The sequence below is a fragment of the Stegostoma tigrinum genome, chromosome 27 (genome assembly GCF_030684315.1).
Source record: "Stegostoma tigrinum isolate sSteTig4 chromosome 27, sSteTig4.hap1, whole genome shotgun sequence".
Taxonomy (NCBI): Eukaryota; Metazoa; Chordata; class Chondrichthyes; order Orectolobiformes; family Stegostomatidae; genus Stegostoma; species Stegostoma tigrinum.
The window spans coordinates 37,588,893-37,877,250 of record NC_081380.1 but is presented as its reverse complement, the minus strand read 5'-3'; the positions used below and the strand labels follow the sequence as shown (position 1 = coordinate 37,877,250).

Genomic DNA, 288,358 nt, shown 5'->3' with positions numbered 1-288,358 from the left:
ACCTCGCATTTATCCAGGTTGAACTCCATCTGCCACCTCTCAGCCCACCTCTGCACCCTGTCAATGTCCCGTTGCAGCCTACAACAGCCCTCTACACTGTCAACAACACCTCCGACCATTGTGTCATCTGCAAACTTGCTGACCCATCCTTCAATCCCCTCCTCCAAGTCATTAATAAAAATTACAAACAGTAGAGGCCCAAGGACAGAGCCCTGTGGAACCCCACTCACCACTGACTTCCAGGCAGAATATTTTCCTTCTACTACCACTCGCTGTCTTCTGTTGGCCAGCCAATTCTGTATCCAAGCAGCTAAGTTCCCCTGTATCCCATTCCTCCTGACCTTCTGAATGAGCCTACCATGGGGAACCTTATCAAATTTGCTGCAGTCCGTGTGCTGAGGGCTGATTCCAATGTCACTAGGGAGGAAATTGCAGGATCTTGACACAGTGTCAGCGAAGGAATGGTAATCTATTTCCAGGTCGGGATGGCAAGTGGCTTGGAGGGGAACTTGCAGGGGGTCGGTGTTCCCATGTATCTGCTGCCCTCGCCCTTCTAGATGGAAGACGTTGTGGATTTGAGAGGTGCTGCCCGAGGATCGTTGGGGAGTTTCTACAGAGCACCTTGTAGGTGGGATGGAGTCAGGCAAGTGGCACACTTACAGACAGCATGGCATTAGCTCATCTCTGCTGCCAGCTGTGGTGTGGCTTTGAAAATAAAGGGAAATGTTGGTGATGCTCCCCACAATTACGCGTGATCACTAACCTTGTGATGGCCACATGCCATGGAAAGCAATAAGATATAGAGTGAAGATAACTGAGGTCAGACCACTCTGCATTGCTAGCTTTGGCTGCTCTGTTAATGCTGCTGGTTTCCCATCCCAGATCCTTTCAATTGTCTTGCCTTCTCTTGATGCACCTACTCTTGATAGTGAATAACTCCAGTGAACTGCCAACCCTCCGCTACCCCGTCCTGACAGCAATTCCTCACAATGCTGAGTGTTGCCAGCAGCCACCTATTTGACTGTCAAAAGCATTACACTTCCTGTTCTGAGCCTGACTCACTGTAACGTGATGTATTTTCTGCCAGAGATGACTAGAAAGCGATCTGGAGGAGGGAATGCAGGGTTTTGGAGTAGATCTGTAGCTTGGGTTGTGGGTGTTGAGGTTGGTTGGTTCGCCGAGCTGGTTTGCTGTTCCGCAGACATTTCGTTCCCGTGCTCGGTAATGTCCTCAGGGCAGCCTCTGCGCAACCCGCAAACAACTCTTACTTCCTACATGGATGTCTCAGGAATCAGGTATTACCACACAGTGTGAGATACAAACCACTCGTCATTAACCCATTAGCCCGGATACAAAAATGCATGACCAATACTCACTCATTTCAATCCACATGGACAAGGAGAACCACCGCTTCGACTGGGACAACACCAAGATCCTGAGAGAGGCAAGGCAGAGACAAGCACGAGAATTCCTGGAAGACCCTTAGGCCTGAAACGTCAGCTTTCCTGCTCCTCAGATGCTGCTTGGCCTGCTGTGTTCATCCAGCTCTACTCCTTGTTATCTCAGATTCTCCATCATTTGCAGTCCCTACTATTTCTGTGTCAGAGGTGCCGTTCACTCTGAGAGCTGGCTCTGAGGGAGCTGGGTCAGTCTCAAGGACTCTCCACATGTTAATTAAGGGTGACTTTGGGACAGGATGCCATCCTCTGTTGAGTTATTTCAGCTATATGTCTTCGTTTTTGGTGAGGGCGAAGGAGCATCTTTTCTGGCTGGGTCAGAAACAACTTGGGCTGGGCAAGAGGATATGGAGAAATGATAAGACAAGGTACACCATTTCCCTCACCTCCCCGCTGCTAATTCTAATGCTGGAGATGTTGTGCATGCAGCCTGGTGTTGGAGGTGCACTGGGAATGCTAAAATTGCACTGGGACCAGGCAGTGGTGGAGTAGGCAGTGTCCAGGATCCTCACCTGGGGCTCGTCACTTCAACACTTTGCTTCTTTTTTCTTTGTTTTCTCATGCTTCTCCTTTTTTAAAACCTTTTTTAATGTTATTTTCGGAAAAAAACTTACCTTGAAGGAGTGGGGAAGCTGACGGCAAGAGCAGAGCAAACTGGAGGCATGAAGCGGAGCGGGGATGGTCACTGGGCTGGAGGCTCGGAGCAGGGACGGTCACTGGGTTGGAGGCTTGGTGCGGGGACATTCTGTGGGCTGGAGGCTCAGAGCGGAGATGGTCAGTGGGCTGGAGGCTCGGTGCGAGGACGTTTAGTAGGCTGGAGGCTTGGAGCTGGGATGGTCACTGGGCTGGAGGCTCGGTGCGAGGACGTTTAGTAGGCTGGAGGCTTGGAGCTGGGATGGTCACTGGGCTGGAGGCTTGTAGCAGGGACAGTCAGTGGGCTGGAGGCTCGGTGCGGGGATGGTCACTGGGCTGGAGGCTTGTACCAGGGACAGTCAGTGGGCTGGTGGCTTGGAGTGGGGATGTTCAGTGGGCTGGAGGTTTGGAGTGGGAACGTTCACTGGGCTGGAGGCTTGGGAGCAGAGTGGTGACAGTCAGTGGGCTGGAGGCTTGGAGCAGGGACAGTCAATGGGCTGGAGGCTTGGAAGCAGAGTGGGGACAGTCAGTGGGCTGGAGGTTTGCAGCGGTGACGGTCAGTGGGCTGGAGGCTTGGAGTGGGGACGGTCAGTGGGCTGGAGGTTTGGAGCGGCAACGGTCAGTGGGCTGGAGGTTTGGAGTGGGGACGGTCAGTGGCCTGGAGGTTTGGAGTGGCGACGGTCAGTGGGCTGGAGGCTTGGAGTGGGGACGGTCAGTGGGCTGGAGGCTTGGAGTGGGGATGGTCAGTGGGCTGGAGGTTTGGAGTGGGGATGGTCAGTGGGCTGGAGGTTTGGAGCGGCGATGGTCAGTGGGCTGGAGGTTTGGAATGGGAATGGTCAGTGGGCTGGAGGCTTGGAGTGGGGACGGTCAGTGGGCTGGAGGTTTGGAGCGGAATGGGGATGGTCAGTGGGCAGTGGGCTGGAGGTTTGGAGCGGCGATGGTCAGTGGGCTGGAGGTTTGGAGCGGAATGGGGATGGTCAGTGGACAGTGGGCTGGAGGTTTGGAGCGGGGATGGTCAGTGGGCTGGAGGTTTGGAATGGGAATGGTCAGTGGGCTGGAGTCTTGGAGTGGGGACGATCAGTGGGCTGGAGGTTTGGAGCAGCGACGGTCAGTGGGCTGGAGGTTTGGAGCGGAATGGGGATGGTCAGTGGGCAGTGGGCTGGAGGTTTGGAGCAGCGATGGTCAGTGGGCTGGAGGTTTGGAGTGGAATGGGGATGGTCAGTGGGCAGTGGGCTGGAGGGTTGGAGCGGAATGGGGATGGTCAGTGGGCAGTGGGCTGGAGGTTTGGAGCGGCGATGGTCAGTGGGCTGGAGGTTTGGAGCGGAATGGGGATGGTCAGTGGACAGTGGGCTGGAGGTTTGGAGCGGGGATGGTCAGTGGGCTGGAGGTTTGGAATGGGAATGGTCAGTGGGCTGGAGTCTTGGAGTGGGGACGATCAGTGGGCTGGAGGTTTGGAGCAGCGACGGTCAGTGGGCTGGAGGTTTGGAGCGGAATGGGGATGGTCAGTGGGCAGTGGGCTGGAGGTTTGGAGCGGCGATGGTCAGTGGGCTGGAGGTTTGGAGCGGAATGGGGATGGTCAGTGGGCAGTGGGCTGGAGGTTTGGAGTGGGGATGGTCAGTGGGCTGGAGGTTTGGAATGGGAATGGTCAGTGGGCTGGAGTCTTGGAGTGGGGACGATCAGTGGGCTGGAGGTTTGGAGCAGCGACGGTCAGTGGGCTGGAGGTTTGGAGCGGAATGGGGATGGTCAGTGGGCAGTGGGCTGGAGGTTTGGAGCGGCGATGGTCAGTGGGCTGGAGGTTTGGAGTGGAATGGGGATGGTCAGTGGGCAGTGGGCTGGAGGTTTGGAGCGGGGATGGTCAGTGGGCTGGAGGTTTGGAATGGGAATGGTCAGTGGGCTGGAGTCGGAGTGGGGACGATCAGTGGGCTGGAGGTTTGGAGCAGCGACGGTCAGTGGGCTGGAGGTTTGGAGCGGAATGGGGATGGTCAGTGGGCAGTGGGCTGGAGGTTTGGAGCGGCGATGGTCAGTGGGCTGGAGGTTTGGAGCGGAATGGGGATGGTCAGTGGGCAGTGGGCTGGAGGTTTGGAGTGGGGATGGTCAGTGGGCTGGAGGTTTGGAATGGGAATGGTCAGTGGGCTGGAGTATTGGAGTGGGGACGATCAGTGGGCTGGAGGTTTGGAGCAGCGACGGTCAGTGGGCTGGAGGTTTGGAGCGGAATGGGGATGGTCAGTGGGCAGTGGGCTGGAGGTTTGGAGCGGCGATGGTCAGTGGGCTGGAGGTTTGGAGTGGAATGGGGATGGTCAGTGGGCAGTGGGCTGGAGGTTTGGAGCGGAATGGGGATGGTCAGTGGGCAGTGGGCTGGAGGTTTGGAGCGGCGATGGTCAGTGGGCTGGAGGTTTGGAGCGGAATGGGGATGGTCAGTGGACAGTGGGCTGGAGGTTTGGAGCGGGGATGGTCAGTGGGCTGGAGGTTTGGAATGGGAATGGTCAGTGGGCTGGAGTCTTGGAGTGGGGACGATCAGTGGGCTGGAGGTTTGGAGCAGCGACGGTCAGTGGGCTGGAGGTTTGGAGCAGAATGGGGATGGTCAGTGGGCAGTGGGCTGGAGGTTTGGAGCGGCGATGGTCAGTGGGCTGGAGGTTTGGAGCGGAATGGGGATGGTCAGTGGGCAGTGGGCTGGAGGTTTGGAGTGGGGACGGTCAGTCGGCTGGAGGTTTGGAGCAGAATGGGGATGGTCAGTGGGCTGGAAGCTTGGAGCGGGGACGGTCAGTCGGCTGGAGGTTTGGAGCAGAATGGGGATGGTCAGTGGGCTGGAAGCTTGGAGTGGGGACGGTCAGTGGGCTGGAGGCCTAGAGCAAAGCATGATTGGTCAGGGGGGCTGGAGACTTGGAGCGGAGTGGGGTCGGTCAGTGGAGCTGGAGGCCTGGAGCAGAGCGGGGTCGGAGGTTTGGAGCGGAATGGGGTCAGTACCTTAGATGGCATCATGGGGAACGATGTTGTAGACTTTTCACAGTACTCCTGTACCTGAGTACACATAACAATAAACACAATTCTGATTCTAATAAACATCAGGGAGAGAGAGAGGAGGAGGAGAGAGAGCGAGAGACAGGGACAGGGAGGGAGAAAGGGTGGGTGGGAGACAGAGACAGAGAGAAGAAGAGATTCTGTTCCAGGCATGAGGAAATCTCTGTTATGATGACCACTTGGAGGGGTTGGGACAGCTCTCCATGGAAAGAGGAAAGCTAGGAGGAGATCTGATTTTCAAATTCCCGAGGGACCTGGATAGCGCAGATAGAGGGAAACCATTTCCTTTTGTAAAATAACTAAGAATGAGAGGGCACAGATTTAAAATGATTTTAATTGAGTGCCATAAGCAATGCGAGACAAAATGTTTTTATATAATGAGTCGCTTGGATGTGGAACTCTCAGCCTGGAAGTGAGAAGATGGAGATGCAATTAAAGCACTCAAGAGAGATTTGGACAGAAGCATTGTTCAAGAATAAGTCATGATGTTCATTTGAAGAGCCAGTGCAGACACGGTGGGCTGAATGGCCTTCGTCTGTGCTGTAATACATTTTCGATTCTATGAATGATCTCACATAAAGTGATCTGATTAACTGCCTGACTGGCCTTACACACTGCTTCACTCAGATGCTTCCTTTACCCACCCACCAACAGACAAAGTGCCTCTCTGTGCCCTCAGACAGCGAGCTCTGCTGCAAGTCACATGCTCACGTGGCACAGCTTGCCCAAACTGTCTGCTCTTCAACTGCATCAGGCATGCCACCCAGTCTTGGCACCATGCTCACTGACACTGCTCCCTCTTTTTAGCAAAGCAGCAGCAGTAGGGACAAGTAGGGCTCACCCCTGGGGAGGAGGGAAGCCTGGGAGTGGAGGTGAGTGATTCCACGGCCAATGGCTAGACAGGGGTTAAGGGGAGTGCCCAGATCCCACAAGGTGAGGTTGCATATGGGTCCTGCTGCAGTAGACTCAAATGAGGCAGGGTACAAAGAGAAGAAGGAAATCAGAGATGCACAAAGAGCTAGAATTGGAGGAACACAACATTGTGGAATATTGAGGCTGCAGTCAATTGCGGAGAAGGGTAGGAGCTTCGAGGGGGCTGAAGTGACATATAACAGCAGAGCAGGATGTGGTTTATTTATCAGCGGTTCTACAGAGCTCAAACAGGCCATTTGGCCCAGAGATCGGTGTTACTATTCAGGATTGGAGGCAGCTGCCCCCCTCCACACCACGTGTCAGCTCTGATGATGAGCCATCTAGACCTGAAACATCAGCTTGCCCTCTCTCCATGGATGCTGCTTGGCCCCCTGTGATCTCCAGCATTTTTCACTTTCAGGTCTGTGGAATGGTGACCTTGTGGCGGATGGAGTGGAATGGCTTGGGATCTTTGGCAGATTTGAGAGGGAATAGCTTCCAGCAGAGTCTATCGAATTTCCAAAGGATGTCAGGAACTGCTCTTGTTAAAACACTGTGCAGGGAGAGGGGAGAGTAAATTATTACCACATGCACAGAGGGTGCTGCCAAGGAACAAGCAGGATGCAAATTTCAACAAGTCCCCTTCTCGTTCTGCCATTCTTGACAGTCATTCAGCTTATCTTTCCTCAAATGAAAAAGCCTGTGAAATTGCTCAAGGGAAATCTGTGCCCTCTCAGTGTCAGAGGGGCCCCTTCCGTTCATTGTGGTTTTCTTCCTGGTTTACAAAGGGTTGATTCACACAACTAGGGATAAGGCTGGGCGTTGAGTCATTTCCCTTTACTGGATGACATCATCTTTTTTGTATATTAAGACATGTGAGCTTCCTCCGGGCCCAAAGGACATGACCAGCCCAAGGAGGATCCGCGGAAAGGCTTTCTCTGTACCAACAGAGGGCGATAGAGAGACATTATCCCACAGCAAGGCAAACCATGAAGCCAAACCCCAACAGGAGGGACATTTGGCTTGCTGGCCAACTGCAACAGGATTAATCCTGTTCCAACTGGAAATCTGCTCAATTCAGCCTCCCCCCTCCCCGACCTAATCACTGCTTCTCCAAAGCATACACAAGCACACGTAAACTATTCTGGTTGGAGAATGCATACTTCCTCAGTACTTCATTCTTCGTCCTTTTATAATCAGTCTCAAAGCTGCACAAACAACAGCTCCCTTCCTCCCAAAGAGAGCTGATAGTCAGTAGTGAAAACTGGGAAACTCAGGGGTAAAGGCCCCACTCCATATGAACAGATTTCCCCTTCGCTGTTTCACAGGTTCAACACCATAAGACCAGAAGAAATGAGAACAGGAGTAAGCCATTTGACCCCTGAAGCCTGCTCCACCACGAATTGCATTGTAGCTAATCTGACATTCCTCACATCCACTGTCCTCCCCTTTCCCTGTAACCCTTGATTCCTGACTGATCAAGTATCTGTCTCAGTCTTAAATACACACAAGGATTCTGCCCCCTCAGCTTTCTGTGGCAAAGAGTTCCAAGGATTCGCAACCCTCCCAGAGAAGAAATTCCTCCTCATCTCAGTCTCAAATTGGCTGAACTTTATTGTGAGACTACGCCCTCTGATCCTAGACTCTCGTGAGGAAAAACATCCTCTCAGCATCTACCCTGTCAAGCCCCTTAAGAATCCTACACGTCTCAATTAAATCACCTCTCATTCATGGTGGGTAGAGTCCCAACCTGTTTAGTCTGTTTTCATAAGACAATCTCACCATACCAGGCATCGTTCTTGTGAACTTTCACCGAACTGTCTCCAATTAAATAACAACTCCACTGAACTCCTTCATTGGAAACAAGTGGTCATAAGTCAGTGCCTTCCTTCTTTATGAAGTCTATTCCCCACCGAGTCCCAAGGACCTAAACTCTTGTGGATTAAACTAACTCGGAGAAGCCCTGCTACATTCTTGCCCCTTCATTTACTACCCACTTCACCTGGAAAAGCCTTATCCTGAAATATGCTGCAGGGACAAGTTACACATAAATTGTGCCAATTTTGGGGAATTGCAACAGAAACTGAGCTGACTGTGGGGATAAATATTAACAAACTAATGTGTTATTATGTCTGTATACCTTCCAAAGACACGGCCCTGATGTTATCCTGGTATTAACACATATGACCTGAATATGTAAAGATCACATACTCCTGGATGTGAGTTTGCTCGCTGAGCTGGAAGGTTAGTTTTCAGACGTTTCATCACCATTATAGGTAACATCATCAGTGAACCTCCAGTGAAGCTTCGTCAGAGGCTCACTGATGATGTTACCTAGAATGGTGACGAAACGTCTGAAAACGAACCTTCCAGCTCAGCGAGCAAACTCACATCCAGAACCTCAACCTGAGCTACAAATCTTCTCAAAACTTGCTATCACATACTCCATCATATCCAGAGGAATCACTTGAAGCATGACATGTAACTTGATGCATACTCCTCAGATGTAATCTAATAATGTAATGTTAGCCCTTACACTGATGTGCCTGTGAATATAACATTCTGTTATATAGTCTTCTGGATAGAGCCAATTTCCCTTGATTGGAATGTAAACTTGATAAAGATAACAAATATCTAAGATTACCTCAATTAAAAATATATAAACCATATATATATATAATCACTTTTGTGCTGAGATGCAATAGAGAGATGGAAGTCTATCATTCTCTTCCCAAATAGTTACAATCTCCCACAACAGCTGCAGAGTCCAAGTCTTGAAGAAGGAGCACCTTTCATTTCCATTGACACAAACTCAAGATGCAGGACTTTTAAAAATTTACACTGACTTAAAGCTACAATCCAATGTTTTCAGACTGAATTCTAGATAGCATTAAACTCATTATGGAATAGTCATCCAGTGACCCCCCTTTACTGAATTATAACTGTTCAGTCAAGGTATGCAGTTCACTTTACAGATCAAGCAATTGATGATACAAAAAGAAAGAAGTCTGAACATATTGCTGTCCATCAGCAAGAAGGGGCTTCACAAAATTAAACATCTGGTCTTTCCTTGGACAATCAGAGAGATCCAGAAGTAAATGGGAAGTTCTCAAAGTCTTTCTCAAGCTAAGAATTAACTTCAGGATTAACAGACTCCAATTAATATCTTATAGTCATAATATGGGGAGGTGATGGTCGAGTAGTATTATTGGTGGACTGTTAATCCAGAAACCCAGGAAATGATCCGGGGATACTGGTTTGAATCCTGCCACAGCAGATGGTGGAAGTTGTATTCAATAAAAAATCTGGAATTAAGAGTCTAATGATGATGATGAAACCATTGTTGATTGTTGGAAAAACCCATCTGGTTCACTAATGTTTTTTAGGGAAGGAAACTAAGTCCTTACCTGGTCTGCCCTATATTGGACTCCAGACTCTTAATGGCCCTCTGGGCAATGAGGGCTGGGTAATAAATGTTGGCCTGGCCAGTGATGCCTCATCCAGCAAATGAATTAAGAAAAAGGCAGCAATCCCAAGAGTCTATTGACTAATTGCCACAGCAAGGCTTCAAGTGTGACTTCTCCAAAACTGTCAGAGAGGCTCATTGAATTTGTAAACGTGTCCAACCCAATTAAAGCCTTTAGGATGGAATTTTTGGGCAAGATAAAGGGCTTTAGTTGCATTACTTGAGGATGGACAGACATGTAAAGCCACAGTGACAGGCCAGCAGCAACTATATGCTTTAGGTGTGGTCAACTTGAATGCTATTGTTAGCAAAGTACACAAAACCAGCATAACCTGATTCTCCAGCATCTGCAGTTCCCATTATCTCTAACCTGTAACACATGTAGTTTGTCACACTCACCCAGAAAAGTGTCCTGTTTTTCTTGATATTTGCAAAGCACGCACACCAAGGGACAAATGGCATAAGCAGGAAACCTGACTCCAAGCCAGACCTCCGACAGAAATAAAGCCACAAGTGTTTGAAAGCCACACACTGGCAGCAAGCAAAGAGTCATGAAGATGTACAAAAACATAAAGACATCAATGAAGTTCAGAGGTGACCAAGCGAAAGGCAAATTTCAGGAGATGATCAAGCTTCCCATATTGTTAGCATCGCACACCATGTTGATGGTGTAAGGTGATCCAAAGCTTGTAAAAGTATTAATATATTCCTGCAAAACCAACAGCTAGTACCAACATATAGAATCATAGAACCCTCAGAGTGCGGAAAGAGGCCATTAGTCTCATTAAGTCCTCCGAAACCATCCCACCCAGACCCATCCCCCCACCATCTCCCTCTAGCCCTGCATTTCTCATGGTTAGCCCACCTAGCCTGCATAGTAGGGCAATTTAGCGTAGCAAATCCACTGAACCTGCACATTTTTGGTCTGTGGGAGGAAACCAGAGCCAGCTCACGCAGACACGGGGAGAATGTGCTCACTCCACACAGATGGAATTGAACCCAGCAGCAGGGCTAGCCACTGAGCTCACTGTGCCCCTGGTATTACCACTCACAACCCTGAAAGACATGTACCTCAGCAATTAGTGATGATCCTTGTGAAGAGTAGCTATGGCTGCCCTTTTGGAAATGCAAGATCCAATTTATACGCAGCAAGCTTCCACAAGCACCGACATGAAAATATCCAGAGACTCTGTTTTTGTTTTAGTGAAATAAAGTCAGAACATTTGAGACATCCTGCGACATTAGCTGTGGAGAGAGAAAAGTGTTTATGTTTCAGGTCAATGTGACCTGATTGGAACTGGAAGATGTTGGAGATGCAACACGTTTTAAACAAATGCAGTCCTAGGGCAAGTGTGGGCCGGGGTGGAAAGGACCAGAAGGGAAGGTCTGAAATCGAGTGGAAGGCAGACTAGGTTAGAAGGATGATGGGACAGGGCAAAATCAGGACAAGCAGGAAACCGAAACGAGGTGTAGATGGCAAAAGCATTCTTTTCATGGTAATGACCAGAATGAAATCCAATTTGATGAAGATCATCCAATCATTCCTATCAGTCTGAGTGGGCTCACCCAAAGACTGGTCCTACTGACTGTGCAGTGCTCCAATGGCCAGGTCAGGCTGGAGGCAGGTGGAATACCAAATGAACCAAGGTAAAACCTAGGTTTCTTACTGCTATCTGCCCAGTAACGGGCACAAATCCAGCTCTGTTCTGCCGACAGGAAGGGAATTTGCAAACAGTAGAAGCTGTCACTTTCAATCCCTTTGAATTTCTTTTGAGAAGCCGGCTATCGGGTCAGGTTTCTGCTGACTGTAGAGTGAAATGTCATGCAGTCAAGTCGGATGAGGCTACCGCAGCATCAGACAGGTCTTTGCTCGAGAGTCAACAATCTGGTATCTCACCTGGGAGTGAGGATAGCTTTAACCTGCATTGCGTGCCAGAGATGTGATGAATTGCCTTTGTAACATCTGCACATAACAAGGTGAAACCTGCAAACAGTCATAAACTGCTGTTGGAAATCAGCTGCAGATCAGACAGAATCAGTGACAGGACATTGGGGCGTAACTTTGAATGGGTGGGTGTAGGTTGGGAGGGGATCTCACTATGACCCCACTTAGAGTTCGAAACTAAAAAATAATCCAGTGCAATGTTAAACAAGAACCATTGAGGCCAGAGAGAGAGACAGAGAGAGATACAAACAAACAGCAAAGCAGATGCTCTGATCACGAGAAGCTAATGAATTCATTGAGCTGTAATCTGTCAGAAAGGAAAGTAGCAGATTGTTGGCTGGCTTCAGACTTTTGTTACATTGCTGTTATTTTCCTTCGCAGCAAGAAGAGCCAGCTGAGATGGGGATGGGTTTTGTGGTGAAGGGAAGTGAGAGCCAGGAGTTAACCCTCTTGAAGTCAAGGTCTAGACCCTCCATGTTATTCCTGTATCACTGAGACCAACACTCACATTATGCATCTCTCAAATCTTACTCTTCATCTCATCCTGACTACCTTCTTTGGATTTTTAGACTCCCCATTTTCTTATCTTGTTCTCTTTCTGGAACTTGCACAGTCTTAATATGTCCTCTTTGGTTCTTCCCTTCTCATTATGGTGAACTTTGACATTGTTGTAACTCAGTCTGACTTTACTCCTGACCTGCGCTCTGTTTGTTTTATTTTGTGGCCGCCACTGGCAAGTTCAGGTTCATTGCCCATCCCTAGCTGCCCTTGAGAAGGTGGTGATGAGCGAGCTTCGTGAACTGCTGCTATCCATGTGCTGTGGGGACACCCAAGGTGCTGTTGAGGAGTGAGTTGCAGGATTTTGATCCAGTGACACTGAAGGTGATATATTTCCCAGTCAGGATTGTGATAGGGTTGACAGGTAACTTGCAGGCAGTGGCGTTCTCATGTATCTGCTGTCTTTGTCCTTCTAGATGGACAAGTGGCCCTGGGTTTGGAAGGGGCTGTCTAAGGAGAATTAGTATAGTCCTGCAGTTCATCTTGTAGATGGTACACACTGCTGCTGCTGTGCCTCGATGGTGGAAGGATTGAATGTTTTAGGTGGTGAATGGGTTGCTAATCAAACTTTATCCTGGATGGTGTTGGAATCTTTTCCATGTTGCTGAAGCTGCACCCATCCTGGGAAGTGAAGAGCATTCCATCCCATTCCTGAATTATGTCTCGTAAGTAGTTGGCAGACTTTGGGAAATCAGGAGATGAATTACTCGCCATGGAATCCCTAGCCTTTGACCTATTCTTGGATGCATTGTACTTACGTAACTGCTTCAGTGAAGTTTCTGGTCAATGGTTACCCCACTCTTCTAAAGATATTAGTGGTTGGGAATTCATTTTGGTAATGTTGTTGATGTCTTACTGAGAGTCTCTCTTATCGGAGACGATCATTCCCTGGAATGTTAGTTATCACATACCAGCCCTCATGTCTTTGGGATTGTTAAATCAGCTGCTAAAGTTTACAGCTGCTGTGTGAACTGTCTGCCATTTACTGACGGGAAAGTGTGAGTGAATGCATATACAGGGCAGGACATATCCTTATCAGGGGTAGGGATATCCTATCAGAATGACACTCCACACAAAGGCAGGGTGAAGGGAGGGTAGTGATTGAATCACTAGACTAGTTATCCAGAGGCCCAGGGCAAAAGTCTGGGAACACAGAGTCAAAATCCCACTACGGCAGGAGGTGAAATTTAAATTCAATTAATAAATCTAGAATATAAAGCTAGTCTCAGTGTTAGTGGCCACGAAACTACCTTTGTTTGACATTAAAAAAAATCCTGTTCGTAATGCCCCATTAGGGTAGGAAACTTGTGTCCCTACATCATTTAATTCCTGACTCACAGACTCTGAACTGTCCTCTGGAGTTCGCCGTTCAGTTTGGCAACGACGGATGGGGCCCACAAATCCAGACCTTGCCAGCAACGCCTGCATCCCATGAAAGACTAAAGAAATCACAAGGGGGAGGGTCCCCAGATAGACGCAGAGCATTTGTTAGCCTAAGATACAAAGAGCCAAATACAGAAAATGCAATCAAATAGGTCATGGGCTGTTCCATGTTTTATTTGATTTATTTGTTGTCATGCGTATCTTATCACGTGGGGAGACTAGGACCCGTGGGCACAGCCTTGGCCTTACTTCCACTCCTATGTCTTATGGTCTTTTGATACAACTTGCAACGGAAAGTGTTATAAAGTTTCCGCACTCTCTGATGCCAGGTTAAAACACTGAAAAAAAACCCAAAACATTGAATACAAAGACAGAAGAATGAAGAATTAAAGAAAGTGTGTCCAACTTTACAGATCCTTCTTGTCAAGTGCTCGTCCATGGGCCACGGGCCTGGTGGCTAGGCACGTTGCCACCATTGGAATGAATGTTGCCAATCTTCAGCACCATCTCGCTTCCACCGATGCTCTCACCACTATGAGTCCTCACTGGACATCGCCACTGGGTACCGCACTGGCCGAAAAACTCCATTCCACCGTTGCCATGAGGCCACTGTGGGCCCACCTCGCCAATATAGCCACTGCTGATACTGCTGGGTCTCAAGCTGGGTCTGGTATATTAATTTTACATTTATTTGTATGTTCTGTATCTTTTAGCCTTCATTTTCAAGGTGCTGAGGCGTTGGTGACCCTCCAGTAAGGCAGTGGCCTCTCTCCTGCCAGCAAACCATCGAGATCTTGGCCAATATGAACACACGGATAGTGATGCAGTGCAGATCAATCTGTTGGGCCCACAGTTCACGTTACAGCTTTTAGACAGAGTTATCCAATTATTTCCCTGCACTATTCGCATGGCTGAGCCAAATCAGTGCCTTTATTGCTGAAAGGTCTCTCAGGTTTCTGATTCCTGCAGGAAAATTCACTATAAAATGGTCATAGCTGGAAGTGAATGTATCAGTTATAGTAGGCCCCAATTTCGAAGTAGATGAGAGGAATCAGAACAGTTGGAATCATTTGCCAGTTTTATTGGATTTTCCTGCACCTCAGTAGTTTATGAATTACCCTTCTGGGAAAAATCCAAATACAGGAAAATCTTGGACATGCATTGATTTATGGAAATATTAGCTCAATGTGCCCTTTGCAGGCTCCAAATAAGAATTGCAACCTCTTTCAGAGGAAGTCCAGTTTAGAAGATTCCAGTTTCCTGGTTTATCACCTGCTCGGGTGACTCTTAGAGAGGCTGGGTTCAAATGTATCTTGGTGTCCAGATAGATGTGGAGGCTTATTGTCATGAGTGAACCAAGATGGTGATCGCTAGAGGGCTACATGGCTAAATGACCAAATTACCTCCTCCACAGGACAAAAAGCCAAAAACCAATTCTATTACGCCATTCACCTCCCCACTGACCCCCAACCTACCCCAATCCTACATGAGAACACAGCCAACATGGCATGGATTATAGCTTTGAATTTTATTGCTCCTCAGAGTTTGATACATCACCAGACACTACAATCACAACATAGCAACTGGGCAGAGAACAATATGTACCAATTTCCAGTCCAATCTGAGGCAATTTGATAGAATTATTCTATTGTCAGATTTTAAGACCACAGTTGGGAACTGCCCAGCTTGTTTTGCAGAGTTGAAGTCAGTAGTTAGATTGTGTTGCAATCTTGGCCGTTCATTTTATTGACAACAAAAGGTGAAGGTCAAAAACAAGGTTCTGACTGGAAGAGTCAAGGAGGATTTAGAGTTGATTCCTTATCAAAGAAACAGCTAAAGCATTGTTGCAATTGACCAGTTTGTTAGTCAATTTTCCATTGTAAGCAGAGCTCACATCAACATGTTTAAAATTGTTTTCATGATCTTCCCTTTAGCACTTGATTAACAGAGACCCAAAACTCACTACAGTGAAGTTTGTACCATTTATTGCCACTGCACCTCTTTAATTGCCTTGCCATTTAACCTTCCCCATGCCATCCCACCCTTGCTGGACCAATCCCATTCCTTTCATCCTTCTCAAGGCAGTCCCATCTTGTACTATCCCTTCTTCCTATACCACTTCCATTTCCCAGCTCCATGCCCTGTGCATTCGCCCCTCACATTGACACCATCCATGCCCCTCCCCCCACGTGTCCCCAACAACATATTTGTGAAGTGGATATTTGAAACTTTGTTATCATTGGGGTGCTGAGTAGAGCAGAATATGACTCATCAAATAAACCCACTGATAGATACAATCAAACTCACTGTTAGATACATTCAAATTCACTGTTAGATATAGTCAAACTCACTGATAGATACACTAGAACCACTGTTAGATACACTCAAACTCACTAATTGTGACACCAAAACCCACTGTTAGATACACTCAAACCCAATGATAGATACACACAAATCAATCAAACAGGACAGCGCGACAAGCGTTATGATGATAGATAGAGCTGATTATCAGTACCCAGGGCACACAGCAGACTCTTTCAATAACTTTATAGAAGAGGTGAATTGACTCCAGATTGACAATAGGAGAGGAGGTAAAAGATTACCATGGTGAGTGGTAGGCAGGAATGTAGGGTGGACCAATCTTGAGGGGCTGAATGGTCTATACCTGTTCCTAAATTGTATGTGTTTCCCAATGATGTCCTGTCCCAAGAGTGGTTGGTGATAACTGGCTGTGCTTCTCAGAAGACAGAAGCCAATGAAATTCCTCCTTGTAGGTGTCTATGTGAATGCTGCAAGGTAGAGTCACTAATTCAGCATTACAATCTATGTTTAACAGCCCTGGCTCTTACATCCTCTTGCAGAATTACATCATTTAAATCCATTGTTAACATATGATCATAATGACCAGGAGCTGGAGTCAATGTTTCAGCTCTTGGAGACTACTCCATTCTTCAACATGATCATAGCTGGCCTTCTACCTCAACTTCACATCCCCCTAACTAATCCAACCCCCACCTAACGTCCCTTAATTTCAACTGACTTCACTCAGATAGTTCCTAGGAGATTTTTTGGCGTTGTTTTATTTGACCATGGGCACAGGTTTCTTTGATGGTTGGGGCAGGAAGTTGGCACAAAACCAAAAATCGATTGTGTGGTATCAACAATCAGCTGGCATTGGGTAGAATGTTTATGTTTGTGTCACTCCTGAACGGGATTTTCAGTATGAGCTAATTGTTTGTTTCACAACAATAGAAGCAGTCTAAACCGCTCTGCTCTGAATATTTTACGGAAATTCTGTTGTCCTTGGGATGGAAAATTGATTCAAGGATATTTTATAAGTGAAGAAAGTGAGAGGGGCAGTGGTATGTTTGAGGGACAGAAAGCTTTCCACTCTATTGGTTTTGGAAGGGATGAAATAGTAGAAGCAAAAGATCTTTGATAAAAATAGAAAGTGCTGGAAGAACTGTGGAGATAGAAGGAGTTAACAAGTTCAGTTGAATGATTAGAATTTTATTTCAGGTTTCCAGCATCTACAGTGTTTTGCTTTTATTTATGTAGTTCATCATCCCGTTTTGAAAATGAACGAGGATGGAGTGATGGAAGTCAATAGCATAATGATGTGCTTGTGGTTCTGCAAATCCAGAACTCACTTTTTCCCCAAAACATTGTGAATGCTGGAAGCCAGTAGAATTTTCAAATCTGAAGCCAGCAGGTTTTTGTTGCAGAAGGGGATCAAAAGAGATGGATTAAATTGATGAAATTGAAGAATAGATCAGTCACATTGGAGAGAATAGGTTCAAGGTGTCCGGAATGCCTAATGCTTGTTCCTGTAACATTCTGGTTCAAGTGAAGATTGTAGACCCAGCCATAGATTCAGACAGCACGGAAACAGACTCTTTGGTCGAACATGGCCATGCTGACCAAATTTCCTAAACTAAACTGCTCCTATTTGCTTGAATTTTGCAACTATCTTGAATATGATTAATTAAGACACATGATGTTGAAGGTTTTTGTCTATCACTCATCAGTATACTCTACACACATACCAATTTAAGGGGTAAACCAACATTTATAGCACATGAGAGGAGAACTCTGACTGGTTGGTGAGTGACCATGATTGGTAGAGTCATCACCGTGGTGAATGCACCAGTGAGTAATGATTGACAGTTAACTGTCAGAAATTATTTAAGTTTGATGTGCAGGTGCTGGTGTTGGACTTGGGTGGAAAAATCACTTCACCTGATGAAGGAGAAGTGCTCCAAAAGCTTATTTCAAATAATCCTGTTGGACTATAACCTGGAATTGTGTGACTTCTGACTTTATTTAAATTTGAAACCAGACAGGTCGACAATGATTGGTTAAAGCATAGCAAATGGACTAGCAAGTGGTTATCACCTATTTTGTTGAGTTGAAAGAGACACATTGTGCGTACACGTTCTTTTAATGCTGACAACTGATTTAGGCTTGCATCCGGGATGTCTGTGTGGTACATTTGCATGTTCTAGAAACTACATTCATTATAACTGGGGCCTTGTTCTTTATAGACAGGAAGACATGTTCACACATTGCCCCTGTCACAACTCAACAAATAGGTGACGATCACTCACTGGGTCGGTTCTCAGGGCAATGGCTTTGCTAAACCAGAGTGAACTTACCTGCTTTAAAATGTAAACACAGCCTGGCAATTAACTGTCAATCACGATTAATTGGTGTATTCTCTGCCCTACCAATCTGTCCGCTAGCCAACCCATCAATATTCTCCACTTATACAGGAGCTGGTTTTGCCCTTACATCCCTGTGAATTCTGCTGTTGACTGCAAAATGAAAAGCTTTGATAAAACACATTTTTTTTGGTAATATTCAACTTTGGTGCAACTAAATGACTGCTTTTCATATCCTTAGGTTGTTAGAAACTGCTTCACAGTCAGTTATTTTCTGTTATATGGACAAATGCAGTACCCATTTACACACAGCACAATCCCACAGGCAGCAATAACCAGATAAGCAGTTTAGGCAAATTTATCAAAGACCAGAGGAGCAGCCCACTCTCTCTCTCTCTCTCTCTCTAAGTAAGGCTGCATCAATTTTTCTTTCCATCTGAAAAGGCAGATGAAGCTTTGCTTTAATGCCATCTCTGGCATGTAGCAGCCTTATAACAGCCACTGACACATCAGCCTCAAACGATACACTCAAGTCTCAGTGTAGGTCTTGAACGCACAATTTTCTGTGAGATTGCTTTTGTTGAGAAACTGCTGACGCTAAGAAAAGAGACAATTGTGCAATCTCCCTCATATGAAGCTTTTACTAGTGGAATCGCAGGCCACAAAATCATCTCATAGTAATATGCAAACTAGTCTCATCCTCACATAGAGTCATATGGCATGAAAACAGGCCCTTTGGTCTAACTTGTTTGCGCTTACCAGACATCCCAATCAGATCTAGTTGCATTTTCCAGCTTTTGGCCAATATCCCTCTAAACCCTTCCTCTTCATATACCCATCCAGATGCCTTTTAAATGTTGTTATTGTACCCACCACTTCTCAGGCAGCTCATTCCATAAATGCCCCACTCCCTGCGTGAAAATGTCATCCCTCAGGACGCTTTGAATTCTTTCCCCACTCACCTTAAACCCTCTAGTTTTGGACTCCCCTACCCTAGAATAAAAGACCTTGGCTATACCCCTATCTATTGCATGTCATCATTTTATGAACCTCGATAAGGTCACCCCTCAGCCAATAATGGTCTGGGGGGAAAGAAATTCATGAGGATACGAGGCTCAAATAATAGCAGGGAATCAGAGATAATGGGAACTGCAGATGCTGGAGAATCTGAGATAACAAAGTGTGGGGCTGGATGAACACAGCAGGCAAAGCAGCATCTTAGGAGCACAAAAGCTGACGTTTTGGACCTAGACCCTTCATCAGAAAAGGGGAATGGCTAGAGGATGCTGAAATAAATAGGGAGAGGGGGGAGGCAGACTGAAGATGGATAGAGGAGAAGATAGGTGGAGAGGAGAGTATGGGTGGGGAGGTAGGGAGGGGATAGGTCAGTCCGGGGAGGACAGACAGGTCAAGGGGGCGGGATGAGGCTAGTAGGTAGGAAATGGAGGTGTGGCTTGAGGTGGGAGGAGGGGATAGGTGAGAGGATGAACAGGTTAGGGAGGTGGGGATGGGCTGGGCTGGTTTTGGGATGCAGTGGGGGGAGGGGAGATTTTGAAGCTGGTGAAGTCCACATTGATACCATTGGGCTGCAGAGTTCCCAAGCGGAATATGAGTTGCTGTTCCTGCAACCTACGGGTGGCATCATTATGGCACTGCAGGAGGCCCAGGATGGGCAAGTCATCTAAGGAATGGGAGGGGGAGGTAAACTAGTTCGCGACTGTGAGGTGCAGTTGTTTATTGCAAACTGAGCGGAGGTGTTCTGCAAAGCGGTCCCCAAGCCTCTGCTTGGTTTCCCCAATGAAGAGGAAGCCACAACGGGTACAGCAGATGCAGTATACCACATTGGCGGATGTGCAAGTGAACATCTGCTTGATATGGAAAGTCATCTTGGGGTCTGGGATGGGGGTGAGGGAGGAGGTGTGGGGGCAAGTGTAGCACTTCCTGCGGTTGCAGGGGTAAGTGCCGGGTGTGGTGGGGTTGGAGGGGAGTGTGGAGTGGACAAGGGAGTGGCGGAGAGAGTGGTCTCTCTGGAAGGCAGATAAGGGTGGGGATGGAAAAATGTCTTTAATGGTGAGGTCAGATTGTAGATGGCAGAAGTGTCAGAGGGTGATGCGTTGTATCCGGAGGTTGGTGGGATGGTGTGTGAGCACGAGGGTGATTCTCTTTGGGCAGTTATTGTGGGGGTGGGGTGTGAGGGATGAGTTGCAGAAAATGCGGGAGACATGGTCGAGGGTGTTCTCGACCACTGCCGGGGGGGGGGATGTTGTGGTCCTTGAAGAACGCAGACATCTGGGATGAACGGGAGTGGAATGCTTCATCCTGGGAGCAGATGCGGTGGATGCGAAAGAATTGGGAATAGAGGATGGAATTTTTGCAGGAAGGTGGGTGGGAGGAGGTGTATTCTAGGTAGCCGTGGGAGTTGGTGGGCTTGAAACGGACATCGGTTTCTAGGTGGTTGCCTGAGATGGAGACAGAGGGAATGCGTGGTGTTAAAATTCATTTCTTTTATCCACCTCTTGATTTTCAAACACATTGAAGTAAACAGGAGGGATGGACAATGAGTGAAAGGTTTGATCATTCTCATTATGAAAATTATCTGTTCCAATCAACGTTGACCTCATTAAATTACTCCCTATACATTCAACAACCTTGCTCCAGGAAGGGATGATGATTCCAGTTAGCTATTACAGTTGAGCAAATGCTTTATTCCATCACTGTTTGCAACGGAAAAATATCACAAACAGCTGCAAAACAATTCCAGGATTTTAAGGAATTAAAATAACAACAAAACGGGCTTTTGTCTCCCCACAGTTTTCATTCCATTCCCTGTTAATAGTTCTTTCCTCAAACTGCCCTATAACAAACAACAGATTCCAAAACAAGACTCTAAGATAGTGAAAGAATTTGTAGTGAGATTAAAAACTGTCCAATTTGCGCACGAAAAGACTGACGATAGATTCCAAATGAACGCAAAGAAAGAACAATGCAAATGTTTAATTTCTATTGTATGTCCATGAGTCTTTATAGCCAACGAAATGCTTTATTGGAGGGTAGTGGTTAGTGTGATCTAGATGAGAAAGGCAGTAGTCAATTTGCAGGCTGTGAGATCCCACAGGCAACAATAAGGAATAATAAAATGGTGACTGATTAATGAATAAATATTTGCCAGGACCCCAGTCTCATACACTTCTTTGAAGAACAGTGCAATGGGATCTTTTAAATTCTCTTGAAAAGGGCAGATGAGGGTTTTATTGAAAATACAGCACCTCTGATAGTGCAGCGTTCCCTCAGCACTGGCAGTACCAGTTGAACACTTGTGCTCTGCAATGTGACCGAAACCCATAACCCTCTGACTCACTCACTTCACTGAGATCCATATTTTTGAGAACTGAACACACAGAAGGCCCAAAGATCATAAAGTAGGGATTCTTTATTTCACTGGCATCAGGCAATTACAAACATAAAGCGGGGCGGGGGGGGGGACTGTAAAAACGGCTTTAAATTAACTAGACGGGAGGTTTGGGAGGGATGTTACACAGTCTTACAGAGCAAGAGAACATCGCAGCACTGTAGAGCAACTATTTTGATAATGATACCCAGACAGGAACTGAAAGGAACAAAGCGTACAAGCATAGATAAACAATAGCAAATAGGATCAATGAGGGGACAAAAGATGAAAAGGCAAAGTTAGTGGCTCTTTACTTAAATGTGTGTAGTATTCAGAACAAAACAGCTGCATTAATGGTACAAATACATGAGTTGATAGAGAGACTGGTTAAGTGACTGGCAAATATTTGCCAAATAGAATATAATGGGGGCAGATGCAAGCTTATGCACTTGACAGGAAGAATAGAAGAGTTGAATATTATTTAAATGCATAAGGACTGCAGGAAGTTATAAAACAGAGGGATTTTGGGATCATTGTCATGAATCATAAAACATTAGCATGTAAGTTCAGCAGTTAATAGGGGAGGCAAAAAGCATGTTAGCCTTCATTTCAGAGAATAGAGTAAATTGTATAAAACTGTAACATTAAACTGTACAAGGCATGAGTCAGACCACAAATGGAATGCTGTAAATAGTTTTAGTTTCATCATTTAAAGAATACACTGATATTGGAGGCAGTCTGGAGAAAGTTCACAAGGTTGATCCTGGGTATGGAGGGAGTTCCCTATGAGGAGATATTCCACACCAAGAATATTGAGTGCTGTTTTGGTTTTATTATCTGAGAAAGGAAAGTTTTGCTATAAAGGAAGTGCAAAGAAAGTTTACCAGATTGATTCTTGGGATGGTGGGATTGACATCTGGGGAGAAACTAGCATGCTTAGGGCTATTTTCTCTTGAATTTAGAAGAATAAGGGGGGAACCTATTAGGAACCTATAAAATTCTACCATGATTAGACAGGGTAGATACAGGAGGAATGTTCCTGATAGTGGGGGAGTTCAGAACCTGGGGTCACAATGGAAGGCCACGGGGTGGACGATTTAGCCATGAGATGAGCAGGAATTTCCTCACCTAGAAGGTGGTGAGTCTGTGGAATTCATCAGCACAGAAAACAGCTGAGGTCAAAACATTGTGTGATTTCAAGAATCAGTTGGAATAGCACTCAATGCCTAAGGGATGAAAGGATATAGGGTGAGGTGGGCACAGATTATTGAGTTGGATGATCAGCTGTGATCGTAATGAATGGCAGGCCTGAATGGCCTCCTCCTATTCCTACTTACTGTGTCTCTATGTAAGTTTAAAGAAAAGGGATTGTTTATCCCATTGTCTGTGACTTTTTATAAATATGCACATAACAGCATAATTTCAATGAATGAAATATTTACAATGGAAATTCATCTGGTGTTGCAGATCCATCAGAATATTGCTGTGGAGCTTAACTCCTGACCTCTAATCAAACAGTTCTGTTGGAAGGGCTCCTGCTATCAACCTTCTGTGGCCAATGTAATAATTTGTTTCCCAGACACAATGGGGATCTTTCTCTCTTTGCAGCCTCTTAAACGAAGGGGCTTCGACTCCTGCAGCTGATGGCCCACTCCACTACCATGTCCCAGCTTCCTAGCCACCCTCAGAGGCTTTGGACTGCACTATACATGATCCTGGCTCTTCAGAGCTGACCCAAGAGTACAGAACTCTGCTCCAACCCCAATTTGCTGCCTCCGTCTCTCTTTCTCTCTCACTCCACGAGGCTTCTCTGGCTGATGGGTGCTACCAGTCACCCTGCTTAGGTATTCCTTGTCTACTCCAATTCCCTGCCCCGGGTCTGTACCCACCATCAGAGTCTTCTTGCTCACAAGTTCTGGCCTTCTGATCTTCTTTTCTTTCACCATAACCCATGGCTTCTATTTCCATGCTCTCCTCACTTTACCAAAGAGTGCTTCCTATATGAAGGGCCTAAAGAAACTGACTCAGTGATAATAAGAGCTGTAGATGCTGGAGTCAGAGATAACACAGTGTGGAGCTGGAGGAACACAGCAGGCAGGCCAGGCAGCATCCTAGGAGCACAAAATCTGACATTTTGGGCCTAGACCCTTCATCAGAAAAGGGGGATAGGGAGAGGATTCTGAAATAAAAAGGGATTCTGAAAAGGGTCTTAACCCGAAATGTCAACTTTCCCGCTCCTCTGATGCTGCCTGGCCTGCTGTGTTCCTCCAGCTCCATACTGCGTTATACCCAAGGAAACTGATGTGCTATCCCCTACCAGTGCCACTTTCTGTCTGAGGTCCAGTTACATTACTTTTGAAAAGTACTCCTCTCATGTTCTGACACCTCTTTGCTGCATCAAATATTTCTTTTTTTTAATAGTTTCCAGATATTTTTACGAGTGATAAATGCAAGAGTTCTAATAACTAAAAGAAAACCACTTTTAAAAATTCCCTTGTGATTTTATATTTGGTTTATTTGCAGCTATGTCTCGCAGTTAAAGCTTTCATTCCTGGAGACTCCAGGAGGACTGGAGGGCTGATAATTTGAGCTGCAGAAGTCTGAGCTGTGTTCAGTGCTGACTCACTCCCAGCTCTGGCTACTGTGGTAAGAGTGAAAAGTACAACTCCTTCTCAATAATGAAACAGGGAGCATGTATTCCTTCACTTGAGCCCATCAATTCTTTGTGCCAAAGTCAACAGCATTTTACACCCTCAGGCTTTTGGAGAAATGGAGAGGGGAGGCACTGATTAAAATGCTGAAAGACAGGAAGAAGCTAGGTGTGTCATGCCAACAGCAACATCAGGATAAGTTCTAGCTTGTGGAGACTATACACAGTGTACAGGCTGGCGTTATTAAGTCTCTGCTAAGCTCAGAATTTCCCTGATCCAGCTTTCCCATGGGAAAGTGTTACAGTACGTGCTTTCCTCTCAGCTGGGCTTTGGCGATTGCTCAATCTCATTTTTCACCTCTTAAAGCAATACGCGTCTCCTCGAAAAGATCTCAGAAGAGTGGAGACCACTTCTTGCTTCTGCTACCAGCGTTTGTGACTCACCCGGATGGGAGAGTCGGTGGAAGTAGTCAGCTATAGTAGGGCCTTACATGCCAACCGTCAGGAACCTTGTCTTGATTAGTTTGTATAATATACTAAGGTAGAGATTCAGTAAAGCTGTTCAGAGATTTGATCTTTCGTGACCAATCCTGAATCTGCAGGAGTCTTTGGGGCAACACTGGAATGACCATGCAACGATGTTTCATTTGATCCCATTAAAGTTGACTACCATATAGGCACTCTGTGTAGATAAAGTGTTTTAAATAAGCATATGGTGATGTTTGTTAGAATGTAGCTGCTTGTAAAACCCTGGTTCTCCCCTTTGGGGAGAGTCCATGAGCAAGGCCGCTAACTCAGAGCTAGATCTATTCTGTTCCTGTCCCTCACTTGCATGAGCAAGGCTCAGAAACAACAAGCTCCAACAAGCTACTTAAGGGATAGTCACTGCTAAGTCTACCCCTGAATTTCTGGAGCATTAAACAATGTTGTTGTAAAAGACGAATGGGATTCAAGGTCCACAATAACAGCAATGGGATTGTGACTAGAATCAGGCTGATCCCAGGTAAGGCATCAGTCGCCCACCCCACTGTGTCTGCACATACCACATTACAAGACCCGACACTCCCAAAGACCTAACTTTGTGCACTGCAGTCAGCTTCTCCTTCAGGAGGAATAGTTGCCACAGGTGACATGGTGGTTGCCTCACAATTCTGATCTTCCTATTTGTCTCTGTTGTATATCCTTCCTGGGTAGCAGTCTACATCTCTTCCCAGCCCAGGGAACTGCTGCTTCGTTGTTTTGCTTCACTCCCAAAATGTCTGGCATAGCTCCTCTGGGACATACTGTATCATTCTGGAAAAATTAAAGTATGTCTTCCTGTACCAAAATCTTCTGTGTTGTGAAAGAGGGAGTCAGCCCTTCAAGCTTTTGAATTGCCAATGAATGTTCTTGTCCACTTGTGCAATTCTCTGGGAACAAGTGGACTGATTTTAATTTACACGATAATCTGTGATTTTTCTTGTTTGCAGTTGATCTTGGATTGTTATTGCTGACAGATATTACAGCCTGAAATATGCAGTCCTATCTCCCATCCTAAATCTCTATCTTTCCCCTCCTTTAAGATGGTCTTTCAAACCTCCTTCTTTGACTAAGCATTTGGACACTGGTCTTCATATCTGCCTATGTGGCTCAGTGTCAAATTTTCTTTGCAAATTGTTGTGTGAACTGCTTCGGGATATTTTACCATGTTACAGACACTAGAAATTCAGCAAACCGTTGTTGTGGCCTAGTGTTCTATATGTGGCTCATTGTGGTAATGAGTTTTGCTGAGTGGTTGGCAGTGGTAGAGATCATGGGAGACTGATTCTGGGGAGTGGCAATGATGCCCATTTAAAGATTGCTGGCTCACTCTGCCTGCTGGGTTTGGGTTATGTCACCATTCCTTTTGGCAAACTGCTTGCGACTGGCAAACGCACTTTCAATCTTGCTTTCTGCCTGAAAAAAGAACTGGTATTTTTGCGGGAACACAAATGCAGCCCATGCTTTGATTGTATTTGTCACAGCAAGGACTCCTGCTACTCGTCTCTGCTACAAGAGCTCTGCAGACATTTGACTCTCCATCTGGATTCAAACTGTTTTCCTTTGAACAAATTCCTTTGCAGGACATGGCTGCAGGCCAGCAGTGGGGGCTGTGCGATGAACAACAAGCCATCTGAGTCCCAAGATGTTGTGCAGTCAGATCACATGTGACTACTTCACGAAACCTATTTCTTTAAGAAATAAAGAGGGTTCCGTACAGGTAAAACGCATTGAGATGTGAGGTTTGAATATCTGATCCACAGCATTCTGCAACCATTAAAAAAAAACATACTGGGATTGCCAGTAGCAGGGGAGACCAATGCAAACCCTATTAGGCCCACAGGACAGCACAGTGGCTCAATGGTTAGCACTACCGCCTCACAGAAACACACTAAATTGCCCCATAGTGTCCAGGAATGTGCAGGCTGGGGGTGCATTAGCCATGGAGAATACAGGGAAAGACAGGTGGGTGTGCTGGGGCTCATAGGATGCTTTCAGAGGCTTGGTGCAGACTTGATGGGCTGAATGGCCTCTTTCTGTTCTGTAAGGATTTTGTGATTCTATGAACTGGGTCCTACACAAGGTTGACTGGCCTCGATAATGACAGAAAGAATCTGAATTTATACAGCCTCTTACCCCATCTGTAACCTGCCCAGCCAATTAATTGCTTTCTGATTTGTGCCAAGCAAGGGTCCACTTATTTCCACAGTAAACAAGTGAAACGGCCAGTTAACCAAAACCAAAATCCTGCAGATGCTGCAACTCAGACAAAAAGCCTGAAACAGTGCAAATCAGGCAACTACAGTGAAGAGAGAACAAGAGATAGTATTTCAGGTCAATAGTCAATTTTCATCAGAACTGGAAGAAGCTAGAGATCAGGCCATTTTTAAGCAAGCACAGAGATGGGAGAAGTAGTGATTGGGGGATATGAGGAAAGGAAAGAAATTTTGAAAGGCAGGAGGGCAGGAGAGAGATTAAGTGATGAAAGGGATGATATTGCAAGGCAAAAGAGAATGTTAATGGGAAAGGTTAGTCTCTTGGTGCAGTTATTTGGGAGGTGAATGTTGACCAGGACATGAGGGGAACTCCCTGCTCTTCGTCCTTCTGTGGAGACTTCCACATCTAACGGAGCATGCAGGTGCACTTGCAGTTTAACAATGCATCTGAGTGACCTGCACACCTCCAGTTTGCAGCAGCCTTTTTGTACACACTGTGACTATAGCCATGCCCAAGGACAGCAGCAATTCCAGGAGGTGGTTCAGTAACACCTTCACTCAGGCATTAGAGCTGGGCATTACAATCATGGCTTGGCCAGTAGTGGACAACCTATGAATAAATGAAAACAGTGTTTGCTCAAATAGGGAGGATGATGAAGGCAGCATTGGAAATCTGTGCTGCGCTATGACTGAAAGGAGTGAGCACATCACATGCAGATCATAACTTCATAACTACACTATGGTAATTGCAAAATTGAGTTTAATAAATCATCTAATTTGTGGGCTAAAAATCAAATCAAATGCCTCATCGTAAAGACTCAACAGGTTCACTTCTGCATTGCATGACAGCATGATTCCCCTCACCCCAGTCTATCCTATTTCTGAATCTAGTCTGTACATTGTGGTTAACCCTTAATGCACACAGGATGGCAATGAATACATCCTGGGAATGTCGGTCCAAAAAGGAATGATCCTGGCTGCATTCCAATGATTGTATTAGCCTCCTACTGCCACACCCCATCCTTTGCTGCTCAGCTCAGACTCAGGCAACTTGTTACAAACCAGGGATCAGCCACTGTCTCACAGCCACATCACCCAGTAGTTTCTTATATTACACTGCATGACCCCTTTCCAATTCTTGTTTTTGTTTTATTTCCTGGTGATAGATCTTGGTTGTAAAGATGCCTGGAGCACTTTATCTTATGTCTCCATATAGCAGCCTCTCTTCATAGACTTCTGAGAAAACAGAAGTTACAGTGTTTAACCGAGAGACTAAAGTGCACAAAGTAAACTTACAAAATTAGAGCAAAAGTCATTCCCAGGGCATGTGATACATTCCACCACCTGTGGGAAGCTTCAGTTTAACCAAATTAAGCTGAATTAAAAGGTGACACCCCCTTTTTTAAGATCCACTGTAGCAAAAATTAAAATGTTAAAATCAAGCAATAAAAGATTTTAAAATGTCATAATGCACTCTGACCACTTCCATTCCAGCGAGATCTCCAGCCAAACCAAGGAAGAAAGGCAGGCAGGTGGGTGCTATAACAAGCCCTTTCATAACCTGCTGCAAGGATGACTTATGGCCATTTGCCTAGAGCCAGTAGCAGCCCCGTAAGGAGGTCCTAAAGTCTGTCTATCCCTTACCTCTGAATTGGGTGGCCAAAGATGAGGAGCACGGCAGATCAGCAGAATGAGGTATTTCTCTTTACATGCTTTTAAAAAGTTAATAAAACAAATTAATTAAATAAAAAAGCGACAGTCCTGTTTAGAGGCTTTCAAATGAAAATATCAAATTATTGAAATTTTAAATTTGGTTTTGGGTAGACTCTAGTCCCTGTGGTGGTTCAAGCCTGCCTATGGATACCATAGAAAATGTTGCTTACCCTTTGAACAAACAACTTAAATTCAATCAACTTGAGCCAAGTTAAAAGCTGGCAGCCCTGTAACAAAATCAGATGTTCAAATGGAACTATAACATTTAAATTAGTGGGACGTTGTGGGTTGAGACAGTGTGCTGTAGCCCCTGTGGATGCCAGGTGTACTAGAGGACATCACACCATATGCTCCTGTTCCAGGGTAACCCGCTTATGACACATTCACAGAGAGTGGTAGGAAATCGGGCGTAATGATCCCCTCCAGCAACCAAACACACAATCTATTTATTGACAAGTCCAGGAATAAACCAACGAGGAGGTACTCCAATAGCTCATCTCCCACTGTAGCCTGTGGCAAAAGATCAGGTACTTTGGGCTGAACGACAAGCCAAGCATGAATGGCAGCCTCTTCAAATAATGGAATATTGTGATCGAGTGCACCCAGCTTAAATATGGAACACAGTCTCTTGAAGGTCGCAGAAAACAATATTGCTTCATACTATTCTGAAATGAGATCGATTGAACTAAATTAATTCATATCAAATCAAGTTCACAGCCATTAAAGGAGCACTTGAATTAAAGCCAAGATTACAAATGAAACCAACTAAATTTAGATTGAAAAGTGCTTTTGGAGATAGATGACTCACTCCAGCCCCTGCGGTTCTAACCTTTCACAACCAGTGGACACTGTGCTCTCTCTTCATGAACACTATGGTATGGATGTAACTGTGAAACAGGCCCCTCTACAGCCTGCTGCTTGGACATAGAACATAGAACATAGAACAGTACAGCGCAGAACAGGCCCTTCGGCCCTCGATGTTGCGCCGACCTGTGAACTAATCTAAGCCCCTCCCCCTACACTATCCCATCATCATCCATATGCTAATCCAAGGACTGTTTAAATGCCCCTAATGTGACTGAGTTAACTACATTGGCAGGCAGGGCGTTCCATGCCTTTATCACTCTCTGAGTAAAGAACCTGCCTCTGAAATCTGTCTTAAATCTGTCACCCCTCAATTTGTATCTATGCCTCCTTGTACAAGCTGAAGTCATCATCCTTGGAAAAAGACTCTCACTGTCCACCCTATCTAATCCTCTGATCATCTTGTATGTTTCTATTAAATCCCCTCTTAGCCTCCTTCTCCCCAATGAAAACAGACCCAAGTCCCTCAGCCTTTCTTCATAGGGCCTGCACTCCAGACCAGGCAACATCCTGGTAAATCTCCTCTGCACCTTTTCCAATGCTTCCACATCCTTCCTGTAATGGGGCGACCAGAAATGCACGCAATATTCCAAATGAGGCCGCACTAGCGTTTTGTACAGTTGCAGCATGACATCACGGCTCAGGAACTCAATCCCTCTACCAATAAAACCTAACACACCGTAAGCCTTCTTAAGAGCACTATCAACCTGGGTGGCAACTTTCATAGCATGACTGGAACCAAGAACAGGATTGGGAAGAGTACCTACCATTGGGCAGCGGGTGCCAAAAGATCAGGAGTGTGGACCTGACGCACGGACAAAACCTAAGCAGGGGCCCCTTCATGTATTGGAATATGGGCTTCCATATAGTGCAGCCAGTATGTGTATGGAACATGGATTCCTTGAGTTTACAGAAAACAACCCGGCTTAATATTATCTTAGAAAACCCATGAAACAAACTAAATCGAGTTAACAGTTGATAGTCCCTTTAAGGAGCACTGATAAAATAAGATAAATTCCAGAGGAACATTCAAGCTAGAATCTGGTTTTGGATGGCTACATTGCAATTTAAGGATGGAAAGTATTGTATCTGAATGCCTTGCTCCACATCAAAACACCCTTTATAAATGCCGCTGCCCCTTATGTCTAATACCGAGGGCATACATTTAAGGTGAGAAGGGCATGTTTTTTACACAGAGAGTGGCAGCATTGTGGAACACACTGCCAGGGATAGTGGTGGAGGCAGATATGATAGGGGCGTTTAAGGGACTTTTAGATAAGCACATGAATATGAAAGGAATGGAGGGATATGGACCAAGGGCTGGCAGAAGGATTGTGGGCTGAAGGGCCTGTTCCTGTGCTGTTCTATGTTCTGTGAAAGAAGATGATAAGATAGTGATCTGGAATGGGGCCTGTCCTTGCCCTTCTCCTAGTCCAGGGGTCCAGAGGCCAGTTCCGACATATGAAACAGCTGCCATTTCTGACGCCGGTGTTTTTTTAATCGGCAGTGAATGTGTGAAGAGACGCTTGCATGTCTTCTTTCAGTGAGGCGCAGGCTCATTCTTGGCTTCCACTGAAAAGCTGAAAGGGGTAGGGGAGGCTTTTTGCTCGGGGGTGTACAGACTCGCTCCTGAGTGGGCGATTTCCTGAGTTAAAAGTTGCAACAGTGGATTTTGAAGACCCTCCTTTCCACAATCGCTGTCAGACATCTCTCCAACTCCTAGCCTGGGTTTCTTACAACTGTAGAGTCAACGTGATGCTGTTTGGCATTGTATTCACACTGTGGGATTAGTATAAGTGAAGCCCCAGCTGCCCCAGCCCATCATAATGAAGAGAGGAGCAGTGAGACTCCTCAGAAGGGGCTAGTCTGTTTACACGTTACTTCGGAGCTGGGCTTACACATTGATGAATTACTGAGGCTGAACCTGTGTCGTTTGTGCATTGAAAGAGAGCAATTGTCATTGTCCTCATGCCTCACTACCTATCACTGAGGCAGCCCCACTACGGGCCACTCGGGGCTCGTGTTTTAAACAGCCTTCACTCCATGGGGTTGGTTGGGGGAGGGGCTAATTACTTAGTGTGTCCTCAGTTTTTAAAATTTACTTCTCAAAAACCAGCCAAAATGAACAAGAACGTGGTAGCCCCTTGGACAAATGCTAAAAGCCAGATAGAGGGAGAAGAATGAAAGATAAACAAACATGGGAAAAGATCTCATGTGGCCTTGTGTGGAGTGAAGCTTTTAAACCAGGACTGGATGGCTAAAATAGGCATCACTGATTTATCATTATCAATGATCTTGATCATTGTCTCAATCAATTTCCCCCGTAATAGGCCGCCCAGTGTTTTATTTAAAAACTGAAAAGAATTGCAGATGCTGTCAATCAGAAACAAAAACAGAGATTGCTGGAAAAGCTCAGCAGGTCTGGCAGCATCTGTGAAGTGAAATCTGAGTAAATGTTTTGGGTCTGGTGACCCTTTCTTGGTGTTTTATTTAGTTTTGTTTTGTTTGATCTATTGATTTGTTTTCAGCATGTTGTATACAGTGTGAGGCCCTAGTCAGCTCTGATCACGGTCTTTTTGAAGCTTCTAATATTGTGCATTTGCCCATTTCCCCTGCTTCCTACAACCCTGAGTAGCAGCTCTGGGTACACAGTGGTCTGTTTGTCCGTGGCCTTGTCATGACAGAACAGGCCCGACTCTCTCTGACTCCTCTGAGGGTTCTCTTGGTCTTTGGGGGTGAGCCTTTATTATGACATCACATAGAACTTAAAGCATGAAACAAGCTATTCAAACAAATGAGTCTCCCCCATTTCCTACCTACTAACCTCATGCCGCCCCCTTGACCTGTCCATCCTCCCCGGACTGACCTATCCCCTCCCTACCTCCCCACCTAAACTCTCCTCTCCACCTATCTTCTCTTCTATCCATCTTCAGTCCGCCTCTCCCTCTCTCCCTATTTATTCCAGAACCCTCTCCCCATCCCCCTCTCTGATGAAGGGTCTAGGTCCAAAACATCAGCTTTTGTGCTCCTGAGATGCTGCTGGGCCTGCTGTGTTCATCCAGCTTCATGCTTTGTTATCTCTGAGTCTGTCCTGTTGTTTATACTCAACTTGTGGCCTGTTCCCAGCTCAGCTGGAATGAGCAAGTGTGGTACATTTCAAATATTGCCAGTATCCATCCGTGGTTTAAAAAAAAGAGGCCAAGACAAGCAACATCTTGACTCCATCTAAAGCTTCCGTCAGCTCCGTAAAGCAGGCCGAATGTGAATGAATTGGCCCAACGTCGGGAGCAAACACAATCCTCTGAGCCGTGCTGGTTTGCTCTGCATTTTCGAGTCAAAACCACTTTGTAGACTCATTCCCCATTTCCCTGACACCTCATCCCTTCACACTGAGTCACTTGTGCCATGACAGCACCTTTGGGATTTGATGATATTTTAGCAGTCATTTATGGAACCCAGAAATGAGTCACATTCTCAACAGTGAAAGGGACAGCAACCCACAAACAAGTACTAAGCACAAAAACATACAGTAAACATTATACAGGGACAGACTGTTGCAGCATTGCCCTTTCATCTCAGAAACTTGTGAAACATGCTATGCTGGAAGCTCCTGTCTGTGTAGTTCTACGAAGTGAAGGCCTGTGATCCCATCTATCACCTTAAAGATAAAGGTTCACAGCAAGAGGAGGCCATTCAGCCCCTTTGAGCCTGCTCCACCATTCATCACAATCATGGCTGATCGTCCAACTCAATAGCCTTGTCCTGCTTTCTCCCCATAACCTTTGATCCCATTCACCCCAAGTGCTATATCTAGCCACCTCATGAATACATTCAATGTTTTGACATCAACTACTTCCTGTGGTAATGAATCCCACAGGCTCACCACTCTTTGAGTGAAGAAATGTCTCCTCATCTCTATCCTAAATTGGCTACCTCAAATCCTTAGACTCTGACCCCTGGTTCTGGACACACCCACCATCAGGAACATCCTCCCTGCATCTACCCTGTCCAGGCCTGTTACAATTTTATAAGTCTCTATGAGATTCCCCCCTTATTTGTCTGAACTCCAGCGAAAACAATCCTAACTCAGTCAATCTCTCCTCATACATCAGACCCACCATCCCTGGAATCAGCCTGGTAAACTTTCATTGCGCTCCCTCAAGAACAAGACCTTCCTTCCTCAGAAAATGAAACCGAAACTGCACACAACATTCAGGGGTGGCCTCACAAAGGCCCTGTATAACTGCAACACATCCCTGCTCCTGTACTCAAAACCTCTTGCAATGAAGGCTTTCTGCACCTGCATGCTTACCTTTAGCAACTGGTGCACAAGGACAGCCAGGTCCCACTGCACACTCCCCTCTCCCAATTTACAGCCATTCAGGTAGTAATCTGCCTTGCTTTTGCTTCTGAAGTGAATAACCTCACATTCCAGCATTGTATTTTGTCATGTCAATAGGTTTTGTTAACAAAAAGAGATCATCATTTTCTGCAATCCTTTTTGACCTGGAATGGAACACTTTGCGAGCACCTGCCTTCTTTTACCAAACCACAATGAAACTTCAGTCCAAATCTGACCTTTTCACATTTTTTGAGCTGCTTCCATCTTCATCACCGATCATCTTTATCACAGGCCGTCCTTAATAGCAAAATGATAGACTCTGAGCACTGTGTTGTATGTCTGTTCTTCATTCAGTATGTCCTATCTTACCACAGCCTGTTAGTGTGTTCCCTCGGGTGCCGATGCACATCGCCTTGGACGACAATCAGACCAAAGTGTTAAGTAACATTATCCAAACAGCAAAGTTGCAGTACAAAAATTTTCTTCTGGACCATCACTTCCAGTGGTGTCATGCCTCACTGGGGAAGCCCCTCGAAATCAGCCCCACTATTCCCAGAGGGATCACAAACATGAAACGGTTATCAAAGCACAAGAAGTCTCCAGTTTGCCTGACAGATATTCCAAATCTAACAGAATACACCAACCAAGCCTCTGTCCGTAACAAGATATCATAACCACGGGTAAGTGACTGTGAACAGCTGATATATAACTCTACGAAGTTAAAACTCGAACCCCACTCCCCGAACCTCCCTACAGATACATACAGACAAGCAGATATAGATAGACAAACAAGAATTGATGTTATTGGTGAGGGAAGCAGTGCAATGGCCCCAGTCGATAGGGTTCATTGAGGTGATCCTTTTGCTTGCCAGGATTTTCAAACTCTGTTCTCCAGGCTCTTGTCACTTCTTTGCAGAAGGCACAGGCAATTGCTCAACAAACTGCAAAGTCTCTTAGTCACTGGTTGAAGGTCACTTGTAGCAACTGGTGGGAGAAAATGAATTGGCTATCTTCAAGTTTTAAGTATTTTAATTGAAGGCAAAGACACACCATCTTCCCCTTGCAGCAATCTGAAGACTTCTATCAGTATTGTGCACACCCACAAGCTGTTCAGCTACCCAGGAGCCAGTCAGATAGTTGTTGTCAGGTTAGAGATAGCAAGAACTGCAGATGCTGGAGTCTGAGATAACAAGGTGTAGAGCTGGATGAACACAGCAGGCCGAGCAGCATCAGGGGAGCAGGAAAGCTGATGTTTTGGGTCGGGACCCTTCCGCTTTTCTGAAGAAGGATTCCCCAACCCGAAACATCAGCTTTCCTCCTCCTCTGATGCTGCCTGGCCTGCTGTGTTCCATCCAGCTCCACACTGTTATTTCTTAGTTGTTGTCACATTGATGGTTTTTGACATCTGTAACTGGTCACAACTCCATAAACCAATCAATAACCTGTCACCAACCAAATCTTAATGTGTATACACTGCCTGGTGCTGGCCCATCTACATGCAACTGCCCCCACTCCCACCACATGCTCCTCCAATCCCCACCCCAGCCATGGCTTGACAAAAGCAGTAATGAAAACATGGCTTACAATGAGATTCAAGCAATTTGCTTTTTAGAAATTCAGTAGGGATAACAAATAATAAAAATAAAAGGTTACAGGCTCCCTAACAGTGGTTATATGGTCAAACAGAGCATTTGGGAGCAAATAAATTGAACATAAAAGAAATATATCGCAGTAATCATAGATGCTATTAATCTACATGTAGATTGGGAGAATGAGATTGAAAAATATAGCCTGGAAATTTCTTATAATCCAGAGCCAACCAGGGAGCAGGCTATCTTAAACTTAGTAATGTGCATGAGGCAGTATTAATCAATAATCACATGGCAAAGGAGCCATTAGGTGACTCTTATCGCAACATGAAAGAATTTCATGTCCATTTAGAAAGAGAGAAATATGGATCTATGACCAATGTTTTAAATGTAAATAAAAGTAACTAAGATTGCACAAAGGTAGAACTGGCAAAAGTGAAAGAGAAACTGCAGTGGCAGATTTTTAAGGAGGCATTAAATTAAAGGGGATGAGAAAGCATCGCAGTAATATCACTGAACTAGCAGGCCAAAAAGCAGAGTTAAAAAGCAGGTACAAATCCCACTACAGCTGGTAGAATTTAGTCTCAATTAATATATCTTGAATAAAAAAAGTCTTATCAACAGTACTATGAAACTGTCATCGATTGTTGTAAACATTGTTTAGTTCCCTACTGTTCTTTCAGGGAAGGAAATTTACTAATCTATATCTGGTCTCATCTACATGTGACTCCACACTCACAGCAATATATGTGACCTTTAACTGACCTCTAAGTCAGTCATAGGTAGACCACAAATGCTGACCAAGATGCCCATGTCACATAAAAACAGAAATAATTCCCGACAAGCATTTATCTCAGTGTTAAAGAAAGGCTCTTTGGGAAGCACGTGTCATTCGTGGTTCATGAAGGATGTTAATGATCATACTACATTGTACAAATCTACAAAGATTTATAGTAGTTCAGAGGTTTGGCAGACCTTAAGTACCAGAAAGAATAACTACAAAGATAACTGAAGAAGAAGTCAGGGTATGGACGAAAGCTCGCAAGTAATTCAAAAACAGATCATAAGAGGTCCTACAAGTATTGAATAGGTAAAGCGTAACTAAAACTAATGTTGGTCCTCCAGGCAGACAGTCTGGGAATTGATAATAAAAAATAAAGCAACAGTGGAGTCTTCTCCCTCTGCCTATACAGTACAGGACTTATGTAGCTGAAGGTCTAGAGATGATAGGGAGCAATGGATGTAAAACAATTGCCATTACCCAGGGAAAATGAGCTGGGAAAACAAGGTTGACATGTCCCCAGAGATTATGGGAACTGCAGACGCTGAAGAATCCGAGATAACAAAGTGTGGAGCTGGATGAACGCAGCAGGCCAAGCAGCACCTTAAGAGCACGAAAGCTGACGTTTTGGTCCTGATGAAGGGTCTGGGCCCGAAACGTCAGCTTTTGTGCTCCTAAGATACTGCCTGGCCTGCTGCATTCATCCAGCTCCACACTTTGTTATCTTGACATATCCCCAGGATCAGGTGAGTCAATCTCAGGGTCTTTAAAGATGTTGCAACACAGAAGTTGATGCATTGTTATAATTTTCCCAAGTTGCTTAGATTCTGAAATAGTCCTGGTGGATAGAACAAATGTTACGCATTTATTCATGAAAGGAGGGAGGCAGAAGGTCGTGAACTATAGGCCAGCTGTCGTAACACCTCATAGAGTGGGTAGTATAATCTATTACTAAGGAGGTCAGAGCGGGATACTTGTAAAATCACAACATGTTCAGAAAGAGTCATCATGGTTTTGTGAAAGGGAACTCTTGTTTAACTGATCCAATGGAATTTTTCTGATGAGGTTACTTCCAAAGTGAATAAAGTGTTGGATGTGGTGTATATGGTTTTCTAAAAGACTCCTAATTGGGTGCCACATCAATAGCTGCTGTAACAGGACAAGATAAAATGGAGTAGGTGGTCGTACATTAACATGAAGAAATCATTGATTAGCTCACAGTAAACATAAAGTAGGGTTAAATGTGCCTTTTATAGGTTGAAATGCTGTAACTGTTACCACAAATTCAGTGCTGGGTCTTCAATTATTTACATCAATAATTTGGATTAGGGGATCAAATGCATGTAATGAAGTTTGCCTAAGATAAGTAGGAGAGTCAGTAGTCAGAAGCAAGAAGAGAATCTGCAAATAGGTGAAGGTGAAGTGATTTTTTTTCCCCTTTATTCATTAACAGGATGAGAATGTCGCTGGCCAGGCAGTATTTATTGCCCAGAGGGTAGTTCAGAGTCAACCACATTGCTGTGGGTCTGGAGTCACATGTATGCCAGACCACTGAAGGGTGGCAGTTCCTTCCCTAAAGGACATTAGTGAACCTCGTGGGTTTTACCAACAATCAACAATGGATTAGGGTCATCGTTAGATTCTTAATTCCAGATATGTTATTGAATTCAAATTCCAACAACTGCCCTGGCAGGATTTGAACCCAGGCCCCCAGAATGTTATCCAGGTTTCTGGGTTAACAGTCCAGCGATAGTACCTGTAGACCATTGCCTCTCCTAGAGGACAACGAGTGAGTGGACAAAAGCTTAACAGATGGAATATAACGTGTAAATGTGAACTTGTTCATTTTGGCAGGAAGAATATAAAAGCAGTGTGCTAGTTAAATAGAGAAAGATTGTAGATGTCGGCAGTACAGAGGGATCTGGGTGTCCTAGTACATTAATCACATAATGTTGTTATGATTAGTTTGCATAAAGGAATGTTGACATTTATTGTGAAGGGGATGGAATGTAGACTTGAGAAAGTTTTATTGCAGCTATATAGGGCCTTGGTAAGACCATATCTGAGATATTGTGTACAATTTTAGTCTTATTCTCCAGAAGACATAATTAGGTTAGAAGCAGTTCAGAGAAGGTAGTTGATTCACTCCTGGGATTAAAGGTTCATCTTCTGAAGAAAAGTGGAACCAGTTGGGCGTATACTCACTGAAAGTCAGAAGACTGAGAAGTGGCAGCACGGTGGCTCAGTGGTTAGCACTGCAGCCTCACAGCAAGAGGGACCCGGGTTCAATTCCAGCCTCTGGCAACTGTCTGTGCGGAGTTTGCACATTCTCCCCATGTCTGCATGGGTTTCCTCTCACAGTCCAAACATGTGCAGGTTAGGTGGATTGGCTGTGCTAAATTGCGCAGAGTGTTCAGGGATGTGTAGATTAGGTGGGCTATGCAGGATGGGCCTTACTGGGATGCTCTGAGGGTCAGTGTGGACTTGTTGGGCTAAAGGGCCTGTTTCCACACTGTAGGGATTCTATCATGACCTTACTGAAGCATCTAAGATCTTGTTGGTGTTTGATAGGGTGGATGCACAGAAGTGTTTCATCTTGTGAAGGAGATGAAAGTTAGGAGACACTGGCAGAGATACTCCGAGTTTCCTTGGAGTATGGAATCCTCTTCACATTTAGAGGGGTCATGAAATTTATTCAAGGCTCAGTAAAATACAATTTTGATGGACCTTTCCTGAAAGGGTTTGGTTCCCTTCCCTAAAGGGGTTTAGTAAACCAGATAGGTTTTCCTTACAATCGATCATTGGACTCTTAATTCCAGACATTTTTTTTCAAATTCATATTCCACCATCTGCCATGATGGGCTTCAAACTCAGGTCTCCAAACCATCACCAAGTCTCAGGATCACTATGCCAGTGACAATATCACTAGGCCATTGCTTCTCTTATATTCCTATACCAGCCCCACTACTCCCTCCTTCCCACCCATCCTGACAGGTTTGTCAGAACCTGCACGCGGGCTCCTCATTCCAAAGTGTTCCTCGATTCTTTTTACATTTGGTATCCCAAACTGTCGAAGAGTATTTCCCGTCATCTTGGGTATAACAGCAGCCAAGGATATTTCTGTTGAGAGTCTCTCCAGGCAAACTCCAGTGGTGGCCTGGCTTCAGGATCCAATTATTTGTTTTAGTTTAAAAGAACTTGGAGAGGGCGAATGCCTCCAACACAGAGCCCTGCATCTTTACTTACCCTTTGGAGCCTGCTGTCCCTTTCGAGTGGAAGACCTCTGATTGGCCCCTCTATCTTCCAAAACCCACCTACACTCCTTCAGTGGAAGGTAGGCCTGCCTCTAGGCCATGAGTAGTCCTCCTGGGGAGAATCATAAATGAGTGACTGTTACGTTGCAGGTGGAAAAGCACCTGCTAACAGTCCCCTCCTCTTTTCCCCACTCTCAGAGGGAAAGTCAGCCCAGGGTGGAAGTTTCCGCTTTGAGGTCCCATTGGGAAATTGGAAGCAAATCGAGCTTGACATTGAGATAACAAGGTGTAGAGCTGGATGAACACAGTAGGCCAAGCAGCATCAGAGCAGCAGGAAAGCTGACACTTTGGGTCTAGGCCCTTCTTCAGAAAATGATTTTCCGAAGAGGGTCTAGGCCCAAAACGTCAGCCTTCCTGCTCCTCTGATGCTGCTTGGCCTGCTGTGTTCATCCAGCTCTACACCTTGTTATCTCAGATTCCCCAGCACCAGCAGTTCCTACTATCTCTGAGCTTGGCATTGGTTAGGTTACAGCTCAAACTAAAGCACAATTACGATCAGAAACATGCAACCCTGCAGCACCTGCACAGAGGCTCAGTGCAATTGTAAGGTAATTGTTTATTTTTTGTATTAGGAAGCTTGTCATGATGGAGTTAAGAATGGTGACCTGGTGTAGTTAGTGTGGCTGGATATGACATTCATCATGAAAAATGCACCATATCATATGTACTCTGGCAGGTGTGTCTGATACACCACCTATGAGTAAGCTGCTATGAAATGATTGAAAAGATTTTACAAACAACCCACTGTAAATCTAGGAACAGTTATTGAGTTAAGAACAAAAAGGCATAAAAGCCTTTGGGAACTACTGATGTTTATTTTTCTGACAGCTTAATGTCTCGGCTCAGCAGTGAGATAACGCTGATGGAATCGGCCCCATCCACGTAATAACCCAGGATATTGCATTGTTAGCTTACAGGTTGGGGGGGGGGGGGGGGTCACCACTTTTATTCTGGGCGCAAAGAGAGATTGAGTCCAATACTAATGTTCAAACTTTTCTCATTTACTCACGTTGCCCCAGCTGATGTGTGATACAACTGGTGGAAGTGGGAAAAATACATCAAAACATAACCATGGCTGTGGTGAAGTTTGGCAGCGATTTGTCCAGTTACAGGTGCTGGATGGAGGAACGGGAGGGAGGGTCAAATAGAAAAAAAACCCTTGGTCCAACATAATTATCACCCTGAACCATAGAGGCTAAACAAGTGCAGTCTTTGTATTTTATTAACTCGACATGCCTGAATTTGAATGGGTACACTGAGTGTGTTTTGAGTGCAAGACCTCTCAGCTCCCCAACGTTAACACTTTCACCCCTTTCTGAAATAGTCAGGAATGAAATTGAAGGTAATGGACTTGGACACTTCATGGGCTAAAAGAGAAAGTTAAAACTTGAGTCTTCTGTGCTCCCAGGCTCTTCACCCAAGGATGAAACAATGTTTGGGGTCTTCTGTCTTGAACTCCATCCGCTATTTGTCTACTCATCTGTCAAACTTATCTGTGCTCTGTTGCTGTCTGTTGGAATCATCAGCATTGTTTGCCACACCTCCAAGTTTAGTATTGCCAGCAAATTTTGAAGGGTCCTCTGCATTCTAATATCCAGGTCATTTATCCATGATACTCATAAATGTTATGAGGGAGGAGGTTGCATTACGCAAACTATTAATCTGGAACATGTCTCATGTTCTAATGACATGGATTAAATCTCATTTTGGAGGATGTCAAAATTTGAATTCCATAAGAATCTGGAATTAAAAGCTAACCTACTGACAATCAAACTGCTGTAGATTGTGGTTTAAAAACCTATCTGGTTCACTAGTGTCCTTTCAGGAAAGTAATCGGCCATCCTTACTTCTTCTGGCCTTATGTGACTCCAGACCCTACTAAGCTGGAATCCTACCTGCCCTCTGGGAAATTGATGATGGACAATAATTGGGTGTGTTTCCATGCAGTACAACTCTATGACTCTAAATGCCAGTGATGCCCATAATCCCATGAATGAAAATTGTAAGTATGTAGAAAACTTCTCAATGTTGAAATACTTTTTAAAAAACGTCAGCAATTTTGCATTGGTTTCTGTAATTAAACATTACTCAGCTCTTCAGAAATAAATGTTACGTCAAATGATATCGTTCTGCCTGCTGTAAAGGTTCTGTGAGAGCTACTAAACAAGGGGTTATGGATGCTGGCTCTGTGTGACTGACACTGGGGAACAGTTTGACTGAAGCACCTGTTAGCACAGCTGTCACGGTGCTGATAGTAGTTTGACAGACTACAGTTATCTGCAAGTCATATCTTCACGCTTCCATTGACGTCACACAACGCCTCCTATTCCTAACATGACCCTGCCATGCGTTGGCCTATTTCCCCTCGTGTTATGAATCTTCAAATCTTATTTCTTTCCAAAACCAGCCTGATCTTGTTGGCGTGTGACATTGTGAATCCACTCATATGCAGACTCCGCTATCTCTAGACCCGTCCGCTTCTCCCCATCAGGAGGACTGAGTGTTGGGGACGTGAGGGGGGATTCTGTGAGCAGCAGGACGATAGTACACCAACTCTGTTCACAGATGGAAGTGCCAAATTTTTACACATGAAGTCATTATCTAGTTTTTGGATCTTTACTGCTTTCCTTTCGTAATTTGGAACAAAATGACTTAGGGGATGCCCCTCTCCAGCACTTTATAAGTCACAAATTATTACACGGCTCTCCTTGATCATAAAATATACATACCACATGACATTACTTGTTCTCTGAAAGCACTGCCCATGTGAGGACAAGACCATGAACGACAGGCAGTCAGAGAAACGACCCCACATACTGCATCCTTCCCAACTGCACAGATTCCACCTTGATCAGTCTCAGCGTCTCTCCATCTATGAATGTTATGTGTGCAGTTGGGGGTGCTGCCCCTTTAAGAGAACTGGTCAGGTGACCTGGAGGGGGCAGAGCTTTGGAGTCAGTCCAGAACAAGTTCTGGAGATGTGAGATAGTGAAGTGTGGAGCTGCATGAACATAGCCGGCCCAGCAGTATCTTAGGAGCACAAACCTGACGTTTCGGGCCTAGAACCTTCCTCACTTTTTCTGATGAAGGGCCTAGGCCCGAAACGTCAGCTTTCCTGCTCCTAAGATGCTGCTTGTCCTGCTATGTTCATCCAGCTCTGCACCTTGTTATCTCGGATTCTCCAGCTTCTGCAGTTCCCATTATGTCTGTGGAGAAGTGAGCATCGTCAATGATACGTACCTGTCCATCTTTACCATTTGTCTAGCTGGGATATAAATCCTGGTTCCAAAGGGAGCACCAACACAGAAATGGAGAGATCAAAAAGACCATTCCTAGTCTTCTCGGAACTGCACTTCTGAACTGTTTAATGCGGTTTCTCTGTCCACAGAGGCTGCCAGATCTGCTGAGTTTCTCCAGCACTTTCTTTTTATTTCCGATTTCCATTGTCCGCAGTATTTGCTTTTCGGGCTGAAGTTCTCACTGCAGTGAGTGGCTTATCGCGTTTCTCATGAGATTGGTGTAATGCAGACTGTTGACAGGCTACCAACCCTCCGGACTTATAAGACAAGGTCCAGGCCTGGCCTTCCGGATCATCAGTGGAAGGTACCTTAAATGATTGAACACACAGCATCTGCCTACTTCCTTCTACTGGCCTTGCATTCATGCTAACATACAGTTGACTTTTTTTCTCTCTCCTTTTAAGAAGTGAGCAGATGGAAGAGAAAGTGGTTGATTGTTCGTAATTGGCATGCCTGAGATCAGCCTGAGCACACTGTTTTCAATGTGCTATATCGGTAAGTGAGCTGTCGACTGGATGATTCTGTATTTTGCAGTGAGGCGCCCAAGGGCAAAAACACGAATGATTGCTCTTAAGTCCGTGTGGAAGAATTGCCCTGCCAATTCTTAAAGGAAAACTCGCCCTTCATTGTAAATGGGAACTTGATTTAAAATGTCTGCTATGCAAGCCTGCACGGCTTTGTTTTCTTTAGATATTTACAGATGACTTTATACTGTGAAGCTCTCGCACTGGTGACTCTCCATAAAGTAAATAAACCTTAGCTCCAGGAATTTTGATCTGATGTTCTCCTGTAAGTTTGGAATTACAGTTCTCCACTTTGGAATAAGCGTGCTGGGTTTGGAATTCAAAAGATAGGACATTGGTGCCAGTCGACTTCCCTATAGTTTTGTTTTGGAAAGAATTGAAGCCTAACCTGTTTACTGGGACTAGGTTCCCTCCCCCTTTCACCTCCACTGTTCCCAGTGATGAAGGCTCCACTGTAATTCTATTCATCGCTCATGAACCTCTGCCTAGTTGACCTCTAACAAATACCTCCAGAGCCATTCATAAATGGAGAACTTGTGTTTCATGCCTTCAGCTTGATCTTTTGAGCAAATTCTCATTCTTCTTTAGAGCTGCATGTAAATTAATCTTTTGCAGCAATACCCTCCGCTACGTACCTGTTGCAACAACAGCTTGCATTTGTACAGCACCGCTAAATGTCCCAGGTTGCTTCAGGGAAGTTTGGCATGCACAACGTTTGGCATTGACACACACATGCAGATATTAGGACAGGTGATTGAAAGCTTGGAAAGAGGTGGTTTTTAGGAAGGCCTTGAAGAAGAAGACAATAAATGGGTGATCTTTTCCCCTCGCCCACTGCATGCAATGATCTAGTAGTTGGAAATTTGTTTTGTGTGACTACCTGATGTTGGACTTCTGGACTACTTGAGTTGTTGAAACATTCATTAATGTCACACCAAGGTGATAAGGTGCAGGATAATTACTGCACTAAATGTAGAGATGAGATAGTCTATAAGGGAATACACATGAACCACCCTGTTAGCCTTGGAGAGCTGTTTGTTCACAACATTCCTACAATCTACAATTACCTGACAGCTTCTCAATTTGTTTGCCTGAAGCTTCTGGTTTCCCAACAATGTTATGCATGACTGCACTCACCTCTGCCTGAACAAGTTACTTTCCCCTAGATCCTGTTGCTGTTTTTCAGCTTTTGATCTCTCCATCCCTCCTTTTGTCACAAGCCTGTACCTTACCCAAGTGGCTTTTTTTTTACTTGTAAACTCAGAATGCAAGTGTTGCAAAGTTATTTAACTGTGAAGGTCAGCTGAAGAGTAAACTAAAATTTTCACCTTAAGCCTCATTTTCTTGTTCTGTTTAATCATAAATTGCTCAGTCCCAGTAACGAGGCCACTCAGCCCATTAAATCTGCACAAACCACGCATCCCACCCTATCCCTGCCACCCTGCATTAACTATGGCTTATCCTATATATCTCCGGACACTATGGACAATATAGCATGGCCAATCCCTCTAACCTACATATCTTTGGACAGTGGGAGGAAACCAGAGCAAACTGGAGCTCAAAGTTGCTGTGTCACAGAGTACTGACCAGAGTGGGAACACTGCTGGATCGTGGTTGATTCCTGAAGTAATTATTGGAGATGCATATTGGATCACAGGAAGCATACTTCATGGTCCTGGACATGTCTGCTCCCCTTGAAATGAAGCATCTTAGTGACATTTTAATTCAGAAATATCCTGATCAATGGAATATTGATTTTTATTTTCCTCAGGTTACCTCTTAACAGCTTATACAGATTGCTTCATTTGTAATGCAGTAAGATCTCCTTATCACATGTAATCCAATATAAATTCTTGTTAGCAAAAACCTTCAGTAAGAGGCCTTTCCCTTTCATCTGGCAGTAGGATTATTCTCAGGCAGGAGAAGCTCTTCCTTCTTTTCAGGTTTCTTTCGCTGCCCCCTCTTTTTCCACGCATGGCCAAACTCCTCATGGCGACAGTCTTCCATTCTCAGATAATACTGTGCTCTCTGTATCAGAGCTGTTAGCTTGCCACAGTATCACACTCTTGTTCCACACTCCAACTCCCCCAACGATTTTGATTCCATCCTGTTTTTTTTTCTCTCTGCCTTATCACCATCACCAGGCCTATCCCAGTCTGCCTGTCTCCTTTGCTGCACATCAGCTTTCATTCCAGCCTCTGATTCTTGGCTTCCTGGGCTAGCTCCATTTTTATCCTGACCTCTGCTTGTTCTTTATCTTGGCTCATTGTTAGCTCTTTCTGTCTCTTAGTCCTATTTTCAGAATTTTCTTTTTAATAATTTGATGTCAACAGTAGGGATTCATATAATAGTGTCTTGAATGATAAAATAAAAAGATGGGAGTTAAAGAGTACATCTTAGTTGATTGGGTCCTGTAAACTTAAATTACGCACTTTACAGTATATTGTGAAGACAGAGCACAAGGTGAGAAAGTGCCAGTCAATCCATCATCTCGGCTACTTATAAAAAACCCATAGAAGAAGTGAAGTTCTGTTTAAGTAGTGCCCTGGACAGCCTGAAATATCCCAAAGTATTGTGATTTCAATTGAGTTCTTTTTGAACACTAGTCGCAGTTGTGGTGCAGGAATTTCAGATAAGCCAATTTGTGCACAGCAAGACCCCACAGTCAATGATGCGATAATCCATGTGCGTGATGTTGGGTGAGGGACTACTTTAAAACAATGTCGTGGTATTTTTATGCCTAGGTGAGTGGCAGATGTGGCCTTTTTGTTTTGTTTATTGAGAAACAACATCTGCCACTGCAGCATTTTCTTAGTATCTCACCTATTCAATTGTGTGAGAACACAAAAAGCATAATAGATAGGAATCAGACTGCTGTGCCACTCAGGATGGTTGATCTTCTACTTTAACTGTACTGCCCACCCAATTCCTTCATCCCCTGATGCGCTTTGTGTTTAAAATCTGATTGCTCTCCGTTTTGCATTTACTGGCTGAACCCTCTGGTGTTAGAGCTCCAAAGATTCACAACCCGCTGAGTGAAGAACTTCAGCTCAACTCAGTCCTAAACAATGACACCTTTATCCCAGAGGCTACAACACAATGTTCTAGATTTTACAACCAGAGGAATTCAGTTTTTCAGCACGTACTCCTTCCGGCCCCCTCTATGACATTTCAATGTGATCAGCTCTGGGTAGAAGTTCTGAGCTGAGATTCTATTACTATCAGTTTTACCTAATAACTGCTTCAGAATACCTATTGATAGAAGAATGTAGAAGTAGGAACAAGAATAGATTATATTTCCATTCAGGTCTGCCCCATTCAGCAAGATCTAGCTAATCTTCTGCCTTATGTCCACTTTGCCTTCCTATATGCTGGTGTTCAATTCACAATTTGTGCCCTCTACAAATGAAGCAGTTTATATAGTCTCTCTCCATGCAATTCTCTCTCCATTTTAACAGCTGGGCAAACATAATTCAAGGCATTTTGGAACAATTCATTGGCCATTAACTGAATCAGTACTGTAAGGTCTCCAGTTCTGGCTGGGGTGACATATATCGTGTTGTGGCAGTGTCCATTGTGCCCCCAAGAGGGATCCCCAGTGGAAATTGGAAACTTGCTGCAGTCTTTTCGAAGTCAACAACAACCATTTAAAGTTTTAAACCATCTTCGGTGTAAACAGAAAAACTATTCTAAACTGGAATTTGACAAAAAGTCAGATAAGGCAATATTAGAGTTGACAATCAAAGATAGGTTTAGGGATACTGAAAAGAGGAAGGTGAAGTCGAGTCGTTTAGGTAGGGAATGCCATATCTTATACCCAAGGAGCTGAAGACACATCCTTCAAGGGGGACTGATTAAAGTGGTGGGATCCAAGATGCCAGGAAGTGTTGAGTGCCGATATCTCAGAGTATTGTGGAGCTGGAGGTGATCACAGGAGTGGGGTGGGCTTGAGACAGGAGGCGAGGCTATATTAGGATTTGAAAACAAGGGTGAGAGTTTTAAAATCAAGGGCCTGCTTGTCCTGGAGCCGCCAGAGGTCAGCGAGGATATTGATGGGTACATGAGACTTGGTGCGAGTCGAAAGCTTTGATTTATTATTATCACAGTTACCTAAGTACAGTGAAAAGTTATTTTTGTGTGTAGTACTGGCAGATCATACCATACAAAGTGCATGAGAGTAATAGAACAGAGCAAAGAATACAATGTCATGGCTGCAGAGATAGTGCACATAGAGCAAGATCAACATTAAATTTGAGCAGTCCGTTCAGAAGCCTAGTAACAGCAAGGAAGAAGCTGTTCTTGAATCTGTTTGTACATGTGTTTCAGGTTTTGCATCGTCTGCACGACAGAAGAGGTTGCAAAAGATTATAACTGAAGTAGGAGGGGTCTTTGATTATGTTGGTTCTCTTCCCGAGGCAGCAAGAAGTATAGATGAAGTCAATGGGTGGAAGGTTGGCTTGTGTGATGGACTGGGCTGTGTTCACAGCACTCTGTAGCTTCTTGCAGTCCCAGACAGAGCAGCTGCTGTACCAAGCCATAAACAGCCTCATGTTTGGATGGTAAAATAAGACAAAGAACTGCGGACACTGAATATCTGAAACATAAACAGAAATTGCTGGAGCAACTCAGCAGCATCTGTGAGAAGAAAACAGAGTTTATGTTTCAAGTGCAGTGACCCTTCTTCAGAACTTTTGACAAAGACTCACTGGACTCTGAAATTAACTCTACTTTCTTCCCACAGATGTTGCCAGAGCTGCTGAGTTTCTCGAGCAATTCCTGCTATCAGTTCAAATTTGGAGGGGTTAGAAGTAGAGTATGGGAGACCGGTTCTTTTGGATTGAAGTAATCTTGTCTCCAGAGAGCCAAGGAATAAACAAGGATTTCATCAGAGCTGACAGAGGATAAAATTTGGGCAATATTACAGCGATGAAAGGAAACAGTTTTATCAAAGCTAGGATGAGTAGTTGGAAGCTCATATCAGTCAAATAAGAAACCAAGGTAAACAAACTGTTTAATCTCAAACAGTTATTGAAAATATTTGTTGGAGGCTAATAGCTATGAAGGTAACATAAGTAAGATGTTGGACTTTAGTGATTGCCAGAACACCTACAATAAATATAAGTTTGAAGGATCCCCATGTTCAATTAACAGAATCATAATGGAATACTAGCAGGTGGACTCACCTAGTTGGTTACATTGGGTCTGTAAAGCTCCTAGTAATGGAAGCCCTGAGGGAGATTGAGCTAATTTTGCTTTAAATCATTCAGTTAGGTTAAAGACAGCCCAGAACATGTTACATTGTCATTGATATAGGTGGAGCTAAAGGAAGTATTCTCATTTCAATTGATTTGGGTGTTTGTTTGCTGGGAGATTTTGAGGTTTGGAGCTGGTAGAGTGCTGAAGAAGAAAAAGTGGCTAAGAGCAGCAAGAAGTGTTGCTATTGACTTCAGCCAAGGCTGAGGAGTAGACCCAAGCAATGATAACTCTGTGTTGTAGAAAAACAATGTAGGGCCAAAAAGAAACCCTGGGAGCTGTGATCAGAGATAATGGGAACTGCAGATGCTGGAGAATCCAAGATAACAAAGTGTGAAGCTGGATGAACACAGCAGGCCAAACAGCATCTCAGGAGCACAAAAGCTTTTTGTTTTGGGCCTAGACCCTTCATCAGAGAGGGGGTTGGGGAAAGGATTCTGAAATAAATAGAGAGAGAGGGGGAGGTGGACCGAAGATGGATAGAGGAGAAGATAGGTGGAGAGGAGAGTATAGGTGGGGAGGTAGGGAGGGGCTAGGTCAGTCCAGGGAGGACGGACAGGTCAAGGAGGGGGGATGAGGTTAGTAGGTGGGAAATGGAGGAGTGGCTTGAGGTGGGCGGAGGGGGTAGGTGAGAGGAAGAACAGGTTAGAGAGGCAGGGATGGGTGTGCTCCTGAGATGCTGTTTGGCCTGCTGTGTTCATCCAACTTCACACTTTGTTACCCTGGGAGCTGTGTGTGGGGTTGGGGAAGCCCACAAATGGTATTTACTTGATGTAGCTGACAAATATTAGAGAATAGAGAAATTCAGCAGCAGCACTGTGAAGCTGGCTGTTTGGAAAAAGCTGAAATTGTGCCCATAATTGCACATGTGTTTTGGGAAACTTGGTCTTGGGAGAAGCAATTAATCTGTTGAGCCTTTGAGGGCACTCTGAGTCAGAGAGGCTTTAAGGATGTTCCAAGGCTAGATTTTAGAAAGTGAAGAAGTCGAATCACTTGCGAAGGAGACAGAGATTTTATGAGATTTGATGACCAATAAAATCACTCATATATGATTCACATCTGAATTCCTTTTAACGTGCAATCCACAGGATGTTCAACAACAATTCATCTGCAACTAATATTTACCTAGTGCTAATTCTGAATGTTGAAGTTTTGATGTCTAATTTGTAGACTTCGGTTGAGAATAATTATCTGATTTGTTCATGATACCTATTTATTCATTATTGACAATGTTTGTTCTATTAAAATGTGATAAATAAAAGTTTTTTTGGCCATTTCAATTCAATTTAAAGTGTGTGTGTGGTACACTTCAAAAGTAGAAGGTTTAGAAGGGATTTGAAGAAAAATGTTTTCACCCAGAAAGTGTGCGGGTCTGGAATGCACTGTTTGGGAGAGTAGTTGAGGAGGGTAACCTCATAATCTTTTAAAAAATACTTCAATGCATATTTGAAGTTTCATAACATTCAAGACTATGGGCTTAGCCTGGAAAGTGAGGCTGATGTAGGTAGTAAAATAACAAAGTGTGAAGCTGGATGAACACAGCAGGCCCAGCAGCATCTTAGGAGCACAAAAGCTGACATTTCAGGCCTAGACCCTTCATCAGAAAAGGGGGATGGGGAGAGGGTTCTGGAATAAATAGGGAGAGAGGGGGAGGCAGACTGAAGATCGATAGAAGAGAAGAAAGGTACAGAGGAGAGTATAGGTCGGGAGGTAGGAAGGGGATAGGTCAGTCTGGGGAGGACGGACAGGTCAAGGAGGTGGGATGAGGTTAGTAGGTAGGAAATGGAGGTGCAGCTTGAGGTGGGAGGAGGGGTAGGGGAGAGGAAGAACAGGTTAGGGAGGGGTGGGGACGAGCTGAGCTGGTTTTGGGATGCAGTGGGGGCAGGGGAGATTTTGAAGCTGGTGAAATCCACGTTGATACCATTGGGCTGCAGGGTTCCCAAGCGGAATATGAGTTGCTGTTCCTGCAACCTACGGGTGGCATCATTATGGCACTGCAGGAGGCCCAGGATGGACATATCGTCTAAAGAATGGGAGGGGGAGTTAAAATGGTTCGCGACTGGGATCAACTCCTCCTCCCATTCCTTAGGCAACATGTCCATCATGGGCCTCCTGCAGTGCCATAATGATGCCACCAGTAGGTTGCAGGAACAGCAACTCATATTCTGCTTGGGAACCCTGCAGCCCAATGGTATCAACGTGGATTTCACCAGCTTCAAAATCTCCCCTGCCCCCACTGCATCCCAAAACCAGCTCAGCTCGTCCCCACCCTTCCCTAACCTGTTCTTCCTCTCCCCTACCCCTCCTCCCACCTCAAGCTGCACCTCCATTTCCTACCTACTAACCTCATCCCAACCCCTTGACCTGTCCGTCCTCCCCTATCCCGTATCCCCTCCCTACCTCCCCACCTATACTCTCCTCTCCACTTATCTTCTCCTCTATCCATCTTCAGTCCACTTCCCCCTCTCTCCCTATTTATTCCAGTTCCCTCTCCCCATCCCCCTTTTCTGATGAAGGGTCTAGGCCCGAAACATCAGCTTTTGTGCTCCTGAGATGCTGCTTGACCTGCTGTGTTCATCCAGCCCCACACTTTGTTATCTTGGATTCTCCAGCATCTGCAGTTCCCATTATCTCTGATGCAGGTAATAGTGTATTTTTGGCAGCACAGACTTGATGGACCAAAAGACTTTCTGATTCAATGAACCCTGGAATCTTGCTCCTTATTTTCCAACCCTTGGTTCTTCCAAACATTCTATCCTTTAAAAGGCAATGACCTGTCAAACCAGTTTATGACAGAGATCCACTTGGCCCAGTGTTCTCTTAACTGAAGTTCTCACACTATTTCAGGGAAAGTGATTTTGACAGTAGCTAGGGAACAGTGTTTGAAGAATGACCAAAGCCAGTTGTTTCAGTTTTCAACTTTGAAAGTTCAAACCAAATCCTTAAAGTGGGGATATTCAGTTATCAAAGGTGAACGTGATTCTGAAGGCATGTAGGGTAGACCTCAGAGCTAAAAATTGTCCACAAAACAGCATTTTTAGTTTTGTTATCTCAGGCAGTGTAACCAGGAAGTCAGTTAATTTTTTTTATTCATTCAGAGGATGAGGGCAGCATTTATTGCTTGTCCCTCATTGCCCAGAGGACAGTTAGGAGTCAACCACAATGCTGTGGGTCTGGAGTCATATGTAGGCCAGACTGGTAGTGTCCTTCCCTGAAGAACATTTGTGAACCAGTTGGGTTTTTCCTAACATTTGGCAATGGATGCATGCCATCATTAGACTCTGAGTTCCAGATGTTTACTGAATTCAAATTCTACCATTTGCCGTGGCAGGATTTGAACCCAGATCCCCCAGGACATTACCTGGGTCTCTGGATTAACACTCTGGCAATATTTCCACAAAACCATCACCTCCCCAATGCTCAAATTTAGGATACAGTCTTCTGAAAGCTCATCAGAAAGATTGATCCAGATAACTGAAATAATCTAGAGAGAAAAGGGCAGAAAAATAATTTAAAATCATTAGGGGTAGTAAGAACTGCTGATGCTGGAGCCAGAGATAACACAGTGTGGAGCTGGAGGAACACAGTGGGCCAGGCAGCATCAGAGGAGCAGGAAAGTCGACATTTTGGGTTGGGACCCTTCTTCAGAAATGGCTGAAGAAGCGTCCCGAACCGAAGCATCAGCTTTCCTGTTCCTCTGCTGCCTGACCTGCTGTGTTCATCCAGTTCCACAAAATCATAAGGGATCTGGACAGAGCAGACAGGGAAAAACTGTTCCTGTTTGTAAAAATATCAAGAACCAATTTGAAGTAGTTCACAAAAGAAGCTTATGCAATGTGAAGAAAGGTTTCACACAGCAAGTTGTCAGGTGTGCATTGCCTAAAAGGATCATGGGAAGCAGGTTCAATTAAGGCACTCAACATGGATGATTATTTAGACAGTGGTAACATGCAGGACCCAAGGAAAGGCTGAGAGAATGGCAGGCAGTCATGATGTTTGGAGAATCATAGTGAATTGATGGGCTGAATGGCCTCCCTCTGCACTAAGCCAATGATTTAACAAAGAATATTGTAAGAAGCAACATTAGTAAAGATTGACAGTTGGGAAATTTTGAGCCCACAGGCTTCACAATGGATGAAATATGGGGGGACATAAGCCCACAGTTTCCTGACTGGTACAGCCTGGAAAAAATAGTTCTCACAGTATAATCAGGAAATTGGCTTTGTGACCTTGAGTCCACCATCATTGATGAGACCTGATTAATGTTTGTAAAATCTCTTCTGCTTTTCGGCTTTCGGTTTTGTCTGCACCACTGATTAATGTTAGTATTCTGCCAACAGTTATGATTGTGATTAATAATCTGCTTTTTGTGATGTTGATTGACAAGTAGTGGCCGGAACACAGGAGATAACTCCAGTGTTATTCTTTGAAACGGTACTGTGAAATCTTTTGCAGCCACATCAAGAAGGTGGAGGCCTAATGCCTCATTTGAAAGGCATAATTTCTGCGCTCAAACCCAAGAGCTGCGTATTGAACTTGGAACGTTATGACCGCACAAGAAATGCTGAAATAAAGTTATTTCTGAAATGTTACTGGACATTTCATTGTGCTTTATTTTTAACCTCATTGTCCAGGCCCCACTCTCTCGCAATTTTATCTTCTGAGCTGTCACCTTCTGAAGGAATGTAGGGTGGCCCAAGATTCTTTTGGTTAGTTATGTATTTTGGCATTACTGGGTATCAGATTAATTAAACTAAGCTACTGAGAAACGTTCATGTAAAAATCCTGTCTGCCTATAATGGAGTATAGGCCCATGTTCACTGATGATCCAACTACATTTGCTCAGATCCAGAGAGAGAAGATAATCTTGTGGATGGCATCGTGGCTCAGTGGTTAACACTGCTACCTCACAGCACCAGGGACCTAGGTTCAATCTCTCCCTTGGGCAACTGAATTTGACATTCTCCCTGTTTGTGTAGATTTCCCCTGGGTGATCTGCTAAATTGCCCACAATGTCCAGGGGTGTGCAGGCTAGGTAGGTTAGCCATAGGAAATATAGGGTTATGAAGATAGGGTAGGGAGTGTGCCCTCTTGGATGCTCGTTGGATGGTTGGTGTGGACTCAATGGGCCAAATAGCCTGCTTCCACACTGTAGGGATTCTAAGACTTAACTTGGAGGGAACCTAAGATCCACAAGCGTGCAAAGGATGCTCCTGGAGTTTTAACTAGCCACACAGCCTTTCAACATGGGTCCTTGTGAAATTCCCTGCTCTTTGTACAGCCTAACAGTAGGGCTGTTTAGTTATCAGGAGTCACATGAAAAGCTCTTGAATCATGATGACAAGTCTGCCTCTCTCGGTTTTGTAAGTGAGTCAAATTGGCTGCTCAATCCTAGAGCACTGCAGACTTGTTTGCTTTTATTGATTTTATTATTGGAGAAGATTGAGTACTTGTCAATTTCGATTTCCACATGTCCTCTTGGAGCCCATGTTCTGAAAGTCTCCTAAGAGCTAGTAGGAGCCAAGGTCACTTCTTTTAGGGAAAGGATGATGAATTAGATCTACAGCTGCTCAAGTAGATAATGATAGGCTTACGCCAGGATCACAAACCCTGGGAGTGGACGTCTAGCTGGTAGAGAGCTACTAGCCAATCAGAGCCTGGCAGCAATATTTGATGGCAGCACCACTGAGGAGCTGGTAACTGCTGCCAGTGCTATACCTACCGATGCCTGGTACCGTTGCTGGATCCCAAGCCTCTGGTGAGGGGTGACTTGGGCTTGGACTCAAAACGGAGGGCTGTTGGAATGATGAGCACTCAACAGGGCACTAGGTTATTTAATCAGACACTAATTACTTACCTACTTAAGGGCTTTAATTAGAATCCGAGCAGGAGTGCTTCCCAGAATAGACTTTAATCAGGATGGAGGCAAGAATGAGGCATGGCTGAAGACGTTAAATTCTGCCCTTTAGAGTGTAAAGGGAGGGGGGGTTTAGGGCAGAGCACACCCTGGAACGAGCAGCTTATGCAATCATAGAATCCTTACAGTGTGGAAATAGGCCCTTCAGCCCAACAAGTCCACACTGACACACAGAGCGTCCCACCCAGACCCAATGCCCTACACTACACATCCCCGAACACTGTGGACAATTTGGCATGGCCAATCCACCTAGCCTGTACATTTTTGGATTGTGGGCATAAACCCACTCAGACAGTCACCTGAGGGTGGAATTGAGCCCAGGCCCCTGGCAGTGTGAGGCAGCAGTACTAACCACTGAGCCACCATGCCACCCACATTGAGGTGGGGCCTAAGGATAGTAGAGACGTAAGAAATGCCACCACTTGAAAGATCCCCTACAAGGTGCACACTATCCTGACTTTAGACTATATCACTGTGCTTCACTGTTGCTGCACCAAAATCCTGGAGCTCCCTGCCTAACACCGCTGTGAGTATCCCAACACCACATGATCTGCAACTGTTCAAAAAGTGGGTCAAAGGTGCATTCAAGATGCACAATAAATATTGATCATGCCAGCAAGGCTCACATCTCAGAATTAATGAAAAGGAAAATGGAAATACAGTTGTTCTTCCATATCAGGTAACTGACTAGAGTGGGAATATAAAGCAGAGAAACAAGGTGGGGCAGGGGAGGTTGCGGTGCAGTGGGGTATGGGTGCCGAGGAAAATGCATGTATCGTAATACTCAAAGTGTGTGCAATTAATTAAATAGAAAACATAAAAGGAAGACTCATGTTTATATAGCAGCCTTCAGGACCTCAGTGTCCGAAACTGCTTTCTAGGGGAGCTAATGGATCAGTCGTATTATCGGTGGAATTTTAATCAAGAGACCTAGGTAATGTTCTGGGAACCTCAAATCCTGCCATGGCAGATGTGGAATTTGAATTCAATTAAAAATCTAATGGTTACCATGAAACTATTTTCGATTGTCGGGGAAAACCAAATCAGGTTCACGTTAGGGAAGGAAAATCTACCATCCTTATCTGGTCTTGGCTACATGTGACTCCATAACCACAGCAATGTGGTTAACTCTTAACTACCCTCCGGCAAATTAGTGATGGGTAATAAATACTGGCCTAGCTAGCAATTTCCTCATCCCATCAATGATTTTTTTAAGTGGGGGAGGCAATGTCCTAGTGGTATCATCGCTGGACTGTTAATCCAGAGACCTGGCTAATTGTTCTGGGGACCTGGGTTTGAATCCTACCACAGCAGTTGGTGGAATTCGAACATAGCACAGTACAGGCCCTTTGGCCCACAGTGTTGTGCTGACCTATTGGGGCAGCTTGGTGGCTAAGTAGCTAGCACTGCTGCTTCACAGCACCAGGGACCCAGGTTCAATTCCACCCTTGGGTGACCACCTGTGTGGAGTTTCCACATTCTTCCCATGTCTGCCATGGGTTTCCAAAAATGTGTAGGCTAGGTGGAAAATTCCCCATAGTGTTGAGGGATGTGTAGATTAGGTGGGTTACAGAGGTTGGGTCTGGGTGGGATGCTCTGAGGGTCAGTGTGGACTTGTTGGGCTGAAGGGCCTGTTTCCACACTAGAGGGATTCGATGTTTCACTAAAAAAAGTAAAGCAAGGCCACTGTTGTAGGAATTATGTCAGTCAATTTCAATGCATATAAAGCAATGTGATAATGATCAGACAATGTGTTGAATATAATTTTGCTTCTGAGATAAATGTTGGCCAGGACCACTTATTGAAATATGCCCAAATTTACTGTAGGCTTATAAGCAGCGACAAATAGAGTTGTGCTAGATATACTTTGGTGGTAAGTACTTACTCTGTACATTTTTGGCTGATTCTACCTCCAACCAGGGTTGGGGAGGTGGGGCGCGGTGTTGCAGGTATCTGGTCGATAATAATCTGTTTTTGGAATAGTTTGTGTGAGTGACCTCAGGTATTTTTGAGTGACTTGATTGTCAATTATAAAATAGCACATGGGTTCAGTTCCCAGGGCTATCAGAAGGTAACAAACTATTTGGACACATTCTGTGTCTCTGCTGAGTGCTAAAACATGCTTGAGGGTTGTGAAATGACACATAGTTACCAATAACCTTATCTCATCTGCAACGTTGTTCTTGGTATTTGGCAACTTTGCTATCCAGCTGCAACGTGCTTTCCAGCCAGCTCACCACAGGGAGGGTCTCACCGTCTCTTGAGTAATGCGCAATGAATATGGTCCCAGATATCAGAAATTGAAGCCACTAAGCAAACTTAATAAAAAGTTGAACTTGTTGACTCCGGAAAATAAATTCCATGGGAAAGCATATGAAGCTTTCAAGAATGGGAATGAACTGAGCCAGGCCAATCCAGGCTAACTGATGTAGTGTTCAAGTAAGAGGTTAAAGTGTGGGGGAAATCACAGGTCATGGAATCCCTACAGTGTGGAAGCAGGCCAACTCTTGCAGTTGTAGAGTGGTATCAGATCCTCAGAATTTCATACAGCACTTCCACAGGCAAAAAATAACCTCCAGCCCAGGTAGCTGTTTTATATGCAGCAAAGTCCCATATTCAGCTGAGGCAGTATAATGAGAATGCTTTAGGTAGTATTGATGAGTGCTGTGAAGTAAGGGTGACATCAGCAGTCACATGCTATCGAAACTCTAAGAAGAGGGGATCGGGAGAACTATATTACAGAGCTGTGGTGCAAAAGTCCGTATTCTGTGCATTAGTCTGTAAGCAAGAGTTAATTGGAAAATTTGAGAGTCAGACAGCTGTCACTGTGAGATACCCTAAGACCCACATGGGAATGTGACTGGTTTTCAAACCCTGCTATTCCTGGGGCCACCACACAAAGTCCCTGATTTGCTTATCTGTAAAAATCAAATCATTGACCGGGTTCCTGTATCTAACAAGCACTACTATTTATTACAAACACCTAATTTCTGATCAGAAATAAACAGCTAAGAACTATCAACTTGTAGGGCTGTTACTAGAATTTGAATCCCTCTTTGAAACCCCTAAACACACAAACGTACAGACAGACAGAAAAAATAATTGCTTTTCTGGATGAAGGTGAAGGAAAAATCGGAAACACAGTTCAATTGCACCAATCCACAGGGTTTCAGAGATAATGGGAACTGCAGATGCTGGAGATTCCAAGATAATGAAATGTGAGGCTGGATGAACACAGCAGGCCAAGCAGCATCTCAGGAACAAGACAAAAACAGAAATTGCTGGAGAAACTCAGCAGGTCTGGCAAGATCGGTGGAATGAAAGCAAGCAGAGTTAACATTTCAAATCTGGTGACAGAAACTCAGCAGATCTGGTTGCATCAGTGGACAGAGAAAGAGTTAATATCTTGACTCTGATGACTCTTCACCAGACTTGAAATGTTAACTCTGCTTGCTTTCATCCCACCGATCTTGCCAGACCTGCTGAGTTTCTCTAGCAATTTCTGTTTTTGTTTCAGATCTCTGGCATCGATTGTTTTTTTATGAGGGTTCGTTGAGATGTTCCCTTTGGCTTGCCTTGTTCTTTGACTTTTTTTTTCAAGATTCTTTCATGTGTTTGCAGGAGATGCAGGGTGATTGGGACAGTAACGACAAATTAGCTTCATTGCTACTTATAGGCAACAGCGTACAGCAACTGGTGAGACGAAAGCTGGCTTTCTTTGGGCATCAGATATTTTTACTGCAGAGTGACGGAAACACAGAACCTGCTCTTCCAGTCCAAAAGCTTCTCACTGTATTGTTAGCGCCCACAAGCTGGTCAGCTTCCCAGCAGCCAATCAGAGTTGTTGCTGGGTTGAGGATTCTTGGCATCCATGACTGGTTACAGTTGCACAAGCCAGTCACCAACCTGTTGCTAACCAAATCTCACTCTTCACTACCCCTCCTCCCCAATGCCATGTTGCATACAAACATCTTTTCTCCCCACTGTTTAGATAAAGCAACTGTGTAAGCACCACACACATTGAGTTTCAATGACTTTATTTTCAACATGCATTAATTCCTTCCACAGCCCTTAGTCGTTTTTCAATTTTTAGTTCACGATAAAAAACATGGTATTTCAAGTGTTGCGGAATAGAAAGAGACAGAGGTGCAATAGGCTCAGATTAAGGATAGTGTTCCATAAAAGAATAGCCTCAAGACACTGTACCTGATACCCAGGACTCATGGTACACAGAATCAATGATGACAGAACAACATAAGGCCAAATCCATGGTGTTAGGAAAGTCCATAGATTGGAAGGAGTACCTTGCTTCTCTTTACATCTGAAGAGGTAGATAAGGATTTTTGTTTAATATCTCATCTGAATGATGTAATTGCATCAGTACCTCAATACTGTCAGTGTTGAAGTTGTGCTGTATACCTGAAGTAGGGTTTGAGCCCACACTCTCTCAGGAAGTGAGACTGCTGCTATTGAGCCACTTGTGGAGTAAATGGAGATGTGAATAATATTAGACAATTCAGACAGTAGTCAGAACTCCTTCAGAAGAAAACAGAGATTGAAATTATGATACAGGTGCCAGTCAGATGATGTTCCTCTGACTGTTATTTGAGTTAACCTGCAGGAGTAAGAAGAGCGGAGGAATGTTTTACAAAGACATTAAGCACTCATTGGCTAATATTGCCAAGTGATTTCCGGGCATTAGTGAGAACCTCGGGAAGGTGAACTTATACCAAAATGACAGATTCACCCTACCTCACGTTCATTTTTCTACAAATTATTATTTTTTGCTCTTCTTGATACAGGATATCAAGTATCAATCTGAATTAATTCAGCCAGATAAATGCAGTTCTTCAACAGTCACGAGAGTGGGTGAACAAACTTGTCAAATCTGTTTTTTTGTATAATAGGATCATGGCTCATTTTCTACCTGATCTCCACATCTCTTGATTCCATTAATGTTGAAAATGAGTGAGGATTCACAGCCCTCTGGGCTGGATATATTTGATGTTTTTTTAAAAAAAACCTTTCTTGATCCCTTGAACGTTTCTAACTGCCTTGTGTTGATTCCTTTTCTTGTTTGCTCTTGTTTAGCTGTCTTTTATTTGTCTTTATAATTTCCCTAAAACTCCTGAGTACCCAACCTTACCCTTACTGAAAACCTTTGCTTTATGCCTAACATCATCCTTCACACTCCTGACTTGATCAAAACTTGCTTGTAATTGGGTAGTATCTTCAACATAGCAAAACATCCCAAAAAGCTTCACAGGAGCGAGCAAGATCTGAAGTGAGACAGAGGAATGAGATTTTAGGGCAAATGACCCAAAGATTGATCAGAGACCTAGGTTTTAAGGAGCTTCATCAAGAATGAGAGAGTTAGAGAGGTGTAGGGAGAGAATTTGAGTTTAGGGTACAGGCAATTGAACGTGTGGTGCTATTGTCGTACAAATTATGATCAGGGATCTGCATGAGGGATACGGAGGAGAGCAGAGCTCCTGTGAAGTGGCTTGGGATATTTTTCAATGTTAAAGCTATTATACAAATGGATGTAGTGATGCTGTAAGATATACATATAGCACTTTCCTGCTGTGATTATCCAGCCTTTCTGGTGTTCTTGATTTTTAAAAGCTTATTTATTTCACGATGATCTGCTCTTTGAAGATCTGATATTTTTCTGTTACTTTTTTGTATTTCCTGTGGATTTTTACCGTTACAAAAGCGTAATGATTACTGAATCCAAGATGGATCATATGATTCTGTTGTATGTACTCTAGCTGGAATATGAGTTAAAAATTAAATGTAAATAAGTGCTAAATCCTGGTATGTGACAGACCTGAGTAAGGAAATATTCCTGGGCTTTCTCCAAAAACATGCAATCTTCTTTAGTGTCTCCTCTATTATTTATTCAGATATTATCTCGGTAATTTAAATCCATGATGATTAACATTTTTGTCTATTCATAAGCTTTCCTAGGCTCTAAAAAACATTCCTTGTCTACTGGCTCTTCTAACCTAGGGGTTTTATAACTACCGTTAATTACTTCATGCCTTTATTATCACAGGGCCTCAATTCAAGCTGTCTTAGCTGAATCAGTGCACCATTTATTTCCATGGGTACAATGCTCTCTGCATGGCCCCTGCTTTGTTATGTCAGTCTGTGGTATTTTAGTGCCCCAGTCAACGCATTGGTTACTTCTCACTGAGTCACTTGAAATAAGTCTGAGCTTTAATCTCAAACAAAAAGTTAGAAAATATGGTACAATATGATATTCCTCTTTATCACTATAAATTCTGTACAAGTGAATTACAAAAAAAATGCATGTGAAAATAGTTTCTCAAAAACAATTTAAAGTCAACATGAAACCTTTAATGTTTGTTAGAGATGATGGATCAAAACTGGTTAAATCCTGTCATTACAGCACTGGAAATGGATTGAGTGAGCTGTCTGTCCTGGTATATACTTAATTCAGAGCACTTTAAAAATCAGACTATCATAACATTGTTGATGTACAGCTTGAATGCTGCTTTGCTTCATTAGTACAGTGACTGCTCCACTTCAAAAGTGCTCTATTGCCTATAAAGCACCTTGGGACATTCTCAGGCCATGAGCGGTAAATACCAGTCCTTCATTTGTTTTTGGCAGTAGGGATCTTTCTGGCTCTTACTGCTCTTCATCAACCAGATGTACAATTTCAGCATAATGCTAAGGTCCTTTTGAAGATGGAGCTGGAATCTTGTTAAAACATCTCAGTTGTGTCTCTGCAAATGGTTGCAACTTTATAATTTGGGGTATCTATGGTGTATGTGAATGCTGGCCTTTAGATTTCCTCCTGTGCACTCTCTATAACATTCCCAAGTGATGGCCTACATTTGTCAATGGATTTTAGAAGCCAGCAGGACATGAGAACCTACTGGGATGATTTCCAATTCTCTTTGTGTTGAAGCTCCCCTCAAATTATTTCTGCACTACCCTATCCCAGATCTTCCTGTTTTAATCTTCCTTTCTCCCCCCCTCTCCTTTTTTATAGTCTACATTCCACCAAATTTCTGCTGTCTTTCAGTTCATATTTGACTTCAGACATTAACTCTGTTACTGTTTCCATAATGCTGCCTTGACCTGCTGAGCAGTTGTGGCACATTCTGTTTCCATTTCAGATTTCCAAGGCCCTTGGTATTTTGCTTTTATTTTAGTCTATGCTCCACTACTCTTTCCAGAATGCCTGCCTTGATGAACTTTTGCCTTTGTCTCTGCTAGGATTTCCGTTTGGTGCTTTTACCCTGGTCATCTTCATTGCTCTCCATTTTCCTCCTGGTGTTTGATAAATGTGAAAACCTCACACAGGCAATCACCAAATTGAACCTGGGTACCTGGCATGATGAGGCAGCTGTGCTGCCCACTGACCCACTATGCTGCTTCAACCCTTTTCATCACTCTGTCAGCCTGGAGCGATATTAATTCTGCAAGATTCAAGCTGGAATTGTACTTAAATTTCTCCAATCAGCTTACTTTTTCAATCTGAGCTGCTAAACTGTTACCTGGTAAGTGGCTTACACAGAATCATAGAATACCTACAGTGTGGAAGCGGGTTGGTCGATCAAGTCCACACTGACTCTCCAAAGAGCATCCCATTCAGATCCATCCCGTAACTCGGCATTTCCCATTCCTGATGCAACTTAACCTACACATCCCTGGACACTAACGGCAATTTGGCATGACAAATCCACCTAATCTGGACATTTTTGGACCGTGGGAAGAAACCGGAGCACCCGGAGGAAACCCATGCAGACACGGGGAGAACGTGCAAACTCCACACAGACAGTCACTCGGGTCCCTTGTGCTGTGAAGCAGAGGTGCTAACCACTGAGCCACGGTGCCAGCCTATTTGATGACTAAGTCATGTTCCATAAAAGGCATTGGCATTACAGAAGCAGCCACCTCCTGCCACCTGTGGTTATCCACTTTTGTGCTAGTCAATGCCTAATTTACATTCTCATAGAGTCATTATCGTCTGGATGAGAGTCATTACATGTATGACATGTCTCTCTGTAATGCAGTGCATTGCTCTTGTCCACTTCTGCTTTTGTTCAGAAAAAGCTGTAGCCTTTAACATATTTTTCGAAAAGGTTACCAGTCTATAACTGCACAACTGTGACGTTGCATATATATGCACACGTACATGTAAACATGAACACAGCCTCTCACACTTGCCAGCAAGAAATGCTGCATAAACAAGACCTGTTGCTGATGTCTCTCCTCAAAGAGCTGGAGTTCTTGTAAAAAAAATGCTTTAAAGAAGAGACCATTAAAAAGCAAGGAAGTGAAATGGAACCATAAAACCTTCCCACATATTGGCTTGCTCCCTTGAGAAAAATTGATTCTCTTCCTTTTTTTTGCCAGAGCCTATACTTATTTTGTCCTTTCGGTTAACTAGGTAAATTAGACTCTGACAATGGGTTAGGGAGAATGCAATGTGTAAAATTTCCTCCTTTTTTTCTCAGCTCCCACACTGCATTCTTGCTGCAGAATCAAAAACCTTTTCATGTTGTTAAGACAAAATGTTTCAAACCGAGTACATTTCTAAAAAGAACATCTGTGTATCATTTGGAATAGTTTATGCACATCATGTCAGTGCCGATAAAACTGATTTTTCACAGAAAGAACTCCTGTGCAGAGTATTCAATGTCTGCATGTAGTTTGTTAACAAAACCCTGTATTTATTGGTAATGTGCATGGATGTACCATTTCCTATGTAATCCATTACAAGAATAATTAATGAGTTCCTTTCACATGTTTTCGATGGTCATGGTTGGATATTGCCAAAAATTTACCATTGGTTTTAGCTAGTGTAATTGGAACATTATGATATGCAATACTACATGAAATAGATGTTCACCTGCTCATCCACGAATGCTGGTCTCTCTGTATAGGACGAAGATTGTGGAAATGACTGTCGAAATTGACAGCCTCAGCAGATAATAGGGGCTACTACTGTGAGATGGAATGCAACATCTGCATCTGCTGTTCCTGATGTGGCCTCCTCTATATTGGGGAAATCAAGCGGATGCTTGGAGACTGCCTTGTGGAACACCTATGATTGGTTTGTGACAAACGACAACACTTCCCAGTCATGAACCACTTCAACTCCTCCTCCCAATCCTTGGATGACATGTCCATCCTGGGCCTCCTGTGGTGCCACAACGATGCCACCTGAAGGCTAGAGGAACAGCACCTCTTATTCTGCTTGAGAACCCTGCAGCTCAATGTGGACTTCACAAACTTGAAAATCTCCCCACCACCCCCCATCCCGATCTCATCCCAAGACCAGCCCCTGTCATCCCCGCCTCCTTGACCTGTCCATCTTTTCTTTTCTCTCACCTACCCGCCCCCTCACTGACCAACTCCCACCCCCACTTCCTACCTACACTCACCTGTACTGGCTTCATCCCCACCTCCTTGACCTGTCCATCTTCTCTCCATGTATCTGCTCCTCTATCATCGCCTAACGGTCTAGGCCCGAAGCATCAGCTTTTGTGCTCCTAAGATGCTGCTTGGCCTGCTGTGTTCATCCAGCTCCACACTTTGTTATCTCCCCTCTCTATTTATTTCAGAACCCTCTTACCCTCCCCCATTTCTGAAGAAGAGTCCAGACCCAAAACATCAGCTTTTCTGCTCCTCTGATGCTACTTGGCCTGCTGTGTTCATCCAGCTCTACACCTTGTTATCTCAGATTCTCCAGCATTGGCAGTTCCTGCTATCTCTACATTGTAATTTGTTTTCAGAACCGCTTTACTGTCAAAATTTGTGTGTTTAAACAGCTTCACATTATCGATAAGGAGATGTCAGCTCGATTTGCATTTTGTCTGAACACAGCACAATCTTCCTTCTGTTTCCCAGTGCCCAAGTTTTGCACGAAAGTGCAAAATTCCTGGAAACAGACAGCAGAAGTGAACATGGGTAGTGCTGCAGCCAGTAACCAAACAGGTGCTGTTGTTGAGCCAGTTCCTTCCCCTAACTTTGAACAGTGATCAACAAGCACAGAGTTCCTGCAGTGAGAGGCCTTTTGGATTTGTTCATAAGCTGCCAGTTTGTCTTTGATTTATAACAGTTTCAGATGATGAGAGCATTCAGCAAAAGAGTTGCTTTGAGACATAGAGACAATGAAAGATCTGTTCTTGTTCATTTTGCTAGGGGTTTCTAATGGTTAAAATAGTGTCAATTCTGCAGTTTCTATATAAAATAACATAATACTGCAGTAGCGATGGCAGCAGCTGCTGTGGTGGATTCACCATGGCAGCAGTAATGTAACAGTGGGTATGTTTCTGTTGGTTTGATGACTTTCAGCCAACAAACTGCAGAAACAGATCTCAATTATCCATTGCCTTGTAAGGCACCCCTGAGCTGGTCTCTCTGTATAGGATGAAGATTGTGGAAATGACTGTCGAAATTGACAGCCTCAGCAGATAATAGGGGCTACTGCTGTGAGATGGAATGCAACAAGACAGAGGCTAAATGTGAGAGAATGAAAATTCTTGCCTTTTGAATTAAAGGATGATCATGTTTGTAACAAAAAAAAAGGTAGGGGGCTGTCACTGTTCATTTCTGCCTTTGTCGATTTCTGGTGCCCTTGACACAATACTTTTAAGTGAGATTGTTATCAGTCACAACTCTGAAAAGGTTGGTTGTGCCTGTGAAGTATGTGAGACCTGTGTATCAGGAAGTATTGGGATAAACAACAGCTTAAAAGAAACTTTGGAACAATATTTTTTAAAGGACTGAAAGACAGACATGCATGTGCCTCCTATTGGGCATGGTTTAAGAATACAATTCAATGAGAAAAGAAGTGATAAACTCTAGATATCCCAAAGCTTTGTACAGATATTGAAAAGCTTTTCAACCTTAGTCATTATTCCTATAGTATAGGAATCACCCCAGCCCATTTTCACACCGTGAGCTCAAACATCAGCAAAACAAATAATAAACAACTGGACAATCTACATTTATCTTTGTTGGTGAAAGATTAAATATTGACCAGGAGAATTTCCTGCTCTTCTTTCATAAGAGCCATGGTATCTTTTAGACCACATATGGTCACGAGGAGGCTTAATAGTCTTGGTTTGCTATTTCAAGGGAACAATGCCACGTCTGACAATGCAGCACTCCCTTGCATTGCACAATGTTCAAATCAAGTTTAACTCCCAATAAGGACACATACAATTCACGAGGATCTCTCTACAATGTGTTGTGTGGAGTAGACTTTTGCTATTATTATAATGTCAGGAATTTATAAAGATGAGGATTTTGAACCAGAACAAAACTTAATGTCAACATCTTGAAGATTGCATTTACAGTCTAGGGAAGTCTGTTTATCCTCTTCCAATATTACTTTGAATGTTATTATCAAAAATTATCCAGTTTTTCCCTTTCACCTTCTAACTTTCCTAACACAGTTCTGATGAACAATTCAGGCATATATTGTCCATAGAACTGTTAAAAGTCAACCACATTACTGTGGGTCTGAAGTCACATGTAGACCAGACCAGGTAAGGATGGCAGATTGTCTTCTTTGTCAGTGAACCAGCTGGGTTTGATGAAATTGACACTGGCTACACGGTCACCATTTGGCCAACTTTGGGTTCCAGATTGTTATTGAATTCAAATTTCACCATGTGCTGTGATGAGATTCAGACCCATGCCCCTTGAACATTCATTTGGGATTCTGGCAAGTCCAAAGAGCTCACCACTATGCCACTGCCTCCCTAAACACAGCTCACAGTATGATATATTTCACTGTGTGTGACTTTTGTTGAGACATTTCTGATTGAGATCTGATAACATGGCCTCTAGTGAAACTCCTTGCTTCCTGACATGACATTGCATATTTACATTCAATATGTGTGAACATTGCACGAGTTTGGTAACAACTTATTTTATTTGACAATTACTAGGAATTAAATCTTATGATTTTGTATATTTCTTTTATTTACATTTTTTAATGCTTGATGATAATTACTTTCAGAGAGGTTCGATGAAAGCATATTCAGAAGCCTGAAGGCAACAGAATAGGTCAGAGTCAGCATGGATTTATGAAGGGGAAATTGTGCTTGACTAATCTTCTGGAATTTTTTGAGGATGTATCTATGAAGATGGATAAGGGAGAACCAGTGGATGTAGTGTACCTGGACTTTCAGAAAGCCTTGGATAAAGTCCTGCATAGGAGGTTGGTGAACAAAATTAGGGCACATGGTATTGGGGGAAAAATACTGAGTTGGATTGAAAATTGGCTGGCTGACAGGACGCAAGGAGTAGTGATAAACGGGTCCCTTTCGGAATGGCAGGCAGCGACCAGTGAGGTACCACAAGGTTCGGTGCTGGGACCGCAGCTGTTTACGATATATATTAATGATATAGACGAAGGCATTAGAAGTAATATTAGCAAATTTGCTGATGACACAAAGTTGGGTGGCAGTGTGAAATGTGAGAAGGATGTTATGAGAATACAGGGTGACTTGGACAGGCTAGGTGAGTGGACGGATGCATGACAGATGCAGTTTAATGTGGATAAATGTGTGGTTATACACTTTGATGGCAAGAACAGGAAGGCAGATTACTATCTCAATGGAGTAAGTTAGGTAAAGGGGAAGCACAATGAGATCTAGGTGTTCTTGTACAGCAGTCAATGAAAGCAAGCATGCAGGTACAGCAGGCAGTGAAGAAAGCTAATAGCATGCTGGCCTTCATCACAAGAGGAATTGAGTATAGGAGCAAAGAGGTCCTTCTGCAGCTGTACAGGGCCCTGGTGAGACTGCACCTGGAGTATTGTGTGCATTTTGGTCTCCCAATTTGAGGAAGGACATTCTTGCTATTGAGGGAGTGCAGCGTAGGTTCACAAGGTCAATTCCCGGAATGGCGGGACTATCATATGTTGAAAGATTGGAGCGACTGGGCTTGTATACTCTTGAGTTTAGAAGGATGAGAGGGGATCTGATTGAGACGTATAAGATTATTAAGGGATTGGACACTGTGGAGGCAGGAAGCATGTTTCCGCTGCTGGGTGAGTCCAGGACCAGAGGACACAGTTTAAAAATAAGGGGTAGGCCATTTAAAACAGAGTTGAGGAAAAACTTCTTCACCCAGAGAATGGTGGATATATGGAATGCTCTGCCTCAGAAGGCAGTGGAGGCCAACTCTCTGGATGCTTTCAAGAAAGAGATAGCTAGAGCTCTTAAAGATAGAGGAATCAATGGTTATGGGGCTAAGGCAGGAACAGGATACTGATTGTGGATGATCAGCCATGATCATAATGAATGGTGGTGCTGGCCATAAGGGCCGAATGGCCTACTCCAGCACTTATTGTCTATTGTCTATTGTCTATTTGTCTCAGTGTTCATATATAAGCATTTCAATTTTCAGGCTCTTAATTGCGTTATTTAATATACCGGCAACTGTTTCATTAAAAAAAACTTAATTATTAAGGATGTGAGAGAACCCAATCAACCTACTGGAGGGAGAATTATTTTGTTCACTGTCAAACTTACTTCCTTTCTACTTGAAGTATCTCTCTCAAAATAAACAAGACTAAGACTGCCAGCACACTCAATTGTCAACTTATCACTTATTTTGTTAAATGAGAGGAAATCTGATATCTGTAAAAATATTTGATTTGGCTACCAGTTAACTTTTATTACAATCAGACTTTTGTAATGTGGGTTATTTTTGCTAATATTGATCATACAGATAAATTTAAACAAATTAAAATGAACAGACTTACTCATTCAGAAACAATCCTGTACTTGAGTGTAAATGTCTGGAATTGTGGATTTGGTTCGATACAATCAAAAGTTTGCTTTGGCAAAAGCATGCCATATTTTGCAATTCATTCTTTAACCATGGTATAGGTTAGAAGAGAAATAAATTTCAGAGGAGTCATAACATTCTTAGAACTTTTGTTTTAACCACCGTCTGGTGAATAGGACAGTTTTATAAGTTTGTTATCCTTAATTTTACCACATGATACTTCAAGTTCAGTTTGAATTTGGGGTGGCACGGTGGCTTAGTGGTTAGCACTGCAGCCTCACAGCACCAGGGACCCAGGTTCGATTCTAGCCCTGGGGAACTCTCTGTGTGGAGTTTGCACATTCTCCCCGTGTCTGCGTGGGGTTTCCTCCGGGTGTCCCGGTTTCCTCCCACAGTCCAAAGATGTGCAGGCTCGGTGAATTGGCCGTGCTAAAATTGCCCATAGTGTTCAGGGGTGTGTGGGTTATAGTGGGATGAGTGAGGGTGGGATGTTCCAAAGGGCGGTGTGGACTTGTTGGGCCAAAGGGCCTGTTTCCATACTGTAAGGAATCTAATTTAATCTAATCAAATTTGTATGACTCTACCCAACTCCCATTCTGGTGGACGTTCAACACTGAATGTAGAAATCTCCTCAATTAAACATTAGGAACACTGAAGTCCCTGTTTTCAGTCATTGCTCTGAAGTCTGTTCCCTCACTGTTGGTTTAATCCTCTCCCTGATAATTGTCTGAGATTAAGCCAAGATTGGTGTCACATTTGATCTGGGACAAGCTTCAGACTGCATATTTGTACCATTGCTTAAAATTGCATATTTCCACCTCCACAACATCGCTTGACTTTGCCCTTGTTCCAGCTCATCCGCTGATGAATCTTTCACTCATACTTTTGTTGCTGCTAGACTTGAATGTACCCACACACTTTTGGCTAGTCTCCCACATTCTATTCTCTGTAAACTTGTGGTTAACCAAAACTCTGCTGTCTATGTCTTCATTTGCAGCAAGTCTGTTTCCCTTTCATGCATGTGCTCACTGACCTTCATTGGCTGTTGAACAAGTTGTTCTAAAGGGATGTTGCCCAAGTTACTAGGATTTCAGATGGATACTCCCCAAACTATGAAGCTCATGAGTGAGGAGGATAAACTGGCTCCCCTTCTTTATTCATTCATCCCTTCAATTAGTCACATCAAAATTAGTTTATAAAGGTTCCCCTCCTTATGGATGTCTGTCTTCCAGACCAAATTAATTTATGTTTTAAAAGGAGCTGATTTAATCAGGTTTTCTTGAATTAACAAAAGAGTGAATTTGTTAGCTCTTAAATACGAAAATAATAAATAACACAGCACAGATTAGGAATAAGAAGTGGGTCCAAAAAAGTTAATGTTTTTTTTGGAAGGGGCAAAACAAAAAAATGTCTTCAAGAAGTGGCTTTCTGTTGAGAAGGGAAGAGAGTTGGGTCCATCAGTATTTCTTCCTGTTGATTCAGTCTCTTTGTGTTTGAAGTTTCCCTGATGTTTACAGGTACGACAGTCCATGGGTCCCACTCAGGGGCTTAGCTAAACAGCGCTGAATTTTATAATTTTGGACCTTTTTTGTTGTCTGTAGTAGTTCTCTTTTAAAAAGCATATTTTGAAATTAAAAGTTGAAAATATCCATAATTCTCCAGGAACGTGATGTATCTTTATGATGAAGTAACATTTGATTTTAACATTCTCTTCCTTTACTACTTCTGTCATCTATGACAATCTGCAACCCTCCAAAATATCTAAGCTCCTTCTGACCTCCTGTGTATTCCAAATCGTGAATGTTCTACCATTGATAGTTGTGTTTTCAGTATCTTCATCCCCAAGGTCTGGACATCCCACCCTCAACCTCTCTGCCTCTTTATTTCACTTTAGCCCCTTAATGTTTAAAACCAACTTCTTTTGATCTTTTGAATGAAGAACACCTTTGTGACTTAGTGCCAGACTCCTGTGAAGTGCCTTGGAATGTTTAACTGCATTAAATGTGTGGTATAAATAAAAGTGATTGTTGTTGTGACAAGAAAATACAGTGAAGCAAATTTATCTGTTTCAATATCTGTTAGAAGTCAAGTAACCTAAACTGCCTGGGTGCTTATATATTAAATACTTTTCATGGATAAGGTTACCTTTATAACACATTAGCAAGGCTATGGAAATCAATTTATTGAAGAGCACATCTACTATGAAACAATCATTCGATCAATGTTTGAGTGGTAGATTTTGAGCAATGAGATGATTAAACATGTTAGAGTTTTGATTTTTTTTTGTAGGAGTTGATTAGACCTTATTTGCTGGTTACAATCGCAGTCGGGATCATAAATATACAAGTGTACATGTTTTAGTTTAGGAGGATAAGGCAGGATCTAATTGAAACTTTCAGAACACTGAATAGCCTGGACAGAGTGGATGTTGGGAAGATACTTCCACTGATAGGAGAGAGTGGACCTGAGGGCACAGCCTAAGAGTAAAGGGAAGACCCTTTAGAACAGAGATAAGGAGAAACTTCTTCAGCCAGAGAGCAGTGAATCTATGGAACTCACTGCCACAGAAGGCTATGGCAACCAGGTCATTGAGTATATTTAAGACTGAGATAGATAGGTTCTTGATTATTAAGGGGATCAAGGGTTACAGGGAGAAAGCAGGAGAATGGGGTTGAAGAACATTATCAGCCATGATTGAATGGTGGAGCAGACTCAATGGACCAAATGGCCTAATTTCTGCTGTTAGGTTTTATGGACTTATGGTCTTATTACTTTCATATTTTTTGTTTGGGACGAAGGTGAGTGTATTGGCCATCACTGTGTAAAAGGTACTGGAGAAGCTGCAAGGTTTGAAGGTGGATAAATCACCTGGACTAGGTGGACGACACCCAGAGTTCTGAAGGAGATAGCTGACAAGACTGAGGAACCACTTTTGGTGATTTTTCAGAAATCGCTGGAATCCCAGAGGACTGGAAAATGGGTAGTGTAACAACCCTGTGTAAGAAGGGAGGGAAGCTGAAGACAGGAAATTATAGGCTGGCTAGCCAGACCTCAGTTATTGGTAGGATTTTAAAGTTTATTGTTAAGGATGAGACAGTGGACTACTTGGAAATGCATAGTGCAGTAGGACTGAATCAGCATGGCTTTGTCAAGGTGAGGTCATGCCTGCCAAATCTGTTAGAATTCTTTAAGGAGGTAACGAGTAAGTTAGACAAAGGAAAGCCAGTGGATGTGATCTATTTGGATTTCCAGAAAGCCTTTGGCAAGTTACCACACAGGAGGCTGCTAAGTAAGATAAGAGCCCATGGTGTCAGGCGCAAGGCACTAACATGGATAGAGGATTGGCTAGCTGGCATAAGGCAGAAAGTAGGAATGAATGAATCTTTTTCAGGATGGCAGCCAGTGACTAGTGGAGTTCTGCAGAGGTTAGTGCTGGATAATGATTCATGTTGTACATTAACAATCTGGACAAAGTAACTGAGGGCACTGTTGCTAAGATAGGTGGAGGGACAGGTAGTGTTGAGGAAGTGGGGAGGCTGCAGAAGGACTTAGACGAGCTGGGAGAGCGGGCAAAGAAGTGTTAGATGGAAAACAATATGGGAAAGTGTGAATTTATGCACTTTGTTCAGAAGAATGGAGGTGTATTCTATTTTCCAAATGGAGAAAGGCATTGGAAATCTGAAACACAAAGGGACTTGGGAGTCCAAGTTCAGAATTCTCTTAAGGTTGACATGCAGGTTCATATGGCAGTTAGGATGGCAAATGTAGCATTCATATTGAGAGGTGACCTCAGTTATTGATAGGATTTTAACTTGGATGAGGGGATTGAAGGATGGGTCAGCAAGTTTGCAGACGACACGAAGGTTGGAGGTGTCGTTGACAGTATAGAGGGCTGTTGTAGGCTGCAGCGGGACATTTGACAGGATGCAGAGATGGGCTGAGAGGTGGCAGATGGAGTTCAACCTGGATAAATGCGAGGTGATGCATTTTGGAAGGTCGAATTTGAAAGCTGAGTACAGGATTAAGGATAGGATTCTTGGCAATGTGGAGGAACAGAGGGATCTTGGTGTGCAGATACATAGATCCCTTAAAATGGCCACCCAAGTGGACAGGGTTGTTAAGAAAGCATATGGTGTTTTGGCTTTCATTAACAGGGGGATTGAGTTTAAGAGTCGTGAGATCTTGTTGCAGCTCTATAAAACTTTGGTTAGACCGCACTTGGAATACTGCGTCCAGTTCTGGTCGCCCTATTATAGGAAAGATGTGGATGCTTTGGAGAGGGTTCAGAGGAGGTTTACCAGGATGCTGCCTGGACTGGAGGGCTTATCTTATGAAGAGAGGTTGACTGAGCTCGGACTCTTTTCATTGGAGAAAAGGAGGAGGAGAGGGGACCTAATTGAGGTGTACAAGATAATGAGAGGCATAGATAGAGTTGATAACCAGAGACTATTTCCCAGGGCAGAAAAGGCTAACACGAGGGGTCATAGTTTTAAGCTGGTTGGAGGAAAGTATAGGGGGGATGTCAGAGGCGGGTTCTTTACACAGAGAGTTGTGAGAGCATGGAATGCGTTGCCAGCAGCAGTTGTGGAAGCAAGGTCATTGGGGACATTTAAGAGACGGCTGGACAGGCATATGGCCACAGAAATTTGAGGGTGCATACATGAGAATCAATGGTGGGCACAACATCGTGGGCTGAAGGGCCTGTTCCGTGCTGTACTGTTCTATGTTCTATGTTCTATGTTCTATGTAGGTGTAGAATACAAAAGAGCAGCGATGTGCTGCTGAGGCTATATAAGCTCTGGTCAGAGTGCGTTTGGAATATTGTGAGAAGTTTGTGGATGTGGTAAGATGCTTCGATTATGAGGAGAGTCGAAGATTTTAAAGCACACTCAAAGTGAAGAGACAACCCTTTAGAACTGAGATGAGAAGGAATTTCTTCAGCTAGAGAGTGGTGTATCTCTGAAACCCAGTGCCGCAGAAGATTGTGGAGGCCAAGTTGTTGAGTGTTTTTAAGATAGAGATAGACAAGTTATCGATTGATCGTGGGATCAAGAGTTATGGGGAGAAGGCACAGGAATGGTGTTGAGAAACATATCAGCCATATGGAATGGCGGGCCAGGTTTGATGGCCAAATGGCCTAATTCTGCACCTGTATCTTATGGCCTTGTGGTTTTTAGCCATCACATGTGCCTGTCATACATTTCTCCTCCAGGAAATGTCATGAGCAGATTTAAAAGCTGAATTAATGTCAAAACTACTCATTACCAAATTGAGAGGAAAGCTACATGAGTGATCATGGATTGCAGAGGTCTATAAGCGTTATGGAACTCTATTCCAATATCATGATTAACCTATCGAAGTGTTGATCTCAGGATAGGATAATGAGAATCAAAAGCTTGATCAATCTGAGGCGTTGTTGAATAGCAGGTAATGGATAAGCAAGTATATTATTAAGAAAATCTGAAGCATATCACTCGCTGTCTTTTCAAGTTCAAAGCGGCACATGTTATGATTGAAATTTTTGAAAAGTGGGAAGAATAAATGTTTCAATTGGATTGTAAAGTTGGAAATAAAATCCAATAGCTATACATGCAAAACATTAAGATCAAACTAATTTTTCCTTCATAGAATATGAATGTCACCAATGATACCAGTACTTGTTGCCAATCCCTGAGGGCCTCAAAGTAAACAACTTGCTAGACCATTTCAGAGGACAGCTGAGTGTCAGCCACATTACTGTGGGTCTGGTATCATATGTAGACTGGAGAAGAAACAGGTGATGGGTTTCTTTCCGTGAGGGGCATTAGTGAACCAGATGGGCCTTTACAACAGTCAATGATAGTTTCAGGATCACGGAATGACAGGAATGGAGGTGCTTCTCGTCAAAAAGAAAAAGGCAGCTTACATAAGGTGGAAGAAGCAAGGGTCTAGCACAGCTTTAGAGGATACAGGCTTGCTCGGAAGGAGCTCAAAAGTGGACTGAGGAGGTCCAGGAGGGGGCACGAAAAAGGCTTGGCAGGAAGGATTAGGGAGAACCCGAAGGCATTTTACTCATACATGAATAATAAGAGAATGATCAGGGAGAAGGTAGGGCTGATCAGAGATAGCGTAGGGAACTTGTGCATGGAGTCTGAGCAGATAGGGGAAGCCCTAAATGAGTTTTTTGCTTCGGTTTTCACTAAGGAAAGGGACCTTGTTGTGAATGAGAACTTTGAGGAGCAGGAAAACAGGCTTGAACAGATTGAGATTGAGGAAGTTGATGTGCTGGAAATGTTGGCAAATATTAATATTGATAAGTCCCCAGGGCCAGGCCAGTTTTATCCTAGGTTGCTCCGGGAAGCGAGAAAGGAGGTTGCTAAGCCGCTGGTGAAGATCTTTGCTTCCTCACTCTCCACAGGAGTCGTACCGGAAGACTTGAGGGAGGCAAATGTTGTTCTTCTTTTCAAGAATGGGAATAGGGAACTCCCTGGAAATTACAGACCAGTCAGTCTTATGTCTGTGAGAGATAATGGGAACTGCAGATGCTGGAGATTCCAAGATAATAAAATGTGAGGCTGGATGAACACAGCAGGCCAAGCAGCATCTCAGGAGCACAAAAGCTGACGTTTCGGGCCTAGACCCTTCATCAGAGAGTCTTATGTCTGTGGTCAGCAAGGTTTTGAAAAGAATTCTGAGGGATAGGATTTATGACTATTTAAAAAAGCATAGTGTGTTTAAAGGGAGTCAACATGGCTTTGTGAGGGGCAGGTCATGCCTTACAAATCTTATTGAGTTCTTTGAGGAAGTCACAAGACAGGTTGACGAGGGTCGAGCAGTGGATGTGGTGTACATGGACTTCAGCAAGGCATTTGATAAGGTTCCCCACGGCAGGATCATTCATAAAGTCAGGAGGTATGGGATACAGGGTGATTTGGCTGTCTGGATTCAGAATTGGTTGGCTGACAGGAGTCAGAGTGTGGTTGTAGATGGTAAGTGTTCTGCCTGGAGATCAGTGCTGAGTGGTGTCCCACAGGGCTCTGTTCTTGGGCCTCTGCTCTTTGTAATTTTTATAAATGACTTGGATGAGGAAGTTGAGGGGTGAGTTAGTATGTTTGCTGATGACACAAAGGTTGGAGGAGCCATTGATAGTATTGAGGGCTATTGCAGGCTTCAGCGAGACATTGACAGAATGCAGAGCTGGGCTGAGAAATGGCAGATGGAGTTCAACCTGGATAAATGCAAAGTGATGCATTTCGGAAGGCCGAACTTAAATGCTGAATATAGGATTAAAGGCAGGATTCTCAGCAGTGTGGAGGAACAGGGGGATCTTGGTGTTCAAGTGCACAGCTTCCTCAAAGTTGCCACCCAAGTGGATAAGGTTGTTAAGAAAGCATATGGTGTTTTGGCTTTCATTAACAGGGGGATCGAGATTAAGAGCCGCGGGGTTATGCTGCAGCTCTACAAAACCCTGGTGAGACCACACTTGGAATATTGTGTCCTGCTCTGGTCGCCCTATTACAGGAAAGATGTGGAGGCTTTGGAGAGGGTGCAAAGGAGGTTTACCAGGATGCTGCCTGGACTGGAGGGCTTGTCTTACGAGGAGAGGTTGACTGAGCTCAGACTTTTCTCTCTGGAGAGAAGGAGGAAGAGACGTGGCCTAATCGAGGTGTACAAGGTAATGAGAGGCATGGATAGAGTCGATAGCCAGAGACTTTTCCCCAGGGCAGGATTGACTGCCACGAGGGGTCATAGTTTTAAGGTGTTAGGAGGAAGGTATAGAGGAGACGTCAGAGGGAGGTTCTTCACCCAGAGAGTTGTGAGCGCATGGAATAGTTTGCCAGTGGTAGTCGTGGAAGCAGAGCCATTAGTGACATTTAAGCAACTGCTGGACATGCACATGGACAGCAGTGAATTGGGGGGGAATGTAGGTTAAGTTATTTTATTTTTGGATTAGGATTATTCCATGGCACTACATCGTGGGCCGAAGGGCCTGTACTGTGCTGTACTTTTCAATGTTCTATGTTCTATCACCATTACTAATATCATTTCAGTTTTCAATGAATAAATTTCAATTTCAGGTTTGTTATTTTAATTTAAATTCTACCAGTTCCCCTGAGGGGTTTTGAACCCACGACCCCTGAGCACCAGGCCGGGCCTTTACTAAGTCACCATATGCTTGCCCAAAAAGCTCTTTGAAGCTTCACCATTGTTTACTTTCTTTGAATAACTATCACTGTGAATAAGACACCAGCAATTCTGCAAAATAAAATATTTGCTAATCAGCCAACTTTTTGTCATCACAGTCACTGAAGGCAGCAACTATATTTATCCTCTTGCTTTCTAAGAAGCAGTTTGGAGAAATAAAAATCGTATGCAGATATTATATAAGGAGGTCAGGAAGAGATAACATAGCAACACAAGGCAAAATGAGGAAACTAAAATATGCCACATACAGCGACCTGTCATTGAAAATAAGGATTTCATTAGAATCAAATTTTAATTAAGTAACTGATTAATTTAGAGTTATATTAATTACTTTGTTTACTAGCCTTTAACAATTGTGATTAATGACCAAGTTGTTCAAAAATAAATAATTGTGGAATTAATTAATCAGTTAATTCATATATAAGAATTGTGATTTAGGACTGCAAGAGATTTTACTGTGGATCCTTCAGGCTCTAAAAAAATTGCTCATAACTAATAATTATTGCACTGGAATTTTGCAAAGGGAGAAGGAAATTAAAGATAAATTTGGATATGGTGATAATTGAAAAATAGTTTCCCCCTTCCACACTTTAGTCCTGAGGGCCAATGACTGAGGGATGGGGAGCTGGCATTTCCATTTTTCCAGCAGACCTTAAGGTTGCAGGACCTGGGCTTCCTTGGCAGCTGCCAATCTGTCCATGGACGCTGCCAGATGATCACATTACTTCTACAATGATGCAGCCTCTGGGCAATGAGGGCCACCCTGTCTGCATAGCTGCCTGCCCTTCCTGTTTCCCTCCTGAGCATGTGGCTGATGGACACCACAGGACCCTCTCTTGCCTGGTGCTGAGCAGGTACCTGGGCTCTGACAGTCCTCTGAGAGCCAGTAGCCTGTGATGTTCCTTTCTCAGTTTCAGTGAAGTGCTGTCTGGATTGTGCTTCCACGCTTTTTAAATGCGACGTTGTACTGAGGTGTCAGTATTTGAACTGGTGGAGAATGGGTGAAGCAGCCTTGCCAATGCTTCCTCTGAAACCTTGTTCACTAGTACAAGTTCTTATACACCCATATGAATTCCTGATATTCCTGCCTTCTCCAGTAAAGACCATAAGATATGGAGGAGAATTAGGCCATTTAGTCCATTGATACTGTTCCGCCATTCAATCATGGCTGATACATTTCTCAGTGCTGTTTTCCTGCCTTTGTCCCATAATCCTTGATCTTCTTACCAATCAAGAACTTATCTATCTCTGTCTTAAATACACTCAATGTCTTGGCCTCTAACGAGTTTCATAGATTCACCAACCTCTGGCTGCAGAAATTCCTCATCTCAGTTCTAAAGTTCTCACTGTGAAACTGTGCCCTTGGGTCCTCGACTCTCCTCGTCGTGAAAACATCTTCTCAACGTCCACTCTCCCCAGGCCTCAATAGTTGATAGGTTTCAATCAGCTTTCCCCTCATCCTCCTAAACTCCAAGTACTCAGAACCATCAACCATTTAAAGAGTCATAGAATTATATAGCCATACATCATGGAAACAGATCTTTTGGTCCAACTAGTCTACACCAGCCATTTTCGCAAACTAAACTAGTCCCATCTGCCTGCAATTGGCCGATATCCCTCCAAACATTTCTTATTCATGTACTTATCCGAAGATCTATTATATATTGCAACTTTACCTGCACCCACTACTTCTTTTGGCAGTTCATTTCACCCACTAACTACTCTCTGTATAAAAGAGTTGCCTCTCACATCCTTTTTAAATCTATCTCCTCTCACCTTAAACATATGACCCCTAGTTTATAATTCCCCTTCCTTAATGGAAAGACCTTTGCTCTTCACCTTATCTATTGCTCCTCATGATTTTATAAACCTCTATAATGTCAGCCCTCAATCTCTTGTACTCCAGTGAAAAAAAGTCCCAGACTTTCCAGATTCTCCTTGTAACTCAAACCCTCCATTCCCGGCCATATCTTGGTAAATCTTTTCTGAACCCTTTCCAATTTAGTAATATTCTTTACATAACAGGGTGACCAGAACTAGATATAGTACTCTAGAAAGGGCCTCACTAACATCCTGTACAACTTCAAAATGATGTCCCAACTCCTATACCCGATAGTCTGAGCAATGATGGCAAGCTTGCTAAACCATCCTGTCCTAATGTGCTGCAAACTTCAAAGAATTATGTACCTGAACCCCTAGGTCTCTCTGTTCTACAACACTACCCAAGGCCTTACTTTTAATTGAATAAGTCCTTCCCTTGTTTGCTTTTCCAAAATGCGATACCTTGCATTTATCCAATTTAAACGCCATCTGCCACTCCTCAGCCCATAGGTTCAATTGATCATGATCTCTTTGTCATCTGAGATAATCTTCCTCACTGTCCACTGTACTAGCAATTTTGGTGTCATCCACAAACTTACCAACCACACCTTCTATATTCTCATCTAAATCATTTGTATAAACAACAAACAAAAGTTGACCCAATAGCAATTCCTGCAGAACTCCACTGGTCACAGGCCTTCAGTCTGAAAAGCAATTCTCCACCATCCTCTGTCTTTTACTGTAAAGCCAAATATGTATCCGATTAGCAAGCTCACCCTGAATCCTGTGTGATCTAACTTTACAGATTAGTCTACCATGCAGAATTTCAGAAAGGCTTTATTAAAGTCCAAGTAAACAACATCTACTGTTCTGCCCTCATCAATCTTTTTGATTGCTTCTTCAAAAAACTCAATCAAATTTGTGGGATGACTTTCCACGCACCAAACCATGCTGACTATCCCTATTCATTCCTTGCCTCTCCAAATACATGCAAGACCCCCAGCATTTCCTCTTCCATAATGTGAACATGAATATTTATTTCCCTGAGCTCTGCGGCCTCCATTTCTTTCTCGTCAGTAAAACATGATGTGAAATATTTGTTTAATATCTCTCCCATTTCCTAAGCTTCAATACAAAGACAATTTCATTGATCTCTAAGGGGACCTTTTCTCCCTCTAGTTGCTCTTTTGCTCTGAATGTGCCTCTAGAATCTTTTTGGATTATCGTTAATCTTAACTGCTAAGGCTATCTTATATCCCATCTTTGCCTTCCTGATCTCCCTCTTAAGAATGCTGCTGTACTCGATATACTCTTCAAGAGATTCACTTGAATCCAGTTGTCTTTATCTAATACATGATTTTTTTAATGATTGACTAGAACCTCAATATCTTTATTCATCCATTGTTCCCTAATCTCACCAGCATTACCTTTCATTTCTCATGTGACCCCTGGGATCAGTCTTGTAAACCTCCTCTAGACCCCCTGGATCATGTCCTTCTTTAGATATGGGCCTAAAACTGCTTACAATATTTCAAGTGTGCTTTGACCTGAGCCTTATACAGTCTCATTAATACATTTGTGCTCTGTATTTTAGCTATCTGGAAATGAATACTAACATTGCATTTGCCTTCCGAACTCTCAACTGAACCTGCGTGTTGACCTTAAGAGAATCCTGAACTAGGACTCCAAAATCCCTTCGTGCTTCAGATTTCCCAGCCTCCTCAATCCTACCTCTCCTTCCACCTACCTTTATGTCACCTGTAAATTTAGCAACAATTCACTCAGTTCCCTTGTCCAGATTGTTAATCTGCAACATGAATAGTTGTGGTCCTAACACTGACCCCTGCAGGACTCTACTAGTTACCAGCTGCCATTTGAGAAACATCCCTTTATCTCGATACTTTCCCTTCTGCCAATCAATCCTCAATCCAGTACTTTGCCCCGAACACCATGGGGTATCCTCCTGTGGAGTACCTTGTCAAAGGCCTTCTGGAAATCCAAATAGTTCACTGGTTGTCCTTTGTCTATCTTGCTCAATACCTTCTCAAAAATTCTAACAGATTTGCCAGGCATGACCTCCTGATGACAAGCTGTGCTGAGTCTGCCCTGTTTTACCATACACTTCCAAGTACACTGCAATCTCATCCCTCATAAAGGAGTCTAAAATCTTACCAACAATCGAGGTCAGGCTAACCGGCCTATAATTTGCTGTCTTTTGCCTCCCCCTCTTCTTGAACTGGGGTGTTACATTAGCCTTTTTCCAGCCCTTTAGAATGCTCCCCTACTCCAGTGATGCCTACCACCAATGCCTCCACGATCTTGTCAACCATCTCCTTCAGAACTCTGGAATGTGGTTCGGGTAGTCCAGATGATTCATCCACTTTCAGACCTTTCAGCTTCACCAGTAACTTCTTCTTAGTGATGACCACTACATCACCTCTGCCCCCTGACTCTTGAAAATCTGGTATGCTGCTGGTGTCTCCCACTGTGAACACTGTCACTAAGTACCTATTCAATTCCTCTGCCATTTTGTTGTCTTCATTACTATTTCTCCAGCTTCATTTACCAGCATTCCAAAGTACACTCTTGCCTCCCTCTCACATTTTAGATATCTCAGAAATCTCTTACAAACTTATTTTATATTACTAGGTGGCTTCCTGTCATATTTCATTTCCTCTCCGCGTATTACTTTTTTCCTTATCCTGAACTGATTTTTAAAGACTTCCCAACCCTCTGCCTTCCCACTAACCTTGATCGCATTATACCTTTTTTCCTTTTGCCTATATGCTGGCTGAATTTCTGACTTCCCTTCTCAGTCACAGTTGCCTCCATGTTTCCTTAGTATTTTTCTTTATCTTTGGGATGAATTTCTGCTCTGTTTCCGGAATAACTCCTAGAAACCTCTGCCATTGCCGCTCAAATGTCTTTTCTGCCAGTCTCTCTTTCCAATCATTTCTCACCAGCTCCTTCATCATGTCTGTGTAGTCACATTTAGTCAATTGTAACACCATTACATTGATTCCAGCCTCAAACTGCAGGGTGAATTCTATCATGAAGGTTCCTTCACTTCAAGTTCCCTAATTATGTCTGCCTCATTGCACATCACTAAATCCAGAATTGCCTGCTCCCTAGTTGGCTATGCCATAAATGGCTCCAAAAAAAAACTTTGTCGACATTTCAAATGTTCTTTTTCTTGGCATCTGCTACCAACCTGATTTTCCAGGTCCACCTACATATGGAAGATCCCCATGATTATTGTAGTATAGTGCCTTTCTTGTATGCCTGTTCTACCTCCCAACTTATTTACTTCCCTATATTCAGGCTCCTGTGAGGAGGCCTGGATGTAACTCCCATCAGGGACTTTTCTCTTTCGCAGTTCCTCCACTCTGCCCACACAGATTCTACGCCTTCTGACTCTATTATCACTCCTTGCTGTCGATTTGACTTAATTTCTTATGCACAAGGCAACCCTGCTTGCTCAGCCCATCAGCCTGACCTATCAATAGGACGTGTATCCTTAGCTATTTAATTCCCTGCCCGAATCCCCTTGCAGCCACGTCTCTGTGATACCCAAAACATCGCTCCCGTCAATTTCAAACTGAGCTACAAGCTCATTTAGCTTATTTTACCTAGTGCTCACATTTGAGTATAACACTCTTAGTCCTGCCTTGACTGCCCACTTTCTCATAGTTGTCCCCTTATCTGCTGTGCCTGAAGTTAGGTTCCTGAGCCTTTCTGTATTCTCTATCCTGTTACCTGTCTTGGAAGCCTTAATAACCTCAGTTAAGCCCTCATGCAATGGAACAGGATATGTTGGATGATAACAAGGTGTAGAGCTGGCTGAACACAGCAGGCTGTGGAAATCTTAATACTTATTGTTAATCTTTCTTGACTTGGGTATCCTGGAAAGTAATTATTCATTACACATCCCTGTTGGCCTCAAGAAGGATGTGGCGAATCTTCTTTTGGAATTATGAAGTCTATACGGTGAAGGCTATTAGCAAGGGAGTTGCTGGAATTTTCTCCAATGATGATAAAGGAATGCAATATTGTGTTTCCATGTGCTTGCTATCCATGTCATTCAATATCCCAATTGATGATAGAAAAGAAATCACAGTAAAGTCAGTTGAACACAAAAGACAAAACAATCAGCTTCAATGCTTTAATGGGTTGCATTGAACAACTGAGCAATCTAAGTAAGGAAGATCTCTGGTTGTGTAGCTGATCTGAACTGAGGTGAACGTAATGATACAACTAGCTCTGATGGCCCATTGTGTAAAATATGATCTAAGGTTCATGTTCTGGAAGACCAACCTGTTGCCCATGAGTTAGAACAGATCCACTGGGGTTGTGAAGATGCTTTGTTAGGTAGCATTCCAATTCACAAATTAAGAGTAGGCCATATGGCCGTTTGAAGCTGGTTAATAACATCATGGCTGTCTAGAAGTCCATATTCCCACCTAACCATAGACCCTCCAATACCGTTTTGACAGCCCTGTCAGTCAAGAAGATATCTGCTTCTGCTCTAATAGCAATGACCCTGCTCCCCGCTGCTTTCAGGATGAAGACAGTTCCAAAGACTCACAACTGTCTGAGAGAAAACATCTTTCCTCATCTCTATTTTAAATTGAAGTTCCCTTAATTTTAAACTGTATCCTTCAGTCTGGGCTCCTCCCTTAAGGAAAATCTTTTGGGTTGAATCTTAACCAAAAATCAGCCAGGTGTCAATTTTGGGGAGTTTCGTAGAGGGTTTTTCTCCATGACCTCTAGCGCTTTCTTAAGCAATTGTCCGCAGTGCACCTCATTGGCTACACTCCATGACTCTATGGTGCCCCAAATGTACCATTGTCCGCTCCTCAGTGGCAGAGGTACCATCATTTCTGGGATCTCCAGAAGATTTCAGCGTCATATTTAAAACACAGCTATGCACCAGCTCAAACCCTCCCTGTCAGGGGTTGCCTTTCTCACTTCCTGTGTGTGAAGAATTGCTCCAGAGATGACTGAGAAAGGGAAGTTAGATTCCTTACTTCACTGACAGATGGATGGGATGGTACAGCCCTTTATCCTCAGGACTGTAGAGGAGACCCACACTGGCACCGATGGAAAGGCATTGGGGGCAAGCAACCTCACTCCAGGTGGTTCTTCCTCACAAAGAGACAGGGTGGTGTCAGTAGGCACCCAGCCAATCCAGACATGCCATGAACAGCTAAGGATCCTGGGATTGTACTCATTAGCGTTTAGAAGGTTGAGGGGAGATCTAATAGAAACTTACAAGATAATGTATGGTTTAGAAGGTGGACGCTGGGAAATTGTTTCCGTTAGGTGGGGAGACTAGGACCCGTGGGCACAGCCTTAAAATTAGAGGGGGTAAATTTAAAACTGAAATGAGACGACATTTCTCCGGCCAGAGAGTGGTGGGCTTGTGGAATTCATTGCCACAGAATGCAGTGGAAGCCAGGACGTTGGATGCCTTCAAGGCAGAGATCGACAAATTCTTCATCTCAGAAGGAATCAAGGGCTACGGGGAGAGTGCAGGGAAGTGGAGTTGAACTGCCCATCAGCCATGATTTAAATGGCGGAGTGGACTTGATGGACCGAATGGCCTTACTTCCACTCCTATGTCTTATGGTCTTATGGTCCGCCTTCACCCTGGCTGCCACCGTCAGCCTGTCAGTTCAAGTTGAGGATGCTGAATCTGCATCTGGGCAGGATGACTCAGCACGTCTGGGCCCTGAAGCCAGAAGATCCCTGGGGCTTGCCTGCAGAAAACTCCAAGGCCAATGGGTTCCACTGTAGGCCAGGCTCCCTCTTCCTCTACTGCAGACCGCTGAATCTGGGGGTACGTCAATAAATCAACATGTTTATAAAAATACACTCATGTTTCATCATCAGCCGGGTGAGTGAATGTCACTTTAGCTGCCTCTGCAAGAATGAAAGCAGGGAGATTTGCCACCTTTAGTGCCTTACCACATTCAAACCGTGAGAATGTTAGCTGTGCTTTCCACACTGGCCATACGAGCATGTTGCTTTGTTTGGACTGAATGATGGAGCTTCAGGTGCTGTGACAAGCTTCCTTCTGTTAACTTTTCCTGAATTGCATGAACCACATAGAAAGATGAAAGTGTGAAGCTGAATTCGCAGTCAGCATTCTACAGGGAATGTTGGCCTCACCAGCATCAAAATATTTGCAATCAGTGGGAGGTGACTTCACACGATTCTGTTCCTTCGAACAAAGTTCACAAGCGAGTGTTGTCTGTGCCGCTTTGGATGGTCCAGCTGTGCTGAAGGATACTGAAAGAGCTCCATTTCAATATGAAGGCCCCTGCTCCCACCAGGTTGGAGAAGATCCACTTAACAGAATTCCTACTGGCTCCCCCTGTCCCCATGAAAATGTTCAGAAGACAGAAGACAAAATCTTGATGAATTCATTAATGACCTTGACTTACCTGATTTAAGGAGTGTGGCAACTTTAACAGCAGGACAAATATCTGAGGAGTGGGGTCAGTCAGAGTGAACCCTGGGGGTGAACAGCAGGATAAATATCTGAGGAGTGGGGTCAGTCAGAGTGAACCTGGGGGTGAACAGCAGGATAAATATCTGAGGAGTGGGGTCAGTCAGAGTGAACCTGGGGGTGAACAGCAGGATAAATACCTGAGGAGTGGGGTCAGTCAGAGTGAACCTGGGGGTGAACAGCAGGATAAATATCTGAGGAGTGGGGTCAGTCAGAGTGAACCTGGGGGTGAACAGCAGGATAAATATCTGAGGAGTGGGGTCAGTCAGAGTGAACCTGGGGGTGAATCTAAGAGCAGACCTCCAAAGGTGTCATGATGTCATGACTCAGTAACCTAGGCTTGGCTACACTGGAACCAGATTTGCAGACTGAGTGGGTAGTGTCTGGAGAGACATAAAATACATTCCCTTTGTAGCTGTAGCCTGCTAGGAATAGAGAACACGAGAGGGAGACCCTAGTTTGGTAGTTTGTAGATTAGGTTTTGAAAGCTCTTCCTGGATTATTGTCTGCAGTTAGTAACATTGATTTAATCGATAGGTTCACAATAGCAGGAGAACATGGAATGTTCTTCCTGCAATATGCGGGAAATCAGGGATACTTCCAGTCTCCATGTTGACCACGTATGCAGGAAATATGTTCAGCTGAAGCTCCTGGTTTGCAGCTTGGAGCGGCTGGAGCTGCAGTTGGACTCATTATGGAGCATCCATGAGGCTGAAAATGTAGTGGATTGCATGTTTAGTGAGCTGGTCACACCACCAGTAAGGGCTACACAGACAGAGAAGAGTTGGGTAACCACCAGGAAGATGAGTAAGCATGGGCAGACAGTGCAGGAGTCCCCTGTGACCACTTCTCTGTCAAACAGCTGTGCCATTCTGGATACTGTTGGAGGGGATGATCTCTCAAGGGAAAGCAGCAACAGCGGCAGCCACATCAGTGGCACCATGATTGACACTGTTGGACACGAGGAATGGTCGAAGTGTAGGCGAGTGGTAGTCCTCCCTAGACTGACCTATCCCCTCCCTACCTCCCCACCCACATTCACCTTTAATAACCAGAGTGCCCTCTGTAGTCAGGGGCACAAACCAGTGTGATCATAAGTGAGGCTCCATGGTGTGTGTTGCCTCCCTGATGCCAGGGTCAAGGATGTCTCCAAGCGGGTACAGGATATTCTCAAGGAGGAAAGTGAACAGCAGGAGGTTATGGTCTATATTGATCCCGATGACATAGGCAGAAAGAGAGGTGAGGTCTTGCAAAGGAATTTCAAGGAATTAGGCAGGAAGTTGAATCTTGGGACTACTTCCTGAGCCACCTGCTAGTGAGGCTAGGAATAGGAAGATAGTACTGTTAAATCCATGGCTAAAGAGCTGATGTAGGAGAGAGGGCTTCAAGTATGTGAATCATTTGGGACGTCTTCCTGGACAGGTAAACACTGTTCAAGAAGGATGGGTTGCTGCTAAACTGGAGGGACACTAATATCCTGGCAAGGAGGTTTGCTCGTGCCACTCAGGAGGGTGTAAACTAGTTTGGCAAGGGGATGGAAACCAGACCAATAGGTCAGCAAATAAAATGACTGAGGAGGAGTCTGAGACGAAGGCTGGTAAGGCTAAGAGGAAGAACAGATATTGAGAGGTTTCTGAATACCGTGGGGCTGGTGGTCTGAGGTGTATTCGTTTTAATGCAATGAGTATGACAGATAAGGCAGATGAACTTAGAGCTTGGATTAATACATATAACTATGATGTTATGACTATTACAATAACATGGTTGAGGGATGGATAAGACTAGCAGCTTAATGTTCTGGGATTTAGATGTTCTAGGCAAGATTGAGAGATGTAAACGAGGTAAGGATTCTAATTAAGGAGAATATCACAGCTGTACTGAGGGACAGCACCTTGGAGGGCACATCCAGCGATATGGATAGAGCTCAGGAATAGGAAGTGTACAATAATTTCAATGGGATTGTACTACAGGCCTCCCAACAGCCAGCGGGTGTTAGAGGAACAGATATGTGACAGATTATGGAATACTATGAAAACAATAGGATTGTTGTGTTGGATGATTTTAAGTTCTCCTATACTGACTGGGTCTTGCTGAAAAGCAGGAGCTTGGATGGGGGAGAATTTGTTAGGTGTGTCCAAGATACTTTTTTGAAACTATATGTAAAAGTCCAACTGGGGAGGGGCCATACTGGACTAGGTATTGGGGAATAAGCCTAGGCAGGTTATTAAAGTTTCAATGGGGTGGAGGTGGGGCATTTTGGGAACAGTAACCATAATTCTGTTAATTTTAAGTTATTTAAGGATAAGGACAAGGGTATTCTTTGGTGAATATACTAAGCTGGGGGATAGCTACCTACCACGACATTAGGGAGGAACTGGGAAATGTAGACTGGGGGCAACTGTTTGAGGGTAAAAAACATCTGGCATTTGGGAATCTTTTAAAGGCCAATTGATTAGAGGTCAGGAACAGCATGTTCCTGTGAAAGCGAATTGCAAGATTTGGGAACCTTGGATGACAAGAGAAATTGAGAGCTTAGTGACAAAGGAGACATATGTAATGTTTCGGAAACTGAAGGCAGACAGACCTCTCCAAAAATACAAAGACAGCAGGAAATAGCTTAAATAAGGACGGCTAAAAGGGGCCATGATATGACTTTGGCAAACATGATTAAGGAAAATCAAAGAGATAATGGGAACTGCAGATGCTGGAGAATCCAAGATAACAAAGTGTGGAGCTGGATGAACACAGCCGGCCAATTAGCATCTTAGGAGCACAAAAGCTGATGTTTCGGACCTAGACCCTTCATCAGAAAAGGGGGATGGGGAGAGGGTTCTGAAATAAATAGACAGAGAGGGGGAGGCGGATCGAAGATGGTTAGAGGAGAAGATAGGTGGAGAGGAGACAGACAAGCCAAAGGGGCAGGGATAGAGCCAGTAAAGGTGAGTGTGGGTGGGGAGGTAGGGAGGGGATAGGTCAATCTGGGGAGGACAGACAGGTCAAGGGGGCGGGATGAGGAGAGAATGAAGGAAATAGAGGTGCAGCTTGAGGTGGGAGGAGGGAATAGGTGAGAGGAAGAACAGGTTAGGGAGGCAGCGATGAGCTGGGCTGGTTTTGGGATGCAGTGGGGGAAGGGGAGATTTTGAAGCTTGTGAAATCCACATTGATACCATTGGGTTGCAGGGTTCCCAAGAGGAATATGAGCTGCTGTTCCTGCAACCTACAGGTGGCATCGTTGTGGCAGTGCAGGAGGCCCAGGATGGATATGTCATCCAAGGAATGGGAGGGGGAATTGAAATGGTTCACGACTGGGAGGTGCAGTTGTTTATTGCAAACCTAGCGTAGGTGTTCTGCAAAGTGGACCCCAAGCCTCCGCTTGGTTTCCCCAATGTAGATGTAGCCACAACGGGTACCGCGGATGCAGTGACCCACATTGGCAGATGTGCAGTTGAACATCTGCTTGATGTGGAAAGTCTTCTTGGGGCCTGGGATGGGGGTGAGGGAGGTGGTGTGGGGGCAGGTGTAGCACTTCCTGTGGTTGCAGGGGAAAATGACAGGTGTGTTGGGGTTGGAGGGGAGTGTGGAGCAGACAAGGGAGTCTTGGAGAGAGTGATCCCTCCGGAAAGCAGACAAGGGTGGGGATGGAAAAATGTTTTTGGTGGTGGGGTTGGATTGTAGATGGTGGAAGTGTCGGAGGATGATGCGTTGTATCCAGAGGTTGGTGGGGTGGTATGTGAGGATGAGGGAGATTCTCCTTTGGCGGTTATTGTGGGGATGGGGTGTGAGGGATGAGTTGCGGGAAATGCGGGAGACAAAGTCGAGGGCGTTCTCGATCACTGCGGGGGGGATGTTGTGGTTTTTGAAGTACATATATAAAAGTTAGGAGGTTAGCTAGGGAAAGGGAAGGTCCACTCAAGGACAAAGGAGAGAATTTAAGCAAGGAGCCAGAGGAAGAGGGTGAGTTCCTTCAAGAATATTTTGCAATGTATTCACAAAGTACAAGGATATGGTGAGTGGTGAGTCTTTGGAGAGATATGTTGATAAACTAGGACAAGTTTATATAAATAAGCAAGAGGTGTTGGGTCTTTCAAAAAGCGTTAAGGTAGACAAGTCCCCAGAACCGGAAGGGATCTACCTAAGGATGCTGAGGGAGACAAATGAGGAAATTGCTGAGGTCTTGAAATCTTTGTATCCTCTTTAGTCACAGGAGAGGTCCCAGAGGACTGGAGAATAGCCAACTTTGTTCTTATATTTAAGAAGCATTTACTCAGATTTGAAAAAAATTGGCCTTATTCAATGATTGGTGAGGGCAGGATGATTCATGTTGTCCATGTGGACTTAGCAAGCTCTTTGACGAGCTCTCTAATAGCAGACAGGTAGAAGAGGTGAAGTTTTATGGGATCCTAGTGAGTTGGTAAGATTAATACAGAACTGGCTTAGCCTTAGAAGACAGAGAGTAGTGTGGAAGGCTTCTGACTGGAGATCTGTGACTAGTGATGTTCTGCAAGGATCAGTGCTGGGACCCCTGTTGTTTGTAACATATGTAAATGATTTGTAGAAGAATGTAGGTGGCTTGATTAGTAAGTTTATGGGTGACACAAAGATTGGGGGAGCATTGGATAGTGAGGAGGATTGCCAGAGATCATATCAGGATATAGATAGGCAGGAGACGTGGGTGCAGAAATGGCAGGTCAAGTTTAATCTTGAGGAATGGAAGGTGATACGTTTTGGAAGATCTAAAGCAGGATGGAGGTATACAGTAAACGGCAGAGCCCTTAGTAGCATCAACATACAGTGGGATCTAGCTATACGGGTTCACAGTTCCCTGAAAGTGGCAAAACAAGCGGGCAACATGGTAAGAAGGTGTATGGCATGCTTTCCTTCATCAGTCAGGGCATAGAGTATGAAAATTGTTGCAGCTGTATAGAACTTGTTTAGGCCATCTTTGGAATTTTCACACTATTCTTATTGCCACACGATATGGAAGATGTGAAGGCTTGGAGGGGCAACAGAGACAGTTTACCAGGATGTTGCATTATTTGGAGGGTATTAGCTATGAGGAGAGATTGGACAAACTTGGTTTGATTTTACTTGAACATCAAAGGATGTGGGGTGACCTGATGGAAGCTTACAAAATTCCAAGAGGCATAGATAGAATGTGTAGTCGGATTTTTTTTTCCCAGACTAGAAATGTCAATTACCACAGGTCTTGACTTAAGGTAAAAGAAGGTAAAATTTAAAGAAGATGTGGGAAGCATGTTTTTTTACACAGAGGGTGATAAGTGCCTGGAATGCTCTGCCAGAGGAGGTGGTGGAGGCAGATACAATAGCAACATTTAAGAAGCATCTTGCCACATATATGAATAGGCAAGGAATAGAGGAATGTGGACTGCATTGAGGCAAAAGGTTTTTAATTTAGAAAGGCATTAAGTGTTGGTGCAGTCTTGGTGGGTGAAGGGCTTGTTCTTGTGCTGTACTGTTCTTTGTTCTTTATTCATTTTCCTTTCCATCACCTTCTCTCTTTCCCAATGTCCCCAGCCACTGTCCTCAGGAAAGGCACCAGAATTGGGTAGTGGAGTTGGTAGATAAACACGGAGGCTGCCAACACCATCTTTTTATCATCTTGCCTTTGTTCTGTCCTGATTTGGGATAGGGAAATTCAGACCCTTGTCAACATTTAAAACCAGGTTAGATAGCAGATTGAAGGAAAAAGAATATAAAACATGGAAATAGAACGATTGTTCACATGGAAAATGAACATTAACATGGACTGGTTGACTTGCCAATTTGGCACTTTTGTGTTGTGAATTGATATGTCAATAAAGAGCCTGATATATTTCCAGGAATATCACAATCCTGAAAGTCATGCATCATAATTGAATTGTTAACATTTTGAACATCTAAGGTCAGCGCTATGCTCGTATAATAATTGGAATTGGCCACTGAAATTATTCAGGTGTTGCAGCATAAGTAATAAGTAATCTATTATGTTTTATTCTTGCAGGATATTTCACTTTGAGATTTTGAGTGGTTGACAGGTGCTGTGGAGACTTGTGATCATATGTCTGACAGACGAAAATCTTGTTCGTGAAGGTTTGTGGTTTACTTTTCAAATACAGGGAGAACTTCTGTTAGACTTGTGATTATTTACGGGTACCGCAGCATTGTTTAGCAATTGCCACACTATGAATGTCAAGAACATTTTTGAAAAGGGTGTCCAACTAGATCAACAAGTCTTGGGATTCAGGAAAGCAAGGGGACACCAGTGATAGCAAGGAAATCTGCGAGTACGGGAACGAGTCGCGATCAGTTAACTTGGATTAGAAAAGCTGTATGCAGCATGTTTATGCCGTTTATTGAGCTTTAAGGAGAGTCTGTTATGGGGTTTGTGGGGAGGATGAGGGAGGCATGGCGCCTGGCGGGAATTGTAGTTGGATTTCTTCAGCCTCGGGGCGTGACTACAAATCCCAGAAGGCAGAGCGAGAGGTGCTGCACCCCGGGAATTGTAGTCGGTTTCCTCCCTGTCTTGTGGGCTCTGCCGTGGAAATTGACAACAAATCCCAGAAGGCAGAGCGCGTAGTCCCATAGCAACCGCTCACGGCCCCCTCCCCCCACACCGCCGAAGGGGAAGAGGAGAAGAAAATAAACGAAGCTGATCCATAGTATTAAGCGGCGTCTGGAGCTTCAGATGGGCTGCTGTCACACAGGAGAGGGACACTTACTAACTTGACAGCTGCATTTTTACTTTTGCACGTGTTTAGTTCAGCTTAATCATTTCAATAGATCTATATTTTCTGCAGTTTTCATGTTTTCTGTGTGAGGAAAACTTTTTTTTGTGTGGTGGCGGTTGTACTGAAATTAGGGTTCGGGAAGGGGGGAAAGGGGGGAAGACAAATATAACCAGGCCGAATGTTTAGGAATGGCTGAAGAGAACAGCAAGGGTCACAGCAATAAGATAAAGAAAGCTACGGTTGCTGAGGAAGAGGGGAGTGAGGAAGAGGAGGAGGACGAGGAGGAGGACGAAGGGGAGCTGAGTTTGGAGAAGGCCCTACAGCAGTGCGACCTGAACCAGGACATGATCGACATCAGCATCTCCAGCCTGGAGGGGCTCAGGACCAAATGTTCCGCTTCCAACGACTTGACACAACAGGAGATTCGGATGCTGGAGGTAAAACTGCATCCCTTGTGCTCTTTTTTTTGGTGGGGTGGGGACGAACATCCCGCCTTTGGAAAGAAATATAAACAAACGAGGAGAAGTCTGATGCACATGCAAACTGGGGCAAGTGAGAACAGAGGGTGGAAAACTGTCAGACACCCTCCACCCCCGTGCAGGGGCTGCAGATGGGGGAAAGATGAAGCTTCTGAGACTCAGACTTTTAGATTTAAAGCAGTACCGTCTGTTTTTCTAATGAATTCAGAAAATGGGTGCTTATGAAGGATTTACTTATTAGTCGTAATCCAGATATTTTGCACCTGCATGTATTATGCAGAGTCCTAGAGCACAGAACTGTGTACAACCATGACTGGAGCACACTGTCTGCATTGTTGATTAGGTGTGTAGAGTCATAGAGTTGTACAGCACGGAAACAGACCTTTCGGTCCAACTCGTTTATACCGAACAGAGCTTCCAAACGGACCTAACCCCGTTTGCCAGCATTTGACCCATATCCCTCCAGACCTTCCATACCGGTCTTTTATCTGACCTCCGAGATAGTAAGAATTGCCGATGCTGGAGTCTGAGATAAAAAGGTGTGGAGCTGGAGGAACACAACAGGCCAAGCAGCATCAGAGGTGCGGGAAAGCTGACGTTTCGGGTCCAGACGTTTCCTGCTCCTCTGAAGCTGCATGGCTGCTGTGTTCCTCCAGTTCCACACCTTGTTATCATTTTTATCTGACCTCGACCAGTTGCTGCTATTGAGAATGAAATCAAATGCGTTGCAATAATATCCGTTAAGATAAAAATTGTCCCAAGGTTGTTGAATTAAAATCCTCGCCCTTTATATCCGGACTTTGAATTTTTTTCCCGTTTGGCAAATTGCAGCAATTATTTTTGATTGTGAGCGGTTAACCAAGTCGTGTATAATTTTGTATTGTCGTGATGCTTTCTGTGCGTGGAAAACTACACAAAACTTGTCTGGTGGCAGGAGGTCTTAATTTTAAAATGTTACGTGTGTTAATTTGGAGTTTACTCACGGTTAGCCGTTTAATTGTGTTATTCACAGTCTTGGTTGGATGTTTTCAACTGAGACCAACAGCTGACGTTAACCCTTAATCCCCAAAACAACACATGTAGGTGAGCAGAGAGATCTTTTAGCAGCTTTCACTGCACAACTGACTTTACTTGTGCCTGGGTCGTGAGGATTCACAGATACTCCACCGAGATTGTCTGTCTAACTGTGTGGATCTATATATGTCAATGTGTCGCCTTGTAACAATCGTGTCAGCAGTTTGGTTTTGATGAGTGTTCCCGGTAAGCCGCTGTTATAACTCGCTTTGGAAATGTTTAAACCTGTCCAAATAGTAGTGTGCCTTTGGGTCTTTTTTTTTAACAAAAAAAAGGCGGCAGGACTCTAAGTTTCAGCAGACATGCTAGGAATATAATGGTGAATTTTCTGCCAGGCGTTCGGAAGGCTGTTAAATTTTATGTTTTCGAAGATTGGGTGCCGGCCCCTAGGCCCATGTTGATCAGACGCTGACTACAGTGCAAGGATGAGATCAGCATAACCTACTTCTCCCGAAATGTACCGTCGCAACACTGCAGCACTCGGGTGCCAGTTGTAAGCAGTTGTATTTTCAATGAAGATCAGGTTTTTTTGGCGGGGTGGCAGCAAGGAAGAAAGACGGGCCATGTTCCGAGGTTCTCGGGAATTTTCTTTAGGGTGTTCAAGGATTTTTTTGATGTTGTAATCTAACGTGTTTTCCAGTTGACTACTGACCAAGATCTCACACCAGTGTTAGCCATTTCTCTGGATAATAGATGTTCTCTGGCGGACATGCTTTGTTTTGTGGGTACTGGGTGGCAGCAGTATGAAAACCCTTTCTGCATTATTGGGGAATGAAGTAATAACTAGTCTCCACAGTTGTGTGTTGCGGCTGTTTCTAAAAATAGAGCAGAACAACTCCCCCTCGTTCTAGTTACAACGTGATAAGTATATGCCACAACCTCGAAAAGACTCTCCTTTGCCATTGACGTGATCCGAAAAGCAGTTGAAATGTAGTAATTCAGTTCCAAATGGTTTTTTAAAAATATAAATATATTTGATCTAGTTCTTCACGAAAGTACTTCTGGTCATGCCTCGGTGATAGAGGAATGTCGGTGACGTGCTGGGAATGGTTGCAACGTTGGGTGGGGGGCGGCCGGCCAAGGCATTAGATTACATTGCCTGTGTTTAGTTGAGAAGGATTGTGATGCCTTGCCTACTGTATTACATTTATCTAACTTTTTAGTATAAGTTTGGCCTGCATTGTATGGAATTTGCCTACTAAATGCTGTATTGAGCAGAGAATGTAATTGGATGGGCTCCTTGAGTTTTGTATATTCTCATAACCAATCCTCAGATTTTCTTTGTTTTTCAATATGCATATTTGATCATTTGTGCAAGCCTTGTATAACAGATTTCACATATTTTGGAAGGAATTGTAGCGGGTGTACTTTAAACAAACCCAGATTTCAGCATGTCACAAAGCAGAGGACGACTTTATGTTCAATTATGGAGTTATATGCATTAGCTATTAAATTGCTGTGTAATTTCAGAGCTAATCAGTCATAGTCCACCCATGTAATTGAGGACAGTATTACATTTTTATGGGGTGGAAGCAGACCATGTGGCCCATAGTGCTCGCACCAGCTCTTCAAACAAGCATCATTACCTCAGGCTACTTTTGCTGCGTTCCCCCATACCCTTCCACACTATTTCTATCCAAATAATCAACCAATGCCCAAGCGTATGGCCCAAGGAAACAGTTCAAACAATGTACCATTGTGGTTTGTCTATTTTCCCATGCATTTTGGAGTCCCCATCTTCATCTTGTGTACATATAAGAGGGTATAACAGTAAAGAATGTGCATTCCAGTAGTATCTACATTGTTGTAAGATGTCTAAAGAGAATTTACAGGAAAAATATCAAACAAAATTTGACATCAGACCATATAAGGAGATGTACAAAAGGAAGATCATGGAGGGACTTGAGTGTAGTAGTGGAGGCCCTGATTTTTGCCAAGGCAGAGAGCGTCTCCACTGTAGGGATTACAAAATCCTGCCCCTAAAAAGAGCATCTCTTATGTTCCCTGGGCAGATCAGGGTCAAGCTGTACTTTAAGCATGTATGGCGCCTGGAGGCAGCTGACAGTTTAAGTGACCAGCTGTCTCCACTGACATCAGATTTTGGATTGCCTACTGCCTGGAACCTGAATTGTCATGATTAAACAGGTTAGAACAAGTCTATACTCGTGTGTTTCTTTTGGATGTCTGGTACCCCTTTCGAGAACTGAGGTAGACATGACTCCAGGGTACTTTGGAGTCATGGGTATCAAGGATCCTTTTGTATGGAAGGAGGTGGATAGTATCAGGTTCTCTTTGGAACTGTTTATTGTGGAGAACATTTCATAAACCCTTAGAACCATCTGAATGATTAAGATGTGTCAACATGTCTATGTATGAATGAGTGTGCTTTACTCTAAGCGTTGAAACTGTCATTCTAGAAATATAATTTTTTTTTCTCTAATGTTAAAAAGTACTGGTGGATAATCAATGAATTGGCAGGTGAGGAGCAAAGCGTGGCAGGCATTGTGGCTCAGGGTCATGCAGGATCCTGGGGTACTGGTAGAGGACTTTAGGCTTTTTGGGCACTGTTTGAGGCCGAGGGGAATTGATGAATGAGGACTGAAACAATGTTTTGTTTTAAATTTTCCTCCTTTTTGAGATTTCAAGGCACGTTTTGGATTTGTGAAAAGGCATACTTTTGCATTAAAAGTGCATAACGTTGCTAACCAAATGAGTTTATCAAGAAACTGTCCAAAAGTGTGGAGTTAAAATAAAGTTAGCTATTTCAGAGTGCTTATCCATTTAAAATCATTCTTGGAGTTGTTGAATTACTGATTTCCCAAACTATAATTTTCACAATGGGATGCCTATTGGAGGACAGCTCCGACAGTGTATTCCTTGAAATGTTTGTTGACTAATGGTCTTAAGCACTCTAGTGAAATATTTGGTACAAAAGGGATTTGTTGGTACAATTTCACTTTTTGGACATTTGTTTTTGCAGGAATAGGTGGCCTTTGTCAATAGCGATGCCTCAGTAATCCAATAAATTTTATTTTCTGTCAAGATGCCTCCTGATTAATACCCATACTGAATGATAAGTGAGATGGCATGGGGTGGGAAGGACAAAGAATAGTGGATGGGTGATATGATTGGCACTGTTGGTATAGGGGCTGTAAATCCTCGAGTAAATGGCTGTATGGACAAATGAAGGCATATGAGGGATGGCACAGAGGGTATAAAGGGTCATGATGTATAGTGTGGTATGGGAAATATGAAGGCCCATTGGGAATGAGTGCAGGGGCAAATGTTGGCATCAATGAGTGAGGAGGTGAGAGTAGGAGGGATGTTTTCTGATTTAATCTTTACTTTTACATTTTGAACACAATGCTGGAGTCCCCAGGCAGGCTTTTCACCTAGATGGATAGGTCTATTTGTAATGATTTAGCATTATCTTATTCTGCCCCATTATGAATGTTTATGTCAGCACACGAGAAACATAAAAAAGATGAAAAATGCTTTCAGCATTTGACTGGAGTCTGGTTTCACCCACTTCACTTTCTCATTTCCTGACGAGCATTTGTAAGAACGGAAGGGTTCTCCAAGTACATTAAGAGCAAGAGATAAACTAGAGAGTTTTGTGCCCCTTAAAGATCAAAGAGAGGTCATCTTTGTGTTGAACCTCAGGAGATTGAGAGATATTAAATGAATATTTTGTCAGTTTTTACTGTGGACAAAGAAATGTTAGCGAGAGAACATGGAAATAAGATGTTGTTGTTTTGAAAACAGTTTATGTTACAGAGGAGGAAGTGCTGGAGGCCTTAGAAAATATAAAGATGTGTAAATCTCCAGGACCTGATCCAGTGTATCCCAGGATATCGTGGGAAATCGGGGAGGAAATTGCAGAGTTCCGTGGGGAAATGCTTGTATCACCTATAACTATGGGTGAGGTGGTGGATGACTGGAGAGTGGCTAATGTGCCTTTGTTTAAGAAGGGATGTCAGGAGAAGCCTGGGAACTATAGAGCTGTGAGTCTGATTTTGGTGGTAGGTAAGTTATTGGAGGTGATTCTGAAAGACAGGATTTATATGCATTTGGAGAGGGAAGGCATAGATAGAGTCAGCATGGTTTAGTGTGAGGGAAATCACGTCTTGCAAACTTGAGTTTTTTTTGAGAAAGTACCGAAGAAGAATGATGAGGGCAGAGTGGTATCCATTGTTTACTTGAACTTTAGTAAAGCCTTTGCTCAGGTTCTGCATGGCTCGATTAATTGTAACGCTCGATCACATGGTATTCAGTGTGAACTTGCCAGTTGGATACAAAACTGGCTTAATGGTGGGAGACAGAGCGGTGGTGGAAGTTGTTTTTTGGAATGAAGGACTGTGGCCAACAGTATTCCACGGGGATCAGTACTAGGTCCACTTTTGTTTTCATTTATATAAATGATTTAGAAGAGAATTTAAAAGGCATGGTTACTAAGTTTGCAGATAACACCAAAATTGGTGGTATATCGGTCAGTGAAGGATGCTACCTAAGATTACAAAGTGATCTTGATCAATTGATTCATTGGGCTGAGGAGTGGCTAATGAAGTTTAATTTGGATAAATGCAAGGCATTGCATTTTGCAACAAACAAACAAGGGCAGGATTTATTCAATTAAAAGTAAGGCCCTGGGTAGTGTTGTGGAACAAAGACACTTAGGGACTCATCTCTTTGATATTTGCATCACATTAGGACAGGGTGGTTAAGAAAGCATTTAGCATGCTTAGCCTCATTGCTCAGACCTTTGAGTATAGGAGTTAGGACATCATGTTGAGGTTGTACTCAACATTGGTGAGGCCTCTTCTGGAGTACTGTGTCCAGTTCTGGTCACTCTGTTATTGGAAAGAAATTATCAAGTTGGAGAGGGTTTGGAAAAGATTTACCAGGATGTTGCTGGGAATGGAATGTTTGAGTTATAAGTAGAAGCTAGATAGGCTGGGACTCTTTTCACTGGAGGTAGGTGATTTGCGGTGATCTTCGAGAGGTTTTTAAAATCATGAGTATTGTAGGTAAGGTGAATAGCCAAAATCTTTCCCACAGGGTGGGGCATTTCAAGACTAGGGGTCATATTTTTAAGGTGAGAAGTGAAAGATTTAAAGACATGAGGGGCAACTCTTTTACATAGAGGGCGGTTAGTGTGTGGAATGAGGAAGTGGATATCATTGGTGTTTAAAAGATGTTTGGGTAAGTATATGAATAAGAAATATGGGCCAAGCACAGGCAGGTGGAGCTAGTTTAGTTTGGCATAATGGTCAGCATGGGATGATTGGACCAAAGGGTTTCTTTCCATGCTGTATAATGCTATGACTCTGCTTCTGCAAAATATTTCTCTCAGAAAAAGAAGAATTATGATCTGCATTATCATGGCTCACTTGCCTTTCTGTTTGCAGATAGCGGCAGTAGTAACATTTAATTTTTAAAAGGTAATTTGTTGTTAGAGTGTTTGTTTTTTAAAAGTAGGTTGGTTTGTAATCAATCTTTTCTTATCTTTTTTGTAAATAGACCCACTCCTGATTTTAAATTACCACATGACTATTCTGATCTGTATAAATTTACATGGAACAACTTACTTGGGCAAAAGAATCATATACATATTTGAATATTGAACTGCTTCCAAAAAATGCATGATTGCAGATGGTCATTTATTGAATAAATTGGTTGTCTCTGTTTTTAGTTTCCCCTTCAATTTCATATACTAAATTAATTTGGGCATAGATTGACATGGAATGGGATGACCTGCATTAAAACAAAGGAGGAAAAATTTTGATCTACTGTCCTATGCGTTTTACTTATACACTTATTCTGAGAATGTCACATGCATTCCAGATGTTTTACATTTCATAAAACATCAGCCAAAACATTTTATTTGGCTTTGAAAAGACAGCAAAACAAAAAAGATAAATAGCTCCAATGTAGAGAGAGTACAAGAATTAAGTTGCTTTTCAAAAGACTTCTGGATATATTTTGATATAAGCATGCAGAAAGATCAACTGCATGTTATTCTTTACAATTGTGTGTCAGACCAAATTTGAGCGATGCCGGTGATGATCAGGCAGTATGGCAGATGATTGGGTTTGGGAAAATTTAAAGTTTGTGGAAGTTCCTATAGCAAATAGTGACACTTTGAATCCAGTTTCTTTTGCCACCAAGCTCTACCAGCCAGACAACTGTATGTATTGGAATATATTTTAAATATTGTTAGAAACCTGCTGTGAAATCAGAAAGTACTAGAAATACATACAAAGGTTGTTAGCATCTGGTGTTTAGAAAAGGGAGCAATTGTGTAGAAGAGTTTCAACCTGAAATAACTTACTTATCACTTTGGCATTTTCTATTTTTATTCTTTACGTCACTTTCTGGAACAGGAGAGCACTTGCGTGGTTTCATCTGGGTGGAGGTGAAAGCAGGGAAAAAAAGGACAAGAAAATCGGTCAGCATCAATTCCATTCCTATTTCTACTGGACTGATAATCCCCATAATGTTGAACACAGCATTCAGTCAATTTCCCTGTGGCTGTCTTAGCAAGGATCGAGATCTGGCAACTGGCCATTTAGTGAATTTTAGTAAAATGGTGACTTTAAAGAGTGGGGCAGTGGAAGATTGGGAATGCGAGAGACATTATGAAATGGAGGACAATAAGAGATGGAAATTAATCATAAAAGTGCATGTGACCTGTTCATCTGTTGAATAAGGAAGTGTGTAGCAGATAAAAGGGTGACCTTAAGGAAGCAGTAAAAAGAAACTTGATGCATGTTTGTTATCTTAAAATCTAGTCTAATATCCTATTTGACTTGGCGGCTAATTTTGTTTGATACTGCTTCTAATTCATTCAAGACCCTTGATAAATGCTGTTTGTTACAGAGGTTTGTGGAAGATTGTTGGAAAATGCAAATATGGTAAAAATGTAAATTACATACTTTTATTTGGATAAACTTTCCTGTTCTGTTGCCTGTGTCTTCATCTCTGTCTCTGATCAATGTAGCTCTTTGAAGTAATGCACGTACTTTCACTCACCTACTTCCTCCTTCACTTTTTTGTGGTAGAAGTTGTGCCATAGGAATAATTTAATAACAGGTGAAGGAACATAAAAAGATAATTAAAATCAGAGAGAGAGAGATCTATGAAGTGAGTGAGTAAAACATTGGAGTGGAAGAAGTAGTTAAGAAGTCTAGCTCCAGTAAATGATCTTTATACAACCACATGGAGTATAAGGCACAAATTCAACTTGAAAGTATGACATAATCACTGCTGTCTTCCAAATACATTTCTTTCAGGCCTCGGAACTAAATATGCCAGGTTAAAAGGTTACAGGAAGGTTGAGAAAGTGTTAGGGTGGACAAATGATTAAATATGAAATCACTTCAGTAAGAAAGGGAAAGAAGAAAGCATAAAATGGAAATGTTATAGGTAGAATAACATAGAAAAGGATTTAAAACTAGAGTGGCACATGTGGCAGCTCCTTGATATCTTTGGGTAGTTGTTTATATAAATGTAGAGATTAGATAAGTGCGTTGCAAAGGCAATGTAGTTTTAATGGAAGTTGAACTTTTATATAACAAATTATGTAAATCTGGGATTTCTCAAGAAGATAATGCATTTCTTGTGTTTAGGGCAGGTTTCTGCAGTAATATGATGCAGAATCAATATGTTGCATGCCAAATTAGGTTGTTGACTAAATCTAATCAATTACTCATTCCTAACATTCTGTGAATATTTATCTGACAGCAATCCAGATATGGTCATTTGTGTTTGATCGGAAGAAAGGTACAACAGCTAAGTAATGCTGACTTCAGTAGGATAAGACAGAAACTCTGTACTGTAAACTGGACAAATCTAGTAAATTGTTAAGACTAATATGCATACTACAAATCTGGTATTATGAAGGTTGGGCCTGGTATCATTGCTGCAGAATGTTCAAGTATTGGGGGATGTGGGAAGTGGGTGAAGAGACTGCTGCTAAGCTCCTACTGGAATCTACCTTTGCAAAGAAGGTCTGAGGAGTGATGCAGTGGTTTTTGTCAAGGTTCATCCCAAGCAGCTCTGCGATGCCAGGCTCTGCTCTGTGGGCTGTTCCCTAGGATGTGCACAGAGACACTCATCAGCTGTGCCTGGAGGACCATCAACTCGGTGAAAGTTGATCTTTGATCTGCCCAAAGTATAAAGAATTGACCTTGACCGTGTGTCCCAAACTGGCACATGCCAAGGCCCAAGGCTATGTGCTGAGGGTTGCACTATTGCCAAGACAGATTGGGGAAAGACCACTGTCTGAGGACTTTGAGCCTGAGTATAATAGGGTCTGTTTATTTCTCAGAACTCTGCCCTGTTGCCTCAAAATGTATTTAAATATCTTTTCTGCATGTGTTTTAAAATCCCTTTTGTTTCCTATGACTGCGCAGTAGCTCTGTGAGATGTAAAATTTCAACATGTCATTTCTTTTTTTTCTGGCTGTAAAGATTGTACAGAACAGACTGAGAACCCTTAATGTAATTAGAGACATTTTCTCTAATGAATAAAGTATAATTTTGGCCCTAGGAGTCAAGTGTTCTACTTTGCCAAAAACAAAAGCTAAAAAGGTAAGAGTGAGCAATTAAATTTTAAGAAAAGCGGATATCCTCGTAAATGGGAGAGGTGCAATAAATTTCCTAGGATGATCAAAACAACAAGGAGAAAGGAAACTTGCAATAGGTATCAAATAAACATGAGAATTGGAATTGCATTACTTTGTTAATACAACATGGGTTCCACGAAAAACAATAAATGATATTATCAGTGAAAATTAAGGGAATGATGAACATGTTGAGTAACTATTTTGACAGCGTACTAACAACTTGCACAAGGTTATTTTTCTCATGCCGCTATAGTGATTGTATTGAGGTCAGCTGGGTGGACCTCAAAATGAGTTCCCTGATTGGGGCTGCGAATCGGGTCCAAATCAGGGAACCCTGGCTGACAGATATGAACAGGCATGCAAGAGGTTCTGTTCCCTCTGAGGGAGTCGCCTCATTTTCAAGGACTGTCCAGGTCGAAGTAAAAGGTGATTTTTGTGAATGGTACTGGCCTTTGTTGAGTTATTTCAGTGGTGACCAGAGAACAGCATACTCCTGAAGAAATGTGCGCAGAATAGTTTGTCTTTGTGTTGGAGTAAGCATTTCTAACAACATGCATTATTTGGGAAGCTTAACTCGCTCAATCTGTCATCGAAGACAGGGTCCAATATGTGGAAAAAATGTATTATTTTCTCCAGGTAAGTGACATTGGGGCAGATGAAAGCAATGAGTAATTCTCCTGACAGTTCATTAGGAGCCTAACTTTCCCCAAAGCACTAGATATGAAACCTTTCATGAGTTGACTGATGTAGTTTGGGAATATTATGACTCTAATATTATGCCTCTAATTCTGAGATGCTATCGGCTTTACTTGGCAATTTGAGAACCAGGGAAATCTGTATCAGGATTTTTCATGAGGTCAAGATGATCGGCAGAGGATTTGGCTTTGATTTAATCCTTAATGAGATGCTGAGAGATTGTTTAACATGTGGGATTAATGATGTAACCATGCAAAAGTGCCTACTAGGTGGAGCTCAACTGGACTTCAGGCGCTACAACTGGCTCTATCAATGGAAAATGCGGCAAGTGGAACGTGAGTTGCAGAGTATTCTGATGGAAATGGACATCCTGCCAGTCCAGCTTGGGGAACACCACTTGAGGGAAGTCAGTTGCACAGTCTCACTCAGGACATGTCCTGAACAGAGGTGCTGTAGATCCGCCCACATGGTATGCGAACTCAAGAATGGGAATGGCTAGGTAAACCCAGGACTTGGTTACATGTTGTCTGTGCAGGTCCTTTCATGGACTGAACATTCTTCTTCGTCATCAAAGTTAAATCTGATCTTCCCAGACCTGGAGTGTGGGAGGGTGAAATGGCATTAGGATCGCCAATGGAACATGAGACTCCATTAAGCGCGAGAGGCAGTTTACTTGCAGGGATGAAGTTTGGTGTAAGAACTATGGCATGAGTATGAGGTGTGGTTGATGCAAGGTTAGGCCCAGTGATGTATAAAGTTCGGGGAGGTGTGATGTCCACATGCATGTTCAGGACCCATATGTATGCTGTAAACTCGCAAATGGTGCAGGAGCAAAATATGCCTGGCACCTTGACTGCCTTTCTGACTGTTCCAGTGCCTGTGAGTTCTCCGTATTCATCAAGCATTGAAGATATCTTGAAATCTGAAATTGACATGGTGGACGTTGCTGCCTTAATACCTGAAGAGGAGAATGAATTTCTTCAGTGATGTTCTGGGCGCAAATGGTGAGCTACTGTGCATTATGTGTCACCTGTATTAGAGGCAGAGTTGGAGGAATCTGGCGCGATGCTAAAATGCCTCAGGAGAAGCTGCAAAATAATAACTGGCCTATGTCCTTTGTCCTTTGACTGGGGGGAGGGATGTAGTGAATGTAACAATGGCAGCCAGGTGGACCTCATAGAATATGAATTCATTGATTGGGCCAAATTAGTAGCCCCAATCAAGAAGTTCTGGCTGACAGATAAGAACAGAAGTGTGAGAGGTTGTGATGGCTCTGAGGAAGCTGGATTAATGACAAAGACTCTCCACGTGTAAATAAAGGATGATTTGGAGGTGAGATACTGCTTCTGCAGAGTTATTTCAGCCACCATTGCTGTTTTTGCTGATCGTGGGTTTCCTTCAGGTGCTCCGGTTTCCTCCCACAGTCCAAAGATGTGCAGGTTAGATGGATCAGCCATGTAAAATTGCCCGTATTGTTCAGGGGTGCGTGGGGGATGGGTGTGGGTGGGATGCTTCAAGCGGTGGTGTGGGCTGGTTGGGCCGAAGGGTCTGTTTCCACACTGTAGGGAATCTAATCTAATCTAATCTAAAGGTACAGACACGAATCCTGACAGCTGTGCACATGATAAGTGGCTGGGAGTTAAGCATTCTGGGTAATTTTTGGAAAGGTGTGGAAGAGACTGTTGCACGTTTCCTTCAGGAATGTGATCAGAGATAATGGGAACTGCAGATGCTGGAGAATCCAAGATAACAAAGTATGGAGCTGGATGAACACATTAGGCCAAGCTGCACCTTAGGAGCACAAAAGCTGACATTTCAGGCTTAGACCCTTCATCAGAAATGGGGGATGGGGAGAGGATTCTGAAATAAATAGGGAGGTGGGGGGAGGCGGACCAAAGATGGATAGAGGAGAAGAAAAGTGGAGAGGAGAGTATAGGTGGGGAGGTCAGGAGGGGATAGGTCAGTCCGGGGAGGACGGACAGGTCAAAGGGGCGGGATGAGGTTAGTAGGTAGGAAATGGGGTGTGGCTTGAGGTGGGAGGAGGGGATAGGTGAGAGGAAGAACAGGTTAGAGAGGCGGGGACAAGCTGGGCTGGTTTTGGGATGCAGTAGGGGGAGGGGAGATTTTGAAACTGGTGAAATCCACATAGATACCATTGGGCTGCAGGGTTCCCAAGCAGAATGAGTTGCTGTTCCTGCAACCTACAGGTGGCATCATTATGGCACTGCAGGAGGCCCATGATGGACATGTCGTCTAAGGAATGGGAGGGTACCCACCTTCCTGCAAAAGTCGCATCTCCTGTTACCAATTCTTTTGCCTCTGCCACATCTGCTCCCAGGATGAGGCATTCCACTCTCGTACATCCCAGATGTCCTTGTTCTTCAAGGATCGCAACCCCACCCCGGTGGTTGACCACGTCTCCCGCATTTCCCGCAACTCATCCCTCACACCCTGCCCCAGTGATAACCGCCAAAAGAGAATCCCCCTAGTCCTCACATACCACCCCACCAACCTCCGGATACAACGCATCATCCTCCGACACTTCTGCCATCTTCAATCCAACCCCACCACCAAAAACATTTTTCCCACCCTACCCTTGCCTGCCTTCTGGAGAGACCACTCTGTCCGTGACTCCCTTGTCCGCACAACACTCCCCTCCAACCCCACTACACCCGGCACTTTCCCCTGCAACCGCAAGAAGTGCTACACTTGCCCCCACACCTCCTCCCTCACCCCCATCCCAGGCCCAAGATGACTTTCCACATCACGCAGATGTTCACCTGCACATCCGCCAATGTGGTATACTGCATCCACTATACCTGTTGTGGCTACCTCTACATTAGGGAAACCAAGTGGAGGCTTGGGGACTGCTTTGCAGAACACCTACGCTTGGTTCTCAATAAACAACTGCACCTCCCAGTCGCGAACCATTTTTAACTCTTTCCCCCCCCCCCCATTCCTTAGACGACATGTCCATCCTGGGCCTCCTGCAGTGCCATAATGATGCCACCGTTAGGTTGCAGGAACAGCAAAACAACAACGCATATTCCGCTTGGGAACCCTGCAGCCCAATGGTATCAATGTTGATTTCACCAGCTTCAAAATCTCCGCTTCCCCCATTGCATCCCAAAACCAGCCCAGCTCATCCCCGCCTCCCTAAACTGTTCTTCCTCTCCCCTATTCCTTCCTCCCACCTCAAGCTGAGCCTCCATTTCCTACCTACTAACCTCATCCCACCCCCTTGACCAGTCTGTCCTCCCTGGACTGACCTATCCCCTCTATACCTCCCCACCTATACCGGTTGCTGGAGTCAATTATATAAAATGAAATTACGACTCATTTGGATAGCAGTAACAGAATAGGTCAGAGTCAGCATGGATTTATGAAGGGGAAATCGTGCTTGACTAATCTTCTGGAATTTTTTGAGGATGTATCTATGAAGATGGATAAGGGAGAACCAGTGGATGTAGTGTACCTGGACTTTCAGAAAGCCTTGGATAAAGTCCCGTATAGGAGGTTGGCGAACAAAATTAGGGCACATGGTATTGGGGGCAAAATACTGAGTTGGATTGAAAATTGGCTGGCTGACAGGAAGCAAAGAGTAGTGATAAACGGTTCTCTTTCGGAATGGCAGGCAGTGACCAGTGGGGTATCACAAGGTTCGGTGCTGGGACTGCAGCTGTTTACTATATATATTAATGATATAGACGAAGGCATTAGAAGTAATATTAGCAAATTTGCTGATGACACAAAGTTGGGTGTCAATGTGAAATGTGAGGAGGATGTTATGAGAATACAGGGTGACTTGGACAGGCTAGGTGAGTGGACGGATGCATGGCAGATGCAGTTTAATGTGGATAAATGTGTGCTTATACACTTTGGTGGCAAGAACAGGAAGGCAGATTACTATCTCAATGGAGTCAAGTTAGGTAAAGGGGAAACACAACGAGATCTAGGTGTTCTTGTACATCAGTCAATGAAAGCAATCATGCAGGTACAGCAGGCAGTGAAGAAAGCTAATAGCATGCTGGCCTTCATAACAAGAGGAATTGAGTATAGGAGCAAAGAGGTCCTTCTGCAGCTGTACAGGGCCCTGGTGAGACCACACCTGGAGTATTGTGTGCAGTTTTGGTCTCCCAATTTGAGGAAGGACATTCTTGCTATTGAGGGAGTGCAGCGTAGGTTCACGAGGTCAATTCCCGGAATGGCGGGACTATCATATGTTGAAAGATTGGAGCGACTGGGCTTGTATACTCTTGAGTTTAGAAGGATGAGAGGGGATCTGATTGAGGTGTATAAGATTATTAAGGGATTGGACACTGTGGAGGCAGGAAGCATGTTTCCGCTGCTGGGTGAGCCCAGGACCAAAGGACACAGTTTAAAAATAAGGAGTAGGCTATTTAGAACAGAGTTGAGGAAAAACCTCTTCACCCAGAGAGTGGTGGATATATGGAATGCTCTGCCCCAGAAGGCAGTGGAGGCCAGCTCTCTGGATGCTTTCAAGAAAGAGATAGCTAGAGCTCTTAAAGATAGAGGAATCAAGGGTTATTGGGATAAGGCAGGAACAGGATACTGATTGTGGATGATCAGCCATGATCGTAATGAATGCTGGTGCTGGCCCGAAGGGCCGAGTGGCCTATTCCAGCATCTATTGTCTATTGTCCTCTCCACCTATCTTCTCCTCTATCCATCTTTTATCTGCCTCCCCCTCTCTCCCTATTTATTTCAGAATCCTGTCCCCATCCCCCTTTTCTGATGAAAGGCCTAGGCCCGAAACAGCGGCTTTTATGCTCCTAGGATGCTGCTTGGCCTGCTGTGTTCATCCAGCTCCACACTTTGCAAAGGCACATTCCTGAAGGAGATAACAAAGAAAATCAGGACAGAGATGCAGTCTTTTTTCTGGCCAAGGTTTGTCCTGAGCAGCTGTGTGGTGCGGAACTGTGCACTCTGTGGGCTGTGAGACAAACATTAACTGAGTCTGAAAGACCATCAACTCCAATTAAAGGCGTTTTTTTGGTCTGCTGAAACATATTGGTTTTCCATTATGAAGAGTTGATCTTGACCGAGTGCTGTAGACTGGCACATTTTAAGGTCCGGCTGCTGGCCAGGCACTATGGAGAAAGAGCACTGTTTAAGGTCTTTCTGTCAAAGTATAATGGGGGCCCATTCAGTTGTCAAACCTCCTCCTTCCTTTTCTCCGCCCCCCCACCCCCCCGCCAAACCCACCCACCCCCGCTGGTTCAAAATGTAAATACTTTCTTTCTGTATAAGTTAAAATTACCTCTGTTATTCGCAACTGCATGGTGACTCAGTGAGGTGTAAAATGCCAAAGTACCATTTGGGTTTCTTTTCTTGTAGGAAAAATTGTACAGAACAGAATAGTAAAATTTTTGTATATATTTTACTCATAAAGAAAAATCAGTAAGTACATTTTTGTAACTTTAAAAATTTGGGAAGATAGTGTGCCACTGACACCAGTTAGTTATCGCTGCTGTACTGTGAGCTGACCAAGGAGTGGTTAATTGAGTGGAGGCTAAGATTTCCATAAAAAATGTGGCATTTACAATTCAGAGCAATGCTTGCAATTGCCTCCATCTGACCATAATTCTGATTATATTGATCTGCCCTGTTTCCAAATCCCTTTTATCTGCTTTCCTTTCATCTATCTATCTGGTATAATCTTTAGTATTACAACTTCTGTCAGCTAATCAACCAGGAAGCAAGTTCCGCAACCTCTTGATTCTCCTGAAGAAGTTTTTCCTGTTCTTTGCACTTAAACTTTGTATTTCCTTATTCTAGATTCCTCACCTTAATTCTACCCCCTCCCATTTTTTTAACACTTATCGTTTTGTTTTATTAATTATCTGCACTGATCTAATAACAAAATGACCTGATTTTTCAAATCTTTAAAATTTGTATTTCTTTGGTAACTCCCTCTCTTAAAGCCTTTATCTGTTTACCATAGAGTAGAGATCATTCTGCACCTGGTATAATGTGAGGTGTTATAACCATTTTATTGGCTGTTTTATATCTGTTGGCTTATATTGTCTATAATTGAAGTGCTTCTGTTCTTCTGTAGCACGAAGCCTACTTCCCTTCAGTGTATAATTATTGCTGTTAATGCAAAATGCATCACCTCACACTGGGTGACATTTAATTCCATCTGCTACTTTTGTCCATATCCTCTCCAGCTTCCTTTTTTAGTTTTTTAAAATTACCTGTACCTCTTATTTAGGTATTACTTTTCTTTCTGGATCAATATACAAATTGATATATAAACAACAAACTGAAGTAGTTCAAAACCCGGTGAGACATTGTGACCCACTTCCAACCAGAGCATTCGAATGAAAGGTCACAGACCTGAAATATTAAATCTGCTTCTCTCCCTGCAGATGGTACAGGGTCTGTTGAATGTTTCAAACATTTTCTATTTATTTTGCTGAGTTTTAGCTTCCACAGTGTTTTGCTTTTGCAATCTGGAATTTTCCAACTTCAAGCCAAATTTAATCAATTTTTCTATCCTACTAATTTCAAGCACCGTCATCCTCTGTGGTACTTGCCACTGCAGCACTCTGTGAAACGCTTTCAGAAAGTCTGCTGTATTTCCTCCTTATACCATACATATTCCTCAGAATCTAGTGACTCTTATCAAGGAAAATTGTTCACTTTGAAACTTCTGCTGTTTGTTTCTAATTAATTTCCTTTTGATTAAATGATAATTTAATTCCGATTTTAAAGATGTTTGAAACATTCCCATACTACAAACGTCAAGCCAACTTGGCTACAGCTTTTTAAAAATTTATTGAGAAACAAAGTGATTGCTGGTTGAGCCAGCAATTATTACCCAACCCTAGCTGCATTTGAGAAGGTGATGCTCACTCCTTTAACTATTATCGGTAGACCTCCAATGTTGTTAGGGGTGGAGTCCTTGGATTTTGATCCAATAATGTTGGAGGAATGTTGATATATTTCCAAAATAGGATAATGAATGACTTAGGAAAACCACCACTTTAAAACATTTCTGTGTCTGCTGCCTTCTAGTAAAGGTTGTTGGTTTGGAAGGTGCTATCTAAAGAGTCTTGGTAAATTTCTGCAGTACTCCTTGTAGTTAGTGCAATGCTAGTGGAGGCAGTGAATGTTTGTGGATGTGATGTCAATCAATTGGGCAGCATTGTCCTGGATGATGTCAAGCTTCTTGAGTGTTGTTGGAGCTAGATTTATCCAGGCAGTTGTAGAGCATCCCATCACATTGCTGATTTGTGTCATTTAGGTGGTGGGCAGGTTTTGAGGAACCCAGAGAAAGGTTACTTGCATTAGGATTCCAAGCCCCTCACCTGCCGTTATGGTCATAGTATTTATATGGCAATTCAGTTTGGTTTTTGGCCAATGGTAATCCCCAGGATGTTCATAATTAACCAGATTAGTCCTGCCCGACTTATTAAGTTGGGCTTATAACTTTGGGTCTCTGAGACCCCAGAGTTTACTGGATAAGCCGTTAAGTTGATGGGGTAAATCAATGCCCAGGCCAAGCTGGTCGCAGCTGACATTCAACAGACTTGTGTTTTCACCACCTTCCCCTCTCTCTCAATTTTTCTTTCTTTTCCTTTGTTCTTTTAAATCTGCCTGTATATTTTCTTTTCAAGAAAGCAAACTCATTGATCTGAGGACAATGCTGTCCTACAGTCATCTGATGGGAATTATTTAAGAATGAACTGTGATAATTAATAACATAGCCTACAGTACAGAAACAGATAATTTGCCACAGCTGATCTGTGCTGGTGTTTATCCATCTCATTCCACATCCTTTCCTTTTTCTCACTTGAGTTTATCCAGTTTTTTCTCATAGGCATTTATGCTACTTGACTCAACCGAACCTTTATGTTGGCTTTTTCTGTATTCTTGTCAACCTTTTGGCTAGGGAGGATTCTTGAATTTCATGTTGGTTTTTTTTTAATGACTAACTTTTATTTACAACCCTTCTAATTTTGGACTTCCCCACCAATGGAAATGTTTTCTGTATGTTAGAGTTCTGCAAAGTGGTGAAAACTTATCAGATCATTCTGCAGCCATTTTTTTAAAGAGCTAGGAGCCCCAGCCTGTTCAGCCCTTCCTGATATATATCCCTTCTCTGTTCCTGTATCCTCCTCCCCATGTTCTTGGTACTTTGCATAATAGAGAGACTAGAAATGAGCACAGTTTCTATCCAACTTTGCTCCTCCTGTTTGTAGATATTATGGATGATCTCAGCTTGGCATTTACTCCACTGGTATGTTGAGATAAGATTTCAATATGAAGAGAGTTATTTAAATTAAACCATGTCCTAATCCTGGCGCATAATATTGGTGACCCAGGTTCCTTGGTCTGCTTTTGAATTAAATCATTTTATATTGGACAGAAGCCTGATATTTTGGTGCATGTGATGTCTCAAGGCATCCTGGAGTCTTGGGTACAGAAATCACCACACAAAAAAAAGCTGGAATAAAATGCAATATGTTCCTTGTCTGTCAGCAAGAAAGGATCTGTCTCAAGGATATTTTGGAGCACTAGATGAATGGTGGCTAAGGATGCTGACTGACTGCTATGTGATTTTTTTTCACCTAGAAATTTATTTTTCTGCAAATCGGCATAAATAGCTAAGAGGGACAGCCTTGAATGGGAATTTAATTGGATTAAAGTTTTGCGAACTGTGTAAAACCCAACATCTTAAGTGTTTCAGAGATTTGCTAGGAAACCAGTTAAACTTGAATCATGGTATCAATGGTGTAAAACACTTAGCACATTCATTTGCTATGTAAATGTTTATGTAAAGGTAGATTCCTCCTAGATAAGAGACTGTATATCATGTTTAATAATCTATTTCCTTCTAATATTTTCTAGTACTTAATATGGTTTTGCCTGAATCTGTAAAATGGATGTTTGTTTTATGGGGGTCAGGGTGGTAGTACAAAGAGTCAATGAGAATATGTCTTGGTTTGATATGCATAATAGGTTGGGTTGGCCAGTGGTATGAATAAATATTGATCCCTGAAGAATAAATAAAAGTATGAATAGTGACTTGCTAGTCGTCAGTGTAGATATTTTCCTATGCAGCCTAATTAAGGGTGACTGCTGGATGTTGACCTGTTTGAAGTGAGGAAAAAGAGGTATTTTGGGCAGGATGCAGATGCAGCTCAACTCTGTCGCTGCTTGACCTCTTCCTGGCGTTTCAGTTTATCACTCCATAGCAGATGTTCCCTCATACCAATTGCATGAAACAATAATGTATCTGGGTAGCAACCTCTCCATTATTCTAAATGTAAAAATTCTGTTTTGTTGGCAAGACATGACGATTTGGAGTAATGTACTGGTTCTTTCTCCGCTCCCTGACAACCTCAATACATCAGGAATAATATTCTGTGTGAAATGAAGTTCTCTTCTAGAAGGATGATCTAAAGCTCTCCATTTTAAGTTAACTTTGTATGTTGGCAAGTAAGCAATAATTAAATGTGACAGGCTGTCTTTATACATTACAGGGAGAGTGATAATTGCTACTATGTAAATATGTCATAAATTGCACCACTGTAATAGTTTTTTTATAGTATTTTACTTTTTAAAGCTCCACCTGAACAGTACCTTCACTTAGATGTTTCTAGTTGTTTTGTGACTCAGTGATAAGTAACTGCTCACTGTTCCTATTCACCTTTTTTAAAAGGTTCATTCATGGGATTACATGTCACTGGCTAGGCCAGCATTTATTACCAATCCCTAATTGCCCAGACAGTAGTGAAGAATCATACATATTGCTGAGATAACAAGGTGTAGTGCCAGATGAACACAGCAGGCCAAGCAGCATCAGAAGAGCAGGAAGGCTGACGTTTTGGGCCTAGACCCTTCTTCAGAAATGATTTCTGTGTCCCTAGAACATTAATTTGAAATTCTGGATTACTTGTCCAAGGAAATTACTCCCTGTTCTGCATTCTGTGCTTTGTAATTCCAAAATGTATTTGAGATGTTAATAGTGGCAGTTGGTTGACTATAAATTCTAGGCCTTAGTTGAAGTATGTCTGTTGAAAAGTCATACTTTTAAATAATAACTGGTTCAGCCATGGATGGACTTCATACTTTCCTAAGAATTTGGAGAATATTGGCTGTATTTTCTGCTAATAATAATTTTTGCATTTATTACATACGGTTTATTTAGGTGTAAACTTGGTGCTCCTTCAGTGTTTCTGGGTCAAATTCCTGGATCTGTCTTAAAACAGCAGTGTGTGTATAAAGAAAGTAGCTCATCACCATCTTCTCACAGACAATTAGGGATGGACTAGAAATGCTGCCTTTGTCATTTATGCTGACATCACAATAATAATAGTAAAGAAAATTTCAGTGGGGAGACCAATTTTATGCAGAAAAGGTTGCCCACAGAATTAAAAACAACACAGACCATTGTGGGAGTTTGGATGATGGCGGAAAGAGAGGAAAATTATATAAAAATCTTTAAAAGTATTGTTGTGAATTCTCCCAGTTTTTTATGATTTTCCCAGCAGACAGGTTGTCACTTCAGTTCTGAAGCCCCATTGCAGTCTATTATCATGCTGGACTCATAGTCATTTTTATGTATTCTTGGTAAATTTCAACTACATTCAGCATATTAGCTAAATTTATAGTGATCTGAATAAAATACACTGGTAAATCTGTACTTGAGACTATTGCGGAGGTACACACAGTAAACATATGAAAAAAAGGAAAATCTTAATTTTATGTATTTCTTGATTTTCTTTGCTTTTATCACTTGACTGTTCAAAATGTTATTACCTGTTTGAGGAATTAGTTTGGAACCTCCCACCTCCAGATTACCCGGTTTTGGGATTTAATTTGTGTCTGAGGTTGAGGGAGCAATTTACGCACACAGACTGCACAATTTAAGTGATTAAGTAAAAGCCTGCAAAGATTTTCAGTTTTACAAAGGTGGTGGTAGTTATCTTGATTTGCACTAGGTAGTAGACTTCAAGAGAGTAATGAGGTTGAAAATGTCTGATAAGACTGGAAGTTGAACTACTGTGTAGATCTGAGTCACCACACAAGCTTAACATCAGAATCGCTATGAAATTTAATATTTGTTTTCTAAATGCTTGATTATTCAGTTCAGTATTGAGTTTGGTTCTGCCCCTGAGCACAGTAGTTCTTTGACATTCTCAATGGTGTTTTAAATGTGGTAAGTTTTTCTAGCTTCCTTTTGTTTCCCTTCTTAGCCTGACAGGATGCATTTTGTAACAATCAAAACTAAATTCCCAAAGCATTCCTGCTCTTGTAAAATACATATTGTTTATTCTTTCTTTATTGGTAGACCTGCAGAACTCTTCATATGTTGTAGGCCAGACATCTGGAGGGTTCGTGCTGGTGGGAACGGAAAACGGGGTCAGGTTGTGGAGTAATACCACCTTCAGTCACACTGCCAGGTACCAGAAGTGATGGTTGAGGAATGCTGTTTTCGTGAGAGCGCAGCGAGTGAGCAGACAGAACTGGGAATCAATTCAGTAGTTTGGAAAGATGAGTTGATTAGCGTATTTACATTTTGAGGCCACGTCTTTTAGTATTAAAAGAGCAAAAACATACGGAAACAACTTCCAGCCATCTTTGTAAATGAAGAAAACCTTGTGATCTTGATTCAAGTCTTTGATGTTTGAAACCATCTTCAGCTTGCCTCAGTAACAAGGTGTGGAGCTGGATGAACACAACAGGCCAAGCAGCATCTTAGGAGCAGGAAAGCTGACGTTTCAGGCCTGAAACATCAGCTCTCCTGCTCCTCTGATTCTGCTTGGCCTGCTGTGTTCATCCAGCTCCACACCTTGTTATCTCAGATTCTCTAGCATCTGCAGTTCCTATTATCTCTGATACAATCTTCAGCTTGCCTGACTTTGCAGCCCTGGCCTCCAGTATCAAAACTTTGCCAATTGATAAATCAAGGAGATCCATGGACTTCCCTTGATTTATCCTTGGATCTAGCAGATCTAGCGGTCTGAAAGCGCATAGAACAACAAGCCTGCTGAAAATTAAAAAGATCTGCTGAGACTGCGATGAGGTAGATGGAATGGATGAAGACAGTTGTTGAAAATTACCACCGGCAAGGACTAGTTGGGCTGAAGTGCTTAGCACTGTGTTGTATGTTGTATGTGAAACTTCAATATGTTTTTGAATATATTTACATTATTTCTATTTAACTGCCCAATAAATATTTTACAAACATAAAATAAGTCTGAAAATTGACCCATTCATCCAAATATGTGCTTCAGATTGGTTAAATACTTTATCATTTTGAAAACTAAGCCAGAAAAACAGAATGTTTTAATATTTGGGTAACATGCAGTGCTTCTAGAAATTTGATGGACTGCTGTCATTCTCGATCTTTTTAGTTAATATTTGAGTGATGTGTGCTGTATTTTCTGTGTTTTTAAATCAAATCAATGTTTATAACCAGCCTGTAATCACCAGGGAGAGTAGGAACTGCCAATGCTGGAGAATCTGAGACAACACGGTGTAGAGCTGATGAACACAGCAGGCCAGGCAGCATCAGAGGAGCAGGTCAGACCCACAATGTCAGCTTTCCTGCTCCTCACACCATGTTATCTCTGTAATCACCAGAAATGCCTCTAGTATAATGTGCGTCATTGCATCCATGTCACTTCATTTCCGGACAACTTGCTACGTATATTTAGAAGAGGTGTTTCAAGTAGGTGTGATCTGACCCAATGGCCTGAAATTTCTGGTCTTGGTTGTGGTAACAGGGATGGATGGGTGACAAAAATACAGGTGCTGGTTTCCCAATGCCATTTCTGGCATCGGTGATTCTCTCTATCGTAGGGGCAGTGTGGCCACCAAGGCCCCATCTGTTTGATTAAGAGTGCAATTAACATTGTTAAAGAATATGTTAAAGAGCATGTTATGATTCTTGAGTGCACAGGTTACACATGATTTCTGGAAAGGACCAGATGAATGGAGGCAGACGTAAAGTGTCAGCCACAGCAGGTTAGATTACTCCTGTGAAAGGGTGAATGTTGGTGTTGGGGCTTGTCATTGGGAACAGAAACCATCAGATTAGTGCACATTATGGGAAGGGAGGGCAGTAAGTGCTTTGGTATTGCAGGGAATTAACCCTTTTTTCCTGGCATTATGGGGAGAACAAGTTTGGGAGACCAGGCTGCAGTACAATAGGGGGACCGCCTGACCGCACAGAAGATTACAGCCAGCAAGGGAAACATGTCTCAGATTTTGAGTCTGGCTGCATTGAGGAGCTGTGCCCTCTGCCAGAAGGTAAGAGCGCCAGGAGGGTAAGGGGAAAGAGGTGACGGTTAAAAAGAAGAGGGATAGAGAGCTTCCTTGAGATGATTGAGAACCATTGCTTCAAAGGATTGCAACTCTGTGCATTTGTCAATTTGCAATGTGTGATTCACTGCTGATAACCCAGTGAAACTGAGTGTGTAGGGCTTTTAGCCTTGACATCAGCAGCTGACAGATATGAGAACTACCTTTTGAACATGGGTTTCTGTATATGCTGAGGCTTCTAAACTAATTACTCGGTTTGCTGTTGGATGAGCAAGACCCTCTTGGGCCTGCGTTTCTCCTATGTTTAGAAAGGCATGCATCCCAGTCTCCTCAGCTGGTGTTACTGTTGGAGAGTGAACATCTAGAAATGTGTTTTGATGGTTTTGCTCACCTTGCCAGAGCCTGTCAAGTTATTGAACCATTTCCAACACAGTGTCAATTTCACTTCTGTTGCTTCTGTCAGGTGAGTGGTCTCCTTATGTCATTCTCCTTTGTGGCCGAGAGTAGGGCCTTCAGGCTTGCATCACTGAAGGAGCTGCCCTTCCCCAGATTCCAGGCCTTGGTGTCTCTGCTGATATTCAAGCTTCTGTGCTGTCCTGAGCTGAAGTCGCAAGTGTGATAAAACAGTCACAGTATTGTTGCTTGATCTTAAGTTCAGTCTGCTCATTAAGTAATCCTGCCTCTGTTCTCACCCTTATCGTTGCTAACTGGCTGTCAAATTGTCTTCAGGCCACCAAAGGGAATACTCCTTGAAGCCTTCTGCAGATGACTTTTCTGTTTCCCTGGTGTAACTGACTTCTTACATTTGGAGGGAAAATCCTGTCCAAAAGGACTGTGGATTTTTACTTCATTGAAATCTTGTTGCTTTAATTTTAAGATTTTTTTTGTTTGTCTTATCATATCATATTATCTACATAAGCTGCAGAGCTGGGCCGAGAGGTGGCAAATGGAGTTTGATGCAGACAAGTGTGAGGTGATGCACTTTGGTAGGAGTAACCAGAAGGCAAAGTACAGGGCTAATGGTAAGATTCTTAGCAGTGTAGATGAGCAGAGAGATCTCGGTGTCCATGTACACAGATCCTTGAAAGTTGCCACCCAGGTTGACAGGGCTGTTAAGGCATACAGTGTTTTAGCTTTTATTAATAGAGGGATCAAGTTCTGGAACCAAGCGGTTATGGTGAAGCTGTACAAAACTCTGGTGCGGCCGCACTTGGAGTATTGCGTACAGTTCTGGTCACTGCATTATAAGAAGGATGTGAAAGCTTTGGAAAGGGTGCAGAGGAGATTTACTAGGATGTTGCCTGGTATGGAGGGAAGGTCTTAGGAGGAAAGACTGAGGGACTTGAGGCTGTTTTTGTTAGAGAGAAGAAAGGTTGAGAGGTGACTTAATTGAAAGATATAAAATAATCAGAGGGTTAGATAGGGTGGATAGGGAGAGCCTTTTTCCTAGGATGGTGACGGCGAGCACGAGGGGGCATAGCTTTAAATTGAGGGGTGAAAGATGTAGGACAGATGTCAGAGGTAGTTTCTTTACTCAGAGAGTAGTAAGGGAATGGAACGCTTTGCCTGCAACGGTAGTAGATTTGCCAACTTTAGGTACATTTAAGTCGTCATTGGATAAGCATATGGACGTACATGGAATAGTGTAGGCTAGATGGGCTTGAGATCGGTATGACAGGTCAGCACAACATCGAGGGCCGAATGGCCTGTACTGTGCTGTTATGTTCTATGTTCTGTCAAGTCAGTTCATTGCTTGAAAGGTGGAGATATTCTTTGAGTTTCCACTCCGTTTCACCATTTTATCACTGCTTATTCTTTCAAATCAAGTTTTTGGTGTCTTGGATTCTTCCCTCGAAGACCTGATTTATTTTTGAATGTTATCCTCAATATTTTGTTGTTTTATCTGTTGTGGGCAAACCTGCATGTTATAAACTGTTGGGTAAATTTTGTAAGCACATCTAACTTGGTTTCCTTAGTATTTTGCTAATTTTAAAGGTGGTACACAGTATAGCAGGGCCCATTGTGCCAGACATATCCAAGGTTGAAAAGGGTAAAAATAGACCGGATATATCAGAAAGATTCGAATGGTTTGAGGCTCGAGTTCAAAGTCAGATAGGAATAAAAGAAACCCATGAGCCTGGCTTATTGTTGAATAATGTATAAGAAAACGAAAAGAGAATTTGCTTGTAAATTGTTATAGAGCTCCATAGAATCGTGGAATGGTAGAATTCCTTTGGTATAGAAAAAGGTTTTTGTACTCATTGAGTCTGTGCTGATCCTATGAAGAATGTCCCACCCAGACTTATCCCATCCCTGTAATGCTGAATGGGGTTTTTACCATAGTTAATCCACCTAACTTGCACATCCTGAACAGTATGGGTGAGTTTTATCATGGCCAATCCACCTAACGTGCACATCTTTGGACTATGGGAGAAAGCCAGTGAACCTGGAGGAAAGAGAAAACAAGGTGTAGAGCTGGATGAACATAGCAGGTGAAGCAGCATCAGAGGAGCAGGAAGACTGACGTTTCGGGCCTAGACCCTTCTTCAGAAACCTGGAGGAAACCTGCACAGAGTCAGTGAATGTGCAAACTCCACACAGAGTCACCTAAGGCTGAAATTGAATATGGGTCCCTGGGCACTGTGAGGCATCAGTGCTAACCATTGAGCCAACGTGCCACCAGGGAAGGGTTAGAGTGGAAATTATCTGGGGAAGCAATGAGGGGGAAGAACTTGTAGAATGATAAATATAGAATTGAGAAGAATTATTCATTATATTGGCTTAGACAGAAGAAGCTGTTATGCATGAAGCAGGTCCTGAGATGAGCTAAAGTTTGCAGGTAGCAAAATATATGACACCTTCTGTCTCAAGCTTTACGCTAAATAATTTTTGAGGTACAGCTACTTTGTACACAGACTTTGTGAGCAATATAGATGCCATCTATGAATTGTGTGAATGAGTTGAATGTCTGGTTACCCTGTTTTGTTTTGTGTTGATTAAGGGTTAAATATTGTGCAGGGCACATGGTGAACTCTGCTTTTGGCTTTTGCTTGATCCATTGTTCAAGAAGAACCTCCCTAGATAAAAAGTGCTGAAATTCTTGCCCTGAATGCAATTTGCATGGCTTTCACTTGCTGCTGTGAAAAGTTGATCAAAAAATTGGGTGGTGTTGGCCTGAGTCACAGATTTCATCACCTCTTCTGGGAACATTTAAAAGTTGATTAACACCTTTTTTTTTCTAGGTCACTGAGCTTTAATTGAAGGGAAGGATGAATGCAATAATTATGTCTTGTCTGTTATTTGAAGAAGCTATACAGTTTAATTGTGCCTTTCAGAGAAAAAATGTGTTTTTTTGCCTTTTTTATAATTCTTGGAAATTTAGATATCAGATCAAAAATGTCCAAAAGTTCTGCCATTTTCCTTGAAGTCATCTTTATTTGGAAGATATCACTTAGAATGTTGGGTGCTGTCCTGTTGTCTCTGGGGAAAACGAAGTGACTTTGCAGAAGTTGAAGCATTCTGACTGCAAATTCATGGACTTGCTCACTCTGGTTGCTGGATTCAAATATTTGCCTTGCTGAATGTTTATGCTCACCACATCCGTAACATGGTTATCTTTGAAGTAGAAATGGGTCTGTTTCCAAATCTTGGGAATGTAATTCCTACTCTATCAGTCCCATTTTCACAACAGCCTTCCAATTAAATTGTTAATTTAATGCCTGTTGGTTTAAAAGTATTGTTAATGTTCTATGCCTTTTTGGTTTGCTCCTTTTTAAACTTCAAAGTGACCTGTGCTGTCATATTACAACCAAGGGCAATGCAGCTCACAGATAAATGTCTGTCTTTTATTCATTTTTCCTGAATTAAATGCAAGTTTCAGAGGTAAAATCTGTCTAACCCACTGCATGATGAAGTCATCTATTTGATTATTCTCATAAATGATCCTTTGAGGGAAAAGAACAGTCTGAGAGGCTTCTCATAATCTGTGCTAGTCTGTCAGATTGTTCTCTAGTGGTTTTGCACTTATGGTTGATATCCCAGTATTCTATATCTCGTTGTAGTAAAGCAAATGATTACATCAGCTGCCCTTGAGCAGGTTTGATCTCAGTGAGTGGGCTGGGATGCAGCATCAGTTTGTTGAATTTGATGTGTTGTTAAGCAGTTGATCTCACACCCCAGCCTACTCACAAAGAACAGCATGTTTTTTCACAGGAACTGCCACAGCATTGTGCTTGTGCATGATCGCATTGACAGAGAACTGGCATAATCTTTCATGTTGTTTTGGCTGGCTGATTTTTGTTTCAGGCAGGACTTGTTCCCTTGTCTCCCTTTTGTTATTAGAGCTTGCTAAATCCAGTAATCTTCCCAGCCACCTTCTAAGTCACTGTGACTAACTGGAGGAAGTCCAGCTGTTTTTTTCCTCCTTTCATGTTGGGCCTGTAGTTCTTCTGTTTGGTTGTTTGCTTTGTGACCTGTTGTTGGGGAAAGCTTAATTATCAAGGTTTAGTTTTGGTCAAGCTGATGTTCTTTTGATTAATAGTCCCTGTATTAAAAAAATATGTTGAATGGCTAATGCAGTATTCTTCTTTTTCCCAATTTGGTCTGATGGCTTAGATTGTAACTGCTGAAAATTGCCTGCTGAGTGGACATTTCACTGTATCTGTTGTAGACCTGCATTTGTCTCTTCACTCTTCAAATATTACTTATCTGTTGAATCTTGAAGTGTATAAACCAAAAGTTTAAAAGAAATGTATAACCTGTTCAATAGTGCAAAGTATAGTTTGAAATAATTGAATTAGATCTGCGTATTAGAATGTTTTAGGTATATAGTAGCTTTATGTTCTAGTTGATATGTGAATGTGTCCACCAAACTCTTGATTATGAATAAGTTATTGAGTTTCTCACACGTAAGCTATCAAATGGATTGGTTTAATGAAAGATTTAAAATTCAAATAACTAGTTCTTTAATATTCTTTTAAATTGTATTGGTTTTAAAAAAGCAAGGGATTTATTTAGAATATTTCAGTAGGCAATTGACATTGAAATACCAACTGCTTTCTTGCAAAAATATTGTTTGCATTATTGGTTCGCCTGTACTCCTTTTTAATCAAGCTTCACTAAACCTTTTGATATTGGTATTGATGTACTACAATACCTTGGAAACTGGACTACTTGTGTTTCAAAAGGGATATTGAACGCAGAGCACAAGTACTTGGTATTTTGGTCTGAATCAATTTGAGCGGTGGGTTTCAATGAACGTTGTTTCCATCCATGTTTAGTGGATCTATTTTAATTTTACTGCAAAAAATTCAGTCTTTTTTTTGTTTTCATTTTTCTTTTTGTTTTTGCTATGATAAAACAGAGTTTCAGAACATGGAAAGAAAAAGGCATCTTTTGGGAAGAAAATATCTTTAGCACAGCAGCTATCAAAGACTGAATATAACATCTGTTACTCTTCTAGAAAGAAGAGAGCCAAGCTGGTAGCATATGGTTATGGAAAAAAAGCAATTTCCCCAGTGACTGTTGGAACAGAGATGATGTTGATGTAAGCTGTACAATGCAAATTATATGTTGAAAAGCAGAGCAACACAGTGAAATAAATAATTTTATAGGGCAGCACTTGGAGGATTGAATAGTTAAGAGCAAAATACGATATGAACATATGTATTAGAACAGTAGAAGGAAGGGGAATGATTCCCAAATTTAAGATGGAATTCAGCATTTAGAGGAAAAGTGAGGTTAGAATAAGGACCTTCTGTCGAAATCAACCTTACTCAAGCACAATGTCTAATGATGTCCTTGGATGAAATGTTGTGCTGCTGCCACTTACTTTTTTTATGTAAGGTTACTAAACAAAAAGGAAATGTAGATTCTCAAAGAGAATGAGGGTAAAATTCAACCTGTGAGGAATCAACACTCTGGAGATTATCATTGACCAGAAACTGAAATGGACTGGCCTTAAATATTGTAGCTACGAGGTCAGACCGGAGACCAGGAATCCTGCAGTGAGTAGCTCGGCTCCTGATTCCCTAGAGCCTGTCCACCATCTACAAGTCACAAGTCAGGAGTGTGATGGAATATCCCCCATTTGCATGGATGTGTACACCCCCAACAACGTTCTAAGCTTGACACCATCCAGGGCCAAACAACTTGTGTGTTTGACACTGTATGCAGTAACATTTATCCCCTGTGGTACCAATGCAAGGGGGCTGCATGTACCGCCTGAATGATCTGTTGCAAAAATTCACCAAGGCTCCATCAATTGCATCTTTCAAACCCAAGACTACCACCGTCTAGAAGGACAAAGGCAGTACATACATGGGAACACCAGCAGCAGCAAGAGCCCCTCCAAGCCCCACTCCCCATCCTGATTTTGAAATTTATTACTGAACCTTCACTGTTGGAAGCCCTTGAACTCCTCCCTACAGTTCAAGAAGGCACCTCACTAGCACTTTCACATGAGCATCTTGGGATGGGCATTAAATTTTGGCTATGCCAGTGAAACACATATCCCATGAATGAATTTTTAAAAACGTCTATCTGCTATGTACCCTGGTATTGGCATCAGTAGAACTATTCAGTGTGCATACAAACATTTTTGCACCTTTTACGAGTCATGGTTGAATTTTATTCCTGATAGCTTCAAAGTTCAAATAAGCAGTGCCACAGTTTATACCTGTGTTTCTCCATGTATTATGATAGTGATCGTGACATTTTGTGTAAACGTTGAGCAAAGATTCAATCCTTGGGACGAGAACAATCCTAGGCAATTTACAGCTTCAGCTAGTCTCACTTTTTGAAACTACAAAAGTTTGAGTTCATCCAGTTCAAAGCCTAGCACTAAAAATTGCATTGAATTGAATCCTTCTGAGGGCCAATACCTGAAAGATTTGGATACCAATCATGGATCAAATAAGTTCTTTACATGTGCAAATTCTAAGAAGAGAGCAATGCAAAAGATTTGCAACAAGTACTTTTGACCTGCTCAGTAAGTGATTGATATACTGCAGGTCTGTTCTTTCCCCATTACATAAATGACTCAACTGATGTGGCAACAATGCCATTTCACATCCTTTCCAGGCTATCTAGCACAGTGCTGACTCAAATTGTAGTAAATGCAGCATAAATGCCATCTGTTTCTCATTGTGCCAATATCCAAGTGTGATTTGTGTGCAAAGGAGTGTATATACAGAGATTGAAAATATTGTTCCTGTAGTACTTGCAGTTAAGATGATGATTGCAGATTTTGCATGTTAGTCACCTGGTGTATCTGTTCTGGCCAATCGAAAATTCATATTCACAGGCAATGCTACTGCTCAATATTTCTGTCCCTAATGTTAAAGAGTAGCAACGTGTGAGAAAGTGTTTCATTTCCCATCAAATCCACTTCCCTGCAGCTAACTATATACAGTTTACTTAATCCTTATCACATTGTGGATGAATTTATTAATCAAGGTGTGATTAGGTTTAGTTGGCAGTGTGACTCTGCTATTGGCATTCTTGCCAATTTGCTACACTTTCACATGTCCCTAGACTGATCTGGTGTCATATGACACCAGAAAGCAGGTATTGAATTTCAATTCTGACAAAGCATAATGTCAGTTAAACAACCAAGCTGCTCTGCTTTCCTTTGTAGATACTAGGAAAATAGATTAAAGCTGTATTGAGCAGAAAGTATATTAAAGTCAAATGTTTAATTTTGAATGTTATACAAAAAACATATCCTGCACTTGTTGCCCCGTTCTAGAGATGGTAATCCCAAGGGGAATGAGAATCCATGACATTGCATTTTCAGACAAGACCATGGAACATACGTAGTGTGTTCTGCATTTTTTTCCATTGGAGTACAGGATGGAACCTGTCCTTATCCACTCTATACATGGATATGTGTGCAGGCACACTAAAAGGATTCTGATTGCACAGAAAAGTTCCAAAGACTCCTAAGCGTTATTTGAGCAATAATTTGCAGAGTTCTGGATGAAAAACCAAGCTGTGAGACTCCACTGGGCAACTTGTTCAAAGAATTGGAATGGGCTGCCTATTCTGTGCTGTAATTTCCCCGATTTGCAATTTTGACCTCAACTGGTGCAGAGTTTTTCATGACTGGCTCCAAGTTTCCCGGGACTACACTACAGTTGCTCAAATGCTACACTGACGTTATGAGCAGTCATTGTCGCATCACCTCTGGAGGTGATTTTCTTTCCATTTTTGGACCAAGGATAAGTGAATTTAGCAGCTGGGTGGCTCTTGCAGAACACAAATGAAGTGTTAGTGACAGGCTATTCCTTTTCTGAGTGCTAGATTGTCAATGACCCCTTCCATTATTTTTGCTCATATTCAAGAGTAAACTGAGCAGTAATTGGCTGAGTTGGATTTATCCTACTTTTTGGTATCCACCTGACAAATGTAGAAAATAATAATGTCGTGGCTGCACCTGAACAGCTTGCTTAGGGGTGCCGTTTTATGTGGAGCACATCTTGTGTATTATTGCTGGAATATTGCCAGAACAATTTGGGTACTGTAGACTTTGCTTTTTTTAAAGAAACCTCTTGCATGAGATGTGAAATTGAAGGGGCTTTCGCCTTTATGATCTTGCAGAGAGAAGAGAACTGAAATGTGAATATAAACATCTTGAAGTATATTTTCTGTCATTCCCTTTTTGATATCCTGACACTGAGTATGAAAACTGTGTTCCACACAGAACTGTAACTGAAATCTTGTGACATGATTCTTTTAAAAAAAACTGCCTGAATAGTTTCTTGATTATATGTTGAAACAAAGTAACATTACTTTTTATGGTTTTTAAAATTTTTTTTGTATGGATAATGCTGATATCCATAACACATTATTAAGCAATGCACAGAAGCAGGTAAAGAACCCGCATTGAACCTGCATCATGTAGCCAGCCGGGAGTTGGTCAACCCGTGTTTTACTTTTGTATTAAACCTAACAGTATTACATCTGCAACTCAAGTAATAAAAGCCATGATAACAAAGTTTGGAGCTGGATGAACACAGCAGATTCTCCAGCATCTGCAGTTCTCATTATCTCTAACAGAAGCCATAACTACTTTTTGGAAATCAGTTTAAAAAGGCAGCCATTCAAATAATGATTCAAAGTCAACTAGATTTGTGTTTGGTTATTAATCTTGCATTATGTTAACAATACTTTTGTTTCATAACATAACATTCAAGTGGAGCATTATTTGAGGAATTGAGGCAGAAATAATTTTAAAGCCAACGAAGTAATTTTTTAAAAACTCGAATGTTGAGTTAAATTCTGACTTCACATTCAGGCTATATTCATATTATAACTGAAATGTTGTTTCAAAATGAAACCACTCTGCATCACTACTAGTTGTAATGTGAGTAAAGTCTAACTCAAATAGTCTATTTACGCCTGTTCCATTGACTTAGTTTCCTCAGTGGAAAAGTGTATAGCCTGATAAAGAATTTGGGTTCTAAGTCCAGGCATCATTCCTAATGCTGTTGCAAAACTTCGTACGTATTTCAAATGGAGATAAGCCAATGATCTATGCAAGCTTGGTTATCTATCTATTTATAATCAGGAAAATTGAAAGCTGAATCTAGTAACTAAATTATGCCAGTTTGTGGTGTAACCAATATTGAATCCATGATTCGTAAACTGCTGAGTTAGGGTGAGTATAAGGAGTCCGTAACAATAATAGCTTATCAATGCCAGACATGTGAAAGGGCTGCATAAGGAAGAGCTGATGAGGTGAGGACTCCAAGATGGGTAGTTTGCATCACCTGAGAGCAGCAAGCAAATTGAGGACCTCTTAGCAGGTGGTCAGCATCACCAAGAAATGCTGTGAAGACCCAAAGCGTACAGACTGGCTGTGGAGGTAATTGGGGGAGACCTAGAAGAAACAGCAGTGAGGTTAAAGGGTGCAATGAGATTGGACAGGACCCATAAACAGAGAGAGAGCAGTAGAGGAACTCCTTCAACAAAATCAAAACATGATATAGGAGAGTGTTGAGTATTTATCTCTTGTGACCAAGTACTGATTTAAGACTAAGAACAGCATAGAAACTTTACATAATAAATATTTCAAAACTTCAGAGGGTTCTATTTGCTTGCCTGATTTAAACAAAAATAAAATACAAGGATAAAATACAATCAAGGGTCGGTCCATATTCTGTTTTGTTCAGATTATGTCTGGGGAGCTCGGACCTGTGATTCCCACACCCTGCAGTATGTGAGAACTCCTAGACACCGAGAGAAACCCTCCATGAAACTCTGAAACTGACTGAGCTGTTTTCCTGTAAGATTCAGCTGAAATGCTACAGCAATTGACCAAATTTACTGCACCACCTTCCCATATATCAAACATTGGCCTCACTGAGCAAGCTTAGATACGTGTTAGGAAATAGGCAAGACAAGAACCTCTTTCAAAGTAGCAAGAGTTTTTTTTTTACTGCATCTATGTGCATGCAGTAGCATGTCATCTTTACCTAATCTCTCTTCTTTAACATACAGGTTTCCATTCTCCCGCATGCTGAATAGAAATTAGTAGCTGGCAGTTGTGGCTAAGTCAGTATTTATTGCCCAGAGGCGGTGTTGGGTGTTCGGTAAAGATGGCCGATTTCCTTCCCTGAAGAACATTAGTGCACCAGTTGGCTCTTTTTCAGTAGTCAGTAATGTCTCAGTCTCGTTGTTAGACTCTTAATTCCAGACTTTTTAAAACTCAATTCAAATTCCACCATTTTTCATGGCAGGATTTGAACCTGGGCGGCCAGAACATTACCTATGTTTCTGGTTTAATAGTTTAGTGATAATACCATTCTGCGATAGTCAGAACAGATATCTCATCCCTCCAGCTTGCCACTTACTCTTCCAACTCTCAGTCATAGACTGGATCAACAATATCTCAGGTTACATTTTTAGCCACCGACTGCCCACAACCCCTGTTCATGCATAATGGGAACCAAAAGAACTGTGGATGCTGTAAATCAGGAACAAAAACAAAGTTGCTGGAAAAGCTCAGCAAGTCTGTCAGCATCTGTGGAGGCTGGAGAATATTTTCTCCTCCACATATGCTGCCAGGCCTGCTGACCTTTTCTAGCAACTTTTTTTGTCTCTGTTCATGCATGTTTGCATCAGACAAATTACTCATTGTGCACTTTCAACCCACTTGCAAGATGATTCTGCACTTCATTGTTGAACCTCAGAATGCATAAGCACATTTCATTGGAATGCTACTGCTTGGACAGTATACAGAGGGGAGGGTATCCATTTAATGGATTCAGCCAGGGTGCATTTTGGGGTCTTCACTCGCTCTGTGAGTGCTCACTCACTTCCTCCCTACTTCGATTCTTGCAACATTTCTGCCTTTAGTTTATTTGTGCTTTTCCCCCTCAGCCAAAGCTTAAAGGCTCACAGTACCTCTGTGTTGCCTTATCTTTTGGAGCAGACACGTAACCAGGCTTGTCATTGCTGCCAGTGGTGATCAGTCAGGAGAATGGACATATTACTGTGTGTCACTAGGCGCTATCAGTCTCACACCTGCACTATGTGGCAACACTGCATGTGCTAATCACACTCATACATTGACTAACTGTCCATGTCTGACGGTCTAAAGGGAATAGTCCTCAGTTCAGTTGAGGTAGACAACTTTTGGTCCAGGGAACTGGGAAAATGTACCAAGGGAAACCTCTGATGTCAGTTGAGAGGTTTGGTTCTGGCCATTTCGTCAATTGGGATAGTCAGAGTCAGGGTGTCTGCACCTCTACAGTCTCCCTGTGGATTCATTACATTCATTCTACTGAGTTGTGGGATGTCCTTTTGGAGAGCTGCATATAAGTCGATCTGGTCTGGTCACCCATCGGTTAGGACTGTCCATCTAGTTGTTCGGGGGGATAGGGTTCTGTCCACCAGAAGTTGAGGGGCATGTTTAGCAGGGGGATTGTGAAGTGGGGAAACTCAATGTATGAAAAGAGGAAAAGATAGAGCAGAGGAGGAATGCAGCTGTCTACACATGACCACCTTGTCACCGTGGGGACAGTGTTTGTATGATTGAACTGTAAGCTGCACTGGGGAAGAGTAGTGTTTCCATGGATTGCGTTTTAAGATGGAATGATGGTAAGAATATTAGAACTATGAAGCTTGGTTTTTAAGTCGCAATGGATTTACAAACGTGCACTTGCATTTGCAATGAAGAATCAGCTGTGCTACCTATGTGCCCTGAGAAATGTTTGATTTGGTTCCTATCCACTGAGTACATGATGAGAGCCAACTCCAGTCTGGCAACACTTGACCTGGTGCGCCACTGGGCTTTAAATGTTACATATCGTTAGAAATCTTGGAAAGTTCTGGATGTAGCGAGTACTTCCATCTCTGGTGAGAGATCATGTGTCAGTTGAGGTGCCATATTGACATGTTACACAAGGTTAGATCACAAGGGCTCCAGGGAAACAAGGCAATAGGGTACGACATTGGCTTGATGGTAGGAGACAGAGGGTAGTGGTAGAGGGTTGTTGTTCATACTGGGGTTCTGTGATTGCTGGTGTGCTGCAAGGATTGCCGCTGGGTTCACTGTAGTTTGTCATTTATATGAAGTATTTGGATGAGAATATAGGATGCTTGTTTAGTAAGTTTGTGGATGACGCCAAAATTGGTGGTATAGTGAACACTGAAGAAAGCTGTCTAAGAGTACAACAGGACCTTAATCCAGTGGGCCAAGGAATGGCAGACTGAGTATGATTAGATAAATGCAAGGTATTGTATTTTGGCAAAGCAAACCAGAGCAGGACTTAAACATTTAAAGGCAGGGCCCTGGGAAGTGTTATTGAACAGAAAGACCCAGGGGTGTAGGTACTTGATTCCTTGAAGGTGGCATCACAGATAGACAGACAGACAGGGTGATGAAGAAGACATTTGGCACGCTTACCTTCATTGGTTAGAGCACTGAGTACAGGGGTTGGGACCTCATACTAAAGCTGTACAAGACATTGGTAAGGCCACATTTAGAGTATTGCACACAATTCTGGTCGCCCATCTATGGGAAGAATGTTATTAAACTGGAAAAGGTGCAGAAAGAATTGAGTTATGAGGAGAAGCTGGATAGGCTGGGTCTTTTTCCCTAGCGTGTCAGAGGGTGACCTCTGTAAAGTTTATAAAATCCTGAGAGGCATAGATAAAATGAATAGCCAAGGTCTTTTCCCTAGGGTGGAGGAGTCCAAAACTAGAGGGTGCAGATTTAAGGTGAGAAGGGAGATACTTAAAAGTGGCCTCAGGGGCCAAATGCAGGCAAATAGGACTAGTTCAGTTTGAGAAACCTGGTCAGCATGGACGAGTCGGGCCAGAGGGTCTATGTTCTATGACTCTATATGGTGAGCTTTGGAGAATAGTTAGAAAAATTTCACTAGGGGTCAATGAAAGAAATCTCCAAAATTGCCACCTAGCCAATTTCTGGTAAAATTCACGTTTGTATTAACATCCAGCGCTTATGTCGCCCCTTCAACACGGAAAAAACTCCTAAGGCCTTTCAGAGCCTAAGACAAAAACATTATATCTAGCCAAAGGTGAAACTACTCCCATGTCAGATTGAGTTGGATGATCGTGAAAACATCATGGTTTGATCTTACTTTGAGTAACCTAATTTAAAGCAGAGAGTTGGTAAGAATTTTGTAATTGCTCGTAACACCCATGTACATAGAAATTGAATTTGTTAGAGGTGTTTTGAAACTTTTTTAGGTGATCGTTGCTGGAAAGTACATATGCATGTATGTTGAGTTAAAGGCATTGATGGATTTTGGATGAAGTGCCTCACCATGATTGTGTTCTACTGATAGACCCTGTTGTGCTATCTATTAGAAATAATAGAGATATTGTCTTTGCTGCTAAATTTTAATTCTTCAGAAATTGTACTTAGTGTTGGGGCACTTTAACACAAATAAAGTTATCTCTTCATTTGAATAAAGGAACTTTGGGAAGGTGATGGCTTTGTGGTATTATTGCTGGACGATTAGCCCAGAGACCCAGGAAATGTTCTGCGGACCTGGATTTGAATCCTGCCATGGCAGATGATACAATTTGATATCAATAAAAATCTGGAAGTAAGGGTCTAATGATGACCATGAAACCAATTGTCAGGAAAACTCCATCTGGTTCACTGATGTCTTTTAGGGAAGGAAACTGCTGCCCTTAACCACATCCGGTCTGCATGTGTCTCCAGTTCCACAGCAATCCACAGTGGATGACTCCTCACTGGCCTCTGGGATGGGAAATTCATGCTGGTCTAGCTAGTGATGCCATCATCCTGTGAATGAATTTTAAAAAAAGTCAGTGTTATGACACATTTTTCTTCCATGAGTGTTTTACTGAAGTCCTTTCAAAGGCGGAATATGAAAAGCAATGTAGGAGAACAGAAAGACTTGCATCTGGTGGATATTTCCATCACAACTTGGCTGGAAAATTTCAATAAAGCTTCCATGTGAAGATGTGTAGGACATTTTCATCAAATGGTGCATGTGTATTTTGAGTGGATTGAAAGAGATTATTTTAACATGCAGTGGGCTTTTATATGGGGGGAAAAAAAATCAAAGCTCCGAGGAAAGTAATGTAGGTGGATAATGAATGTTTTTGGAATTGAATTATACCCTAGTTAATTTTGAAGTGTAGAATAAGCTCCCTAATATTGTAAGTAGAAAGTTTTTTTAATACAGTACCTTCTGCCATAATAATATGTTTCTAAAAGTTATGTTAGTAATATTAAAATGTGAATAATCGAACAAGACATATAATTATGATATCCTTTACAATTGCTGAAAAATGTCATTTTGAATTTTCAACCATAGGTTTCTGTGCTTGCAGAAAACTGTCAAAACCTTATCAGATTTATAAAGACACAAAACTGATCCAATTATAAATCTAATTTCACATAAGTGTGGGAATACATTTCCAGATCAAATCCAGCTCCAAGTCATTAGTTGTGGTAAAAACTAACATTAACCATCAACGGTAACATTTGGTTGTGTTGCAGCAGGTTTTGCTCCTATCCACTCTGCCCAGGTCCATTATAATTTTATTTTTGTAGTTAAATTCTCCACAGCTTCCTCCTTTGCCTATTTTGTTCCCCTTATATTTTCCTCAGTTTATTTTGCCATTAACCTTGAAATTGTACACTGAGTACAGTTTCTGTGCCATTGAATTCTGCTTGATGTTTCAAAATCCCTTCATGGATTTTGAAAACCTAGTTTTGTTTACATTAGACACATTTTGTGAATCTTCTCTTAATCTTCCTTTCCTCAAAGAGAAAACTCTTTCCACTTACAAGATTCCCACATTTTGACATTTATGATTTTGGTAAATCTCCTGATATCCTTCCTAAAATGTGGCACCCAGAAGTAAAAGCAATACTCCATGATATATTATCAGTAACCATTTCAGTCAGTTGGCTAGCCTGTAGCCTGATTTTTGAATGAGTTTTTTTTAGGTTCTCCAATTTGAAGATGTTTTCTCCATGTCAGAAGAATATCGTCAGTGGAACTGTGCGGTATTACCTGGACATCATCTTAGGAAGGACAGATTTTGTTTTTATTTGATGGAGGGGATATGGGGGTGGTGGTGTAAGAGAAAACAGTGAATTGACTGGTCTGGAAGACCCATTTTATCAGAGTTGATGATCAGATTTGGGTTTTTGACCTCGATGTCAAATTATAACTCTGTCATCTTGGCAGAAAAGTCCATGAAATTGTATTTTATCTACATTTTTTTCATGTCCTTTCTAAAATGAGTTGCATTTTATTTTATCTTCCCACAGAAAAATAGGAACAGAAATAGGTGTTTAGTCCATTAAACCTGCCCCACCATTCTAAATCATGGCTGAATGCCTCCTCAAAATGCTGAACAATGCCAACAACCTCTATTGCTTTAATGTCAGGAAGTCTAAAACCTTCCTGTTTCTGCCTTGACCATGCTCAGTCTTTGAGCTTCCAAAGTATTCTGGAGTAGGCAGAGAAGGAATTTCTATTCAAATGAGGATAAATGGAGCCTATTTAAGACAGATTTGCCCCTTGTTCTAGCCTTACCAGCCAAGGAGACCATCATGTCTATATTCCCTCTATCATAGCTTTTAAGTTTTCAATGAGATCACCACTTTGAAACTCTGGAGAGACCTGACCCAACATCCTTGATCTCTCCTTTTAAACAATTGTGCCATCCCAGGGATTAATCAAATGAATCTTTGTTGCACTGTTCTAAGTATATCCTTTCTTAGATGAGGATACCAAAACTATACTTGAGATGAGATCTCACTATGACTCTCTACAACACTGGCAAGACTTATTTATTCTGTACTCAAATCCGTGTTGATTTGCATGCTAACGTACCATTTGCCTTTCTAATTGTTTGCTGCACCTGCGTGCTATCTTTCAGTGGCCTGTAGATTTGTCACATTATAGGGTAGCTGACTAATAAGTAGCGGTAGGACTCTGGATGGATGGTTACATAACCTGATCTTATAGCCAGCAAGGTAAAAGGCTGTATTTCCCCATGAAATTTTTTTTTAGAAAAATCTGTAACTTTCCCTTATTCAAATTTTGATTTGGATTTATGAGTACAAAAAAAATTGCAAGTTATTAGGCGCCTCCTTAGTTTTCCAGTGTATGCCCTTGATGTACCAAATTGCATGACTGAGGAAAGAAAAACTGCAAGTAAGAGAAGGATGCTTTTGGAATTTTGCCAGTTTTGTTCAATTTGGGGGAAAAAAACTGCAGAGGCATGGGCAAAGCAACTACTTGTATAACTCTTTGAAAGATTTAGCACAGGTATGTAGGGACACAATAAGATGTGAGAATGCAGCAACCTCATTCATCCCCATCTCCCCCTGATGATATTTCTACAGCTTGGTTCAAAATGATGCGCCATATCACATTGATATATTCTGATTTTACTTGAGATTTGAACCTAATGCATTTGTTAGTATATAAACTGTCATATAATTCAATAAATGTACTTCTATCTGTGTCAATGCACTAAATATTGGTATTTTCTTATACCTTAAGAAATGCATCAGTTATTCTTGGTTGGAGTCCAGATGATTTGAATTGTTGAACTTGGAAAATGTTAATTTAAACAAATCATTGAAACATTTTTATTTTGAAACGTTCAGAGGGACAGGTATGGTATCAGCAAAAGTTGCCCAGAATGCGTTTTTACGACTTTTGACCAGATTTCTTCGTCAGATAAATTTTAATAATAAATTGCTGTATGGGTTGTGGAAGTAGCTTAAAATGAACTCTTCTCCAAATTCAAATTTAGAGATCACTGTATTTGCGTTTTTTCAGATTTTGAATGAAATGTGATCATTTTAATTGCTTAGCATGCTCTTAATATTTTGTGCATGAGGCATGCATAGCTCAGAAATTAAATTCCTGTTATGCCTTGCACTCTGAATAACTAGCTTATCCCCAAGTTGCTGATTTGAATTTTTTACTGAATGCTTCTTGCATGTAAATTAGTACTTTAGTAGGTCAAAATTCTTAGGTTGGGAAGATGTTACAAGCTCATTCAAATAAGGAAATGCAATCCACCATGTAGCATGCAATTATTTTCTTTTGTTGTAATTCACTTCCTTCAAATTGCCTTACGAGAATAACCTACCCTTATTTGTAGCATTGGTGATAATGGGAACTGCAGATGCTGGAGAATCCAAGATAACCAAGTGTGAAGCTGGATGAACACAGCAGGCCAAGCAGCATCTCAGGAGCACAAAAGCTGACGTTTTGGGCCTAGACCCTTCTTCAGAGAGGGAGATGGGAAGAGCATCCCCATCCCCATCTCTGATGAAGGGTCTAGGCCCGAAACGTCAGCTTTTGTGCTCCTGAGATGCTGCTTGGCCTGCTGTGTTGATCCAGCTTCACACATTGTTATTTTATTTGTAGCATGCTGATTTAAAGCATTGGGAGGTGATGATGCCCATCAACTCTGTTGTTTAATCATTTCTCAGCCAGACAACTGTTGACTTCATGTCTTCATTTCATCATTTTAGTACATAATTGTAACCCCAGTGTCCCCAAAATGTGGGATTTGTGTTTAAAGTGTTAAAATTCCAAATCTTTCAATTTATCCACTTCAGATTTCAATATAAGTGTGTGATACAGGCAGTGAGAGGGAACAAGGCAGATAATCTGCTCCATGGAGCTGGGTTTGCAATTTATAATGAATTTGCATGCTTTTTTAATAAAGAAAAATCACTATTTGAAACTTCAAGTATACTGTCACAGGATCAGTGGCTAAGTGTCTACTACTGTCTAACATGTACCTGATTCATTAATACCTCGTTCACAAATGCCTCCACCCTACCTGAGTCTTCTGATCTCCAGATCCACCCCAAAAGGTTTCTGATCTCCCCTACCTGCCCTTGTTGCAGCAAGTCAGATGTTCATATTACATATTTCTTTTCTGTGTTTGAGTCAATTGAGTGCGCTTTTACTGCGGTGGTGCAGATTTTAGGGAAAGTTGTTTAGTTAATCTGCTAAAAAATGTGAATAAAAGCAAAATCCTGTGTGGATGTGGGAAATCTGAAGGAAACACAGGATGCTGGAGAAACTCAGGACTGACGGCAATTGCAGAGTGAAAAACAGTTCATGTTTCAAGTCATAACTGACTTTTTCAGAATCCTCCGAAGAAAGATCATATCAGATTCAAACTGTCAGATTTGAGTTTCTCCAGCACTTTTTGCCTTTGTTTCAATTGAAATCTGTAATTTTTATGTTTACAAAGATTTATTTAAGATATGCTGCTGTTGATGCTGAAAAATTTTACTTCACGGCTGAATTTCAGAGCATTGGAAGTGATTCATTTTAGACCATTTTCAAATGCAAAACCTCAGTACAACTCCCCATGAAAGTTGATTCAGCAGTGATAAAGCTTAATTGTGATACTTTCTAACCAATTTGTTCAGCGTCATCACTACACATCATAGGAGCAGGTGGGACTTGAACCCAGGCCTTCCACTCAAAAGATAGGGACATTATCACTTGCTACACGAGTCCTTGGAGCTGATTATAGATATTTTCTAATCGTCCTATTCAGCGATGTTATGACACATCTCTGAAACAGATGGCAATGGACCTGATTGTATTTGCTATGGCAAATTCTTAGCACCAGAAATTTCTATATAAAAAGATAATTTCCCTGTAGCATGCAACAGTGTTTAAATACTCAGTTCTTCTGGTAAGCAGGTATTTAAAATGCACATTTCTCAGATGCTGATAAGTTATATTACCAATCCTAGATTGCACACAATTATACACCCTCTCTTTGACCCAACCAAACTCATTTTGAAATGAGGAAAAAAAAGCCACCCTGTAATTCGTAGCTCAGGACAAATCAGTTTTATCTGAAGTTCAGTGCATTAGGAGTACTGAATTCATCAAGTGAATTGCAGAATGGTTTCAGTACTTGCTTTTGAAAATAATTCTGAGTTTTGTTTTAAGCAGCTTCTGTTTGAACTTTGCCAACTATGCTAACACGATCAAATTTAAGCGTCTTTGTTTTTGGAAGTAAAGGTTTTAAAATGAGTTTGTTTTCAGAGGATGATTGTATTTAGTTATTTTATACTTTGAATTGCAGCAGTTAGATGGTGTTTGATGTTTTCAGTGTTTGAAAGAGTACTTTGGTAAAGTGATGTAGATATTGCAGTGTAGTTTAACTTGTGAGGGTTGAAGGTCTCCTTTCAAGCTGTTTCAATCCTTGTGGACTTGAATGTTAAAGGTACAGGAGTTTAAATAAAAAATGGGAAGGACTGAATTCTGACCTAATTTTACCACTTTCTGCTACCCCCCAATATTAATGCTCCATTAGGGGATGAGTCTGGAAAGAGTGCCCCACAGTCAGCATCGTAGTGACGTAGTCTGGGAAGAGTGTCAAAAAAGTGACATGGGGCAAGAGAAAGCAGCTGATTGGGTGAGTGTTGATACAATTTTTACTGCTTATTGTTTGTAAGGTGTTTATTTTGGGTCTATAGTTGTAAGGGAATAGTGCCCTAGAGTATTTAATATTATTTGATTTTTAGTGCAATTTAACAGTTCAGCTTATACAAGTGTTGAAGGCTGTAGTGTGGTCCTCCTGCTCCATATTGGAAGTTGGACACAGTTCCAATGCCAGGGACCAGAACGTGCGCATGAAGTCTCTCCAGCTACAGCTCTTGGAAACCTGAGTTTGAACTGGAGAGGCAGCTACGGGCAGTGTGGAGCATTGGTGAGGCTGAGAATATCATGGATAGCACGTAGAGAGAGGTGCTTATTCAGCAGGCTAAGACTGCATAGGCAAGTAGGGAATGGCTGACCAATTGGCAGAGAAAGAGGACTAGTCAGGCAGTGCATGAATCCCTGTGTCCAGTCCCCCGCAAAACAGATATACCACTTTGGATACTGTTGGGGGCAAATGGTGTCTGAGGATAGTGGTAGCAGCAAATTCAATGCACCAGGCTTGGTTCTGCTACCTGGAGGAGGATTAAATGCGGGAAGGTTACAGTAATACAATATATTTTCCTGTTTATAGCCTTCCCACCATTCTAAATTCCACTTCACCGGAGCTAACCCTTCCTAACTATTCTGTTAGCGTCCTGTTTTGAGCAGCAATGCAACCCTACCTCTATCTTCTCTGTCCTTCCTAAAACTGGATACCTTCTAGATATTCAGTTCCCATCCCTGGTCACGTTTCACACCATCTATTCAGTCATAAATTCATCTGATATATCCTGTTGTTTCTACTCTAACTAGTATCTGGCTAAGGATGCAATTTTTAGACTACTACCTTCTGAGGTTGTACTTTTAAAACATGCTTCCAAACTCCCTATTTTCTGCTTTCAGGATCTCCATCCCTTTTTCTACCTTTGTTGTTAGTACCAAAGTATACTATGACTACTGACTCAGGAATGTCCTGTAACGATTCCAAGACAACCTTGACCCTAGTGCCTGGGAGGCAACTTACCATCCTGGAGTCTCAGTTACAGCAACAGAAAAGTCTATCAATTCCCCCTACGATTGATTTAGAAATAAAAACAAAACAGGAAAGATCGCCTGACTCTGTCTAACAGGTGAAATTAGGGATCGTATTCAATCCAAGGAATGGGCATGTAAATTGGCATAAAAAGGAGTAGGCCTTATAATTGGGAGCAGTTTAGATTTTTGGAAAGGAAGACTAGGGGATTGATTAAGGGAGGGAAAATAGAGTATGAGAGTAAACTGATGGCAAAAGCTTCTATGGGTATGCGAAGAAAAAAAAGATTATTTAAAACAAATGTAGGTCTCTTACGGTTATGAACAGGGCATGTTATAATGGAGAGAAAAGAGATGGCAGAACAATTAAGTATGTATTTCAGTTCTGCCTTCATAAAGGATGACGCAAATAGTATCTCAAAATGTTGGGGGACACAGGGTCTAGTGAGAAGGAGGAACTGAAGGAAATCAGTGTCAATAGGAAAATGGTGTTGGGGAAATTGAAGAGATCAAAGGCTGATAAATCGCCAGTGTCTGATTAATTTAAATCCCAGAGTAATTAAGGAAGTGACCCTAGAAATAGTGGATGTATTATTGGTTATCTTTCAAGATTCTATTGACTGGAAGAGTTTGAATGGTTTGAAGGGCAGCTAATGTAAAACCCCACTATTTAAAGAAAGTGGAGAGATAATGGGGAATTGTAGACCTATTAGCCTGACATCAGTAGTGTAGAATATGCTACAGTTGATTATAAAAGATATTTAATAGCTGAGCACTTGGGAAAACAGAGACCGAATTGAACAGAATCCGCATAGATTTACAAAGGGAAAATCTGGAATTTTTAGAGGATATAATTAGTAGAGTTAATAAAGGAAGTTAGTGTATGTGGTTTGCTTGAACTTTCAGAAGGCCCACATAAGAAATTAGCATGTAAAGTTAAAGTGCTTGGGATTGTGGACTGACATGGATAGGGAACTGATTGGTAGATGGGAAACAAAAAGCAGGAATAAGTCGGGTTTGGCAGGCAATCACTAGTAGTCTACCACGAGGATAAGTCTTTAGATCCCAGCTATTCACAATAAATGTGTTGTAAACCTGTAATGACCCAGATAATGGAATTGAATGCAATGTCTCCAAGTTTGCAGATGACGCAAAGCTAGGTGGAAGGGTAAACTATGAGAAGCATGCAGAAATGCTTCAGAGTGATTTGGACAAATTGAGTGAGTGGGCACATGAATTACAGCTGAAATTTAGTGTGGATGAATGTTTTTACCCACCTTTTGTAGTAAAAACAGGAAGGCAAATTGTCTAACCAATGATAGATTGAGAAAGGGAGAGCTGCAGTGAAATTTGGGTGTCCTAGTACACCAAGCCCCTGATTATAAGCATTCTGATATAGCAGGTGGTGAAGAAGACAATTGGTATGTTGGCCTTTGTAGCTAGACATTTCAAGTATGGGAGCAGGGATAGCTTGCTACAATTGTACAGGGCCGTGGTGAGTGCACACCTGGAATATTATGTGCTGTTTTGGTTGCCTTATCGAAGGAAGGATGTTATTGGCTGCGGAGGAATGCAGCAAAGGTTTACCAGGACTGATGTATGGAGACAGACCTGATTGGCTAGGACTGTATTCCCTGGACTTTAGAAGGATGAGGGGGATTCTTTATAGAAACCTATAACTTCATAATTGGACTAGGCCAGGTAAATGCAGGAAGAACGTTCCCGATGACCAGACCTAAGATATGGAGAAATTTCTTCAGCAGAGAGCAGTGAGCCTGTGGAATTCTTTGCCACAGAAAGTAGTTTAGGCCAAAACAATGAATGTTTTTGAGAAGACGATAGATATAGTTCTTGGGGGTAAAGGGGTCAAAAGGTGTGGAGAGAAAGTGGCAACAGGGTACTGACTTGGATGATCAGCCATGATTGTTCTGAGTGGCAGAAAAGGCTGAAAAGGCCAAACGGCCTACTCCTGCTCCTGTTTTGTATCTTTCTGTGACTGGAATTTTGAAGAGACTGCCAAAGATGAATGTTTCTGGTTGCAAACGTGCTTTATAGAAATTTGACTGCAGTGCACTTTTGATGTAGTTTTTGGTTGGGTTTTGCTTTTCAGGTTTATTTTGAAACACGCACTGTGCCTGAAAAACAACAATTGAAACTATGTATTGCTGTATTTATGTGGGATAGATTACGTGAAAATGCTTCTTATACTAGATACCTGTTTTAGTTTCAGTCTGGCAAGTCAAATTTTTGAGTAGAAATTGCCAGGAAATTTCTAAAATGTGAACTGATTGCGTAAATGAGCTTTTTTAATGTAAATAATTTCCCAATTTATGCTTCAGCATGTGGAGATATTAAAGTTGGCAATGAATTTGCATAATGACACATTCAATCCACCTTCCCTGCCCATCCTTTATAGCATTGGTAAACGTAGTTCACCATTGAATGCATACAATGTAATCGTTTTCCGTCACAGTAACAGAAAGTTCTGAATGGGAGATAACAAGCTGTGAAGCTGGATGAACACAGGCCAAGCAACATCAGAGGAGCAAGAAGGCTCCTAGATCCTTCCGAATGGGGTTGGTTTAGTTATTAAGATTTGGCATTGTGGGACAACAGATTTTATTGCCATGTGACCAATGTACCCCTGTTACTTCCAGTTATTATGTGATTTGTTAGGAAGGTGCAAACAGAGGTTAAGGTCTTTAGCACTGGGAGGTTGCACAGTGCACGGGTAAGTTGGTGATGGTGAAGTGGCCAATTAATTTGATCATTTTGTTGAAATTCTAGGGAATTCTCCTCCTCTTGGTGAAGGAAAAGCGGATAAAATACCTTTTAAACAAGAAACAGTGCTCTTTGTACAACACAATGAAGATTATCTTTTAGTTATGGATTAAAACAGAGAAACTTCCTGATTTCTTACAGTTTAGCAAGCGATACACGAAATACCTAAAATTTTTGCTAGAGTTGCCATTTCTGATTTTACATTACAGAGGCTGGAATAGCATTAATGTTGGACACAAAGTTATACTAATTTCAGGGACATCACTCTACCCAGTTGTAACCTGAAAATTACACAAACTGAAAATTATTCTGTGGTGTCTGCTTGTAATTGTTCTTTGCCGTTTAGCATTTATTCATTGAGCTAATGTCTCATATATGAATATTTAGTACACCTTTTTTTGCCCATTGTGCATGTCAAAATGACAGTTCAGAATTCTGAAGAAAGTTGCACCATGTTTAGAGTTTGTCCATACATGGACTTTCTGGAGTTCTGTTTGAAACTTCAACCGTTTGACTGTGAATTTCTCATGACTTGAGTTTTGGGAACATGTGTAGAGGACAGGTATGCAAAAGCTGTATTGCTGTATTGTGTAGATGGACTGAGAGCTCAGTCTTTCCATAATTTGAAACAATGGTGGCAAACCATTTTGAGTCTGTTCTGTTGTCCTGTTTTACAATGGTAGCCCATTAATAATAGTCAGCATTGAAATTATTGTAATTTAAAAGAAAACAGGTTTGCAAGTTAGCTTAAATAACAAGGTGTACAGCAGGCCAAGCAGCATCAGCGGAACAGGAAAGCTGATGTTTCGGTTCTGGACTCTTCTTCAGAAATGGGGGAGGGGAAGGGGATTCTGAAATAAATAGAGAGAGGGAGAGGTGGATGGAGGATGGAAAAAGGACGAGAGGGTTTCAATGGGAGAGAGAGATCCAATGAGATCTTTCTGGAGGGAGGAGGGTAACTACTTCAAGCTAGGCATCCTTAGAAGAGGCTCCCACTGCAACCCTCTGGTGTTTATCCATCTTCCATCCACCTCCCCTTCGCTCTCGCTCTCGCTCTCGCTCTCGCGCTCTCTCTCGCGCTCTCTCTCGCGCTCTCTCTCGCGCTCTCTCTCGCGCTCTCTCTCGCGCTCTCTCTCGCGCTCTCTCTCGCGCTCTCTCTCGCGCTCTCTCTCGCGCTCTCTCTCTCTCTCTCTGTTTCAGAATCCCCTTTTCCTCCCCCATTTCTGAAGAAGATCCAGACCCGAAATGTCAGCTTTCCTGATCCTCTGATACTGCTTGGCCTGCTGCATTCATCCAGCTCTACACCTTGATATCTCAGATTCTCCAACATCAGCAGTTCCTACTATTTCTGTAAATAAGCTTGTTGCGTTAGATTTACTGGAACATCTACAATGTGTTTCTAAATTTTGTGGCTTCTCTGGCTGTTTTACTCAATTTCTGTTTAAAAAGCTCAAAACAGTATTGTTGGAAGTCTTGATGAAACTTATCCAGCTGTCACTTGCCAATACCTTTGCCCCCACCTGGGTCTGCACAATTTGGTGAAAGGTTGACCCTGCCTTTGAGAAATGATGTTCCAAAGTACCAAATAACTTATTTGCATCAGCTTGCCTTTTCATAGTGTGTATACTTTGTGGCAGTGACTTGCATTTGTGGGCTTAGTGCCCTGTGTAATGGAATTTACTTTGCCTTAGATTCTGAGAAATGCGGTCCTCTGCATTGGGAAGTCGAGCTAAAATACACGTTCTTTAATTCTTTTAGTGTGCAGTTATAACCTACTCAGCCTATTACTTAGATTATGCCAGTACCTTTTTTTGACTACATTCTCACATCGCTACTTATATAATAATGTTTTTAGTCTGAGAGGCAGTGTACAAGTCTGCTACAGTTGTTGTCTCTGATTTTTGCTAGTTGTCATAATTTTGATTATTTAAGTGATTTTTGTCTTTGGGTGTCAACCTTTGCTCAATGGTAACATTCTCATCCCTGAACCAGAAATTGATTATTCCAGTTCCCTTCCAGAGAATTGAGCATGTAATCCAGGCTAATACTACACTGAAGTATCAAGGGAGTGGTGCTTTAATATTTATAATGTCTTCTGCTTTAATACCCTCTAAAAACGCTGTAATCCTCCTAGTTGAAGCCTCTTTAGCATGTATGCTCCTTTCAGTCCATGTCAGCAACCTGTACTCACTGTCCCAAATTTTAAAATCTTTGATAATGTTATCATAAAGCCTCTGTTCCTGGTATTTTGTAACTCTTCTTGCTCCGCAGTTGTGTTGAACCTTTTTGCTCTGACTCTGGTAGATTTTACATTTCAATCTCAGCTTTCCACAGGCACCTCACCCCAACCCCTCCCCCAAACAAATGCATTATTCCCACCTTTGACAACTGTGCTTTCAGCTGATCAAATCTCTTTTTGTGTGGAATTTGCATCCTAACCCTTGCCTATCTGTGTCACTCTTTGTCCTTTGAAATTGCTGTTTGAAACATAAATGTTCAGCTGAACATTTTATCAGCCTTCCCAATCCTGCTCGTTTGAATTGTTGTAATTATAATTTGGCTCTTTGTGGCTTGTTTCTTACATTTTAAGGTTTAGGGAAATGTGTACGTTTTATATTGTTTCTGCTAAAAAAATTCCAGCTTGAGATTCATCCATCGAGAGCATATTAGTATAGGTCTACCAGTTCCTGTAAAATTCGACACTCTGTTGCCTGAGCTAAAGAACTGATTTTTCTTCTACAGTTTTCTCTCCACAATGTTTTATGAAACTGATTTAATGGTATTAAGTTAACGTTCCAGTTACTTTATTTTTAATATGTCTGAACATACTATGATATATTTCTCTAGCAGGTGGCACTTGAACCTTGACCTTCTGGCTTGGAGATGGGGGCGCTACCTCTACACCACAACACTCTGATTTACAGTGATAATGGGAACTGCAGATTCTGAAGATTCCAAGATAACCAAGTGTGGAGCTGGATGAACACAGCAGGCCAAGCAGCATCTCAGGAGCACAAAAGCTGACGTTTCGGAAGGGTCTAGGCCCGAAACGTCAGCTTTTGTGCTCCTGAGATGCTGCTTGGCCTGCTGTGTTCATCCAGCTTCACACTTTGTTAACTCTGATTTACAGTCACTTTTTCAAACACTCAATAAATGAATCCTATTATAACTCTATGGTGCTGATAATAAAACTGATGCACAAGACCTCTTTATTTTAGTTTGGTAGCTGACATATGAAATTATTTGCTATATATTGTCCTACATATTGTCACATGTTCAGATCCGTTTGCCTCCTTTCCCTTATGCAGCTGGCACAGATTTCTGTTTGGGAATGCTTGAGAGCTTCCCAGAAGGGCTGGTTGGTCTGGGTTTCTATTCATTTTGGTGGGAATGTTTCCAGTTTCTGGTCTGTATTTCTTCCTGATGGTTTGGCTGAACTTAGAATATTAACATACGAAGAGACAAACACAATCTCTTCAGATTCTCAAGCAAACAGTTGCTGAGAAAGTTTTATTGATTTTTAAATATTCTCTGCTTAACATGGATTCTGCTTCATAATTTTACATCTTTAGAAACTTGTCTTAACTTTAAATTACTGCAAATATTACATAACTCAAATTAAGTGACCGTTCTTCGGGCGGTTGAGATCTCTGAAGAAGTCACTGAACTTGAAATGTTAATTCTGCGTTCTCTCCATAGATGCTCCTGGACCTGCTGAGTTTATTCAGCAGTTTCTGTTTTTGATTCAGGCCTTGAGCAACTGCAGTTATTTGTTTTATTTCAGCAATTCAGAGAACTGCCTAATGCTCCAGAAACATGAGTACAGATCCTACTATGGTAGCTGGATAATTAATAAGCCTAATGATATGAAACTATTGAATCATCAACAAAACCCAACAGGGAGGAAAATCTACTGCCCTTGCCTGGTGTGACCCTACATTCAAGAGGGCATTGGATGACTGTTTGGATAAAAATAACTTCTAAAAGTATGGGAGAAAGCAGGAAAATGCCACTTGGTAATTATGCTGACTTAACAAATCAGTGCAATTATAATGGGTTGAACAGCCTCCTCCTGCACCTTACCACTTCTGTAACACATGTGACTCAATATTCTCAGAAAAGCAACTGAGTTGTGTCAAACCACTCCAGAAAAGTTAGTATTTTTTTCAGAAATGGACCGTACGGCAAAAAACCTACATGTCAGAAATAACAAAAGTACACCCTGCTTGGTTGATCCTGCAAAATCTTCACTGACTTTTGGGCATTGATACAAAAATTGGGAGAGCTGAATGTTGATACTAGATCCCATGAAGGTCGGTAGCAATAGGTAAAAACATCAATGAAAAGCGATGTTTCCTACCGTCCTTCCTCAGTTGATTATTCAGAGCTCCTTCTTGTTAAACAAACGAGGAAGAAGCACGGACTGTAGCAAGACAAGAATGTACTCTGGGTGGGAACATCAGTGCAGGTAACACCATTCTCAATTGAGCTAGGAGACTCCTGATGAGCATTCCTACCAGACTGGGCTGCAGCAGGTGGTTAGAGAATGGTGAGGTAAAATCTATTTGAAGTTATTCTCATCAATCTAGATACATCTCTCCATGATGGTTTTACTAGGAGTCACCACTAAACAGTCCTTGCAGAGATGAAAACAGTCTTCAAAGTGTGGTGTATTGGTATCATTGTGCACTTGAGTAGACTGAAAAGGTGTAGTAGTTCAACAAAGGACAGCTGTAAGGTACTGCAGGCCACCTGGTACCTGCACCTTCCTAACAAGACATATCCCTCATGCTACAGAGATAACAAAGCGTGGAGCTGGATGAACATAGCAGGCCAAGCAGCCTGCTGTGTTCATCCAGCTCCACACTTTGTTATCTCGGATTCTCCAGCATCTGCAGTTCCCATTATCTCCCTCATGCTACCATTTAATTCAAATCAAGGGAGCAACTTGAATTTAACAGGACTCAGAGAGCTTTTCAAACTGCATTCATTCATGGGATATAGGTGATTGTGCCTAGGTCAACATTTATGCCTATCTGTAGGCACTTTTTGATAAAGTTGTTGTAAGTTGTCTTCTTGAACAACTGCTGTCCTTGGGGTCTAGGGACATCCAAAATGCTGTTACAAAGGAGGTTCCAGGACTTTGACTTGCGGCAATGGTTATAGTTTTGAGCTGGAATAGTGTGCATTTTGGAGTGGTTTTGATAGGAGATGGTGCTCTTGTGCATCTCCTGCAATATCTTTGGTTTGGAAAGAGCTATCAAAGGAAGACATGCCAGAAGTAGTGCCAGGTATGTCCAAAATTGCTGTGTCAACCTCATGCACCTATAACCCAGGAGTACAAGTGTGCTAATTAGCAGAAGCATCATGCCATAGACATGGGTAAGCCATTTCACAACTAGCTGATCTGATCAAAATTCTGCAGGCCTGCTACGTCTAGGATGGTACTGAGTAATTAAACTAAGCTCAGGAAGTGGCTTTAAAAATGGCTCCATCCTCGCTGATGGGAACCCCAGCACCTCAGCGTAAAAGATGAAACTGAAGCATTTGCAACTACCTTCAGCCATAAGTTCATCTCTGCCACCTTCTGATGTCCTTACTGTCGTCGATGCTAGTCTTGACATAATTTGATTCAGTTGACATGATATCAGAAATGTTTGAAGGTACTGGATACTACAAAGGTGATGGAACTCCGGCAACTAGCCTGACTTTTCAAATTAAAAAAAAATTGGAGGAGCGCAAACACGGACGTGAGCGTTCTCTGCAACGACAGTGTTGAAGCTGAAAACCCCCTTGTTACAGTACTGTCTTGTGCATTGCCCCTATTGTAGATATTTTCCAATTAACTTTCTCGGAGGTGCTCTTACACAGCTGTGGAGCAGGTGGGACTTGAACTTAGGCCTCCTGTCGTATATTTAGTTAAATGTTTGTTAACCTATTTCTGTTGTCTTGGTTCTTTGTATCACGTGGATTAGAGGACCTGTTACATTGCTGAAATGGCTCACCAGTTTGCGATGATTGGCCAACAGTTGAACCTCTTAGATGAATGTGATGTTAAATGTGTACACTGTTATAAATATTTTTCTCTTGGCTGTTATTGTGGAAGTACAATGTTAGAAGTTCATCATAGGCTACTGAAATGCCTGTTTAAGGCCATTTCTAAGGAAAAATTTAAACAGAAAGATTCCTTTTGGGTTTTTAGAATAATTCTATCTTGGCATTGATCTGGCACAGTAGTATCTATATGCCTAGATTTTTTTTTGCCAGCCTAATTATCCTCTTTATTAGCGTAGAAAGGATATTAAATCAACCATGAATATGAAATGCTGTTTTGTTTGGAAGGCCTCTAGGTTACAGATGGCCAATGATTGATATTCATGTGGTCAAGGCCATTTCCCTCAAAATAAATGGCACCCCTCCAAGGGGTTAAACTGGTTAAGGTTCCTTGAATGTTTTCAAATTTTTTAAAAGTCTAATTTAATCTATTTTACTTTACTTCAGTTGATACCTAGCTAGCCCTGTTTGGCTGGAAAGGCTTAAATTTTGTAAAATTAGCTTAAACATACGGCATCTTGGTGAATTTCATTAACACATTGGAAATACCTTTAAAATGTCAGAAGTTTCTCAAATCTGGTGCCAATGTCTTGCCAATCATACTTGTAGTCTGGAATAAATTCTTATTTAGTTTCTGCCTGTGTAAGACACAAATCTGATTTTTCTTTGTAATTCATTAGGAAGGCAAGGTGGTAACAGGGTAGAAAATTGACTTGTCAGCAGAAGGGGTAAAGGTTGTGGGAAAGTTGTCCCTTGGAGACTTTGTCTGGCATTTCCTGTTCAGAAAATGTTTGCATCATTCTTTTAGCCAGCATCTTCCTGCAGTCTGAACTGGTTATAAATTGCACATCCCAAGTATGTAAAGTATGTTCAACATAGAGTTCACAGTAGCTTTGTTTGTCAAATCCCTATTACAAGTTAGCTGATGTACTGAGATTGCATAAAATTTCCAATACAGAGGAACATAAGTGTAGTTTCCACTTACTGCGAAGATTTTTGCCAGCAGATTTCAATGACTTGCAAATTGGAAAACAGATGGTTATTATCTTACTGGCAGAAAAATCAATTTAGTGATGTGATGACCTACTTCTTTTACATTAAATGCTATTGTCCTTAATCATTAATCATGCTATTTAAGCCCCATTTTGTATCTCTGCCATTAGAAGCAGGCAAGTCCTACTGTCATTAAACTGCTTTTTACAAACATTCCTGTCAACTGCCTTGCTCCATGTGAATAGATGTTATTTTGATGTGTATATGATAGGCCTTCCTGAGAGACTAACAAATTGCATACTGTATGTTTTCAGCACACCGTTCACTGTATTCGCTACCAAGAAGCACATCTTCTCCAAAAGCACAAATCTCAATTATCATTTAATGAGATTGTACTAAAATACTAAAAACTACCTGTTATAGTACAATATTTCTGTGTAAAGAGAATTACAAAAGTAATTTAATCCCCTTTTTTGTTTGTTTTTCCCCATTTCATTTGTAGATTATCTTTTTCTCCCTGCTCCCACTTGAATGCCGATTGGTATTGAGTCCTGTTAGTGAATCATAGAATCCCTACTGTTTAGAAGCAGCCCATTTGGCCCCTTGAGTCCACACCAACTGTCCAAAGAGCATCCCACCCACACCCACCCCATTCCTTTAATCCTGCATTGCCCAGGACTAATCTACATACCCTGAACATCCTTTGTCACTGTGGGAAATTTATCATGGCCAATCCACCAAAGCTGCTCATAGACTCATAGAGATGAACAGCACAGAAACAGACTGTTAGGTCTAACTCATCCATGCCGACTAGATATCCTAAATCAATCTTGTCCCATTTGCCAATATTTTGCCCATACTGCTCTAAACAATTCCAGTTGAGATACCCATCCAGATGCCCTTTTAATGGTGTAATTGTACCTGGCAGCTCCATTCCATACACACATCATCCTCAATGTGAAAAAGTTGCCCCATAGGTCCCTTTTAAATATTTCCCTTCTGACCTTAAACCTATGTTCTCTAGGTTTGGGTCCCTACCCTGAGGAAAAGACCTTGACTATTCACCCTAACCATGCTCCTCATGATTTGATAAACCTCTAGAAGGTTACCCCTTGTGTCCGACACTCCAGGGAAATACCCACAACCTATTCAGCCATTCCCTATAGCTCATACCGTCCAACCCTGGCAACTTTAAACATACCATGGGATGTAAATGATGCCACCCCCCCCCCCCCCCCCCCCCAATCACCCAATGCCCAAGGTTCTGACACCTCCAAGCTTTGTGGTTTTGTTTTTGGGTTCCTGCGAAGAGGACGTGTTTGCTAAACCAGGATAAATGGCAGCCTTACTGTTGTTGTGCCCCTTTTGTAATGAGAGAGCAACAAGCAATGAGTGGGGGGTGAAGGGGGCGACAGGGTGGGGTTCAAAGTACACCAATACCTAGTCCAACAGCAGGCAAGGATGCCACCTCTTCTGCTCGGTAGAGGGACAAGAGAAGTATGAATTGTGAGCAGCACAAGAGCTCCCAAAATCTGCAACTTCTTGGCTGCAAACCTACAAACTGCATTTCTCTGTTGTGGAGAAAGAGAGAGAAGGGATGAGTATGCAACCTTTAGTTCTGTTTACTTCCACCCCTTCAGTGGGTGGGTAACAGCATCCCAGCTATAAGAACACTGCATGGTCACTTAATTCTGGGCAGAGAGGAGAAAACATCAAGTTGAATTGCCCCTTACAAAGAAGGCAAGAGTATGACTGAACTTATTTCCCCACCCAGAGGGAAAAAAAGGCTAAGAAAACCCCTCCCTCTCTCGGGATGGGGGTGAGAGATTCACACTTTACCAGGTGATGGGGCGAGGGAACACAATCCCACAATAAGAAGCCAAGATACAAATGTAGTTGAGAATTGCATGCAATTACTCCCTGTTTCCCCCACCCCATATCTTTTGGACTGTGGGAGGAAACCAGAGCACCTGGTGGAAACCCTCGCAGACGTGGGGAGAATGTGCAAACTCCACACAGACATCACCCAAGTGTCCCAGGCACATTGTGAGGCAGAACTGTGCAAACCACTGAACCACCCCGATTGATTTCATGGTCAGTAACAGTCTACTATTATCTCACATGTACAGGCCTGGGCATTATGAATTGACAGGCCTTCTGACTGTATTGGGATTGTTGCTAAGTACAATGTAAATTTCAGATGATATTGTCATATGTTTTCTGTCAGGATCAAAAGATTACAGCTATCATATTTTTCCTCCCCACAAACCCATTACACAATTGTGATTGTGGCAGACTAAAATTAGCTAAATTAACACAAATGAGCATGAAATTTTCTGTCTAGTCGTTGTGGTAGAATCCTGCTTCAAGTTTCACTAAAGCTTATTGCTCCATCAGGATAGTGCTATATTTTGGTTTTCCTTGGTTAATATTTTCATGTTGCTTTGATTTATTGGCAGATATTTGTTTACGCAATTTTATTTGTTTGCTTTCAGTTTGCCTTATTGTTCACGGTTGTGTCTTCAGCTGTCTAGATTCTGGATTCTTATCTTCCCATCATTAATATTCTCCTTATCATTTTTATAAGGTGTTCCTTAAAAGCTGCCTTTTTGACTACCTGAGCTTTTGATCACCCACCCTAATGCCTGCTTTTTTGTCCTGGGACTTGGGCCACCTTTTTTATATTTTTCTTTCCCTGGAAAGTGCTTTGTTAATTGGTCTATGCAATGTTGTAACAAGATGAAGTCAAAAAATTAATCGTTTTTTTTTCCTTTTACAAAGTCAGAATTGAAATTGTGTAACGTGAGAGAGAACTATTCAAATATTTATGTATTTGTAGACATTTTGGTTTACAGATTTTGAATAATGGAAAAAAACAAATGCCCCTTTTATCTCCGCTCAATTACATTTTTCAGAGATGCACTTAATTCTGTTTGCTGCATGTATAAATAACTTGACATTTTAAAGTTCATGTTTTATACCAGTTCATTGGATGATGCGTATACAGGGAAGTGGCAGGATAACTGACAATGCTGAAGGAATTTGTAATAACAACAAATCTGCTGTATGTGCTTTTGATAGACTATAAACTAATGAGCCTTTTGGGCAAATTCCAGAATGTTGACAATTTGTCCATTGGAATTTTGTGTTTTTGAAATTTGTACATTTACTTATCAGTGTAGAAAAAAGTTTTGACGTATATTCTGGATCTTCCTTTTAGTCTTCTCACTGTGTATTGCAGACTAAGTGACTTGATTTCGGGTCCACATCAATAAAGCCAGTGACTCTCATATTTGGAATGTGGCAATATCTTACAGGAGAGTCGTGGGTAGAGTTCGACAATCACCCATTGAGCTCCTCATTTTCAATCTGATATAATCAAGCTAGCATGAAGGTGTACTTGGAGTTAGTTTCTTCCATGTTGCCCTGAAAATGACTGACTTTTTCTGGCACTTAAAATGCCTTCAAAAACACTCAAGTCCTCCAGACAAAGTTCTGTCATCTAAAACTGAAAATCAAGCAGCAGTATTTCTGAAAAAAGTACTTCAGAAATAGCTAAGCTTCTCTGACCTGTAGACTCCAGGTACATAATTTAACAGCATTTTGCTCTTGATGCTTGTTGTAATGATATTCCCTAATGAACTATAAAAATCATATCAAATTTCATATTGTGCTTGGTCATTTGCCATTAGTATAGTTAAGACCAGCAACATTGTCTTGTTTGCTTTGCCTTCATCTGAACTACATGTAGAGAAGTGTAAAACCTTTTCTAGCTGCTGTAATTGGGATGTTGCTGAATGTGTTGTGACTAAATGCTGGTCCTCTGGATAATATTTCAAACATCAGTATATGGCAGCACTATGTGGACTTTGATGACTTTCTTACAAAGTAATATTAATCTGGACAACAGAATTACTATTTTCACTCTCTGGTTTGAAATCGGCCAGGTTTCATGGACATAGATAAAAGTTCTAAAGTTAAAAAGTAGAGATCAAGCTGTTCAGGTGGCTGATATGAGGGAATTCATCTCTGCAGCAGTAGCTTGTTCTTGGAGTTGGAGTTTGATGCATTTTTTTGAGGAAGCGCGAAAAAGATACTGTGTATCTGAGAATTTAGCGCCTGGTCTCGGATGCCTGAAACATACAGTTTCTGATTCTGTTCACCCACCTTATTCACCCGGAATGCAAAATCATTGAATGATTATATTTTACTAGTATTTTCAGATGATTGTGTGAGTGAATTTGTTGCTGCTTATGCACAACTTCAGAATAAGAGGGCACATTCTTAAAATATCAAACATTCAGAACTGAAATCAGGAAGAAAGTTCTTCAGTCAAATGGTAGCAAAAATATGAATATTTTCTTTCTGAAGGCCAATAAGTAATTAAAATTACTTAATTAAAATTTTCAAGATAGAATTTGACAGAATTTTATGAGTAAAGTTGTCAAGGCGTATGTACTAGAGGCTGGTAAATGGATCTAAGTTACATATCAATGAAGGCCTAACTAAGTAAGGGAACAGGCTTGAGGGGCTGAATGGTAAACTCCTGTTTCAATTAGTTCCTAGTATCGTGCATCCTACAGCAAAGAAATCTTTATCTTTACTTGAACTTTATGACTGTCCTAGTTATCTTTCTTGCATTGTATATTGTAGTTCATACATGACACTACTTTGGGGGAACATGGTAGTCATTTACTTGATATTATTACATCAGTTTAGAGACTATACAAGTTAGTCAGACTGAACACAGGAACAAAAACAAACCTGCTGGAAAAGCTCAGCAGGTTTGGCAGCATCTGTGAAGGAGAAAACGAAGTTAATGTTTTGGGTCCGGTGACCCTTCCTCAGACCAAATCCTTCTAACACGTAGCAAAATCCAAAAGTGCTAGAACTACTTTACAGGTCTGACAGTATCGACAGAGAGGGAAAATGTAATAGAATTTCAAATCTCAGCTCCAATGAAAGGTCACAGAAAAGTTGGAAATGTAATAGATTTCAGCAGAGGAAAGACTTAGGGTGAGAAGAGGGGATTAGGAGAGTTCTGTAGCAAGATGGAGGCCTGGACAAATAAAGTGAAAGTTTTATTGCAAAATGTTGGAGCAGTTGCTTTATCACTAACTTGGAGAGTTGGAGAAGGGGATGTCCTCTGCTGATTACGCAATGTCTTGCACATTTGTGGCGTCTGAGGTACTGATGAAGTCCGGGTCCAAATGTAGCAAAACCTGGACAACATTGAGGCTTGTCAGATAGACAGCATCATTCCCCTTTGCCTCCTCTACATTGGTGAGAACACCATGGACTCCGGACTGTTTTGTAGACCATCTGTGCTCTGTTTGTGACAAACAGCAACACCTTCCAGTCGCCAACCATTTTAACTCCCCCTCCTAGTCCCTGGTGACATGTCCATTCTAGGCCTCCTCCAGTATCACAGTGACACCATCTGCAAATTGGAGGAGCAACACCTCATATTACATCTCAGGAGCTTACAGCCTGATGGCCTAAACGTGGAATTCACCAATTTTAAAATCGCTTCACCCCTGGCCTCATTCTCTATGTCCAACCCTTCTTTTCCTCCCCGCCTCGACCTGACACAACCTGTCCATCTTCTGTCCCACCTATCTGCTCCACCCATCCCACTGACCGATGCCCACCATTCCCTATCTGCACACACCTATCACCATCCCACCTCCCTTCCCCAGCCCCATCCCTCCTATTTATTTCGGAGCTCCCTTCCCGTTTCCCATTTCTAAAGAAGGGTCCCGATCCAAAACGTCAACTTTCCTGCTTCTCTGCTGCCTGACCTGCTGTATTCCTTCAGCTACATACTCTGTTGTCTCTGACTCCAGCATCTGCAATTCTTGCTATCTCTGTCCATTGGAAGTGCCGACTTTGGCAGCTTGCATCATTCAAACAGATGTGCTGGAGAAGAAGAAACTGGGAGGATGGTAGCAAGTGTGGTCAAGGTAGCTGGTCTCATGGTGACTTACCGGATAGCTTATCCCTAGATGATGTCGAGGAATGAATTCGAAGAGCATGAAATGGGCCATATGAAAGTTGATCAAGTTAGAAGCAAAGTCAACTATATTTTCCAGTTCAAGTTGAGAACAGGAAGCAGCACCAACACAGTTGTCGTTGGAGACTTGTAATGTTTAGGTAAAAATGAAATGCAAGGAGGATATAAATATAGGTAAGCTGAACATGAGGAAGGGCCAACTTTTTCCTGTGTTGTAACTTTTGTACAGTGTTAGCAATCCTTGGAAGCAAGCTTTTCATAAAGTCGTCTGTAATGCAGTGCAAAATACCAGTTCGAAAGATGTATGTAGTAATTGTGTCAGAATTCCTTTGTGCTTAAAAGAGTGTAAAGTCAAGCACATGCTGAAACCTGTGAATATTAATTTTTGGAGTTTGGATTTATGCTCATTAAATAGTGTTATTCATCCACAATGCCTGGATTATAACTAGATTAAAGATGAAAATAAACCTCAATCTCTTCTCACTTGAATTTTTGTTTGTTCAATTTGACTGGAAGGAAATCTAAACTTCTGCTTGCTTAGTTCAGATTTTGCTTTGATTTTTTAAAAAAGTCTCCCAGAAACTGCAGTTACATCTGTCACTTAGAGATTGCAGAAACATGTGGCATAAAATCATTCTTCTAAAGAAGAATTGCTCATATGCAAAGCTTTGTGAATGCTTACTTCTGCTTTTTGGGGATGTTAAAGTCAAAGGCAGTTAGTTCAAGGCTGGCCAAATTGCAAGATTCTGAATTTATTGGGAACACTTCCTTGTTCATATTTAGCTGACCAACAGGAGTGTGTGCAAGTATAACAGTTTAGGTACTTTAATATTTTTTATTTTCCTTTAAAGCATTTTCAGATGAAGTTGCAATGATAGTTGGTAAAATTGGTCCTTTATAACAGCTAACATTAAATAATAATATTCTTTTTGCAAGGTCTTTGATAATTACATTTTGGTATATTGTAGCTGAAGTTTTAAGAATTAATGTTGTCAAAAGCTGACCTCACCCCACCACCAATTTAATTTGAAATGTTCGAAGCCAAATGTATAGTAAACTCCGGCATATAAGTTGACCCCGTATTTCCCAGCCTTTACAATACCATGTTTTTGCATGTAGTTTGTGTAGAAGGCAATCACTTTTTTTAGCTGCAGCATGTTACACTTGCAATGGCAGGCAGCCTCAATTTTTCTTCTCTCATTGTATATTTTACTTCCTGATATCTTTGTAACACAGGGAAAGGTCAAGCAAGTGATACAACTTTTGTCTTGTGAATGTGTGCATGACTTGTCCACTTTGCATTGCAAGCAGATGTATTTAAAAATGGCAGCCACCCATACCCAAGTTTTTATATCCACTGTAAAAGTTGACCCCCATCTTGGAGATATTTTGAGACTTAAAAGGTTGACTTTAATGCTCCGTCTGTGATCAAAGCAGGAACTTTTTTCAAAGCTTGCTACTTTTTGCTACAATTCTTAGATTACTGCTAATTTTTTAGCGAATTTATTTTGCTCTCTTGATTTTTTTAAAAAAAAAATCATTTATTGGGAATTTGTCATTGCTATTGTGATTTGACCGATTAACAAATGGGACAAGAGTTGATGAAAACTGCGAATATCCAGTGAAGGTCAGTGTTCAAGCTTTGACTCTCTATGTTAAACTGATGTTCTGATATCAATGCCAAATTCAATTCAGTGCAATTTTAAATTAAAGTATAACTGATGCCTTTTCAGTGTATAGACGAGTTCTTCGATCATAGCAATATTTTATAATACTCGGTCGTAATGTAGTCCATGGAGAACAAGAACAAATGAACCTGATGGAAAGTAATCTTTTTGAAAAATACTTGAGCCTGTTCAGTTTCCATACTTTAATTTGGATTGATTTAGAACAGAGAATTTTGCAAGTCTGGTAAATATAGTTGGGCATTTTAATTCAGTGTTTTAATTTTAACATAGGGAATTTAGCATGTCAGAGAGGCCAAGATATGAACTCCTTTGTAGTCTTACAACGTAGGGCTGTGCTTCTAATTATGATGGCAGTTCTGCTATTTGTTTTTTACCCAGAAAAGGAGATTGACCAAGTTGAGTTGATACTTAAGATACAAAATGACCCTGCTGGTTGGAAAGGATTCTCTGAGCAGATAAATCTTACTTTATTTCACCAAGTCTCAGTGTCTACTGATTACTGGCATTTGTTTACCATTCTCTAAGAACTATCTGTGGGATTTTCGTTGGATGGTTGGTATTTGAGCACATCCCTAATCAAAACTTTGTACATTAAAATTGGGTTTGTTTGGATTGAGTTTTGTGCCTGTTTTTTCTGAGTGTGGCAGACACCAGTTGAATTTGCTACGTGATGTTTAAAAGCTCCATTAGAACTTGAAAGTCGACATTCCAAATGACAAAAGAAAGAAACTTATGTTGGTGTTTGTCAATTTAATTATAAAATAGCTGCCTAAATAAGCCTTTTAAAAGTTTTTTGAATGAGAATTTAACTCATTTTTGAAAACGTAGATTCAAAATTGGAGCATCTAGCCTTTGAAACTTACCCCGTGTGATTCATTTTATGCTTAGCTGATAGATTTGCAAAATGAGTCTTAAAGATTGAAATGAAATTTATCTGTTGCATTTGTAAACTTTCGGTAGCGGGTCTTTTTTTTAAAAATGGTGACAGTAGAGCTAACGTTTGGTTCATTGTTTTTCTGATACAAACAAGAAGTTGGAAATTACAGTTTGTGTTGTTGGAGGGGTTCTGGGGGAGAAGATGTAACTGATGCGGTGATGGTTTCTGGGTTAAGCAGAACAAAGGTCCCTACTGTTAAACAGCTTTCAGTAGTCACGCAGAATGACTGAGGGCTCCTGAAACATGTGGAACCATGTCACCACACGTGTACGCTTTTTAGGAGGATAGGGACAATGAAAATTTGTTCCTTTTGAAAATTGCACCAATAGAGCTCAACTTTGCTATTTGCAATTGGTGTTTAGATGAATCAGCTTTCATGGCACCTGGCTAACTATGTCTAAGTCCCAACTTTCTTACACAAGCTCCCATCCTTCATTCTGCTAATTGCGTAACTGGGCTGTGAGGTGCCTTTCAGAGGGAATTGTGCAGTCGGTGAGGTTGAGGCACTCGCTGGGACCTTGCAGATTTCACACTCGTTACAAACATATTTAAAGCCCAGCTGCGTGTCACTTCAAACTGGGCAAGCAATTGATCCTCGTACTGTCATTGTTATCATTGAAGACAGGCTCCAGAGTAAAGAAAAGCTTTCTCCATGCTTAGCAGGTGGGGACTTAGATGTGCTGGTGGACAGGATGGTAGAGAGGACTGGAGGCCATGTCATGAGACCTAGCCAGCCTGGACCCAAATTGCAGTCCTAGTCAGTGCTGTATCCCAGGTGAACAGGGACCACCAGCAGTGCAGGAAGAAGATCAATAAGCTTCTGCGTTCCAGAAGGGAAGATCACGAGATCTTTTTACTGACCACCACAGACTCCAGTTCTGTCATCACAAATGCCTCTCACCTAAGGCTGAGGGAGTAAAACTTGCTATTGTGTATACCCATTGCTCTTGTCCACAATGTCTCCCAAATTTTGAACCTTTGCGGTTCCTCTGGGCTTCACATCACTCACTGGAGGCAGTTTAACATCCCTTCTGCTGCTGCATCACCACAGATCGTGCTTCCCATTCACTTTCAACACACTCAATCCCTCCCTTTGCCCCTCCTCCCTTACAAACTACCAACAGATTGATGTCTCTCCAACTCCCCAACAGACTTACAAGGACCCAAGTTCCTGGGCCTGTACTAAGACCAAGTGCCTGAGTGACATGGCCAGACTCCTGGACTGGAATTGGACAAGCCCCTCGACTGATGGTAGCAGTATCTCGTAAACTGACTGTAGACCTCTTCCCAATGAAGGTCTGTTCCCTTTTGACTATCTGACGTGCAGTGTGTTTGCTGTGTAAATTGGCGCATGCTGAAGGTGTCATGTTGACTTGGCACTGTGCCATTCATTGATATATCGAACTTCTAGACTGTTCAGTGCTCCCACCCGTGTCAAGCTGTCTGTGTCTCATATTGTGCTAAAAAGCCATACAAGTTGCAGATGCTAAGTTAACAAAGTGTGGAGCTGGATGAACACAGCAGGCCAAGCAGCATCTCAGGAGCACAAAAGCTGATGTTTCAGGCCTAGACCCTTCATCAGAGAAGGGGATGGGGAGAGGGAACTGGAATAAATAGGGAGAGAGGGGGAGGCGGACCGAAGATGGAGAGAAAAGAAGATGGGTAGAGAGGAGAGTATAGGTGAGGAGGTAGGGAGGGGATAGGTCAGTCCAGGGAAGATGGACAAGTCAAGGAAGCGGGATGAGGTGGTAGGTAGGAAATGGAGGTGCAGCTTGAGGTGGGAGGAAGGGATGGGTGAGAGGAAGAACAGGTTAGGGAGGCAGAGACAGGCTGGGCTGGTTTTGGGATGTGGTGGGGGGAGGGGACGAACTGGGCTGGTTTTGGGATGCGGTGGGGGAAGGGGAGATTTTGAAGCTTGTGAAGTCCACATCGATACCATTGGGCTGCAGGGTTCCCAAGCGGAATATGAGTTGCTGTTCCTGCAACCTTCGGGCGGCATCATTGTGGCACTGCAAGAGGCCCATGATGGACATGTCATCTAAAGAATGGGAGGGGGGAGTTGAAATGGTTTGCGACTGGGAGGTGCAGTTGTTTGTTGCGAACCGAGCGGACGTTTTCTGCAAAGCGGTCCCCAAGCCTCCGTTTGGTTTCCCCAACATAGAGGAAGCCACACCGGCTGCAACGGATACAATATACCACATTGGCAGATGTGCAGGTGAACATCTGCTTGATATGGAAGGTCATCTTGGGGCCTGGGATAGAGGTGAGGGAGGAGGTGTGGGGGCAAGTGTAGCACTTCCTGCGGTTGCAGGGGAAGGTGTCGGGTGTGGTGGGGTTGGAGGGGAGTGTGGAGTGGACAAGGAGTGGCGGAGAGAGTGGTCTCTCCGGAAAGCAGACAAGTATGGGGATGGAAAAATGTCTTGGGTGGTGGGGTCGGATTGTAGATGGTGGAACTGTCGGAGGATGATACATTGTATCCGGAGGTTGGTAGGGTGGTATGTGAGAACGAGGGGGATCCTCTGGGGGCGGTTGTGGAGGGACAGGTTGTAGGGATATGTTGCGGGAGACGCGGTCAAGGGCGTTCTCAACCACTGCAGTGATAAAGTTGCGGTCCTTGAAGAACGTGGACTTCTGGGATGTGCGGGAGTGGAATGCCTCATCGTGGGAGCAGATGTGGCGGAGGCGGAATATTGGGTTTGGGAATAGGGGATGGAATTTTTGCAGGAGTGTGGGTGGGAGGAGGTGTATTCTAGGTAGCTGTGGGAGTCAGTGGGCTTGAAATGGACATCATTTTCTAACTGGTTACCTGAGATGGAGACTGAGAGGTCCAAGAAGGTGAGGGATGTGTTGGAGATGGTCCAGGTGAACTGAAGGTTGGGGTGGAAGGTGTTGGTGAAGTGGATGAACTGTTCAAGCTCCTCTGGGGAGCAAGAGGCGGTGCCGATACAGTCATCAATGTAATGGAGGAAGAGGTGGGGTTTGGGGCCTGTGTAGGTGCGGAAGAGGGACTGTTCCACGTAACCTACAAAGAGGCAGGCATAGCTGGGGCCCATGCGGGTGCCCATGGCCACCCCCTTTGTCTGTAGGAAGTGGGAGGAATCGAAAGAGAAGTTGTTGAGGGTGAGGACGAGTTTGGCTAGGCGGATGAGGGTGTCGGTGGAGGGGGATTGGTCCGGCCTGCGGGACAGGAAGAAGCGGAAGTCCTTGAGGCCATCTGCATGAGAAATACAGGTGTATAGGGACTGGACGTCCATGGTGAAAATGAGGTGTTGGGGGCCAGGGAATTGCAAGTCCCGGAGGAGGTGGAGAGCGTGGGTGGTGTCACGGACGTAGGTGGGGAGTTCCTGGACCAAAGGGGAGAAAATGAAGTCCAGATAGGTGGAGATGAGTTCGGTGGGGCAGGAACAGGCTGAGACGATGGGTCGACCAGGTCAGGCAGGTTTGTGGATTTTGGGAAGGAGATAGAAACGGGCCATGTGGGGCAGCCACTAACTGAGTACAAAGACCCTGTGCAGTGATAAGGCAACATACAATGCATCCTGTGCCAATACAGGTCATGTGTGTCCCTGAATTCCAAAGTCAGGTGTCCCTGAATTCCAAAGTCAGGTGTTAAAGGGCTGACACATGTGTGTTGGTCCAACTTTAGGCACGATTATGTGGTGTGGCTGGTAGTTTGCTGATGCCAGTGTGTGTGGACAAAGGGTCAAGGAAGATGATGAACATGGAGGTTGGTGGACATTGTTGTAAAGAAGCAGTTGGACAATGCCTAGAACAAGCATTCGGATGAGCTGCAGCTTCAAGGTAACGTTCTGACTTGCCTCTTGGTAGATTGTATCATCTAATTCCTCAGGGAAAGAGACAAAAGTTGAAGTAGCATACAAGTAAGGCAAATTGGAGCTTTATTGAAATACAAATAAGTAGAAATAAGACATTCTGTACTGAGTGGCAAGATTCTAAATTTTCCATTTAAAATTTGAAGGAAATATCTCAAGATTTTGTCAGTGTTGTGATTCTGATTTTTGTTTCATTCTTTCCCTGCTTTCTAACCTTTCACCTTGCCTTACAACAGTGATTCCCAACCTTTTCAGTATTAGGGCCCACTTCAAAGAGACAAACAATTCCACAGCACGTAGAGTTTTTTTCAGAAGTCTATACATGCGTGACTCTAGAGGCATGCGCAGGTGATGGGGGTGCCTGGTGTCAGTAGATACTGCCTCAGTTTCAGACACAGACATTCCAGAGAGAGATGGGAAGCATGCCTCGACACTCTGGTAAAGCAACATTGCTTCTGAGTATTTTGCGGCACTTTTCTCACCTCGTCACAGTACACTTCTCATGGCAATCTGGATGAAAATCACTGCCTTACACCACATCAGAGAGGGGATGTTTTCTAATCAGTCTGTTCAGAGATGCTATCACCCACCTCTGGAGCATGTGAGACTTGAACCTAGACCCTCTGATTCAGAGGTAGAGATACTGTTACTGCATCACAGAAGTCCTATCAATGAGGTGAGCATTCAGTTCTTAATAAATAATAGCTGACCATAAGTGATAGTGCTGGTTTCAAGTGTTTAATATTTGAATTCTAAAAACATTGATAATTTTGCAAACGTTATTTAGAGCTGCAGTCACAATTTGAAAAGATTTTGAACCAGGCAAAGAACAGAGTTTTGGATGTGGAGGACTCGATGACAAAGGTCAAAATCTTGGAACTGAAAATTAGGCCAAATGTAAGTCCAGGAAAAGCCTCTTCACACTGCTTTAATGATCAACAGTGCAAAGTAATTAGATGTATTTGAAAAGAAAATGAATATTTGAAAAATCAGTTCCTTTTTTTATAACTGGAGCAATGGCAAAGAATTGTAATTTGAAACAAAGTTTAACATGCTGACCAAGTCATACAGCAAGCTAAGTGGGCTGAAAAGCCTTCTGAATATATACATTTCTGGGGAGGTTGACCATGTAGAATTTGCTTATGAGAAACTATGGTTGGCATTATCTTGTTTAGTTGAATGCTCTTTGATTCAGTGTAATGGGGATAATCAATTTTCTGCTTGTTGAAAATGCACCACTGTGAGACCAATATAGAAGAGATGGTTCTGATTTATAACAGCTTGCTAAGTGAGCATTTCTTGCTTTCAGTTTACAAAATTTTATCTGGAGTCAGGGCATTTGATGTCTTTACTGCCAACAATATTCCTGAAGCAGGTATGCTAGGTCAAATTATTTTCCTCTATTTACACAGAGGCTCTTTCCATTAGAAAACCCAGTGTAGTAGTTCTCATCTTTCATGGCTTCGTCACTTCATGATTTTGGTCACTCCCAACTACAGTAACTAGTATTTCCAAAACGAATTTAACACATTAAAGTATTCCAATAAGCATTGACACAGAGCCAAAGGGAAAATCCTTAAGAAAACCACAAGTAGACAGTTGAAGCAAAAGGTGCTTTAAGGCTTTACGTGAACATAGAAGGAGAAGTTGAAGCAAGGCTGCTTCAGGAGGGAATTCCAGAGATTAGGTTTTGGAGGACTGAAGACATCATTGTTAATGGAAGGCTAAAGGAAGTACAGAATGTGTAGGAGAACAGAATTTGAAAAATGCAGAATGCCTGGAGAACTTAGGGTTGTTGGAAAGGAGATGAAAGGGAAGCATTTGAACTGACATGTTTAGTAAAGTCATTCCTGATTCCTGTTTTCTTTTCTTTATTCATTCATGGGATGCAGGCGCCACTGCCTAGGCAGTATTTGTTGTCCATCCTGAATTACCCAGAAAGCAGTTAAGTGCCAACCACATTGCTGGTGGGTCTGGAGTCACATGTAGGCCAGACCAGGTAAGGATGTAACATTAGTGAACCAGGTGGGTTTTTCTGACAATCAGCAGTGGATTCACGGTCATGATTAAACTCTTAATTCCAGATATGTATTGATTTCAAATTCCATCATCCGCTGTGGTGGGACTCAAACCCAGGTCCCCAAAACGTCACCTGGGCCTCTGGATTAACAATGCAGTTATAATACCACAAGGCCATTGCATCTCCCAAATTTGGCCCATATCCCTCTAAACCCTCCCTATTCATATACCCATCCAGATGCCTTTTAAATTTTTTAATTGTACCAGCTTCCACCACTTCCTCTGGTAGCTCATTCCATACATGCACCACCCTCAGTGGAAAAAGTTTCCCCTGGGGCCCTTTTAAATTTTTCCCCTCCCACCTTAAACCTATGCCTTCTAGCTTTGGACTCTCCTACCCTGAGGAAAAGACCTTGGCTATTCACCCTGTCCATGCCCATCATGATTTTATAAACTCCTCTAAGGTCACACCTCAGCTTCTGATGCTTCAGGGAAAATAGCCCCAGCCTATTTAGCCCCACCCTATAGCTCAAACTCTCCAACCCTGGCAACATCCTTGTAGATCTTTTCTGAAACTTTTCAAGTTTCACAACATCCTTCTTCTTGAAGCATGGAGACCAGAACTGAATGCAGTATTCCAGAAGTGGCCCGTACAGTTGCAACATGACTTCCCATCTCCTATACTGAATGCCTGGCCAATGAGGGCAAACACACCAAATGCCGCCTTCACTGTCCTGTCTTCCTGTGATTCCGTTTTCAAGGAACTATGAACCTACACTCCAAGGTCTCTCTGTTCAGCAACACTCCCCAGGACCTTACCATTAAGTATATAAGTCCCTGCTCTGATTTGTCTTTCCTAAATATAGACCTCAAGTTTATCTAAATTACACTACATCTGCCATTCTTTGGCTGATCGGCCCATCTGATCAAGGTCCCATTGTCCTCTTAGGTGACCACATTCGCTGTCTACTACATCACTAATTTTGGTGTCACCTGCAAACTTACTAACCATACCTCCTATGCTCATATCCAAAGAATTTTTATTAGTGACAAAAAGCAGTGGAGCCATCACTGATCCTTGTGACACACTGCTGGTCACAGGGCTCTAGTCTGAAAAGCAATCCTCCGCCACCACCCTCTGTCTCCTACTTTCAAGCCAGTTCTATATCCAAATAGTTATTTCTCCCTAAGTGATCCCCTTTGCTCAGCTACTGTCTCCTTTCAGAACTAGCCATAACGTCACTCATTCAACACACATCTTCTGCCCTCAGTTCCTGCAAATGCTGTTCATTTCAAGACTCCCATTACTTTCCTATCTAGTCCTTGGAATGTTGCCACCTTTCAAGTTGTATCCATCTTTTCCATAACTCCAAATTGAATCTTTTTGCATTAGATTTTCACTCAAGTTAAAACACTGAATTACCTCGAATAGCTCTTTGTTGTCAGCTCAGTTTGATTGTCATTGCATCCTTGATTCCTTTTCCCACATTTATGCCATTGATTTCAGATACCCAAAATATTTTTGGCCTCTCTTCTCATCTTTATTGTCCGTTTGCAACATTACCTGAAGACAGGGAGTTCAGTTTTATTTTATGTGCATGAACATCCTCTCCATGGGTCTCTCTTGATTATCGAGTGGCTCTGTATTGTCAGGTTACTTATCTCATCCCGTCTTGAAATAACACCAATTTTGTGTAGCTGATGGTTATTAAAACTTAAACCCATCATCCTCAGCCTCCTCAGCATTTGTACTCGTGCAACTGACCTTCTCTCTTTCCCCTCCACCCCAAGTTCCCTTCCTGGTTGAAATCGGACAACTTACTATCTTAGAACTTCATCCAATCATAAGCTGATATGAACTTAATGTCCTGTCTATTTCCTATCTCTCTCTCTTAAATGGGTGAACTCTTATTCTGAGATATGCCCTCTGATCCTAGATTCCCACACAAGTGTAAACAACCTCTTTGCATGTACCTCGTCAAGCCCTCTAAGAATCCTTTATGTTTCAAATGAGTTTGTCTCTCAGTTTTCTAAACTTCAGTGAGTATTTGCTCAATCTCTCCTTCTAAAAAAATTCCTACACCCCTAGGATCAATCTAGTGAATCTCCTCTGGATCGCCTCCCATGTCAGTGTATCTTTCTTTCGGTAAGGGGTTGAAAATAGTTCACAGTTTTCAATGTGGTCTGACTAGTGCCTTGTATAGTTTTAGCAAGACCTCCCTATTTTTATACTCCGTTCTCTTTGTAATAAAGACCAAAATTCCACTTGCCTTCCCAATGATCTGCTAAACTTCGTATGTTAGCTTTTTGTGATTTATGCATGGGGATCCCCCAAATTCTCTGTGCCTCAACCTTCTGCAGCCTTTCATTTAAATAATACTCAGCTGCTCTGTTCTTACCAAAGTGCAAAACCTCTTGCATTCCCACTGTATATTCCATTTGCCAGGTTTTTGCCCACTTGCCTAACCTGTCTTTGCCCCTGTGCAGACTTTGTCATCCTCCTCACTTGCCTTCAGGCATGTTTTTGAGTCATCTGCAAACTTGTCCAAGGTACGAATGTCTATTGTAGATAATTGTGACGCCATCATTGATCCCTGTGGCACTCCAATCATTTCAGGTTGCCATCCTGAAAATGCCTCCCTTATCCCAACTCCCTGTCTCCTATTGGTGAGCCAGTCCTCTAGCAATGTTCATATACTACCCCAAAACCGTTAGCTGTTATATCATTATGTAGCCTTATATCTGGTACCCTATCAAACACCTTTTTGAAATCCAAATATTACATCTACTGGTTCTCCTTTTGTCTATCCTGTCTGTTATCTCCTTAAAAATTCTAATAAATTTGTCATGCATGATTTCCTCTTTGTGAAGCCATGTTTGACTATATTATGTATTTCTGCCATTACATCCTTTAAAATAGACTTTTTTTGCCCAATAACTGATGTTAACTGAGTTAGAATTACTTGTTGTCTCTTTCCCTTTTTCAATAAATATAATACATTGGCAGTTTTCCAATCCTCTGGAACTTTACTAGAATGGAAGATTATTGCCAACTCTGTATCTAATTCCTTTAATGGTCCAGCGTGCAACTCATCAGTCCTGGATTTTTAAACATTCATTGATGAGATGTGTGTATCACTAGTTAGGCCAACATTTATTGCCCTTTCTTAGTGACCCTTGAGAAGGTGGTGGTCAGCTGCCATCATGAGCCACTGCAGTCCATTTGGTATAAAGAGAACCACAATGCCATAAGGGTTAGAGTTCCATGGTTTTGACCCAGTGACATTGAAGGAATGGCAATATATTTCTAAGTTAGGATGGTATATGAATTGGAGAGTAATTGGCTGCCTGTGGTGTTCCCATGCTGCCCATGTCCTGCTAGGTGGCATATGTTCATACATTTGTAAGATGCTTTCTAACAAAGCTTGGAGAATTTCTGCTGTACATCTTGTAGATGGTATACATTGCTTCTGAATGTGGTGCTAATCAAGTACGTACAGTAAGCGATTACAGGGAGCTGATGTAAAGTGCCACGCCACCTTTTGAGAGGTGACCATAAGGAGCAGCTGTGAATAATTGACATTTATAAGTAACAGCAATATTAATCTAAAACTTTAAACAGTCACTAAACTTCTTAGTCGGTATTCCTGTTATTAAAGCACAGAATTTATTCTACTTGGTGCATTGCTGGAACCTAAGTTGCAGGGCCATGTGTTTTTTTAAACCACAGCAGTGCACTGTAAAAAAAAAACTGAACTGGAGTGCCAAGAAGTTGACAGTTCCAAATAAGGCTGAGAAGAACCATTTTGGAAACAAATGCACATGTCACTTTTCTAACGATTTTAAGTTATGTTCTTTAGACTTGACAGTTAGGCATGCGGCCAAGGCAGCTGCTTGTCTGATTGGAGCATTAAGCCTCAACATATTTATTGTGCAATTTTAGAGTTCAGGTTTCTGGAATTTCCCAAGAAGCGCTCATACATTAATGGTGATTTTGAATTTTACCTGAAATCGTGCAATCCATAGACTAGCAATGAGCAGGCACAGCAATGTTATCCAAGCTCAGAAGCTAGAAAAAAATGCTTTGGAATCTGATGAAAAATTCGCAAATACTAATTGCACATGTGAATCTGAACTGGCTGTAGTGTCAGCGAATGCAAGCAAACAGCAAAAATTATAGTGTGTCTATTCTGACATTTCCATTCTTTTTAAATTTCTTCCTTTTCCCTCACATGCTCTTTCACCACATTCTTAGGCTCAGTCTTCTCTGGTCTAACGGGAGCTATTTTGTTGTTTCAACATTCTTACCTACATTTTGACTGCAGCGTATAGCTGCCAGTATGATTAATGAAGAATGTATTAAATACTTGGAGCAGAAGGAAAGATTTTTCTTTCTTTGTACTGTTGCAAAGTGCAGTTGTGCTTCACTAACATTAGCAGTGTGTGGTTTGTAAGATGCCACCTGGCGTGTCGCATACTGCATTTTGGGTAAGGTTGTGACTGATCAATAGCTCATTCTACACTGACATGCGAATTGCAACTTGGTTTTATTTTCAAACAATGCTAGTCTATTCAACCTACCCTTTTCCAGCCCAGTTCTGACGAACGGCTTTGAATAATAATTAATTGCTTATCTTCTGCACAGAAGCTGTCAGACCTGCTGAGTGTTTCCAGTATTTCTTGTTTTTATTTCAGATTTCCAGCATCTGGAGTATTTTGCTGTAATTTCTTCCATGACAATTATATACTTGATTTAGTATAAAAGAAAAATGGCAGGGATGCAGCAATTCTGAAATAAATGCTGGAAATCCTTCAGTAGGTCTAGCATCGTCTATGGAAAAAGAAATTAATTTTGTGGGTTGATGATCCTTTCTGTTAGGAGTTTTGACACTGATCCATCTTTCTCCACCCTTGCACCCTGACCTTCTGCGTATTTCCTGCACTTTCCTTTTTCATTAGATTATGATACTTTCAACTCCCATCCTCAAATGTTTAAGATACACAAAGAGCATTTAGATAGATACATGAAGAGACAGAGAATAGAGACAATATTCTGTTTGAATGTATGGGTACTTTTTTTTTAAAAAAAGCAATTTTGTATCCGAGATGAACATTTTGGAGCTGATTTGAAGAAACCTGTTCTTCCTTTCTAATAAAGACAGATCAGTGTAGGAGTGGAAGAGGTCAGGGGGATGCAGATCCATTTTTAATCTAACATCCCCTCTGTCATTGTATTCTTCCACTGCCCTTCCCCCCACCCCCCCCACCCTTGACTCTGAAGTCTACTAAAATGTTTGTTCGTGTTTTTTTAGCTTTCACTTTTAACCTGCTTTTTCTAACCAGAGTTGCTGGCCGAGCTTTTGTTGTTTTTACTATTTTCATTGCTTTACTTCTTACGCTGCTAAAAATGACCTGCTTACGCTGCTAAAAATGACCTGCGTAAATTTTTTAAAATATAAACTGGAAATCATTTAACTAAGATTAGTTGTGTCACAGAACATTTAGCTAATGTTTGCCGTGCTAATGCAGTGTGTCACATCCAAAAGACGAGTTCAAATTGAAAATACTGTGTAGAACCTCATTGCAGTTATTATGAAGCCATTAAGTATAATTGAGATACTACATGAGAAAAGCCTAGTTGAGATGTAAAATTTGATGCGGTATAAAATTGTTTTTTATTCTGGGCAGGTATGTGTGAGAGCCAAAAAAGCAGTAAAACTGGAGGAACAGCTTTCAATTAAATACGCATGCTGAATGCTTTCTTTATAGGCTTTGGTTGTCATTGACATCTCCGCCCACCCCCCAACTCCATTTGATTATAGAACTGCAGCGTCTTGATTTAGTTTTTGAATTTATATTCAGTTCAAGAATCATCAGTAATCTTTTTGACACTGGCAAATTTTTAACATTTGAAGGTCTCTTTCTTTTAGATTTAGATGAGTTTCTTTGTATGCTATATTTTTTATACAAAGCCTATTTGTTATGGGAATTGATGAAGGCATGCAGTATAGCAATGAAATTTAGGTGAGATAACATCTGATCTCTACAGTGGAATACAGGATCTGTTTTAAAAATTCAACCATAAATATTAATCAGGCCAGACGTATTGATGACGATTTCCTACTATTGCTTACTGGGGCTTTAGCTTATGAGACACTGTAGACCATTAAAAAGAACTTTTCAGGTGCAATCATGTTATGCTGCATGTTTACCCATTTACTACTGATCTGTTTTGTATCAGTACTTGTTTTGATGCACTGTGCCAGCTACATATCAATGACTGCATCACAAAATTACTTTATTTACTCTAAAGCACTTTGAAAGTTGGGATGACCCGAGCTGTGAAAGGCGCTATGAAGGTGAGTCTTTGTTTCTACGTGATAAAAGTCATTTACTTGCGTGCTGAACTTTAGTGAATCTGGAAGCACTGTACACATCTGTCGGCTCCCAGTACTTCACTGTTAAACTTTACGTAGTTTTTGTGGGATAATGAATTAAAAGGCGAACATGAAGTTAGGTATCTTCAAAACTAGATGCTTCATGAAAGGAAAGAAAATGTAATAAATTATTAGACAAGGACATATCTTGTACCATTTTAACTGCAGCGTTGATCAAGACGGAATGGGTTGCTTTTCTTACAGTCTGAGGATTACGTATGGAATTCGGTACGATTTTGAATGTTTAAATTTCCAGTTTGGGGCATCTAGAACTACGGTCTATAAAAATGCGAATGCAAACTTGATGACATTCCTTTGTTTCTTGTAACAGCAGTGACCTTTTTAAAAAACTTTAGAAGAGCAGGCCTTTTTTAACCCATGACCCATCTTCTGTTCTGTTATCTGTGCCATTCAGACCGATTACTTGATCCATTCGCTCACGCTCGTGCGCACGCACATTTTTCCTCTCGCTCCCTATCTCTGAATCCCTTTGTACACTGGGCCTCTCGATAATTTACCTTCCCGCTTATGTTGCCGTTGGCAACTGATTTTTTTTTTTCCGTTAAAGCCCTTGCTGAACCCGGTACCCCTACCTGACCTAACATCCCCTAAACGGACCATAAGTGCTCATCACTTAGTTGGCACCTTGTCCCCTCATTCTCCTGGCACATTACTCCCGAACATCTGCCACCCTACTCCTTATAAACTGCCCTTTGTTGCTGTCAAAGGGCCTTTGGGACCATTTAGTTCCTGAAAAATAGCAGCAGTTGTCAAAGAAAAAGGGTTTGTGTTTTGGCTTGCTTCGTTACTGAGTGGCTTTCTCCTGGGCATCATCAAAGGACACGCCAGACAGTGTGAATCTTGGTTTGAAAATTTGAAACAGGTAGGTGGGTAATTTTAAAGGCAGTTGCTGTCGGAACAACATTCTTATCTTTGTAAATTAACTACAGATGCTGCATTCTTCTCGGAGTTATTATTTTTGAAAACTTGGGGATCGGTTTGAAATGCTCAGGTGATTAATATATTAAAAATAACAAATGCCCTATCCCTGACCCATGAGCTGATCTGCTCGTAAATTCTTTCCAGCTTGAAAAATGGTTTCCTCTTGGTTGTCTGAATTAGAAACAACATTATTTCTCCCTTTACTTCTTACCTGTACTATAATCACTAATGTGAAACTTTGTCAAGCGTTTCCCTAGTACTCTCCTTTTCTTCCGTGTCAGTACTATTCTTGAAATACTACCAAAAATAGGCTTCCACGTTGGAGCCCAAGTCCAACCTCTCCAGTGCATTTAAGCCACTTCAATCTTTGAACGAGCTAATTGCATCTGCTTGGCTTTCTACAGTGCCCTCCACCCTTTCTGCATTTGAAACCACAAACCATGTGTTAAATCACATGTGGGGCAGTTTCCCTCAATGCTCTCCAAGTTGGCTTTCCCACTTTATGCTGCAAAAGCAAAGCAGGACTGTGTAGCAGAACACTGTCAATATCTCTTCTTTGGCTGAGCTGTATTAAATTATCTTGATGCACAGAATTTATTTCACACTCCCTATCTTCAGCTTTCATCCTTATCATCGAAGCCTGAGATTTTTGTGTCCTTTACGTGCCCTCTGATTTTCTGTTATTGAATGTTTTCAAGGGCAGCAGTGATGGTGAGCAGAGTTCACTGTTCTTCTTCTTTAGAGTGGCTAGGATGTTTAATCAGTCAAGAATACATTGGGTGGAGAACTTGTCAATTTTCTTATACCAGAGATAGTAAGAACTGCAGATGCTGGAGAATCTGAGATTACAAGGTGTGGAGCTGGATGAACACAGCAGGCTAAGCAGCATCAGAGGAGCAGGAAGGCTGATGTTTCAGGTCTAGACCCTTCTTCAGAAATGGGGGAGGGGAAGGGGGTTCTGGATTAAATTGGGAGGGGGGAGAGGCAGATAGAAGATAGGTGGAGAGGAGTCAAACCGGTCAAAGAGGCAGGGATGGAGTCAGTAAAGGTGAGTGTAGGTGGGGAGTTAGGGAGGAAATAGGTCAGTCCAGGGAGGACTGACAAGTCAAGGGGGCGGGATGAGGTTACTAGGTAAGAGATGGAGAGTGGGGCTTGAGGTGGGAGGAAGGGACGGGTGGGAGGAAGGACAGGTTCGGGAGACGGGGATGAGCTGGGCTGGTTTTGGGATGCGGTGGGGGAGGGGAGATTTTGAAGCTTCTGGATACCATTTGGGCTGCAGAGTTCCCAAGCAGAATGAGGTGCTGTTCCTGCAACCTTTGGGTGGCATCGTTGTGGCACTGCAGGAAGCCCAGGATGGACATGTCGTCTGAGGAATGGGAGGGGAAGTTGAAATGGTTCGCGACTGGGAGGTGCAGTTGTTCACTGCGAAGCAAGCGTAGGTGTTCTGCAAAGTGGCCCCCAAGCCTCCACTTGGCTTCCCCGATCTAGAGGAGGCCACAACGGGAACAGCAGATACAGTATAGCACATTAGCAGAAGTGCAGATGAACATCTGCTTTAATGTGGAAAGTCTTCTTGGGGCCTGGGATGGGGATGAGGGGGAAGTTGTGGGGGCAAGTATAGCACTGCCTGCACTTGCAGGGAAAAGTACCGGGTGTGGTGGGGCTGGAGGGGAGTGTGGAGCAGACAAGGGAGTCCTGGAAAGAGTGGTCCTTCGAGAAAGCAGATGAGGGTGGGGAGGGAAAAATGTCTTTGCTGGGTGGGGTCAGATTACAGATGGCGGAAGTGTTGGAGGATGATGTGTTGGATCAGGAGGTTGGTGGGGTGGTACGTGAAGAATGAGGTGGATTCTGTTTTGGTTGTTATTGTGGGGAGGGGATGTGAGGGATGAGTTGCGGGAAATGTGGGAGACACCGGTTGAGGGCGTTCTTGACCACTGACGGGGGTGGGGGGGAAGTTGTGATCTTTGAAAAATGAGGACATCTGAGATGTCCGGGAGTGGAATGCCTCATCCTGGAAGCAGATGCGGCAGAGGCGAAGGAATTGGGAATAGGGGATGGCATATTTGCAGGAAGTTGGGTGGGAGGAGGTGTATTCTAGGTAGCTGTGGGAGTCGGTGGACTTGAAACGGATATCGGTTTCTAGATGGTTGCCGGAGTTGGAAACAGAGAGGTCCAGGAAGGAGACAGAGATGGTCCAGGTAAACTTAAGGTTGGGGTGGAAGGTGTTGGTGAAGTGGATGAACTGTTCGAGCTCCCTGTGGGCGCACAAGGTGGCGCCGATCCAGGCATCGATTTAACAGAGGAAGAGGTGGTGGTTAGGACTTCGCATGCCTCAAAATCTGCCTCCCCCTACTGCATCCCAAAACCAGCCCAGCTTGTCCCCGCTTCCTGAACCTGTCCTTCGTCCCACCTATCCCGTCCTCCCACCTCAAGCCCCACCCCATCTCCTACCTGCTCACCTCATCCCGCCCCCATGTACTGTCCATCCTCCCTGGACTGATCTATCTCCTCCCTAGCTCCCCACCTACACTCACCTTTACTGGCTCCATTCCCGCCTCTTTGACCTGAATGTCTTCTCTCCACCTATCTTCTCCTCTATTCATCTTCTATCTGCCTCCCCCTCTCTTCCGATTTATTTCAGAACCCCCTTCCCCTCCCCCATTTCTGAAGAAGGGTCTAGGCCTGAAACATCAGCCTTCCTGCTCCTCTGCTGCTTAGCCTGCTGTGTTCATCCAGCTCGACACACCTTGTTATCACTTTTCTCATACCCCCTGATTAAACCAGGGGTAGGGAATGTTCAAGATAATAAAATGTGAGGCTGGATGAACACAGAAGGCCCAGCAGCATCTCAGGAGCACAAAAGCTGATGTTTCAGGCCGAGACCCTTCTTCAGACAGGGGGATGGGGTGAGGGTTCTGGAATAAATAGGGAGAGAGGGGGAGGCAGACCGAAGACGGAGAGAAAAGAAGATAGGTGGAGAGGAGAGTATAGGTGGGGAGGTAGGGAGGGGATAGGTCAGTCCAGGGAAGACGGACAGGTCAAGGAGGTGGAATGAGGTTAGTAGGTAGAAGATGGAGGTGCGGCTTGGGGTGGGAGGAAGGGATGGGTGAGAGGAAGAACAGGTTAGGGAGGCAGAGACAGGTTGGACTGGTTTTGGGATGCAGTGGGTGGAGGGGAAGAGCTGGGCTGGTTGTGTGGTGCAGTGGGGGGAGGGGACGAACTGGGCTGGTTTTGGGATGCAGTGGGGGAAGGGGAGATTTTGAAGCTGGTGAAGTCCACACTGATACCATTGGGCTGCAGGGTTCCCAAGCGGAATATGAGTTGCTGTTCCTGCAACCTTCGGGTGGCATCATTGTGGCAGTGCAGGAGGCCCATGATGGACATGTCATCTAAAGAATGGGAGGAGGAGTGGAAATGGTTTGCGACTGGGAGGTGCAGTTGTTTATTGCGAACCGAGCGGAGGTGTTCTGCAAAGCGGTCCCCAAGCCTCCGCTTGTTTTCCCCAACGTAGAGGAAGCCACACTGGGTACAGTGGATGCAGTATACCACATTGGCAGATGTGCAGGTGAACCTCTGCTTAATGTGGAAAGTCATCTTGGGGCCTGGGATAGGGGTGAGGGAAGAGGTGTGGGGGCAAGTGTAGCATTTCCTGCGGTTGCAGAGGAAGGTGCCGGGTGTGGTGGGGTTGGAGGGCAGTGTGGAGCGAACAAGGGAGTCACGGAGAGAGTGGTCTCTCTGGAAAGCAGACAGGGGTGGGGATGGAAAAATGTCTTGGGTGGTGGGGTCGGATTGTAGATGGCGGAAGTGTCGGAGGATGATGCGTTGTATCCGGAGGTTGGTGGGGTGGGGTGGTGTGTGAGAACGAGGGGATCCTCTTTGGGCGGTTGTGGCGGGGGCGGGGTGTGAGGGGTGTGTTGCGGGAAATGCGGGAGACGCGGTCAAGGGTGTTCTCGATCACTTGTGGGGGAGGGGGAAATGTTGCGGTCCTTGAAGAATGTGGACATCTGGGATGTGCGGGAGTGGAATGCCTCATCGTGGGAGCAGATGCGGCGGAGGCGGAGGAATTGGGAATAGGGGATGGAATTTTTGCAGGAGGGTGGGTGGGAGGAGGTGTATTCTAGGTAGCTGTGTGAGTCGGTGGGCTTGAAATGGACATCAGTTACAAGCTGGTTGTCTGAGATGGAGACTGAGAGATCCAAGAAGGTGAGGGATGTGCTGGAGATGGCCCAGGTGAACTGAAGGTTGGGGTGGAAGGTGTTGGTGAAGTGGATGAACTGTTCAAGCTCCTCTGGGGAGCAAGAGGCGGCGCTGATACAGTCATCAATGTAATGGAGGAAGAGGTGGGGTTTGGGGCCTGTGTAGGTGCGGAAGAGGGACTGTTCCATGTAACCTACCAAGAGGCAGTCATAGCTGGGGCCCATGCGGGTGCCCATGGCCACCCCCTTAGTCTGTAGGAAGTGGGAGGAATCGAAAGAGAAGTTGTTGAGGGTGAGGACGAGTTTGGCTAGGCGGATGAGGGTGTCGGTGGAGGGGGACTGGTCGGGCCTGCGGGACAGGAAGAAGCGGAGGGCCTTGAGGCCATCTGCACGCGGAATGCAGGTGTATAGGGACTGGACGTCCATGGTGAAAATGAGGTGTTGGGGGCCAGGGAATTGGAAGTCCTGGAGGAGCTGGAGGGTATGGGTGGTGTCACGGACGTAGGTGGGGAGTTCCTGGACCAAAGGGGAGAAAATGGAGTCCAGATAGGTGGAGATGAGTTCGGTGGGGCAGGAGCAGGCTGAGACGATGGGTCGACCAGGTCAGGCAGGCTTGTGGATTTTGGGAAGGAGATAGAAACGGGCCGTGCGGGGTTTGGAAACAATGAGGTTGGAGGCTGTGGGTGGGAGGTCCCCTGAGGTGATGAGGTTGTGAATGGTGTTGGAGATGATGGTTTGGTGCTCGGGTGTGGGGTCATGATCGAGGGGGCGGTAGGAGGTGGTGTCGGAGAGTTGGCGGCTGGCCTCGGCGATGTAGAGGTCGGTGCGCCATACTACCACTGCGCCACCCTTGTCTGCGGGTTTGATGGTGAGGTTGGGGTTGGAGCGGAGGGCTGCCCATTCTGCGGGGGAGAGGTTGGAGTGGGTGAGAGGGGTGGAGAGGTTGAGGCGGTTAATGTCTCGACGGCAGTTAGAGATGAAGAGGTCGAGGGAGGGTAGGAGGCCTGGGGGTGGTGTTCAGGAGGAGGACTTGTGTTGGAAGCGGGTGAAGGCGTCAGTGGAGTGAGGGTTAGGTTCCCGGTTGAAGAAGTAGGCGTGGAGGCGAAGGCGGCGGAAAAGCTGTTCTATGTCCAATCGTGACTGGTATTCGTTGATGTGTGGTTGTAGGGGGACAGAGGTGAGCCCCTGTTCAGTTTGGCCTTCCTCTGAGTCCACATGGCTGCTGCTTGTTCTGTACTTCCTTGTGTCACCAGCAGGAGCTATCACTCACTTTGGTGCTGCAGCTCTCAGAGATAGGAATGCTACCATTTTTAAAGGCCTGGTGGCAGTCAAGAAGGTGCCTGGTGGAGATTTAATCTCGTCAGGGTTCCAAATTTACAGAGGATGTAGGATGCGAGGCCTGTCACGTTAGGCTGAGTGTCCAGAGATAGTAAGAACTGCCGATGCTGGAGTCTGAGATAACAACGTGGAGCTGGAGGAACACAGCAGGCCAGGCAGCATCAGAGGAGCAGGAAAGCTCCTTCAGAAAGAAGGACCCCGACCCAAAACATCAGCTTTCCTGCTCCTCTCATGCTGCCTGGCCTGCTGTGTTCCTCTAACTCCACACTGTAATCTGAGGGTGAGTATCCACTTGTTCAGTTGGTAGTAAGCTTGCATCCAATGAAAATGTGATGAGCTCAGACCTACTCTGAGCATTCAGTCCAGGTTCACACTTCAGTACAATTCCCCTTGAGGTGCATTGTTAGAAGTGCATCATTTGCATGGAAGCTGAGAGTGTTTATTCAGGTGGATGTAAAATCTACAGCATGGTTTTTGAAGAACTGCCAGTTTTTCTAGCATTCTGACTAGCATTTATCCTTCAAGGACTATAAATAAAAACTTGTTATTAACCTCATATATATTTTCTTTGGGAACATTACTGTGCATGGTTGGCCTCTGCATATTGTCTGCCAGCAGTTAGTGCATTTTATTGATCCCCGTTTGAATTTGAATTGTATTTGAATTCCAGTCGATGTCGAATTAGTTGTTCCCAACCAGAGGGGTAGTGTGAACATTATCGTTAGCTTTGTAAGCGCAGGTTGAAAGGTGAAAAATTACTTAGGAATCTACTTCTAATGGCTGTACATCAATCTCTGGTTGAAGATCCGTGCCTTTCGATCTGGAAGAGGGCAAGATTGGTTTGCCTGTGGTTTGGAGGTCTGCTAAGAATTAATATCTGCGGTCTTGAGGAATGAGCACTTTTTGGTGAGGGTTCCTGGTTCTTTTGCAACAACAACTTATTGGGAAGTACAAGCTTCTAAGAGATGAGAGGGATTTGGATAAAAATTAATGGAGGAAGCAGTCTGAGTGTGTGTACCTGCACAGCAACTAATCTGTATTGGAGAAATGCAATTTTTAAAAAGACTGGTAATCATTAATTATAACATTACTGCCCTTACTTTGCTTTATATTAATACATGGCGTTTTTTTTTAGAACTCCATTTGTGCATGTGATTTTTATTATGTCATGTGAAATTAGAAACAAAGCTGTTTTGATCATTCTTTTTATTCAATGTTTTACCTAACATGCAATTCATCTTCTGTAGTATTTTGCCATTGTCCTTTAATAAGTGTTTAATCTAGTTGGGATTAGTAATAGCAGCAGTTAATACAGTTTGCTACGAAGAACTTATCCTGTGGTTAACGAAGAAATTGGTGTAAGCTTTCTAAAGAAGTGTTTGTGTTTTAGCTGAATGTCAAACCATAGCTTGCTTTGTTCTCCATTTGCAAAGGCCAGTGCTTCATCTGAGGGTAGGAAATAATGTTTTAGATATCTTCATTAAAGTTCCAACCAAAGACCTATTATGATGGGTTCACTGTAATGCAAATTTAAAAATAAATTCTTCGACCTGCACAACATTGTAGTATAACTTTTTTATGTAGCCTCGTCATGTGGCTGCTTTCCAACACGACGAGGTAAATATTGCTGTTTTAATCAACATCCGTGTCGTAGTTGTATTCTGCACCTTTGTCCACATGAATACTACTTCAGCAGTGGTTAAGATCCACATCTCTTTGTGGATTACATTTATCATTTAAAAAGTACCGTTCATTTTAACTCAAGAGTGAAAGAGCTTAACAATCCCTGATATTGAGCCCTTGTTTTAATTTGTTTGTTCTGTCGAAAGTGGAAATTTTAATCCATGGTTTTAGGCAGTCAATTGTTACCACAGTTACTCCGTTCCTATTCAGGGGTTACAGATAAGGTGTCTTTCCCCTGGAGGAATTATGAAAGGCATTCTAGTTGCTGTTCATCCAAGTCACAGTTAGCAGCTAATAGAAACACATTTATGAAGTGGACAAAATATAAATGGACCTTTGTGTTTTTTAGGATTCTATTTGATAACTAGCCTTCAAAAGATACATTTATGATTTCTCATGTCATTGTATACCTTTCCTTTTTGATTGAAATAACATTTCATCTCTCCATGTTGTCAAATGACATCAAAATGAGTCATACATTGCACCACCTGTGGGTGGCTGAATGAAATTCCATGGAGGCAGCAATTCTGAAATCGTGATTTATGCTGACTCCTGGTAATGTAATTTGTGACGTTGCTTTTAAGTATTTGTAATTCTTTTTTATTCTTTCCAGTGTTTTCCAAATTGTTTTGTGGCACTTTTTGTTGATAGATATAGTTTAGAGAGTAAAACAAAACAATTTGTTTCATCCAAAAATCAACATTTTTACTTTAGGCAAAGAGAACAAATAGAAATTGTTACAAAGTCATAAATTATTGTTTAAAATTCGCTTTAGTTGCCCGATAATTGAGTTGATGTAATGCTTCAATGGAGAAGGCATAAGAATATTGACTACGTAGAAGGAAGAACAGATCCAGTTGAATGAAATTAAGAAATGATTTCCTAATTCTCAAGCCATAGCTTGGAAAGTTGATTGAATCCTCATTGAAAAGAGGTTTTGAGAAGATTTTCAAAGATTCACTGAGATCTGATGAAGTAGTAGGTTTTAAACAGAAAGTTCTAGGGGATAGGACTGTGGTGACCATGTCTTAAGCCACCTATGGTGGGATGAAGGGAAGGGTCAATGCACACATGGACAGAACTATTCAGAGCAGAAGGAATTGAAGTGGACAGGAAGTGGGGAAAGGAAGAGGAGGCCAGGAAAAGGAAGGACTTGAGAAGCAAGATTTGTCGGAAGTAATGGTTGAGTTTTTAAAATACTAAATAGTGACTGCCTCTCTAAACTTAATTTAAAACCTGATAGCTTTAATATCTTTACCACCTCCTTAGCATGATGGATACTATAAATGTACTGTTGTAATTAAGAACATCTTGCTATTAGTGTGGAAGTTTAGGTGATTTCAGTTGGTGTTTATCTACCATGCAAAAAGTTCACCAGTGTCTGCAACATAGAAATACCTGTTTAAAATAAAGTCAACAATGTTATTGTTCTTTGTTTACCAGAGTCTGGTTTTCCTTTCAAAATGAATGCTGAGAAAATGTCTGTGAGCCAAAAATGTAAAATTTAAATATATATATTGCTGTAAGCTCTTTTTTTTTAAGAAAAGCAGGCTTTTTGAGGTTCCAATTTTCTTCTCTTTTTCCTCCATTATTTCCTTCTGAAAGAATTCATTTGTATCCAGTCTGGTTTTGATCAGATATGTGACTTAGGTCAATGTCTACCAGCTCCATTTGTATAGTTCCTTACTTGTTCAGAATGAGATGATTGAGAAAAGAGAACTTTTTGCATGTCCTTAAGTTGTTTCTATTTCCTGGCCTTCTGCACCCCATCCTAGCCCAAAACAAATCTTCCTCCAAGAAGATTGAGTGAAAACACTATCATGGAATCAAATGGAAGGTATTTTCCAACTGTCTGAAGGAAGTTACTCACTTATTAAATGATGTGGCTAATCATCTGGTTTAGTCCCTTGATCGAGTAGCTTGATCGTTTATGCTTATCTTTGCATAGGTTTGTTTTCCATGTATGTTTTAGTCTTTATTTTAACTAACTCGTAAAATGCAACTAGTTATTTTTCATAGCTTTTTGATTAATGTTTCCTACCTTCCCACCATATTTGTATTGCTTTTTAAATGTCTTTTCAGCATCTCTCTATAGAGTGACTTTTGGGGGATTTTTTTGAAAGAGTGACACTCACTCACTTGTTTTTTAGCTGCAGCAGGTAGTACTATGTACCATCTGTATACTCAGGGGACTAGAATGGAAAGTTCCCCAGCCAAGACTGTCTGAAACACAGGGTACCTGATCCTAAATATAGTACGCTGTAAAATAAACTGTCTGGAGTTGGGCCAAATTATTTATCACAGTTTATTGACTTAAACCACTTAGTTAAAACCATCAAATTCTAATGTTTTTGAAATAAATAGCAGACAAAATTGCTAGAATTTGAAGCTTGTTAATTTATATTTCTATTTAGCTACCTGCACTTCTCTCAATTTATTGATTTTAAAGTGTTTTAAAAAAATATTTTTAAGGGCCTTGCCTCAATTGTACATCAGGACCAAAACTAATTTTTAGAAGAACCTGCCACAAAATTAAACTTGTTGTGGCACTTTAAATTGTTGTATAATAATCAGAACTATTCATATCTGCTATAATGAAGCCTAATATAGAAGCAAAATTGTGTCATTGTGTCAGACTTTTAAACAAGGATTATTTCTAGTAGAAAAAAGTTGTACGTAAACAAAAACCTGAAGTGCTGTGCATGACTTCTCAGTACTAAACTGACTGTATACTGCAAAGCATTTTGGAGTAAAGCCACAAAAAACAAAGAGTTTTGTATTAATACTCACACAATCTGGTATTGCAATATCCGTAATGTTCTACAGTGCTACAGGTCTAATTAGGAGTAAAATAATGTTCCCTGAATTCCTTTTGATATCTAAATATCAACATAAAGGCTTGTGTTTGGAAATTCTCACTTGGTAAGCTGTTGATTTTAGCTATGGGGGGGGGGTGATGGATGGAGTAGGGATGGGAGGGGTGCTGTTAATTAAAAGCAAAACATTTTATTTTACCACTAAGTGATATTGACTGAGGGATAAATATTGGCTAAGGGATAGTTCCTGCTGTCCTTTGAAATTGTGGCTGCGAAATCTTTCACTTAGACTACCCAAGAGGATAGATGGGACTTGGGCTTAATGCTTCAACCAAAAAAATGACACATCTAATAGTGCTGCATTTGGTCAGCATTGTTTTTCTAAATGCAGTTCTGTCTCTTGACTAGTGCTGCAAATGCTAGCCTGATTCAGGAATCAGAAATGGGGTTCAAACACACAAATGCCTGATGCAGAAATTAGAAATCAATCAACTCAGCCATGGCTGATACCATTCAAAACATTTAGTTAGTCATTGCCATGAAAATCATGATTGAGTGTGCAGGTGGATTAAGAGGGGAGGTTATACTGGTAAGACTCAATACATCTTCTGTATGAACACAGCAGGCCAAGCAGGAAAGCTGACGTTTCTAGACCCTTCTTCAGAAAACTTTTTGAAGAAGGGTCTAGGCCCAAAATGTCAGCTTTCCTGCTCCTGTGATGCTGTTTGGCCTGCTATGTTCGTCCAGCTCTACACCTTGTTATCTCAGATTCTCCAGCATCTGCAGTTCCTACTGTCTCTGAAACACTTTCTGTATGTTTGTGACAGGGCATGTGGTGCATCAGAAATATAGAAATTTCAACTCAGTTTCACTTCATTTGCTTTTGTGCAGCCAACATTTCAACATCACTAAGTGACCATAGGGGCATTGATAGTAAAGGCACAACTGTAGTGAGCTGCTGATAACAGTGTGGAGCTGGCCTGTAATTTGTATCGTGTTTTGATAAAGAGTAGCCAAAAGAAATCTGAAGTTTGTATTGAAGTTTGGTAAATTCTTTTTAATGGTAATTTATAACATCTAACTATTGCCTAAAATCTATTGTGAGAGAGATCTGGTATCTGCTCTGAGAGCATGATGTTTCTGACAGGAAAATGTGGTGAAAGATGATTCACACTGGCATGACAAAGGTTAAAGCAAAATCAGTCGAGCTCATTGGGAGAAGAAAAGCCCGAAGGAAATTGAGGAAAGATCAGCTCTTCAGTCAATCTGCCATTCAGTGGAAACCGTTGGAAAACATTCTTTGCAAAAATCAGATTGTTCGGTTAAATGAAAACACACAATCTGAATTAAATTAGAGATGAATGAGGGCTGTCATTGTAGCAGCATTGCACAAAGACGCTGTCTCATTGAATCCTTTATAAATGTGGTAAACAGATAATGATCTTTACAATCCTGACTTGTTTGAAGTATTTTAAACTTTACTTTCATTGGGAGGAGGCCAATAACTACATTTTTTCCCTAGGTTTTAGAAGATAATCTAATTCCTGGAGTTAATTAAGCCAAAAACAACTTACCTACTTTTTCCCTCTCGTAAATTGACAGTAATTTTTAAAAATCCTTTCCTTTTCACTTGGCAGTAGTTTTATTTCTGAATACTGTGCCTGGGAATCATTCTGTCTTGGCAAAATTATGCAGAGTTAGTAAATGAACCATCGAATGTATGTCTGATGTTTTTCAGTCATATGACTGTGTCATAAAAGCAAAGATGGTTGGGGTCAAACTCACAGACTGAGTGGAGGGTTCCACAAAGAGGTTTCCCAGTGTGCACTTGGTATCCCCAATGTCAAAATTATCATGAAGCATTGAGAGCAGCAAATACAGTACAGTAAGTTGTAGCAAGTACGTCATTGATTTAGCTGAAAGGAATCTTCAGAGACTTGAACAATGAGGGGGAAGATGATAAAGAAGAAATTGTTATGCCTCCTGTGATTCCATGGGAAGAGGCTGTGACTGAGGTGTATACAATAGAATTGTGAACGCTCCTTGTCAGTATTTTGAGTGAAGGAGATTGTGCGTTTGGCGGTGGCATTATGTTGGAGGTGTGGAAATGATCCTTTTGAACATAGAGACTGGAGAGGTGGAAAATGAAGAAAGTGGGAACGCTTTTTGTGTTTCAGGAGAAGAGTACGGGAAATAGTTGGCTATGTTTGAATGGGGTGCAGGGTGGGGGGGATGCGTAGAATTCCTCAGTTGAGGAAAAAGGAAGCCATGTCAGAAGTGGGGCTGTTGTGAAAAGCAGCAGTATCAGGACAAATGAGATAAGAAAATGGGAGATTGGAATGGAGTCCTTACATGAAGATGGGTATGTGAAGGTGAATTCTGTAAAGTTTGACACCCTGTTCAATTTAAATTTTAATTTCTCCTCATCAGATCTGAGGATGATGTTGCTATTTGCTGTCTTGTTTTATTAATTAATGATTTAATAATGCCAGTGATGTTCAGAACAGAATATGATTTGCGCCACTTTTCATATCAGTGTCGTTAATGCTTACAATTGGAGTGCAACTGAAAGCTATGAATAAAACCCTCATCTGATCTTTTCACCTTGTGAGCTTGTTTGATTGCTTGGCAGACCATTGCATCATCTCTGCAAATAATTCTCTAATGGTATTTTCTATACCTCACTGATTATAATTGTTGATTTTCAATCCAGGAGATTGAATTGAAATTTCTTGTTGAAATGCACAAATTGATTTCATCATCAAATTAGATTGCTGGTAAGATGTTTTCTAACTAATCTGTTCAGAGATGTTATAACATACCCCTGGAGCGGATGAGACTCAATCCCTGGTCTATGCCTGAGAGATAGGGACACGAGCCATATGATTGGTGATTGTGGATTGAAGCCAGATGGGTATAATAGCTTAATCATTGAAGGTATGATCATTTTTAATTGATTGTTGCAATGCTCCCAAAAATCTAAACCCTCCCACTTTGGAGGCTGTTCCTGCTCTCCAGACTTCTGTGTGGTTGATTTTTACTTCAGAATTGTGAAGTTCCAATTTGTGTTTGCACAAGTTATTTGCAAGTTCCCTCAATGATCCAAGAATTTGCCCCAATTCTTCATGATCCGATTTTGTTTTGCTGGCCCTGATGTCTTTTCAGCCCCTTTCCAGTTGAGCTCCTCTTACATTAACATCAGTGTGCCTATTTTATCTCCAGGATCTATAATTCTTGGAAGTTCCTCTGCCCTTCCTGATTCTACACCTTCCCCATGTAGAGACGAACATGACCTTCTTGAACCTTTTGAGTGATCCCCTTCGATACACTGTTGAGTTCCATCCTACTCCAATTACTACCATCGCTGACGTCATTCCCTCAGTGACCCCGTACAGTGACTGCCATCCCCAGACTTGAACTGTCCACTTTCTACATGACTGACTGTGGCTTAGACCCCAGACAGACTTTACAGGACAGCTCCACATAATCATGGCTACCGCCTTGGACTGATCTTAAAGCAGTTTGTTGAATTAATGAGATGCACCACATCAAAAAAGTAATCCTCTAGCAAGATCAAAATTATGTCATTTTCTTTTGAGAAAATGTTTTCACACACATTTTCTCAAAAAAAAATGAATGACATAATTTTGATCTTGCTAGAGGATTACTTTTTTGATGTGGTGAAAATCCAATCTTTTTCAATATTTTTCCTACCAGCCCAGAGAGGCTGATTCTGCCTCTTGTTTCTAATTATGAATTTTTCAAGTATTGTTCTTGGATATTTGTATGAGTGACTTGCATCTCTTCTTTGCCTCGAGGGCATTTAACATTGCTGGAACTGGAGTCACCTGTAGGCCAGACCAGGGAAGGATGACAGGTTTCCTTCCCTGAAAGAAATTAGTGAACCAGATGTGTTTTTAATTCCAGATTTTTAAATTTGAATGTGAGACATTTTAATACATTCCATGATGGGATACCATCCCATGACCCGAGGACATATTGCTGAAGTTCTGAATTACTAGCCTTAGTGATATTATCTCTATGCCATCACCTCCCCACATTGGCACTGCTTCTGTCTTAATGGCATGAAATTGGAAACTTTGTTAAGTGACACGTTGTTAAACCAAGGTAAGTAGTATAATGCTGGAGTGATCCCACAGCAGACTGGTCAACCAAACTGTCTGTCTGTTTGTTTGTTTCTTTGGACTTTAAATGAATATAGATCAATCCTGCTGAATAATTAACTCGTAGTGTTAGATACTTTAGTCCTACCTCCCATATTGGTGCGCTAAGCAGAATGAGAAATGAAATATCTACTTCTGCATTTTTTTCATTACAATGGTGACTACACTTCTAAATGTATTTCATTGGTGTAATATACATTGAAACATCTGGTGCTTGTGAAAAAGCTCAGTACAAGTGGACGTCTTCCTTTTTAAGGGCATGACAAAATATGACTTAAAAGGTTAACACTTTGTCATAGTCCAGAACACACGGATGACTGAGGAATACACCAACAATTCAAGAAGTCATCTTGCTTTGTGGCAATTTCTGTGGCATTTTCTAAAAGTGCTAATCTGATTTATTTTTAAAGGCTTGTGGTTTAACAAATGATTCAGTGAAAGTATTAACTAGGGAGAGTGCAATAAAACCAGCTATGAATTTAAATTCTTAAAACAATATTTGGTTAAGTTGTAAATTCTGAAATTTTAGGATACAAGTTTGTATATCGCTGTGTTGACAATCTGAGAAACTAACCATAAGGCATAAGTCGTCTGCTAAGAATACCACAAAGCATGATTTTCTAATGTCATCCATGGTGTTGTGAAGGTGAGTTATTTTGTTACCCTCATGTAACATTTTGTAGCTGGCCAGAGATAGCTTGAATCCAGTTGTTTGCTCATATTTAGTAGTTGATTCTCAGATTTAAAATGGGTAGGATCCAGAATGAAAGAAAGCATTCTGGCTTAATAGGTGCCCTAGTGATGCTGTCATATAGATTGTAAAATCTCTGCTCACTTTTGCAGTTTGTGGACAAATATATTAAATGTTGTCTGGAAAGACTTAATTTAGCTTGCATGTTCCCACGGAGGAATGTGAGATTGAAGCTATACTGTGTAACTCTTGAAGGTAAATGTTGCTATGAGTGAAATGTCAAACATACTTTTAATATTTACAGTTCAATATAAAATTAGTTTGCAAAGTGATTTCAATTGAATATAATTATTTATAGCTACTTTTGAAATTTTCTTTTCAAATTGTCTTTCTTCCTGAGTATTTGCTTTTGTGGACATAGGACTTGCCTTTAGTGATAATCAGGTAAAGGTTTGTGAAATATGAGTGAATGCAAAAGGAGCAGATGTAGACAGTTTGGCTTCCTGAGCCTGCTCTGCTGTTCGCTAAGATCATAGTTGATCTATTTGTGTTACAATTCAACATTCTTGCCTACCTACGTTAACCCTTGATTTCACCTGCCTGACAAGAATCAATTTACCTTTGTCTTAAAAACATTCAATAATTTTGCCACCACCGCCTTCTGAGGCAAAGTTCCAAAATCATACAACCCTCCAATGATAATTCCCTTCATCTCAGTCCTGAAGAATGAATTCTTAATTTTAAATGGAATCATGGGATCTTACAATGTACAATGAGGCTATTTGGCCCATTAAGACAGCACTGACCCTCCGGAGAGCATCCTATCCAGACTCATCCCCCCACCTTATCCCTATAATCCCACATGGGTTTTATTTTAAACCCGAGCTAACCCACCTAACCTGCACATGCTACAGGGCAATTTTTAGCATGATTTAAAATGGTTTCCTTTTGACAAAATCATGCTGACTCTTCCCGATTGCCTTGTATTTTTCTACATGTATTGCTGTAATCTCCTTAATTAATTCTAACATCTCACAACGATTGTGAAAAATAATAGGCTCATAGTTACTTGCTTTCTGTCTCCCTCCCTTGAATAGACGAGTTGTTTATGCTACTTTCCTGTCTGAATGAACATTTCCTAATATAGGGTATTTTGAAAAACGAACACCAATATGTTCACTTTGTTGTAAGCAACTTCTTTTACAATCCTGAATAAAGTGCATCTGGACCTGGAGTCTTGTCAGCCCACGGCTCCCATGGTTTGCCTAGTACCATTTCCATTGTGATTTGTAATTCCACTAAATTACTCACTTCCCTCTTCTTACTGGTCTACAGTTATTGGAATGATTTTTATATCCTCCATATTGAGTACAGAAGCAAAGTGTTTGTTCATTTCATTTCCTATTTCCTTATCTCCGATTAACTGTCCATTCTTGCTCTCTAAAGACCAAAACACTTACTATTTGTTTCCTTCATAAACCCGTAGAAAATCTTGCTATCTGCTTTTATTGTAAGAACTATGCCTCTTTATTTTTGCAGTCTAGATTTTAAACACAAGGATTTTTAAGAGCAGGGATTTACCAGGATGGCTGCATAATTTCAGAGTGAGAAATTTTGTACCTATTGTGAACTTTGTGGCAATGGGTTCCTGCAATTTGCAGATCATCAGGAATGAAGGAGTTGTTTACAAGTGAAGTCAATTGGTTCTCTGCTATCTACCACGCTGATTTTCCAGTTTATATATAGATTAAAGGCACCATGATTATTGCCATACCTTTTATCGCAAGCACCCAGTACATTTTTTGTCTCACATTGTGTTTAGTTTTGGCGATCTGTAGACCACTCTCAGTAGTGCCAACTTCCCCCTCTTATTCCATCTTCCCTTGAACCCATGCTCCTAAATGAAGATCATTTCTAACTATTGCACAGATGCCATCTCTGGTTAACACTGCTACCCTGTACCTTTACATAGCTTGCTGTTTTTTCTGGATATCATACACACCCAACCCTTGTGTTCCTGAAAGTCTGCAAGACGGTCAATCAGGATCATATTTATTTATTTCATTGTGGGCTATCAATTTGTTTATTTTGTGAATGCTGTGCACGTTACATAGAGCCTGTAGCTTTATCTTTTGGTTATCTTTGCAGCCTATAGTCTTTATTGCTGGTGTATTCCTAGGTTTTCTTTCTTTTTTCCTTCCTGCCATTCTCTGTCCCTCATTTCCCGTATGAGTGTTTTCCTTTCTTGTGTTGTCTCTATTCTTGATATGCTACATCTTTCCACATTTGATGTCTTCCCATGATTATATAGTTTTAAACTCTGTCTACTTCTCTAGTTGTATGGTGCAACCCCATTTTCCCCACTACAGGTGCCAGCGGCCTACAAACAGGAACCCTGTTCTCCAAACACCAAACTTTGAGCCATAATATTAATCTCTGTTTAATTTTTAAGTAGCCTAAGCCAATATAGTTGAGGCTTGGGTAATAATCCAAAGGTTATAAAGTTTGATATTCTTCTTTTCAATTTTATACCTAGCTCCTCATACTCTATGCAGAACGTCTTTCCTAATTGTACCTATGTCATTGATACTTAGTGGACCCATGACCACCGGATCGTTCCCCACCCACAAAGTTCCTTTTCAGCACTGAGCAGGTATCCCAAACCCTGGCATTAGGTAGGCAACCCAGCCATGTGGACTCTCACTGCTGCAGAGAATAGTGTCAGTCCCCTTCACTGTACTATCACCTACTACTACAACATTCCTTTTTGCTTTTGCAACTTGATGGCTTCCTGTATGACAGTGCCACTGTCAGTTTGTTCATCCACCCTGCAACCTTCAGGTTGAAAGAACCTCAAGCCTCTTCGACAGTTGCAGAGCCTAACATTCTGGCATTCTCACCCTCTGGGTCTCCTTACCTATCTCACTTGCAGTCATACCCTCCTGTCCCTGATCAAATTACAAGACCCAAGTAACACCCCCCAGCCTTGCATTTCAGCATCTGTAGTTAATAAACTCTGTGCTGATGCTATTCAAACTTCAAAAACTTACTGCAGATGTGTTTTCCCCAGATCCTAATGGTATCCAGGAGCTCCAAGGTGCTGTGGTCTTGTTGAATCATCTGAACTGGGATTCTTAATGATTTTAAGCTTAATTATTCACTCATGTTGCCCTTTATATATGTTAACTTTGCCGCCAATTTTTGATCCATCTGTTCATAGTGATACACATCCCGAACTGTTGGGACTTGAACTGGCCCTCTAGTTCAGAGGTAGGGACACTACCACTAAGCCACAGACTGCATGCCACCAGTTTGTGTGCTGTGTTAAAGTGTAAAGATAGAAAATACCTTAACCAGTCAACAGAGCCTCACCAAATACTAAGGTCCTTTCTCTGTAGTAGAGCAAGAACCAATTCCAATTAGCCTGAAAAAATTTAACTTCATCAGTCAGTGAACCTGCATTTTTTTCACTCATGAACAGGTAATTTATGATGTCCTCCTTAATGATTTGGTGGACAAAAAAAATAAGGCGGTGCACAGTCTTAGTGCAACTAAATTGGTGATTATAAAATAAGGATATTTCATGTAAACATTTATTTTAAAATAAAAATAATTTGTTTGCAACCTTTCTAGGGCACTAACTGTATTAACCATGAGACAAATTACAGAGCTGTTTGTTATTAATATTCATTAAAATTCATCAAATGCCAAAGAACTTCATATAGTTATTAGGATAATCTGGATTTTGTAGTCGATGATAAACAAATGGTGCTAGGAGTTTAAATAGTATCAGAGATAATGGGAACTGCAGATGCTGGAGAATTCCAAGATAATAAAATGTGAAGCTGGATGAACACAGCAGGCCAAGCAGCATCTCAGGAGCACAAAAGCTGACGTTTCGGGAGTTTGTTGTGCATGCCCGTGGATTTGCAACAAACATTAACACTACAATCTATAGTTACTAGAGACGGAATCTTGACCTGTTTGAACAATGTGTGCAATCGTGTATCTCCTTTAACCAAATAAGTTCAACAAATCCTCGCTGAGGCAAATGGTCTAAATTGAGAGGTATAACTTCAAAGCAATGCAAAATCAAGTATAGAAAGCAAAACAGAAAGAAATAGTGATTTGAGAAAGAGTTATTAGATAGGAAGGAAAAAGAGAATGGAACTTCTCAGAATTTCTTGCATTTAATGAAAATGTAGTGATTATAGTAAGGTAATCCAGGTAGATCTGATAGAATAAGTTTCCTGAGTGAACTACATTAAAGGCCCTGGCTGACAGACAAAACAGGAATATCAGAGATAATAAAATGTGAGGCTGGATGAACACAGCAGGCCAAGCAGCATCTCAGGAGCACAAAAGCTGACGTTTCGGGCCTAGACCCTTCATCAGAGAGGGGGATGGGGAGAGGGAACTGGAATAAATAGGGAGAGAGGGGGAGGCGGACCGAAGATGGAGAGTAAAAAAGATAGGTGGAGAGAGTATAGGTGGGGAGGTAGGGAGGGGATAGGTCAGTCCAGGGAAGACGGACAGGTCAAGGAGGTGGGATGAGGTTAGTAGGTAGCTGGGGGTGCGGCTTGGGGTGGGAGGAAGGGATGGGTGAGAGGAAGAACCGGTTAGGGAGGCAGAAACAGGTTGGACTGGTTTTAGGATGCAGTGGGTGGGGGGGAAGAGCTGGGCTGGTCATGTGGTGCAGTGGGGGGAGGGGGACGAACTGGGCTGGTTTAGGGATGCAGTAGGGGAAGTGGAGATTTTGAAACTGGTGAAGTCCACATTGATACCATTAGGCTGCAGGGTTCCCAGGCGGAATATGAGTTGCTGTTCCTGCAACCTTCGGGTGGCATCATTGTGGCACTGCAGGAGGCCCATGATGGACATGTCATCTAGAGAATGGGAGGGGGAGTGGAAATGGTTTGCGACTGGGAGGTGCAGTTGTTTGTTGCGAACTGAGCGGAGGTGTTCTGCAAAGCGGTCTCCAAGCCTCCGCTTGGTTTCCCCAATGTAGAGGAAGCCACACCGGGTACAGTGGATGCAGTATACCACATTGGCAGATGTGCAGGTGAACCTCTGCTTAATGTGGAATGTCATCTTGGGGCCTGGGATAGGGGTGAGGGAGGAGGTGTGGGGGCAAGTGTAGCATTTCCTGTGGTTGCAGGGGAAGGTGCCAGGTGTGGTGGGGTTGGAGGGCAGTGTGGAGCGAACAAGGGAGTCACGGAGAGAGTGGTCTCTCCGGAAAGCAGACAGGGGTGGGGATGGAAAAATGTCTTGGGTGGTGGGGTCGGATTGTAAATGGCGAAAGTGTCGGAGGATGATGCGTTGTATCCGGAGGTTGGTAGGGTGGTGTGTGAGAACGAGGGGGATCCTCTTAGGGCGGTTGTGGCGGGCGCGGGGTGTGAGGGATGTGTTGCGGGAAATACTTCAAGGTCCGCAACTTTCCCCCCACAGTGATCGAGAACGCCCTTGACCGCGTCTCCCGTATTTCCCGCAACACATCCCTCACACCCCGCCCCCGCCACAACCGCCCTAAGAGGATCCCCCTCATTCTCACACACCACCCTACCAACCTCTGGATACAACGCATCATCCTCCGACACTTTCGCCATTTACAATCCGACCCCACCACCCAAGACATTTTTCCATCCCCACCCCTGTCTGCTTTCCGGAGAGACCACTCTCTCCGTGACTCCCTTGTTCGCTCCACACTGCCCTCCAACCCCACCACACCTGGCACCTTCCCCTGCAACCGCAGGAAATGCTACACTTGCCCGCACACCTCCTCCCTCACCCCTATCCCAGGCCCCAAGATGACATTCCACATTAAGCAGAGGTTCACCTGCACATCTGCCAATGTGGTATACTGCATCCACTGTACCCGGTGTGGCTTCCTCTACATTGGGGAAACCAAGCGGAGGCTTGGAGACCGCTTTGCAGAACACCTCCGCTCAGTTCGCAACAAACAACTGCACCTCCCAGTCGCAAACCATTTCCACTCCCCCTCCCATTCTCTAGATGACATGTCCATCATGGGCCTCCTGCACTGCCACAATGATGCCACCCGAAGGTTGCAGGAACAGCAACTCGTATTCCGCCTGGGAACCCTGCAGCCTAATGGTATCAATGTGGACTTCACCAGTTTCAAAATCTCCCCTTCCCCTACTGCATCCCTAAACCAGCCCAGTTCGTCCCCTCCCCCCACTGCACCACACGACCAGCCCAGCTCTTCCCCCCCCCCCCCCCCCCCCCACCCACTGCATCCTAAAACCAGTCCAACCTGTCTCTGCCTCCCTAACCGGTTCTTCCTCTCACCCATCCCTTCCTCCCACCCCAAGCCGCACCCCCAGCTACCTACTAACCTCCTCCCACCTCCTTGACCTGTCCGTCTTCCCTGGACTGACCTATCCCCTCCCTACCTCCCCACCTATACTCTCTCCACCTATCTTCTTTACTCTCCATCTTCGGTCCGCCTCCCCCTCTCTCCCTATTTATTCTAGTTCCCTCTCCCCATCCCCCTCTCTGATGAAGGGCCTAGGCCCGAAACGTCAGCTTTTGTGCTCCTGAGATGCTGCTTGGCCTGCTGTGTTCATCCAGCCTCACATTTTATTATCTTGGATTCTCCAGCATCTGCAGTTCCCATTATCTCTGATCAGGAATATCAGAGATTCTGTTCACTCAGAGAGCTGGCTCTGAGAAGCTGGATCAGTGTCAAGGGATCTCCTGTACAAATATAGGGTTACTTAGTGACAGGATATTAGGTTCTGTGGAATTATTGCAGAAAACAGCGATAACTCCAAATGCCAAATGGCTGATAATGTGTGGATAAATGGGCTAGTGATATCACCGTGACACAGCCTTCCTCACTATCATGTACTTGCATATACACACATGGCTTGACTGTTTGCTTGCTATGACAGGTTTTCTTACTGTTCAAAAGTGATCCTCCTGCACATAATGCCACTGAGAGTAAAAACCTGTTAATCTGACCAGAAATCACTCGCCTGTGAACAGTCCATGATGTCAATCTGCCTTCATTTCATTCGGTATTTGCAGCATCTGGATGTGGGAAGAAGCCTCTGTAAAATCAGATATTTTTTCACGCAAACCAACTTCTTTCTGCTGCTAAGATAATAAAATGTGAGGCTGGATGAACACAGCAGGCCAAGCAGCATCTCAGGAGCACAAAAGCTGACGTTTCGGGCCTAGACCCTTCATCAGAGAGGGGGATGGGGCCTAGACTGATGAAGGGTCTAGGCCCGAAACGTCAGCTTTTGTGCTCCTGAGATGCTGCTTGGCCTGCTGTGTTCATCCAGCCTCACATTTTATTATCTTGGAATCTCCAGCATCTGCAGTTCCCATTATCTCTTTCTGCTGCTCATCTTTGTCTGTAACTGAGATAACAAGGTGTAGAGCTGAGTGAACACAGCAGGCCAAGCAGCATCAGAGGACCAGGAAAGCTGACATTTTGGGCCTAGACCCTTCAGAAGCCTTCCTGCTCCTCTGATGCTGCTTGGCCTGCTGTGTTCATCCAGCTCTACACCTTGTTATCTCAGATTCTCCAGCATCTGCAGTTCCTACTGCCTGTAACTGTGTGCGCCTTTGTGCCCTGTAGTTATTTTGCAATAAACACAGCCTGATTAAAGATTGAAGGGATGATCCTCCACATTTTTAAAAGTACATGATTCAGCATCAGAGGTTTTATGGAAATTTTTGAGGCTTATGCAGTGTTTTAAAAATGGAACGGTCATACCTAACACTTTTCCTCTGTGTTAAGTGATTATCTTGTGGTTAAGTGGTCCACATTCATGACCCCTCATAGTTTGAATACTTAGTTTTACAGTGCACTATTCTAGAAATACAGCTTCTGATTCAGCAGGGCAACTGGGGCATGTGTTCTTCACAGCATGTGTGGACACCAGGGATTCTGTCTGGTTATTCCTGTAAAAAAAATTGTTAGTCTTCCTGTAAAACTCAGCCATTGTTACCATATGTCTGTTAAATCCCTTTTTTTTGAGAAATTGGTTGTTGGCGAATTTTCTTTTCATGTGGTTTGGAATCTCCTATGTTCAAACATTGTAAACGCATTCATTAACTTGAATAAAATGCAGCCTTCAAATTTTTGCTGTTCTATTCCAGCATCCATTTTCCTGCTGTAGTGAAGTGCTCCATTTTGCTTTATAGTCACATGTTTCTTTGCATAGTCAATTCTTATGATGTTTAAGTTTTGCAATTGTGGTAATTAGTTGAGTTGCAGGCAATTTTGCTAATATGAATTTTTACCCATCAAGCTCAATTCACTGAGCAGCAGAAACCAAAGATTAAAATGAAGAAAAGCTCTGGAATTGAAAAATAGTTGTTCTAACTCATCCTTCTGATTGGTTGTCCCATTGTTGCCACCTTAGGAAATTCACAGCTTCATCCAAATGAGAAATTAGGAGCATCTTTCCCCCCCAAATTGCATTTGAACATATCTAAGCTGCATCTGTAGAAGGTTCATTGTACTTCAAAGTACTGTGATATCCCATACTCTGACAGTACTATTTTCTAGGTGTATATTTTGCAATTGTTAATGGAGTGTTCAAAGATTTTTTCAGTTGTAATATTTAATTGGTGGCCTGTTCTGACTCATGGCTCATTTTTCATTTCTCAGGTGAAACTTGTCAAATATATTAGTAAGCAGTTACAGTGCAAGCACAAGGTACCACCCAGTGAGAGAAACTCTGAGCTGGAGAGATATCCCCGACTAAGTGACTGGTTCCGGACTATAAACTTGAGAAAAGAAACAATACGAGTAAGTTTATTTTTTCGCACCTGTTTGTTTTCCATGTAATGCAATTAATGTTTTACGTTACAGCCCTGGTCTGATAAATTGCACAGCCACCTTTAGTGTTCCACTTGATTTGAAATGCTTACTTTCTTTTGCATATCTATGGTAATCAGTTAATCCAACAGAGTTCTAGCAAAGCTGGCACTGAAGAGTTATTGAATTTGACACAAAAGTTCTGCCTTTTTTTTGTAAGTGTTTCCAGACAATTCCACAGTTCAAGTTGCTTCACTAAAATTAATATTGTTTGTATTTGGTTGTCATAACTTATTGAATGAACACTGTTCTGAATCACAACATGCTGTGTCACATTAGGTAAGATGTCAGCATGATTTTTTATTGACATTGTGTGGTGTACATATGTTTGGACCTGCCTAAAAACAAAATGAGCTTTGATAGCCACTTGGTTGTCAGAGATGTGCTAACTGTTGCCATAGGATTGTTCAAGTATTTTTTTTCCCAAGCTTCTTTTGTAGAAGATTTGCGTTTATGCTGAGTTCTTTACAACCACAGTATCTCAAACCTTTTAACACACGTTAAGTACTTTTGTATTCACCGTTACATTGTAGAAAACATACCATCCAATTAGTGCACAAGGAAGGCTCCAGACAATGTGATGATCGTCAGAGGATCTGTTTTCATGGTGCTAGTTGTTGGCAAGGCCATTGGAAAGAGTTCCACTGCTTTTCCTTTAAAATATGATCAAAGAATCTTAGATTTCCTCCATAGAAGGCAGTTAAGCCTCTTTTATATAATGTCTCATCTAAAAAGTAGCAAGTCTGTTGAAACACACTTTGTACCGCGCTGCAATGTCAATACCTCATGTTTTGTGCTCAAGTTTCAAACTTGAACCCACAATCTTCTCTCAAAGGTGATAGTACCACTCAGTGAGTTGTGGCTGACTGTTTCAGATTTAATTTTAATTTTGGTGTGATCTCAGTCCCATTCAATTCCAGGCTGCTGCTGGCGTTAAATCTAAACCAAAGACTGGTGATCAATATTTAGGCAACAAGTCACAGTTTCAATTTTGTTTACAGCATTTGCAAGTTATGATCAGATCAAAAGCTTTGATGTGCTTTCACTCAGCCTAAGTAAAATTCATGTAGGGTTCTTTTTAAGTACAGAAGAGTGTCTGAATATAATACTCATTTTGCAGACACCTCAAATTTCCTGTGTATGTTCTAAGTGTGTAATGATATACATGCTGTTCACGATATCCTAACTGCTTCTTTCATATTTTTGTAACCCTTTTAGTTTTCTCTCCTTTTTAAGGGGTGAGGTGGGAAGTGTGAGTGAGTTTAGGAGGCAGCAGGAACTTGTACGTTCTGTGCTCTCTAGATGTGTCCTCCATTGCTTCATTTATGTTGATTTTTAAAAACCATATTGAACCTAAATATTGAGTACTTGTTGTGGTATTTGAAACTAACCAGCCAACACCTGTAAAGTACATTTTCAGCAAATGTCACTTGGATTTAGAATTGCACTATCTAGCGCAAGGTTAGACTGTGCATTGAACTGACCGTGCCATTTTTTTCACATCTGCAGCTAAAACCATAAGTTATTGTGTTTGTATATTAAGACATATGCCAAGTAGTTAGTCTTGTTGAAACTTTTTCTCTCATGTGAATAAACTGCGTCAGTTTACTGGAAGCTGTGAATATGGCTTGGTATCCTAAGTTTGCCATCAGTGAGGGATTCTTCATGGTTGATTTGACATGTAAATCGTTTAAAATGGAAAGTCACTGTTTATGTGAAGGTGGTGTAGTGTGATGCTAATATGATTGTTGATTGCAAGGTTTTATTAATGAATGATTTAGAGCAGTTCTGCTATGGGATGACCCTACTCTTTGTATCAGTATCCTGTGACAGCTGAGAATTAAAATGTATCATTTTTAATGCTGGAGAATGTGCATGTACAAAATTAGGGTGAGTTTATCTATTTTAGTGCAGCATCACAAGAATTAATAACTTAGCTCACCCAATATAACATTGTCTGCAATCTGACACTCGAGTCTGATTAATGACTGTGTGAACAGTGTGTTTAACCTGGCCTGTCCTTTTAATGCCACTGCTCAGGTAATCTGTGTGGCATGATGGTTTTAAGAGGCACGCCCTAAGGTTAATTAGAGGTTAATAATTGTGGGAATTTTCTGTTGATTATGTGCTGCCCATAAATCACTGCCTTCTGCCATTTGAGAAGCTTTCATTGTTAAACTCAATAAAAGCATCAGAGGAAGTGACTGCCTTTCTTTCCATAGTTTTGACGCATTATGTAGTATGGCGATGTGCACCAAAGGGTATGTGTTCATAAACTGTATTAAGCACTGTATAGTGTATATTGTGCATTATTTAGGTTTCTGTTTTGTGTATGAATAGTTAGAGAGGTTTTGCAGCTATTAATATTACTCATTAACTCCATATTTGTTATGAGTATTTATTTGTACTTTGTATATATCCCTTCTTATTTTATGAAGCCTACTTGTGTTAGCTTGATGGGTGGGATAGAAAATCTCAGCTGCTATTAATTTATAACTAGAACAGGAAGTGCGGTTCTGCAGGATGGAACTGAAATCTCTGGAGTTACTGGAACTCCTTTTCAGCAACCTGCAAGAATAATCATGTTCATATTTTTCTCTGTTTGTGATTTTTATTTGCTTTAGGTAATTTCCAGCTTTCTACTTTCCATCTCTTCTGGATTGCACAAGAATAAAATGTTTTTGAACTATTGGCAGTTTAATACACTAATGCATTTTTCTGCTATATTCTGCTTCTAATCTTTTGTGCACATGTTGCCTTTCACAAAAAGGAGCAACGTAGGAAGGAATTTCTCTTTTTTTTCTAGGTGGTCTTCCTTCTAGGAAGATAGCTAAGCCATTTAGCACATTTTGAGCCTATTCAGCATTGGTTTGAGACTGTAGTACAGTACTCCAAATTCAATATTGCAGTTGTGAATTATAAGACATGGATTGAACTATGTCAACATCCCAGTCATTTTATACTTTTTTTAGTGGAGATATAAACCTAGGTGAAATGCAAGATGAAAAACAAAAAAATTGATTAATGGAATGATCAGATGTATCAAAGAAGTACACATTACAGGCTAATGAGCTTGTGATAAGTAGAAACTTCACTCAAGCTAGGTGCAATGTGTATGATTTTGAAAAAAAAAATCAAATACTTTTTCTGCCTTATTTCAAGTTATTTTTAGGACCTAGGTCAAAATGATGAGGCATAAGTGCAGACTCTAAGCAGTCTCTTTGAGCTGTGCTACCAGATGCCATATTTTGATTGAGACCTTAAAACATGGCTCTGTTTACCCTCTTGGGTTGGCATAAACGTTGTCAGGCACAATTCAAAGAAGAATAGGAATTTTCTCCCGATATCTTGACCAACATTTATCTGTTGAAAATTAGCAAAGCTAATAAACTGGCCAATTATCATGTTGCATTTTGTGGGGTCTTGTAGCAGACTTTTTCTTTCAATAGAACAGTGAATACACTAGAGAAAAGCTTCAGTGACTCCTTTTAAGAATGAGAACCCAAGTGGTGCTGTAATTACAGCTACAAGCAAAGTACTGTGAATGCTGGAAATCTGAAATAAAGATATGCTGAAGAAGCTCCACAGGTTTGACAACATCTGAGGGGGGAGAGAGAGAATGAGATAGAAGCAGAGTTAACGTTTTGAATCCAGTATGACTCCAAAGAAGAGCCTTTTAAATAAAGAGAAATTTATTTCTACTTGATTCTTTAGTTTTGGAATGGATGATGGGGTTGGGTATGAGAAAGGAGCGGAAAAACAAGCATATTCCATCTTCAGTATTCAACCGTGTTCAGGTTATGATAATTTGAACAACTCCATCAGATTCAGACGTGATGTTTAGTTTCAGTTTGTCAACTGGAAATCCTCCCTTCCAAATATTACTTCCCTGCAACCATTGCATGCAGACAGAAAATATGTCACTTCACCAAAAATTTCAAACTTGAATATCTGCTGCTTGGTCCATATTTGGATAAAAGAGATATAAACTATACTGTTTCATTCTCTTTGTAATTTAACCTCCTTCCATGTAGTGAATTACATAGATTCTGGGCAGTACCTCTTTGACTTAATGGGAATTTATTTGCATCTTAAAAACTTGTGACTGCACATGATACATTTCTTTAAAAAAAACCCATCAATTATTCTATAATTCAATCAGGTGCATATTATATTTTCATATGACCTTTTTTTTATATTTAAAGCACAAAGTATATTTTGCTTTTTCTGAATGTAATAAGTTCAGACTTGAAGCCTTTGTTTAGAGGAGTGTAATAATGTAAAATTCTGTGGTTCAATACTTTTGGAAACTTTAGAACTTGACAAATAGAACTGAATAAGTTTGTTTTTCCCTCAATCGAGAAAATGACCTTTGCCGAAAGATCAAAAAGTAGCACAATTAGGAATTTATATTGACAGCTTGCACACTTACCCTGTCCCTCAAATATAAATGATTTTCCTGTCTAGGTTACAATTACTTTAATTCTATACCTCACCAGTGAACATGTTTGTGATGTAGTCGCACAAGTAACTAACAATTAAATACAACTTAATTAGCAGTTTGGGAATAAGACGTGAGTTTGTAGCCTTTGAATTCATGACGCAAGGAGGGGTAGATTTAATTCTATGTTATAGTATAGGAATGTTATAGTATAAATGCAGGCGGTTTGAATTTATTAAATCTTCTGTTGGTGTTTATATTCATCTGTTGCCTAATCAAACTTCACTGTCTGCTGCCCATGGTCTTTAATATTGCTCTCATAATCATAATTTTATAATTCACACCTAAAATAAACCATGTCTTGAATGTTTGAATGTTATCATGATAACAAATGCGTCACTTTTGAACTGTTGTCTTGCAATTAACTTTTTTCACAGCTTTATTTCTTTTAGACTGTCCTAAATAGCTGTGTTGAAATCCAACTGCTGAAATTAAAATGCAGTTAAGGAATAAATCTGGAATTAAAAGCTAGACCCATGGGGTGGCTATGAAATTATTGTTCATTGTTGTAAAAACCCATATGGTTCATTAACGTCCTTTTTAAAGAGAAAACTCTGCCATCCTTGTCTGCCTTGGCTATGCTGAGCGTCTGGAGTCACACCAATGTGTTTAGCTCTTAAGTGCACACTGAAATTGCCTAGCAAGCCACATTTGTATCAAATAATTACAGAAAAGCTGGAATGTGGTGGTTTAAAAAGCTGACTCAGCAGATCCACAACATCAAGGACATTTTGGAATTTTCATCAAATGCTGCCTTAGTTGGTGATGCCCACGTCCCAGAAAATAGTTTTTAAAAAAACCCATAATCCATCGTTTTCTTTCTTTGTGCGCTCTTATCTTAATATTTTGAGATAACAAGGTGTACAGCTGGATGAACACAGCAGGCCAAGCAGCATCAGAGGAGCAGGAAGGCTTTCTTCCTGTCCTTCTGTAATCATTCCAAAAAGCTGATGAAATCTTATTTTCCTTTTGGAAATCTGTGTACCACATGTTCATCCAAGTATTTAATGATTGCTGCTGTAATCAGTTATGTGTTTAGCACAGAGGATTCTCATACCCCAAAGTTTGCATGTGTTCCACAGCCAGTGAGTATGGTATCCCAAATACTTATACCAAGACATCCTGAAAGCCAATACTGGAGTCTAAGTTGGACCCTGTTAAATATGATGGGAGAAAGAATCCTGGGTTGATTGAAATGGAGAAATTTCTGAAAGCAAGCAGTTTCTTCATTTCAGAAGAATTTGATGTTTGCAGGACATTTGGGCATGTCTTTACCCACCCCACTTTACTTCCTCCAATCTTCCTTCAAAATTCTCTCATCTCACATCAGTGTCTGTGCCTCTTATCTGTTTTTAAGTTTGAGTTAGTAGTTAATATTATCTCTTTTCAAATAGTCTTCACTAACTCTCCTATGGTTGGGTCTGGTAATTTATGGGTTAAAAACAACAGATTGGACAAAGTCTTTAACGTCAGAGCTTATTCTCCATACAAATTGTTTTCTTTTGATAGTGGCCCTACCCCTCTGACTACACAGACCTTTTTATTAACCTTTTTATAGTTGACTTTGTCTCTTTTTATACGTTTTTAATTTCCCTTTTGCAACTTTACTATATTGTAAATTTATTGAGACTTTATTGTCTTTTTATATGCTTTTATAATACCCCATTCTGTTATGGTACCCCAGCTTTCGATGCATTCCCATTTTTTCCTTGCTGAATGCAGTTGATTTATACTTTGCTATGCAACAGCTCTGAAAAGTGCACTTGAACGCTTACAGTTATCATGTATCAACCAATCAAGCTCAGCTGTCGTCCATCTATGGATTAATAGCATTTTGACATACTCAGAAGTTTGTGCTATGTACTGCATTGTTTGGTAAGGTGATGTTTGACTCCTGTTACCCCACAAATCTTCTCGTAAGCGAATGAGTGGAGTAGCATACGTGGCATTGGAAGTCCTGCCAAGCTTTCAGTCTGGTAATTGAATTTAATCTCTGTCCTGTGTGCAAATTGGTCACTTGAAATCATATTCTAAATGGCCTGTGCTGTCCTACAAACAGTTCTTGTGCACAAAAAGGCTGGACCAATCCTTTGGTTCAAATTCAATCAGAATTAATTACTGCTTCAGCAGAACCTCAATCTATAGCTTTGTTTGACTATTGGCTATTGCAGATTTGGATTTGATGTGGGATTGATGATGTGTCCTGGCTCTTACATCTCAGTGGATAAATTTGGAGCATGAACCACCCCCATCCTAGAATGATTGAAACTTGCTTTCTGATCTGAGGATTTGATAAATTTTTGTGGGAAGCAGTTGACTGGGTAAAAGGACCTATATAACAGATTGCTGAGTCTCTGGTGTGAAGTGGTTATAGGGGGCAACTCTGTTTTACTTCAAATCAGACAGCTTTGGCATGATTGAATTTGATTCCACCCATCCAGAGTAAACTATATGATTTGAGACCAGTTTGCTTAAGCACAAAGTTTGACAATATAAAGTGTGGCTCAGCATGAGTCAGACCTTCATGAAATAGAGAGAAGAAAATTACTATAACTATTTCCAATTTGTGACGAATTCTTGCTTTATTTTGTGACTTATCACATTTTGAAGCCACGAGGTGCCCAATTTGTTTTGAAGTATATTTATTGGAGGTGTACTGAACAACGATAAGTTGCACACAAGAGCTATTAATCATCACCGTGACAATGGACAGGAAGCATTCAGTCATACCCTCAAGGCCTCACTGGTGAAGTGCAGCATTCCCACAGACACCTGACAGTCACTGGCCCAAGACGGTCCAAAGTGGAGCAGGAACATCCACAAAGGCATTGAGCACCTCGAGACTTGCCTTTCGGGGGAAGAAGTGGAAGACCGGTGGAAATAGTGTAAGGAGAATGCTGCCACACCAACGCCCCACCCATCCCTTCCTACAGTCACCTCCTGCCCCAAGTGTAACAGAACCTGCAGTAGCCACATTGGTCTGTACAGCCACCTAAGGACTCCCCCGAGAGTGGAAAAGAGTCATTCTCTTCTAGGAGAGACCACCAATGAATGAATGGACCCAAGAGTGCAAATCCAAAACAGAAGTGATGAATAGCTAATTAAAACTTTATCTATGGTGTTAGTTGAGTGAGGAAAAAATGCCCAGAATTTGAGTTACCACTTAATAGGATAGTATTAAGCTCTTGTCTATCACAATCGAAACTATACACTACAGTCTAGTTTGCCTGCTTGGTTATATTCCCTGAGACATTTGTGTAAATCTGCAATGCAGTACCAAGGTCGCCGGAGTAAATATTTGTACTAATGCTATTTCAATCATTTACCAAAATGAGTTAGTGCTGTGAGGAATAATTTGACTAGTTTGTAGTCCATTTTCTTACATAAATATGTAATTATGTCTAAGTTGCCAATGGCAACAAACTCAATTTTTTGGAGATCAAAAAATGGTTACTTTGGCAAAGGAAAGTTTATGTATAAAATGATTGATCTTGCAACTGTGACACTGTCAATTGTGCAAAATGGAAAGCTTTCTGGGAATTTTCAGCGAAGTTGTCACAGACTAGTTCTTTTGGTTTTGGATGAGTTATTTCTTAAGTTTGAATGATGTGCTTTATAAGTGGAGAGTGGTGCATAATATATCTTGCTGCTGGGAGTATTGATTTTAATTTAGAGATGGGCATCACTCCTAATTTATAAGTATGTGCTGACTCCTCTAATATGAAGAGCACAGTCTGTTTTCATGCAATGACTTTGCTTGATTGAAATTGGAAAAACAGTGATCTTCAAGTTGCTACAGTGACTTGTCTTTTAATGACCTGTCCATTTTGTTTCATTGTCATATGTCACTGACCTTGGAGTCTTGGAATTGAAATACAGCTGTAGCGGTCAACCTTTTTTTCCCAGAGTGTATAGCTGAGATTGTAGTTTATGGTTCAAGTGTTCCAATATCCTGGAATATAGGTGGAAATGTTATTACTGATGGCAAAACTTTGAGACCTCATCTTCAAGTGTATGTTATACTTAGGCCGTTCTACCCGGTGAGCATGCACTGCCATTCTATACGATTATAGCTGATTGAACACTTTTTAGTGCCTTTTACTCATCCCATCCATTTCCTGTATGTCACAGGTAATCAGAAATCTATCCATCCCTACCTTAAACACAATCAAAGATTAGGCCTCTACAGTACTGTGTGGTAGAGAACTCCAGAGGTGTTGGGAGTTGAGTTAGGTTTCCCGTAACTTCCTCCAGGACTAAAAGATTTATCCTTATTTCAGACTTGAACTGTCATTTCCCCCCTTATTTTAAACTATTGCATCTGCTTTTAGGATAGCTTACCCACATCTACCCCGTCATCCCTTTTTAAGTACTTAATACGTTTCAATGAGATCGTCTTAATTCTTCAAAACTCTCAAGAACGTAGACCCATGTTCCCCATTTTCTCTCTCGTTCGCTCGCGCTCTCTCTCTCTCTCTCTCTCTCTCTCTCTCTCTCTCTCTCTCTCTCTCTCTCTCCACCCCCCACACCCCTTTCCACTTCTTAGGACAGTCCCATAATCCCAGAAACACATCTGGTGAACCGTCGCACAATTGAGGTTATACATGTTACTGAAGGGTGGGGTTCGCCGATTTTGTTTCAGTTGAATATCCAGTGTTTACTATGGATTTCTAAAGGATGTACCTAATGCCAAGGAATGTTTCATAATGTTAAATGCTATCATGTAAATGTGAGTTGTTTTTGGAGGTTCACTGATATGAGTTTGTTTGTTTCTGTGCAATTTGATCAACACTGTAGTCATGCTTTCTTTCACTTCCTTAGTGAAGAATATTATGGCATCCAGAAAATTTGACTGGTTTTGTAATGTACATTTCTTTAGAAAAGGACAAAATTGCACTTCCTTGTTCTTGAGTTCTTTTGTGATTGGATTCATTCTCTGCCCCCGTGCCCCACCCTCCCCTTCGACCTTTGTCTTAGTTACACCCTTTACTTCTTGAAGTATGGCTACATAACTATGTCAATCCTTGAATCATCATTTGGCTCCTAGATGTTTTCTGGAATAGTTTGGAATGACATGGGCGGCACACCGTCTCTATTCAACATTCCACACCCGTCCCTCAACTGGTGCTGTTTCAATTTTAGGTATTTTGTTTTGTAGCTTGGTTCCAAATCTCTCCTTTCCAGTTTCTATATTTAATATGTAGGTTTGATCTCTGATGTGCACAAGTGAAAGGAATTAACAACTTTATTCTTTCCACCACTTTTTTGCTTCATGGCGAATGTTACTGTTGGTTGCTAAGAATGTGTCACCCCAAAACCAAAGCAACTTGTGTAGTGCAGTTAAAATAAACAGTGATCCAAGGCACTTCACAGGAGCATTTATCAAGCAAACTGTGACATTGAGCCATGAAAGGAAATACTGTAAAAGATAAATGAATGAAAATTTGTTTGAAGAGGTAGGTACTAATTGGCCTTTTAAAGTGGCAAAGTGTGGTGGAGTGCTGTAGGGAGGGATTTCGAGTAGCCACAGCCTAGGCAACTAAAGATGTGGCCATCAAAGATAGGGCAGTTGAAATTGAGGTTGCTCAGTGTGCCATAATTGAAAGAGATCAGATGTCTTGGAGGGTTTTTGGGTTGGTGGCGGTGGGCAAGACCATGGAGAGATTTGAACATCAAACTCAAGAATGTTACACTTGAGGTTGTGATTAACTGGGAACCACTGTAGGTCACAAGAGCACAAGAATGAAGTGGGAGGGGACCTCCTATAAGTTCAGATGTAGGTGGCTGAGTTTAGAATGATTTCAAGGTGGCTTTCAAGGGAGACCAGCCCAGGAGTGTACTGGAATGGTGAACGCAATCATCTGTGTATTTGAAATCTTTGGTTTTGAGGCATCCCTGTTTTTAGTAGGTCTCTGACATGTTGATCTTCTGTTGAGCAGCATTTTTGGGGACTCTGCCCATTCCTTGATGTCCCGAAGTCAAGCATTTCAATGGAAGGGAGAGTGCATTTGCAGAATGAAACCAGTGGCTGAAGGTCTCCTCTTGCTGATAGTTCACTGCTGTCTTGAGAGGAAGGCCAAAATTACCATAAACGCAAAAAATAGCAGGTGGAAGTCTGCCCACTGGTTTACATGGGTTTAAAGCATTTTAAAAGCCTATTATGGGGAAATATTGTGCAAACTGTGACTACAGGTCCATTGTGTAGCTTGAAAGTGAGTCCCTGTTAACCTTTTTTAGCCAGAAGCTGAAGAAGCCAGCAGAACATCTGTTAACTCCATGCAGCTAGTGCTCAAAGAAGACTGTGGGGAGCTGAAGCTTGGAAACGCACAGAAACATTTGATGGCTCAGTGATGCTGGTACTGATGCAAAGAAATACTACTGAGCAGTCGTGTTAGGTTTACAGCAACTAGAGAGCTTGGGCCATGCTGATCATGAGATGTTGGGAAATTAATGTAGTAGGTTGGAATCTTGGAAGAAGGCATTGAGCGGCTGTGGTGGGCAGCCATTGCAGTGGTCTGAACTGGACTAATTGTTCTCAGAATTTTAGATCCTCAAAAAAGAGGAGCTGAAATTTCTTGAAGACCACCTTTATAAAAAAGAAAGGGGGATTCACAATGACCACTGATATCTGGGTGGTGGCTGAAAAATTTGAGAAACCCTGCATTTGTTGCTTCAGCCATTTAATTGTTTGTGGAATGTTTGATCCCTTGTTAATTCATGTCCACTTCATCTTAATTTCTGGTATTAAGAATATAAAATAGATTGTGTCAACTATTTACTTTGTTCTTGAGTAGCAATAATTTTGTTTGTTTTAAAATCGTGGAATTATGAAACTTTTAAAAAATGTCTTCCCTGGTGCAGTCCTCTCTCACTCACTCTCTCACTCTCTCGCTCTCACTCTCTCGCTCTCACTCTCTCGCTCTCACTCTCTCGCTCTCACTCTCTCGCTCTCACTCTCTCGCTCTCACTCTCTCGCTCTCACTCTCTCGCTCTCACTCTCTCGCTCTCACTCTCTCGCTCTCACTCTCTCGCTCTCACTCTCTCGCTCTCACTCTCTCGCTCTCACTCTCTCGCTCTCACTCTCTCACTCTCTCGCTCTCACTCTCTCGCTCTCACTCTCTCGCTCTCACTCTCTCGCTCTCACTCTCTCGCTCTCACTCTCTCGCTCTCACGCTCTCGCTCTCACGCTCTCGCTCTCACGCTCTCGCTCTCACGCTCTCGCTCTCTCAGTCTCTCTCTCAGTCTCTCTCTCTCAGTCTCTCTCTCTCAGTCTCTCTCTCTCAGTCTCTCTCTCACACCCTCTCTCACACCCTCTCTCACACCCTCTCTCACACCCTCTCTCACACCCTCTCTCACACCCTCTCTCACACCCTCTCTCACACTCTCTCTCACACTCTCTCTCACACTCTCTCTCACACTCTCTCTCACACTCTCTCAGTCCAGCAACAAATGTACTGTCAAGCAAGACATGCTGGACTGCACTTCGGAGTGAGAGTACTATCTGATTCTTCAGTCAGGTGACACTGCCACTTGCTGCAGTCTGAATTGCAGGCTGAGAGTAAACCCAACAAGATCTGGAACATGCTGGTTTGAGTGACTTAATTGTGTTTTAAGCAATTTTTTTATTCAATGGGCCATCTGCCACTTCATCTTGGACCAGCTTTGGCTACTTCTTGGATATGTGCTGGCAACTATAGTGCCAAATGGTTTACTGAAAATTGCACAATGGTTATACTGCTGTATGTCAAAAATTGTTGCTTTTTACCTGTAATTTGATGCTTGAGGCAAGAGATGTAATATCGATTGTGCAAAAAAGGAATCAGGTACAGCACATCCAGTTGTGGAATATGCTGTGCCAGAGTAATATGCCTCCTGCATAATCTCAATGAAACATCTGTTATTTCATTACAGTGACGCTACTTCACAAATAAAGCATTTTTCTGGTATATGAATGTCGTTGGCAATTAAACTGTTTCTCAGCATGTTTGAGCTGTCACACTTCGTATTTTTTTTCCCTCCATTTATCAATGGTTGACACACAGTGTACTTGTAGCTGGCAGGGACTTCAATACAAATCGTTAGCCAAAAGCACGCAGGTACTCTTGAAATGTTTAATCTTAGCACCTGTATTTCTGATGATGGAAGTCATCTTACATTTTCAACACCTATTTTGGTTAGCGAGGAGATAAGCAAAAATGAAGAATCAAGGATAGTTTATTCTTTCGCCGCCTTCTTGCAGTATTATGGTGCATCTGCTGTTCTTTGGTGCTGCTGTGCGCAATGTGGCTTGGATCAGGGATTAAGCAGAACCAGCATCTTCCTCTCTTGTGCGAAACGAATACAGGCAATTTCTACTTGTTCTCTTTGGGTCTGGTTATGCACAATTATTAAATTGGGTTTTTTTTAAAATCAATTACGGTCAGGTTTATTTTAATGAAGCTGCGGCTTACTGTTCTGTGTTTTTCAATATAATAAAATTAAACTTTCCAGGCAGTTCCGTAGGTAGCTGCTCTGTTCTGTTTTCACTGTCACAGCAGTTAAGTCAAGGACTTGCCTGACCCATTACCACTTCCTGTTTTCTTTTCGATGCTTCAAGCAGATGGTGTTCTCACATAATAGAAATTGAAATTTGAAACAAAAAAATCAGTTAATGACACTGAGGGGTGCGTCAGATGGGGAACAACTAAAATCTTTTGTGAATGTTGCATCAGACGCTGGCTTTATGTCTAAGTAATCATATTAAAGCCAAGCTCGAAGGGATCATGTTGAGTGATTTACTTTTAAGCTGCTACATATGCATAGCATGGTTGTGTAAGCTAAGAAAGCCTCTTTGTTTTCTACTGACTTACTTTCAATTGTCGTGTGTCACGGGGACACGGCAGCAGGTCTCGGAGTCTGTCTGAGCCCCTTAAACCAAGCTTGCCATTCCCATGTAATTTTAATCTCTTGATTATTTGCTTTTCTGCAGCCTGTATGCGCTCTAATCTTAGATCTCAATCACTTAAGTTAATAATATTGTTAGCATTGACATTTTAACAGAGCTACATGCTTCAAGTGTTGCATTTAGCATTTGTATGAAGAGTAAGTTTCCCATTTGTTAACATTCTATTTTTTCCTTGACAGCTGAGCCTGAGTTGCAGCCTCACTAACAATTACTTTACAGCATGTTTGATTTCTATTTTCTGTGTTTCTATCTTTAAGCTTAAGAATGGCAGAAAAATGAAGTATCCTGTTTCCACCACCTCAGAAAGAAGCCATGTCCATTTTGTGATCTGAATGCCTGAACTATTTGACAACATTTAAATATTGCAACATTTCTCCTTGTGCTAGATCAATTCTAAGTTTATTATTATGTTGTTTGGGCATAAGATAATCATCATGAATACTTCACACTATATTACCAGGCAAGTAGTCAAGGTGTCTGCATGATTATTAAATATTTTTGTCGTTTTTTTTGTCCCAAATGATTACTTGAACCAACAAAATATATAATAAGCCAGGCAAAAGTTTATTTAAATGTTGACTTTTGAGTTCATCTTCAATGGATTTAGGAACCTTTTACTATGTTCACAATGCAGAATTGGTGCAAGTTGTTACTTGTTGTCTAAATTGAAATTCTTAAAATTTCCCGAAATTATACATTGAGGAACTAAGCCCAGTATCTTACAGGATTTTGCTGAAGGAATATAGCTTCTCTTGTTACATTTCTAGAAATATCATCTGACTGTTCAACAACTACACAGGATAATGTCTATTGACTACTATACACAGATCTTGTATGTAATGCACTGTTGCATTTTACAGGAATGAAAATTGTTCAGATGAACTTAAGCTTTTGGCACAACTCCTGATGAAGAGGTGCCAATGTATGTTTGTAAAGCTAATAATACTTTGTTCCAGATTTGAAATAATGCAGTTTGATCATCCAGTCTTGATGTGCACTATGCATGAATTTTGATGTTGGAAAACGTTACTGTAGAATACAGAAGCATGGTACACCAATGTGAACTTTGCTAATTTATTTAAATGAATTGATGCAAAACTTTCTTGGCTTTATCTGTCCGTGGAATTTTTGGGGGTTTCTTTTGGCAGCTTTTTCTTTGTTTTGTGCATGTTTACTGGGTCCAGTGGGCAACCTGTCCTAGTGCTGCATAATTATAGTACTAACTATAAGCAGCATTAACTGTTACTGGTACAGTGCAGCAATTGTCTTATAGTTATTTGTATTTTACAGTGAAGTATCTAAGTTATTTTACTTGATCAATTTCTATATTTCAGTATTTCAAATGTATTTAATACATACAGAACTTGTAACATGAGCATGCATGTGCTTCCATACACCAAAATGTAGAGCAGAAAAGCAGTAAAAATGAAAAGATGTGTTTTACATGGACGCCATAATCTAATGTAGGGTGTACAGCTCAAAAGCCACCCATGCCAGGGTTTATGCTCCAATTAAGCCCCTCATATTTTTTCTCATCTAAATCCACCAACGTAACCCTCAATTCCCTTCTTCCTCATATGCTTCCCTAACTTCAACTTAAATACTCTAAACAGTTTGTTTCTGCCACTTCCTACGGTCATGGGTTTTGTATAACCACCTTTTACATAAAGAAATTTCTTCTGAATTTTTTTTAGTTGATTTCTTGGCATTGGTCTTTTTATTGATAAGCACTTATTGTGCTCTTCTGCTTAATGGGAACCATTCTGTGTTTGCTATGTCAAAAACAATATTAATTTTTAAAGACCCAGATCAAGACACCGAACAGACCTAGCCTGTCAAACCTTTCCTAATATGTTTTCTGTAGCATTCCTGCAAATGTTCTGTGCACCCCCTCCATTGCATGTCAAATATTAGTAATTTGGTATATCTGAAACATCATTCTGCTCTCTTTAAATTGTTGCCCTGAGATCATGGAAATACATGCTGCATAAGCAAATTTTCTAATGTTGTTGACTAAACAAACTGCAGGAGTTGTAAAATCAAAGTCTGGACACTGTCAGTTGTAAGTGTTGTAAATTTTGAAGAACTGGCTTACAAATTTAGTTTTTAAAACTTCTTTGGAGGCATGATTTTATGTTGTGTGCCTCACTGTGTTGTATCATTGCATCAATTAAATTGTAATTTTTTTCATTATAAAGCAAATTTATTTTCTTTTTTATCAATATCCTTTTTAATGTACTAATTTCAAGGAGCCTCTCATTTCACTTAAGAATATAATTTTTACATTACCACTTCTTTATGTTAGCTCCCTTCTCTTCACTGGACCTTGCTATAGGTACTCCTAAGACTGTGTTTTTAACCCACTACTGTATCTTAGATCTGGTTAATTTTTATCCATATTATTATCCATCATATGGTAATGATTCAACTGGCTACCACCATATATCCTCTGGTTTAATGTGAATTTGGAAGACCAGTAACAGTTGTGAAATGCGACAGTGACACTGAGTTCAAGATCTCGAGGCTTGAGTTTGTGGTGTTCAGTAGACAGGAAAGCATAGCCATGTGTGTAAAAGTGCGAGATATCTGAAAAAGCAGCCCAGGTTGTTACTAATTATTGTCTTCCTAGGGTGATACAAGTGCTTGTGGTTGCATAAGAAGAAGAATCTCTGTATTTTAAGTGCAGTTTGTCTTTTTTTTGTAAGTTTGAAGTTTGAATTCATGTGTAACTTGCTGGTTCTGTTTGCATTGAAATAAAAGTGTAAATGTGGAATATTGTTTGGCAGTTTCTTCTTTTTGAGTGCTATTTGGTTGTTTGGTTTAGGGTTTTTCTGGAGCCATTACACTTTGTTTTTTAACATTTACTGTTATGTTCAACAAGCTGGAAGGCTATGGCTAATAATTGAATAAAATAGACTACATTGTTATGATCCTGGACCAGATTGGCAAACTTTTTGTTGTCATATCTGACAGCATCACCAAATTATATTATGATCTGGAAGGGTCATTAATTTTTATATTTAAATTAGTTAAAAGTTGAGATCCAGGGGAATTATTGAAGGAATAAAGCCATATCTAACATGAAGTGTGTATTTCTTCTTCCCTCTGTCCTCTCGCTCCCGTGCTCTCTCTCTGGTAACTGCTCTCTGTACCACCCCACCTCGTAAACTATCCTAGTACACCTTTTTTTTACAATTGCAGTAAGCCTTGTGCTCTTATAGGGTAGGATTGAATGTTGACACCTCGCAAAACTGGCTGAATGTTACATTTTACAGAATACAGCTAGATCAGTACAAAAATAGGACATAGAGGGTTTCATAACAACATTTATCTTCTTGATGGATAGATAGACCAAGAAATCAGTTTTGTTAGGATTGATAAGGGCTTTAACTCCATCCCTAGTTTTCATGAACGAATGATTTAAAATTTCCCCCTCTGTACTTTCACTTGTTTCCCCTCCGTTAAGGGAGAATTCATAGATTGTCTGCTGATCAAAATACAGTTTTAGTTTTATTTTCGTTCTTCTCCTCCATTTCTAATGTAGAATTGTCTCTAAACTTGCATCCTTGAAATCTGTCTGGCTTTACACCTCCCTATTGCTGTTCCACTTTTAAGGCATTTATAACTGACTGCTGAGATTATGTATCCAAGTGAGGTAATCTTATTTTTTTGTGCATCAGCTGGTTGAGCCGCCATTTGCTTTGCTGTAACATTTGAAACATAAGTCTTTTGTTGTATAATGTCATTTTCAAATCTGGAGAGTATAATGATTGGGGGTTTAGAGTAGAGCTGCCAGACAGGTATTGAAAGGAAGTGTCATGCAGTCCAATCTTTGACAGAGATTGGAGAAGATTTAGCCCAAGCTTTTACAGCTCGGGAGGGTGTGGCATTGGAATGAATTGAGCAGATCCTGGCTGCCTTTCCATGGGAAGGATGTTGTTAAACTTGAGGGTGCAGAAAAACATTTACAAGTATTTGCCGGGATCAACGCGTTTGAGCTATGGGGAGAGGCTGAATAAACTGGTGCTTTTTCCCTGGAGCATCTAAGGCTGAGTTGTGACCTTAAAGGTTTATACAATCATGATGGTCAGGGATAGGGTAAATAGCCAAGGCCTTTTCTTCTAGGGTGGGGGATTCCAAAACTGGATGGTGTAGGTTTAAGAGATAGTAGGAACTGCAGATGCTGGAGAATCTGAGATAAGGTGTAGAGCTGGATGAACACAGCAAGCCAAGCAGCATCAGAGGAGCAGGAAAGCTGATGCTCTGGGCCCAGACCCTTCTTCAGAAAGGTCTAGTCCTGGAGCGTCAGCTTTCCTGCTCCTGTGATGCTGCTTGGCTTGCTGCGTTCGTCCAGCTCTGCACCTTGGTATAGGTTTAAGGTGAGAGGGGAAAAATTTAAAAAGGACCTGAGGGGTAATATTTTCATGCAGATGGTGGTGTGTGTATGGAATGTGTTGCCAGAGGAAATGATAGAGGCTGGTACACTAACAACATTTAAAAGGCATATGAATAGGAAGGGTATAGAAGAATAAAGGCCAAATGGGACTAGATCAGATTGCAATGTCTGGCTGTCGTGAAAACGTTGGCCTGAAGGTTCTGTTTCTGTGCTGTATGACCCTGAGATCAGTTGAGGAGGTGCAAAGTTAAATGGAACATTTTTGAGGTTCAGGCAGATTGAAGTTTTGGGGTGCACAAAGAAGTCTTTTGCTTTGAATTGATCTTGGAGTTGGTAATATTGTCAAGGCTATATTTGTGGCCTAGCTTTAGTTCCTAAAGAAGATAATTTGTGATGGGCCTTCTTGAGCTGTTACAGTTTTTGTCAGATCACTCCATTAGCTGACTGAATGTTGCAACCAAGGATTTGTGGGAAGATTTGGAGTGGCTCAAGACTGCCTCGTGTGGCCTGGGATGATGGTGAACACTGAAGTAATTTGTCAAAGCTTGTCTGGCCTCTTGGTCAGTCCTTGGTGCTGGGCTGCATACAGTAACATTAAGAAGAATGCTGGGAGTCTGAAGCAAAAACATAAATTGCTAGAGAAACTTAGCAGGTTTGGATACGTCTGTGAAGAGACAAACAGAATTAACACTTTAGGTCCAGTTATTGGTTGGCTCATTGAGCTGACTGGTTTTCATGGAAACGTTTTGTCTCCCTTCCAGGTGACATCGTCAGTACTGTGTAGCTTCTGTTGAATCCCTGTTTTTCTGTCCTGCTCTGAATTTATATGGTTGGGTCTGTCATGGTGGGAAGTCTTGATTCCGGTTTTGTACCACACGACATGTAGATGGGGCCTATTTCAACATGTTTGTTAATTGCATCAGTGGTTGAAAACCAGGCCATCAGGAATTCTCGTGCCTGTCTTTGTCCTAGTACTGTAGCTTTGTCCCAGTCAAATTGATGTCCTTCTATGTCGAGATAACGTGGTGTGAAGCTGGATGAACACAGTGGGCAGAGCAGGAAAGTTGACGTTTCGGGTCGAGACCCTTCTTCAGAAAAAAAATGTTGAAGTGTATTGAAACGAGGGAGAGTTGGTCATGCAGTTTTGCTGCGAGAAACACTACTTAGGACAGACGGGCAGGAAACTCGCCACCAGGATGCATGAACATGAACTTGCAGCAAAACGGCAGAACCAACTCTCCCTTGTTTCAATGCATCCCAACATAGAAGGACATCAATTTGACTGGAACAAAGCTACATTACTAGGACAAGCAAGACAAAGACAAATGCAAGAATTCCTGGAGTCCTGGTTTTCAACCACCAATGCATTTAACAAACGTGTTGAAATAGACCCCATCTACATGTCATATAGGACAAAACTGGAAATGTGACAGAGTGGGACAGAAAAACAGCACTTCAACAAAGGCTACACGGCACTGCGTGAAAACCATCTTCAGTTCTGAAGGGGGTAACTGGACCTGAAATGTTGTTCTGCTTTCTCCAATGTTGCGAGACAAGCAGACTTTCTCCAGCAGTTTGATCTTTAACTCGTCATGATCTTTAACTCGTCATTGTCTACAGGAATAGTGCCAGACGACTGGAGGATAGCAAATGTGTTTCCCCTGTTCAAGAAGGGGAGTAGAGACAACCCTGGTAATTGTAGACCAGTGAGCCTTACCTCAGTTGTTATTAGTGTTGGAAAAGGTTATAAGGGATAGGATTTATAATCCTCTAGAAAAGAATAAATTGATTAGGGATAGTCAGCATGGTTTTGTGAAGGGAAGGTCGTGCCTCACAAACCTTATTGAGTTCTTTGAGAAGGTGACCAAACAGGTAGATGAGAGTAAACCGGTTGATGTGGTGTATATGGATTTCAGCAAGGCTTTTGATAAGGTTCCCCACAGTAGGCTATCGTACAAAATGCGGAGGAATGAGATTGTGGGAGATATAGCAGTTTGGATCAGAAATTGGCTTGCTGAAAGAAGACAGAGGGTGGTAGTTGATGGGAAATGTTCATCCTGGAGACCAGTTACTAGTGGTGTACCGCAAGGGTCGGTGTTGGGTCCACTGCTGTTTGTCATTTATAAAAATGACCTGGATGAGGGCGTAGAAGGATGGGTTAGTAAATTTGCAGACAATACTAAGGTCGGTGGAGTTGTGGATAGTGACGAAGGATGCTGTAGGTTGCAGAGAGACATAAATAAGCTGCAGAGCTGGGCTGAGAGGTGGCAAATGGAGTTTAATGCAGACAAGTGTGAGGTGATGCACTTTGGTAGGAGTAACTGGAAGGCAAAGTACTGGGCTAATGGTAAGATTGTTAGTAGTGTAGATGAGCAGAGAGATCTCGGTGTCCATGTACACAGATCATTGAAAGTTGCCACCCAGGTTGACAGGACTGTTAAGAAGGCATACAGTGTTTTAGCTTTTATTAATAGAGGGATCGAGTTCCGGAACCAAGAGGTTATGCTGCAGCTGTACAAAACTCTGGTGCAGCCGCACTTGGCGTATTGTGTACAGTTCTGGTCACTGCATTATAAGAAGGATGTGGAAGCTTTGGAAAGGGTGCAGAGGAGATTTACTAGGATGTTGCCTGGTATGGAGGGAAGGTCTTACGAGGAAAGGCTGAGGGACTTGAGGCTGTTTTCATTAGAGAGAAGAAGGTCGAGAGGAGACTTAATTGAAAGATATAAAATAATCAGAGGGTTAGATAGGGTGAATAGGGAGGTCCTTTTTCCTAGGATGGTGACGGTGAGCACGAGGGGGCATAGCTTTAAATTTGAGGGGTGAAAGATATAGGACAGATTTCAGAGGTAGTTTCTTTACTCAGAGAGTAGTAAGAGAGTGGAATGCTTTGCCTGCAACGGTAGTAGATTCGCCAACTTTAGGATCATTTAAGTTGTCATTAGACAAGCATATGGACGTACATGGAATAGTGTAGGTTAGATGGGCTTGAGAACGGTATGACAGGTCGGCACAACATTGAGGGCTGAAGGGCCTGTACTGTGCTGTAATGTTCTATGTTTCTGCATTTGTTTTAGTACTGAGAGAATTCACCATTTTGTTGAAAAACATTTCAATTCCCCTGATATGCAGAGCAACTAGTCAAGAGCAATGCTAATTCTGTAATCTGAGATAATGGGAACTGCAGGTGCTGGAGAATTCCAAGATAATAAAATGTGAGGCTGGATGAACACAGCAGGCCAAGCAGCATCTCAGGAGCACAAAAGCTGACGTTTCGGGCCTAGACCCGTCATCAGAGATGAAGGGCCTAGGCCCGAAACGTCAGCCTTTGTGCTCCTGAGATGCTGCTTGGCCTGCTGTGTTCATCCAGCCTCACATTTTATTATCTTCTAATTCTGTAATCTCATTGCTTGTGCTTGTGGTATGAACAGATGACAAAAGCTTTAGTAATTTTCAGCAGTTATGAGGCCACATTGAAAATGTTATTCCCATTTAGATTTTGGGTTTTATTGCTGGAGCAGGAATAATACTTCTGTTATGCATGGAATTGACTTGTGCTTTGTAGAAGTTAACAAATGTAATGTGGCCAATTTCCACACATTGTGATGTACAAAGTGGGCTGTGTATTTTGTTACAACCATGAACCAGACTCAAAATTTAAGTTATGATCTACGTAGGTACCTGGGACCATTTTTAAAAGCAAAAATACGTGTCAGATCTAGGGGACTTTTAACAAAATAAAACTACAAGATTGCATTGATTTGAACAAACAACAACAAACTTTGCAACACATCACTAGAACATGGACATAATTGACAGAATATCGAAAACCTTATACTATAAAGCCCAGAATTAACATATGGTAAATGTGGGTGACATCATTGGAACGTGCATATCTAATAACAGACATGTTCAAGACACATCCCATATTTCTCAGCAATTCTCACAGATATTAATGACTGATCATCAAATCTCAATACTTCATTAAGGATTTTAATTCTTCACTTTCGCTGATCGGATCTTAAAACTTTCTCATGTGCTGCTCCATCATGAACTGTCACAATGATTGCTGCTATCCTTTTCTGGGTCTATACTGTCCTGAGCACTGAACTCTGGAAACAGCAGTCCGGTACACATTTTACAAGCACAACTCCAGTCTTTGGCTGAAGGCTAGCTGCCCTGAGCCAGAACTACCTCCTGGGCCTTAAAATTGTTTCAGAGATAGTAGGGACTGCCGATGCTAGAGGATCTGAGACAACAAGATGTAGAGCTGGGTGAACACAGCAGGCCAAGCAGCATCCGAGGAGCAGAAAGGCTGACGTTTCAGGCCTATTTCTGAAGAAGGGTCTAGGCCCGAAACGTCAGCCTTCCTGCTCCTCTGATGCTATTTGGCCTGCTGTGTTCATCCAGCTCTACACCTTATTACCTCTGGGCCATTCCATGATTTTGCTGTGTTACCTCAAGCAAATACCACTTGTGTGCTTTTCAATCTCCTGCTCTTAGCTGGACTGAAAGTTAAAGGTCGATTTTGGCTTCTTCTGAATCCCCACAGCTCCCAAGAGGTTGTTCTTTTGTCCATCTTTCTCTGGCACTCTCTCGTGCTCTGTCTTTCTCCACATTTGTCTCATGTCCTATCTCCTTTTTGAATCCATACTCAGAGACCCTGAAGCCACCCTGAGTAACATACTGAAAATCTTGTAACAAGCCCAGCCTCACTAAATATGTCTCTGTTTCTAGGCAGAATTGCACAACTTTACTATTTTGGAACAACTATTTGTAACAGTACTTGTGGAATTGAGTGCTTCCTATGTTCTGTTCTCACAGAATACTGGTCTGTAGCATGAAGAATGCTTTATTTAAAAACTGAATCATCACAGTGTGCATACTCAAATCGAGGAATGAGCCTCACACAGTGAAGGAACGTTTTGAAAGAACAGTCCAATGTCAGTAGACTATGTTGGTAATTAAAGTTGCTGTCTGTGGATTGTCAATTTACACCCCCAGAGGTGGGGAGAATGGGTTCTTTCACTTTAATCAGTCCTTGGGGAGCAGAAGTGTAGCGTCCGTTGACTCGGCAGAATCAAGGAGATGATCCTGAGATCTACTTTGTCTTAATCACACACACAAGGCAGGCCATACCAGTTCTGAGAAACCAGGAAAACCTGCAGAATTTATCTAAAACCTATGCATGGACATTGAGATGTTTGGTATGTGGAAATATTAGATTCAACTACTTGCAAGCAATCTTTACATGCCTTTATAAGGGTTCATTATAATTGTAACTGTATTATCTGCTGCATTTTATAGCTCCCAAAATCTTTTGCACCAGCATAAGCCTTAACAACAGTGGGCTGCAAAATGCCTGTTAGCTGGTGGATCACGTAGAATGAGGTCACTGAACAGTTTTCTTTCTCTAGACTGCTGTCACTTTTAGATTGTTCACTTCATCTGGTGTTTAGCAGTACTGCTCCTGACCCTGAAATGTTAGGTTTCATGTTGCAGTTTGACATGGAAATCTACTTCCTGCAATCCCCTCCTTTTAAACATCTGTAATAAGCCATGTGATTCAAATGAATTACTGCATTTTTCAGCCTTGGCGCATGTATCAATGCGGTAGCTGGTTTCAAAGCTCTTTATTGCTTTATTGATTACAGTTTGATTTGGCTGTTTTGACCATTTCCTACATGGGGAAAACTGATCTAAATATCTGAGATAATTATTGCTGTTTATTGGTCAATGATTTAAGGTACAAATATTCCAATGCTGTGTCACATTTGAACAATTTAACATGAGAGAGACAGCATAAATGCAGATGATTCCCATTAAGTGCTACTGTCATATAAATTGAAATACTGTGAGTTCCATTTTTAATGTTTGCATTGTTGTCTTCAGGAAGTTCCAGGTGATTTAACGCTAGACATTTTGTTGAACATGTCCGATACAAAGGTCTGTGAAGCCATGAAGAGGTATGGAGCCAACCGTGAGGAATGCTGTCGGCTAAATGCTGCCCTCTCCTGCTTAAGAAACATAAATGATTCAGGTGATTGTTCCTGTCTAGTTCTTACAATGATGTAGTTGGTGTAGTCTGAGAGCTTTTCATAATACCTTAAACTTTGGGAGGTTACTGAATACCATTTGTTTATGGATGGGTTACATAAAAATGAGTAATGCATGTTCCGAGGTTCTCCTCATTTTAAGATTCCAAATTAATTTTTTAAGGTTCTGAATGTATTTTATTTAAAATTAAAGAATATATTTTATTGTTGCTGTGACTTCTGATACTGTTGGAAGTAGCTTACTAATTTTCCCAGGTAAATACTCATGGTGGTACTTTATGCCAGAAAACTAAAGGTGCTACAAGTCACGGCCGTGATTTTTACTATGACTGAGAGTATCTCAGCTCTGGTGCAACACTTCGAATAGGTTGGGAATTCCAAACTCGGCATTTCCCATTTCCATGGTGGGTGGGCCAGCCATAGTTGGTGTGCGCATGGTATTTGGAGGCAGCTGTCTACTTAAATGTCCAGTTTCCACCTCTGAAAATGGATTTTAAAATGTCGATTTTTGTGGAGCCAACTTGACAAGACAAGTAGTGTTATATGCCAAAATGTTCTTTTTTGAATGAGTGATTTTTCCCAATAGAGTATAGTTTGTCATATAAAAATTCAAGAAATAGTTTTTTTAATAAAACACTGTGTACATAAGAACAAGTCAGTGCTCGGTGAATTGATATTGTAGGTGAGGAGGGAAAAGTGGCAAGTGGGAGTACTTTGTCTTAATTTTTAAATATAATTTATGTTATTAGTATAGGTGCTGGAACATAGCAATTTAAACACTTTTCACTTCTTTTTTGGAAAAATACAAGTGACAATAAATTACTATTCTATCATATAAAGGCCCATAGAGTTGGGACGAGGGCATTAGGTTGCATGAGTTGAAATGATTTAAAGTATGGAGGTGAAGGCTGGGAGGAAAGAACTTGTTTTTAAAAAAAAAAAAATTCCCCTTTTGGAGGGGTAAAATAAATCTTTGGAGCAAGTCAGGAATGTGAAGGTATGCTCTCCAGTTGTTTGGATGAGTGCAGCTCCAACAACGTTCAAACCACGATGTTCCTCAGCCTGTTTGATTTGCAGCAGAAGCATTCACCCCCTCCACGAACACATAGTAGGAACATTGTGTATCATGTATAAGAGGCACTGCAGAAATTCACTAAGCTTCCTTAGCACCTTCCAAACTTCCAATCGCTACTGTCTTAGAAGGGCAAGGGTAGTGAATACACTGGAACACACCACTTGCATGTTCCCCTTCAAGCTGCTCACCATCCTGACTTGAAATGGTATCACCATTTCTTCAGTGGCTCTGAATCAAGATACCTTGCAGAAAACATTGTTTCCCTACACCGAATGGACTGCAGTGGCTTACGAAGGCAGCTCATGATAACCTTCTCAAGGCAACTAGGATGGGCACTTCATGCTGGTCCAGCTAGAGAGGTCCAGAATATCTTTAAAAGCTGCTGGTTTAGCTAGCAGTTATGCAATGACCAATTTTTGCAATAACAAATTTATCACAAGGTCCTGGTCCAGGTTGCTTTTGGCTTGCTGCCACTGGCAAGTTCTGGTCTATGATTGTTGGATTTGTCTGTAATTCCGAAAACACTAGTGCTGACATTTCCTATTTGATTTAATTGCATACTGGTGGACTAGATTGCAAGTTTTTGGAAGGCCTCTACTGCTGTATGTTTGCTCTACTTTGATGGAAAATTGGCACCGCAAGGGGAAGGATGGGAGATTCCGCATATTTTGTGTAAAATATTTTGCAGAGTTGGCTACTTCACAAAAAATAAGAATTTTTTTGACAAACTAGCATCGGTTGAATTATTTGATACACCTTTTATGAGTCCAACTCAGAACTTGCAATTGAACAACTAAAATTGTTGTGCCCTATTTGAGTACTGTATTCAGATTAAATTACTTAAAATATTCCAACTTCATAGATTTTAACTCCAGTGAGGAATCTGTATCCTTTTTTTTAATCTGCTTGAGTAGATCTGAATCGTCTTCCATTTGATTTTGTTGCTAATTATGAAATTTGTGAACATGCTGTTCAGCAACATTTGTTACATCTTGGGCACTGAAGCCACCTATATGAACATGCAGCAAGATCTGGACAGTGTTCATGATTGGGCTGATAAGTGACCAGAAACAGGTGTGTCTCACAGATGCCAGGGAATGACCATCTCCAGTAGGACATCTTCCTTTGACTTTCAATGGCATCACCATCACCAAAGTCTCACTATTGATATCTTTGGTACTGTTGACCAGAAATCGAACTGCACCAGACATATAAACACTGTGGTTACAAGAAGTGATCAAAGGTTAGGGAGTCTGTGGTGAATAACTTGCCTCCTGATTTCCCAAAGCCTGTTTGCTATCTGCAAGGCACAGGTCAGGATTGTGATAGAAACCACTCTATTTGCCTGGATGGATTCACTTCCAACAACACTTGGAGCTCAACATCATCCGTGACAAACAGTCCACTTGATTGGCACCATGTCTGCCCCCTTTCCACATTAACTCTTTTACCCATTGAAGCACAGCGTCAGCTGTCTGTACCATCTATAAGATGCATTGCAGATTTCTCTGAAAGCACTTCCGAATCTGTGACCATGTCCACCTGAAAGGACATAGCAGAAAATCTATGGAAGCACCTTTAAATTGCAAATTCCTATCTAAGCCACACACTGTTCTGACTTGGGACTATATCATCATTCCTTTGATATTGCTGGGTCAAAATCCTGGAATTCCTTCCCTAACAGCATTGTGGGTATATCTACACTGTCAGGACTACGGTGGAACAGAAATGCAGCCCACCACCACTTTTCTCAGGGTTGTTAAAGATTGCAAATAGACAGTGAGTTAGCAGGTTTGCCCACATCCCATGAATGGTTGTTTTTTCTAAAATGTGGCTGGCATTGTCAATAATAGCATTTAATTTTACTTATTTCTTTCATGCCTAAGATCATAGCCTGTATGTGTTGTTCCTTCTGCCTTGGATATCTGTAATTTTCGTTTTAGTAGTTGACCTGTTGGGGTTCTATAAAGGGGTACAGAATCTTGGAATGTTCAAAATATTAAAACTGGTCATTCTGTTCATTATGTCTGTGCCAATTAATTTGTAACCACTTAATGACCTATATGCTGATTTCCTTCCACTTCCTGGCAACTGCATTGCATCTTGGTTGCTTTATTCTGTCTCTCTGTCTCTGTCTCCATTTTTGTTTCCTCTTATTTTGCTAAAGCATGACAAATCTGTCAAAGGTCATGTACATTGTGGTAAAATTAATGTAATCTTTAAACCTGGATAGAACACAAGTGATAACTGTCATTTAATTTTTTATTAATTGTTAATCTGTTCGCCATGTTACTTCATTGTTTATCATTGAGCCATTATTCTGTTTGAAAAGTTTATCACCAGAAATTCACTAAATTGTTGAAGAATTTTAAAAGCAAAATATTACTATGTTATTGAACTTTTAATCATTATTTTGTATTCCTTTTTAAATAGGCGGTGAGCTACAAGATGACACTGTTCTTTGGACTTCTTCATCAGGGGAGACAAGACGAGAAAGCAGTACTGCACCTCCTTCAGAACTGTGGTGTCCTGTTGGTTCAAGACAGCCGCACAGTCCTTCCCCTGTCCCCAGACTAATACCCTCTCCTCCACGTTCAATATCAGTTTCTGTTATTCCAACGTCGGAATCTATATGCTTGCCAAATCGCTCAGACAATTTAGTAGACCCCTTTTCACAGTCTCCTAGACCGGGTCGGCGAACATCAGGGCCTCAAACTATCACAATTACGCCACCAGCCACTCCTCCCTCAAAGAAGAAACATCGATTTAAGCCACCCCGAACTCCACCGCCACCTTCTAGGAAACTTATTCAGCTTTTTCCTGGTTTCTCTGGACTCACCAGGAGTAAATCTCATGAATCACAACTGGGCAATAGAATAGATGAAGTACCAACAATTAAGTAAGTAAGACTTATTCATATGCATTAATCACATGGATTAATATATCTGCAAAATGTTGCTGTGCCTTTTCAAGTAAAGCTGTTTCCAAATAATTTGTCTCTTGATGGGAAAAAAAAGTGAAACTTTTTGTCTGGCAATCATCTGGGTAATTCACAAGAGCACCAATTCATGGAGAAAACCCCCATATTTGTACTGGATGAGAATAGGGTGGTGATTCGTTGGCAAGTAGATTCTAATTGGTAGAAGGGTTGTCATGAAGAATACACCTATTAATGCTGATTGTCAGTTAACGCGCCAGGCTTTGCTTAAATTTTAAAGCAGATGTGTTGCCATGAGAAATGAGCTAGTGAATGACTGTCACTTATTTTGTTGAGATGTATATGCATTGTACCTGTTCCATGTTCTTCCTGCCTTCAATGAACAAGGTCCTGTCTATTAATATATGTAACTTTCATTGCACAGAAGCATGCCATACACTACAAGTCCAATTGATAATCTCAAGATTGTCAGCTGGGTTTGCATTGCCATACCTGTACTGGAAGCTTCAACAAAATATGAAATTTCATTTTTGGCATTCTGGAGCTGTTTAATTCAGATGATTTTGCTGCACTTTGCAAGCTGTAAAGATTATTCTGATAATTGATGTGTACTAGCTTTATCTTGATGATGAATGGATGCGGTTTGTTTCAGGACTTTTAAATTTTCTGACCTGTGACCAAATTTTAACATTCCTCATTACAACTTGACACTATTGGCCGCAAGTGTTAGTGTGCAAATTTGTGCATGTTAAATCCAGAGGAAGCACAATTGTTGGATTACTGAGTGTGACAGTGCCCATCTTTTCTTTTCCCGACACTATTCGCTGTCTTTCCTCCCTTCCTCCACCCGCCCCCACATTCTGTTTAACACTCTAATTTCTATTTATCGATTTAATTTATTTAAGGAATGGAGTGAGTCAGATTAATGTATTATTTAGTTGATGTTTAAAAATTACTCATTTGACATTCATAAGTTTATTCCGATGTGATGCTTCTTTATCCTCCCCTTGACCATAAGAGTTTAAATTGCCTTTTGAAAGCAGGACTGTCATTGCTCAAACTTACCCTCTACTGTTCATTTGCAGAGTAGCATGGAGAAGTGAGGAGAATTTGTTTAGTTGAGTGCCAGCTGGTAGTGTGAAATACTTGACATTGGGGGAGGAAACATGGCAAGTTTGTAATCTTGAAATGTCAGCCAAATTGATCAGTTTATGCAGAATGATTTCAGGTGAATTCTTTTTCAGGAATTTGCAGAGTATATGTTGTGCTCCACCACAAAGTAGAGCTGAAAGCTGTTGTACCCTGCTTCCTACAGAGCTGTATAGCAATCCAGCTGAAACTCTTGTGTAAGAACTTGTAAAGCATCAAAACTATTTATTGTTCGCTGGCAATGCAAATTTATTTCAAGTCCACTTGGGGAGTGATTTGGTGGGTACAATAGAAATTCATGCCTTCATTGTTGTCTCTTTGTGATAAACCATATTTTTAATAGCAACATCTAAAATCCAGAATTAAGACTATCCGGTTCTGCAGTTGATTTTAGCTTTCTACTTTTTTTTAACTTTGCCAACAAAGCAAAGTTTTTTTGATTTTTATTTGGATTGTATGTGCCATTTGTTGTAGCCAAGGATGTGATTGAATGGTTATCCTTATCACCATGCAAGGGTTCCCGGTGGGGGCAATAACTGTCCCCAAAACAAAAGCCATGATTTTCTTAACAATAACATTCTCAAGGCTTTTGACTTGAACCTACTGTGCACAGTGTCTGTTGTAAGCCATTACAAAATCATGCAGTTTCCCCATAAAGTGTCAGTATGTAAATATCTATTGGGTATTGATAGGGTTTTCCAAGCATGTGCAAAATTGAAAGCTTTGTTCCGCTACAAAACAAAGATTTTAACAGTTATAAATATTCAGAGTATTATATGAATTTGTTCAGAAAACAGTTTTATATGTAGATATATATTTGGTAAATATTATTCTGCCTTGTGTTTATCAAGAATGAAGCAATAAATGATGGCATGTCAGTAATTAGTTGTAATAGTTTTGGTGGAAGTTTTTTAGATTTATTTATTATCTTTTAACCAAAGCCAAGCATCTCTTATTGCTTCAAAGTTTTGAGCAGTAATGCTGATTTAACATCAGCCTGTTTGTCAGCTAAATCACTGGTCTTTAAGAGGAACTGTCCCCAGTAAATTGTTTCCATTCATGAATGGGAGTGTTGAAAATAACTTTGGGAGTTAGTTGAGGGACAAAGGCTGAATTTTCAGATACAAAAAATGGCTAACAACCAGGTTAAAATAGTACTGAATGCTGATAAAATCTAATGAAACAATGCATGCCCCTTCATGAAGGAGCTGCTTCAAAAACAGACTAGCTACGTTATTACAGAAGCCAAATTTAGGGGCTCCTTGGCTGATGGGGGAGAGAGAAAGTATGAAAATAAAAAGACGTTTGATTTATATCGTGAATTCTTGAAAGGAGAATCTGTCCAAGTGCAACAATTCGAGACGGAAAGTGATGAGGGGATGTGAGTATTGAACGGTGGTTAAAATGTAACCCAAAAATCTCATCTTAATGTAAGCAGTAAGTAGGTAGTAGGAAGCACAATGGACCCTATTAGGGATAATGGGAACTGCAGGTGCTGGAGAATCCAAGATAATGAAATGTGAGGCTGGATGAACACAGCAGGCCCAGCAGCATCTCAGGAGCACAAAAGTTGACGTTTCGGGCCTAGACCCTTCATCAGGGAGGGGGATGGGGTGAGGGTTCTGGAATAAATAGGGAAAGGGGGGTTCCAAGATAATGAAATGTGAGGCTGTTCCAGGATAATGCTATTAGGATCAGGGCAAGGGTGTTGTATGCTTAAGGACAAGGCAAGGATAGAGTACTCAGTCAGTATGGTGTCAGGATCTGTAAAGGAATGGGATTCTGACACAAAGTATCAGAAGATGTGAAAATTGAGAGGCAGGATGTGCTGGAAAGATTAGCTATTCTTAAGAGTGTATGTTATCTAGTCTGGATAGCTCGCAGTTCAGGTAGCTAAGGGAAGTGATTTGCAGAACATGATAGGTTTACTGTAATCTTCACATACAGGAGAGATGCCAGAGGAATTAGAGGGTGGCAAATGTTAACCTGCTCAAGAAAGAGTATTAAAAACATTCTTAGTACATGCTAGTCAATTTAACAATAGTTGAATCAATAGTTAAGATAAAATTGACAGCCATTGGAGAGAATGGAGTTAATTAAATATGTTTTAAATTGATTATATTTTATGTCTTACTTCAATGAAATTGAATAAGTTAGTAACAGAGGGTTGATTTAAGGAAATACAATAGATGTTGTCAATATAGATTTTAAAGCATTTGATAAAGTATCATTTAAGGGGCTGTTTAACAAACTTGAATTCGTACAGGGCTAGAACCAGAAATCATAGAGCCTTGCATCCCTCTTGGCCCATTTCCCAGCTTTGGACCTGAGCACAGCTGAGCAGGCCCAAGTTATTGGGCTGAGATGTGCACCCCTGTCTTGGGTTTTGGTCTCATGTAATTGGAGAGTCAGTCCCAGGTTGGATAAATTAACTTGAGGGCAGAAAACAGTACCATGATAAATCATTTTTCTTCAGACTGGGAGAAGAGGGCCAATTTTTATATTCTCACTAACTCCTTTATTTAAGTGATGCAATGATGACATCCATCCAAATGCAGGTGGTAGGGGATATTTGGATTCCGGCAGAAGCAGAATTGGAATAATTCATGACTAATTAATTATCACCTATCTATTAAATGTAAAGCCGCAGTTTCCAATGAAAACATTACATTTTTTTGATGCCATGGTATTTAATTTGGTAGAAAGCAACAAGTGTAAGTTAGCATCAAAAGGTTCTTCCTCCCCCTGCGCCCCAACATAACTGACCTATCCTTCTATACACAACCATTACCAAAAACAAACCTACCAACTAATATTTTTGTATCACAATTTGTGAGGCTGGAATATTTTCATCAGGTAGTTAATGCAATTCACAATGCATATAGGGACGATATTCCCATTGGTAGGAGAGACTAGGACACGAGGGCACAGACTTAGATTTAAGGGTAGACCTTTTTAGAATGGAGATAAGGAGAAACCTCTTTAGCTAGAGATTGGCGAATCTGTGGAATTCACTGTCGCAGAAGGCTGTGGAGGCCAGGTCATTGAGTATATTTAGGATGGAAATGGATAAGTTCTTGATTATCAAAGGGATCAAGGGTTACAGGGAGAAAGCTGGAGAATGGGTTTGAGAAACATTTGAGGAAATGGTGGAGCAGACTCGATGGGCTGAATGGCCTAATTTCTTCTCCTATGTATTATGGTCAAAGTGATCTCCGATTTTAATCTCAGATTTAAATTTAAGAATTGACACATGTCATTAATTAAAATAGATTTCCTCTACATTTTCCCTCCTCCCGTACAGTAGCTCCTGACCATTTGCAGCCTTAAGCTCAATATTCCTTATTCGTTTGCAGTTAGTTCATTTTCTGTGCCTCTTTCTTTCTCTCTCCCTGTCCCCTCAAGCCTACTCTGCCATTAATTATAATCATGGCTGGTCATTCAATTCAAGACCAGTTCCCACTTTCCCACCCCGTATCCTTTGAGTCCTTTTGCCCTAAATGCCATATCATCATACTCATTCTTGAAATCAATGTTTTGGCCTTGACTAATTTCTGTGTATTGCACAAGCTCATCATTCTCGGGGTGAAGACGTTTTTCTCGATTTCGGTCCTAAATGGCCCTTCCTGTATCCTTAGTTTGTGACCCTAGTTCTGGACTCCCTGTCACTGGGCACACCCTTCCTGCATCCACCCTGTTTAGTCCTGTTAGAATTTTTTGGGTTTCTGAGATCTCCCAGCATTCATCTGAATCTAGTGAATAAAATCCCAACCAATTCAACCTCTCCTCAAAATGTCAAATGGTGAAGATGAGGCTAATAGAGTGCAACAGGACATAGGCCACCAGAACAGATGGGTGAGTGCCAGGTGGAATTTAATGCAGAGAAGTGAGGTGATGCTTTTGGTAGCCAAAGATGGAGTCATATTGTCTCAGAGATAATGGGAACTGCAGATGCTGGAGAATCCAAGATAATAAAGTGTGAAGCTGGATGAACACAGCAGACCAAGCAGCATCTCAGGAGCATAAAAGCTGATGTTTTGGTCCTAGACCCTTCATCAGAGAGGGGGATGGGATGAGGGTTCTGGAATAAACAGGGAGAGAGGGGGAGGCAGACCGAAGATGGAGAGAAAAGAAGATAGGTGGAGAGGACAGTATAGGTGGGGAGGTAGGGAGGGGATAGGTCAGTCCAGGGAAGACGAACAGGTCAAGGAGGTGGGATGAGGTTAGTAGGTAGGAAATGGAGGTGCGTCTTGAGGTGGGAGGAAGGGATGGGTGAGAGGAAGAACAGGTTAGGGAGGCAGAGACAGGCTGGGCTGGTTTTGGGATGCTGTGGGGGGGAGGGGATGAGCTGTGCTGGTTGTGTGATGCAGTGGGGGGAGGGGACAAACTGGGCTCGTCCCCTCTCCTCACTGCATCACACAACCAGCCCAGCTCATCCCCTCCCCCCACTGCATCCCAAAACCAGCCCAGCCTGTCTCTGCCTCCCTAACCTGTTCTTCCTCTCACCCATCCCTTCCTCCCACCTCAAGACGCACCCCCATTTCCTACCTACTAACCTCATCCCACCTCCTTGACCTGTTCGTCTTCCCTGGACTGACCTATCCCCTCCCTACCTCCCCACCTATACTGTCCTCTCCACCTATCTTCTTTTCTCTCCATCTTCGGTCCGCCTCCCACTCTCTCCCTGTTTATTCCAGAACCCTCACCCCATCCCCCTCTCTGATGAAGGGTCTAGGCCCGAAACATCAGCTTTTGTGCTCCTGAGATGCTGCTTGGTCTGCTGTATTCATCCAGCTTCACACTTTATTATCTTAGAGGCATATTGTCCTTCATTGTTAGAGGGATGGCGTTTTTTAAACAGGGAAGTTATGCTGCAGCTAGATAGGGTTCTGGTGAGGCCACACCTGGAGTACAGTGTACAGTTCTGGTGTCCTTACTTGAGAAAGGATGTACTGGCACTGGAGGGGGTGCAGTGGATGTTCCCTAGGTTAATTCCAGAGTTAAGGGGGTTCGCTTATGTGGAGAGATTGAGTAGACTGGTACTATACTCATTAGAATTTAGAAGAATGAGGAGGGGGAGATGTTATAGAAACACATAAAATAATGAAGGGAATAGAAGCAGGGAGGCTGTTTCCACTGGCAGGCGAAATTAGAACTAAGGGGCAGAGCCTCAAAATAAAGAGAGAGCAGATTAAGACTGAGTTGAGGAGGAACTTTTCCACCCAAAAAGTTATGATTATGTGGAATTTCCTGCCTATTGAAGCAGTTGAGGCTATCTCATTGAATGCTTTCACGTGGAAGGCCACATTTCAACTTAACTTTCCCTTGGGACTAGTGAGCAAAGACAGATTTTGGAACAGTAAAGGAATTGAGAGTTATGGTGAGTGGGCAGGTAAGTGGGGCTGAGTTCATGAAAAGATCAGCTATGATCTTATTGAGTGGCGGATGGACTCGAGGGGCCAGGTGGCCTACTCCTACTATTTCTTATATTCTTTTATAGTTTGATGCCTCTGTTCTAAAGAATAGTCAGGTGTAGAGGTTTCCGGGGGTTCATATGCACTGATCTTTGAAGACTGCCAAACATAAGGAGAGAGCAGCTATCAAAGCACTTAAGAGCTCAGCCTTCAGATAATTCGAGATATCGATCTCAAACACATGGAAATTAAGTTCTGTTTTGGTCACAACTATACTATTATGTCCTGTACAGGTCTCCACACCCAGGAAGTATTTGAAGACCCTCATTATTGTGTTGACGAAGTTTACCAGAATGGCCCCAGAGATGGGGCAATTCAGCTACAAAGTTAGCTTGAAGAAGTAGCAGAGGTTGTTTTACGTTGAGGTTGACGGGAGGTCTGATCTACGTGAACAAGATTATGTCTAACCTTTCCACATGGAAGGCCACATTTCCACTTATCTTTCCCTTGGGACTAGTTAGCAAATTTAATTTGAAAATAAGATTTGGAAGAATAGTGAATGTGAATTTGAGAAACAAAATTCCAAAGCAATGATTCAATGGCTTAAAAAATGAGTGAACAATGAAGTTGACCATTGAAAAGTGCCAACCATCAGAGCTAACTAATATTTTCTTTTAAAACCGCATTTCAGTCGAGAAGCAGAGCTAGATAGGGACAGGCTTAGGACCACAGACCTGACCGTGAAGGAAGGCGAAGGGACCATGCTGAGCTAAAGAGATAATGGGAACTGCTGGAGAATCAGAGATAACAAAGTGTGAAGCTGGATGAACACAGCAGGCCAAGCAGCATCTTAGGAGCCCATCCTCTCTGATGAAGGATCTTGGCCCGAAACGTCAGCTTTTGTGCTCCTAAGATGCTGCTTGGCCGGCTGTGTTTATCCAGCTTCATACTTTGTTATGCTGAGCTAAAGAGTTGGATTTAGAAATGCTTTTGTCTCTGGTAGCATGCACTCCAAAGTGGCACCAGCAGAATTCATATGAAATTCATCTGAATTCAATTCAGCTGATGGTGCACAGGTAGGGAGATAAAGGTCTGAGATTTACGAGGATATGAGGAATGGTGCTGAATGTAGCCAGTGGCAATAGCCTGGAGCTCAGATATACATGAATGGTACAGAGAGGTATGATTGTTGGTTTCCAAAGGACATCGGATAGACATCTGAGAACTAAACTTGCAGAGCTATTGGAATGATATTGAACATAAAAAAGAGATTGACCAGATCCTTGTACTCGGAGCTGAAGGGCCACCTCCTGTGCCATTGTGAACATGAAGCAAAGTTTTCTGTCTCAAAATCCACTATTGATAAGATTTAGTATTAAATCAATCATTATAACCATTATGAATCGATTGTAATGATATTTTTATTTCGGTTGAATACAATTTATCACTTGCTTCACAATTTTTGATTATACAGTATTGATTTAATTTTATTATTATTACTATTAGTCAGTGTAACTGTTGTTCAACTTTTCTTTCTAGGTTCGGTAAGAAAAACAGGTTTTTTCTCAATCTGAACATCAATGGCAGTGGCAGCAGCTGCGATGATATTGCTACCCGATCCCCTCTAATGCCATGCAGGCCTTTCTTTCCTCAATCTATTGGAAGTTCTCACTGCCTTCCCACAACGCCTTGTCCGTCTGATGACCACAGTTCTCCTAAAAGTTGGTATTTTAACATTAACATGGCTCTGGCGCATGCAATGTGTTTGGGTGTTTTTGCATTTGTCACTAGATTACATGGTGTCTATGTGGCATAATCATGCATGGCATGCTTGGTTTTCAATTTTGCATGATTTTTCTAAGTGAATGGGCTGAATAGACGGCTAATCAATGTGCAAATGTTTCACTCTAATGATTTTAAATGTGTTAAATGTTGTTGCTGTTTTAATGCATGCTCCCTGTTTGTTCTTGACTTTTTTTGGAAACATAATTAATTTAATTCTCACCTTTTATGCCATGCATCTTTCCGTAACTGCAATAGCAAGGAATGCCTGTTCACTCTTTCTCTTGAACATGCTGAGAACTGTGTGACCAGTGTATAGTCACAATTAACTGAATGTGCAGTTAGCTGTTTCTTTATAAAAATATATGGCATCCTAAACGTAAACCCTCTTTGGCTGGACCAAAGAGCTGAACTCCAGCGGTGAGGTGAGAGTGACTGCTTTTGACGTTAAAGCTGAGATTGACAGAATGTGGCATCAATGAGCTCCTAACCAAACTAGAGTAAATGGGAAAGCTCGCTGCTGGTAGGAATCTACCTGGCACATCAGAAGATGGTTGTGGTTGTTAATGATCTGTCACCTCACCTCCAGGGCATCTCTACAAGTGTTCCCAAGGTAGTCATATAGGCTCAACCATCTTCAGCTGATTTTATCAATGACCGTCCCTCTATTGTAAGGTCAGAAGTAGAAATGTTCACCAATGATAGAATGCACATGATCAGCACCATTCACGACTCTTGAGGTACTGAAGCAGTCCATGTTCAAATGTAACAAGACCTGGACAATATCCAGGCTGGCTGACAAGTGCAAGTTACATTCACACCACACAATTGCTAAGCATTGACTGTCTGTTATTAGAGACAATCTAAACACCATCCTTTTGACATGCAATAGTGTTGCCATCAGTGAATATCCCACTTTCAACATCCTGACATTTACTGTTGTTCAGAAACTCAATTGGACTTACCATATAAATGCAGTGGCTACAAGACCAAGTCAAAGGCTAGGAATACCCCGATGAATTACTCACTTCCAGACTCCCCTGCCCTAACAAGGCACAAACCAGGAGTGTGATGGAATACTCCCCACTTGCATGGACGGTTGCAGCTCCTACAACACTCAAAGCTTGACTCCATCCAGGACAAAGCAGCCCGCTTGATTAGCACCATATCCACAAACATTTACTCCCTCTACCACTGCACAGTAGCAACAGTGTGTACCACCTACAAGATGCACTGTAGCGATTTACCACGGCTCCTGAAACAGCTCCTTCCAAACCCATAACTTTCACGCAGAAGGACCAGGCTAACCGGTACATGGGAAGACTACAACATGAAAGTTCCCCTGCAAGCCCCTCACCAGCTTGACTGGGAATCATATCACTGTTCCTTCACTATTATTAGGTCAAAATCCTGGAACTTCCCTCCCTAAGAGCATGTGGGTCAACCTACAGCACCTGGACTGCAGTGATTCAAGAAGGCAGCTCACCGCCACCTACACAAAGACATGAGGAATAGTTAATAAATGCAGGCCTCAATGGTGCCCACACATTTTGAGTGAATAAAAACAAAGGAAGAAGAAGGACTAAAAGTATGTCACATCAATAATTCCTCCGTAGACAAGGGTGGGGATAGAGGCCAGTGCTGTGGACTCTCTATTCTCTAACATAACAAGGAGAAATACAGGGAGACAGTTCCACTGAACAGGTTGACCAAGAAGGTGCAATTGAAGGATGGTAATGCCTTCGACAAATATACCATTGTTTATTTGCAGAATGTTGATTGTGAATTTGAAGATTATTTTGGTACACTGGAAGGTGATTGTACTGCATGGAATCGCAGTAGAGATTGTGTGGGTCTTAGAAGTGACAATATGGACCTTTTGGAGTTGTTTAATTCATTTGCCTGAATTTTGAAGCCGGTGACAAAGGAATGGTTCTTGCTGTTCACCTCACTAATAAAGTTTTTGTGATATTCAGAGCAGAGATTTGCTCAGTCTAAAAGATTGGGAAATATGGGATTAACAGCAATGGGAGCCAAACAAAGAAACTTGATTTTATTTTTCTCTCAAATCTCAATATGAGCTGCCTTTTAACAGATTGAGATTCCATACTTGTAAAATCATCTTTATAAAGCCAGAGAACTGAGCTTATTTGGCAATTATTATCACTGAATGCTGCATTACATATTTATTTAATCCTGAAATTTTAAAATCTGTTTTCTGCGTTGTGGAACCAGTGGGCAAGTACCCAGTGTTCTCACCATTTCAATTGTTTCTGTGTTGTCTTTTTGCAAAAAGACAAAGTGTAAGCAGATTGAGAGTAAATTCTAGATTTATGTATTTGCTTGCTTCTCTGTGGACTTCAGAGTTTGCTGTACAATTTACCCAATTAAAATGTTGAGTGCTGTTCACGTTATTGTTACGTTTAATCTTCGAATCTGGCCCCTTTTATTGCTTTCTTTTTGGATTTCCTCCACAAATAAACACTTTATTAAATTCAAATAAATTGGAAGCTGTATTTCCTGAACTCTCTTTATTTGCAAAACTGCCCCTGGGAACAAACAGCAGCAAGGCAATAAAATGTGAGGCTGGATGAACACAGCAAGCCCAGCAGCATCTCAGGAGCACAAAAGCTGACGTTTCGGGCCTCGACCCTTCATCAGAGAGTGGGATGGGGTGAGGGTTCTGGAATAAATAGGGAGAGAGGGGGAGGCGGACCAAAGATGGAGAGAAAAGAAGATAGGTGGAGAGGAGAGTATAGGTGGGGAGGTAGGGAGGGGATAGGTCAGTCCAGGGAAGATGGACAGGTCAAGGAGGTGGGATGAGGTTAGTAGGTAGGAGATGGAGGTGTGGCTTGGGGTGGGAGGAAGGGATGGGTGAGAGGAAGAACAGGTCAGGGAGGCAGAGAAAGGTTGGACTGGTTTTGGGATGCAGTGTTTGGAGGGGAAGAGCTGGGCTGGTTGTGTGGTGCAGTGGGGGGAGGGGACGAACTGGGCTGGTTTTGGGATGCGGTGGGGGAAGGGGAGATTTTGAAGCCGGTGAAGTCCACATTGATACCATTGGGCTGCAGGGTTCCCAAGCGGAATATGAGTTGCTGTTCCTGCAACCTTCGGGTGGCATCATTGTGGCACTGCAGGAGGCCCATGATGGACATGTCATCTAAAGAATGGGTGGGGGAGTGGAAATGGTTTGCGACTGGGAGGTGCAGTTGTTTATTGCGAACCGAGCGGAGGTGTTCTGCAAAGCGATCCCCAAGCCTCCGCTTGGTTTCCCCAATGTGGAGGAAGCCACACCGGGTACAGTGGATGCAGTATACCACATTGGCAGATGTGCAGGTGAACCTCTGCTTAATGTGGAAAGTCATCTTGGGGCCTGGGATAGGGGTGAGGGAGGAGGTGTGGGGGCAAGTGTAGCATTTCCTGCGGTTGCAGGGGAAGGTGCCGGGTGTGGTGGGGTTGGAGGGCAGTGTGGAGCGAACAAGGGAGTCACGGAGAGAGTGGTCTCTCCGGAAAGCAGACAGGGGTGGGGATGGAAAAATGTCTTGGGTGGTGGGGTCGGATTGTAGATGGCGGAAGTGTCAGAGGATGATGCGTTGTATCCGGAGGTTGGTGAGGTGGTGTGTGACCAAGGCAACCTGTTCTTCCACACCATGCCTTCCTTGCATATAATTCAGAGTAATATCTTTTGAGAATTTTACACTTCAAAGTTAATTTTGTTTTAAGCATTCTTCAAATTCATTGGTGCTATAATTGAACTTAAATATAGTCCCAGTTTAGCTTCCAAGTCAATTCAATAGTTGTAGCATTATGTGGAATTTTAATTGCTCTTTGTCTTTATATTACTGACTGGTGAAGGAAGTGCATGTTCGATAACCCCTTTTAACCACTGTTTAGCTTTTACATTCACACATTATATCCCCAAATTACCAATCCTACTCAATGGTTATTCTACAATAACCAAGTTTATTGTCTCCAAACATGAAGTGAAGTATTCCAACCGGAACTCCAACAAACACATTGAACTGGACCCGATTATACAAACTACTAAAAAACAGAACTGGAAATAATGCTAACCACCCAGCAAACCGAGGCATATAAATAACAAGTGGGACAGAACACCAGCACTTCACTGGAGGCACACTGACGAAGTTGTCTAGCAGGGCGACAAACTGTCTGCAGCCAAACACTTGCTCGGCCAACAAGTCTACAACCTCATCCACAACCTGAGCTACAAATCTTTTCAACAACGTGGGGTGATAGTTGCTCTATAACTGTGTTCAAGATATCACTTCAGGCAAAATATCTGCTATTAGGAGCCACAGTTGCAGTTCAAATATAGTAGCACCTACATGGATTTATATTTAATATCTTTGCATGCATTAGTGTTCTGCTTGTACACACTGTGACATTGCAATATTTAAAGAAATAATTTATTCTTCAGAAGAAGGAGTTGGCAACGAATGAACTTTTGTAGTAACGTTTGTGATTTTAACAGGGCTCACTCACTAGCCTGTGCAGCCAGAACTGGCTGACTCTCGGGAGAAGTTACAATTTGGTTTGTCATATTTGCTTTTCTGTGACATAATTGATCTAGCTGCAAAGTAGAGTACAAGAATGTGAATAATCACTGATCTTTTATTATTCTGGTCTTTATTTATGCCAAACTTGTCCTGTCAACTTTGATTTGATATGTTGCTTTGATTTATTGATTTTTCTCTTCCATTCTTCATCTTTCTCCCTTCCTTCTTTATGCCTTGTTTCCTCCTTCACCCCCTCCCCCGCCTTTTCCTTTTATTTTCTCTTTTATCACTTTTATCATCAGCTCGTCTCCTGTTCCATGTCATTGGTGTCTTGCCGGTGGGACCATTCTCCATGTGTGAAGTCTGGCATTAAACATGAACAGGCATTTTACAGTGTTAGAGCTGAGCCTTGTTTTTTCCTGTCCAAAATTCATATACACTTGCAGCTGTTACTAGATAATGATCATGGAAGTAGAACTGATTATTTTTACATCTCCATTCCAAAGGCATCGATACCAAATGTCACCAAGATCCGTCAACCTAGCCCAATCTGGAACATTTTAGTTTGTTGTTTAGCACCTTAGGGGAATGTAATAATCTTTTAATTCTACTTGCTGGCGATCCAAATGTAAATCATTTTTTGTGCCCTTTGTCATCTTCTAAACTATTTAGATCAATAGGTCCCAGGTATATTCCTGTTCTGCACTGAGTCAAACTATTTCAGCAATTCTGACAGCAAAGGCTGTCAATAAGAACAAAATGAAGTGGTCTGGACTTTTTGGTTAATAGCATACAGCATCAATCAATGACCAAGAAGATAAATGACTTAGCGGAATCTAAAATAGTGATTTTGTGAATTTGATTGAGGTGCCATCTGGAGATAGTAGCAGCAGACAGGCAGATAAACCAATAAGATTGAAGAACTGTCATGAGCAAAAAAAAAGTGACTATTTATCACCTTTTAATATATTGTACAGGAAGCAAAATAGAGATGGGGGCATATACATGAGATTAAGGTAGAAGTTGAAATATAAAATTTCTGATTGAAGTTGAAATATGATGGTTGGAAGAAATTATTTTAAAATTGAATTTTCATTTTTTAAATGAGGCAATGAGACTCTCAATTTGAAAATCTAAGTTTATTGTATCCGAGGCTATTTAGTGTAATTGAGTTGATATCCTGTTTTCAAAAACTCAGTTGTACTTCATTTAGCCAATGCAAACTGTGAGAATAGTGCGCAAGTTGAAGTTCACAAGTTTATAGTTTCTATGTTGACTGCATTTGTGAAAATTGCAACATCACACTCTCTTTTTGAATACCAGGATATGACTGGAAATTTCTGGAATTCCTTGATTAATGCCATATGTGTGGATGTTATATCAGTTTGCTTAGCACTGATGGTGAACATCAACAGTTTTGCCGTCATTATAAATATATATTCTGGGCTTTTCTATCCACAGCTGCTTCAAACAGCTTTCAGTCTTAAAAGGGCTAACTCTAAGGTGTAATCTAATGAGGTTTGCATTTGCTGATTTCTTATAAAGTGAACCTTTTTGGGTTTTTTTTTGCAATGTAATCAATCTCTTCAAACTAGCTGTTGGTTTAGATTTTGAAGCTTCCTAGATTTTATTAGCCATGTGGAAAGTACTTCAGTAATTTATCATAAATGTCTTTTTCACCCATTCTTACTTCCATAGTTCACCTCGCTCCCCTCCCCCAACCTAAATGCTCCCAGTTCTCCCAATAACACAGCAGTATGGTTATGGCTGACTTAGAGATAGTAGGAACTGCCAATGCTGGAGAATCTGAGATAATAAGGTGTAGAGCTGGATGAACACAGCAGGCCAAGCAGCATCAGACCTTTTCTGATGAAGGGTCTAGGCCCGAAACGTCAGCCTTCCTGCTCCTAAAATGCTGCTTGTCCTGCTGTGTTCATCCAGCTCTGCACCTTGTTATCTTGGATTCTCCAGCATCTGCAGTTCCCACTATCTCTGAGCATCAGACCTTAGCTTGAGTATGAGAACATTTAAAGGTACATTGATTTTATATTTGTTTCATTCTTTATAAACAATTTTCCCGCCCTGTTTTCCCATCTAAAGAAAATAATGAAAAAACTCAAAACATGAGAATCGGTCATTCGGGGAACTGCAGGTCAGTTCATTGCTGAACGATCCTACAAGGCCACACATTATCTGTTTTCAACTAAAACTGCTTGATGTAATAGGTTGTTTTACATAAACAGTTTTACGTCTGTATGGATAGCTTATCTACTATTCTCTTTAATTGGAGAATCAGGTTTTGTGCAGCTAAATTTGTTTGTGCACTGATTGTCCAGAACCACCTTCCGCCATATGGTATAAGAGCCTCCAGTTAAATGTGTCATGTAAGCCTTTGGTGCTACAAAGGCACAAAACTTAGATTTTATGCTTACATTCAATGTAACTTGAGTCGCACACACAAAATAGATAAATACCTTCTTCTCATTATGGCAATCCAGGATGATTTAGCATGTGCCTTAAAGCGGGCATTGACCTGTTAAACCTAAGTAATTTTGCCTTGGTTACTTTTAAAAGTGGTTTAATTGTTTTTGACAGTCAGTTTAAATATAGTCTCTTCTCCCATTGCAGACACTTTACATGTACCACGGGGATCTCCTCAGATGGTGCAAAGGGATTTTGGGCTTTCCATTACACATAGGTAAGTAACAAGAAACCAGAAAAATGTGTCTTCTTTCTTCAGTCTGTAAATGTTTATTGAGATGCAATTGAATCTGCCACTACTTCATGTGTCTCTTGGCCTTTACATGTTTTAAGATAGGATTTATTTCCTTTTCTTGCACTGCAGCCGAAGGAGCTAGAATAAAAAAGCAAGGGCGAAGTAGGATCACCTTACTGTAAACAGCAAATTTAGAGAGCATGATTGAAATATAACTTTAGCTTCAGCAGATTAGTTCTGTAGTGTTCCCTCACTTCCTGTTGTTGAGTTTTGCCTGGTATCTACCTGATAGTTGCCCATAAAAGAGTGATTGAAATTAGGAACTGAATTTGTGGAGAAGTACAGGTTGGATCCTCCATCATATCACTGTCTGACGCAATTGTTGTAAGCGTTCTGAAAATCATGCTTCAGGTTGAGAAAGCCATTAGGCCCAACAAATTCATGCATTTTAACGGATCTCCTTTTATTTTGTTTAAGTCATTTTCAAAGGAGTTGTTGGTACACTATCCACGATGGTGAAAATCTTTTTTTAAATTCATTTACAATGAGGGCGTCACTGGCCAGGCAGCATTTATTGCCTAGAGGGCAGTTAAGAGTCAACCACATTGCTGTGGGTCTGGACCAGGCGAGGATGGCAGTTTCCTTCCCTAAAGGACGAGTGAACCAGATGGAGTTTTCCAACTATTGACAATGGATTCATGGTTATTTATTGAATTAAAATTCCGTCATCTGCAGTGGCGGGATTTGAACCTGGGTCCCCAGAATGTTACCCGGGTCTTTGGATTAACAATCCAGTGATAATACCACTCAGCCATCGCCTCCCCATTGTTTACCCAAACTTGGGTGAATTACCAATGGAAGACTACATGTTAAAAATGACTTTTCTGGCAATTTTGTCTTTATTAAGAAATGTTTTAATGTGTGCTTAACTGTACAGTCCTCAGTTTTTTGCTGTTTTGCTGCTATTGAGCTCTTAGGAAATAGTGTTCGTAGAATCTTATCTAGTTGGATCTGGGTTGTATTTCTTATTGAATGTCCAAAGATGTGCACATTAGGTAGATTGGCCATGCTAAAAATTATCCTGTAATGACCATGGATGTGCAAATTAGTTGGGTTGGCCATGGTAAACCCCCCCGTGGGGTTTTGGGGATGGTGTGGACGTTGGGTCTCGGTGAGATGTTCTTCAGAGGGTTTGTGGAGACTCGATAGGCTGAATGGCCTCTTTCTGCGCTGTAGGGATCCTACGAATGTGTGACTGTAGTTTGTAAGCTTTATAATCGAAAAGTTTACATTGTCATATCTCAAAAAATGTTGCAAATGTCTAATTATGAAAGCAGGCGAATGATTTTAAGTGTTATATAATTTATCGAAAGGACGACTTTCATTTTCTTTGATAATGTTAGTGTTGACTTGTTTTCAGGAGCCAGTGTTCAAATATTTTCACACTGTCCGATCTATGTGATTTACAAATTGTTTAAATTCTTCTGGAATGTGAGTTTTCTCAATTTTTGCAATCATTTCAAAAGATGGAAAATGATATTTTTAGAATTAACTTTGCTAGTTTTAATTGTTATGTAGATCAATAGGAATGTCTTTAAAACACTCCCTTCCATGCAGTTTATCAGCTTAAAAATGAACTTGTTTGTTTTGTTTGTAGTGTCTGGTGGAAAGCTTGACTTTGTTGACTCTTATTCTGTGTAGTTTCGGAGTCTCTTATCAATCTTCCACTTTTTAGATATAGCTTTTTCATTGCTTGTAGGCTGAGAAAATCTGTTGCACACTTTTCTTTAGGTTTTCAACAAAGTCCTGGCTATCAAAGACTTGTCAAGTTTGTCAAAAAAATATGATGTTTGGCGTGAAGTGCAAACATTGTCGGTAAGTTCTGCTGGAACAGTTAATTTGTCATATGAGTCATTGGAACAACTGTAATTGTAATATACCACATAATTATTGTAATTTGAATAAATGCACTGTCTAAAATACTGATTAACAAAGCCAAAGGTTGCATTCCTGGTCTGTGTTTTAGTTTATAAACAGATCATCTAAGGAGGGGGAAATTGGATTAGGTGGCTTCTGTTGATTTTCATCCAGTGTTGCCAATTTTGAAGTGGAGTGTGTGCGCATGGGAAACTTTAGATGACGACAGGATGAAGTTATGTGAGCGCAGCTCTTTTTTGTTAAATATCCTCTTGATACCCATTGATGAAACATGTAATAAAGCACATATATGGATCTTAATCACTCCTGCAATATAGAATAGGCTGTTTTATTTGGTTTTGTCAAAGCATTATAAGGAAACTTTTGGACGGAAGACCAGAGAGTTCACCTCTGGACACTGGCAAGTTCTCCAACTTCTTCAGCTGACTTATTAAAATGGGTTGTATCAACTCTGTTGCTGCAATAAATTTATGTTTGTGTTCAGTGTGGGGGATGTTTTGAAAAGATGCTTAACCAAGACTGATTCATTGGTTCTTAGGAATTGTGTCTTCCTCTGACTTAATAGGAAATGATAATGTTTCCAAAGTCTGATCATTTCTCTTAATAAAAGCCACTTATCAGATATCCGTAAAACAAGGCTAAAAAATACAAGGCTGTACATGAATAAGCTGTTGCAGAATAAAGCCTTAATATAAATGCTATTCTTAATTTTAAAAAAGCGCATTTTTCTTTCATTTCACTTAATAGTTAGGACATAAAAGTTTTTCATAAAATATTAATTGTAATTACCTTATCCGTTATTGCTGTTGATATGTCAGTGAAGATCACAAAAATAAGATTGGCAACATTGGATTAATAACAAATTGTAATAAATTTGAATGCGTGTTGGTACTTTATTTTGCTTTCCTTCTAGATTAAAGTGCCACAACAAATGCACAAAAGAAGCTCCTCCATGCCGGATATCATTTCCTCAAAGTAAGATTTCAGTTCGTAATGTAGAGTATATACAGTCTTTCGCCTGAAATATATTTTTAGTCATATAGTTAGCTAATTTCTGAATGCTAGACACCAGTTGACCGGGAAAAGTCACATGAAGCTGTAGATCGTCATTTAAGAAGGGAGGTTAAAAGTGGGTGTTACGTGATGTATTGAATGATGGTGGTGGGATCCAGCTTATCTATGTCTCTGTCACCTGTGCACCTATCTTCCCCCACCAGCATTAATCTGTCTCCCTCTACTCCCTCTAATTTAATTAAAGAACAAAGAAAATTACAGGTCAGGAACAGGCCCTTTGGCCCTCCAAGCCTGCACCGACATGATGCCTGTCACAACTAAAATCTCCTAGCCTTCTGGGGACCATATCCCTCTATTCCCATCCTATTCATGCATTTGTCAAGACACCCTTTAAAAGTCACTATAGTATCTGCTTCCACTACCTTCCCCGGCAGTGAGTTCCATACATTTAGAATGCCACAGATCGCCGCTTGTTCTCAGTCACCATCAAGCTGCCCTTAGCATGGTCCATTAATATCGGTTTCCAGGAAATAGATGTTGGGATCCTCATCCTACCCTTTAATACCCCTCACAGCCTCATTTCCCCCATCAATTTTAGAGTCCTCCAGCTGTTTATTGCAGGGTGCGCATACTTTTATTTCTGATGTGAATTTACGGATTCTTTTCCTACTTCTGCCTATTGGTATTATCCTGTTTGCTACCTTGTTTCTTAAAAGCCCACTTGACTCTTTTCACAAATCTCTGTTTTGCCTTTCACACCTGCACTGTTTTACATGCATACAAACCTGCTGCAGCAGTTTGCAGCCATATCGGGGGGTGGGGGGGGTGGTGTGTGTGTGTGTTGTGTGTGTGTGTGTGTTTGAAGGGGATGGTGTGTGAGGTGTCCATGTGTGGTGTGTGATGCAATTTCTATCGCAAAATTTTGTAATGATAGAATATTACTACTTTCTTCGAAAGATGCTTGTAATCCTGGGCAGCAGAAAAGCTGCATTCTGAAGCAAGCAAGCTAAATTTCACATTTAATTTGCTTGGAATGGAATAAGAAAATAACTGAAGGTTCAGCTTACACCCAAATAATGTGTTGTTAAATTTTACATCACTCTTGTTCAACAAAGGTGCGATTTGCTGTTAGATGTTTTGCACCAAGAGCAGAAGGAGCTCCTGGTTTTGTTCTGCCCTAACATGTTACGGTCTGAAGTTTAGTTCAGCTCAGTTTAGGGTTTTGACCCAAGTTGTATTTGTTACAGAAATGAGTTATGTGACAGTACATTGCTTTGAGAAACCAGAAATGCACATTTTTCCTCTGTTCTCTAGTATCATCTAAAATTCGAAGAACAGAGTCTGTACCGTCTGATATAAATAATTCTGTGGATAGATCTGCAGAGCCCCAGTTTGGCACTCTTCCAAAGGCGCTAAAAAAGGTAACTTCATGCTTTCCCTGTGTTTTCTTGTTCTAGTGTGTCCACTTTGTAGATTTGACCATGGATGACATTATTAGCTTTTCAAAATTTTCAAAAATTGATTGGAGACTGCTTGTATTTGGTTTGTTTTTCTTTTTCTCTCATAAGTACACATACTTCAAACCAAAAAGCACAGATGGTAGGCATTTGGATCACTGTGCAGTCCTTTGAAAGAACTGTCGACTTAGTTTCACTCTTAATCCAAGGCAGACTGTGTGGACACAGGTAATGTCACCAACTAGTAATCCACAGGCCCCGGCTAATGCATTGGAGATGTGAGTGCATATCCCCCACCATAGCAACACGTGAAATTGAAATTCTGTCATTAAATCTGGAATTGAAAACTTGTCTCCGTCATGGTGACCATGATAACAATCATTGATGTGCAGGTTAGATGGGTTGACCATGCTAAAAGCCCCATAGTGTCCATGGTTTTTCAGGTTAGGTGGGGTTAGCTGTGGTAAATACCAGATTACAGGGACTGGGGGAGTAGGATGTTCTTCACAGGGTTGGTGCAGACTCAATGTGCCAAATGGCCTCTGTCTGCACTGTAGGGGTTCTGTGATCCTGTGCGTTCTGATTATCCTGCTAGAGTTTTATATTCTTAGGTTCTATATGACTCTTACCAGCACTGTTTCTGGTTTGTAAAAAAAATTAATCGTTTTGTAACAGTCTATTCCTCCCAATTTTAAAAAAATTACAATTACATAACAGCTTGAGTGACTGCCAATATTTCAGTATTTTGCAACCAATTGAATACCTTTTAAGTTATGGCATTAACTATAATGTTGGATTTCCACAGCTATTTTCCACCCAAGAAGTTTCCCTACACAGCATTGTGCTCATGACTATATAATCTGTTTGTGTGGTGTTACTTTGAGGGATAAAAATTGGCTGGGACGTCTGGACTGACTCCCCTGGACCCTCTGAAATAATGGCATGGGACTTTTTTTTACATGTCATCTGAAAGATGACAATTCTGATGGTGTAGTACCAAGAGTGCAGTACCTACTGCAGCACTCTCTCTGTACGGCAGTAGAAGTGCTGGCCTTGAATTTTGTGCTTCTGAACACCTTTAATCCACAATTGTCTGCCTGATACAGAAGTGCTACCATCTGAAATTTGGCTCATATTGACACAAGCACACAAAAATACAACTATTGTGCAGCAACTGGTTGGCCCCAAAGCTTCTCCGTTCAATTGCTTCTTTATCCACCTCCCTGTAGAATTTATTGGATCTATCTGCTCACTTCCTGTCAGTCCACGTGTTCATTGCACTCTGATTTATATAATCAGAGTTGTTTTCGTGTTCCCTTCTCTGAGATTGAATCCCTACTTTGAATTGAAGGAATTTTTTTTGAAAGAAAACAAGTTGCCAATTGAATTATGAAGCTATACCCTAAAAAATGTCCTATAGTGAGACATCAAGGCAACATCTGTAATTGTTCCCAAGGTATTGATGACCATGATTTGAAACTAACATTCTGTGCATGCTGAGAATGCTGAAATTAATTGTTTTTCCCCCAGAACATCTGTATTATTTAGCTTTGTCATCCATATTAAATTGTGCATTGTTCATAGGAATCTGTTAATGTAGCATGGAAATAAAATTCAAATGTTGAGCTGTGTTGAAAGTTTCTTGTTATGTTATAACTCGGTAAATGTACTTGTGGTTAAATTTAAATATCGATTTTTATTTGTAGGATCATGCACCAGTTCCTTTGGATTCCAGCAGCAACCCATCTTCAACAACATCTTCAACTCCTTCTTCTCCAGCACCTTTTCAGTCTTCCAATCCTCCCAGTGCTACCCCACCTCCGAACCCTTCTCCAAAAGGTCTCAGAGACAGGTTCAAATTTCCAGGTAAGACTTAAAATACAGTAGCATGGGTGACAGGCCCTGAGCCCATATACTGCAGTTTGATGTCAGTGACACTGTCAGCATTCACCATTATTACATGGGTCTCTTGTTCCTCTGAAGTCCCATATGCACAGTTAAATGTAGAAATCTGAAGTCGGGTACATTGTATTTTTGAAGGCTGCAATAGCCGTGGCGAAACAGTGAGCATAAATTAGCTAGTTGACATGAACGTCACGTTTTCAACACAACACTGGCTGTAAAAATGATTGAAAATGATGCATCTTGTTAGGTGAGATATCATGAATTTTTTTACAGCATGCTAAACTTGTTAGTCCATAAACAACCTTTCTGGCCCCGAAAAGCTAATTTTGGAAGTCTAAAGTGTCATTCCTTCCTTTCAGTGATGATAAATCTTCTGATTTTATTTAAAAATCTGATACTAAGTTTCTACTAAATCTCAATCTGTCTGTAAAATTATTAAAAACTGAATGACAATTAATACTTCTTTCTTCCTGGTTTATTGACTCATAAATCTTGCATCTGATTGACTGCTCAGCTTTTGTGGTTGATACCACTTTCCTGGAATCTGGAGGTCTCTTGTGACTGAAGTCAGAATGAAGTTGACCTTGTAATGAGGGCAATCACACCATGGAGACACTAAATCTTTGCATAAGTTTATTTGAGATCAGTGGCTAATTGCATCTAGTATCACTGACTGCAAATGTGGACCATTATGATGGAAGCTCTTAAATTAGCAGAATCGTTCATGTTCTTGCTCTCCTTTCATGTCCAGAGATACATTTAAAAACAAACATGACCTAGAAATTGTAAAATTCATGTTAAAATTAGTTAATAACATTAAGGATAGATGTAATCATTCTTTAAAAGCTAGGTCTAGTTTTGATTTTAGACTTCCCCAGATCATTACCTGTCTCTTTAACGTTTTAAGAATTAAAGTGAACATGTTACTTTTCTTTTTCCTTTCTTGGCCTACAGCCAAATTACTTTCTTCCAACTGAAATGCCAAGGTTACATGGGCTTATTTTATTGCCTGACAACAGGTTTCTTATTTACTGTGTGTATGACTCAATTTTTGTTTCTTTCCTTTTCTGCATTCTCTGTTCCCCTCCTCTCCCAACCTGACACACACAGACAATAGTTAGAGGATTCTTCTAACAGATTTCCAACAAGTTGTACAGCTGTGAATTGATGGAATGGTTGCATTAGGTTAACTGGTATTCAAATTGCAACATTCTGAATAGGAACCTTAATGTACTTCAGGAGCTGTTGTTCCAATTCATTTGTAACATAATCTGACTCGGCATGCTACGAGATGGGGAAACTTTCCCTTTCAGCTAGCTATAGGTTTTAAAAAGAACATTTCAATGACTATGCCCTTTAATATAATCTTACAGTTAGTAGTTGTAAGAAGTTTATTGCTTTCCTTGGAGAGTCAAGTTAGAAGAATTTTAAATTTGCAGACTGATATGAAAAAAGATTAAATATAGATGGTAAAATGAAATCTCACCAAGCCCTGAAAAATTATGGGAATATTAACAAGAGGCTGATAGACATTTTCTGTTTCTCACGTCAATCTCCATGCTATTTAATAAAAAGGTTTTCTGTTCAGAGTGGTTAAGTGTAAAAATGCATGATTAGTCTATGTAATAAGAAAACGAAATGCTGGCTACTATCCTGCGGTTTCTTAATTGATTGTAATCTATTCTTCTGCCTGTGTGACCTTTTCCCCAAGCTGCGTATTACTTTCATCATAGACAACAGTTTATCTTCCCAGGTGAGTAATGAACCTAGTCTTTTCTACTGGCATCATTTCTACCTTCACCTTTTCTTCAGTCTTCACACTTGTATCTTGAGGGTGGAGAGAACCTCAAAACACTACTAACTTGTGTGATGTAGTAATAACAATGCACTGTTAGTATTTAGGCTAGTTGTTTTCACTTTGTTATTTTAGTCGTTTAGTCTGAATGGAACTGAACAATGTGATAAATGTCCTATTTTACTGACTGGTGTTTTAACTTCTTGTCATTTAGATGTTCCTAGTCCATCACTGCCTGTCACTTTACAGCCGGATAGTTCTGAAGACACTAAGTAAGACTTTATTTTCTGTCCTTTAATTCTGCAAAGTAATATACAAAAGTTAATGCATTGATAGATAACTATGATGTGCACAGCGAAAGCAGGGCAAGGAATGTTCTTAAGATAATAACAAGGACAAAAGGCAGATCTGTTTAGTGACCGTGCAGGTTATGTGTGAGTGGACCCAGGAGACGTGGGCACTGTCCTCAACGATTACTTTGTGTCAATCTTCACAATCATAAAAGATAATTCTAGGATAGACATCAAAGTGAAATATTAGAAGAAATTAACAGAGAGAGGAGGGACAAGCGGGTCTTGCAGCCTTACAGGTGGATAAATCTGGAAGCTTGGCTGAGATGTACCCCAGATTCTTGAAAGAGGCAAAAGAGGAAATACAGAAGCTCTGACAGTAATTTTCATATCTTCTCTGGCCATAGCTGAGGTGCCCAGAGAACTGAGGACTGCTACTAGTGTCTCATTGTTTTTTTAAAAAGGAGGAAGGTATAGACCAAGAAAATAGTGGCCATTCAGTTGAAACTTGGAGGTGAAGTTATTACAGTTTTGAGAGAATATATCTGCACTTGGAGAGAAACTGATAATCAGCATGGATTCCGTAAAACAAGGTCATGTTTGACAAATTTGTTTGAATTTTTTGAGGCGGTAACCAGGACTCTTGCTGAGGCTAAAGTATTTGATGTTGTCAGCATGTACTTTAGCAAGACTTTTGGTATGCTCACTTATGGCAGCCTGATCAAGAAAATAAGATCCCATGGATCAAAAGCGAAATGGCATGTTGGGTGTAAAATTGGCTGAGAGGCTGGCAACAGAGCATGATGGGGGGTGGGGGTGCTTTTGTGATTGGCAGTATGCTTTGAATGATATTTCCTGGAGTATGCTACTGGGGTTCTTTGCAGTTTGTGACTTTTACTTGAATATAGAAAGTATGATGAAGTTTGTCGATGACACAAAAATGATAAGATTGGTACAAGGTAGGGAGGATCGGTAAGAACTACAATTCATCCAGCTCCACACTTTGTTATCAAGGATATTGACAGACTGGTCAGGTGGGCGGGGCAGTGGCATATGGAATGCAGATCTGGAAAATTTGATGTAATGCACTTTAGGGCAAAAGATATTTGAATAATACGCTAAACTACCGTATTAATGATATAAACCTGGAAAATAACTGAAGAACAGAAGGACCTTGGCTTGCATATCCACAGATTCTTGAAGGTGGCAGGACAGGTAGATAAGGAGTTCAAAGAGGCACATGGGATTTTAGCCTATATTAGCCATGACACAAATACAAGAGCAAGGAGTTTATTATGGAACTACACAACTGCTGTTTAGGCCACATATGAGATCAGTTTTGACCGCCACGATATAGGCAGGATGTGTGATTGCGCAAAAGAGAATGTGGAGATTTATCAGGATGATGCCGACTGGAGGGTTGGACCTAAGAGGAAAGATTGAATAGGCTGGGGTTATTTTGTTTGGAACAATGAGGGTTGAGATGGTATCTGAGCAAGGTGGATTCGATAACGAGGAGCATAAATGGGATGGATAGGAAGGCATGTTTTCTATTGATAGAGGGGTCAATAACCATGGGAAATAGATTTAAGGTAAGAGGTAGAACGTTTTGAGGAAAGTTGAGAATTTTTTTTCACTGACGATGGTGGGAGTCTGGAACTTATGGCCTGAAAGGGTGGTCGAGTCAGAAACTCAAATTTAATCAGCTGTAGATATTTACTTTTGTTGCTGCAGCCTCCAAGGTCAAACATGGAAAATGGGATGAGTGTAATCAACCAGAATGGACACAATGGCAAAATGGCTGCCTCCCATGCTGCAAATGCCAGCGGTTTTGCCACTTATTCCCCATACAGCATGTTTCATATGTCAGTTGTGTGTGGCAGAGCTGAAAATGGTCACCCCAGCTTTCCTATAACGAATGATGAATGCAAATTATCAGAGACTTGGAGTTAGGTTTTGATCCCATCTGATATTATTACTAGACAATTTCAATCTCAGCTTCACTGAACTCAGCTCTAAGTAACCTCCTTTGCGTTTTTAATCCCAGCACTTGTGATCTTGTACTAACAGTTAGTCGACACGCCAAGGTAATCGCGTTCATTATATCTACCCTTCCTCTTTTTGAGACATTGCTGTATGCAGCCAGGCTGTTTCAAAGCCTTCACAGCAGCTTCCCTGAAAAGCAGAAAATAACTCTTTCTAAAACTACTAGTTTAAAAGTTTACAATTGAATTGCATGCATTTTTGTTTGGAAAGTGAAGTAAAAATCCATAAGAATTCTGTTCAGAGCAAGTACAGTTCTAGTGCAATTTTGTTGTCATTTCCTCTTCACTCCTGAAATGATTGGCCTATTATAAGGGAGGCACTGTACATGCAAGGTTCCTACTTTTATTGATACCCCAATTGTTGTTTTGTTCCAATCCAATATTGGACTCGAGTTAGACATTATTGCCCAGTTTGGTGTTTTTTTTAATGTTGATCTTGGGCTGGAAATGAAAGCAAGTTGAGATTTTTCTGTTAATTTGAGGTGCACTAATGGCCAATAACTGGGATCCTCGAACATCCTTTGAATTTGCGTTGGGTGCTGTGGACTGGGGCCAATGATTTCTGTCCCCACTCTGCATCGAACAAGGTGTTTGCTGTCCAATTGCTGGTATGAGTGTTCAGATCTGCAATGTGATGTAGTATTGGTTTTCAACTTTAACTGATCAAGGTTATGTTTCATTTTTACTGTTTCTTAATTCAGTAAATTACAGTAAGTTTTCCCTCTGTAAGGTAGATCATCCTGAGCTGAGCTGAGCTGAGTCTCCCTGTAGAGTAAGCAAAACTTTGTAGTATTGCATACTGCTGTCCCTGTGCTAAATATGGATATCATAGCCTTGACTCAAACAGTTAAGGAAGTTTCAAACCTGTGGAGCTGGCGACATTGCCACTTAACATTCATATTTCTGTAACAAACAGAATTTTCTGGTAGAACTCTGCAGGTCTGGCAGCATCTGTGGAGAGAATGCAGAGTGAAAATTTTGGGGCCCAGTGATCCTTCTTCAGAACTGTGCTGCCAGATCGGGTGAGATTTTCCAGCAATTTCTGTTTTTGCTTCTGATTTCCAGCATCCTGTTTAGTATTGACATTTGTGTGTTGCACAGCTGAACGGTTCCATCTTGTTTACCCAGTTAGAAATGAAAGGTATTCTGCTATTGCAAAGCATATTGAATCAAAGTAATAGTAATAATTTTTAGCTATGTAATGTGGTGTGATTGTTCAGTTTCAAATGCTTGCTCAAAGTTATTTTCTATTTGGATCTGCTTGTTTTTCAAATTTGTATTTAGATGGAATTAGACCTTTGTCTCCCCCTGTATTGCTAGATTGATATACTGGAATCAAATACAGGTTGTATTCTTTCTCCTGCAGTACTGTTGAGGAAACTGAACCAGAAGTAGTTGAAGATCTGGATGCAGAGGTATGCTGTTGAGAAATAAGTACAACATCGCTATATTGTTACTTGCATAAACATTCAAGTTTTGTTATATGAGCACTGGTCTTATTTTTGGATGTAATGTAGTCATGCATCTGCTTATAGCCTTATTTACCTAAGGTGCAAATATTATGCATGGGTCTATTTTTGTCCCAAACCGAAGCACAAACTGTTTCCATGGTACGTCATGTGCTGCCAGAAAGAATATCTCAGAAAATGTAATTGAACTATGAAATTCTGTTCAGATTGGAATTTATTGCAAATAGCTAACTTCTAATTTTAGAAGTTGAAGAGGATCGAATGCAATTGGAAAGGATAAAATTTAATAATAATGGTAATTGAAAACCTGATGCAAGAGGCAGAAATTGTGTTGTTCCTGTTTTGCACAATGGTCACTTGTGGTATGGAGGGGGGTGAATACCAAAAGTGCTTTGACAATAATTTGTTAAGGATCAAGACATATTTCACATGATAAAATTGTTCTTTTTGTATTTCCTTTCAGAGTGAAGACCATGTACTTGATGATGAGGAAGTTAATAAATCAGAATCAGAATGTGAGACGGATGAACTAGATGACTTGCCAAATACCAGGTCACACTACAGGGGCCTGATGGCTCGCAAGCCCAGCCAGACAAGTGTCTTTCTTCAGGAATGGGACATTCCTTTTCATGAATTGGAAGTTGGTGAACTAATTGGCAAAGGGCGATGGGGCAAAGTTCACAAAGGACGTTGGCATGGAGAAGTGGCAATTAGGTTGTTGGAGATTGATGGGAATAATCAGGATCATCTGAAATTATTCAAGAAAGAAGTGATGACTTACCGGCAAACGAGGCATGAAAATGTGGTACTTTTCATGGGAGCTTGTATGCATCCTCCACACTTAGCCATTATTACAAGGTAAAATAAAACGTGAATGACCTCTTTATATTTTGTATTGTAATTTGCTGTGGTATTAACATACAAGACTTTCAAATTTGTTTTGGATTATTCATGTAAAATAGCACTTATTTTCTGATTATTTTCTCCCAAAGTAATGGTTCATTAAACAGAGCATAATGTATTCTTGTGGCAGGGTACATTGGTGTAATGCACCTACATGTCACTGCCTTTAGTTGTGCTGCTCCACCTTGATGGGAAATTCCCTTTTCCCGTTTTGTTGAGTAAGAGAATGTTTCTTTCCATATGGGGTGGTGTTTTAGGATGTCCTCTAGCTGCTCATAGAGGCATTATTTAAAGTCATTGGAGAATTATTCAATTGCATATCTCCTCTCTGTAGGAGTAGATAGCATAACTGACCATTTAGCATGTTTAACAAACCTTTTGTTTGTTCAATGAAAAATCCAAGCCATAATTGGCAAAATAAAAATATTACTGAATCATAGTAGGAACTGCAGATGCTGGGGAATTTGAGACAACAAGGTGTAGAGCTGGATAAACACAACAGGCGAAGCAGCATCAGAGGAGCAGGCAAGCTGATGTTTCGGGCATAGACCCATCACCTCTTTTAGTTAATGAAATGTGAGGCTGGATGAACACAGCAGGCCCAGCAGCATCTCAGGAGCACAAAAGCTGACGTTTCGGGCCTAGACCCTTCATCAGAGAGGGGGATGGGATGAGGGTTCTGGAATAAATAGGGAGAGAAGAGGAGGCGGACCGAAGATGGAGAGAAAAGAAGATAGGTGGAGAGGAGAGTATAGGTGCGGAGGGGATAGGTCAGTCCAGGGAAGACGGACAGGTCAAGGAGGTGGGATGAGGTTAGTAGGTAGGAGATGGAGGTGCGGCTTGGGGTGGATTCTCCAGCATCTGCAGTTCCCATTATCACCTCTTTTAGTTATCCTGGTTTCAGTATACTTTTTCAAAAAGCCTAATTCTCAAATTTAAGTAATTGCATAATATTTTTTTCTACTGTGTATCATCAAGCATACTTTTTTTTTCAGTTTCTGTAAAGGGCGAACACTGTTCTCATTTGTGAGAGATTCTAAAATCACACTGGATATTAACAAGATGAGGCAAATTGCACAGGAAATCATAAAAGTAAGTAGCAAAATTTATTAGTTTACCTAAAGACTAGGATTGGAATTTTAACGGAACAGTGGGCATAATTTCTGTTTTAGAACAGTTTGGCAATTGTGAACAATATTTGTAACCTTTAGAAAAGGACATATCTGAATTTTGTCAAGGAATGGTTAAAATACTGATTACGTTTGTGTAACTACCCATAGTAACGTAACCCTATCTTTCAGGGTCTGTATTCATTCTGCTTCTGTGTTTGTGTGCCAGGTATCATGTCAGCTTTCTTTTCTCTCCTGTTGTATAGGACAAAATTAGGATAATAGGTCGGCACAACATTGTGGGCTGAAGGACCTGTACTGTTCTATGTTCTATGTATATTTTCCTCAAATTGCTTTCAGTTTGTTAACTAGGCAAAGCTACACACACTGTCATGCTATTTTAAAGCAAGAGTTATTTTTCCATCCAAGCATGAGCTTTTAATATTTCACACTTCTTATGTTTATGTTCATCATTTTCAGTTGATGGCCATTTTCTTTATTATACACATTCTAGCATATGCTGTACTTCTCATGCCCACAGGCTTATTGGACAGAATGAGTTCCATGCATCAGATTGCCCCTTTGTGCGCACACTGTTCATATTTGACAATTCTACCAGACATTTGTATTCTTATTTATCTATTTTGTTCTTATCTTTTCTATATTATAGAGATAATTTCTTCCCTTTTAGATTTAATTCACCTACTGTACAATTACATTTTTCCTTGATTCTCTAGGGGATGGGGTACCTTCATGCAAGAGGTATTGTGCACAAGGATTTGAAATCAAAAAATATCTTCTATGACAATGGAAAAGTTGTAATTACAGACTTTGGACTATTTGGTATATCTGGTGTGGTACAAGAAGACAGGTGAGAAAGAACATCTGAATATGTATAACCAGCATCTGTTTCGCAAAGAGTTTGCTTATTTTCTTAAAATTTTGTTTCCTAATTCTTTTCTCTTTTTCCTGTTCCTCCTCCTTATGAGAATTTCATCACCTACATTGCTGGCAGTAATTTATATGCCAATATTCACAAGTGAGCATCAGCAGTGTGAGTGGCTGTTCTTGCAGGATAGTTAAAACAGTGATTCAGGCCTTGCCTGATTCCAACATGTGTGCCTTACCTGTGGGGGTCACTACAAGTAGTTATTTGGGAGCATTAGTTTTGGGTGATTTCCCAAGCCGAGTTTTTCAGAAATTGTGATTTTTTTCTATTATGTTTGCAATCATACCTCCAGATGGATTGAAGTTGGAAAGGATAAAATTGCCACAACATCAGAGGACCACATGCCAATAGTTCTGTTTGTTTTCAAAGATTTTTTTAACCCCCCAAGTTTTTCAGATGGTTAAAAAACTTAAATACAACTTCAGATGAAATGCTGGAATCTTAATTAATGAAAATTGTGTTCATTGTTTCTGTGATTCAGCTCATCTAACTCCTAAATTTTAATGTAAACTTTTCTTTTCAAGGGTACTTTCAAGAGATCATTATTTCAATTGGTTCTGGGTGGCAAGGTTTCTTTCGGCCAACTGAAACCATTGGTCATTATTGAAGGATGACTATGGATCACGTCTATTTGCTGTCAGCAGAGGGTAGTTTTGCCTTTTGTGATTTAAGAAGGCAATAATGTTAACCCTGAGGGACTACAGCAATGTTCCTGAATTGCAAGATTACAGTATTACTGAAGTTCTGTTCCGCGCAGTTCTTTCTGAACAAGGAACTGCAAGTTTACAGTGAAGAAAGTTCCTTATATGGAATCATATTGATCCTCCTTCACTGTCAGTAGAAATCTTTCCCTCCATGGACTGGGACAGCTCAAGGTGGCTGAAGGGGTTTTCTTGGCATATCTTCCCAAAGGCATTTTAGGGATAGGCATCAAATGTTGGCCTTGCCAACGATACCCCAGCCATGAATTTTAAAACAAAAATAACCACTGCATGTAATTTTAATATTTGGAATTTTAAAAAGAGTCTGCAATTTTCCTATAATGCTTATTTTTGACTAACTTCCTAATTTTGGCAGGACTATTTGGTATGAACTTCAGGCCAGAGAATGGCCTTTTAAGAACCAACCTGTACAGGCAATAATCTGGCAAGTTGGTGGTGGAGAAGGAGTCCAAAATCTATTGTTAACTACATGTTTATTTATTTCATTAACTTACTCCTTTTTGAACGTATATTCATTGCCAGTCCATGCACGATCAGTGCAACGATCATTACAATTAAGGTTTGGATCACTAGTCTTCATTGTAAGTTATGCAAAGGTCTTTCCTAAACATTGTCCAGCTCCAAAATCTTTGTTAAAATGTGGGATATGGATGGGGTGATGCTTGACTGTCATGGTTCGTATAGTCAAATGTAATCATATATGAAGTCCACTTGAAAAGGTATCAAAGACTTCCCAGTGCAAATTATGTCCCATCATGAACTGGTGCTTTCAAGTGAGGGTGAATTTGATATATTTCAAATATTTTCTGTTTTGGCAACCATGTTAAAATAGGCATCTAATTTTATAATGGAATTGTTACAGGAGAGAGAATGAGTTGAAGCTGCCAAATGGATGGTTGTGCTATGTAGCTCCTGAAATAGTCCAAGAAATGTATTCAGGCAAGGATGAAGACAAACTCCCATTTTCAAAGGCGGGAGATGTATATGCATTTGGGTAAGATCTATAATGCCCATATAATGTAGCTAATATTTCTTAGAAAGTGAATGACTTTTCATTTAAGTTTGATTCTAAGGATTTCTGTGGGACAAGTTATTTGTCTGAAATACAGTGCCCCACATTTGGGGTACATTCTAAAGTAAGCTAGTTAATTAAATGTTTAAGTATACTGTATTATGCTCTATAGTGTTGGTACAGTATGAGCTGTAGGATTGTTTTAAGTCTGTAATTCCCTATAATGCTTATTTTTGACTAATTTCCTAATTTTGGCAGGACTATTTGGTATGAACTTCAGGCCAGAGAATGGCCATTTAAGAACCAACCTGTAGAGGCAATAATCTGGCAAGTTGGTAGTGGAGAAGGAGTCCAAAATCTACTAGCTCAAATTTCCTTGGGAAAGGAAGTGACGGTGAGTAAGACTTACTGCAGAACAGCTGTTGTTTTGTTTGAGGGTTATGTTGAGTTGCTACAAAGTCATCAGATTCTCTGACTTTTAAATGTTTGAAAAAAATGTCTTCAAGTATTAAAATCATTTCATTTGAAGAAATATGTTTAGAGGGAAATTGGTTAAATGTATTTGAATATCTGTTTTGCAGTTGCTACATTCCCCTACTGAAATTGTTAAAATTGCAATTGTATCGTAATTTCCATGTATGACTACTGGTTAAGCTTCCCCCAGGGTCTTCACGTGTAAATCAGTAACCCATATAGAGCAGTGGATCCAAGGTTCAATTCCTACACTGTGTGGTTAGCTGATCACTGAGTTGAAGTACTAGAATTAGTCTCCATGACAAACATCATTTTTGAATCATCAATAGCTTATTACAAGTTAAAACAGAAAATGCTCAAAATGTTTCGTAATTTAGTCAGCATTTGTGCAAGAATCAGAAATTCCCCTTACTGGTCACAATTAAAAGAATACAGACAAATAACAATTAAAAGAATACAACAAAGGGAAGTAGGAGAGAAATACACATGCTTTCACAAATCAGAAACAATTGCATTAAATAGTTAATCTAATATTTAAGATGATTTTATGACACAACATGTGAATACTGAGGCAGTATAGTACAAGTCCGTTGAACTGGTCAAAACCTGAGAGTAGAAACAAAGTACGTTGACACCAGCACTTAATGGTGTTCACGGTCAGGTTCTTCATGGACCAAGCCAAACCTTCTGACAGAGTTTCGCATCAATAAAGGAGACACTGAAACACTGACAATTTTTTCTGCTTGCTCTGTAGGAAATTCTGTCTGCCTGTTGGTCTTATGATCAAAATGAAAGGCCAACTTTTACTCAGCTGATGGACATGCTTGAAAAACTGCCAAAACTCAACAGGCGACTTTCTCATCCAGGTCACTTCTGGAAATCTGCAGAGTTAGTATCTCCTAACTTTCTGTTTTGTACCTGACATTGTAGTGCTTCAGTCTGCTTGGCTAATGTTCAGTTTTCTTCCAGTCCAGCTCCGTTGTTAGTTGTTGGGATCTGCCTGTGCTTACTGGCATAAAGAAAGGGAAAATGCTGCTGACTGTCAGAGAGAAACAGAATTATTAGAGTTTCAGCTCTCTGACTTATTCATTAAAAATGTAATGGGTTTCAAGCAAGGGAAGGGCTCTGAGAAAGGTGGGAAAACAAACAAAAGTGTAGGTCTGTGATTTGGTAGAGGGTAGGAAAGATTGATTAACAAAGGTCATGGTGCAAGGCCAAAAGATGGGGTAATGGCATATATGAATAAATAGCATGTCTAGTGAAGGTGTGAATGTCAAGATGATCTGAAAGCAAAGTAAAGAAACTGAGAGGTAAAACAAGAGCAAAAAACCAAGGAGATAGTAAGAACTGCCGATGTTGGAGTCCGAGATAACACCGTGTGGAGTTCGAGGAATACGGGCAGGCAGCATCAGAGGAGCAGGAAGACTGATGTTTCAGGTCGGGACCTTCTTCAGAAAAATCTAAACCAGCAAACAAAATGGAGCCATGGGTTACAAGCTAAAACTGTTGAATTCCAAATGAACAATTCTGTAGAGTGTTCATATGAAAGTGCCATATTCCTTGTGCTTCTGTTGAACTTCTTTCAGCCATTCTGGTAGGTCAAAGATAGAATGGCCAGAGTGGAAACAAGGTGGAGAAATAACATGATATGTGACCAGAAGTGTGGGGTTATGCATGTGGTCCACAAAGTAGTCATCCAGATTGTGCTTGGTGTGTAAACAAGACCACACTGTAGGTAATGAACATTGTGTACTGAATTGAAGTAAGCACAAGGTAAATTATTGTTCCATTTGAAAGGAATGCTTGAGCCCTGGATGGTGATGAGGGATGAGGTAAGAATAGGTGTCAATTACATCTCCCATGACAATTGAAAAACACCAGAGGAAGCGGAGGGAGTGTTGGGGATGACTGAAATGGATCAGGATGTTGCGTGGGGCACAGATGCTTGGGAATTGCTGAGAGGGGAGGTGCAGGTATGTTTGTTGGCATCACACTGACAGAACCTGCTGCATTGCATACAAAGACTGCTGAGCAGAACGTGAGGACAAGGAAAGATCAATCATGTTTCTGGAAGGAAACGGGTGAAATGGTATGCAGAATTGAGGCCTTGTAACTGATAGAAAGGTGCATATTTGGTTGAGGAAGGAGAAAAGCTACATTGGAAGCACTAGTCTGGAAGATTGTAGCATTTAAATGGTTGCAAAAGAGACTGAGGAATTGGGAGACAGAATTAATCCGTTTTCTCCTCGTCTGGTTTTTAGTCCTTGTACACCTGGCATACATTCTGATTTCTTTGAAACTTAAACTGCAGAGGTGCAGCTTGAATTTTGTAACTTTGCCCCACGCACCTGTTTACTAGTGAATTGAGCTTCTTAATTTTTAGTTTTTAATTTTTGTTTGTTCAGAATTTTCTTTCTGTTTCAGGCAAAGTTACATGCTCAAAAATGGGCAGGCGTCTACCAACCCTGCGCTGTATACATTTACTGGGGAGTCTGAGAGAGGGGCTCAGTGATCTTCTGCAACTACTTTTCCCTTCTCAAACAAAATCCCACAGCTTTTGACAATGTACTAACGTCCAGCTGGGGCAACTAACTGAGTGGTGAATTAAAATTTAGTTATCTTCTGTCCTGGCATTTTAAGTTTAAGTGGAAGCTTAGACTCTATGGAGTCCTTTTCATACTATTAATGCTTCAGTTGCAACAAGAAGAATCAATTCCCAATCAGTGTTTATTGTAGGAAGTTTCCTTGTGTGGTGTTTGAACAAAATATTTTTCTTCATAGTTCTTCGATATTTCACTATTCGCAGGAAACACACATCGTTTTTTTTGAGTGGGCAGCAGGCAGAGTGATGGGGATGCCTTCCCATTGACATTGGTATAAGCCCCAAAACACATTATCTCATCTCGTTACAATAGCATAGACCAGTTGCTTGTGCTAAATGAGCAGTGACCTGCAGCTCATTGTTGGAAGGCATGAAAAATCTGGTGGTTCCCCCTGTGCAGCCATATGGGACATGGGATTGTAGAGAGTGCACATGGAAGGCTCAGCAGCATTTGTGATCTTTGAACCTGAGAACTTCAGACAAACCCTCACGATAATTGTAATTTTTTGGGTTGGCCTATTGATCCTTTTGAGAACTTCTGCTCTGATTTTCACAAATGGATACACTCTCCATCTGGGAGACTGTGGTTGTATTGGGAACCCTAAATATAGTTTTGGAATCAATTTTTATGCTAAATGGCATCTGCCTGTTTTTCATGGGAGTACTAGCTTAATTAGAAAAGTTCAGCATTGTGCTTCCTACCCAATAGGAATCATTTTGAGTGTTTTTTTTCTCAACATTTGCTTTCCCACACTTTGTGCTAAAGTAGGTGACAAAACTTTCACCAACTTGATTCTGCTTGAGAGCTGACATCACATTATATTTGCACTCTTAGGAATGTATAACTTAAACCTTTGAACGGAAAAGGAAATTGACCATTTTAAAAAATCTCATTTACTTTTTAAATTGTATTTTCTTATCACGACTAAGAAAATCACTAACACTTATTTTCTTCTTTTGGGTCTGTTCTTCATCTTTCTCCATCTGTCTTCACGTTCTTGTGTGAACACTGTGGTATCCTCTTGTAATTCCTTGGACGTCCATATTCCGGGACTTCTAACCTGTATTACCCTACTGCATCTGACCTTTTATTTGAACGCCTCATCATTCTCTTGTATTTAAACTTTGAACACTGTTGAACCTTTATATCCCTGCTTTCTTTACATTTTTAATGTTTTTGGGAATTTAAAAATATTTGTACATGAATCACGTCCTCCAAGTTATTGGCACCCTTATTCTCTCCATCAAGCCTTGCATCATCATCCTGCTTTGTGATCTTCAACAAGACATTTGACAGGCTAATTTGGAATCCAGTGTACTTTGTCTGTAGTATTTCTATTTCTAATAAAAATAGTCTTCCTTTTGATCAGTGTCATTTTTCTGGTAATAGCAATACGTAAAGTACTTTGACATCACTGTACCAAACATGAGCAGTGGAAGCCCTTCCTAAAAGATTGTAGTGATTCTCTGTGGGTCTCTTTGGGTTTGGGGTAATTCAGAAAAGTTTTGCTGTTCATATGTGGAGCTAAACAAGTGATGGTAAAATGATCTAAAAGAGATTTCTATTGTTATTTTTAGATGTTACGCTGGTGTAAGGCAGGAACATAATATTAAATTCTCATGGATTGTTGGCTGTTATGTCAAGGCACTGGAAAGCAATGATGCAAGTCAAGTTAGGTTACATTAAGCTCTGATCAGATGCTATCTAATGTACTGAGTTCAGTTCTGGTCATCACATCTCTAAGGATATACTGTCCTTGAAGGAGGTCTGAATGATGTTAGGACTAAAAAGGTTAATTATGAGGGAGATCGCAAAGACTAAGCTTATATCCTTCAAATTGATATTGGAGGTTGTCTAGTTGAGATACTCAAGATGATTAACGGAGCTGTTCTGGTAAACAGAAGCTACTTACTTTGGGAGAGTTTGGAACTGAGGCATGGAGGCAGTCCATCCAAAAGTGGTATCAGGGTGAACTTCTTCGCACATTGGGACATAAAAACCTACCCAAGGAGCTTCTGAGGCTCAATCATATGGAAGTTTCAGAATTGTGATTTGTGTGTCTTATTAGAGAATGGTTTTAGAAATATAGAACCAAGTTGATGCTGTTAAGATTCTGCTCAGCCATAATCTAATTAAATGAAAGATCAGACTCAAGGCTGTATGACCAACCTTTGTCCCTGGGTAGCAGAATGGAGCCTACAGTGTACTGAACTATATAGTATGTTTGGGTGGAAGATTTTGAGTCTTTGGAACTCTTCCTGGAACGAAGTTGTTTGACACCAACGATCCACCGATTAATTGCCAACTGCCCATGTTCACCTCTTGAGTTTTCTCATTTTCTGCATATGTGTAAATAAAAAAACTGATTTTTTAAAAAAAAGTTACATCTACTTTACCTACCTTTTTTTTAACATTTACCAATATGTTCTTTCATTCAATACTTTCTACAAGGATGTGTTTGCTAGTTTTTTATTGTTGTTTAAACAATGTGCTTTAATGTGTCAGCGGACACAACCTTTCTGAAAAGGTGGTGGAAGAGAAGGTAGATTTTTAAAGCTGATGCATAGAGCTTTGTTGAGCAAGGGGGTGAAAAGTTATTCTGGATAGACAGGAATGTGCACTTGATTGGATCAGCCATTGTAGTTTTGGTTAGCAGTGCAGACTGGAGCACCTGAATGGCCTACTTCTGTTCTATGCTCATGTGTTTCTAAGTTTGCATCTAAAAGATATGGCTCATCAAGTGTCCATGTGGCAGGTGGAGCTCTGAAAAATTGTTAGGTGCTTCCCTGCAATGAGGGAGGGAAAATTGAAGGGAGTATTAGCCAGGACCCATTTTGGACAGCTGCCCTGTCAGTGTTGATTATAAAGTGCAAATAGGATGGGCATGGTGCAAGCCTCCAAACTTAGGAACATTTAGAATGGATAGATTCAAAGGATGGGTGAAAGTGTTCTCAGGAATATATAAATCCCATAGCACACAGCAACTTGTTATATAATTGTGCACTCTTCTCTGATTCTGTGTTCTCTTGAACATTGCAGCATAAGAAGTTTTTTTTTTCAGTATTTTGAAATTCTGAAGTCACTGTCAGAAGTTGCCAGTTATGAAATTCAGTTAAAAAGCTTTTTCACAGTTCCCAACAGGTTGTGTTTGTTAGTGGGAAACCTGTTAATTGGAATAACTACTAAGCTGATTTATTATTTGCTTAATTGAATGGCAACATAAAGGACATACTTTATTGATGGACATTTCTGTTCTAAGGTTTTACTTATGAGGATTAGTGGCAGACTAAATGCAGGTTGTTGAGATTTTATAATGTGAAGGAATGAACTGAGTTATTTTGACTTTAAAAAAAGTTTTCAAACAACATTTTAAAGTGTGATGTAAAATACATTCCTTGTTTTCTGTTTAGTGGACAGTAAGATTTGAAATATTTTCCACTGAATGTACAAAAATAAGAAAATAACTTGCTGTTCAACAAAGCTGTTAATCCACTAACTATGAAGAGTTTAATGCAATAATAATGGTTTTAAAATTGATTCTAATATATGCTCATCAAAACTTGGGAGCTAAGGAAATAAGAACAATAGCCAATTTGTTAGTTGAAAACTGATATGTAATAAGCTGCGATTAAAGAAAATTGCAACATGTATTAATATTATATTTGGTTTTGAAGATTTGTCTCTTCATTCTCTTCATTCTAAACAATGTACTGTATCTTATTTAGGTTGTCATTCTGAAAAAAAAGACACACAGCAAGTAGTGAGTAATTGCTTTCAATTTTAGATATACTAACTTCCTTCCCACCTTCAAACTTTTATGTGATTTTAGCATATCTAATCTATTCCTTATGGTTTTAGATGAACACATTGTCTGTATTATATCTATACTGGTTGCAATAAAAAGGCTTGAGAAGCAGTAAATGTACAGTGACTAGGTAAACTTTCCATTTTTTCAATCTGCTGTTTCGTTTTTAAGCTCTTTGCAGGGTACTACCAAACATTTTTGAGATGATAACATCTCTAGACTAGAGATCCAGATCCTCCGTTCTGGGGACATGGGTTTGAATATCATGGCGAATGATGAAATTTTAACTCAATAAAATTCTTGAGTTTAAAGAAAAACTAGTCTAACTGTCCAAAAATAGCAGGTCTGGTAGCATTTGTAGGGAGAAAGCAGAGTTAATGTTTTGAGTCCCAGTGACGCTTCTACAGAATTCTCATCTAATCTACTCTATTGGTGACCATATAACCACTTTGATTAGTGTGAAACTCCCATCTGGTTCACTGATGTCCACTAGGGAAGGAGATCTGTCATCCTTATCTGGTCTGGCCTACGTGTGACTCTAGACTCACAGCAGTATGATTGACTGTTAACTGCCCTTTTGGCAATAAATGCTTGCTGAACCAGTGATGCCCACATTCCAAGAATGGATTTAAAACAGTTGCAAGTTGCTTATATTTCAATATATCACAGCTGAAATGTCTGTCAAAATTTTACACTCGTCATATTTGGATGATCCAGCTTTGTTGAACAGTAAGAACCCATTAGAGCAACTACTTTCTCTCATGATTGGACATAAAAATGTTTTATGTCACAATATTTTATATGTCACGGCCAGAACTGCAATATATTGTAAATCTCTCATTCCCCTATAATGCCTGAATCAGGTTCCATTTTTTGTTTCTTCAGCCTTTCCTTTACATTGATATCCTGTATGCTATATTGCTCCAATTGAACAGCTATTGCCATTCACTAATCTGAATATGAATTTACAGCAGACCTTTACATATATTAAAAAGTTGACACGCTTACCCTTGAGGCCACTTATATAGCACCACTGCCCAAAGAATTGCACATAGACTTGTAACTTTGAATGTTAAACAAGCCATCTGTGAAGTCTATCAACAATGTGCTTTCAAATTTAATCAGATCTTAGACCAAAAACAACAAGCACAAACATTACTGTTTCTTACATTTGCAACAATGACTACACCTCAGAGAATACTTTGGTTGTAAAATGCTTTGAGATGTCTGGTGGTCATGAGAAACTCTAATTAAATGAAACTTGTTTTTCTTCAATTGTAACACTAAATGATAGAGTATTTGTAAATGTACTCCTTATGACTCAATTAACTATACTCACTGGCACCGTAGATGTGCAGAAAATGGGATAATATGTTCAACCTAATAGACATTTCCATTTGTGAGCATGCTTCATGGTTTGACCCTAAAGTTGAAATTCTCCAATTTCAGGTATATTTGGTATTGGATTTTAAACAGTAGGCATGAGAGCTGGTTTCACGTTCAGAAATTAGCACATTTTCTCCACAAGTCTATTGCTTGTATGAATGAAAAGAATGTAATACTAAAAGCTTGATTTGTACTTAGCCCCATGCATAATTGGTTTCTTTCATTTTAACCAATTAACTTTCAATTCTCCTTTTTCTTTCCTTTCTTTCAGGTTGTAGCTGTTGATGCAAAATTTGGGTCTGCCTTGCATGCGTCCAATTTTTCTCCCCTGTGATGAAACAACTTTGGCAATCATTTCCATCATTAAATCTTCAAACTTAACCCTTGGAGACAATGTAACAGTAATGTTAATGCTCCCAAGCTTCTTTGCCTTTGAGTTTTCTTTCTCTGGGGTAATGGCTTCAAAGATAACATCGTTTACAGAAAACCATCCTTCTTCATACTAACCGAATGAATCTGATTACTTGGAAGTACTTCAAACAAAATACCTGTAACTGGGCTATGCATGGTTTAACTGACTATACTAATACTACACACATGCTGAAGGAACAAGCGAAATATTTGCACTGTGTGTGGTTCTCTACTTTTCAAGTCTTTATTTGACCATTTCGCTCTTGTCCAAATTTTTATTTTTTACTTGCTTACACAATGGCTGTTTCTAGATTGATGTTGATATGGCTTTTCTTTGCAGTCACTATCCCTGTTGGGATAGAATTGGGAAAAGAAGTTAACCTGTTCTATTTCTCCTGTTTCTTTTTCAGCATTAATAGTAGCAAAGGTCTTGCAAGGTTCAAAAGACTTGACCTGGGAATTCTGGAACAGCAAAGCAATCAAAAGATTTAATGGGGATGCTCACGTTGTTTTCATGGGTTGCGTTTTAGTGATACTATCATCCAGTTATGTTCCTCAAAATGTTTGCAAAAATGTCTAATGGTTCACTACATTTTTCTGCAACAGTTAAGCTGACTAGTGACCAAGTAAAGAATAGGCCTATTGACTATTGGGAGATTGGTTACCACTTCTTGGTATTTTTTTTGTATATAGAATTTTTTGTTATTTCAAGATGTATACTATTTAAGTCGCATCACAAGAGTTGTCTTAAAAATGCCTTGTAATTGCTGGGGATTTTACAATTTCAGTTGATCAGGACTTTCATGTGCATTTGAACTCAATTTCATTGTGAAAACCCCAGTTGAAACCACAGAAGAATAATCAAATCAAAGAATGGAAACAGAGTTAAGCCACTTACCTGAAAGGTTTTCATGGTAATTGGTGAATCCTACCTGTGGAAATGTTCACTATTGATGAAAACTCTAAAAGGAAAGTTATGAACAGCTTGAGTATAAATCTTATCAGAGCTAAGCTCTTTATCCTGTAAACTTGTAGGTGGGCAATGAATTAAAGGTGGGGAACAATTGAAACATTCACAGTTTGAATGCTTTAGATGAAACAATATTTAACATGCCGTTATCAGAGTGCCAATTAAAATTCTGTGCATGGAATCAAAATTAAGTTGAAAGAACCATTTAAGCAACAGATGATGCAAGTAACAGAGAAGTTAACAGTACAAGAGGCCATTCTGTCCACTGTGTCTTCTTCAGCTATTCACGTGAGCAATTCACCTAACACTGTTGCCCCTACCTTCTCCCTGTAACTTGCACGTTCTCCCTTTTGAAATAATGATTCAGTTCTCTTTCACATTCCTTAATTGAACCTGACTCCTCTACACTGAGGCAGAGCATTCAGATCTAAACCACTCACTGCAGAAAGAAGTTCTCCTCATATCTCCATTTTTTCTTTTGGAAATTAACTCAAATCTGTACCCTCTCATTCTTGATCTTTCCACCAATGGGAAAGTTTCTTCCTTATTAATCTTCTCTATCCATACTCCACATGATTTTGGATGTCTCTCTTCCTTCTCGTTCATTGATATCCATGCCAGCTTCTTATTTCGATCTATGTAATTGAATTCCTTGTTCCTGGAACCACCCTAGGGAATTTCTCTTTCGTTTCTTCACAAATGGATGGAGTGCAACAATGGATTCCATTGTTGAGGCTAACCAGTGTTTTAACTTGATTCCCTTGCTCTTGCTATCTATGCCCTTGTTAGTAGAGCCTAGAATACTGTATGCTTTATCCACTGTTGTGTGTCTGTCCTGCATGACTTGTGCACAAAATAACCCAGGCCCCTCAATCCTGCACTCTTTTAGAACTGTATTTCATTTTTGGTATTCTGTCTGTGTTCTTCCTAGCAAATGTATCACTTCAGAGTTGACTTCATTGAACTTTGTTTGCCATTCCTCTGGCCATTCCATCAACTTGTCTCTGATTTTGCTCCTCACAGCTTGCAACGTTTCCAAGTTATGTCATCTACAAATTTTGAAATGCTGCCCTGAATTAAGTTCATTGACATAATGGGATCGTACAGCACGGAAGCAGACCTTTCGGTCCAACTTGTCAGCTGTCCCATTCTGACTGGGTCCCATATGCCATCATATGGCCCATATCCCTCTAAACCCTTAATAATCACTTGCGTATCCAGATGTCTTTTTAAATGTTGTAGTTATACCAGCCTCCACCATTTCCTTTGGCACCTCATTCCATGCAAACACCACCCTCTGCATGAAAAAGTAACTCTTGAATCCTTTTTAAATTTTTCCCCTCTTACCTGTAACCTATGTCCTCTAGTTTTTGACTGCCCCAACCTAGGAGAAAGGCCTTGCCTATTCACCTTATCCATGCCCCTAATGATTTTATAAACCTCTATAAGGTCACCCCTCACCCTCCAATGCTCCAGGGGGAAGAAGCCTCGGTCTATTCAGCCTCTCCATATATTTCAAACCTTCCAGTTCTGGAAACATGCTTGAAAATCTTTTCTACATCCTCAAATTTTATAACTATAGAAGGACGACCAGAATTGTACACAGTATTTCCAAAAGAACAAGTGGTTGAACAGTGACGCCGGGGAAGCTTGGTTACCAAACTTCCTCCAGTCCAATGAACGTCCACTAACAACTACACTGTCTGCTGTCACTCAGCCAGTTTTGCATCTCTGCTGGTATTCATTTTTACTTCATAGCTTTGGTCCATCTGTAAATTTTCTTTGTAGCTGGAGGTGGGGCTGAGGAGGATGGTAGGCTTGGTGCCTGGATATTGTATATTGAATGACAATTTTAAATTTATTTGCAGCACTTTATACACACAGGTATTTATTGACAGCACTATGTTTTGTGCCTGTGTCAAGAAAGTCTACACAAAAGATTCTACTTCGATCAAGCATAGCATAGTGAAAATGTATTTGAAATGCTTTCAGTGGAATGTTGTACTGGTTGCAGCATTATCTGTTGCTAATTGTATTGCCTGTGTTCTATTCAACCATTGTTACTTTCAAATCCCATGTGAGCATATTGACCAAAGATTGCTATTTTGATGCAGTCTAATTAGATTACTTTTTTAGTTACTAAATGGTAAGAAAATTTACGTGCGCAACTCCAAAAAAATTCTGAAGGTCTATTATCCTTTCAAGTGCAGATATTACAAGAAGAGAAAATGGAAGAAAAATATTCTGGCTAGACCCCTTTTGCTCTGTTAGTGCAGACACAAGATAATTATATTTGAGACATAGACTTTGTTTTCGTTGTTTTATTTTGTGTCCCTTGGGAACTACATATGACCAAGAATAATTGGATTTTATTTATTGTTTGAATCCTTGAAATGATCCTTTATCTCATTCTGCCCTCGTTCCCAGTCACTCCCCCACAGGGGCAGAGGAGAGAGAGAGAGAGAGAGAGAGCTTGAGAAATCCCTTGTTTGACTTTTTGTGTTGCCCAATTTGTACTTTTTTTCTAAAGATTGGCTGATTGGCTGACAAACACAAGATTATTTTACACTGGGACCCTGAGCTCGGAGATCTGACCTTTTAGAAGGCTCTGCATCACAGTGAACTATTTGGGTCATGGAGTTGAGCCTTTTTGTATTTATCATGCACACAATGTTCTTTTCAAGCAGCCTACATTTGATTCAAGTGTCCAGAAAAAGCCCTGCAGTAATCGGATCCTGCATCTTTGGCTTTGGACTGATGCTAAGGACCACTTTGTAAATAGAGCCGCATTCTGAGTGTTTACATACAAACTAATTTCTTGGTAATGTGAAACAGAAAATTGTTTTAATGTTTTTCGTAGATTTTTGGACTACAAAAGAAATGGTAATTAGAAAGAGACGCCGTATTATGACTAATCTGCCATGAAGACCACAGATTCTCTAGTGTTTGCATGAATTTTTTGGTTTGGATGAGACTTGTATTGAAATGTGTATGTAACTGAGGCAATCGATTATATCTTTAATAATTTAGATTTTATAGTATGTTTGTTAGACTTGTAAAAACCTTTCATAAATTTAGGGGGCGTATTTATGCAAATCTTGTAACCGTACCTGGATGGTATGGGTGGAAATACAACTAAGTCGGTGAACTGAACAAATGCAGTTTCCCTCTGTGAAGGGCGATATAAAAATACCAATCAAAATAACATCTGAATTAAATCTAACTGTTTTTTTAATTAGCAATGTTCCATTTATTAATTAGCGTATTTTTGTGAATTGTATATTTAAAAAAGTTTGCACCATATGTAATATCTTGGAGTTCAGGCAAATGGGTACAGTTCAAATTAATTTTGAAAGTTATTTGTTGAACAACGTATCCTTATGGGACCGGTGCATCATTGAATCTTGGCCTGCATTTGGAAGCCATCTAAAACTGACTGTATTGTTCAATTCTTCATTCTTTGTTCATTTATCATTCTGACACTGTTGATGTATTGTCATGAATGATGAACCAATCAAATTATTCGCCATACCAACCTATAACCAAGAGAACTAGAATCCTAACTGGTTGTAAATGAAAAATAGCCTTGACACCTAAACCAATGCTACCAAACACCATGAGCAGTTGAGTCATCTTCCCAAAGGGAATAGACCATCTTGATTGAACACCCTTATTCAAGCCTATGCAGGAAAATTAAGTTTGCACCTCACCTTCCTGCCCATTGATTAGCATGGGCTGACATTCCAGTAGTTACTCCATTTTCTTTAAACCTTTATGATGTTTAATTCCCTCTGTTACTGGCTCCTTCCACCTTTGTAACCTTCAACAACCCATTTTTCCTCCAACTCTGGCTACTTTTACATACCACACTTCATTGGTGGCCCTGCCAGTTTCTGTTTTAAGCAATGGAATTCTCTCCTGCAACTTTGCCACCTTGCAACTTTAAGATGCTCTTTTAAATTCTACTACTTTGATTAAGTTTGTGGTCATATTTCCTAATGTCCCCCTCTTTGCATCAGTGCAAATCACTCTTGTGAAGGGCTTATGTTAAAGGTACTTTATAATTACAAACCATTGTAACTTTGCATCTTTCCAACATATATAAGAGTTCAGAAACAAGAATCCAGGATCTATTGATGTGCATCATAACTCTGACAGAGACTAGATGTATCCCCTGCGCCTTGAAAAGTGGATAAGACACTAAATGTTTATGACTTGCCCATTAAAAGGTGAAGTCTCGCATGTTGCCAAGGGAAACGTTAACAGGGGTTTGTGCTCTTTGCTAAGTCATAACCCAATTTTTTTTTTTCTGTGGAGGCCAACAAGTTGACTGAATTTAACAATGTCATCCACTTGCAATGCGAGGTATAACAGCTTGGTGGCCGTATTCCTGGAATAGTGATGCAGACATCTGGCTGAATGTTCCAGAGATACCCATTCAAATCTCACTGTGGAAGCTTGGATAAATGGAATTGAAAACTAGTTTCAGTAATGAAGGTCATGACTTACTAGATTGTACAATACCAAAACTCCCTAATTCATTCATACACTCCAGATCCATGTGAATGGTTCAAAACTGCCCTCTGACATGGCTCATAAGTGCATTCCAGATGGTAATTCAGCTTTGCATTCTTAAGATGGTTGAGAATTGATGCTAAAAACTGGCTTACCAGTGATACCCCCTAAGCTGTTAATAAATGAAGGGAGACAAACATAGGCTTCACTGGGAAATCAGCCACATCAGTGCAGAAAAATAAGATTCTGTGTCGAATAGTTCAGTGCGACCTAGGTCAGGAGGGGTGGTCCTGGATTGCTGGATGTCTCGTTCCATTGGGACAGATGGCTGCCAGATTTGCAACTGTAGTGGACCATTTAAAGGGTCCCAGCAAACTCTGATGGGGTTACCTATATATAATATTGGAAGCAATGCAATCCTGGCATTACATTCCAAACATTATTAACACTCAGATCTCTAGTCTGCTGTCTCTATTTCAGTGTCCTATTATGTTGGATTGAACAGATAACAGAAATATAAAGTTAAATGCAATGTATATAACTTAAAATTGAAGTTTCCTGTAACTCTGCTTTAACTGAAGACTGCACTTGTTAGTGAGTTTTGAGAAGATTTGTAGCTCAGGTTGAGGTTCTGGATGTGAGTTTGCTCGCTGAGCTGGAAGGTTAGTTTTCAGATGTTTCGTCACCATTCTAGGTAACATCATCAGTGAGCCTCCGACGAAGCGCTGGTGTTATGTCCCGTTTTCTATTTAAATGTTTAGGTTTCCTTGGGTTGGTGATGTCATTTCCTGTTCTTTTTTTTCTTTTTCTCAGGGGATGGTAGATTGGCATCCCCTGAGAAAAAGAACAGGAAATGACATCACCAACCCAAGGAAACATAACCAGATAAATAGAAAGCGGGACATAACACCAGCGCTTCGTCGGAGGCTCACTGATGATGTTACCTAGAATGGTGACAAACGTCTGAAAACTAACCTTCCAGCTCAGCGAGCAAACTCACATCCAGAACTGCACTTGTTCTCCACACTCGGTGCACAACACCTTGGATGATCAACTCACTGATGTTAAGAACTATATAGAGTATCTTGTGGTTTTGTGCATTGACACCTTGAGAGTTATATAAACGCACAATATACCATTGTATTCAGTTAATTGATGCTAGTGTTAATGCTCCAGAAATGAGGCTTGTCCCACCTGTCCCCACTTAGTTCTATTGAAACTTAGTAACTCTTGACCTGTTACTCTTGAAGTAGCTAGAAACATTTTCAGTCACCATGTTGAGTATTGGTCTCAATGCAATACTGTTGCACGTTCACAGTTTTGACAGGAGGGAAGATTTAAAACTACAGTTGAATACTGTAAACAGCAGTGAGGAAGTTTTGAATCTCCACTCAAAATTAAATTTGAATTTGTCCACATTGAGTTGATCATCCAATTCTTGTTGAAACCTCAAAGTGGAATGCTAAGGCATTTTGATTTGAAATCTCTCCTTTTTTCCTCATCCCTCTCCAAAATGTCAAATTCGAAATATTGGTAGTTGCAGAGAAATCTGTTCCATCCTCATGACTGAAAAGGGAAAGAGCCAGTTGACTTGAGACAGAAGTGAGGGAGCTGAAAGGACAAAGTAACAATGACACCTGAGAATTTTGCAGAGTTGTGACTGCATGGCAAGTTGATGAGAGAAACTGAAAGTCAGTTGGTGTGAGAGGGAATTGAGAAAAGGAATTGTAGAAAGGAAAATCATTTGAAGTTTCCAAAATAAACTTGAGAGCTGCTTAAGTGTTTATTTAAAAAAAAGAAATTGACAAGTGGTTGTCGAGTTATGGAAAATCAGGAATAGTATAATTTGTTTTATGAATGAAAAGTTGTATAACTTTCTAATGCAATATTTGATTGTAATCCAGTGGTTAAGACCTAGTTTAGGAATTTTTTTTGACATGGAGATACATTTCATGATTAAAGCATTTTAGTTCTTGTAATTGTCCTAAGCTGGTAAAATTTCAGTTAATGACTCCCGTACCCGAATGATCTATCTCTGAAACTATCATTGCTAGACACATGCTTATTCCTTATCTGTCTTATTATGTACCAATTTAATATTCCTTCTCCTGCTGTTAAGTATTCCCTTTTGCAATGAATGCTTCTGAGCGCTTTTCAAATTAGCCTTAATGTTCTTTTGTTGATCTCTGGGTGGCTTCTTATCCCATATAGTAATTAAATATATCAACCTAAATGTAATTACTTTGGATGCATTAATCATTGATTTTAAAAATATGATTATTCCATTTAGAAAAGATAAAGGGATCTTCAGGTTACCAACTCTATCCCATTGCAAGCACTTGCTACAATCTGTTGAGGTAAATTTTGAGCAGGACTGCAGAGAGTGAATACTGAGGGAGTGCTGTCTTGTGTTTCAGATGAGACCTCAAACCAATGCTGTTCACCCCATGTCCTAACCAACATTTATCCTTTAATAACGTCACTAAAACAGATGATTCTTCATTGTATCTGTTTGGATAATGGGATCTTTTGTTGCAGTAATTGTCAGTTAGTTTTTCAAGTTGCATGTTATTAAAGGCATGAACATGAGATAATCCCTGATCAGAGCTGCAGTTTTAACAGCTGTTATCCCGGGAACAGTTTGTCACTGGAGACTGTCTTGTTTGCAGGAGTTTGGTAATGCTTTCACATCAGCCACATTGCACATTGAACTAAATCTGATGAAATCTCAATAAAAAGCTAGTATCCGTAATATTGACCATGAGAGTATGGCATTGGTTGTAAAAACTCACGTAGTTCACTAATTTACTTGAGGAAAGGAAATCTGTAGCTTTTGCACACCTTAACCTACACATGATTCTTAACTGCCCTCTCAAATAGCCGACAAAACAACAGGCCAGCATCTCGGAATATTTTCACAGTATGATTTACAGTTCAAATAGGCAGTTTGTACCAGCTCCAGGGCAATTAGAAATGGGCAATAAGTACTGGCCTTGTTAATGATGATATCCTGTGAATCAATATTTTTTTGAAGTAAAAATGCAAAATTGGGATTGCAAGTATCATTATTATTAGCGGTTGATTTTATCCCTTGAATGACCTACCTCTGTTCATTTTTTTAAAAAAGCATACAAATTACTCTCGTGGTTCGAAGATTCTCTCAGTTACACACACACAGCGTTTATTTTAGTTTTGTAATGATTGTGGCAGATGCCTTTGGCTACTTTTCTTTTGTACTGCACCTGAGACTGAATGTAATGCAAACGTTACAGTGGCACCGAAGTATATTTAGCAGAGTAGCATCATAAGCACGATGGTTTCAGTGCAATCTTGAACATGTATTATGAATGTAAATTACATTTTATATTGGCTTCCTGAAGCTAGGTGTAGCATTTTTGGTACTTTAGAAATTCTGTACATGGATTCTGTGTGTGTGTGTGTGTGTGTGTGTATGCGCGCGTGTGTTTTTTTTAAAAAAGGGGAGTTTTCAATAATTTATTGATGGCTTAAACTTTAAGGATTGGGTATTTTTGTGTTGGATTCTTGCACCTTGTATGTACACTGGTGCTGTTTAAGTTTAGTGCTTCCTTTGAAGAAAAAAATTCTATATATTGTTGCTAAGTGGCAGCTGCCATTTTGCAGTATTTTGCAATAAGTGGTGTGTTTGAAATTTTAATATTATGGGACGCTTATACAAGGGAGCGAATACAAGAAGTTTTCAACCCAGAAAATAAATTTAAATGTGAAAAATGGCTGTTCTGATTGTAGCATATTGCAGTAGTAGGTGAAATGCAATACTATATGTACTCGGTGGCTATTAAAGAAAGCAACACATTTGTTTAAGCAACTTAATTAGATTTGAATGTGATGTAAATTTGTACAGTAAAATTATATTTTCTATAAACTGGGTTTGTCTTCCAGGAAACTGCAATTAATTTATATGAGAATCTGTTAGTATTAACCAAGGTCTATGTTTAGTTAATGCAACTCCAAGAGTCTCGGTATGCCGGATGAATTCTGTATCGAACATGTAGGTTTTTGTGCAGACAATATTGTTTTCTTGCTCATAATTAAAAAGTCCATTTATCAGTTGCATTGTATTTTATTTAACAAAATGAGTGAGAACATTTAATGCAGTACTGTGGCACATTCTGGGCTAAAGGGAGGCACAGAATGGAAGCGAAATCCATTCAGATGGGGACTTTCTCAGATTGGAGTCAGAAAGTTGAGGGTTTTCTACACATCGCTGCATACAAATTAATGGTTGAACTCTTAAAATCTTCCCAGAAACCAGTATCAACCTAAATGCTGGGTGCAAAATATAGACAATAAGAAGTAGGAGAAGAGGTACATCATTTACCCTGTCGAGGCTGCTCCACCATTCAACAGGATCCCAGCTATTCTGACCTTTCTCATGTACACTTTCCTGCTCGTTCCCATAATCCTTGATTTCCCTACTGATCATGAGTCTATTTATCTCAGTCTTAAATATACACCAGGACTGTGACAAGGAGTTCCAAGGACCCCCCCCCCCCCCCAACACCCTGAGAGAAAAACTTCCTGCTCATCTCCATTTTAAAAATAATACAGCCTTGTCCGAGACTGTACCCTCTGGTCCTAGGATCTCCTGTGAGTGAAAGCATCCTCTCAGCATTCACTCTGTCAAGTCCCTTAAGGATCCTATATGTTTCAATGAGATCACCTCTCATCCTTCTAAACTCCAGTGAGTGGAATCCCAACCTGTTCAGCCTTTTTCATAAGACAATTCCCACCTTACCTGGATCATCCTAGAAAGCCTTCTCTGAACTGCTTTTGCACAAAGTTGCCATTCACTGGCGCCTACTTTTGTACACTGTCTCAAAAGCAGTTCAGTTTGTACAATTGCGTATCTAGTAAATACTGCCTGAAATGAAATGATATTTTTCCCTTAAATAAGGCGATCAAAACTGCCGTCAGTACTTCATATGTGATCTCACCTTGTACAGATCCAGTAAGACTCCCTGTTCTCATACTTCAATCCCCATGAAATAAGGGCCAACGTTCCAGTAACCTTCCCAATTACCTGCTGTGCATATGAACGATCTTTCCGTATTGATGTAGACGTCATTTTAAAACAGGGCAGAAAAAAATTGATAATTTGAATAAAATCAATGGGATACAATTTACAAAGATACCATTAACGATTGTAGTTTTTAAATCATCAAATTCAATGTCTTCAGTTTCCAATGCAAAGGATTTAATTGAATTTGTACTGAATCACTTCTCAGTGCTGATGGTTTCCATGGGATTTAAATTTGTCCATCAGACATGAAGGATTGTACCAGTAAATATTGTCATCGTGTGTGTTATGGTTCACACTAGAACCTTTGAACCCTTGTGCTGCACAGCTTACTCTGGCACACATTGAAATTTATGGGCGTTTCAAGCACAATGCTGTGGTGATATGATCAGTGCAGTCAGATGTGATTCCATTCCTGAACATTGCAACTTTACGTAAAGCATTGATTGCTTTGGAAAACTGTGTTAAAGCCGAAGTTGGATTCCTTTTTTCTTGGGAGGGTGGGAAGAAATAAACAATGTCAAGATTGAAATTCTGTATCCTAACTGAAATAATTTCTGAAATAAACATTTTAGATGGTTCAGGATCTTCAACATAAAACAACTTTCAAATATAAATTGTGTATTCTTAAATGTCATATTCATAAAATAAACTATAGATTTAAAAGCAGAAATGCAATTGAAGTCTATGTAATGTCAATATTTTCTAATTGACTCGTTCAAAGACATTATTATATATGTCTGAAGCAGATCGGACTTGAACCCAAGCATCCTGGTCAAGAGGTTTATCACTGCACCACAAGTGCTCTTTAAATGTCAGTACTAGATACTTCTCCTAATCGATGTGTTCAGAGATGTTTCGTAACACCTTTAAAGTCAGAGGGTCAGTTAGCAGAGTGTCACCAATAATATGGGTTCAATCTCCTCACCAGCCTAGGTCTTCCCTTGCCTGAGGCATGGTGAATCTCATTAGAAAGGGGTGTCTATGGACTATGACAGCTTTATCTTTGCACATCTCTGGAGAAGGTGGGACTTGAACCTAGGTCTCCTCCTCCATAGGTATGAGCACTACCTCTGTGTCACAAGTGCTTTTTAAATGTAAATACAACAAACCTTTTAGTAATAAGACCTTTCTAGTAATAGAAACATAATGCAGGAGGTATACACATCACTGTTCTACTTTATTTACAGCATTAAGCATTTAAATAGTAATGCAACTTTGCCTTTAAACAAGGCAGAGCCTTCTATCTCACTCTTAACTGACTTCTCGGACATCATGGTAGATCGCAGTATTTGAACAGAAATTGACTTGAAATTGAATCAACCATTAATGTTTCATGTAGCTATTCAATTGAACAATAATTATATTTACATCGAGATAAATTCCCAAAATTAATAATTGGACAGAATAATACAGTAACCTCTGTAGTATTTGAGGTTTATAATTTTTGCTGGGTTTTCAACGATACCAGTTTGTTGTACTGGAAAAAATGTTAAAATTGCACTCCGTTTATGAGGTTTTAAATGAACAGGTACCATTGACTGTTAACAAAAACAGAAGTTGCTGGAAAAGCTCAACAGGTCTGGCAGTGTCTGTGAAGAAAAAAATCAGAGTTAACATTTCAGGTCCAGTGATCCTTCCTCAGAACTGATGGTGGCTGGGAAAACGTCAGTTTATATGCAGAAAATAGGGAGGGGGTTGGGATATGGAGTAAATGATAGGATAGAGCCCAAAGAGAGAGAAGAATAGTGGAACAGACAAAGGAGTTGATAATGATCAGGCTAGGAGGGTGAATAGTTGTCAATGGGGACTATTAGTGACGAACAACGGGTGGTGTGTAATGGCGGGCTATGTAGTAACAAGGCCTGGTGTGTGGTGTAGGGGGCTGGGACATGGGATGTTTTAGGTCCTAAAACCATTGAACTCAAATTAGCATAGAACATGACAGCACAGTATAGGCCCTTCGGCCCTCAATGTTGTGCCGACCTGTCATGCCAATCTGAAGCCCATCTAACCTACACTATTCCATGAAAGTTCATATGCTTATCCAATGACGACTTAAATGTACCTAAAGTTGGCGAATCTAGAACTGTTGCAGGCAAAGCGTTCCATTCCCTTACTACTCTCTGAGTCAAGAAACTACCTCTGACAACTGTCATATACCTTTCGCCCCTCAATTTAAAGCTATGCCCCCTCGTGCTCGCCGTCACCGTCCTAGGAAAAAGGCTCTCCCTATCCACCCTATCTAACCCTCTGATTATTTTATATGTTTCAATTAAGTTACCTCTCAACCTTCTTCTCTCCAATGAAAACAGCCTCAAGTCCCTCAGCCTTTCCTCCTAAGACCTTCCCTCTGTGCCAGGCAACATCCTGTAAATCTCCTCTGCTCCCTTTCCAAAGCTTCCACATCCTTCTTATAATGCGGTGACCAGAACTGTACACAGTACTCCAAGTGCAGCCGCACCAGAGTTTTGTACAGCTTCACCATAACCTCTTGGTTCCGGAACTCGATCCCTCTATTAATACAAGCTAAAACACTGTATGCCTTAACAGCCCTGTCAACCTGGGTGGCAACTTTCAAGGATCTGTGTACATGGACACCGAGATCTCTCTGCTCATCTACACTGCTAAGAATCTTACCATTAGCCTAGTACTTTGCCTTCCGGTTACTCCTACCAAAGTGCATCACCTCACACTTGTCTGCATTAAACTCCATTTGCCACCTCTCAGCCCAGCTCTGCAGCTTATCTATGTGTCTCTGCAACCTACAGCATCCTTCGTCACTATCCGGAACTCCACCGACCTTAGTGTTGTCTGCAAATTTACTAACCCATCCTTCTATGCCCTCATCCAGGTCAATTATAAAAATGACAACAGCGGTGGACCCAACACCGACCCTTGCGGTACACCACTAGTAACTGGTCTCCAGGATGAACATTTCCCATCAACTACCACCCTCTGTCTTCTTTAAGCAAGCCAATTTCCGATCCAAACTGCTATATCTCCCACAATCCCATTCCTCCGCATTTTGTACAATCGCCTACTGTGGGGAACCTTATCAAATGCCTTGCTGAAATCCGTATACACCACATCAACCGGTTTACTCTCATCTACCTGTTTGGTCACCTTCTCAATTCTCCTCCCACTTAATTCCTCCCACGTCCGACAGACAAAGAGGGTGGCCATGGGTACCCGCATGGGCCCAAGCTATGCCTGCCTCTTTGTAGGTTACATGGAACAATCCCTCTTCTGTACCTACACTGGCCCTAAACCCCACCTCTTCCTCCATTACATTGATGACTGTATCGGCACCGCCTCATGTTCCCACAAGGAGCTCGAACAGTTCATCCACTTCACCAACACCTTCCACCCCAACCTTAAGTTCACCTGGACCATCTCTAATACCTGTCTCTCCTTCCTGGACCTCTCTGTCTCCATCTCCGGCAAACTACAAACCGATATCCATTTCAAGCCACCGACTCCCACAGCTAACAAGAATACACCTCCTCCCACCCACCTTCCTGCAAAAATGCCATCCCCTATTCCCAATTCCTTCACATCCACCACAACTGCTCCTAGGACGAGGCATTCCACTCCCGGACATCTCAGATGTCCTCGTTTTTCAAGGACCACAACCCCCCCCCGCCCCCAACCAAGTAGTCGAGAACGCCCTCGACCGTGTCTCCCGCATTTCCCGCAACTCATCCCTCACGTCTCCTCCCCACAATAATAAAAAAAACCAAAACAGAATCCCCCTCATCTTCACATACCACCCCACCAACCTTTGCATCCAACACATTCAATGACACTGCCACCAAAGACGTTTTTCCCCTCCCCACCCTTATCTGCCTTTCAGAGGGATCACTCTCTCTATGCCTCACTTGTCCGCTCCACACTCCCCTCCAGCTCCACCACACCCGGCACTTTCCCCTGCAACCCGCAGGAAGTGCTACACCTGCCCCCACACCACCTCGCCCTTTACCCCCATCCCAGGCCTCAAGAAGACTTTCCACATCAAGCAGATGTTTACCTGCACATCTGCTAATGTGGTATGCTGCATCTGTTGTTCCCGTTGTGGCCTCCTCTACATTGGGGAAACCACGTGGGGGCTTGGGGACCACTTTGCAGAACACCTCCGCTCGGTTCGCAATAAACAACTGCACCTCCCAGTCCTGAACCATTTCAACTCCCCCTCCCATTCCTCAGACGACGTGTCCATCCTGGGCCTCCTGCAGTGCCACAACGATGCCACCCGAAGGTTGCAGGAACAGCAACACCTATTCCACGTGGGAACCCTGCAGCCCAATGGACTTCACAAGCTTTTAAATTTCCCCTCCCCCACCACATCCCAAAACCAGCCCAGCTTGTCCCGGCTCCCTAACCTGTCCTTCCTCCCACCTTAAGCCCCACCCCCATCTCCTACCTGCTAACCTCATCCTGCCCCCTTGACTTGCCCATCCTCCCTGGACTGACCTATCTCCTCCCTAACTCCCCACCTACACTCACCTTTACTGGCTCCATCCCCGCTACTTTGACCTGTGTGTCTCCTCTCCACCTATCTTCTCTTCTATCCATCTTCTATCTGCCTCCCCCCCTCACTATTTATTTCAGCACCTCCTCCCCCTCCCCCATTTCTGAAGATGGGTCTAGGCCCGAAACGTCAGCTTTCCTGCTCCTCTGATGCTGCTTGGCCTGCTGTGTTCATCCAGCTCTACACCTTATCTCTGAACTCAATTTTGAGATGTTTCCGTCTACTGGTGAAGCTGCTCTGAGCAGGCAGAACTAGCTGCACTGACCAACCTCTGCCAGTAGGCGTTCAACACTTCAGTTCAAGCTCAGAACAGGAGCTAGGACAGAAAGAAACACGAGAGATTTTAAAAGGAAGTTTAGAGGGCAGGGGGTGGAAGCAGGAGGATGACATGTTCACGTGTGGGTTTATGACTAAAAGCGTAGACAGAACCTCATGACAGTAGATAAACTGCAGAACAGTAAATCTAGCAAAAACATTGAACTAAAACTCAAGTTTAAAAGAAATATATTGTATTGTTTTAGCATTGTTAAGTGACAATGCTAACTGAGTCAACTCAAATGGGACTTAATAAACTTGAGTTCTTGCCATTGTTGGGTGAGGAATTTGCCGCAAACTGATCATTTTGGCATTGAGGTCTTTTAGTAACCACTGACTGGTTTCGGCTTTCTGCTGAATCAGTAGACGTTTTCATTCCATTGAGCAATTACACCAAGCAGCTGTTTCAGGGTTTGATTTGTTCTACTGAATGGCAGATCTGGACATGATTTTACAATTCTAATGATTCTGGAATATAATTTTCGAGATCATTTTCAGGGTGGATTCCTCCTTCCATTCTGACACTTTTTCACAAACATCAAATTCTTTTGCTGCACTATAATTAATTTGATAAGATAGATGATGCTACCTGTGAGTTAGGAGTCCTGGGTTGAAGTCCCACCTTTTCCTGGTGTTATAACAGGTTGATTAGGAAATATCTAGACTGCTGCTTCACAGAAAAGGTGGTTCAACTTGTATGCCTTCTAAGTTAACATGTGGTGCCATCTTTGGATAGACATTAGACCAAAGCTCCATTGGACGCAAAATAAAACAAAACAATGGATGCTGGTAGTCTGGAGCAAACAAAGACAGTAATTGCTGGAGAAACTCAGCAGGTCTAGCAGCTGCTATGGAGAAGAAATAGTTAATGTTTCAAATCATGTGACCCCCCGATCAACTGCAGAGTCATTGATCATAAAGTATTTTAGAATGTCCTGTTGTCATTAAAAAATGCCTTTTAAATGCGTATTACTTCCTTTTAAACTGAACAGAGTAACCAAGAACATAAGGTATATGATTCATTTTACAATGGGGAAACCGGTGCATTGCTGCACTTCCACTAGAAAAGTTACAATATTAAATGGGACCTGAAGGAAACACATTCAGAGCTGGACTTACAAGAATCGATAACCCAAGGCCCCAGTTGAATCTGTACGTGGGGTGATTATTGCAATGGGGGGAAAGAATCAATTTGGTTCGAATTGGTACTTATTATTTTATCTTGACATTTAAGCTTCCAAGCAGTGTGTTGACTTTGCACTTCACTCCAAAGGGAAATTTAACTTTGTTGTATATATCAGTGGAGTGGATGTCCTGTGACTAAGATGTCTGAATGTGGCAGACTCATAGCTGTGCAGATATGGAAACCTCTTCATAATGATGCAAATGGAGAGACCCGAGCTCCTTTTGGTGTTTATAGTAGGCTCATTTCAGACTAAGATATACTTCTCTTACCCTGTAATTTTGAAGGTGGATAAAAGATTCTAATGTGTCATTATAAATTCTGTTCCTTAACAGTACAAGAATATTTCCTGTTAAGGGGTGATGGTTGAGGGGGTAAGTGGTTACATAAATGTTTTCAGCCCATGGAAGTCTACAAGCCCAAGTCATTTCTTGCAAAAAAATTGTGTTGATGATATATACCAGAAGTAATTGACCAGTTTCCCAAGGGCAGATTGGTTGCTGATCAAGAAATTTCCAGAGCAGCTTGTTCACTCTCCGCTAAGATCAACAGCCACCCAGTATGTACAAAATTATTGTAGTCTACCCTTCCTTCTAAAAATGTACTAACAGAGTTTAAAGTGTTTTTAGACCTGTGTTTTTGAATGATGATTTCAGATTTACAAATACTCATAACAGAGAAGTGAGATTTTAGGTCAGTGCCAATGACAAATGAGTTATAACTACACCATACAGTATGATAGAGGACTAGTTTGTTATCTGTCAAAATTAAAGAAGTGGAGACAAGGAATAATTTAAGGAGACAATGGATTTAGCTCTCTTATACTTCCATAACCACTTCAAACCATCATTTGCAGGATGCCACTGATAATTGCGGGTTTACATGCACACATGCATTCTTAAAATACATCAGGACCCAAGTATAAAATCTCTTTCATCCTTGCTATTCTGGCATCCAGCTGTTCTCCAAATGAATGTGTTTATACTGGAGCATGAAGGAAAATAACTATGATCATAGTGTTGGTTCACTTGTCATTTTAACCTCCCCAATGATTGGCAGAAATTCATCCATGAGGTAAACAGAGAAACACAACCACAGTTTAACTTTGTGCAGTTAGTTTATACTTTGTAATTCAATACTGCACTGAGGGGAAGCTGTGGTGTTGGAGGTGTCATCTACCAGGTGAGACTTTTAGGCATGGCCCATTTCCCTTTGTAATTGCCCAGAAAGGACCCTGCAACATTTCAAGGGCAAAAATGTCCCTCTCTGTCCTGGCTGACATTTATTCTTCAACAAACGCCACATTATATTGTAATTTATCCAACTGATGTGGGAAAAGACTACTGTCTAAGTTGGAAGACAGAAAAAACGATATGAAGCTGTTAGAACTTTCATTAAACTTTTGCTTCTTGCTGAAGTACATAAATCCAGCAGCATTTGTGAACATCAGTCATGATTGCAGCTTACAGTAATCCAGTTATGTAGCTCTTAGCAGAGCAAAGAACAGCTTAACTGAACGGCCATTGTGAATGTGGTCCAGACATACATCTGCCTCCCCTTGCTTGTCAGCCTTTCACAATGACTGTTCCCTCAAGGACACCCTAGACTTTTCCTTCTTTGCTCCCTCACCACCCCCCCCCCCCGAAAGAGCGAGCACGCACACACAGCCCCATGGCAATTTCCCCTGGTGTAATACCTGCCCATTTACTTCCCCCCTTAGTCCCCAAGGGCTCAAACATACCTTCCAGGTGAAGTAGCACTTACAATGTGGTGGAACACCTATGTTCTGTCTGCAAAAAAGGTCCTGATCTTCCAGTTGCCTGCCACTTCAACACACCACTGTGTTCTTTGGCTACCATCTGTGTCTTGCTGCAGTGCTCCAGCAAAGTTGGAAGAATAGCACCTTACTTTCCACTTGGGAACTTTGCAGCCTTTTGGACTTAATATCGAGCTCAATCATTTTAGGGCTCGCACACCTTTTCCCCATGCTTTCCTCCACATCCCAGGCCTTTCATCAGATGGACTGTTACCACATACTACTATGATGATACTATGGCTTTAAGAGGCGTATTTTGTCCTGGCTATTTCTTTTAAATGAAGAGAGGCCGAGACAGAGGTGAACAGCAGTCTACTTCAAGCCAATAAACATTGATTGCTTGTGAGGCCTTGGGCTTTTTCTAAGGTTGGAACAATAGAAGCAGCCTGAATGCGTGGAGTCAAACTCCCATAGAACCAGGATTCTTCTTTTAGCTCTCAGTAGCTGTTGAGGTTGTCAAAGCTATTAGCTGTATCTGTCTCTCACTCGCTGTCCTGCTCTGCTGCAGCTTAAAAACTTGGATTCTCTTCCTGCTGCTTGAATTGTATGTGATAATCTATCTTGCTGAACTTACCTTGGCCAAGGATGTACTGATGGATGTTACTACATTGGAACAGTTAATGAGTAGTTAATTATTTTGTTGAGTATTACGATAGTTAAGCCAATTATTTTATTTTTTAATTCATCTGTACCTTAACTATAGTGTAGAAATAAAGTGTGTTTTCCTTCGAGCCTGATAGTTTGGCCAATTGAATTAAATCCAGCATGCAATGCCTGGCACCTACCTTTTAAAATAAGAAAACATAAGGGTCGAGGCTTTCTCCTTGACATATTTTAGGAGATTTGGTCTGGTCAATGACACTACCCATTGCCGGCTACTAATAGACCACGTTAGCAGCTGTTCATTCCCCCAGACAGACCTTCAACCACTCCTTTGTCTGTCCATCTGTTTTTCTGTCTTTTGGGGCTCTATCTCCACCTACCATTTACACTTGCTCCTTCCCCCAGTCCACTTTCTGTATAAAAACCATCCTTTTCCGAGCTCCCCTCAGTTCTGAAGAAGGGTCACTGGACCCAAAATGTTAACTCTGACTTCTGCCCACAGATGCTGCCAGAAGGAGTGAGATTTTTCAGCAATTTCTGTTTCTGTTTCAGATTACCATATTTGCAGTTCTTTCAATTTTTTTGTCACAGATAGTTTAACTTATGGTTAAAAAATGGAAGGAAGATAGAAATAGTCAGGGAAGAACAACTTATGAGCTGAGGAAGAAATGAAGGATGTATGACCTGACATGGCCAGTATGGATGCAAGAGGCCTAAGGGTTTAATGTGTGTAGGTTGACATGACAGGAAGAAGGACCTGGGTATGTAGTAGGGTGCCGTGAAAAAAAGTAAAACTTTATAGGACCAAAAGACCTTATTATAATCCGTCCAGGCATCCATAGCTTAGGAAAACAAAACATGAGGCGGAATTCTCAGAGTGCCTGGTCTGCTCGGTTCAACTTTGCTCACTCAATCTTCCTCTCTTTACCTCCTTTTTGACACAACTGGGCTCTTGGGGACCTTTTCCAGGGAACTGCGCTGCCAACTTCTGACATTAATGCCACTGGCTTGGCTGCACAGCAGTTCAGATGTTGCAAGCTGGGAACTGGCCCTCACACTGCAGTGCTTCACCTGGACACAGTCCTGAAGAAAGCTTCTCGCCCACTTCAGCACCAGGGTGAAGCAGGTTGCCCAGCATGTTCTGCAGCTGACCAGACAGCAGGCTATGATAGACCGGGGATTGTTTAAAGGAATATTTCCAAATACATGGAACAGATCCATTATAACAAGTAAAAATTTCAAGGATTAACGCACCATCCATAGTTAAAGAAGGCACACAGACAGTATCAAACTTCAGGTGAAGGTATTTAAGTCTTTTAATTCTCTTTGTATTTTCCTACGTTTCTTGTCAGTGTTTAGGCAATCCCAGCTGACTGTTCTCTCTTATGGATTTGCAGTTAAACTCCTGATCTGGGTGGGATGCTTCAAGGGGTGGTGTGGACTTGTTGGGCTGAAGGGCCTGTTTCCACACTGTCGGAAATGTAATCTACACTATTCCTTTCAAAAGGATGTTTTTTGCTCTTAGCCCTATTCTCAGCACCTGTTTGCATTAATTTTCTCCTGTACACCATGTTCTCTAATCTTCTGCTTCTTGCCATTTCACCTTACCCTTCTTCAGTTACAATCCCTCTTGATTTTATTACTGGATAAGCTTGATCCCAGCTGTAATCATGGCCTTCAAAGTTTGATGACATCTTTCCAAAGAACCTTGAGATTGTGGGCGAGAAGCAGAAGATGCAAATTGTTTTAATATCGAACAATCAATCGTTTCTTTAAATATTTCCAATGTAAAATTTGATCCTCAATCTGATTTTGTTGAGTAATTCATCTATTATGAAAATTGTATTATCTTTCATACTACCATTTTCATGATAATTTCTTGAAGGCGTCGCCTCAGGAAGTCTTAATTGTTAACAGATATTGATTCATATTACTGGTTGTAAGTAGGAGCCTACACAATTTATCAGGACTTGCTTAGCATGGTCTTCAAAAGCTGGATTTGGACTTAGACGTAGATTTAACGGAGGGTTGGAATTTCTCCATTAGCTCGGATACATGGCATATCAGGCCAAACTGTCTACAGCTTTATATAATCCTGGCCAATTAAAACCTGGGCTTTCTTAATATCTCAGTGACCTGCCATTGAAATCTTGTGAACCATTTGTAAAATGTTCTGACGTTCAGGTGAAACTACTATCTGCTGGACCACTGCTCAGTCCTCACTGGTTGACATTTTAGACGGTCTCCACTTTCTCATTAAGACTTTGCCTTTCCAGTAAAATGAATTGGGAATTGTTTCTGAATGAGCTGTTTTGTATAACACTTTTAAAAAAAATTTTAATACCTTTGTTGAATTTCTAATAAAGTATATTGGCCAAACCCCTCAGCCTCATTCTTTTTACCTTTGTTCTCACTAAATTTCAGCAGTGTGACTGCCTGCTTTTTGTTCCTAAGCTGTACTCACACAGCTTTATTCAAAGATCCTTCCAATGTACTGTCCCTCCTTATTACAGTAATGGACTCCTTAATTAATAATTTGATACCATCTCCTCTTTTACACTCTCTCTTTATCCTGCCTGCAAATCCTATATCCCTATCTGCCTGAATGCTGAGTTGCCAGTTCTGTCACTCCATTTAGATTAGATTAGATTCCCTACAGTGTGGAAACAGGCCCTTCGGCCCAACAGGTCTACACCGCCTCTTGGAGCATCCCACCCGCACCCATCCCCCTATAACCCACACACCCCTGAACACTACAGGCAATTTAGCATGGCCAATCCACCTAGTCTGCACATCTTTGGCCTGTGGGAGGAAACCGGAGCACCCGGAGAAAACCCACACAGACACGGGGAGAATGTGCAAACTCCACACAGACCATTACCCGAGGCTGGAATCGAACCCGGGTCCCTGGCGCTGTGAGGCTGCAGTGTTTACCACTGAGCCACCGAGCCGCCCCATTTACCATGTCTCTGCAACACCATCACAGCTCCACAAGTCAATCCACACCCTTTGTCTTACCTATGATAATCCTAGTATTAAGGTAGACGCCATCCAGCCTTGCTTCCCTCCCTTGAAACTCAATGTGGTTGAATTCCCTCTTCCATGGTTCCTTTATGAAAGCATACTGTATCCCTGTGGTACTAACACTCTGAATCCCTCTCCTTAGCTGAACTAATTTTACTCTTACCAGTGGCTTTAACTTGTGACTGAAAGATTTTACACTTAGTGTGCTAACAGCCCTGTCTCTTCTGCAAATGATTGAAAGTATCTGGAAATACAAAGGTCAGAACAAAGAGTCTCGGCAAGCAACCATATTGAACCCTGTGGCCTGGTGCTATTGAACTGAGTTTCCTCAGTGTGTTTCCCTCCACCCATCACAGGCACAGTTGCTGTGGAGCTGGAGGAACACAGCAGGCCAGGCAGCATCAGAGGAGCAGGAAAGCTGATGTTTTGGGACTGGACCCTTCAGAATTGGGGGAAGGGAAGGGGGCTTTGAAACAAATAGAGAGAGGGAGCGATGATGGAAGGTGGATAGTAGAGCAGATAGGTGGAGAGAAGACAGACAGGTCAAGGAGGTGGGGACGAAGCCAGTAAAGGTCAGTGTAAGTAGGTAGTAGGGGGTGGGGATTGGTCAGTGAGGAGGGAGGAGCAGATAGGTGGGAGAGAAAATGGACTGGTCAAAGAGGTGGGGCTGTTCTTGGGATGATGTTGGGGGTGGGGAAATTTTGAAACCAGTAAAGTCCACAACCCAATGTGGACTTTACTAGCTTCAAAGTTTCCCCACCCCCAACATCATCCCAAGACCAGCACCCCCTGATCCCCGCCTGCTTGACCGGTCCATCTTCTCTGCCACCTATCCGCTCCTCCCTCCTCGCTGACAAATCCCCACCCCCACTTCCTACCTATGCTCACCTTTACTAGCTCCGCCTCCTTGACCTGTCTGTCTTCTCTCCACTTATCTGCTCCTCCATCCACCTTCCATCACAGCCCCCGCTCTCTTTATTTATTTCAGAGCCCCCATCCCTTTCTCCATTTCTGAAGACGGGTCCAGACCTGAAACATCAGCTTTCCTGCCTGGCCTGCTGTGTTCCTCCAGCTCCACACCTAGTTATCTCAGACTCCAGCATCGGCAGTTCCGACGTTCTCACATGCACAGTTGGTTCTTTGTCTATGTCCGAGTGCATGTAGAGGGTTAAAAGGGGTTAAGAGGTTAGAGTTTCAACCAGTAGAATTATATTTTGATAGTTCCCAGTTTTATTTTCCTGTGGCTAGAATTGGTTTATTTATAATAAATAGTACTTCTACTTCGGTATAGAAACTTGGTCAGTGTTATCTGTTAAACTGAATCTATTAGACAGGTGAATTGGGAGTAATTTGATAAAATCTTTCATTTTTGTGATGACCCCAGGAATACTGGAGCTTGAGTATTAGTGCTCTTTCCAAAGTGAATTTGTAACAATATCAAAATGACTGCTCGACAGCAAAAGCCTTACAACTTGCCAATTTCAGCAACTATGCTCAATCTGTACCTAACAGTATAATTTTGAGTCATCAGAAACAGACCCTTTGGTTGAATCAGTCCACAGCGACCGCAATCCCAAACTAAACAAGTCCAACGTGCCTGTGCTTGGCACATATCCCTCCAAACCTTCATTATTCATGCACTTATCTAAATGTCTTTTAAATGTTGTAACTGTACCTAAATCCACCATTTCCTCAGGAAGTTCATTCCACACATTAACTACTGTGTTTAAAAAAAATTTCCCGTCATATCTTTTTATAAACCTCTCTTCTCTCACCCTATTATGCATCCTAGACTTGAAATCCCCCCACCCTAGGGAAAGACACCAGCCATTTACCTTATCTATGCCCTCTCTGATTTTATAAACTTCTAAGGTCACTCCTCCATTTCCTAGACTCCAGTGAAAAAAGTCCCAGCCTCTCAGCTTCTCCTTATAACTCAAACCCTCCATTCCTGACAATACCCTGGTAAATCTCTTAAGGATCCTCTCTAGCTTAATAACATTGTTCCTATAACAGGGTGCTCAGAACTGGACACAGTGCTGCAGGAGAGGCCTCACCGACATCCTTTACAACCTCGACATGATTCCCAACTCCTAAACTCAAAGGTCTGAGCAACTTGACTTTCCTTTAAATTTCTGGCACCATATCATACTCCAATAATGAGTCTAGAAGGAGAATCTACAAGTTTGTCATTGGTTTTTAACCACTGGGCTAGTAATTTCTGGAGGAGCATTGTTACAAATATTATCATCTTTTTAATTTCCAACACTGAGCCTTTAGATGTCCTTTTTTATCGAGATGATGTGGGTGCCTTTGAATCAACATTAACCTCTGGACCATCCCGCCGACTAATCTGAGCAAGGTTCATTTCTGCAAGGATATTATCCTCATTTTGATCTGCTATTTTCCCCCTCAGCACGAGTTCAGTAATAGTGGCCTGCTGCTAACATGCTGGTCAGCCAAGTCATAATTGTTTGCCATTCCTGCAGTTCTTCTTAGTTTAGAAACCTTGTGGTGTTCCATTCTTCCAATATTTCCAAAAGGATATTAGTATGAAATTCTTACATTAGTATCACCTTCGTAAAGCTTTCAAAGTTTTTTCAGCCTTACTGCCTGACAAATACCATTTTCTCCTCCCAAATGCATTTCATAAAAGTCTGACTCTGTTTCCTTTTCAAATTTATTTTTGCAATTGTCCAGCACTAATTCATAGTAATTGAGAAAAAGCAGAAATAACTATTATTGTCACCAGACCATATGACCTTAAAGATATATTTCCAAACCTTTACCTATTAACACACCCTGCAATAAAAAAAGTCCAACTTTTTTTTGCCATCACAAAACCTATACGCAGTTCTAAGATAACACAACCAGGCCAGTATTCAATACTTAGACATGCCTGATGCTGCTCCTGGCATGCTGTCACACATCCCTTGTTTCAATCGATTGGGTACCCTGGTTTGACAGTACACACACTATAGCAATTTCCTTAAAATATTTCAAAGAACCATTTTCAATTCCTTTCTGACTGCATTTGGGCACCAAGTGAATATCACTTATTAAACCAAAACCAGGATTTAAACAATCTGAGTCATTCCCCAGTTTTCCAATATTCCCAGTTCATGTGATAACCATTTTCTGCCAAACAGTCTTCCTTCCCTCTTGTTGATGTTTTTATTCTGGTTTTCACATTTCTTTTTCCCCACTTTTCCAAATCATCCTTTTCATTTCAATTTCCTTTTTGAATTCTACTTGCAATTAATGGTAGTGATTTCAATTTCTTTATATTACATGACTACATTATGAACACATCTCAGTGACCATTGATCCTGACTGTGACTCAAACACAGAACCTCTGGCTCAGAGGCAGGGATGCTACTCCCTGCACCATATGAGTTTCTAATTTAAAGTGAAATTGAACGTCTCTATATAAAGAGCAAAGTCAACTCTTCCTGTTTGCGGGTCTGTAAAATGCAAGTTTAACTAGGTGTTACTTATGCACAAACACTGTTGGATGTCATATGTGTGTGTGTTTAAACATTTCCTGTTCTTGTTGCAAATCGTTGCGTTGTTGCCCGTTAACATAATGTAGTTTGATTGTTTGAGATTGACCATTGTCCAGTGAATTTCCCTTCATTCTTGTACCCAATCAATTCTTCTGTTTTTTAAGCACTGATTGAGTCCAGTTGATGACATGTATAAGGTTGCTCTGCTGATAATGTAGTCACTGTTCATAAAGCATCAGAATTCTAATATTATTTTTCCTTCAACTTAAGCTGGTTCCCATGACTTTGGGCTAGCAATAAACTGTACCTAATGGGAGAAAGGGTAAGGTGAAAGAACCACCATGTGAAATTTTGAAGTTTAAAAAGGCATGTTAAGTTGACCTCAATCAAATGTCGCAGACTGCTACATCCCACAGTCCAGGACTACATGCTGAGGGAAGGCACTAAAGCTTGGGGCAGCTGCTGTCAAAGCACAGCAGGGAAAGACCACTATCTGAAGTCTTCCTGCTGAAGAAAGGGGTCTGTTCAGTTATTGGACCCTCCTAGTGCCTCAAATGAATGTAAATATTAGTAATGTATGTACAAGAGAAGTCAGTGGGCTTTTGGATAGAGCCAAAGTTCAATGATTGTTCAATTACTTGATATGCTACAGTGCATTTGTGAACTGCATTTGTGACTGTACAGGGATATTTTATGATTAATATAATTTTTGCAATTAAAAAAGGCACATTCTACCCACTTGTGTCTCTAGTCACTGCAGTTATGTAACTGTAAATCAGCTGACAAGCCTGAGGTTATACTGATGTTTGACTGACAAGTGTCTTAATTGCTCCTCTCCCCAAAACACACATTACAATTGTTCACAAGATGTGGAGGTCCTTGTTTTGGACTGGGGTGAACAAAGTCAGAAGTCACATGATATCAGGTTACAGGCCAACAGGTTTATTTGAAATCACACGCTTTTGGAGGAGCAGCATGCTGAAAGCTACTCCAATATGAAAAGTGAAGCATAAATGTTTCCATGTTCCAAACACCTTCACAAGAGGAAGAGAGAGACCAAACTACACTTGTTTAAAGAATTATCGAACTGATACTTGCTGGAAACGTGAGAGCATGCATGATTAATATCTGAATTCACTCAAAGGTTCTGAGGATTTTACCATAGATTACTTCTTAAAATTCTTTAATGCTATGTGGGTATTGCTGGCTAAGTAGCAACTTACTGCTCATCCCTATTTGCCCTTGGAAAGGTGCTTGTAAGCCCCCGGTGGTGAACTCCAAAGACATGATGGAGGAGCAAGAACCATTGAACCACTGGAATTGAGGCTAGAGAAGTAGTAATGGGGAACAAAGAAATGACAGAGGAACTGAATAGGGAAGAACAGTGGAAGGTGCAGCAGCATACCAAAACTTCTAGAGAGTTGGGGGCAGAGGTGAGCACAGTGGCTATGACTAAGGAGAAGATGCTGGGGAAGCTCAAAGGTCTGAAGGTGGATAAATCACCCTGATTGGCTGGACTACACCCCAAAGTTCTGAAGGAATTAGGGGAGGCGGTTGTAGAGGTGATGGAAGGACTGAAAAATGGCTAATGTAACACTCCTGTTTAAGAAGGAAGGGAGGCAGAATATGGGAAATTATAGGCCTGTTAGCCTGACCTCAACTGTTGGTAAGATTTTAGAGTCCATTATTAAGGGAGCGATTGTGGAGTACTTGAAAGTGCATCACTAAATAGGGTTGAGGCAGCTTGACTTTGACAAGGGGGGATCATCCCTGACAAATCTGTTAGAATTCTTTGAGGAGGTAACAAGCGAGTTAGACAAAGGAGAGCCATTGGACACGATCTATTCGGATTTCCAGAAAGCTTTGACAAGGTACCATATGGGAAGCTGCCAAGTAAGATAAGAGCCCATGGTGTCACAGCCCTCTGCGGCAATGAGTTCCAAAGATCCACAACCCTCTGGGAGAAGAGGTTCTCATAGAGCTCGCCCTTTTGTTCTGAACCTTCATTTTCCACATTCA

General features: G+C 41.6%; 1 protein-coding gene across 8 annotated transcripts; it reads left to right on the top strand.

The window, feature by feature from the left end:
- Positions 1 to 91,343: 91,343 nt before the first annotated feature.
- On the top strand, positions 91,344 to 265,025 carry LOC125464525 (kinase suppressor of Ras 1-like). 8 transcript variants are annotated; one of them, XR_007250029.2, is made up of 22 exons: positions 91,344 to 91,874; positions 191,833 to 191,973; positions 215,776 to 215,923; positions 219,448 to 219,913; positions 228,055 to 228,236; positions 235,443 to 235,512; positions 237,322 to 237,405; positions 238,382 to 238,443; positions 239,797 to 239,903; positions 241,646 to 241,805; positions 243,556 to 243,597; positions 243,854 to 243,911; positions 247,341 to 247,389; positions 247,907 to 248,301; positions 249,342 to 249,438; positions 250,193 to 250,326; positions 251,989 to 252,120; positions 252,397 to 252,532; positions 253,367 to 253,500; positions 258,941 to 258,975; positions 260,678 to 260,801; positions 261,228 to 261,316. XR_007250029.2 is itself a non-coding variant. In XM_048556992.2 (21 exons), the coding sequence occupies exons 1-20, from the start codon at positions 91,626 to 91,628 to the stop codon at positions 258,951 to 258,953; spliced, it is 2,859 nt and encodes a 952-aa protein (XP_048412949.1). In that variant the 5' UTR covers positions 91,344 to 91,625; the 3' UTR covers positions 258,954 to 258,975; positions 261,228 to 265,025. The 8 variants fall into 8 exon arrangements, 7 of the variants coding, with proteins under 7 accessions (XP_048412949.1, XP_048412948.1, XP_048412945.1 ...); XM_048556992.2 differs by lacking the exon at positions 260,678 to 260,801 and having other exon boundaries at positions 261,228 to 265,025; XM_048556991.2 differs by having other exon boundaries at positions 260,678 to 265,025.
- The last annotated feature ends 23,333 nt before the right edge of the window (positions 265,026 to 288,358 follow it).

Bases quoted from the DNA above. Each gene is read 5' to 3' on its own strand.
- LOC125464525 (XM_048556987.2), top strand. From the start codon at position 91,626: ATGGCTGAAGAGAACAGCAAGGGTCACAGCAATAAGATAAAGAAAGCT. The intron at 191,974-215,775 runs GTAAGTTTATTT...TGTTGTCTTCAG, and splicing joins TGAGAAAAGAAACAATACGA to GAAGTTCCAGGTGATTTAAC. The intron at 250,327-251,988 runs GTGAGAAAGAAC...GAATTGTTACAG, and splicing joins GGTGTGGTACAAGAAGACAG to GAGAGAGAATGAGTTGAAGC.